This window comes from Anabrus simplex, chromosome 13 (assembly GCF_040414725.1).
Source record: "Anabrus simplex isolate iqAnaSimp1 chromosome 13, ASM4041472v1, whole genome shotgun sequence".
Lineage (NCBI taxonomy): Eukaryota > Metazoa > Arthropoda > Insecta > Orthoptera > Tettigoniidae > Anabrus > Anabrus simplex.
In genome coordinates, this window is record NC_090277.1 from 80,152,450 (window position 1) to 80,435,126 (window position 282,677).

Genomic DNA, 282,677 nt, shown 5'->3' on the forward strand with positions numbered 1-282,677 from the left:
GGAATTACATCAGCAGATGTCCAAAACAGGGTAACCTTCAGATCCAAAATTCATGAAGTGAAGTTGACCAAGAGGAAAGACCAGGAAGAAGACTGAACAACTTGGTCTGAAGACAGAAAGGAAGCCGAGAGTAAGAGAATGAAAGAAATATGGGCACAAAGGAAGGCATATGCACGCCTCTAAGTACTTTGCGTAGCCTTAATGGGTTTATTCGTATGTGTATATATAAATATAGTCGAGATAAGAATTTCTGTAGCCACAAACAAAGTATAGGTGTCATTAATATAATATGTAGATGCAGGCTGGCGGTCTCCTTCACCATCTAATTCCTGTTCTTTCTCGTCGTCTAGTACCTTTGACTTTTGCTTGCAATATGATCTTTTCCAAATTCTGTCATTCTCTCCTTAAAATGTAGCCAAGGAACTGGATGTAACTTTCACTCACACAGGACAGGTGTTTGTTGATGCTCAGTTCACCTACAATGGAAGAATTTGTTCTTTTTTTCATCCATGGTATACGTGGCATTCCCCGCCAACACCACATTTCAAAGACATCGATTCGAATTTTCTCCCTAGCATTTATGGTCCAGGTTTCACAGCCGTACATAAAGACGGAAAACACTGGTGATTCCACCAAGGGCTTCTTCGTAGCTTTTGAAACTGTCCTGTTTTCCCAGAACTTGGTTAGTTTAACCATTGCTATTCGATCTACGTCATTCCATGTTAAGGAAACAATATTGCTCTTATGACAACAGGGTTGCCATATCGAACGGCTCTGCTCAACAGGATCACGGGAAAACCGTGGAATACATATAACTGCGGAACTCATTATTGAAGTTCAAAATAAAAGAAGGAAGAACCTAAGCTGCAATATTTTAAGATCTAAAGTACAGGATTGTAAAAGGGGTGAGGGAGTGGGTATTTAGATTTTTACAGGAACAAGGATAAATTAATATACATACAAAACCTCAGTATTGAAGTTCAAGACAAAAATAAACAACGGATAATTTGTGTAGGCTCAGCGTTGGAGATGCATTTAATTGCATTTAATACATTTGTAGTGTGCCGTCATATCGCCCCACGAAAAGAATGCTAACAATTGAATGTGCTTGTGAATAAGAGGTAAAAAGTAGCAAAAAATAAAATGCTCTTAAGAAACAAAAGCTAAATAACAAAACCAAGAACAGGCAAAAATCATAGCGAATTTCCGTGGACCCCCATTTTCACCTCCAAGAAAATGCTGGGACAGTTCCTATTCATAGGTCACCGCCGATTCCTTCCATCTCCTTGCCTGGTTTCATTCACCACCATTAATTTCATCTTCATTAGCTACTTGATTGACATGTGCGTCCGAAAGTGTATCCGACCCTAAAACATACCATATGAATTCATCTTATCTCATCTCCGATCATGCACCAAGAAACGGTACGAAGGGGTGGACGTACAGCAACGTGTCCTCTTGTCATTCACGTGGTCGACGTTTGGTGTCTTATTAACCACTATTCACTAACGAAATCACAGCCATAATGACGAGGAATTTATTAGAGCTTCATTATCCGCTACGCAAATTTGAAAACCTAGCGAACTGGCAGTGAGGTTAGGGTCGCGTAACTATGAGCTTGCATTCGAAATATAGTGGGTTTGAACCCCACTGTTGGCAGCCGTGAAGATAGTTCCCGTAGTTTCCTATTTTCACACTGGGCAAATGCTGGGGCTGTACCTCAATTAAGGCCACAGTTACTTCCTTTCCATTCATAAGCCTTTCTATCCCATCGTCACCATAAGTATGTAGTTGCGGCGTAAAGTAAAATTGTAAAAAATGAATAAAGAATCAAATTTAATAACATAAGAAAGGAGTACCTAGAAATGATGCAAATCTTACGTGGACTTTCTTTCAGAGGAGAGATGTGCTCATTGCAATAGCCAGGGACTCACCAGCCCTTCCTGTATTAACTACCTACGTGAAACAATGTGAAACAACTTGTGGGCAAGAAAATATAGGTTATATAGACCAAAGGTATCGAGGAAATGTCACTGTAATATTTGTCCCAAGTGGGACATAATAATTGCTTTTACACAATAAAGTGAAAAATCCGCTGTAAATTAAGAAATACCGTCGTTACTAGAGAAATATGTATACATACTTACGAGTCGTAGACAGGACTCCTTTACGTTGTATTCCGCTGCTCGCGCCGTCTTTTGTTTCTTTCTTTAGGCCCAGGGCTTGCACCGACGAATGAGTGTGTCATGGCTGTGAATTGTCATTATCTTTGCCCATATGACTAGCGTGGGCAGTACAAACAGCAAAATAGCATGATCTCTGGACAAATAAATATATGGTACTGTATTACTTGTTCGTTGGAAGGAAAATAGCATGATCCCTGGACCAATAAATATATCATTTAATGAATGGGTTAGGGCACAAAGCGAATGAGCAACATACATAAAACGACACCTAATTAATTCAGACAAATTCAGTGAGCAAAGACATCGCACACGAAAGTGTTAGACAAACAAAACACATATGGAAACGCTGCGACGTAGCAGGAAAAATAGTTGTAATGTAGTAAAGTATGTATCCATATTATTCCCTGCATGTAAAATATTTCGTACTATTTCTTAATTTACCGCAGATTTTGCACTTTATTTGAGTAAAAAGAATTATTATAGTCCATTTAGGGTAAATATTACAGTGACATTTCGTCGATACCTTTCGTCTACATAACCGGAAATATAATTACGTTATTTTATGTTATATTACGTTACGTTTTAATCATTCCAAATATACTATAGACAATACTGGACACTTCCGTATTCTTCCGTACTAAACGGAGAGAGATGTTGACATTGACGCACCTGGCGGCCCGACCTTAAACATTACGCGGCAAGATCGACACTACAAAATTTGCATGTTAAAACTGATAGAAATAATTAAACTAAATAATGATTTTTGCATTGTTCTACTACGAAAGTTGAATGTTAATACTGGCAGAAATAATGAAACTCAATAATGATTTCGTTTTGTCCGAATCCTTGGTTGAATAGTCAGGGCTGAGGCCTTCGGCTCAGAAGGCCCAGAATCAATAACCGGCCGGATCTGGGATTTTAATCGCGTCTAATTAATTCTTCTAGCTCGCGGGCTGTTTTTTTTGTGTGTGTGTGTATTTCTACACGCTTCTCTTCATATTCAGACAACACATTACACTTCCAACCTCCGCAGAAACATGCAATAGTGATTTATAGACATCGGATTTTTAGGTGCTTAAATGTTATTTTAGCTGCCTAAAATAGACTCTGAAATAGGTTCTAAAATATTCTTAAACAGCTTCAGTTTTACGTATTTTAATAGGCATCAATTAAAACCCATGTTTATTTTACCATCCGATGTGAAATGGGGAAATTCCTACATCCACTTTTTAATTAACGACGACCTAGAACCTGACACTTTCGGCATAATTCATAGTGTACAGTGCACTACTACATTCAGTTTCAAGGCCTTCCCGCTAGGTGCGCCGGCAGTCAACATCATGCGATATCTCGCCAAGTGACACGTATTATATTCTCCATTTTGGTTATTCCTAGTGCGATGCTCGTTTGTTTTACTTTGTTTATGTTGGTATCCTTGGTGGTAATGTTTACTGTGTTTGTGTTTACATCGCAGATTTGTGTTTTTTTTTTTGTTTTTTTTTTTTAACACACGTGTGCTACAGTAAATGTATTTAGAAAATAAAGTGTTAATATCGTTGGTATGATTATTCAGTAATGAGTGTGTGTAGTGAATATTGTTAACCCGAAATACTCCTGTTGAGTGATGAGATATGACTTTGTGCAGTCAAGAAATATCGAGCATCACCTGTGGATTTGGTCGTACTTTCTTGCATTGAATAATAATTGCTGCTGTAAGTACTATATTACGATATGCTTTTATCATGAACTATAATGCTTTATCTTAAAATCTGCGTCATTAATAATTGAAGGGTCCTTGGGAAGGAGAAACCGGTTTTTTTTCTTTTTTTTTCTTTTTTTTTCGGTGGCTCTAAGAATGTAGTTCCTGTCCAATGAAGGGAAGGAATCTGTTAAGTTCCTATGAGCGATTAAAAAAAAAAACATACTCTGGGAAAGAACAGGGTGTTATAAAGTTTTAATAATGCGCTCCTGTAAAATTATTAAACTGTGACTTTGCATGTTCTTCCCCTAGACCCTTCAATTGTCATTTATCATTCGCTTGTGAAAAAAGTATGAGGTCGCTGGTAAGCTTAATAGTGAAGGAAAATGGAAAGGAAGTAACTGTGGCCTTAATTGAGGTACAGCCCCAGCATTTGCCCAGTGTGAAAATAGGAAACTACGGGAACTATCTTCACGGCTGCCAACAGTGGGGTTCAAACCCACTATATTTCGAATGCAAGCTCATAGTTACGCGACCCTAACCTCACTGCCAGTTCGCTCGGTTTTCAAATTTGCGTAGCGGATAATGAAGCTCTAATAAATTCCTCGTCATTATGGCTGTGATTTCGTTAGTGAATAGTGGTTAATAAGACACCAAACGTCGACCACGAGAATGACAAGAGGACACGTTGCTGTACGTCCACCCCTTCGTACCGTTTCTTGGTGCATGATCGGAGATGAGATAAGATGAATTCATATGGTATGTTTTAGGGTCGGATACACTTTCGGACGCACATGTCAATCAAGTAGCTAATGAAGATGAAATTAATGGTGGTGAATGAAACCAGGCAAGGAGATGGAAGGAATCGGCAGGGATGAAATGGCTTCACAGGGTGATAAGATTAGCATGGAATTTTAGGAAGGTACCTTGTGATTGGACGAAAGCAAGTAATTATACCTATCTGTAAGCGAGAGAACAGGAAAGATCGCAACAACTACCAAGATCAGTGTACCAAGCAAGGTGTTCACTGGCATTGTGGAAGGGAGGGTGTGATCAGTGGTTGAGAGTAACTTGGTTTCAGACCAAGGAGGGGCTGTTAGGATCAGATTTTCTGTATGTGCCAGGTAATTGAAAAGTGCTATGAGAGGAATAGACGGTTATGCTTCTGTTTCATAGATCTAGAGAAGGCATATGACGAGAGTACCAAGGGAAAAGATGTTCACCATGCTGGGGCACTGTGGGATTAAGGGCAGATTTTTGAAAGGAATTTATGTTGGGTTGTGGTTATAATTGATGGTAGAATGAGTTCTTGGTTTAAGGTTGTTACAGGGTTTAGACAAGGCTGGTTTTTTTTTTTTTTTTCAACTTTGTTGTTCATAGTTTACATGGATCATCAGCTGAAAGATATAAGGTGGCTGAGAGAAATTTGGTTAGATGTAGTAAGCAGTTTGGCCTATGCCGACGACTTGGTCTGAATTGCAGATTGTGCTGAAAACCTGCAGTGTAATGTCTTTGAACTTGAAAATAGGGGCAAGGAGTAGATATGAAAATGAGCTTTTCCAAGACTTGCTTACATACTTTTTTATTTATTTATGCTTTTGCCCCTACTTGCACCACATGTGAGGAACCTGCATGTATTATGTAAATGGCGGAAGTGTAAAGTGTCAAATGTGAAGAAAGGAATGTTAAGGACGGCACAAATACCCAGTCCCCAGGCCAGGGATATTAATCATTTACAATTAAACACCCCTGACCCGGCCGGGAATCGAACTCGGGGCCGCCAGGTGACAGGCGGACACGTTGCCCCCTACACCGTGGGGCCGGAGTACTTACATACTTACTTATCATGTGGCTTTTAGTGCCAAGAGTATCCAAGAACATTTTCGCAATTTGACGACCGTGGATGTGGGATGATGATGATAATGAGGTCGGCATGTAGCCTACTCTTATCAAATAACACTGAGGAGTCTGCTCAAAGCTTTATGGATGAATTGTCATCAAGACGTCATTTGCCCTCAGTCCATATGAACACTGCAGAGAGGTTTAGAACTGAATCCAGTGATTAGAAATTGTATACCACCACTGTCATACCCTGTCAGTGAATATTTTTTGACCAACAGGACTCAAACTGGCTAACAACGGTGTCAGATCATATAGACTTGATGCCTTAAGGTCTATTCACACATATCCATGACGTGTCACTTCCATGAAATTGCATCAGTGTCAGTGATGATTCATATCGTTCCTTTGAATCTGACTGTCGTGTCCACACTTGTCCGGCGCAGTGCCGTATTTTCTGCGTCAGCATCCGTTCCGTGATATTGAGTATTGTCGTCAACGATATTTTTGGTGTTTCACGGACGTGTTCTGCTGTGAAGTTTGTACGCGCTAGTGAATATAAAATGAGCGGCGTAAGTTCAATGTATGTGGTTAAGTAAATATTTGTTTAATTGTATTTGTACTGTATTATTCACTTACCTCAGACAAACTGCTAACTGTTCTCTCTGTATTATCGCCTTTCTCCAGCGGGTGTCTTGTCGTTTTAAATGAACTTCAAGTTTACTCAGCAATACGTTAAAACAATTTTCAGACATTCTGAAATATTCAAAATATTTAGTTTGATCATCAATTAGTTCCTTATACAGGGTAGTGAATTCGCCATCACTTTCTCTATACTGCTATGCCTCATGTATCCACTTCCTTTTTGTAAACTGACGCTGTTCCTCTTCACCTAGAATTGTAGCAATAACCGCCAATTCCACATCCGTAAACTTTGACATCTCGGCAATCACTGAACTGAAACTGAAACAATACTGATAGGTGTGGATAACCATCACTGAGACGTCACGCATGTCACGGCACTGACATGTCACGGATATGTGTGAATAGACCTTTAATGATTATGACCACAAGACAGGCTTTTCCAAGACTAAAGTGAGTCAGTAGGGTTGTGAGAGAACTGAATGTCAGGTTGGTGATACAAAGCTGGAACAGGTAGATAATTTCAAGTACTGTATTTAGGATGCGTGTCCTCGCAGGATGGTAGTATAGTGAGATTGAATCAAGGTCCAGTAAAGCTAATGCAGTGAGTTTGCAGTTGCACTCCGCAGTATTCTGTAAAAAGGGAGTCAGCTCTTGGAAGAAACTGTCTTTACATCGGTCTGTTTTCGGACTAACTTTGCTTTACAGGAGTGAAAGCTGGGTGGACTCAGCATATCTCGTGCATAAGTTAGAAGTAACAGACATCAAAGTAGCAAGAAAGATCACTGGTAAAAGAAGGTGGGAACAATGTCAGGAGGATACTCGGAGTAAGGAGATAAAGACCAAGTTAGGAATGAACTCAATCGATGAAGCTGTACGCATAAACCGGTTTCTATGGTGTGGTCATGTGAAGCGAATGGAAGAGAATAGTTTACCAAGGAGAGTAATAGACTTATGAAGGCTAAGAGAAGTAGGAGGAGACCAAGACGACCGGGCGAGTTGTCCGTGCGCGTAGAGGCGCGTGGCTGTGAGCTTGCATCCGGGAGATAGTAGGTTCGAATCCCACTATCGGCAGCCCTGAAAATGGTTTTCCGTGGTTTCCCATTTTCACACCAGGCAAATGCTGGGGTTGTACCTTAATTAAGGCCACGGCCGCTTCCTTCCAACTCCTAGGCCTTTCCTATCCCATCGTCGCCATAAGACCTATCTGTGTCGGTGCGATGTAAAGCCCCCAGCAAAAAAAAAAAAAAAAAAAAAGACCAAGACGATGATGGTTGGACTTGGTTTCTAATGATTTAAATATAGGAGGTATAATACTAAGGGAGGCCACAGACCTAGTTACAAATAGAGGGTTGTGGTTGTATTTAGTACATTTGTAGAGGTTTGCAGGCGGGACGCTGAAAGGCAGTTAACAGTCTATAATGAAGATGTTTGTAGGCCTGTGTGAAGTAATTAAGAACCTGAACCCTGTATAAAACATAGATTGTGCTGCTATTGTCACTACCGGGCGAGTTGGCCGTGCGGTTAGGATCGTGCAGCTGTGGGCTCGCATCCGGGAGATAGTGGGTTCGAACCCCACTGTCGGCAGCCCTGAAGATGGTTTTTCGTGGTTTCCCATTTTCACACCAGGCAAATGCTGGGGCTGTACCTTAATCAAGGCCACGGCCGCTTCCTTCCAACTCCTAGGCCTTTCCTATCCCATCGTCGCCATAAGACCTGTCTCTGTCGGTGCGACGTAAAGCCCCTAGCAAAAAAAGAAAAGAAATACTGGTATTGGTCCAGGTGAAACGAATGCTGAAAAATGATTTCACACAAATCTAATGTATATAGAAGAAAACAATGTAGCAAAATTGTACACACCCTAATGGAGAGGAGTTCCCTCGCTTAATACTAAATTTCGTTTTATGCATGCATTTTTCAAGTTTTCTTTGCCTGGTTATTAGACCATGATTAACGTAACATGTCCGTAAGTTGTCGAAGTTATGTTTTAAATCATTAAAATTGGTGATCCTCAAGCAGCAACCTTCGCACACAATGTCCATGTTTAACAGTAAATAATTGATTCCTATAGCAGCAAATTACTTATTTATTATTCATAGCAACTAGTAATTTATTTATTGACATAGCAACGAATCAATTAAAGAACATGTCCACCCAGTGCCCTTCCCCCTCATTTGGTAGCAAGCACAAGGAACTAAGTAGGCCTACATCACCTGTGACAAATGAACATCAAACGGCAATACCTCCGCTGGTAGGAGTTTGGCAAAGATTCACCATGAGCTACAGATGCTGGTTGTTGACTTTGTTTCAGTTTCTGTTGTTACTTTCGTAGAACCTTCGTAGGTGAAGTGGGAGAAACGGCATATCAAAATGACATAAAACGATACCTGAAGTGGTGTAGATGAGAGATCCTTCTTTTATGCTTGGCATGGATCCACAAACCTGCTTCTAAAAGTATATCTACTTGTGTAGAAGAATTAAAACAGAGGCACTGTAAATCTCAGAGTTGCAACACTTTTCTCTGTTGCTATTGGCCAGCTTGGTTCAGCTGTCATGAAAACTAATTTTCTGTTACCTCCAACAGAGCTCGCATCATATGTGCACACAAGGCTGCCTGCATCTTTGTTGAAAATAAGAAAACCATGCAGTTACGAATTGTCATGGGATGCACCAGTAACCTTACTTTTTGCCACTTGGTCATTTTTTGTCACATTTTAGCAAGACTACATGGGATGCTGGAGACCTGCTGTAACGTGGGGGCATATGTCCCCAGCCCAATGGTCTTGTCACTAGCCACTAGTTTCTCTGAACTTTGCCTGAAAATTGAACTACAAATATAGAATTATATGAACCAGCTGATTTACTGGACAGTATGTCAACAAAGGAATATTTGTATTCGACGAGCAGCAATAATCACTGACAGTGAAAGACCATTAACCCTCGAGCACTCGCGTAGCGCACTGAGTGCTTCATTACATATTTGAATGTTTCCTTCGAAGTTTATTTAATTAAAAGCCTAAATTCTATGTTTCATCATTGAAGAATTAATTCTTGAAATATTTTACATAATGTTAGTTTTATTTTCGTCGGTGTATTACGTTAGAAAATAATGTCATGGAAATCACTAACCCTCTACTTAAACATTATGTTTACTTCCCAAACTAAAATGGACAAGTGTATTTTTAAGAGAATGAGTACATTCAAATCTGACATCAGTGCAGTCTATTTTTATGTGTCAACAATCACAAGTATTGAAGCATGTAAATTTAAATCTGGCATCAGCGCAGTTCGTTGTTTTGTCTCAGATGGACTGACTGATTGTCAAGTTCCCGTGCACCTTGGCGTGTTGATTTCCAGGGACTATTCCCAAATACTTCCATGATCCTTTCTGTTTCTCCTTCTGATTGTTTCCTGCCATCAGCAGTCATTATCTCCGCTTTCCCACTGTCGACGGTAGCCGTGTTGTGTTAAAATCACGTCTTGCGTCCCACAGCATCACAATCATTCTGAGAAGTAATCGCTCATGGAACTGTGGTAACTTGCTATTGCATTTTCAGTGCCATTTTTGTTAACATTGTAACCAATTTTGTTGTTGCTTTGTTGTGTGTCAATAGTAAGGACCTTGACTCTCCGACGGTGCCATTCTTTCATCTGTAAGAGTTATTAATCAAACATCAGGAATTAATCAGTCATATAGCTGTATTTCTGACTCGCCCTGCACTTGTAAATTGTATTTTATAAAACAATAACAACCTTGACTAGTGGGCAGTTCTTAAGACATTTCTATAATAAATAAAAATACATCTGATATGTGAACTAATATATTTTGGTTTATTATAGGTCAGGAAGTCTTCCATCAGTTGCCAGCAGAATGGACTTGTAACCTCCAGATTGGTGAAGTTTTAATTTTAAGTGAGTACTTTTAAATTGAATTTTATTAACACGTTAGCTGCCATGGGGGTCCAATTGGACCGGCAGTATAGGTACTTATTAAACCACTTGACTCATTTGACGTGACGTTCACACGAGCATTGCCCAGGCCTTTGGCTCAAATGACAAGACATTCCCACGCTGAGTCATATGTACTAGCTTATCTTTTCATTCATTACCCCTGCAAGGGTTTCCCTTTTGGAAACTTCTATGAAGAGAACAGGAATGTGGCTTGTAACCGGTAAAGGTTTCCTTCTAAGAACTTGCTCCGTTATTTATTGCCTGATTATAGCATCACGAACATTTCATCAGATGTTTTGACACTTACGAGGATGAAATTAATGCCTACTTTATCCCCTGCATTCAGATGTCCCAGGTTCGTAAGCCTCGCATCGAACCCCAGTTTTTCGAGAGACAATAAGTAGTATGAAGTGTCTCTAAATATACTCTAATGTTTCCAGATTTACCACACAAAATCTTCATTCTAACATCATTCTTGCTGAGTACATTTATTTTGATTACATGGATAAAAATGTTGGAGATTAAAATATAAAAGTGAAGTCCTGATGCTGTCACCAACTTGTATATTTGTATATTTTGTATTATATTTGTATATTTTTTATTGTCATGTACACATCATACGCTAATAATAATAATAATAATTGGAACTGTGCTTGAAAATTCTAGCTGCTGTTCCTATTGTTGCATTTATTTCAGAGCGGTGCACAGTAGTGGTGACTTACTCGTGTTAAGGACGGTTTAAATCTGATTTCTAAACGAGCGTGTGGGACACTTAAACCTGATGCAATTGGGCCAACAACAGCTGGTTGCTAGGTAATGTGAAATGGAGTTCTTATTCTAGCTTGGAAAAAATGGACCACAGTATCTCAAGAGACTTTATAATCCAGTGATATAACGCTTTCACCTGATTCGGTCTGATATGCATCATAGAACTCTTACAAAATGGCGGAATATGTGATGTTACTGATCGCTTTACAAAGGAAATTTAATATGTCCTCTTATTCAATTCATACACATCTCCATCATTAGATGAAGTAATAATAGTGAAACATGTTTCAACTCATTTGATCCATCTTCAGTGAAAAAAGGGTTAAAATAATTTGCATAATTGATGCTAAAAAATGTGTTTAAAACATAATGAAAGAAAGAATGAAAAACAAGAGAGACACGACGGAATTAAAACAATTCAATATACAGTGAAATCTCCGTAGAACGATTATCGATACAATGATTATCCCCTCTATAACGATAAAATATTGTGGTCCCGGCATAAAACCCATTGATACAGTGTTATTTTTTTCTTGATGCAACGATACTCTCTATAACGAAAAATCTCTCTCTGCTTCGATCCATTTTTCAGTTCCCTCTGATGAACATCCCCTCTGTACTACGATGATTTAAGCATGAAAATTATCCGGACCATATGTAACTGCGTAATGAAGAACAAACTTTTCAATTGCGTAAGCAAAGGAAGCAAGTGATTACTGTATACTGTACGGTAGTTGCTTATCTGAGGGTAGGTTTGTTGTGCAACTGGGTATAGAATTGCAAGAAGGCCTAGAAGGAATGCATGCCTTTAGGATTTAAACAATAACACAGTAGCTGTGGAATAGCTGTTAGAAACCGTAGCGCTCTCATTAGTGTACTGAACTGTACATTGTTTTGACACACTGTCGTACATTCCAGCGACTGTTGTCATTGCCGCAGTCGTGTTTCGCTCTGGAGATGTAGCGCAGGTGTTTTGAAGTGCTCTTTTCTGTATTGTACGTACATTACTTAATGTATTCTTTACAGCATGGCTTCATGTTCCCGGAAACAAATAAGTCTACAGCAGAAATTAAAGGTAATTAACAAAATAGTTGGGGGAATGAAACAATCAGACATAGCAAGAAAACACGGCCTTTCGCAATCGGCAGTGGCTACGTTTTGGAAGCAAGAAAATAGATCGAGGAAACGTTAAAATTAAATGCTGTAAATCCTGGAAGAAAGTGCATAAAAACTGTGACGTTGATGGTGCAACGTTGAAGTGGTTCAATGAGAAAAGAGCCCTCTATATTCCAATTAACCTGCCGCTACTTTGTGCCCAAGCTAAAAAGTTTGCAACCTGCTGGGTGTAGACGACTTTAGAGCCAGCAATGGGTGGCTTATTAGGTTTAGAGATCGTCATGGTATAACTTTTAAATCAGTTCAAGGAGAAGAGAAGTCTTCTGCGACAGGTGACGCTGATCATAGGCGAAGTAATTCAGTGAAAGAAATAGCACAGAAATACACACCAGAAGATACTTATAACGCTGATGAAACTGGGTTTTTTTATCAACTTCTCCCTGAGAAAATCTTTTCTTTGAAAGGAGAGAAATGCAGTGGAGGCAAAAAATCCAAGCAACGTTTAATTGCTCTCTTGTGTGTGCACCAGACAGGAACGCACAAGCTCCAGCCATTTGTAATAGGAAGAAGTCTTAAGTCTAGATGCTTCAAAAATGTTTGCCGGGTAAGTAATTTTAAAATCACGCTTTGCAAAATTCCATCTGTCAAATTGTCTGATTCTTTTTTTTTTTTCAATGTGTACTGTACTATACACTGTGCCTCAATATGAGTATTCTCATTTCAAATTTTAGTTGACTACAACACAAACAAGAGGGCGTGGATGACCGCTACCATGTTCTCAGAGTGGCTTCTGAAACTGGATGCTGAAATGAAGAAGAAGAAAAGGAACTTCGCACTCCTTGTGGTTAATTGCGCAGCTCACAAGCAACTACCGGTCCTGCAACGTGTGGAGGTCTTCTACTTGCTGGCAAATTGTACCTTGATCCTGCAACCTTTAGATATGGGAATAATAAAGTGTCTTAAAGGGTACTACAGAACCAACTTGGTCGAGAGGATTATCACAAACTTAGAAGGAAATCTGTCAAATGCGCAACATTTTAATATAAAACAAGCATGTGACATGATAGCTGTTAGCTGGCAACGAGTGAAACCGGAGACCGCGAGTAATTGTTGGAGAAAGGCAAGATTTTCACCTGAAGAAAAGGTTGACTGCGACAATTTTGAGTATGACGCGAGTGTGGAAGTACTGGGTACCAGTAGTGTTCTTTCTAACTACGGGGAACAGCTTGGTGAGAATGAGAATCTTCCAGCAGCGGAAGAATACCTTTTGGTTGATGATCGTTTTTCATTCATTCTTTCATTATTTTTAACACATTTTTTAGCATCAATTATGTAAATAACTTTAACCCTTTTTTTCACTGAAGATGGTTCAAACGAGTTGAAACATGTTTGTCCATCTAATGATGGAGATGTGTATGTATGGAATAGGACATATTAACTTTCTTTTGTAAAGTGAAAACCGTCAATACGGAATGATTCTGATATCTTGTAATGTTACTTATCGGGTCGGCATATGATTTTACGTGGCACTGTCATATATGAAACTGAGAATTAGAACGAATTATTTGACATTGCAATGTATTTGAACAGGGAGACATGACGACGGATGGGGAAGGGACCCGTTCTCAGTGGAAGGCTTACTGGCCGGGTGAGTGCCTGCGTTCGGCAACCTAAGAAATTTTAGTTGGCGGCCACTCTTTGGCCGGCCAGTGGAGCAAAGCAAGGCTGTGTTCTGTAGGCCGTACTCACAGGCGGCGGGCTACGACGTTTGGTTTTGTTTCTCAAGCCAGCCAGCTCCCGGGTTGCATCTACGTAATCACTCATTTTCATAGACACTGACACGCAATAGACTTTGACTTTGTGAAAGTAAGCAAACAGTGTAGCTTGAAATTCTCGTGCCGAATCTCCTGCGAAAGGCTAAACAATGGCCAGTGCCCAATCAGATCGGCAGTTTTATTATAATCCTAGAACTGGCAGCTTTCGAATGTTCAACACTTTGGTCCCTGCTATAGTGGCTGTGTCGAATATTCGACATGTTCGTATTTCATCACGTAATTTCCTCGGTTCTTCAACAGATGTCATGAGTCTACTTTTTGACGTTCTCGATGTCCACAGCAACAGCGAGTTCAGTTTAATTCACAGTTACAACCTCTTTGGGCACAATTTCGTGTGCAGTTTTTTCGACCATCTGTTTGAGTGCCATTGCTGTAGTGTTGTAAACAAACCTTCACGGGCTCTAGTTTACTTTCTATTTCAGTTTATTTCATAGATTCTCGTTCGCTGTGAGTTACTGACATCTGTGTATGTCTTGTCATTTGATTGATTGTATACATTTTTAGTTCAATGTGTGTCTAAATATGGCGTCTTCATTAAGGAAAATTAGTGAAGAAGTAGGGCAATATTTGTTGGAAGATGAAAGTGACGAAGCTGACTTTCAGGATAATTAAAAGGAACCAACAGATTCTGAGTCGGATTCAAAATAGGTATCAGCTATTTCTTTGCATCAGATATCGTAAAGTGAAAGTGAAGACAAGCCAGCCTTTACAGCAGCCTGTCGTAGGCCTCCTGAGCAGGACATGCCAATACATTTCCCTAATATTTTCAAGAATATACCTCTCAGAGTGATGAAACGTTTGCTCATGTATTACAGGTATATCTCAGTTTGTTTGTGACATTTTTTAGTTTTGTGTACAAATGATCAAAATTTTATTATTTTGAATTTAGGAATTACACTGTTTTGAATAGACTGTACACTTTTCTAGTCAAAACATTTATGCAATTTCGTGTCAACACGACAATCCGCAGTATATTAGCTTTAGGGTCACCCGGGGTAATTCTGGGACAAAAATGAAAACTTTCAAATTTTAGGGCACTAAATCTCAAAGTGGAAAGTTGGCATGATGTTAAATTAATGTAATTTGGTACCCACAGTTCATTTCCAAGAAGAAATTTTATTAAAATCTTATAGCTGTTTGGCAATTCCACAAAAACTGTGTCCCACAATTACCGCATGGTTTGGGGCAATATTGGGACAGGCATGGGGCAAAAGAGGGACACAGTTATAATTCAACGAGAAAGCTTCTTTGACAGATACTGAGGCAGTAGTGGGATAGAGTGTATCGATATTATGTGACTGATTAAAAAAAAATAGGTACAATATTATGCTATTTTTCGTTAGTAAAAAAAACAGGCTTCTTAAGTGGTAAAATTATCTGATATTTAAAGCAAGAAAAATCACTTATTTCCCACCAAAATACACAACACTTGGGATAAAAAATTACCACTGTCCATACATATTGCCCAATTAAAATTTAGGTAAACATTTATATCAAATACTTCTGAAATAAACAAAACAAAATTATCACACACTACACATTATCAATGTTAAACGCCACAGGGCACCTAATAAAATATATGTTTGGCAAAAAGTATAGGCCTATGCTACTATTACTATCTGCAATATGTAAGAGTAGCCTAATCCAATGATCTAGGCCCTATTTTTTCTCCATTATATCTATGGACTCGGAAAATTCATAACGGATCCGGTCCCCAATACAAACAAATTTAGGTTGTGGCAGTTTCTTTATAATATTATCATGGCTAATTAAAGTCACATCATCTTCATCTGGCCTGAATACCGTGTTTTGTTTGTCTACACACTTTAGACACATCACTTCTGCATCATTATCATCAATTACATTTTGAATAACACACGCATACCTGTATTCACTGATTTTTTGCTTCCTGGCTACTTCGAATTTCACTAAAACAAAATCTGACTGGTGTAAATTTCGCAAAGGATGTCAACAAATTCAGCCTTCTGCATTCTTCTTTGATTCATTCTTTGCCACTCTGTTACAGCCCTATCCCAGTTCTGTTTCAAGGGGCGAAATCCACATTTATCCAGCGGCTGCAGAAGATCTGTCGTGTGAGAAGGGAGTTTAATAATGCATATGTTTTCATCCATAGCTCTCATGATAGTTTCTGGGTCTAAATGAGTCACATGTCCATCCAAGATTAATCGAAGAGGCCTTTCCTTCACTGTTTTGCAGAACTGTGCAAAGTAGTCTTGAAAAATTTCTGTAGTGATGTATCCTTTTTGTGACACTGCATACATAGTTCCAGGGATATCTTTCGCTCCTCTCCAGGCTGACCACATTTTCTCAGCCTTATATATTAGAAGCAGTGGTAGAAGGTCCCCAGCGGCTGAACAGCATGCCATGACAGTGGTGTTTTTCTTTCCAGATCCCATAATAGTTCTGTGAACTTTCTGGCCTTTGGAAGTTACCCCTTTAATATTCCTAGGGTCACCTGAAAACCCAGATTCATCCAAATTCCAAACATGTTTTGGTTTATTATGTAATTACATTTCTTTAAATTTTTCCTCCAGTAAATCAAAGAAACCATACACCAAAAAAGGGTCAGAAGTGTTTTATCTTCTTGATTTTTCCAATGCTTCTAATCTCTGTAAACATAACCCATTCCTTCTACAAAAATTCTGAAACCAATCATCCCCAGGTCTGTTATTTTTGAAAGGTGTTTGCAGTTCATGCTGTTCTATAAATTCATGTACAGTATTTTTTACATCTTCCTTTGATAATGCAAACCCCCATTTTGCTAAAATATTCAGATGACTAGCTAGTTTCTGTTCATGTTCAGGTGAGACTGCTATTTTTCTACCTCTGTTTTTGGTAGTGGGATCCAGTATCTTCCTACCCAACACTGATTTTGATATGTTATACTTTTCTGCTACAGCTCTTATTGGTTTTTTATCATTTAATACTTCACTAATAGCTTTAGATAATGTTTCTGGAGAATACAGTTCACTTTTCTTCTTGTAAGTACGCACCATTTTATCACTTCAGTAACTTTTTAAAATTCTTCATACACTACTGTACACACACCATGTGGCAAGCTAAACATAACCTCAAACATACAATAAACAGAAGAAAATCAGTGCCAAGCAGAATGAGCAACCGTTTTAAAACTAAAGTACCCAAAAAGCAGGTCCAACAACTGTCCCAACTTTACCCCATGAATGTCCCAGAATTGGGAACATGCATCATTTTCAAAAATATTTTTTTTGAAAAGTACACCAATGAAATAGTACGTAAACGTATTCCATTGTGGTATGTTGCCTTGTTTTCTACCATTAAAAAAATATTTAATAGTGCCTTTCCGCAAGGCGAGTGAAACGGCCTCTGACGTAAGCGGCGCGCTGTGACGTCACAATCCAGTACCGCATGGAGCTCTACCAGCCGTTGTGCATCAGCCGTTGCTAAAAGCCGATTGTTTATTATTCATGATCGCGAATAACTTCGAAATGACAGAAGAAACGTTCAAAACAGCACAGTCAGACAATCTACCATGTGTAGATGTCATCATTCTTGAAAAATGTGACTTTTGTGGCCGCAGAAATTCGCGGATAACAAGCAAGTTTGTAAGTGGCGTTTTTTTATATACGTGCAATGTACTGTAACCCATAGTATTAGGATAACAACGAACCTGGATAGATATCACATCACTTTCAACATTTCCTTCTAGACTGATTCCCCTATTAAAGAATAACATTACATTTTCGGGCTTTCAGCATTAGTAAAGTAAGAAATCGGATTTCATCACTAACATAAACATATAGGTAGCATTATAGTACTAGTCCGCTTCTGTGGTGTAGTGGTTAATGTGTGTCACTCCTGGAGGCCCGGTTTCGATTCCCGGCTCTGCCACGAAAGTTGAAAATAAATAGTACGAGGGCTGGAACGGGCTCTACTCAGCCTCGGGAGGTCAACTGAGTAGAACGGTTTCGAATCCCACCTCAGCCATCTCGAAGTGGTTTTTCGTATTTTCCTACTTCTCCTCCAGGCACCTAAGGCCACGGCCGTTTCCTTCCCTCTTCCTTGTCTATCCCTTCCGATCCTCCCATCCTCCAACAAGGCCCCTGTTGAGCCTAACAGGTGAGGCCGCCTGGGCGAGGTAATGGCCCTCCTCATCAGTTACATCACCATACTCAAAGTCTCACGTTCCAGAACACTGTCCTTGAAGTGGTAGAGGTGAAATCCCTCGCTGAGTCCGAGAGAAAACCAACCCTGAAGGATAAACTGATTAAGAAAGAAAGAAAGAAGGAAAGAAAGAAAGATCATAGTACTATAAGGCTATAATCTATCATTTCCCCCCTCCCCCCCCAAAAAAAATATTTATGGTTGGGACAACTGGCCTACCCACTTCCGGGGCCCATGAAAGAGAATTCGATATCTTTGTGGAGGGAAAAAATTAAACATGATAAAGATAAATATGACTTCATCTAGTTTTCACAAGTCGGGCAGAGTGGTTCAGACGGTTGAGGTGCTGGCCTTCTGACCCCAACTTGGCAGGTTCGATCTTGATTCAGTCCGGTGGTAGTTGAAGGTGCTCAAATACGTCAGCCTCGTGTCGGTAGATTTACTGGCACGTAAAAGAACTCCTGCAGGACTAAATTCCTGCACATCGGCGTCTCCCAAAAATCGTAGAAGTAGTTAGCGGGGCGTGAAGACAATAACATTAATTACATTTGGCTTTTAACAAGCTGAGCATATCAGGAAAGAAAAGTGTCCTGGTGACATTTTAGTCGCTCAATACAGGAATGTCTTTGGGTGCTGTGACTTTTACTTTTTTTTTTTTCCTGTTTGCTTTACGTCACACCGTCACATATAGGTCTTATGGCGACGATGGGACAGGAAAGGCCTAGGAATGGGAACAAAGCGGCCGTGGCCTTAGGTACAGCCTCAGCATTTGCCTGGTGTGAAAATGGGAAACCACGCAAAACCATCTTCAGGGCTGCCGGCAGTGGGGTTCAAAACCCACTATCTCCCGGATGCGAGCTCACAGCTGCGCGCTCCTAACCGCACGGCCAATTCGCGCGGTATTTTTACCCTTCGGTTTATTGACTTGGCTTGTATAACCTAAAACTTTGGCTAAGTAGTATAATATTTTAAACACCTACATCACTATTTTCATCTGTGTGCAATTATGTTATTTATTTAATTAATATTATGATAATTATTATAATTGAGCATTGTTAACTTATAAGACCCCCAACAGACAAGCATTGGTTTTGTGTAGAGTTATACGTTTGTTAAATTCACGTTGTTTCCTTTCATAATGTACACGCCTATTGTTACATTATAGAGTATTTAGATATAGCCTAAATTTCTTTACCAATTAAGCTCTTCAATAAAGACATACATAACTGTCCCATGCCAAGATATATTGGTAGAATTAGAGCTGTCAAAATGGTTCATAACCCCTTTGATTTATTATCTTGACATGGATCACCCAAAACATAGGTTAGGTTTGGAGAATACTTTAATAATCAGCATTATTTAATGCACTGTTTATTACTTTCATATTCCAAGATATAATTGAAGCATTTAAATAAAGCATAATACATTAAAATTTAAAATTTTACCACTAGAACAGCTGACATGGAAAAGTGATTTGAAAATTCAAACAAATTCATCTTACGTTAAAATCTTCAAAAAAATAAACTGTAGACTTTTCCGATATATCACCAGCATTTCTCCGGTTCGCCAAAATCCATTTCTGCCTAGTTTTAGCGTCTTTGGAACATTTATAAACAATTTGGTATGGTATGCGATGTGCTATTGCACATCGGAACTCTACACCATTTATAAGTTTTCTGCCTCACTGTCTGCGCAGGATTCATTTTAAGCCTAAAATATACCACTCAGATTATTATCCAATGTATAGACCTCGAATTTAACCATACCAGACACTAACATAAAGTAGAAATACGCGAAATGTATCCTGCTTCTCACAGCACACTATGTGTTAGTGATGTGCGCGAGTGATGCCTGGAATCGCGGTACTCGATTCTTTCGAGTCCAGGCTCGGACTCGCTTCGCTTGCGAAGGCTCGATGATAGCATGACGTCACACGTTCGCTCACTCACCGGCTCGTAGATGGATGAAGCATGCGTACAAGCGGTCGCTGAGGGTTTATGGGATTGCGACAGCGCGGTACGATATGAAAAAACTGAATGAATCCGCAAAAGGAATAACCTAAATTTGATAATTACTTGAGAACGATAATAATGCCACTTAATACGCATAATAAGATATGAAAATATCCGTTTACGGCGTCTCGCACACACTTCACTGAATATGCCATCTATTCTAATATTGATAATATAGCTTATCTGGCCTTCATAGCCCAACTTGGCCGGTTCGATACTGGTTTATTCCGGTAGTATTTGAAGGTGCTCAAATACGTCAACCTAGTGTCGGTAGAATTATTGGGACGTAAAAAATCTCCCGGAGGACTAAATGCGGTACCTCGGCATCCCCGAAAACCATACAAATGTACGTACTTGGACGTAAAAGTTATAACATTATTATTATTATTATTATTATTATTATTATTATTATTATTATTTCAAATCCCTGTCACGGTATGTATGTTGTAATTAGTGTATTTTAAACATGTGCTATTTGTAGACTATAGACGGTATTTCTGCACACATTGTATTGCTTCGCTACTGGTAAATTATATCTCATGTAGGCATTATGCATATACACGGGCGTAGATGTGCTAATATGATCGGTAGTATGACAGATTTCTTGTAACCATAGCCTATTGCTAACCGCGCCAAAGCCTACAATCGTCCGGGGGAACAGGTGAATTACAGTAGTTTATATGTACTGTACATCATACTTTCGGCAGATATAATGTCGGGTATTAAGATGAGGCGTCCAGAATGTGACGTACGTTCACGCAGCAAATCAGCGGACAGAACGTCATTCTGTTCTAGCTAAACAGCTGACAGTTTGTTAGTAAGTCACAACCTTTAGTGCCTATGATGATGATGATAATAATCATAACAATCGAATTATTGACGACCGATGACTGAACAACATCAATCATCAGCAGCAAACATATTGCACTCCACACCACAAAAATATTCTGTGGGTGACCCTGAATGCCGTGCACTCCAGTACAGTAGATTTTAGTTCTAAGGCATGTCCACAGATAGCGACACCAGTATGCTTGGACTCGAGTCTGGAGTCGAGTAATACCGATTCTAAGAGCACATTACTCGATTCTACTCGATTCCGTCGCTAGCCCATCACTACTATGTGTTATTTCGTCTGCTAATTCAGTCAACCTGTACGATGACGTCAGACCAATGAGATCGCGTACTTGCGTGACGTGACATTTTCGTAGATTTTTATCATGTTTGGAGTTATTATTTGTACATTCTGATCACATTTTTGAATTCTGCATGAAATTTTGAATCAGATTAGCATATTTTTAATTAAAACCCCGGATCATGCATGTTCCCTATTGCCCCAAAACATGTCCCACAATTGCCCTGGAAATGAAAATAAGAATTTCTTTCTTAATATTGATCTTACAAATACTTAGCTGTAGAGACAGTTTCTGCAATGCTTTCTTTCAATGTGGGTTAAAAATAATTACTTGAATCAACATCAGTTTTTTCAAAAAATACAAATATTTCTCACCAGAAATCAAATTTTTTAATGCTGAAAATGATTGTTAGTTTTTCATGATTTTTCCTGCTCATCACATGGTATTTTTTTGTAATTTAGTAATTGCCTGCCATTCAATAAACTCAAAATAATGTATTGCCACTAATAAAGCTTACAGATAATTTATTTCTAAGAAGCTATGATGATGTCCCTCTTTTACCCCAACATTTTGCTGTCCCAGAATTACCCCGGGTGACCCTACATATATATATATAAAAAACTTCATAGATTTATTTCGTACCTCGTGGATATTTTGTATTTTATTTAGACAAATAAAAGCAGCCACCACAAGATTTAACATTGTCAGTTCTAGGGTTAAGTAAATGTGCCAACTTGATTGGAACAGCAGTTGTGAGCCCCTGAATATTGGCATTTTTGCCTTGTTTATGGTATATTATCAGTATGCATTCACAATAAAATAGGAAATAAGGAGAAACCATGTTTCATTCAAAATGGCACCTAAGTGGGGGTTGCCAAATGTAGCATGGCAGCTAATTTGTTAAACACTAAGAGCCGATTGCAGAAACGGTATTTAGACAATGTCTAGATATCTAATTCCCTCCGTGGGAATTTAGAATTTTTCATTCGGAATTGCTCGGCGGGCTATAATTCCATTGTGGAGATTTATCTTCCGTATGCAGTTATCAGACTGTGCCTCTTATAAGGGCTTCTGATAAGTTCACCTGCATACACCCCAGCGTCAGTGGGTAGGGTCTGACATATCCCACTCTAATGAGTCCATTGTCAGACCTAAGACGAAACGCTGGTTAATAGAGCAAACGCCTGAAAAGCCTTACATCTGATATGTTTTTTACAGTCCGGTAACTGTCAACTTGAATACAATTCTCGGCAACCGATATATTTTATTATGTACATGAAGTAATTTCCATGGAATTATAGGTCACTTCGACTACATACATATCAGAATTACGTATCCCGATCATCAGAGGGCTGGCACATACATCAACTGGGAGGGATTCACTTATATTTACTGCCAAGTAAACACACATAATAGTGAAAACTAAAAAGTAGGTTGTATGAAGTTTTTATATATATAATCGTATAAGTTTTCGGCTACTACCATATTGGAAAAGGCAAGTGGTGGTGATTATTGTTTAAATACGACTGGGGAAGAAGAGCCGTGGCCATAATAACAGCGCTAGTATTTGCCTGGTGTAAAAATAGGGAAACTACGGAAAACAGTCCTCGTGGCTGCCGATGATGCGTTTTGAACCTATGATCTCCAGAATGCAAGCTACAACTGTATGACCCGTACAACACACTCGGTTACACATTACTATTGCTTCATCTTCCCTTCGTCTAAGCTACCATATTTGTGAGTAGATTACACTCACTGTAACAACGCTATAATCAAAGCTACACTTCCCGTATGGTGGCGTGTCGCATTTGTGTCGATAATATTATGAGATTTAATTTCCACTGAAAGCGATACTCTTATCTATGGGCAAGTCATGCTCAGCCATATTTGAGTAATGTATAGGAAGACAAACAGCTGACTGGCATTCGGCGCGCGCACTGACGAATTTCATTGGTTGCGACAAGCAAAGAGTTGCCTGAAAGATACTTCTGTCTCCATTTTCAAACAAAAATTGAAACTTTAAGCAATGTCTAGTTAAACATCGACTGAACATTGTTTATGCAATGGAAGATCGTGATCTAATTAGACGTTGTTTAGGTAGACGATGTCTAAGGCTTAAAACTAGTCATCGTTTCTGCTTTCGGCCCTAAGAAAGTAGAGAGAAGGCAGTACTAGAAATAGAAGTGCTCACATCTATATATATAAAATAACATGCCCCGACTGACTGACTGACTGACTGATTGATTCATCATCACTGAGCCAAAACTACTGGACATAAAAATGAAATTTTGGGGATACATTTATACAGTGCAACCTAGTTAGTACGTTCCTCATTAACACGTTTTCCCACTTGGCATGTTGTAAATTTGAAATCCTGTAGCCCATCGTATTAAATCTGTATAAAATGTACCTCACTTAACATGTCACGATTTTTCGCCGTTACCGCTTAATACGATCATATATTCCCCGGACCTGAAAATGTTCTTTGTCAACCCTTGTGTACGGAATCTGATTTCCAACAGAGATAAGAGCTCTCGCCACGGGTCGGTCAGAGAAAGTTGTGCGATAAGAGGAAATGGCCTTGAATTCTCGAACACCGAGTATATTGCGCCTTTGAGGGGCAAGCTATTAGCTTAGGGAAAGTTAAGTTTTGCATCATTGATTGGCAGCAAAGACTTTCTTGCACTAGAACAAGACAGGACAGTGCTAAGTGAAAGCACAGTAATAGATTCCACTATGGTTAGGAGTGTTGAATTCAATTTTCACTTTTTTTTTTTTTCAAAGCTGTCCGGTTGATGACATGCATGGCTTATGGCTGGGAGTCAGCCGAAATTATGCTTCATGGAAGTTACCGCCACAAAATGTGTTACGGAAGTGTAACTCTAGCAGCTGTGCAGCCGTTGGTGGATGGTCATGACCGAGAGACATATCTATAATAATTTGTTTTTCTCAAAGGGAAAAGAGGTTTATTTTTCTTGTTCTATGTTCTTTGTTCTATGTAAAGGTCTTTGTTGCTTTGTTGTCAATGAGATTGTCGAATAACCCAATGGGCTTGATTATGCTTGCAGCCTATTTCGCATTCCAATCAGAAGTTATTTTATTTATTCAAAATCATTCTTCCAACTTCGGAAACTTTCCTTCACACACTCGTTTTCTTTTTCCATTTCTATTTTGCTTATACGCATTTTCAATTTTGTCTCGGTTTCCCATAATAGTGTTCAAAGTAGAAGGTGCCAGTTTTAACGTTCGCGCCAACTCTACGTGCTTAAGATGTGGATTCCTATCTACTTCTTGAAGCATTTTAATTTTTTTCTTCATTAGTGAGTGATTTCATGACCCTTTCCTTATCCATAGCTAGGCTATGACAAGACAGATACCGTATGTACCGCGCTACTGAACTTCTCACGATTATCTTATTAGTCCGTAAGTAGGCTGTCACGCAACAAATAATCAATTCACTTCTTTTTTACCACTCAACACAATAAATTGAAGGTAATGCCAATAACTGTTCTTGTGATAAGATTATTTAAATCAGTGTCGTACGATTGAAGTTAAAAATAATTCTATACTGCAGCCACAGCAGATCTTCGACAGATCATTTATGGGTGCCGTTAAGTAATAAGGCTTCCATATACGGTAGGCCTATCCCATTAAAAAGTTATGTAGAGATGCAGGCAATGGTAAAGCAGTGTACCATTCATACAAAAATACAAACTGCTAGTTTGACAGTTGGCACGTTTCTGTTGTTCACTGGTGAGTCTGTCCGAACCAATGCCGAGTACGGCCGAAGGCGCTCAGTCGCGTGTGTCAAGTATATCAAGGGTTATGAATTCATGTTGTTGGTCCGTATTGAACTGAGAATAACATATGAATTATAACACAGTAGAGATTTCCACCTATTCAATACTAAGATGTATTTACAATATTTACATTACATGGGACTAGTTTCAACCCTCCTCGGGGTCATCATCAGCCATATTAAAACATACACAGTGTATGGTGAAACCGTTAAAAAACAAGTACTCTAATCTCTTCGTGACCTCCACTTGACATCCATCTATCGTCCATTGTTCATTCTTCGCTCGCTTAAAGCCCTTTTTACAAATCAGAACTTTCGTCTTGGAGATGTTAATTTTTAATGACCACTTTTTAGAAAACTCTGCCACACCACAGCATTGATACTCTTTTGCATGCCTCCGGCCGTTAACATCATCAGCAGGACATCGTCCGCGAAAATTAGGCCTGGTATTTCTTGATTTACTAAAACCGGACTCATCCACTTATCTCCTCCATGACAATTCAAAGAAGTATTGTGTCCTAATACAACATATCAATGAATAAAGAAAACTTATGAAATATTATAAAAACAAACGATTGTTGTTATATTGTTTTATTCTTTGAACTGACCACTGATGAAGGGAATGGTTGACTTCCCGAAACATGTATGGTTAAATAAATAGTTTTCTTTCATTAATAAGTGTATTGACAAGGCAGATTCAAATAAAACTATTTTAAATAGTTCTGTAATACATAATGATGAGCTCCCTCGTTGTGTCTGGTTGGCTGACCCCTTTTATTACCTCCTTAATCTTTTCTACTGGGTGAGTTGGCCATGCAGTTAGGAGCGTGCAGCTGTGAGCTTGCATCCAGGAGATAGTGGGTTCAAATCCCACTGTCGGCAGCCCTGAAGATGGTTTTCCGTGGTTTCCCCATTTTCACACCAGGCAAATGCTGGGACTGTACCTTAATTAAGGCCATGGCCGCTTCCTTCCCATTCCTAGGCCTTTCCTATCCCATCGTCGCCATAACACCTATCTGTGTCTGTGCGACGTAGAGCAAAATAGAAAAAATAAATATTTTCTGTGTCCTCCCAATTCAGAGGCCCAGGGTTGCTTTCCACTTCTCCAATTACTAATAGCACAGCAATCACTATCGCTGCCAGCACGATTTCAGCGTATTTTATATCACATTTTAGACCACATACCTGATACTTTATGCGGTTGTTCCATCGGCCGATGACCGCTCGGTAGAGTTCTAAGCCTACTCCCATTTCGCTTACGCCACAAACACTCAGCACTCACGCACACACATCTGCTTCGCTTGCAGGGCTCCAATCGACTGAATCCCGATATTTAATGTAGGCATGTCCACAGACTACCCAAACTTTATTTCGTGTATGTACCGTATGTCTTCATGACATCAGAAATTAATACGAGTTATGTGCGGGGATTTTTTCCTGCAGTTTCAGATGTTGAAAATGGGGTGCGAGATATACGCGGTGGCGAGTTATATGCAAGCAAATACTGTAGTCGTGTGAAGAAATTGTGGTGTCGATGGATCAACTACAGTAAGTGTAATTCAGTAGACAGGATGAAACCAGCTTTCCTATGGAAAGAAAATATCAGTACCACCACCGACCCCTCAACATACCATACCTGCATAGGAACCGCACAATGGTAGGACTGGCCACACCGTCACCAGATCGGGGCGCACAGTTCTTTTTCCTACACGTTTCCTTGGAATCCACGCAAGCGAAACTAGTCTGAAATATAGTGTGAGAAGCTAAGACAAGCTACTTGAAGCTATGCTAAACAATACCAAGCTATGTTGTGCTATGTCACGAATGAAAGCTAAGCTAAACTATGGTAGGCAGCCGTTTAAAGATGGCTTCTTTATCGGCCGCTGTCGTGGAAGACGAAGTAAGAGGAAAAGATCCTGTGTACGTGAAACTGGAAGAAGAATAATTTGTGGTGCATGCAATCATTTGATTCAAGCATTGCAGGGAAAACCGCGAACCTACTACGCTGACGTAGCAAGAGGAGAGGTGATACTCCCACGTTGCGTACCAGGCGGCGGATAGGGGAGTCCTGACCGGCTTGCCGGTGGACTTGACCAAAATAAAATAGCTCTCACAGACCAAACACACATCTGCCTGTGGGTGGGTGACGCAGACAAAGAATGCACCCACGCTATCCCCTGCCTTTCATAAGAAGCGACTAAAATGGACGACTCAAGGATGATCGAAGTAGAACCATGAGACTACTTGTAATTAGTACCATCACGTTGGAAACACCATGGGTCGCCTTTACTTGCGAGTCATACCACTACATTAGGTACACAATAGATTTGTGATTAGTAGCAAGAGTGTGTGAATCAGGGTGGGATTTACAGTACCCGTGATTTGTACCACTACATCCGGCACACCATGGGCTTACGTTGCCTGTAATTAGTTCCATTATGTGAGAAACACTACAGGTCTGGGCATTGCCTGTGATTAGTACCGCTATATGAGTTACACCGCGGGTCTGCATTGCTATGATTAGTACCCACTATGTGAGGAATACCACGAGATAGCAAGAGTCCCTGTGATTAGTACACCTATGTAAGGAACACCATAGGTCTGCGTTACATGTGTATATTTTACATTACCTGTGAGTAGTACCATAATGTGTGTAATACCGCAAGTCTACGCTATTTTTTATTAGTACCACCACATGACAAATACCATGGTTCTACTTTACTAGCAATAAGTACCATTATGAGGGGCCAATGACTTGGATTTCGGACCGCTTTAGACAACAAGCATCATCAATTTGGGATTGTGTTTTAGAAGCGGTCTGGTGGTCAGTAATACTATTTACGATAGTTTCTGGGAATGTGGGGCATTGCAGGTCGGATCCACTGATTGTTTTAAATTCATATTCACCCATTCATTCTTCGTAATCACGTTTTGAATCCTGGTCAGTGGATGATTTTGGACTTTTAAATTGTCGTTACATTTTGTACCATTAGGGACCAATGACCTAGATGTTGGGCCCTGTTAAACAACAAGCATCATAATCATCATTTCCCTGAAAGCTGCTGTATTGTGGTAATTCACAAAAGCCACACACATGCTAGATGCCTGGCAAAAAAAAAGTGATTATGCGCAAAGCCAGCTGCAGCTATGAAAATCGCCTCCTTCGCGATCTGTAAAATTTAGATTGGCATTGCTTAGGTTAGCGTAGCTTAGCTTTTTATGTGTAGTGACCTTTACATGGATATTTTTAAAATCATATCTCATAAACCTAACTTTTTTTAAAATTATAGGTTAGCCAGTCACCACACCCAGGAAACTGGAGCTGGAGCATGATGAAGATGTCAGTCAGTCTTCTCTCACTTGCCAACACAATGGACTTGGAATCTCCAGATTGGTGAAGTTTCAAATTATGGTGAGTACTTGTTTTCATTAAACTTCCTGTTAATGACCTGTGATTCTTGTAACAGTGTTGAGGAAACTATTGTTTGCATATAAACAGTGGTTGGTTGTTATTGATGCTTGCACCTGGTTAGGAATTATGTTGACTATTTACGTCACACATATAGCTTGGAGGCAGATGATCTGTAGGAAACTGGCTCATTAACTTAAGGTCATCATCATTGAACCTTCCCTGTGATATTGTGGATACAAAACATCTTCTCCCAGAACTGGGGTGTTTATCATAGAGATGGGAGAAATTTGATAGGAGGGGAGTATGCATACTGGTGAAAGAAGAATTGATGAGAAACATGAAATTCTATGTGTAAGATTCATCTTGAAAATTAATAGGCAAGTTCATATTGCACTTATTCACAAAATAGTTTGTGACGGTATTTATGGCTAGACTAAATAAACTATATGAATGAAGAATTACAAATAAAGCGTTTTGCAGATGATGTAATACTATATAGACTAATAAATAAGATACAGGATTGTTAGCAACTGCAAAAAGACCTCGGCAGTGTCATGATGGCAAACTGGGGGAAAAGGCAGATTGTAAATTTCACCCACGAAAAGTAAAAGTCCTCTCAGTTTTAATTACAGTGTTGATGGGATGAAAGTTCCTTCTGGGGATCTCTGTAAGTACCTATGTTTTAATATAAGGAAAGATCTCCGTTAGGGTAATCACATTAATGGGATTGTAAATAAAGGGTATAGATTTCTTCATATGGTAGTGAGGGCATTTACGGGTTGTAGCAAGGGTGTATAAGTCTTGGTATGACCCGAATTAGAGTATGGTTGTAGTGTATGGGACACTCACCAGGATAACTTGATTCTTCTTCTTAGAGTAATACAGTCTAAGGGCTGATTTGCCCCTGCAATGAGGCTTCTCCAACTGGGTCAATCCTTGCATCTGCATAGCTCCTGGATCCTGAGTTCACAAGAAATGTCATCATGAATGTCTTTCTTGATCTTCCACCAAGGCGTTTTCCTGGTATTTTACCTTCCAAAATTTCTATCAACACATTCCTATGTCGAGGCCTATCTCCCATCCAAGAAAGTTGCCTCTTCCTAATCTGACAGCTGTCTCTTTTCTTGGACAATGTTCAATGCCTCAGTGTTTGTCTTCTTCTCCACCCAACTTATCCTTTGCAGCCGACGCCACATCTCAAACGCTTCTAGCCTTCGTTAACGTCCAGCTCTCAGCACAACGGACCAAACATAAGATTTCATTATTCTTTTACGTAAGATGAGGGACTCTTTATCTCTGAAGGCTATGTTTTATTTCAGTGTGACGCTGGAGAGGGGCTGCCTGGCCGAGGTGGTAAAGGCGTGCTCGGCTCGCCCGGAAGGACGTGGGTTCGAATCCCCGTCAGGAAGTCGTAAAATTTAAAAAACGAGATTTCCACTTCCTGAGGGTCACTCAGCCTACACCAAAAATGAGTACCAGGTTAATACCTGGGGGCAAAGGCAGCCGGGCATAGAACTAACCACTCTACCCCATCACGTGCCGCGGTTAACAATGGTGGAAACCTTTACCTTCCACTGCTCCAAGGGCCTTCATGGCCTGTACGGAGGTGTCTTTGTCTGTGTGACGCTGAAGTTTCTTTGTTATGATCTGGCCAAGGTATTTGAACTGTGCTACTTGTTTTACAGGCTAACCGCTGATTATGTCAGACTCCATGGCTAAATGGTTAGCGTGCTGGCCTTTGGTCATAGGGGTCCTGGGTTTGATTCCCGGCAGGGTCAGGAATTTTTACCATAATTGGTTAATTCCTCTGGCATGGGGACTGGGTGTATGTGTCTTCATCATCATCATTTCATCCTCATCACGACGCGCAGCTCGCCTACGGGCTTCTAATCAAAAGACCTGCACCTGGCAAGCCGAAGTCCTTGGGCACATCCTGGCACTAAAAGCCATACGCCATTTCATTTTACCGCTGATTATCACATGCAGTGGACCTGGGTTCTTACTAAACATCATGACTTTTGTTTTATTAATGTTCATTTTCATACAAATTCCTTAGCTTTTTCATTCAGCTTTAGGAACATTTTGGATAAAGTTGTTGGACTTTCCGCAACTACAGCTTGATCACTGGCAAATTTGATGGTCTGCATTAGTGTCCCTCCTATTTTCACCTCAAGCTTGGTTTTTGTTATAGATTCATTGCTTGTTTTCTCAGTAAAGACATTAAATATGAATGGTGGGAGCAGACAGCCTTGTCTCACTCCTTTCAGTATCTGTACAGGGGCTGTTAGTTCATTGCCAAACCTGATAACTGCATTTTGATGTTTATATAACAGCTGTATCATGTGATGTGGGCAACCCGTCTCAGTGAGAAGTGGAAATGGTTTGTTCCATGGGACTTTATCAAACGCTTACTTGAGAACTGGAAAAGGTCAAAAGGAAAGCAGCCCAATTTGTTCTGAGCGATTGCCGACAAAAGATTAGTGTTAGGTAATGGTGCAAACTTTAGGCTGAGAAGATTTGGAAGTAGGGAGACAAGCTGCTTGACTAAGCGGGATGTTCTAAGCTGTCATTGGAGTGATGACGTGGAGTGACATGAGTAGGTGATTAAGCTTGAGTGGAGCCTACAAAGATTGCAAAGTTCACAGTAAAAGTTAGAATTCAAGAGGATAAATTGGGAATAATCTACCAAGGGAGATGTTTAATAAACTTCCAAGTTCTTCAAAGTAATTTAAGAAAAGACTAGATGAACATCTGATAGGGAATCTGCCACTTGGGCAACAACCGTAAATGCACATCGATCGTCACCATAAGACACATCTGTGTCGGTGCGACGTAAAGCCACTAGCAAAAAAAAAAATGCACATCGGTGGTGACTGCTTGATTCTCCTCACACATCCCTCCATGGTTCTCCATATTTTCGTAAAATGTCTTCTTTCATAGTTCTGAACATTTAAAAAAACTATATTTACTCATCATAGAAAGTGATGCCATGAGAAAACATTGGAATGAAATGAATTAACAGTAAACCAAAAAAAATTATTTGGTGGTTATTTACAACTTTATTGAATCCTTGCTTATATGATAGTTTATAACTGATGTTTGCTAATTGAATTTCTGAAAGCTTAGAAATTAAAGCCCATTCAAGAGAATTTCAAAATAGGTACTTAATTTGTAGCCACATAGATTAACCTCTCAAAAGCTTGACAAAATCGATGTCCACTACTGTATAGACCCCCCTGTTAGTGTAATAAGAATTGTTTCTTAGATGACTGATAGTTCACTGATATGCTACTATTAGTTTATGTACTTGCCACATTGGACGAAGTGTAATGTTTGCATATGTTATTGTTATGAATAAAACACAGTCTGTTTTATCTCTGTAATTTACTCATGATGACCGACAAATGCACACAAACAACCACGAATGACCACACTTACTAACTGCTGCCTATTTACATGCCTCTGTTCTTTTCATGTAGCAGGGAGCCTAGGGTATTACCTGGGAGACTATAATCGTGATGCACAGGCACTCGTAAGTCAGTCACCCCATGTAGCAGCTGCGCGCAGACTGCCGAGTTTGAACACTACTCATCAGACAAACACAGTGAAGAACTAAACAGGAACAGCACGACACTGTTAACACAGTGCGGATCGGTCCCGAGAAAACTCGTGTTTGCCTGGCCGAGTGTTGCGGACCGGTCCTGAGTTATCTCGTGTTAGCAGCAGGCTGAAGTTTAGTGCTATCTTTTGAGATATACTCAAACTATTTTGTGGTCAAGAGTGATAGAACTCTGTTATGTATGGTTTTACACAATCGATAGTTGCATTTCTTTTTGATTATTCTTCATATCATAGATTTTCTTTGCATTTCCTGACAACATGTTTGCAAAGTTTGAAGAGCCATGCAAGATGGCAGCGCCCAAGGATCGCATGTGTTTAGATAAGGATGAAATTATTCGTGAATTATGTGCTGATACAGGCTCCAAATATCCAAGTGATGCTGAATATTTAGAGTTCGATGATGAAATATCTTCTAACGGAAATGTTTCAAGTGATGACGAGGGTATAGCCTTATCTTCAAGGTGTGGAACTCACATGGCGCAGAACGAGTCTGATAATTTTGTTACGGGTGTAAATATTCTAAATATTGTAAAAATGTAGTGTTTTCTGACATCTGTGTTTTGGACAACAGTGAATTAGTAGAAGGATGCACCTGGAGAGTGTGTTCTTCCACCAGGTACAGAGATTAACATGGAATAAAGTTGTACCAGTGAAGGCTAAAGAAGTAATGTACAAGGGATATTACTTACCTATGTCCGGCTCCATGGTTAAATGGTCAGCGTGGCCTTTGGTCCGGAGGGTCCGGGGTTCGATTCCCGGCCGGGTCGGAGATTTTAACCTTAAGTGGTTAATTCTAGTGGCGCGGGGGCTGGGTGTTTGTGCTGTTCCCAACATCCCTGCAACTCACACACCACACATAACACTATCTTCCACCACTACATGCACATGACAGATGCCTTCCACCCTTATCGGAGGGTGTGCCCTACAAGGGCTGCACCTGGCTAGAAATAACCACACGAAATTATTATTATTACTACTACTACGTACCTATAATGACATGTGTAGCAGAAACCTGGACAGTGACTCAGAGAGGTGAGAGTAGAGTGCAGGCAGGAGTATGGTACAGAAGACAAGGGGGGGATAGAGTGAAAAATGAAGACATGCTGAAAAAGCTAAATGTGCAAAAACTAAATGATATACTGAAGCAGAACAGATGAAGGTGGTTTAGACACGTCAAGCAGATGGAAGAAGAAAGAGTGCCAAGACAAGCACTGGAAAGACAGACGACGAGGAAGACCAAGATTACGATGGATGGACTCTGTGAAGAGCAGCATAGGACAACGGAACGTGGACTGAAACGCAGTGTTGGATGAGGAATGGTGGAGAGACAGGATGAATTGGAGAGGAACAATATTTGCCCCCACCCAGTGTCAGCTAGAAAAGGGATGATGATGATGATGATGATGATGACACGGTTTCCCTTGTGTTTGGTCCACCTTGTCAATACATTTTTTATAATTGAAAATTATTCATACATATTTCATCAGTGAAGTCCAATCAAAGAATGAAAACAGTATAACACTACCGTTTGTTTAGCCCAAAATTTATAGAAGTGTTATGTCATAATTCAACATATCAGTGAATAAACAAACATTGGTGAAATATTAGGAAAATTATCATTACATAAAATTTTAATATTTTGATGATGTTGAAGGAGAATACCTAAATAAATTTAAGATCTTCAAGTTTTACCTTTTCCTTCTTTTTTCTTTTCTTCCTTAAATAATTAAACACTAGTTTATACAACTGGTTCTCATCTTTACATCTTTCATTTAAACTTGATACAAAGTTTTTTTTTTTTTTAAGCAAGATAAATTTTTAATATTTCCAAAACATTCATGAATTTTCCCTTTTTTGCCTGATGTATTAATTCCATGTCATTAGAAATGTCTGTAAATTTATGATTCTTTTCAACAAGTCAGTACAGGATCAAGTCAAATGCCTACTATGGTTAAATTTATCATCAGTTTTCCTTGTGTTGACCATGAAAAAAATAAATCCAATACTGTTGCTTTTATATTTTTTTAGATACAGTAGAACCTCGATTACACGTTCCCGGAAACTACGTTTTCTCGTATTATTCGTTCAAATTACCTGGTCCCGCGAGCATCCTAATCAAATCACGTAAAAATCCTGTATTGTCCGTTCCTCGAAGAAACGATTTCCCGGATCAACCGTCCAGAAATGTCAGTCCCATCAACGCTAAATCCTCGATCACGCGTTTTTCAAGAAACAGTATCTCACGAAAGGACGGCTACAGCATACTTACGGATATTGGTGTTAACGTCTCATCATTGCGGTACCGGTAATTTGAGGAAGTACTGTACTGGAAAAGCGATCGGCGGCGAACTTGCATAAGGGACCATCTTAGCATCACATTCTGGTGGTATTATTTAGAGAATTTGTGCAAATTATAAAACAGAGTGTGTCCACAACAATTGGGAGGAGACAGAGCGCATTTCTTCGATAGCTCTACTCGAACATCGAAACGAATTTCGTCAAATGTTCGTACTTGGAAAACGTCTAAATTATGTCCAGGGTTAGATGTTTATTTCGCACTATCAGCAGCCCTGAAAATGGTTTTCCGTGGTTTCCCATTTTCACACCAGGCAAATGCTGGGGCTGTACCTTAATTAAGGCCACGGCCGCTTCCTTCCAACTCCTCGGCCTTTCCTATCCCATCGTCGCCGTAAGACCTATCTGTGTCGGTGCGACCTAAAGCCCCTAGCAAAAAAGATGTTTATTTTTTTTTTTACTTTTTTTCGAGTGTATAGCCGAACAGGTTTTTTGGCATTTCCCTCATGGCACTGTATCGTCACTGGGCTTTCAGACAGGAATCGAAACGGATCCTTCTTAAGTAACAGTAGTATTTGAATATTATCGTATATGGTTATGTTATCGAGACCAGAACAGAAATGAAATGGCCTGTGGCTTTTAGTGCCAGGAGTGTCCGAGGACAAGTTCGGCTCGCCAGGTGGAGGTCTTTTGATTTGACTCCCGTAGGCGACCTGCGCGTCGTAATGAGGATGAAATTATGATGAAGACGACACATACACCCAGCTCCCAGGCCAGCGAAATTAACCAATGATGGTTAAAATTCCCGACCCTGCCGGGAATCGAACCCGGGACCCCTGAAATCAAAGGCCAGCACGCTAACCACTTAGCCATGGTGCTGGACACCAGAACAGATGTTGCACCTTACATACATAAAGCCATGGGAGATTTAGAGATTGACTATTACTGTTTTTGTCCTACTATAAGACTGGGAATTTCACATTTTTGTGTTAAAATGTTGTGAAAACCGCACTCGTTTTATTTGCACACGTTATATTTAAAGCTTTTGTATCATTTTGCACTTGTACCGACTTGTACAGCGAGCGCGCTTTCCAGCTGAGCTTAAGGTCGCGAATAATCGTAATTTTGGAAGTGTTAATGATATTTTTTCTCTTTCCAATTTGATTATAATTAGTGACGGGCAGAATTGAATTTAATGCATTTGAAAACTAGAAGATCGATACTTACATTCAAAACCATATTCCCGAGTTCAACATAACCGTGAAAAGCCGATGTAGGCCTAATTTACGTTGTACAAGATTTCCATAAACTGACTACAAATAGTATACCGGTGACCAAATTACAATGGAAGATAAGAAAAGAGGATTTCGCCATCATGTTGGGAGCTTTTGTATCTAATGTGCTTTATTTTATAGATCAGAGATAGAGAATTAAAAACTACTTGTGGTCGATTGTTATTTGGTTTGCTGTTACAGGTGCCGTATTAGATTTTTCGAAGAGTTTGGCTCTAGCTGATCAAAGTTGCTGAACTGAAAGAAGTTTTCAGAGGAAACTGATGAAGTTTCCCCGGTAAAACTGAATGTAAAGTTTCGAGATTTTTAAGTCGTGTACCTGTAATTATGTTTGAAGCCGGCCCCGCGGTCTAAATCGCCTGCCTCTCACCCGTAGGGCTCAGCTTCGATTACCGGCCAGGTCAGGCATTTTTACCTCGATATGAGGGCTGGTTCCAGGTCTACTCATTCTATGATTACCTTTAATTGAGGAGCTATTGAATAGTGAGATGGTGGCCCCAGTCTAGAGAGCCCGGAATAACAGCCGAGAGGATTCGTCACACTGACCATGCGTCACCTCGTAATCTGCAGGCCTTCGGACCCAGGGCGGTCGCTTGGTAGGCGGAAGGCCCATTAGGGCTGTAGTTTGGTTTGGTTTAGGGGTCTTTGTAAGATTATAACTATACATATTTCATTTTTGTGATGTTTAGCCAAATTGTTGATGGTTCATTCATTCTCGGATTTTCCGTTTTCCTGTGTTGTACGGTTATTTTCTGTGGTCCCTCCAAAAACGGAGAATCGAGGTTCCACAGTAATATGGGACAATTTGATTGTGCACTCTCTTTTTCTCTTTGTCCAGTTCCATAGGTTGGTTGGTGTGAGATTTGAATGAGTGAAGCTATTCTTGTGGGACTGCAAACACATTATTGTTTTCTCACTAGTTCATTTGCGGGTAGCCACCTACCATTGGCGGCACATGGATAAAACTTCTGGGGGGTTCAGTTATATTGTTTCTTTATATTTACATAGATGTACAGTAAAATAGTGACATCGCTTTCCTTTTAAGGCACACCGCTGCAGCTTCAAGAAGTTACCAAAACAGTGAGGAGTGCTATTTGCTTAACTTCGCACCGACACAGATAGGTCTTATGGCGACATGGGATGGGAAAGGGCTAGGAGTGGGAAGGAAGCAGCCGTGGCCTTAATTAAAAGACAGCCTCAGCATTTGCCTGGTGTGAAAATGGGAAAACATGGAAAACCATCTTCAGGGCTGCCATTAGTGGGGTTCGAACCCAGTATCTCCCGAATGCAAGCTCACAGCTGTGTGCCCCTAACCGCACGGCCAACTCGCTCGGTCAGTGAGGAATGAAAGACAGGAAGAATTTGAGGTGCAATTACTCGATCCAGTTTCCTCTGATTTTGAAGATGTCGCTTGCATAGGAATAATTGCTTCAGAAACATGTTAGACAGGCTACTATTAAGTGCAGTAACAGTATTGACGTATTTCGCTGTTTACTTTCCATAACATACATATTACTAATTAAAAGTTTCATTAATTGAAGCATGTGGCCGAATAAGGGTCTATGTTACACTCGGCATGTTTCGAGTTAAGAGCTTGAAAAGGTTGGAGAGCTTCAGTATGTCTGGCAGTAGGCAAGTGCGCACATAGACGCTCATACCGCACAAGCTAATTTTCTAGCGTAACTTGTGGAAATCATGTAGGAGAGAGTCCATAGACCTTTACTCCGCCAAATACTCAACATGAGTAAAAATGCAACATAGAGCCTTATTTGGCCGTACGTTTCAATTATATATACTTAGGCTATGTATGTCCATTGAATATCTACAAACCATAGTTACCAAAATATTCTGGTTCATTGCAGGTAAGCAATGATTTTCATGTTAAGGCCCATATTGATGGATATGGCATTATTAGCAGAAATAAAAGTTATAGATCCACCTAATCAGTACATCAGAATTGAGAGAATAAAAATTAACTCATGTGTTCCTTCAAAATTATCATCATCTTAGTACTAGTGTCGATCAAGTATCTGATCATCTTCAGCTAAACCAGGCCCTGTCAAAATGCTCAAAATCTCACGTGTGCAGACCAAGGTGCCAAGGTTTGGACTAGCGTTTTGTCTCAGGGCTCGGCTCAGCTCTGCTCGGATGGTTGAGCGCTGCAGAGCAAGTGAGAAAGGGGGAGACTGGTGTAGGGAAATAGAGAGACAACGCTACTGCTGGAAATCAAGGAATGGGGGTCTGCACTTTGGCCAATCTAGTGAAGTCGTCTTTTGCACCTTGCACCACGCAGTGCACTGGTGCATGCACCCTGAGAGGTCCTAAGCTAAATGGATCAAATAACAGGATAAAACACATCTTACCCTTTATTTACAACCCCATTTATATGATTACCCCAATGAAGATCTTTCTTTATATTAACACCTAGGTACCTACAGTGATGCCCATAAGGGACTTTCACCCCATCAATGCAGTAATTAAAACTGAGAGAACTTTTCCTATTTGTGGAACTCACAGCCTGACTTGTAACCCCGTTGTCCATCTCACAATGTTATTGAGGTCTTTTTGCAGTTGCTCACAATCTTTATATAATTAAATTCTAGTTGGATGACACTGTGACTGTATGAAATATCACCTTGGGAGTGATGATTTCAAGTAACATAAAATTGTTAGATGATTTAACTTTATTTTTGAAAAAACATACAATGATACTAAATTAATTAACAATAAAATATTATTTCCAAGGAAGGAGAGGAAGCGAATGTTCCCATGACACTTACAGCATTCTCTCTCTGGCTAGTGATAGTGCCGCACTGCGGGAGATACTTAGCAGCTCGGGAATCATCTGTGATGTCCTGTAGCATTTTCCCGATTTCAGAGACGAGGTTCTATGCTTTAGAGCACCATGGCTCAAACGTTTCAATAGCAAACTGACGAAAAATGTTATCAACAACAATGGATTTATATTTATTTCTCTTTTAAAGAAGGGGTGCTTCTGCTGCTGACTCAGCTACTTTAGAGGTGGTAGCTGCAACAGTATCCGTATAAGGTGCATCCCACATTAAGGATTTTCCATTCTTCAAAGATATGATGCTCACCGTCGGGTCGATTGGTTCCTGTAGGTCCCAAAATAGCTGGAATGCCGGCGGATGTCAAGACACTTTTTTGATTAGGTTTTGATATTTTAACTGAAGGTATACAGTAAATGGCAGATAACTTTGTGTACGAATATTTTGAAGTGATTGATTTGCAGACCAATTCTGGGAAGCCAAATGATGATCTTTTTTCTTATACAATGAAGTAGTTTAACTTGACAGGATGAGTCTCTTGTTCATTGCGCAACATACAATCCTATTTTCCTCATTTGATCACTTAACAAGTGGTAATGAAAGCACTGTTTTAAGGTATCACAGGTCTGTTGTATTATCTGTCCAAATCATAATTTGAAATAAAAGGGGGTATTTCTAAATTCCAGATATGTTCCTGGATCAAAGAGATGCTAGCTTAATTCATTGTTGTAAAGAAGAAAGTAATGTTTTGTCATTTCCCCCTATATTTTGCTGGTAGCTCGGCAGATAATAAGAAAATATGATTTGGAAACAGGATAATGTGCTCTTTCTTATGTTGATTTTGTTGGTTTTGTGTAGTTAAAACCTGGTTGGAAGAAAAACTTGAGAAATCTCTTTCTGTGCTTTATGGTGACCGGTTTCAGTTTTTCTTCCAGCCTGTCAAGTTCTCTTGATTTATTTGTTCATTATAATGGTATGTCTAAAATTTTCTCATGTTCCTACATTGTAATGAAGATACTCAAGAGAATTTGTCATTGTAAAACAAGTATGGACAACCTTCTTGAAGCAGGTGTGGATATAGAATTTTAAACGTTCCAAATACATTTGATCCCCTAAGAAGTATCGATAAAATCTTTGGCTAATTCACTCGTCTCAGGGAATAACAAGATAAGTAAAATAAAATTAAAGTTCTCAGGGGAAGCATTTTCTTGCTTTTAAACGGTAAGAAATCACTGATTCACCAAATGTTGTAAACCATTCTGCGTTATATGGAACAGCTTTTTAAATAATGGTTTTGATTGGATTTTGAAAGAAACTGACTGGTCCTATGTTGACCTGACATTAGTTTCTTACCTGGAGCAGTAAAACTAAAGTGTATAAGTCACATTTGTGTATTGTTAGCTGGTATAGATTTCTGTAACAGAAAGAGCTGTGTAAAGTCACTGCCAATAATTCATTTACAAGATAATAATGTCCACGTTCACATTAGCAACAGGAAATGTATTACACATGTGACAAACTGACTTATCTTGTTGAAGCCACTTTTATTAACAACATTCAAAATATTAACGTGATAACTGAACTTCTCTGTTTCTTACCATGGGCTCTTGTGTAGTGATGAGTCGAACCAGTTCATTCGTATGAACTACTTCACCCATTTGCACTCTTTACTGTGAATCGTTCAAATGAATTAGTTCGTTTGTGAAGTAATGAAGTATGACAGTGATGCTCACTTAGTCATTCAGCAGCGACTGCGTTCACTGTGTCTTACTCAATGAACTGTTATGATAGTTAATAATATTACCAGCAGATGGCAGAACTGTGTAATAATGGGCACCCAGTGGCTTACAGCATCTAGATGATGATTGATAGGGACAAGGAAGAGATAAACAGAGAACCCTGTCTCATATAAAGAAAGAAATACATGTAAGAACACAGTTGACAGGTAGGATGGCCCTGGGAGTGAAGGGGTAAAGATTGACGCAGATAGTGGGAGAGGGAAGAGAGCGAGTGACAGACGAATCGACTGAGTTGAATTTACTTTACAATGGCGAAAAATGAGAGTATCCTCCTATTCAATACATCATATATTCCGTCATTAGACGGAGCAAACAAATTCAGACATGTATTATGTATTATGTAAATTATTCCAACCCCCCTAATTTTTCCACTGAAGATGGCTCAAGCGAGCCGAAACATGTCTGAATTTGTTTGCTCCGTCTAATGACGGAATATATGATGTATTGAATAGGAGGATACTCTCATTTTTCGCCATTGTAAAGTGAAAACCGTCAATACGGAATGATTCTAATATCTTGTAATGAATGAGTTGAATGTCGTGAAGTGCGAGAACTGTGAAGTGTTTGAACTGCCAGTTCATTGAAATTGAGTGGTTAGTTCACACTTCGTAGAAGTGAAGCGTTCATTTTGAACGACTCATTCACTAGCTACCCCTTACTAGTGTTGTGTATTTTTTAATAACCTGGGAGGAAAATTTGGCTATTTCTTCAATATTATGATGAAATGGCATTTCTTGTTAGTGTCAAAGGATGGAGAGCATTGACCTTAGTGTGTTACTGCAAAAATAAAAATGACTTAACTGTTTTTTTCCTGAGAAGAGTGAATTAATTTATTTATTTCTTATCTCATTTCTCTCTTTGATTCAAACTTGTTATTTTACAACAACAACAACCTTTCTTTTTGGTTTTGAAGTAGTCAAACTAATTCAGCTTACTTTTGCAAGTAAACTTATCGTGGCCAACAATATCACTAGTTTTGATCCTCAGGTGTAACTTGTTACATTTTAGTCCACGTTGTGCCCTAATTGTAATGGAAATGTACATTTTTTAAACCTGTTCTGTCCATTACAAATTGTAAAAGTATGAAAGGGACTGGGTGGTGTTGAATCCGATCATAACAGTCTACAGAATATGTCAGGATGAAAGGAAATGCAGTTTGTTTGAATACTTTTCAATAGAGATGAACATTCACTTAGATTTTACAGAGTGTTTCAGTAAGAGCATGCAAGAATTAAACAGGAAATAGGAGAAGCTCTGCTGCATAGTAAACCTAGGGTCTGGGAAGAAAGCATGAAGAGATGTGGAGTTAAATATGTCTGTCACTGTTTTCTGGATCATTTACAGCTGCATTTTATATGTTATTTAGTTCTTCTTCCAAGATGAACCGTTTTGTTGTTTTCTGTTACTTCCATACGGTTTGTTGACGTTTCGAATACATTTCAATGTTCTTTGTCAAAGCGACTGAAATACCCCTACTCGATCTGAGCCCAGGCAGCTAAAGCAACTAGGACAGCGGTTATTGCTCTGGCTAATGTAAGCCCCGCAGGGCCTTCAGAGACGTCTGGAACATGTGTGTCACGTGCCAAATAGCTGGGGTTTGCTGGAGCTATTATGTAACGAGGGTTGGTGCTGTATGTTCGCGTTGTGACCTGCATATTGTAATCTATGTATAATAGTCATCCAAGAATTGCTGATCTTGTATCCTTCCTCTAAATTTATATTGTTCAGGTGTTTCTTCATTTCGATAACCTCTCAGGTTTTTCTTTTGAGATTCCAAAGAATAGCAGCTAAGATCTTGGTTCTGTCAAATGCAATTTCATGTCTTATTTCACAGGAATGCTTCGCTACAGCTGAAATAGATATCACACCAAGAACCATGGCATAGATATTCCAGCTGTAGCCAAGCATTCCTACAAAACAAGACACAGAATTGCATTTCACAGAATCAAGATCTTAGCTGCTATCCCCTGGAATATCAACAAAAAAACTGAGCGCCCATCAAAATGAAGAAACACCCAAACAATATGAATTTAGAGGAGGGACACAGAATCAGCAATTCTTAGATGCTTATTATACATAGATTACAACATACAGGTCACAACATGAACGTACAGGCCGAACCCTCGTTACATAATAGCACCGGCAATCCCCAGCTATTTGACGAGTGACACACACTTGCAGACTTTCCAGGAGGCTCCGTGGGGCTTACATCATCCAGCAAGAGAGAATGCAAAGCACAATAACCACTCTTGTAATTGATTTAGCTGCCTGGGAGACTGATTACCATTTTAGTCACCTTGACAGAGAATACTGCAATGTATTCAAAATGTGGGCAAATTGTACGAAAGGTACAGAAAAAACCCCAAGCTGTTTCAACTCGGAAGAAGAACTAAACATCTCAACAGGCCGTGGAAGCTTCACATCTAAGATACATTTTACGTGTATTTATTTACATTTAGCTTTATATTATTTACAGTACCATGTCATTGGCAAACCTGAATTAGCTTACCATTTTGTACCTTACATCATTTGCTCTGCTCAAAGTGACTGCCACCAACCTCAGCGCAAGCATGACATTGGCGCACAAGATTCTTCTGCACTTTCAGATATCCCTGGTGTGTTTTGAATCCCATCACAGGTGACTACAGTCATAGCATGACCACTGGGGTCTTACACACAAGTTATTTTAGATATCCCCATACCAAATAATTGAGTGGATTCAGGTTGGTTGACCTCGCTGGCAAAGGAATAGGGCCTCCCCTTTCAATCCAGCGACCAGGAGATGTAACATGCAGATCGTTGCAGACACCCTCACTGAAATGAGGTGGGGCACCATCACGCTGCAGCCACATCGTCTCACGAACAGCCAGTCAAGTGTATGTCTTTCCACAACTTAGGAAAAACTCATTGCATGAACCATAACCATGTTGTTGATTAACACAATGAGATAATGACAGCCCAGATCTTTACACCAGAACATACTTGGTGGTGTGACTTGACCCTAGTGTTTTCCTCGTACCACACACACACACTGCTAATCACGCTGTTCCAGGTATTATTACGAGTGAATTAAGTCTTGTCAATTAACAGCACGAATTGTAGGGAATCTTGTCAACCATTTTATTGCTGAAGTAACCACCGACACCATTCGACCCTTGATGCGAAGTCAGTCCAATGCAGTGCATGGACTTGTGAGTGGTAGAGTTATAATCGCTGGCTGTGGGTTTCTTGCCAGGGTCCATTGCACGTGTAACACGACAAATACTTGTAGTGGTGTTCACTGCACTACATTCCAGCTCCTCCTTTAAGTGGCCGTTAGAAGGGTCCTCGTATTGATTACAACAAACATGTCTCCCGCATTCACCAATCTACAGAAATGAACACTCATCGTGATGGCTGATGCATGTTGGTAAATTGTTCCCTGTACAGCCTTTCAGCTGTGAGAACATTGCTACATACTTTCTCATATACAAGGTTAATATCTGTCTGCTCTGTGAAACTCTACCATTCTACGCCATCGTTTTGTATGAGTCTTCAAATGATTCATATCTTAATGTAATTACAGTAAGACAGGACCACGTTGGGGACAGTACAGTGGTGGTGTTGATTATTGTTTTAAGAGGAAGAACAACTAGGCAACCATCCTCTATTAACTCTAATCAGAGAAAATGGAAGGGATCCAACACTTCAAAATAGGAAGGTATCAGCCAAAGAAAGATGAAATAAGACTCCCTACAGCTCAACACCTAATACCTTCGGGGTCAGAAAAGAACAAGAGTTGACCATGGGACATTGGATAGGATAGATGAAAGTGAGGAGCCTGGCACGAGTAAATGGAACCAATGCCAGGGCTCAGCTGACGGCCCTTTTTACTCACCTCTTACGAAAAGCAGGGGATACCGTGGGATTGATTGATTTATTTATGACAATACAGTAGGTAACCAAAAATGCAATGTGGATTGCCTCGTCTTCAGGCTGACCCTCATACAGTATCAAGACCCCAATGGGGACAAACATGGAATTTGTTGCCAGGATTATAGTCACCTACGATTTGAAAGGGTGTGGCAGTATCTTGTACATCTTCCATTGAATTGTTAACAAGGAAGCCACACTTTCCAGTGGCAACTCATTTAAATGTAACTTGAAAGCTTCTCAGTCTGTCGAACACACAAGTTCGTCATACATAGAACAGATCTGGCCAACAGCTGGAAACTGCGTATGATGATGTAGGATTCATATTACTAAGTAAGGATTAATCCTGCAGTTCTTGATGTAAAGCTCGGTATTGTGTCGTAGAACGCAATGGTATTTTTTATCTCAGTTCTTCTATATAGAACATTGTCTTCTGAGTTCATAAGTTAGTCTCGAAGGACCTTCAGTCTTTCTAGTGAAGCTAGCTAGGTTACGCTTCGATAGATGTTCCTAGACATGTGTCATGATGGAGTCTGTTTGTACATAGACTTTTTTGTCTTTGCAGCATGAGAGTTATTATGAATGCTCTGCCATCTGTTGAATACATTTGGAAGCTGGGAAAGGTTAGAGAATCAAAGAGTATCTAGCAGGGAATCTTATTTTTCTGTGATCAGAGGAAGTGTGTACTCTCTCGCTTGGCTGCATGCAATAACATTACTAAGGATGAAAATCACATATATCAGAATATTAATGAAAGTGTCAGTCGCTTTGCTAAGTACACAATGTATTGTGGGTTAGGGTAAGCCTTCGCCTGCAATTATTGAAGTGATCATTTAAAAAGACTTGTTTACTCAAAGTTGGCCGAACTTACAGGGCTATCAATGTCTCGTGATTTACTGGCGGTAATTCCGGAGAATGGAACAAAATTGAATCAAATCGGTCCAGTAGAACGGACAGACAGATTTGCCAAAGGTGTTTTTTATATACTTTTCAGTATGTATATTTTTTACAGCTATGTTATTGCGTACTATTTATATTGAACTTGTGTGGAAAGCTTTTAAGTTGCATTTAGGTGCTTGCATTCAAGTTAGTGGCTGTCATTGTATTGTGACGTGCAAAATTATACATTAACTCAGGTTTGTCACTGTTGTGGTACTGTAGAGTAATAAATGTAAAGACTACGTGTAAATAAAATAACTGTAATTAATGTCAAAACTAAATGTGAATAACCTGGAAAATAGTGGCTTGTCAGACTCTGTCTCAGAATGTTTAGTAGAGCATCTCCTATTTTATGTTTTACCGAGCAAGTTGGCCATGCGGTTCAGGGCGCGCAGCTGTGAGGTTGCATCCGGGAGATAGTGGGTTCAAACCTCATTCTCGGCAGCCCTGAAGATGGTTTTCCATGGTTTCCCAATTTCACACCAAGCAAATGCTGGGGCTGTCCCTTAATTAAGGCCATGGCCACTTCCTTCCCACTCCAAGCCCTTTCCCGTCCCATCGTCGCCATAAGACCTATCTGTGTCGGTGCGACGTAAAGCAACTAGCAAAAAAAAAACCTTCCTTCCCACTCCTAGCCCTCTCCTGTCCCATCGTCACCATAAGACCTGTGTTGGTGTGACGTAAAACCAATTGCAAAAAAAAAATTGTTTAATTTTTTTGCATGCTTTTACTGAAAAAAATATTGTATGTATATTGAGTGTGGTAGCAAAGTGTCATAATCACTGGCTCCTCACAAAGGCTGGTGTGGTTTGAATCGTGGCCAATGCATGTAGGATCATTTGAATTTCTGTCATGTTATTATCAACAATAACAAAGTACTATACCTTCCCTGTTAAAACTTCAGGTTTCAATTGTCAAAGGTTCTATTTAAAAAGAAAAGCAATTTATCGCTGGACTTTCACCCTAGTTGGCCTCTTAGGGTAGAAAAACCAAAATGAGGATCTGAATATAATATACGGGGCTACCAATTTAAGTTGTGCAAGTAAATGATCAGAAAGTTGTCCATACTTGTCAGAAATGGTTAGTGATTTTTATTTTTTTTTTTAATCTAGTAGTAGTGTCAATTCTTGGAAGTGCTTGTTGTAAATGGTACCGATAATCTGAACCTTAAGTTCAGCTTAAGAACTTGCCAATCTTGGTTCACTTTTGGAGAAATTATTATAAAATCTTTAAACTAATTATACTGATAAAACCAATTACTCTAGCAAAAGATGAAATCCCAACACCAAGAAAACATTAGTTGGAAAGATTGCAATTTTGACGCAGCAATTGTCTAGGTAACATATTTATTTAATTAAAGTTTCCTGGTCACAGGTTCAAGTATACGCTAGACGACATGCGACATAGTACGTTAATAACTACTGTACTCGCCACATTTTTTAATGTACGCGTGCAAATGTACGTACACTCTAGCACGTGTCATTCCATACCTGTTGCACTTGGTCATTCAAATCAGCAACAATATTAATGTTGGTATTGGATGACTGTGGATTTGTTGTCCCACAATGTCCCATACATGCTCAATGGGCGAAAGCTCTCTGGTGATCTCATAGACCATGGCAACATCAACACACTGTAGAGCACGTTGGGTGACGGCAGCAGTATGATCATGAGCCTTATCCTGTTGGAAAACGTCCCCTTGAATACTGCGAATGAATCACAGCACAGCCGGGTCGGTCACCAGTCTGACGTACAAATCCGCTCCTCAGACCGTAACTCCTGGTGCAGGTCCAGTGTGTTGACACTGCAGACAGCTTGGTTCCAAGCGCTCACTTGGCCTCCTCCTTACTAAACTACGGCCTTTACTGGCATCGAGATAGAAACGGGTCTCATGTGACACCACTGAAGTCGCAAATGGCAGTGATTCGGACTTTGTGGCATGAACGCTACCGGACATCTGGCTCAGAGCTGTCTCTCAAGTAAGAGATTTGTTACAGTTCTTGTGTCACTCCAGTGCCTACAAGCTGTAATGGCTGCTGCAGATGCAGTACGAACTACCAAGTCGTGCAGCGAATAAGATTGTCTTCCCTTTCTGTAATGGACCTCAGTCTTCTTGAGAAAGTGCCTCCCTGTGACCATTCTTGCCAACATTGATGTACTGTGGATACATCCCTGCCAAGGCTTTCTGCAGTATCCACCTTCTTGTAGCCCTATTACACAGCCTCGTAAGCTGCGTTCTTCGTCTCTTTAAGACATGTTTCACTCACACCCGCCTCATAACGTCAACATTGGATGATGACTAATGCTCAAAAAGTGTACAGCATGAGTTTTAAGGAAACTTGCTTTGCTACTAGCATCACTCTTCCTCAATTAGCACATAAATTTGAATACACATCATCTTTCAGATGTGCAAGCACGCCTCCTGAATTTTGTTTATCTAGCACAACTCCTTGCTGGTGTTGGGATTTCATTTTCTGCCAGTGTACTAGCCTTTGGACCCCCCCAGGAAAATGTGACTGAACAGTGCAGTAAGTGTCTTACGATGAAGGGATGATAAACTCATGCCCTATCAACATACAGGGTCTCTCATATAACTCCAGACCAAACGCACGGTGTTTGTACTCTGCGCTATGGCAGCTGCCTCAACTGAACTTTGCGCGCGGCCGCCCTGCTTTAAGCATGTATATAATCTTACCTTGTAAAAGATGCTGGAAGTTCTGGCTCACACGAGTGAGTTCTGCCACTTTCAGTTCCTCTAATGTCTGAAGATTTGTTCGACACACTTTTTCTTTCAGTTTACCCCACAAATAGTAAAGTAAACTCGTGTCCTCATCCCGAGGTGGTGCAGCTCTTTTCTGGCACACATACACGCGCGCGAGATGGTGGTGCGCTGCATGGGCCATTTCAACCCCATACCAGCCCTGCTGTCATTCTTAAATTTCTTGCAGTACCGAGAATCGAACCTGAGCCCCCCGACGTTGGCAGCTAATAACACCAACCGTTACGCTGCAGAGGCAGACACCACACACTGTTAGATGTGGAGAACGAGGGGAAAATAGACCAACACTGATCACTGTCTGCAAACACTTCTGAGATTGTAAGAAGGGAATCATCTGCTGTATGAGCAGAGGCTGAATCTTGTTGAAACCACCCACGCGATTTTTCTGCTTCCATGAATTGTTGGAAGAACAGCAACAAAATGTCATCTTAATACCTCTCTGCATTTACTGTAATCTCGAAACAGAAAAAAAAACCACGTCTAATTATTTGTCTTACACTATCCCCAATCTTCCTATCATAACGAGTGACTTCGTAAACACCATTAGGATTTTCTGCACACCAACAGCGAGAGTTACGACGGGTCACACGGTCATTAAGATGAAACCAGAACTTCTACATATGAAAATACAGTGTTGCAATGATAACCGTCTGACCATGTTAACAGCACAGATTCAGACTAACGACTCGTGCTGCAGGTCAAACAACTATGCGCGCGCCTCCCGTACTGCAGTTGCCGTAGCCCAGAGTACAAACCCCGTGCATTCGGTCTCCGTTTATAAGAGACCCTGTATTGTGCCAACAAAATTAAGTTGGTTGATAATATTTTGAAAGATTATTTTATCACTAGTAGGTAATTGTGCATCATTTAAATATACACTTCCAACTGTTGGCAGTACTGCTGTGTTTAATGTTTTAAAACTGCAACAGCTTATCGTTGCACCTGCGGGTAACCCTGTGGGAAATGTTTTAACGGACAACAAAACCCTTTTGGCCAAAATATCATAGCAAGTTTCTTGATATCACAGTGCTTTTTTCTGCAGGTGCTTCGATAATGTGCTTCAAGTACTGCTATTGCACAAGTGGGGGAGTAAAAATGCTCCCCTCTTGTGCAATGGCAGTACTGTATTATGTGTACCTACTAATATTAAATTTCTGTAATTATTTTTTTCTTGAACAGGAAAGTCCGTGATTCATAAAAGTTTCGACGCTGAACCTGGACACTTGAAATGAGGTGTTGGACTTAGGGTATATTTTTAAGCTGTTTTTCTGCTCAAAATGTGCAATTTTCAACAAATTTTCCAAAATTTTAAAGAAATTGTCCAATATTTTAAGGTTTTTTTTGCTTTTTAAGTGTGATTTTTTATTTTTTTGCTGTTTTTTGAAAATTAAAAAAAAACTAAGTCCAAATTTCTGAAATATTGCTGAAAAGTATTTGTAAAATTTATATTTGTAATACAATAATGAAAAAATAAATAGAAAGAAAAAAAACTAAGTCCAAACATTTGTAATTTTGGTTTATGTACAATGGAAAAGTAAAATGTTTATATACATAATATAATCTAGCTTGTATTGTACCTATATATATGCATTTTATGAAATGGAAAGGAAACTTTAAAGAAAAATTAACAAGCACTGTTATTTTCTTCCTTTATTACATAATTTTCTCTACAATACAATTTATGCTGGAAATAACAGCATCCCTTCAAATATAAGCATTCACATTCTTTAATATCTCATAATAAAAACACAAGTTATACTTTAAGTATGAGAAACTTGGCACTAATTCAGTAGCTTTTAAGCAGTTGACAATTTCTAATTGACAACAGGTCACAATATTGGCATAAATTTAAACACTCCCATAAGCCATATTATATGACAAGTACCAAGATGCTATAAATTTGGATCACAAATTCAAAAAAATATTAGCTTCTCTTAAAATTTGTAGGATTATTTTCAAATTATAACTATGCTGCTACAAGTACCTAGGAAAGCCCATTTTAAATATACTGTAGCTTATTTTTAGAAGGCATTTCCTACTAACTTGCAGTAGACAGAATTGCATTCCTATTTGACTGCAATAACTTTTTAAGGTCCACCTATTCAATACAATATAGTATTATACTGAAATAGGTGGACCTGAAAAAGTTTAATTATTGTAATCTCAGTTCATTAGACAAAAAAATGAAATTTCTTACATTAACTGACTGCAATAAGATAAACTCAAAATCCCCAAGTTCAGCCACCCATTTTTAATGACCTGCCATATGACTTTTTTTCAGAATGTCAAAATAAATATTTTATAGCTTCATTGTCCATAAGAACTAAAAACATTTTAAATAGAAATGGCTGACTCAACCCCACATAACCCTGGTTCAATTATGAAGTTAATTTTATATGCATTTCCTTTACTGAAATAAAGTGTTAATGAATTTCTTCAAATTGTCATGTTTTATTTCAATAAAAAATAAAGTTACTAGAATTTTATTAGATGTCACTTTGAAAAATTCTATCCCATGTTGCAGTTCAAAAAACAAGTTTTTCTTCAAAAGTGATTGGAAAACTACATATAAAAGTCCATTACAGAAAATTCCACCTGAAGAATTTAATTATATTCAAATAGAAATTTACACTTTCTTTACCTTGGTATTTATCAGTATACTTCATTACTAGGTTAGAAACAGTTTTATATGGATTTCCTTCACTGAAATGCAGTATATCAAACTTATGATTCACTTTAAGAAAAAAATATAGTTCCTGTGCAAAATTCAAAATTAAGCCACTAGGTATTTTCTCATCTTGATTGCCAAAACACTGAAATGCCACAGCAAATCTCCATCTCCAAGGAATACAGGAAAATACAGCTCTCAAACTGCAAACAGAAAAAGAAAAATCTCTTTACAATTTTGCTTTAAATTTAAAAAAATAAAAATGACTCCCTTAAACTGTAATAATTTATAATATTCCTTGGTGTATGAGATGTATTAATAGCACAAATTGAAACAGCTCAAACTATACAATACTACCAGATGAACAGAATAAAAAGTGTTCATTTGAGATTCATACATACAGAAAGTGCAAGGAGATTATTTCAAGAGAAGTTTCCTGATTTTAAAGTTCCATGTCAGACTTCAGTTCATAGTTTAGTAAATTACACAAGACAGAAAGTAGTATTGATCATAAACATAATCCACATACAATACTTATGCAAGAAACTGTAGGTAACACTCTGGGAAGGTCTCCCACAAAATCACTTCAACATGCTCAGAAAATGGAAATTTCCAATGATTCTGTTCAAACAGGTGCAAAGTTACTGAAGTTAAAGCCATATAAAATTACTGCAGTGCAGGGAGGCAGTTTCAATACCTCCTAGCATCATGTCTACTTTTATTTTTTGTGTCTTGTTAGAAACAGCTTACACAACTATGTATTTACTGCAGACTTCCCAACACACACTTCACATATGCAGGCTGCACTGCAGGACTGGTTCTACTTTATGTTTCTCATCCTGTAAAAGCAGAAGTCTTCATGAAGATGGGTCCACAAACAAGCTGTTTGCAAGATAATTTAGAATTTGTGATTGCCAGCTACTTCTGACATGTGTAAATATCATCCTAATTAGGAAAAGGTACCAATACAACATTAAAAGTTTGTGTCATATAACCCATGTCTGTTTACCCTCCAGGGTCAGTTTTCTTTCACTCAGCAAGAGATCACACCTCTACCACCTTAAGGGCAGTGTCCTGGAGCTTCAGACTCTGGGTCATGGGATACAACTGAGGATGACCAGTACCTTGTCCAGGCAGCCTCATCTGCTATGCTGAACAGGGGCTTGCAGGATTGTTAGATTGGAAGAGTTGGACAAAAAGGGAAGGAAGCAGCCATGGCCTTAAGTTAGGTACCACCCCAGCATTTGCATGGAGAAGTAGGGAAACCACAGAAAACCACTTCCAGGATGGCTGAGCTGAGAAACCCACCTCTAATCAGTTGACCTCCCAACAGCAAGTGGACACCATTCCAGCCCTCATACCACTTTTCAAATTTCATGGCAGAGCCAGGAATCTAACCCAGGCCTCCAGGGGTGGTACCTAATTTCATTAACTACACCAGAGGCAGACATAACCCTTGTTAACCTTTGTAAATAGATTTAAAGGCAGATTTCATGTTGATTTGTTAATATAATTTATCTATTTACTAGAAACTGATGATTCCAAGGGAATCTAAACCAGTTTTCACTTAGTTATGCATTAGTGTTGAATGGTGGAACATCCCTCAATACGTATTATATAAATGTACATAGAAGTCAGTTGTGGTAAATTCTACATTATATCTCAAACAGCTCATTTGTGGACCCATATTTACTAAGACATTTTTGCTTCCAGTGTAATATACTTCCAGCTGTTTCAATTTACACTATTAATGATACATCAATAATAAAATATACATCCAGACAATAACACCAATCTAAAAACAAACCTATCAAGGTTCATTTAGACAAGTGTCACATGCAAGATCCATCAATTATTCATAATCTGAGACCATATTTTGATGACCTATCAAGTGCCAAAAAATGACCTATAAAATCACCTAAAAATTATTAAAATGGCTTAAGATGAGAGAATTGCCCAGAAATATGAAGGAAAATATATATTTATCAAAAATTTTAAATAAATATTCTCAACATTACCTTTTACCCTTATTAACTGTATTCACACCATTACAATAATAGCAAATAAGTTGGTCTTTCATTTACAGTTGTTCAGCTGTGAGCTTGCATTCAGGAGATAATGGTTTCAAACCCTAATACCAGCAGCCCTTAAGATGATTTTCCATGGTTTCACACCAGGCTAACATTAGGCCTGTTCATTAAAGCCACAGGTGCTTCCTTCCCCCTCCTGACCCTTTCCTGTCCAACAGTAACTATAAAATTTATCCATCAGCAAGCAAATTTTAAAATATATTTTGCAATCCACTGTTCTAGATACCACAAGTTCATCACAACTCAGATTCCTGAATGGTTAAGTATTTTATTTGCTGCCCCTTCCACTTCATATATTTCTCATAAAGGTAATGGCCATCTAGAAAGAATATCCTGACCAAAATTATAAAATAAACTTCCTTGAATGGGTAGCTTTAAATGGCTGTATCATTGTCATTCTAACACATAGGACGTGCTGGGCATCCTGTCCCGCAGATGCCCAGTGTTGTAGTTGGGCAGGCTGGCAGGCAATGAGCATATGCTGTTCATCCAGTGCCATGGCTACATTACAGGCCATGAAGTTTAGGGAAAGTTCTCCCAGGCAATCACTGCAACAATACCCAAGTTTGAAATGGAGGCAGAAAATAACTGAACAGCAGAAACCCACATTTTCAATTTACATTGTAAGAAATAAGTTAATGAATTTAATGTGCCTATTTCTAGCCAAGTGCAGCCCTTGTAAGGTAGCAAAGTGTCAATCACTGGCTCCTCACAAAGGCTGGTGTGGTTTGAATCATGGCCAATGCATGTAGGATCATTTGAATTTCTGTCATGTTATCAACAATAACAAAGTACTGTACATTCCCTGTTAAAACTTCAGGTTTCAATTGTCAAAGGTTCTATTTAAAAAGAAAAGCAATTTATCACTGGACTTTCACCCTAGTTGGCCTCTTAGGGTAGAAAAACCAAAATGAGCAGCTCTTATGTTGCTTCTTTGCATATCAACTAATAAAGATAGCAGAAGAATGATATATATGAAGACCATACCAGGAATTTCTTTAATGTTAAGATATCAGCTCATGTTCTCATTCCCTCATTTTCTAAATATCTCTTATAAAAAGATAAAGGGTGGATGCAACTCAACTAACGAAACAGACTTTTAATGTATTGGAGAACAGACGTAATGTCTCAGATAAATGGTTCAAGGAAGTAAGAGCATGGGACTCAAATCACAAGAACATCTCTAACCAATCAAAACTCAGATCAGTGATCAACTTTAAGGGCTTACATGATGAGCAAAAGCAGAACTGCAGCTGGACAAGAGAGAAGACAGGCAGCCAGAGAAGGAATGCAAAAAATAGCTTCCAGAAATGCCTTTTAGTTACTTGATGGGGGTCTTTAATGGCCCTAAACAAGAAAGAATAAGTTAGGTGATTTGCACCCATGGTTTCACCCAAAATTTGAAAAGATCTCTCCCACCATTAAGTCAAATTTCACTTTAATGTTTCATTTAACCTCTGAATGTAGTTTTCTATGGTATTAATTTCAATTAACACCCCCATTCTAGCCAACTTTACAACAATGCCCCCCCTACCATCAGAATCAAGCTTTCTCTAAATCTATTGCTGTAATATATAGTTTATCACCTTTTTACTGTAAGTACTTCTATAATTGTTTCCATGACAATTATATTGCCTGAAATTCTCATTCCTTTCCTAAATCCAGACTGTTACACCAAAGGTCTAGTAATTCACAAATTTTAGAAGTTTTTTCCAGTATAAAGTTGGATAAGAGTGTCCAACTGAGAAATGACCATTACAATTTGTAACAGTTCTATCCCATTTGTATGGGAATTTATTCCTTCGAACATTCTTAAGAAATTCCCCCTTTCCATTTTGAAGCCTGTGGTAATGGGGAGGGCCCACATAAAACTGTGGTTGGTATCTGTGGATATTGACTGGGTGAAAGGAGTACCTTTGGTTGTAGGGCTGTTTTGTCATGTTATGTATTTTTTTTTTTTTAAAAAGACATCACTGGTGTATGTGTGACTGTACAGTTGATGGTGTGCTGTAAAACTACCTCTGCCCACAATCTTTATCCATTTATACTGGCAAAAAGTTGTATGTTGCCCTGAGGCAACAGTATGCAGTAAAGGGTTAATGTATGCTTGTTTCATTCATGCAGTTTGTCCACTGTGATGTATTATTCATATAACTTCCCACCAGGAATGTTGCCATATTTTTCACATCAGCCAATTTATTTCATTACCTAAAATATAGATTCTTTTTGTTTATGAACTGGTTCTTGATCTAAACAAACATTCAAAAGTTTTTAAAGATTGCCAACCATGGAAGACATTCGTTAATTTCTTCTAGAGCTTTCCGATGATCCAGACATTCAACATGAATTCCATAAGGACAACTATCACAGATCTGTAGTTGTGGTGGAGGAACAGAATAGTGATATGGATCAATCAGTGGATTCAGGAACAGGTGAACCTGACATAATTTCAGATTTTATTTAAAGACTGACCAGTTATTGAACCAGGCAAAACTAGATCAAGAAATTAGTAAAAACTTGTCCCAGTCCAAAATGAGTTGAAAGGGAAACTAGAACTGAACTTTATGCATTTCTAAAATTCTTTGATTTTAATATCCTTGACAATTTGCTCTCCACCACCAAATTTGTGAGAGACTGCAATAATAAGAGAACAGAAATTGGATCTTTTTGGAGTTTTGTTCCCAACTGGAGTGGAAAAAAGGAAGACACTAACGAACTATGAAAGGTAGACAGCACTGGTATTCCTGTCCTAAAAGCTGTATTCAGTCTCAAGTGGTTTTATTTATTGATGTGAGCACTTCGAAGAATGACAACTTGATAAGTTAGCACAGCTAATAGGAAACGAAATACAAGCTTCAATAATTGTCAACTGAATTATTCGTATAGTAAGTAGACTAAATGTTCGTAGGATTTCGAAGGTGCTATGGTTTCTTGCAGTATATGCCAAATAAGACAAAATTATAGATACTCTGCAATTCAGAAACCAGATTTTACGAGTCCAATAAACCATTCGACATTTTAAAAATATTGACTGCTTCGACAAAATTTGAACTGAAACGTTACCACGACAACTATTACTGCAGTTATGAGGGTGGTATTTTTGTCAAATATGCACGACTGCAATGAAATTATATTCATAGGTACCGTAATAAATTTCATATTCCGATTTGAGCAATATAATTTAAAACGAATAGATGTAACTAAGGTTAGAATAAATGCCAGTAATGAATAGGTGGAAACCTGTAACTTTTGTTTTACACTACAATGAAATTGACAAGGACATCAATAAGGTAGTCATGAACCTTGACTACAATGTGATTAAGGAAAGAGTCGAAAGATCTAATGTCAGTATCTTATTCAACTTCTCAAATAACAAAATGGCCAGACTGCTTTTTTTATATCTGGATATAGCAGAAATAAATTCTGTGATAATTTTCTATGGAAATAATCCTGATCAATTGCACAGGTTTTTCCTGACTGACCTGTCTTGAGTTGATAGGAGTACACATGTCCAACCGTTGTCCTGTTTCTCTATGGGGTTCAGTATGAAGCAAGATGAATCTTCATACCAAGATTGTGACCAAATGCCTTTCCTGACAACCTCAAAGGAGTTAGATTAAATGAATGACATGAGATGATAGTAGGAAGGGAGGTGAAACTCTGCATCACCACATAGCTTACTCCTGCCAAATAGCACTAAGGGGGTCTGCTCAAGGCTTCAAGTCTTGATCCAACTGAGAAATAGTCTTCAAATGTTGTATGGCCTCATGCCATAGACACTGTATAGAGGTTTGGAATTTAATTCAGGCTTTTGGCACATAATCTAGTTATTAGGAATGTTATACCATTACATCTTCACATTGTTGCTTGTCTCAGACAAACAGGGTCATCTCACATGCTATGTCACTCCTCGGGTTTACAGGTTTTCGGACATCAGACATAAATGCTCTTTGATGGTTATGAATTTCATGTTTTTGGTCCGTATTGAACAATATATAAGTAATAATAATAATAATAATAATAATAATAACTTAAATGTTTCCACCTTTTCAATACAATATATTCACAAGATTAAAAAATTATACGGTACTAGTTCCAACCCATCTAGGGGTCATCATCAGCCGTATTGGAGCAAAGATCATTTGTGGCGAAAATAAAAATAATAAAATAATAATATTGTCTTAGGATTTCGCCACAAATGATCTTTGCTCCAATACGGCTGATGATGACCCCTAGATGGGTCGAAACTAGTACCGTATAATTTTGTAATCTTGTGAATATATTGTATTGAAAAGGTGGAAACATTTAAGTTATTATTATTATTATTATTACTTATAAATGCTCTTGTTAAGGACAGTTCAGCAATACTAGGTAATAGGTTCAGAAGAACTTCAGAAGGTACTAAACAGAATCATTTCATGAGCCCTAAAAATTGACTTACAAATAAATCATGACAGAACTAAAATGACTTTCAGAAAGATACCTCGACCCTTCAAAATAATCCTCTTAGAAGTAGTACACAAGAACTTTTATCCGGCCCTCAATCCCGATCTCCGGTTTATGCGGATCGAAAACAAAAAATTACTTGTACAGTATTTCTTTTATTGTGTTCACTCTTCAAGTCTTTTCTGCCAAGGATAGTTAAGGACAGGAATTTGAAGTAATTCAGCCACAGTCTATCAAAGGTACTGTCCTGACATTCACCTGGAATTGAGAACAAAATCATTCTGAGGATGGCCAAGGTGGAATTCAAACCCATGCTCTTCTGAATGCAACGCACTACTAACAAGCCACAGCATGCAGAGCTACGCCACTCTGTAAACATTGTTTAGACACTTCAATTGCTTTTTCAATGACTGTCCTGCTGACTTGGAGTCTACGACACTCCACTAATGCAGACGTTATCTCGGGTTCACATCGTTGCTCAATGACCCGCTGTGTGATTGCTTAAGACAAAGAGGAAGAGAATGAGTGATATCCGGTATGTGAGAGACCACATCGGTAGCTGAAGGTTGACACCACGTCGCACAGTTACAGTATTTTCCTGTGTAGTATTGGATTGAACGTGAAATGGCTTCAAAACAGAAGTGGTTTCCATGGATAAAAAATTAGAAGCATTAAACAGGGTGGACAAAACTTTTGAAAAATACTGCTGTATAAGTATGGTGGAGAGACTTCAACTGTGTGACTGGAAGAAAAACAGACAAGAAATTGAAGACTTCTGCTTTAAAATGATGACTGAAGATAGGTTAGAGAATCGTGCCACAGGAAAGAAAGCTAGAAATGAATCTGGACATTCATGTGGTTTAGTGAAAAAAAGAGATCCTAACTTCACAGCAAGTCAGGGTTGGTTGGAAAGGTTGAAAGCTCGTCATGGCATATGCCAGCTTTCAGTGACTGGTGAAAGTTTTTCAGGGGATAAAGTTGCTGCTGACAGTTTCTTAAAAGAATTTCAGGGCATTTGCTCTGATAACTTAACAGCAAATCAGATATAATGCAGATGACTCTGGGCTGTTTTATCGCATGGTACCAAATAAGACATTAGCATCTAAATTAGATGAATCAGCAACAGGTTGCAAACGTAATGATCGCATTACAATTATGGCATGCTCCAACGCATCTGGACAAATTCTCTCTCCTGTTAATAGGAGAATCAAAAAATTCCCGTGCTCTTAAAAATGTGAATCGATCTGCCTTGGCAGTTTCTTGCAGATCCCAACAGAATGCATGGATGGAGAATGGAACTTTCAAAAGCTGGTTCCAAGAAGACAGTGCCAAACATAAAAAGGTTTTCAGTGAAACAAGCTTTGCTACTGAAGGCCATTTTGTTCATTAACAATGCGCCATCACATCCAGGAGTAGAAGAGTTGGTCAGTGGTGATATCCCGAGTAAAATTCCTGCCACCTAATGTAACAGTTCTGTTGCAACCAATGGACCAGGGTGTATTGGAAAACACCAAGGACTTATACAGGAAGCAGCTGCTCAGCAAACTGAAGAAAAGGGGGAATATGGTGTCATTTTGGTATTGAAATCAATAAATGAAATAAATTGAAATGATTACATCTGCATGGGGTCAAGTTAGTGAAATGTCCTGATGTCTTCACGGGAGTTTAATCCTGATGTAAACATGGATATGTCGACACCTCCAAAGAAAGTTGTGATTTGCTGAGCATGTAGTACAAACCTCTACAGGGCTGCGCATCGCATACGACAATAGTGCAAACATCTGAATAAAAGACTAAACCTGGATTCTGTTCACTTAGTTTATTGAACACATTCACAATGCACTGCCTATGGTCACTTCTAAGTGGTTTTCCTTGTGTGCCTGAGCAGTTTTCCTCTTGTGCTTCACTACATGTGATCCTACCTCTTCCTCCATTTCTCTCACTATGAATACTGACTCGACTGTTGCTACAAGATGCAACACCTTATCTCCACGCTATACAGCTTGGGACTTCCCCCACTATGAGAAGACTTCCAGTATTACAGCACCCCTTATGCCTTCATTTCTCATTTAATCACTATTTTATTAAAATAGATCCATATATATACTAGTATATATGACAACTATATTTTAATTTGATTACGTACTCTTCAATATACAGTCAATACTGATCTGCATTTAGGGCAGTCGCCCAGGTGGCAGATTCCCTACCTGTTGCTTTCCTAGCCTTTTTCTAAATGATTTCAAAGAAATTGGAAATTTATTGAACATCTCCCTTGGTAAGTTATTCCAATCCCTAACTCCCCTTCCTATATATGAATATTTGCCCCAATTTGTCCTCTTGAATTCCAACTTTATCTTCATATTGTGATCTTTCCTACTTTTATAAATGCCATTCAAACTTATTCGTCTACTAATGTCATTCCACGCCATCTCTCCGCTGACAGCTCGGAACATACCACTGAACTGTATATAGGATAATATCTTTATGTTTATTTCCACCTATTCAATACATTACAAGAAGTTGGCATTTACTTTAAAACATTATTCAGATGAGACATGTTTCGCCTCTCACTGTGAGGCATCTTCAGTCATTATCAAAAACCTTATTTTACCAGGCATCTGGTTAAAGATATTCAAAAATGTGTTTGATGATTATAAGAGAGGTAAGATTTACCTTAGTTATAAACATGTTCATGAAGTAACTAAAAATCAAATATATTGATAAAAACATATGTAGTTCATTGTTGAAAAGGACTTGTTTGATTCTACTATAGTAAGAGAAGGTGGCTTGAAGCCGTAGTCGTTAATAGATGTCTAATAGATAGTGGAAGGCATAAAATATCAGTTCTATGAGAATATACATTACATTCAAATGATACTAAAAACTAGTGGATTCAAAGGTAGTACATATAAAATGTTCAATGAAATAACTATAGATCTAATAAAATGATAAACACATATGTAGTTCTTTGTTAATTAGGACGTCATAAGATTGTACGGCTTAAAGCCGTAGTCATTAATAGATGTCTAATACATAGTGGAAGGCATATGAAATCAGTTCAATGAGAATATATAATACAAACAATTGATACATAAAAACTGGTAGATTCATAAGAGGTACATTTAAAAATGAAGGCGTCATGTGACTATAAAAGACAGTTGATGGCTTAAAGCCGTAGTCAAAGTTTGAAATGTAGGTCAAATAACTGCTAAATATATGGTAAAAAGATATAAGTCAAAATATACAGCTTAGTATAAAAAATATGAAGGAAAAACATTCCAATTGCTTGACAAAAGTTACTTGACGTTGGCATGCGTATGTCCGTGATATTTATTGGTCAACATTTCGTAGGTTATTTCAGATTTATTCGGCAAGATTGCGTTGACAAGAAGTTCACCAGATGTTTATAGTTGGCCTAATTTGTAAAAAGAAAGTTGCAGAGATGATGGGTGGAAATTCTCAACGTTGGTATGGTTTTTTGACGTGAAGGTTGGAGAGCTGTTGTGTTGTTCTTCGATGACAATATATTTTATAAAATGTTGATTGTAAATAATTTATACTATTGAAGAGTATTATGGAAGTTTGATGAAGCTGTTGAATTATTGTTGTTATAGAATGGTTCTGAAATGAAGAAAAAACTGTAGTTAATTTTGACAAAAATGAAAGAAAACATGGGAAGGTTTTGTTTAAGTGTTAGTGAGAAAATGTTGGTGCTTACCTATGGCGTTGTAGGCCCATTTAACAAGCTGTGTGAGGCGCTATTAGGATACTAATGACGTCCTAATTAACAAAGAACTACACATGTGTTTATCATTTTATTAGATCTATAGTTATTTCATTGAACATTTTATATGTACTACCTTTGAATCCACTAGTTTTTAGTATCATTTGAATGTAATGTATATTCTCATAGAACTGATACTTTATGCCTTCCACTATCTATTAGACATCTATTAACGACTACAGCTTCAAGCCACCTTCTCTTACTATAGTAGAATCAAACAAGTCCTTTTCAACAATGAACTACGTATGTTTTTATCAATATATTTGATTTTTAGTTACTTCATGAACATGTTTATAACTAACGTAAATCTTACCTCTCTTATAATCAAAGATTTTTGATTATCTTTAACCAGATGCCTGGTAAAATAATAAGGTTTTTGATAATGACTGAAGATGCCTCACAGTGAGAGGCAAAACATGTCTCATCTGAATAATGTTTTAAAGTAAATGCCAACTTCTTGTAATGTATTGAATAGGTGGAAATAAACATGAAGATATTATCCTATATACAGTTTATGAAACTTTCAATACGGACGAAAAATGATTTTCATCACTTGTAATAAACATACCACTGAGTCGAGCAGATCTTCTTTCTCTCAATTCTTCCCAACCCAAACATTGCAACATTTTTGTAACACTACTCTTTTGTCGGAAATCACCCAGAACAAATCAAGCTGCTTTTCTTTGGATTTTTTCCAGTTCTTGAATCAGGTAATCCTGGTGAGGGTCCCATACACTGGAACCATAATCTAGTTGGGGTCTTACCAGAGACTTATATGCCCTCTCCTTCCAAACTCTAAAGGTTTGAAACTAAAAATTAATGCGACGTACTATTCTTCGAACTCTCATTCAGTAGTGAGTGCAAAGGTTGCTTCTCCAATCAGCTACATCCATGTCCACATGCATAGGCAAGGTGCTCTGCCTATTTGTTTACATCAGGATTAAACTCTTATAAAAAGCAGTATTTTTTATAAAAGGTCTTGGAAACATCTATGGCCTATCTGTGCATCTACCACCGAGGTTTGTGAAGTTGTGAACTCTCCCGAGTTCCTCGACATTTTCACGCATTCCCAGATGCTCGGACGTAGATTAGAACAAATGACTGACTGAAAAATGACAATTCAGGCTATGGCATAATGACAGATTATGAAACTTTTTCTTTGAGAGTGATGGTGAATTTGAAAATGAAACCGCACTACATCAGAAGAAACTATGATTCACGGAAAGGCAGCAGCAATGCAGCTGAACAAACTGATGGCCTATTTAGAATCCCAGACAAACTACACCAGCAGAGCTGATGTAAGTCTTCGTGATCATGCTGCGTGCAAACGTTATACAAATGTAAAACAAAAAATTCATTTTAGTGCCTGCAACAGAGTCTTAAATATAAGACAGTGTTGGTATATTTTTATTTGTATTTATGTTTTTTTCGGATTATCCAGATTTGATAATCCGGTTCAGTTCCAGTCCCGCTTAATCTGGATAAATGAAGTTCTTGTGTACCAAAATTCAAATATCCCTGAGTTAACTCTTCAAACATTAGCATCTTAATCACATCAAGGAGAGAACATCAGCAATAAAAACAATTTACAACATTCAACAACCACAAAAAACTTTCAATAAAAACAGCAATGATACTATTTAGAAGAGCTATAGCACGAATAACAACTTGTGGGATCCATAAAATTTGGGATAAGCTTAAAATTAACCTAATAATGCTAGAGAAAGTTGAAGCATATTAAATGGAACTAATCCTGGGTATTGGGAAGACAGCACTATCAAGACTGACAGATGTCTTACTAAAAGAAACTTCATAGAAAACATCAGAATGCAAATACACCTGTCAAACACTAAGGCCTACGAGAACACGTTCCAAATTCTCACTGAAGAAACGCAGCTATATCTGGAATGACTTATTCAGATGCCATAATGACTGACGATTGTAAACAAGCCAATTACGAGCTTCCACATGTAATAATATGCAACACAGGGTTGTCATCACAAGTTCTGCCAAAACATATTTCATTACCCGAATGAAAATTGTATGTGAATTGTGCATGAACACTGAATGATATTAAGCAAATATCTGCAGTAAAAGACATCAATAACAAAACTAGGACTAGAGTAATATAATAGATTTTGTATTTTGCACATTCTATGCATTTGTGTTAATAAATGCTCTCAGAACATCCTACATTTCCTGGATCCTAACAATTGTTGAATGAATACCCCTTGTAACGGTTCAAATCCCGTTATAAGGTAATATCTGTATTTTATTATTATTGCATCTGTGATATTATTATGTCCGTATTATTTTATCTGTGAGATTACTATTATTTTGTTATAATTCTTATTCAATTTTACAATGCTTGTCGCTTGCAGGATTGTACTTAGATGTATGCATGTATACGTGTGTGTAAAATAACACGCAATACATGTACAGCAAGAATTGCTATATATCAGATGTTGGATACGACGTTATATTTTGCACTATTGGCGATTCTGCCAAGTCATTGCTACGTCATGGCTACGTCATCGTGAGCTTTTAGCAATTCGCTCAGAGACTCAGCCGCCCCAGGGGATTTCACCATTACATGCAACAGTTTGAGGCGTTGTGGGAGTATGTCATTGTTATTTGTGGAGATTACGTAGCTGTGTCAACCAACGTCTATAAAAGGGGGATGCATATTGTAGCGTCAGTCATTAGTTAAACTGAAGCTGAACAGTGAAGAAGTCTACTAGATGAAGAGGCCTCAGTCGGTCGGTCAACTAGTGTGAACGAGAGATGGAGAAGACTCAGTGAGCCATTAATCATTGGTCATTGAGAGCGAGGCCAAAGTTAGTTGGTCACTTAGTGGAAGACAGACACAAGGGCTTACCATGGAGTCAGAGAGGGCAACCCTGGACCTGCTATGAGGTAACACCATATTGACTTACAAAGTCAGATGATATGGAGAAGCAGTCACAAGGATGTATCACTAAGTTAGGCGTGACATCTACAGTAAACACCAGATCAAAGGATTACGTCGTAATTACACTCAAAGTGTTGAAGGTAGTCAAGTGAATCAGTGAGGGAAATATTTTGTATAAATTGTTAAATGTCCGGTCAAGAAGAATTCAAATTCATGCCTAGTTTCTGTCAGTTGAAATCTCAATTTCATATTCTCATCTGTTTTATCGCAACAAGACTATTTATATATATATATATATATATATATATATATATATATATTATTTAAAGAATATATATATATATATATATATATATATATATATATATATATATTATTTAAAGAATATATTTTGTTCTATCAAACGAATTCATAGTTTTATTTCTATGACAGTAAAATATCTTAACCTCAAAATTAATGGGGAAACCGAACGCCAATCTTTTCCCAGAACTTATATGGTATGTTGTCAAAAGTAAGCTTATTACCCCACACCCTAGAGATAGTCAAGATTCTCGTTCTATTATTGCTGCACTGAGTGGCAGCTGGCGCCCTTCAAATAAAGTATGTGTAAGTAAGCAGGTAACAAGTGTGAGTACAAGGTCCGACGAGTGTGTATTTGATTTAATGAATATTAATTTTCAGATTTTCCATTTTAAATGCAGACATTTCGTATTTTTCAAGTTAAATGCAGTTTTATAATATTTGTAAATTTAGTCAGCGATTTAGGAGAATTACACCCTCTCCAGTCTCGTCCATTTCTGCTTCTTCAAATCTCCGCCACCTTGACCATGTACTATCTTCTGTACGATCGTCAGAGCCAGGGTCCCTGCCCTGTCGCAACTTGGAGCACTAACCAAGTGCTTGCAAAACTAAACTTCAAATCTCTTCTTGCTCAGAGGAAAGTAGCCGACTTAAAGCAGCTAGAGATTTCTTTTTTTATTATTTACTTTACGTCACACCAACAGATAGGTCTTACGGAGATTGTGGGATAGGAAAGGCCTGGAACAGGAAGGAAGCAGCCGTGGCCTTAAGGTACAGCCCCAGCATTTTCCTGGTATGAAAATGGAAAACCACAGAAAACTATCTTCAGGGCTGCCGACAGTGAGGTTCGAACCCACTATCTCCCAGATGCAAGCTCAGCTACGCACCCCTAACCACACTGCCAACTTGCCCAGTAATGGTTTATTTAGGTCACCAGAATTAGTTCCCTTATTCCCCATCCTCGTCCCATTCCGTAGTTCCAGAATGAACACCCTTTTCCTTATTCCTTACTGCCTACTTTCTCTTCTCTCTACATATTCTAGCTATGTTTAATACCTTATCAACAAGAACCTAGATATCTTCCTATTGTATCCTTTTGTGATATTTCTCACAAATTTCTTGTTCTTTCATGTCTCTTGTGTTTAAGTGTATTTTCCTTTGTTTATGTAAACGTGTAAAATATAGGATTGTACAATTATATTTGTGTCCTTTGTAAATGTATATTTTTCATTTTAGATTAATAAATAATGTACACATCTTTGTATTTGATATTATGCTGTTTTTGATCTTAAATATTTGGTGTTTATGACTTCCTTTCAATGCATTGTTATTTTACAAGCCTCAGTGGATTTTTTTTTATATTTTCTCATGGTTTTCACACCTAATACTCTCATCTTTAGAAACTGTAGATATAGCTACTGCCGTACACACCTACACAACAAAATGCATTAGTGTCAAAAAATCTTTGCAGGTGTTTCTATATCCCTGGGTAGTTTGAGTATTCAATAGCAAGTTCTTAGCACTTTATCTTTCCTAGTCCCTGCAGATATGTCTTGAGGTTTTATTGTATTTACTTGTCTGAATATTTGCAATACTCACTGCTCTAAAAGCGACTGCTTTTTCTATGTGTACTAATGATTACGATTGTTTAAAAGAGCCTAACAACTAGGTCATTGGTCGCTAATGATGCGAGGTGCAACAAAATGAAACTTCAAAATGTATCCAGTGTCAAATATAAAATGAATGATGAAAAAATTACCATGAATCCAAAACCATCAGTGGATCCAATTCACAATGGCTTCTTTTTAGAGATTATGCTTGTAAAAGGGGGTCAAATCCAGGTCACTGGCCCCTCATAATAGTACTAATCACTGGTAAAGCTAAACCATGGTGTTCCTCTTATAGTGGTACTAATCATAGGCAATGCAAACCCACGGTGTATCACATGGTACCATCCACAGGCAACTCCGTCCCCACAGTGTCTCGCATAGTGGTACTACTCGGAGGTAAAGTAGACCTGTGGTGTTTATATAGGAGTACTACTCATAGGTAACGCAGACCCATTCTGAACACAGGGCAACAGACACATTCCAGCGCAGCATATGGCACCTTTTTGCAGATGTACATTAGTCCACACAGTTGAGCGCCCGCCTCCCAGCCTGTGCAACACACTAACCACAGTCAACGCCCAGACCTGTGGTGTTCCTCACGTAAAGAAACTAATCACAAGTATTCTCATGGTTCTACTTTCATCATCCTTTAGTTTTCTCTTGTGACAGGCAGGGGATACCATGGGTATATTCATCTGCATCCCCCACCTACAAGGGGAGTTCCAGTTTTACTGTGATCCTTCCACTTCCTCTGCATCTGTCTTTACTTTTACTTCTCATTCCCTTGTTACCATTACATTTTAAGGTATCTTGAGTTGGTATCCTTTCCTTGCTGTGCAGTCATGCGTTCAGGAAACTGCTTTTCCTTCTGCTTCTACGGTTGTGGACTGGATATTGTGAGGTCATCTTTGTTACCTCTGATGTTTCTGCTCGGTCACGCACTTGCCTGTCTACCACAAAACTGGTCTTCCCACTCGCTGCCGACACAGCTTACATTTCCTGCAGCTCCTTGCCGCACCAAGAATCTGCTACCGCCGCTAGTCGGTTTCCCTGGATAAATTCTTTGAGACCCAAATGAAAGCATAGCTTTCTCAGGTCCCATCCTTTCCAAATGGAGTTTCTTCCCGATCCATATTGGAGTCCCTTTCAAGTTTGCACCATTTTCCAGGTCTCCTTCCCATATTTTTTCCTATTCTGAAAACCTCGACAATGTCACTACAATCCACTTTCTGTGACTGGGGAGGTTATTTTTGTTTATCCCATTGACATTTTCCTTATTGGAGTCTTCCAGTCCATATATTTGATGATGCTTGTTTAAAGGGTCATAACTTTTAGGTCATTGGCCCTTACTGGTACAAAATAAGACTAAATGTAATGAGAAATTGATAGTAAAAAATGTATCTACTGACCAGAATTCAAAACTTTAATGAATTGATGAATATGAAGTTAAAATAATCAGCTCCAGCTCACACTACTGAAAGTTAATAATTCCAAAATTAATCCACTAACTAGAATTCAACAAAGATGCTGAACAATGAGTATGATCTTAAAACAATTGATTCAACCCACAATGCCCTACCTTCCCAGAAACTCTTAAAACAATAGTAATACTGAACAAGGGACTGCTTCTAAAGCACAATCCTGAATCTATGATGCTTGTCTAAAGGGGTCCAAAATCCATGTCAATGGTTTCTTATGAAATGGTACTTATCGCTAGTAAAGTAGAACCAAGGTAGCATTTCTCATGTAGCGGTAGTAATCACAAGTAACGTAGACTCACTGTTCAGCACATTGAGGTACTACTCAAGTTGCACACGTAACTATTGTGTTTCTCACATAGGTGTGATCACAGGGGCTTTTACTATCCCATGGTGCTCCTCATATAGTGGGTACTGCCTGCAGTGTCTCATAGTGGTAGTAATCATCACAATTACTGTAAAACCTATTCCGATTCACCCTCTGTTGCTACTCGTCACAAACCTAACAGTGGTAATATTGTGTCCAAAGAAGACATTGATGAGGGCAACAGCAGGGGTGGATTTCCCTGATAACCTGAGCAAGCGACAGTCACAGACAAGCAAAACTGGTCGTCAAAAGACGAACCTGTTGAGGAATTCAACAACAAGACCGACAACTTTAATTAGTTTTGCATAATGGTATTAATTACAAGTAGTCTCATGGTTCTAATTCAATCATCCCTTGGTTGCCCCTTTTAGCTGCCTCTTAGAACAGGCAGAGGATACCGTAGGTGTATTCGTTTACATCCCCATCCACAGGAAGGGTATTACTACATTTCTCTTCATATTCTCCGACTTGACATCCTTCAATTAAAGTCTCTTAACACTTTCTTCTAAGTCCAACACTATTCTTAATGTCCTCTAAATCAGACTTCCAGCTAAGCTTGCCTTGTATGTCACTCAACTCCTATTGTAGATAGCTTTTTGTATCTTAACTCCCTACTCCGGTCTCTCTGGGCAACAATGACACTAAGAAAAATGAGTTGAGGCTCGTGGATCTTGTGGTCTAAGCTCAAATGAACAGTGTTGTCAAGTTAAGTCTTTCCTTTTGCACACTTAAATGGGTTTTCAAGAAGCAACAGAAATAAACATTTTTTGTGTTGTCCTCCAATGAATTTCTCAAATAATTTGAATTTTTCTATAACAGTAAAGCAGTTTGCAACAGCACACTAGCTAACAATTTTCAGCTTTTAGGTCCAAAACTTTCTTGTTCCAACTTGGCTTGAACTCATCCAAAGCTCAGTTTGTTCAACCATCCAACATGCTTGAGTCCGAGTTTATCTGAGCAAATTCAGGTTGCTTAGACTCTCTGAGCTGCAAGCCTATTCATAACTGTCACCAAAGTCCACAGCAGCCTCAAGCTTGCTTGAGCTTTCTTGCTTAGGAAAATTGTCAGCCATGAGTAATGATAGGCAACTGCAAAGACCCATTCCAGGATGAATGCACACCGCAGTACCAGCACATATGCATTGAGACAGTTCTCTACAAAATCACCTACAATGTCCTCAATATTTGGCAGCAATAGATTGCTGCTCACTAAGTCTGCATATTATTGTTTCATTCTTCTTTAACCATAAGTTATAGTTGAATATTAGCACTGGTACACTTGGCTGCCTGCATTATGTTAGTATACAGCATTTCATAAACAGTTTACATTTGCATGTCAGTGTTGTCAGACCACTAGATTAATACCATGACTCCACTTTTATTTTAAGTGGTTTAGAAAAGAAATTAGTTTCATTGTCCTTATATGAACAAATATGGCTGAATTATCATTTAAAAAATTGTGTACATAATAAATAAGCTGAATGATTAATAAACTATGGTAAATTTTAGTTCGATTTTTAGTCCAGGGATCCCTTACTCAAAAATCACCCTGTGTGATTTAGATACAGACCACATTTATACAGAGCAAATAGATAATTCTGTCCAAAGAAGACTGATGAGGGCAACGGCATGGGTGGGTCTCCCTGATAACCTGAGCAAGCAACAGCCACGGGCAAGAATAAAACTGGTCTTCAAAAAACTTAACCTGTTGAGGAATTAAATGAGACGACAACTTTAGTTGTGATAAGGATGATCTACACCAACTCATGCCAAAGAGTTGGTGATTGGCCCAGTATTGGTCTTCAGATGCCCCTTCAGCAGTATTACTCAGAAGAACAGACATTTGAAGCCAAAATTGGTTTCAGAACCTTGCTTGGCAAGAACCAACACTTACTTCCCTCAAGAACACTACTTGTGATTGAGGTATGTCTCCTAGAGAGATTAAAATTCATTTACAGTATTTCTGCTGCCTACATATGGAGGCTGCCAAAAAGGCAAAACTTACATGAATTGTTAACTACAAAGGCAGCATAAAATGTGTGTCTATAAAGGATTAGTATACATATTACTCAAAAATATATGCAAAATGTTTGATTATTATACAGTTTTGTTTTTCTGGTTGAACAAACAAGATGCCTATTTCTTAACATGTCTAACTCCTAAACAATCGCTGAAGACTTTTTTGCTTTTATTTCATGGTATCTGAATGCACCTAAAACAAGGCAAGAACTACTGCAATGCATAGGGTATTTTTTTTACACATCGAGGTTTATTCACTGTGCAGAAACTACGATGGACACTACGGATAAAATAAAGTTTCGTCCTTTCATTCATAACGTAAGATTTAAGGAATATTTCAGGGCTGAACAGTGTCCAAACTTTGATTAGAGTATAACAGCATGCTTTGGCATGCATTAACTGCAAACATACAGGGAAAACCAGAAAGGTTTGGATTATTAAGTCTTGTCTGAACACTCCTGATGGCTACCTACGGAATTGACATGTCCCAGGATTAAAAGCAGATCAGACGATTGGAAAGCAGTAACTCCATTACTAACAATGCTTTACAATTTACCTACAGAAGTCATCTTCAGCATTTCACTATTATTTCAATATCGTATGTACTAGTTTTGCCTTCCTAAGCCATTTGAAGACCCATGGTTATGATGCCAACAGGAACAATTCGAGAGAATAGGATGCCAAACACTGTCCCCTCAGTTCCATGAAATAAAGACAGCTAAAGGGACTTCAGCAATAGGAGTCTAGGGGCCATTGGACCAAATGAAAGCATTCTATCCATTTAGCCACAAAGCTAGACTTTAATTTGCTAAACCTTAGGGTTTAAGAAAAGACTACGAAAACAGATAGGGAATATGCCACCTGGGCAACTGCCCTAAATGCAGGTCAGTAGTGACTGAATAATTATAATCTGCGGAACGGACAACTCTGCGTCACCACTGCTGCATCATTTGTCTCTCCCATCAAATTCCACAGTATTCACAAGCACAAAGATCAATGTGCCATGCCCCATGATTTTCACAGAATACATGGGAGTAACTGATCGTATGGATGGAATTGGAATCAGTCTATACTACATTACCATACAAGGAAAGAAGGAGATCCTTTTTCACCTTGTTTATGCACATCCACAATAATGAATCGAATGTCTGGAGGAGATCAGCATTAACTGGACTTCACCCGTTCTGTAGTTCAAGCGTACGCGATGCAATACAAGATTCCTCGAAATGTGCCAAAGATGTATTCCATTTTCTAGCACCAAAGTTTAAAGGCTCAGATAGAAAACGCCACAAATGTGGTTTGCATTCTTAACCCGTGGTGTATAATGAGGTTATCTATGAAGCCCAAACCTCAAATGAGAAATGAATGAAATCTAAAGTACATTATAATGGAAGCATCTGACATTCAGTTGAGATAACTTGTAAACAATGAGAAAACATTGTACGTATTTCTCAGAGCAAGGTATCAGACTGATGTTGCAGCCCAGGCTTAACACTCGACGTTAGCCCCTGACGGGACGTACTACGGCTCCACTCTGAAGCTTTACCGAAGCCTTACGGAGCAAGCCGAAGCTCTCCGAATGGCGTACGCCGCCATCATGAATCGAGTAGTTCAAATCACTAACTGATCTCTGAACTGAACTATTCTGAAGACCATTGCTGTATGTTATTTTCACCTACTGCAGCTTCACATGGTCAGCGCTATTTCTATTATTTTATGCTCAGAGTATTAGCATATGTGTATATAAATGTGACTCGTGTGTTGAGAATGTCTTGTGAGAAGATATTGGACAGTGCTTTCCGTCTCTGGAACTCAATTATTTTTATTGTTTGTTATATCTCCGAGTGGTACATGTGATCGACCACCCGTTGCTTGTGAGAAGATACTGGATAGTGCTTTCGGTCTCTGGAGTTCAATGATTTTTACTGTTTGTTGTTATATCTCCGAGTGGTACATGTGATCTACAACCCGTTTAAAGCAAGCACAGTCTTTTAAAATGTACAGGCTTTATATAAATAAATGTATTTAAAAAAAATTGTGTATTTTTTAATATTATATTTGACGTCTATATTGTATATTTCAGTTCAATATTGCATCGAGTATTATAACCTCAAATTATATATTGGAATGAATGCCCTATTTTACCTTAGATACCGATATACAGTTTCATTAATCAATAAGAATTGCACTAATAATCAGTGATCTGCATTACGTGCTGTTGCCCAGGTGGCAGATTATACTTTCACTTTTAAGTCTCAACTAATACAGTATAGACCTACGGGATTGATAAAATTAGCCAAAAGATAATTAATTATAGTACAAGGTACTGAAACTAAGGCTGTACTTTTATTCCAGTATTGCTGATCTTGATGGGTATATCCATTAGTGGTTGGTGAATTTGCTTGAATCTATATCAGAAAGTCGGAAGAAAGTGACAATGAGAAGGTTGAATATAATCCCATCAAACTCAGTACCTCTAGGTTATAGAAGAGGTTATGTAATTTCGTAGGCAGAACTGACAGTGAGCTGATATTGAAGGGTATTCTTTTTTTTCTGCCAAGCATGAGATAATAAGATTCAAGCAAATTCGCTAACCACTACCGTAATGGATATAGGCTATCCTTCAAGATCAGCAATACCGAAATACAAGTACAGCCTCAGTTCCACTACCTTGTATTATAATTAATCTCTTGGCTACTGTTATCAATACCATATACTGTATTAATTGAGACTTATAACAGTATTTCTAGTTAAAGTATAATCTGCCACCTGGGCGACAGCACTAAAGATAATCTCTCATCCTAAAGGGTCAGTGGTACACTCCTGTTTCTATTGTAAAAAAAGGTCAAATCACATGAAATTTTCGAGCATGATGTACTATGGTATGATTTTTTTTATCACACTCCATGAACTGTGTGACTGATATATGATAATTACCTTCCTGAAAGCTGCAGGTAACAGCTAAATCTGTTCTCAAGATTGTTGGTTTGTAACTTCCCTGCTGGTACATGGTAGTACTGCTGAAAGTGTCAGTCATTAGTGTGCCAGGGCTCAACTTAAGAGTTCTGCAACTGTTAAGCCATGATCAGAAATTGAAAGAAAAGTGAGGTGTCATTTGCATAACTGAAATTTACTTCCAGAGGATTCCTGTGCAAAGTAAATTTTATAAATGTCTTACATCCATACATCATCATCTTCAAGTTCCAGTTTCCCAGGTGTGGAGTACAAGCGCTTGCTACTTCATCCTGTTACAGTTTAGTTTTTGTTCCTCTATATCTTCCCACTTGGCATTCCTCTTGCTGACCTCAGATTTCACTGTCTCTATCCATCAATTCCTTGGCCTCCCCCTTTCACTTCTCTGTCAAAATAATTCCTTGCTGTTCCCGTTCTGTCCATCGTCATAACATGTCCAAACCATTGTAGCCTGCCTCTTCCTAAAAGCTTGGTAACAAGCATTTTAATGCCAGCCTCCTTTCTATTTGCTTCATTTCTAATCTTGTCCTTCCTGGTCTTTTGGTTCATTGTTCTGGTGAATTTCATTTCTGTTGACTGGATTTTATTATTTGCCTTGTTATGCAGGGTACATGTTTCAAGTCCATATGTGAGAAATGGAATGAAGTAGGTATGAAACATGGTCAGTTTTGCTTTCTGGGGTATTTTATCATCCCAGAGTAGGTTTCTCACTTGAAAATGAAATTGAGAAGATTTCTGAGTCCTGTTAAGTATTTCTTAATTTAATGGGTTATCTTTTGAAGTGATTCTTCCAAGGTAGCCTATTTGAAGTTAGAACCAGACTGCAATAGACTTCCCTCCAGGAAATTGTTTGAATCTGTGCCTTTACTGTTGATAGTCATTTAAAGAGCTTTTGTTTTATTGATTTTTAGTCCATATTCTTTAAATTGCTATTCCAGGGATTTAGGTTCTCCTGTACGTCTGCTTCATTTTCTCCCCAGATCAGAACATCATCTGCAAATATTAGAGTGTTAGGCTCTTCGCAATGTTCTTTGTTGGATTTTATGATCCAATCCATGTCAATGATGAACAGGAGTGGTGACAAGGCACTTCCCTGCTGGACTTCTCTTTTGGTTTCAAACCAATCTGATCTTCCATCCAATATTTGGACACAGCTTAAGCACTTTTGATAGAGCATCTTTACTTTATCAATCAGGATGTCTGGCAGACCTATACCTTCTAGGTATTCCCAGATTATCTCTCTAGGAACACTGTCGTAGGCCTTCTCGATGTCCATAAAAACTATCACTAAGTTCTTAACATAGCCTATTCCCAGTGCTTCTCCGTTATCATTCTGATGGCAAATATCAGGTTTGTCAGTGCTTCAGTTGTTCCTGAACCTGCGTTGCTCCTCCTTCAATAACGGTTCAACTATATTCCTAATTCATTTTCAAATGATCTCCAAAAGTTTGATTTAGAAAGTTGAGTGATGCCCCTATAATTTCTGCATTTCTTCCCGTCTTCCTTTTTATACAGGGCAGTAGCGGCGATTGTGGGGGAAGGGGGCAGTTGCCCCCTCACTTTGTGGATAAAAGATTACATTTTTATTCCATTTTAGCCAGCTGAAACTAGGAATTATAGAAATTATTTTTAAACAAAGCAATTTGTACAAGCCCTGTTGTCTTATCGGCTAATTTTTTCCTCATCTTATTTAATTATTAACAAAATGTTTAGAGGAAATACGCACAGAATGTCGTTCGTCCCGGATAACCGATTTGTATACCGCCACAGCAAGTAGTGGACACTGCATGTGCTATGAGGAAGGGTAGCAAGGGTATATTTTTTGCCAAGGTCATGGGCACTGAGGTATGGTTCACCCACTTACCGCGTGCATTCTTCAGTCTGGCAGTCTCTTTAGTAGCTGTTAGTTTCTTAGTGTGTAGTCAAATACTAAATGATTTTAATTGTATAATCACACCGTACTTTATTTAATTGTACTCAATGCGTAATATTGTTCCTTTGGTGAAAGTTTTATTGTATGATATAGTATTGAATCGACCACCTCTGTGGTGTAGTGGTTAGTGTGATTAGCTGCCACGGTTCACGCAGACAGTTCTCATCCTAATTCCTCCAATGGCTAATCTACCCAAGTCATCTCATTTACGAGCCTAACCAAAATTATGTTGTGTGCAATAGAACTCCTGATTAACAGTCCTTCCCATTTTAACACCTGTTAAGAACATTTTCTAATCTATCTCTTCCTCATTATCTCCACTTACCTCTGCCAGTTCTACTTTCTTTCTTGCATAAGCCTCATTGATATTGATGGATCCGCATTGAATTCCATTTTATTTGCCAAGTAGTTTCCAAGGTAAATACCCAGAAAACAAAAGCAATGAATATCAACGTGAAGAGTTTACATATCTTGGCAGTATGGTTACTCAGGATGGAGGAGCAGCTGCTGATGTCAAAATGAGAATCCACAAAGCAAATGTGGCATTCATACAACTCTATCCGATATGGAGGGCCAGAGAAATCTCAATGAAAACCAAACTTCGCATTTTTCGAACAAATGTAAAAACAGTACTGTTACATGGTTGTGAAACCGGGAAAGTTACCTCAGAGATCACTCATTAACTACATGTATTTATAAATAGATGCTAAAGGAGAATTAAGGCATTTTTGGCCAAAAGTATTTTCAAAGGAAGATCTCTGGAAACAAACAGAAGAGCCCATTGGCATACAAATAAAGCGGAGGAAATTGAAATGGATCGGTCACACACTGCAGAAGCAGCAGGATGCAGTGGAGAGAAAGGCTCTGTTTTGGAACCCCAAGGATAACGGAAGAGAGGTAGACCCAGAAAGTCATGGGGAGACAGTGTGATGGAGGAGGCAAAACAAGAAGGGAAGACCTTTGGAGAACTGAAAACCCTAGCTCAAAACAGGATACTTTGGCGCTTCATTGTCAAAGCCCTATGCTCTCCAAAAGAGTAAAAGGATATAACTAAGTACGTAAGTTTAAAAGGGGTCCCTCCCCTGTCAAATAGAAGTGGGACTGAGTTACTCCCATAGGTTCAAGGCTTGTTTAAAATATTCTGAGCTTGGTACATTCTGTGAAGCAGGATGCTGCCTTACTTACACATAATCACAGTGAGAATCTCTCCTATAGGGTAGAGACCACCGGTTGATTGTATAGTTCTAGCTGCCATAACAACAGGAGGGTCCTAGCTTGGAACATGTCGAAAATGTCCACCCCAATTCCATAGCAATGAGTATCCCAACTCTGAAGACGATTAACTTTGCCACTCAGCCGTTGCCCATGGTTCACACACTAGGATATGTCTACAGTAACTCACCATAAACCACACATTTGGACTTAACAGTTGAGGGTTATTCAAACATTTGTGTAATGTAATACTGTTATGTAACAAAATGTGTGACATTATGTTAGCTGGCGACATTACCTTGAGAGCTGCACAAACCATGGATCTTAATGTCATGGTCCATTCTCCATCAATACTTCAGATCACAGTCTGCATGGTTGCTAGACAACATAGCATCACACATTTTATTGAAAAGTATTTATGCCCATTTGATTTTTCCCAGAGGGAAATGCAATAACTTTTTTAAATATTCATTATTTTCCATTACCGAGACATAGTTTGCAGAAAATGTGCAATTCTTTACTCCTTTCTACACTCTTGTTTGATCACAGGAAATGTAGTTTCATAGAAGTTATTAACTGCACAAGAGTTGTTGTTCAAGAGTACCTATGTGGAAAAACTATTCTGAAGTTAATTTTGGGAGCCATTCTCAGCAAACAACCACTTTCTTTGGGTACACGCTTCTGATATCTGAGAACTTGGCAGCTGTTAATTTGTCATGGTAATAAAATGATGGAAACATTAAAGCTTTTTGCAGAGTCTGTTTGATTAAGCTCAGCTGATTATGATAATTTTTAAAATATACACACTGTCAAAAATGAAAGTTTTGAAATTGTTTGAGAGATGACACTCATAACTTGCAGATATTGACAAGTCCTTAAACATTACATGGTTCACTCTGTTATTGTCTGCTATTATCACACAAATTTTAAGCCCTCATGTTACAACAGGCTTCACTTGCGTAGGATGTTAGGTCCTTACCTGTGATATTTACAGGAGTAAGGGATAAAGTTTGCTTCTGTCTGTTAGGTCATCAGCCCAGAGGCTGGTTGGATCCTCAATTAGGACCACCAAAGGTTATGCAGTTATATGGAAATTGCAAAAAATAATGGCAGAGTCCAAATGAGGCATACTAGGCAAGATGAGGAGTGAGATAGTTTGCCATTGCTTTCCTCACTGGACCAGAAGGTGCTACTGTAGCACGACTGATCCTATGAGCAACACCTTTCATAATACTCAAACACTAGTTGTGCTCCAAATGTCATTACTCAGCACAACCCATACCCCAGCAGCTTCCATATTGTCACAGCCATGGATGAGATTGGGACTTCAGTAGAAGCTGCACTTTGCTCTAGCCTGTGCTAAGAGACAGATACAAAAAAAAGTGAAATAAATAAAGAGGCACTAAAGATGCCACAACAGTTTTTGCTGCTGCTGATAATTTAAGCAAACCCATTGAGCACACCTCCAGTGTAGACTGTACTCTCCTGTACATACACAAACTTCCCATTAATTAAGCCACATATTTTTCATTGAATGTGGTACCATTAATGGTGGACTTTAAATAAGGTAAGTTTTCGCTGGGATTGCCAACAGCCATATTCAGTGGGAAGTATAAGTGCTGAAATTTTCTGAAAATTATTTTGCTTTTGAACTTTGATAACTATTGACTCAAAAATTATAAAAAATGCATACAGCATCATGAGAACTGAATAATTTCTACCATGTTCTAACAGACAGAACTAAGTCTCGCTCTTCAAAAATATTTTGTGAGTGTTACCACAAACATACCAGTACAGTTTGTGGATCCGTAACATCAACTGGAAAACTACAAATTAATTGATACTTTCCTTTTTAAAAATGTAACATACAAGGGTGAATTGAGTTTTATGCCTAGTGCAGCTTTGTTTGATTTTTTTTTTTTTTTTTTTTTTTACAAGTTCCTTTTCGCTGCACCGACATAGATAGGTCTTACAGCGATGATGGGACGGGAGAGGATTAGGAATGGGAAGGAAGTGGCTGTGGCCTTAATTAAGGTACAGCCCCAGTGTTTGCCTGGTATGAAAATGGGAAACCATGGAAAATCATCTTCAGGGCTGCCGACAGTGGGGTTCGAACCCAATATCTCCTGAATACCGGCCGCACTTAAGCGACAGCAAGTATCAAGCTTGGTGTTTAGATTACTCTGAGACTTTCCAAAAAAGAAAGAATGTTTATTCAAGTTTCTGTATGATGAGCTGAAGAATCTTGGCTACTATATCATTTGTAGGTTTGCAAAACTGATGTATTATGAAGGCTGAAAACAGCATGGATTAAGGAGGAGATATTTCAGTTATGCACTTTGTGAAAGACTTGCCAGAAAAAGAAGCCCTTTTTTCTTCTGAAAAGTGTACAGGAACACTATATCACCAGTTGCAAACATCTTGTGGGGGAGGGGGGAGGAATCTACTTCTGCATATTTTCTAATACATACCTGTTTTTACAACCTAAGGAGAAAAATTCACATCACTGCTGTGTAGATATGGTGAAGGTTGCAAAGGTTCTTCCCATTGATATATCGACTTATATTCTTCAAAATAATAATATTTCCATTTCCATTTATTTAGGAACAATGTCCTGTATTTACAATCTGCCACTATGGACAAGGTAAAACATATCAAATTTCTGTACAGAACTATTAATTGAAGAAAACTCTAAATTATAAAGGTACAGTATAATTAGTGTGGCATTCCAGAGCTGTAGCTGTAGAGGTGGTGTCTCAGGATTTTGATGGAGCCTCTGAGGACGAGGGTCGCAATTTCAGGGATGAGCTTCATTGGAAGTTCGAAGCGCTTCCATATGGCGACGAAATGACGAGGTACGGTACCGCGAACGCGACCATTACTGTATTTCTATTTCCTGAAGGTGGTATTTAGATTTGTAGTAAGGGATAGTGGATTTGTATTTGTTAATCTTTTCAAGATTAACCTCCTCTGGCTGACCGCTATGATGCTCGAATCTGACAGTTGGATCTAATATGAATCCTTGAGAGCTGCTGTCTTTAAAGGCTATGATGTCAATTCTCCGCGAACTACTGTTTATGGCCAGTCCATGTATCTCCTCATGTACATCGAATCCCTTCTTTCTGAGTTCTTCGGCAATGAGGGATCTGATCTGGTGGTGCCGCATGTTTATTAGGAGCTCCCTGCGTGTGCAGAATCCCAGGACATAACCAAGAGTCTTTCTCTCTGTGGCAATGCCAACAGAGGTTGTTGTCCAGGGACCTGCCTGGCACCGAACGCAACGCACAAACATTAGCAGTCATCTTTATAGCCTCTCTCCACTCGTTACAATACAGTCCGGTATGATCTCGCACCCAAGAGTTTGCTGGTGTGTACTCTTTGTACAGTTGTACTCAGAGTCCTTTTTGCGGCAGTGAACACCAGGAGGTGAATTCCCGTTCTCGTAGCTCTTGCCGGATCTTCTTAGTACAAGCCGTTCTTGGCGCTTATTTTCTGGATATCAGCGTTTGTTAGTTTTAGGCGTTCTACGCATTCCTGACTCTCCGCATGAGAATCCCTTGAAGCGACGCGGAGTGGGTGTTTAGTCTTAAGCAAGATGTTACAGGCATTAATACATTAAAGGTAAACTTCCCACAAGGTTTTAAAAAGAGCGAGTCCTTTGTATTTCTTTTCGGTGTACAGCATGCCATCTGGAGTATCCGTCGGTAACTGCAATATCTCCTTTGTTGCACTTTTAATCATTTTATTGCTATCGGATAAGAATTTCTGTGCGATTTTCTTGAAACTGCATGTCAGGAAAGGGTACATCAGGGTGGGACAGCTTGAGGAATTCAGTACTATGAGTTTTTGGTCTTCCTTAAGCAGTGGCGACGATGTTAGAATTTGGAGCTTATTGTGAAGGTTTTTCATTACAGCAGTCTCATCGAACACTGGAGTATCCCTGAAGGTAATTCCAAGATAACGAATTTGTTCGCGCCGTCTCCAATTAAGTCAATCTTACAGTCTTCCTCCATGGATAGTATTATCCTTCAAGATGAATGGAAGATATTTAAGTTTGAGAAAGTTAAGGCAAATTAAAAATCTGTAAGTTAAAAGAACCAGAAACCTCATATCAATCTAAAACTTCCATGTGGGAAAAGGAAATATCCTGAAGTAAGAAATACAATTAAGATATGTTTCACTCTATCCTGTAGGAGTGCAGATGTAGAGAGCTTTCTCTCAGAAGAGCCAAGATTTGATCAATGACAAAGCATCGCCCATGTCACCAGGAATATTAAATACAAGAACAAATATTCAGGATGCTTTTAAAAATTACTGCAGTAAAACAAACCACAATTGATCTGGTCACAACGAAGCAACTGACAGTGACAAGATCTGCTCACTCTTGCTACACTGCTCATCCAGAAAGGACAGAATGAGCACCAAATGAACTTGATGAAGAGGAAGAAAAGTGCATCAAAATTGGAAAAGTAAATAAGAAATGCAACTTAAATATTGAAGAATTTGAAGATTTCAAGAAACTTAAGAAATAAAAGTGAAGAAATGGCAACTAGTGACAAGCTTTTTGAAGAAGTAAACTTGAAGTTAAAGAAAGCTGTGTAATAAATGGTCTTGGCAATATAAAGGTTGCTCAGGGAATGAATTTCATGGAATGATAACTTTAAAACAAGAGAAAGCTTGTATATAAAGAAGTAGAATGCATGCAGAAGAACTTAGATGGATGTCTTATCTTATAACAAACATTTTCCAGAAAAAATAGCAATTTAATGGTTCATAGTAAACCTTTTTAGTTATTGATCTAATATTCAGATTATAGTACTTTTTTATTGTATTATGGTAGTATTCTGATAAAAATTAGAAATTAAGGGCAAATGACAGACTGCTGTAAGCGGTGATGTAAAGATTGTTTTGTGAAGAAGATATGCAATGTGTTTCTTTTTGTTTTATTTTAGAAAAAATTAGTATATCAATACTGAGGGGCAGCCTTGAGTTTTGTACACTTCCAGACACAGGTCCGACAGTGAGCTGCTGATAAGTTTTTCCTTCCTCTGCCAAGTATGACTGCTGTTGTTTATTAAGTGACTTAAAGTGTTCTGTCTCCTGAATTTCCTCCATCATGACTTTGATACTGTTCCTTGTATGATTCTTTCAACAAATGTAAACATCACTTATACTTTTCTTAACTAGAATACCTATTCTAAAATACTTAGGTATTCATAATAGGATATATTGCAGTTGATTTCGATGAGAAAGACTTTGGTAGGGGAAGATGGTACAGTACTGTACTCCTGCACCCTGAAGATAATCTCTTGCTCTTAACAGACAGTGGTACAGCCCACGAGTCTATTGTAAAAGGTCCAATCACATTAAATTTTCAAATGTAATATTAAGTAGATCTCACAAAAAAGCTTTACCTCTTTTCCACCTTGCAATCTTCTGCCCTATGAAAGGTCAACTATAGAGCAAGTAAGTTAAAAATAATTATACCCACCAAGTTATGCACCACCTCCATCATAACGTCTAGTGATCCTTCAGAACAATACTTCTGAGGATTTCAATTCAGGAAGAAATAAATAGTAGTTTGTATATGCCTAAATGTGTTTATTCATGATTAAATAAAGGACCTCAAATCTGTATCACATGTTCCTTTTTTTCTTTCTTTTCTTTTTGTGTGTGTATAGTCCATATAGGATTAATTATCAATGTTACAAACAAGAATTTTACAGTGATGCTCATAACTTCCTACATTTTGCATTAAAATCCTGAAAACAGTGATTGCTTAATTCTGTGTATTATTTACCTACATACTGACTATATATTTCAAAACATTCTAAACCCTTTTCTTTACAACAGGCCACAAACACATATCTCATCTAACACTGATATCACAACATTTGGGGCTGATGACCTAGGTGTTAGGGCCCTTTAAATAAGCATCATCATCATATCACAACAATCCAAACTACTCATTCCTAACTGAAATAACAACTACTTTTGATCTGAAACACTCAAAGCACAATGTTCATAGCCACTTTAAATCAAATGTTTCATGATGCCATACACTCACTGACATAGCTACTAGGTGTGCAAGACCACCCCTATTTAATTCACAAAAATCTAAATATTGTTGCATTATTGTTCACATAATTTTATAAACATTTCCTTGTTTTTCCTTCCCATTTACTTTGGTCTGAATATTCTTTCTCCATGCTCTGTCAACATGCCATGAGCAAAATAATCTCATGGTTGCAGGTCCCATGCCTGCATTCCAAGCATTGTAGAAGGCTTCTGCCAAATCGGACATGAAGACCTTTGGGGATACACAACCAACCTCATTCTTAATGTAGGTGAAAAATAGAGACAATATTTTCTGGTCACTTCTATTGGAAATCAAAAATGCACAAGGAAAGTCTCTCTCAAGTCATCCAGAACTAAAAGCGTTATTAACTCAAACCTGTAGCTATTAAGCCCATGTGTTCCATCAGTGCATATACAGTCACTACCATATTTCTTTAATATTTCACTCTGAGCACTGTTCATAATAATTAAAATAAAGTCATCACTTCTGAGGTTTGGATGCTTTTCACTGGTGGTCCCCTGATGTTTATAGAATAATACACAAGGGCCTGTCACCTGAATTAACTTCATTGACCCAGGCCTCAACACTTGTACCATCCTCCTGATGTCTGACAGATTTAGAGCTCAAGTTAAAACTACGCTCAATATTATACAAATCCTGTTTTGTGATTAAATGAATTCTTTCAAGCTTTGAGTCTGTCACAGATTCGCGAATTTTGTCCAGAATAGCTTGAAAGGGAATCTGGTTGGCAATATCTGTTGCTAATGTTTTCTTCTCTACATCTGTGAGGGCAAGATGGCTTAGATCATTTTGATGACCTCTGTGAGTGGGAACATATTTTACTTCACACATTCCATTTTCGTGTTCAATTAGTCGAATACTTGCTGGACAGATCTCATCAACTTTGTTGCTTCCCTGAAGCTTCAAGTGCCTGATGCCTTTACTTTCAGACACAAAAAAGCCTGATCGATGACACACATAGTAATGTCTCTTCGTGTTATCTGTTGCAGTGTAAGAACCCCTTTTCTTTACATACTGTGAACAGGTTTTGCTTTCAATGTGCTGTTTCCACTCTAGGTAGCTTGAGAAAGAAGGACATTTTTTATCCTCTGTCTCAGGTCCTCCAATTAAGTTTGTGTGGCACTGACGCCCGTGCCGTTTTAAATTATAACTGTGCGTGAACTGTTTATCACAAAATTTACACTGGTGCGGAAGAGATGTCTCGCCCTTTAAACAAGGCGCAATTTCATCTAGTTTCTCTGGATGGGCCTTAGAAACATGTTTCCAAAATTTTTTATTTTCTTTTACCACATTCAGAACACGAGTATTTCTTAACGTTGCTCATTATAACGCTATGTAAGTAGGCCTACCTAAACTGAAGAAAAACTAAATAAACACGCGGCACGTAACTAAATAGACACTATAGCTGGGCACACCAAACGAAATACACTAATCCCACAGGTACAGTAACGAACACTATGCACAAGTAGATATTCGAAAATATACACACGTAATTTTCTTCTCAAACCACTCGTACAATAAATACACTTTCCTGCTTTAAACACGAAATCGTCACTGCCCGGTTCTCTTCGTATGTATTCGTAGTGTACCTCATAAACATTACTATAGTTCGTTCGTTCGTTCAGCAGATCTCCTACAGTTCGTTCTTTTGCATTGTCAACTCAACGCCAGTGCGCCGTTCGGAAATCTTCGGCGTGTTCCGTACGGGTTCGGCTGTGGTATCGAGGTGGAGCCCGAGTACGTCCCGTCAGGGGCTAACGTCGAGTAGGCTTAACATCCTTTTCCCCTCTCCCCACCCGGCATGGCGTGGCTTGTTGCCGATTGTCCAATAGGTGCAGGGACTGGGAGGGATAGTGTGCTAGGCTTCACTGTCAGATTGCCACTGCTAACTATAAACAATGCGTTGCTCATTCATACCTGCCAACTTTTAGAAATAAAAAATAAGATTTTTTAACTCTTGGATTTTATCGCATATGAGCCAATGTCTCAAAAAGGCCTACAGTTACAAGGCGAATTGACCATTAAATTTAAAATCTTGCACTAAGAAAACAAAAATGGTTACAAGAAAATGTACCTAATCATTCTCATTTATGACAAACGAATAATATTTATGTCACACTGACATACAACAAAATGTATAATAGTTAACTTTATCAGAGGGTAAAATGAACGGAAATTTATAGGTATCTCCGAACACTTTGAGTTAACGTTTGTTATGTATTTTGGCCATAACGAGAAGAGAAAATACCAGTAACTGTCACCGACAACTCCCTAAAATACATTCAACTCATTAAAATTATGAAGTAAGAATGAACAAAATTGCATCGAAATACGCGAAACATACAAAACAGATTGGTATGTTTCATACATTACTAACATACGACTAACACAGGGAAAAGAACAGAACTGCTAGAAAAAACACATGGCCTACAAATAACGAAATTACGCACAGAAACAATAAGAAAGTCATTCTTTCGTCCCGAATAATTGAGCTGCTAGCGCGTGCTAGCCTCTCTTGCTTGTAGGACGATTGCCATCACTAATCCCCAGCCGTAAAGCACACATGCTGCTGTAGCGAGCAAGAAACATGATACACGAAGACAACGGACGATACACTCGCGAAATGAAGCATCAGATAAATAAGATTGAAAATTAGGTAGGGTAAATTGCACAAGCACATAGAAGTTATCCTTTATCCTAGGGGACGAGTATTGACCGTACTGGAGGTTATATTGGTCAAAAATAGAATTAAAAATAAATAGGAAAATCGAAAGACTAGTTAAAAACAAGAAAGTTTCCAGGTAAATCGGAACGGTTGGCAGGTATGCTCATTGTATATACTTCCTCACCTCATACTTGACTACATAAATAACAGAGTGCTGGTATTTCACTCCCGTTTACTTCTACATCCTTGTAGGAAGACACTGCAGGGCTGCTGTTATAGGAGTAATACAGTTCTTTTTAAAGGTATAGGTTCATCTGCTAAAATGAAATTCAACCTTCAGCTCCCAAGGAAGCTAATAAACCAGTGAACAGTGGTTACAACCACTTGTAATGCTGAAAAATCCGATTTGTAAATATTTCATCATCACCTTCCAAGTATTGGGCCATGTGTCCTGTTACGGTCTTACTTTTTTTTGCAAGACTTGAAAGCAACTAAATGTCTTTTTGCTAGGGGCTTTACGTCGCACCGACACAGATAGGTCTTATGGCGACGATGGGATAGGATAGGCCTAGGAGTTGGAAGGAAGCGGCCATGGCCTTAATTAAGGTACAGCCCCAGCATTTGCCTGGTGTGAAAATGGGAAACCACGGAAAACCATTTCAGGGCTGCCGACAGTGGGATTCGAACCTACTATCTCCTGGATGCAAGCTCACAGCTGCGCGCCTCTACGAGCACGGCCAACTCGCCCGGTCAAATGTCCTTCCAACGTGTTGTTAGCCTAAAGGAGGTAAGACCATTGGTGAGGCTGCCACCTCTCAGCTAATGGACTAGCTGAAATTACAGCATTTCCTTCATAATTGATGTAACGGTTATACCGCCATGACTGTCGACAGGGCCTCGTCTGTGGGAACAAGTTTGTTCATCCCGGGAAGGTGAAGTTCGCATTTGGGCAGGAGAGGTTATGTCATCAGGTAGTGATTGTTTTTAAGAGGAAGTACAACTGGGCAACCATCCTCTATGTAACACTAATCAGAGAGAAAAAATGGAAAAATTAAGGTACCGACCAAAGGAAGACTAGGGCCACGAAGGGCGTGAAAATGCAAGGCTCCCTAGCCCTCGCAAACCTAACAGCGTCGGGGTCTGAAAAGAATAAGAGATGACCAAGCGAGATCAGATAGGATAGATGAAAGTGAGGAGCCTAGCACAAGTGGAAGCAATGCCAGGACTCAGCTAAGGGGCCCGCTGTTGCCAACGCATGCTCCAAATATTAATCGTGCTTAGTATCTATAGGCTTGGTGACCTAATGAGGATTAAATGAATGGCAAAGACATCAAACACCCAGTCCCCAAGCCAGGGGAATTACAGTTTATTCCGAAAATTGAAACGGCCAACGGACCAAATACAAGCATTCTATTCATTTAGCCACACAGCCGACTAATTTCTTAAACTTTTGGCTACCATCTGCACTGATCAGGCATTGAGTATTGACAGTAGCAGAGGCCAAGGAAATAGCTTGTGAAGCAGCCTTGACAACACAGCAGACTTGTTGGCTACTAGCTGCAGCTAAAATTGCTTAAGGATTTATATTCACTAAACGAACCACCAAAAAAGGTAAACAATCTAGTGATAGCCCAGGATACGCCACCGATTACAGTATATCATTACGTTGCTACAATGGAGTGGACCATTTTTGGGCCAACAAAGCAAAGATTCCACTATGCAGGAAAGCCATGTTCATCTCACGTGCACCCAGCACATAAAATGTAATTCTGGGCTCTGCGCTATTTATTTATTTTCATGTTAAGAACTGGAAAGAAGCGAGGAAGACTTTACTGGAGTAATTACCATAAATTTATCACAAATTCTTAAAATCTATACAAAACACCTGCACTCATAACTGTTGTTGATCAAATCTATACACTCCTGTAATCAAGCAATAGTCTACAACCTACAGCTTCCTTTATACCATAAGGTGCCATCCAAAAGGTAGTACTTCCAGTTGTGCTCCAGGTACTTAGTAAACATACCGGTAACCCCACAATTTCAGAAGCATTCTGATACCCTCTGCAAAAAAAGTTTTGGTTGCGCAGCAAGCCATGCATGCACTGCTTCGTTCACCTGTTGATCAGAGCTGAATCTATGGCCTCTTGAGCATTTTTAAGTGGACCGAACAGATGGTAATCCGATGAGGCGAGATCAGGACTGTGTGCAGGATGCTCCAACACCTCGAAACGTACCATCTGAAGAGTTTGAGCGGTGTGCGCGGCGGTATGTTGACTAGCATTAACATGCAACAAAGAACTCCTTCCAACAATTGACCTGCAAGTTTGTTGCGAATTACAGATTTCAACTTCTTTACCAGCATATCACTATCACGTTCACCATTTTTGCCCTTTTCCCGGTAATGATCCAGGACTGGCCCTTGAGAGTCCCAACACACTGAGCATCACTTTTCCTGAATTTCTTTTTGACTGGGGATCCGCGATTCTTCCATTCCACGCTCTGACATTTGCTCTCTGGTTCGAAGTGGTGAACCCATGTTTCATCTCCAGTGATCCGTTTCAGAAATGTTTCACTTTCGTTAGCATGATGGTCCAGTAGGTGCTGACTGGATTCTCACATGATTGCGCTCCTGCTCATTGAGTAGTTTTGGACCAATCTCTAAGATTTTGTGAAAGTTGAAAATATTCTGCACGATTTCATATGCATAACCATGGCTAATGTGCATACGATTTTCCATGTCAACAACAGTCTTGTCTGTTATTGAGCATCATATCGCACACTTTTTTAATAATGGCATCAGTTACGGCTGCAGATGGACGCCCGGATCTTCCCTCATCCTTCATGCTCGTACAACCCCTTTTCAACTGTTCAATCTAATGGTGAACACTTCGCTGTGGCAAAACATTGTCCCCGTATTGTGCTGAAAGTCTTCTATGAATTTCTGCTCCTGGTACACCGTCAAACCACAAAAATCAGATTGCAGAACATTGTTCTTCCTTGGTGCAAACAGAAAGCGGTATGGCCATCTTTACCTTGCAGCAGCGTAAGCTGCACTGCTGATATATGAACATTGCAGACATATTTGGAATTTAATCAAGGCTTTTCACCCACAATTAGAAATTGTTTATCAGCCTCCTCCCGTCCCGGCCAACATTCTAATGGTGAATAGTTTTGCAAACTGACTAACCAGCTAACTTATGTCAGATCGAATAGACTTAACACCTGAACAATCATGTCCACCACATTAGCAGACATTGACTGATAATCAGAACACTTTCCCATAGACCCATAAAAAATTATGTTGATTGCAATCAAAACTACTTTACATGCACTAAAACAAACTGATCATGGATTTACAGTCTCAAGAGAACTAGTAAATGGTATTTTACATTCTCAAATTGTAGACTGAGTAACTGGAAAATATGGCCTGTTTCAACTGCCTAAATAACACGTACTATGGTAGTCTTAGGAATTTGCGTGCATGCAGGGTAGCAGCTGCAGAGGGTAAGCATGGCTGCGTCTCAAGGCCCGACAAGCAACATACGGGCAGGTCAATAAGTATCTGCAATTTTGCTCTATCTTTAGGTTGACTGGCATTTTGTGCTCACCAGCCACTAGATGGCACCGTTGTCTACGTCTGCGGTAGGTTTCAGCGTTATCAGATCAGTACAGCTTGCGCTGTTACGACGTAAAGATGGCCACACCACTGTTTGCACCTAGGAAGAACAGCATTCCGTAATTCATTTTTTGTGGTCTGAGGGTGTACCAGGAGCGGAAATTCATAGACTGAGCACAATACGGGAACAATGTTTTTCCACAGCGAAGTTTGTACCTCTGAACTGAACAGTCCAAAAGGGGTCGGACGAGTGTGAGGGATGAGGAATGATCCAGGCGTCCATCTGCAGCCATAAATGCCAATATTGAACAAGTGATGACCCTGAATAACAGACAGGTGACTTGATGTGGCAAACTATATGCATATTCAGTTCCAATGAACAGGTGAAGGAAGCGGTGCATACTGACTTGCTGTGCAACCAAAAACTTTCTTCTTTTTCTTTGCAGAGGGTATCAGCAAGCTTGTGAAACTGGACCATGTGCATTGAAAAGCAGGGTGACTATGTTGAAAAATGGTATCAATAAAAAGTATGTACTCTTTGTAATATATTATAAAATTTTATTGCAAATACTTATTGACTTTCCCTTGTAGAAATAATCTTTCCCTATGCACAACCTAATGAAATGAACAAGTGTATTAGCACAAGGTGTTTGTATAGAAAATAACAGTTTCCTCACCATAATTGAACACAATAGAACAAGACATTAGGTACAATAAACCTGTTTAAAAGTTTAAATTTTTAGAAACGCGCCCCTTCACTAGTTGTAGCAACCTCTAAACCGTAATTCTGAGGACAATGGGATTCTTTTCATTTCAAAGAGCGATGTTTCTTGACCTTGGAAGCACGCGCAACCTCTCCCAGCGGTGGTTCCTCCATAACGCAGGAAGAAAGCTCAGGCAGTGCAGCGTCATACTGTACAAGATTATAAAAAAATCATATGTGTCGAATGCCATTCTTTGCTGAGTGTTTTTGGCAAGGCAAATTTTCAAGGAGTTGGCAGTCAATTGAAAATGAACCTTGTCCCAATCTACCAGCAACAGCTGTGACTCAGGAAAACTGATGCTGTGAGGAAAACGATCAAAGAATATCCACATCTTACATTTTGTGACACTGAAGGGACCCTAAATAGGGAGTCAACAGCAGCGCAGACCTTCATTCAAATTATTTGGGCCTTACTAAGAAATATGCATGTTGGGTGCCACATTCCCTGACAAAGCCGAAAGGAGGCAAGAGTGGACTGGTATTTTCATGCTAGAATTTTTTTACACCATTTTACGTCCCACTGACAGGTCTTATGGCAATGATGGGATAGGAAAGGAGTGGAAAGGAAGTGGTCGTGTCCTTAAAGGTACAGCCCCAGCATTTATCTGGTGTGAAAATGAGAAACCACGGGAAACCATCTTCAGGGTTGCCGACAGTGGGGCTCGAACCTAGAAAAATTAAATGGAGGGTAGTGTTACCTCATCCCCCCCTATTCACCTGACCTGGCCCATATACACTTTCTGTTCCTTAAGAAAGGAAAGAATTTATGGGCAGCAGTTTTAACCAGATGAAGAGGACATCGCAGTGTACGAGTGTGCACTAAGTGACATCCTGAAAGAAGCTTGGACTGAGACTTTTTCTAAATGGTTTCAGAGAATGGAAAATTGTATACATGCTAATGGAGAGTATTTTGAAAAGATGTAATTGTTTTGCAAATAAAACATTTTCCTCACTTTGCTAAAAATAACTTCTGGCACTCTGCTTCTTTACCTGCCTGAACTGGAGCACTGCTTATCGAGCTGAACTGTGCCTGCCTTTGGTCTCCGACTATAAACATCAGACTAAGAGGTTAGAAGTTGCTTAAAAATACTGAAGCTTTCATTCCTAATACTTTTATCATTATCAATAGTGAATATTTCATGAACTATCTGTGTCATGTGTATATGTATGATTTGAAGAAATCCATCCCTAATCGCACACTTGCAAGTCATATGAAGATTACTGTTAAGGATTAAAATATAGTCTACAGAAGAATCTGCATCGAACTATATACCTTTCTCCAATAAACACTAGGCCATTTGTAAAAAGTGTTATTTATATATCTTTCTAAAACAGGATATACTCTTTAAGATTTTTTTACAATCTGATTTACATCGCACCAAAACAGTTAGGTCTTATGGCGATGATGGGACAGGGAGGAGCTAGGAGTCAGAAGGAAGTGGCCGTGGCCTTAAGGTACAGCCCCAGCATTTGCCTGGTGTGAAAATGAGAAACCACAGAAAATCTTCAGGGGTGCCAACAGTGGGGTATGGGTGAATTTAATCTCCGGTTAACCAATGCTTACACCCCCCCACCCTCATTCTCTCAAAAGCAAGAACAGAAGGGTTTCTTTGTACACATTAACAACAAAGAATCTTTCAAAGGTATTGAAAAGGAAAGAGCTACTTGTAAAAAAAAAAATTACTTTTCCCTTTGTAAAAACTGAATGATAAATTTGTCTCCCGGTCACATTGCCATCGATCAACAGTTATTTTCAGACTACCAGCCATAAGTGGAGCCCTGCGTGGACATACAAAATAATATCCGCATCCGCACTTCATCCGCGGATACTGTAAATATTTAACTATGGTATATAACACCAAAGGTACTGAAGCTGAGATCTTAATACAATATGAAGTCAATATTAAAGTTTATTTATTCCACCTGTTCAATACATAAAAAAGATAATGAATTAAATAAAATTATAGGGACATGTTTTGCCCTTTAATTATGGGCATCTTCAGCCTTAATCTCAAACTGAAAGTTGATTAATCAGGTGCCTGATTATAATTAACTTACATATGAATGTGAAGGAAATGTTGGAAATGTGAAGTGAAGTAAACCACACTTGATGTGATTATAGTGACATTCAATCTGTTTAAGATCCAAAAGTTTCCTCCAGTGTATAAACTCAGGACTACTTTTATTTTAAACTTCATTAAGGCCTCATTTCAAGAATTTCTTAACTACATTCAAGAAAGTGTATAATTTTACGAATATTTGTATTTTAGACTTTATTAAGGCCTGATATTAAGAATTTCGTAACTATTGTCAACCATTTCGCACATTTCCAACATTTCCTTCACATTCATATGTAAGCTAATTACAATCAGGTACCTGATTAATCAACTTTCAGTTTGAGATTAAGGCTGAAGATGCCCATAATTAAAGGGCAAAACATGTCCCTATAATTTTATTTAATTCATTATCTTTTTTATGTATTGAACAGGTGGAATAAATAAACTTCAATATTTAGTTGACTTCATTGTACATTTCAATACAGACCTAAATATGAGAACTATAACATGTAATAATACAATATGTCTGACACCTGGCACCAGAAACCCTAGTCACAGGTTTAAGAGGGATTTTGTCTTTTGACATACTGACCTTTATTCCTTCCTTCCATTAATTGCAGGTAGGAGCCAGTTAGCCTTAGATCAGATTTATGGCTTTATAGTCAAGGCTCTATAAATCGCCATTCTCCCGACTACTGTGAAGGATCGCCTAACCACAAGCATTAACGAGAGTATATCTTGACAAAATCAATGACCGGTCATTTAGAAATTATCAACCAAATTATCTGCACTGCCATACAGTTTGTATCCACCAAGAAAGCCTGCACGGTTGCTAGGTAACATTGACCACCCAGCCACACCTTACATTCCAGCCTGCATGGTTAGTATGTTACACATCAATCTCATTTTGTCTCATTACATTACACAAATTTTTGGATGACCCCAATAAGGCATATATCTTTCTTTTTTTGCTATTGGCTTTACGTCGCACAGACAGAAAGGTCTTATGGCGACGATGAGGGCGGAAAGGGCTAGGACTGGAACGAAAGCTACCGTGGCCTTAATTAAGGTACAGCCCCAGCATATGTCTGGTGTAAAAATGGGAAACCACGGAAAGCCTATCTTCAGGGCTGCCGACAGTGGGATTTGAACCCACTATCTCCCGAATACTCGATACTGGCCGCACTTAAGCGACTGCAGCTATCGAGCTCGGTAAAAGCATATATCAAAAACTATTAAATCATAAATCAAAATTGAGTAACAGACCTGTTTCTGCACGGAGGAATGATTTCCCATGTAACATGTGGACAGCACAGATGACTTGAGACTACGGTGAATGTGCTTGTCGAGTCTACGGTACGGATGGAAACTTTCTTCACACCAGGGCCTCTTCCAGTCTTCTCACAGCTGGTTCTACCAGAAATGGACAGAGCTGATTCCACCTTCAATGAATTGTTTTCAATTCTGGATATGTTGAGTATAGCTGGAAAATACAAGAAATGGAATTTAGACAACCAATCAGTCACTACTGGCCTGCATTTAGGGCAGTTGCCCAGGTGGCAGATTTCCTATCTTGTTTTCCTAGCTGATTGCAAAAAATATTGCAAATTTATTGAACATCTCCCTTGGTAAGTTATTCCAATCCCTAACTCCTCTTCCTATAAACTAATATTTACATCAATTTTTCCTCTTGAATTCCAACTTTATCTTCATATTGTGATCTTTCCTACTTTTAAGGACACCACTCAAACCAGCCATACCTATAAACCTGACTGCATGGCATGCAGTAACAAGAAACTTCTCCCAAAAGAAATCAAGAAAAATTCTAATAAAGTATGGGAATTTTTTTCAAAAGAAAGACAAGGACACCACAATCCTCAGACCAATATGCTATCTAAACAGTGCAGTCTGTATTTCACTCTACAAAACTGGAAACAAATCCAAAAAGAAAGTTCAGAAAATTCTTGATCTGTACCAGTCTCTCAGTAGCAACACTTGCTGAATGTTGGGTGGTTCTGCACTGTGATGCCCAGTCCATTGCAGTAAATGTAATAGGCAAATCTAAATTAGTATTACATTCAGGAAGTGCCAATTGAGCTCTTGTGCATCCGTCCTCCAACCCCATGGAAACATACTCTCTCCCCTCCCCTTGTGTCCTGTAAGCTTTGAAGTTCCCAAAAATGTACAGAAAAAATACAGGTACCCGTAAGCATACATTTCAGTTTGTAAGACTTCATGATTGAGTAACTTCAACAATATGAACCGACTGTACAAAAAAATCAGTTAAGTTACAAAAAAGAGTTAAGTATTTCTTCCTCTTATCAAAAATAATTTTGATCTAGTATGGACAATTATTCACAGAAGTTGCAAGATATGTATGCAACTTTCAGAGACAGCTTTCTCAACAGAGGAAATAACCTGATGCTAAAGTTCCTGACTTCGAAGAATTTGCCTTAGATCGCACAATACGCTTCGAGTCGCACGTTGGCCAGGCCGAAGAGGTGGATGCCGAAAAGAAGTCAATTTACCAGCCAACTGTAAACTACTATAAAGATAAATATCACCTAGACAATATTTCTGTTGATGGACTCATGATCGGAGCTCGAGGCACAATCCCTAAATTTCTTGTACAGCTATGGGATTCTCTCGGTCTCAGCCGGACATGACTTCACGACATCGCTATCGCCGCAATACGAGGTTCAGTGACCATACTCCGCAATCATCTATATAACATCTGAAGAACCGTATTGCAAATCTATTCCTGAGCCTTTTGGTGAATCTTCTACCTGGCACACTAGCAAAGTGAACAGTAACTTAGAAGACAATACTGTGTAGTTGACATACTTTGTCCTTGTGGCAGTCTCTGCATGGGGGAAGTTGTAATAATAAATACAGAAAAATATCTATTAATTGTAGATTGTTCATTCAAGTATGGACGTAATTTTACAGCTCGTCTCATCTACAGCTTTAGATTAAGTATGGCTGAAGATGCTTACAAAGCCTAAGTGAAACATGTCCCATTTTAATATATATGTAATATTTGTATCTTAAACTTAAAGATTGTAAAGTATTGGAATGGTGGTTTTAATAAATTTATTTGAAACTTTTACATTCTGTACTCCAATACAGCTATCATAATGAGACTCATAACATGTAATAGGTTGTGGCATAGTCGTGGAGTCCGATGACACTGAAACGTTAGAATGCTCCCGCGTAAATCTGGAGGGTAATCTCCAACTACTGGACTGATTCCAAAATTTCTTTTACTAATGTAAATATATATTATCCCTGAGGAACATGGACCGCATTTTATTTTCAAAACAATTCGAGGTGGGGGACGACAGGGGAGATATAAAAATAATAGGCTAATATAGGCGAGTATCGAATTTGTCGTGCAAGGACAAGACTAAGCTCATTTTAAGCTCACTGACCCAACGAACAAATCTCGCTAAGCCCTACGGGCCTGAAAACCATGATTTAAGGCCCTAAACCGACCGTTATGGAGATATTGGCACCACACTACCCCTGCTCTCGGAATCTGATAAGGAAATTAACTGCCGTAACCATGGCAACGCCAGCTCCAGGATTCTACAGCAGCGAGATTATGCGTGTACGTTTGGGCAAAGCTGCCAACCAAAATTTGTACACAATCCCTGAGCATATCTACAATATATCTCAAAAACTTAAAATGTTACAGACGTGAAGTGGTATTTATAATCTCTTAAAAATAAAGACTTGTATTATATTGTTTTCGGAAAAGACACTTAAGGAGTGGGGGTAAAAAGGACTGAAATGTGGGTTGGCTTGAATTTTTAAGATGAGCATATCTACAGTATATCTCAAACACTTAACATGTTACAGATTTGAAAAATGATATTTTTAATATTTTAAAATAAAAAAGTGGCATTTTGTTTTTTGCAAAACCACTTAACGTGGGGGGGGGGGGGGTGTAAAAGGGACTGGAAAGGGGGTTGAATTAATTTTATTAGGGTACTGATATCTCAGAAACTGAAGTTGTTACAGATGTAAAAATTGGTATTTACAGTCACCTTTAAAAAGGAAGAAATACGTATTCTTTTGGTTTTGGAAAATCCACTTACGGGAGATGAAAGGACTGAAATATTAGTTGAATTATTTTTATGAGGACACAAATATCTCAAGAACTGAAGATGTTATAGTGGTGATAATTGGTATTTGTCAGCTCCTTTATCAATGAACACTTTTTGTTTTTGGAAAACTACTTAAGGGACTGAAAAGAATTGAAAAAGCAGGTTATTTTTTATACAGCACTGGTATATCTATAGTGTATGTCAAAAACTTCACATGTTACAGTCATGGAACTTGGTACTTGGAATGTCCTTTAAAAATAAAGAAAGGTGTATCTTTTTGTTTTTGGAAAATCCATGTAGGTGGGTGTGGAGGAAGGGCTAATAAAGGGGTTGAATTTTTTATGCGGATACTTGTATCTCAAAACCTGAAGACGTTACAGATGTGGAAATATGTATTTCTAATCTCCTTTAAAAATAAAGAAACTTTTTTTTACTTGAGAAGACGTTCTCACGTGTACAGTTCTATGTCGCATGGTCATCTCAGCCCCAAAAGGTAATACCACAAACTTGGTTTATACCGAGTTTCTGGGGTAAATGAAACTCAGTTTTTCAGTGAGGTTTTATACTTCAGGGATTTTCAGATAATGTCTTAGTACAGTATCGAGGAACGATTACTTTTATCAAATTACGAAATCCATGCAAGAAGCCGTGGGTAACTGCTAGTGTGTACATAAAGTTCACCGTAGATCGTACAGCAGACAAAATTAAAGTCTTTCCAATCACCGTCAACTGTAGGCTTGAATGCCAACCAAATATGACAAGTTTAGGATCCAGTTCAGAAGTCTTGTATTGTGCGGTTTTTGGTTCATTTGTTGCTTCTTATTTTTACTTCATTTTTTGCCACGGGTTCTTTTCTTTTGGAACTACAGACCACATTTGTTCCTAACAGGATAGACGGAGAAGTCAAACTGAAAACCACAGCAAATTTGATCGGCTCCATTCGACCATAATACAACGCACTCCGCTGACACGCATACACTGTACACATTGAAGCAGTCAGCCCATAGAACTACCACAGTGCTGTCCTTGGCTCACCACGTACAAATGACAGAGCGCTGCCCAGACCGGCCCGTGAGATGGCGTCACGGGCTTCGTATGTTCGAGCCTTTCAAAGCCCATTGCAATCTACTGCCGAAGCAGCTCATGGGCTGGGCCTATCTGCAGGACTCTGGCCCCAGCATTTGCTTGGTGTGAAGTTGCAGAAACCACCTGAAAACCATCTTCAGGACTGCTGACAGGCAATCTCCCAAATGCAAGTTAACAGCTGCGTGCCCCTAACTGCAAGGCCAACTCTCGGTATGGACAGTCTTTGGGAAGAAGTACAGGTGAAAATTCAGAATAAATATTACTGGAATGCAGACAAAGTCAAATGCAGGAAATGAAATGAAGTCTTAAAGTAAGAACAGTAGATGAATATTGTTACTTGGGTAGTAAAATAACCAATGATTGACAAAGCAAGGTCAAACACTTAGTACAAGCAAGGCAAATCATGAATTTGCTAACATTAAACCTTGATATAGGAATGAGAAAGATGTTTGATGACTTGTCCGGAGCAACATTGTATGGAAGTGAAACAGACTTAAATTAAGAAAATTTAAGCTTTTGAAATGTGGTGTTACAGAAAAATATTGTAAGGCAAGATTGGTAGATTGAATCACTAATGAAAAAATAAATTATCGATGAAAGAACGATACGGTAAGATTTGACTAGAAGAGATTGATAGGATAATTAAATTATCGATGAAAGAATGATGTTGCAAGGTTTGACCCATTGAAGAAATTGATAGGATACATCTTGAGACACAGAACTTTTAGTATTTGAGGGAAGTATAGGCAGTAAGAACAGTACAGCTAGACCAAGGTATGAATATGACAAATTAAGAGTGCACTAACTACAGTACCCATTGTTGATAGGTCAATCATTTAGAATGTGTAAAGTTATCCAACTCTCCAGCTACTTTCTGCCATTATTTAGGCCTGCTGTTTCACTCTGGATGCAGATTTTTCCTCCAAGGCAGAGGAAAAACCCCTCTTCACTCCTGATTTGGAATAAAATGAATGTAGAATTCAATAAAAATGAAGAGGAAGAAGCTTTTCTTAAATGTCTTTTCAGAGTTGAATTTTGAGTTATTTAGTGAATTGTGGTGCTATAATTTGGAACAGGCCTAAATTCTAATTCTAGCTACTACTAAGTGAGCCTCTGTCTTACACGTGCACACTGCTCGTTTAAAACAGCACATCAGAGTAGGGATCGAATAGCTGGAATTCCATGATGGACCAGTGAGTTACATACCCAGTACGGTATCAGAAAATGTATGAACCAGAGGAATGACATGCTAAATAAGAAAGTTTTTCTAACTCTCCAGATATTTCATGCCAATATTCAGTCAGGCTGTTATAGTCTGTATGCAGCAGTAACCCCATTGGAGTTGAGTGGCAGCATAAGAAATGTAGATCACAAGAAACTATGGTCAATGTATTGTTATTGTTGATCCATGTTGTGCGCTTCCAATATTTTAGGCCTTCACATTTAGTTTTCTTCCAACTCTGAAATACCACCCCATAGTCTGTACGGTAAAACTGAATAAAACAAATTATCGGAAATTGTGTTCTCTAACTTGTCCTGTAGTACTTTTCTATAGGGCCAATAACACAGGTATTTAAAAATTAAATTTTAGGCGCCTTCCCCTAAACTACCATTTCACTCAGCGCAAATAAATTAATTTATAGCGTAGATTGTAGAGGTTCACCCCCCGACTCTACATACCGATTTTTATTAAATTCACTTCAGCCGTTTTCTCGTGATGCGTGTACATACAATTACGGAAAAGTAAAAACTGCATTTTCTTGTTACTCAAATTGTTCTATCAAAATGTACCAAATTTAAAGAATATTTTTGGGGTCGTTATGACTCGAGTTTTAAAATAGTTTTTATCATTCACGAAGGAATTATGCCGCTGTTAAATCTTAATACGAAGCAGCGAAACAGTGTAAGTAGGCCTACGACATTTAAACATGTAACTTCTACTGTAATAAGCGCACCCAATCATTCAGTACTGATCTGCATTTAGGGCAGTCGCCCAGGTGGCAGATTCCCTATTTGTTGTTTTCCTAGCCTTTTCCTAAATGATTTCAAAGAAATTGGAAATTTATTGAACATCCCTCTTGGTAAGTTATTCCAATCCCTAACTCCCCTTCCTATAAATGAATATTTGCCCCAGTTTGTCCTCTTGAATTCCAACTTTATCTTCATATTGTGATCTTTCCTACTTTTATAAACGCCATTCAAACTTATTCGTCTACTAATGTCATTCCACGCCATCTCTCCGCTGACAGCCCGGAACATACCACTTACATGTTATAATTACATGTTATAAACCTCATTTTAGGTCCGTATTGAAAATTTAACAGTTCAACAATGATAAAAGTGTTTTAATTTATTCCACCTATTCAATACTTATATTTTCACGTATAGTTGTTACATAATTAAATTCTTAGTTACATGGGACATTTTTCACCCTCAATTAAGGGCATCTTCAGCCTAAATACAATAATCAAAAATACAACTAAATTAAAAGTGGAAGTTAATACAATCATCAAAAATACAACTAAAATAAAAAGTGGAAGTTAAAAGTTTAGTCTGTTATTAAAATTAGGAACAATAAAATTGTGAAAAATGATAAAATAAAAAGATGCTAATGGAAAACTGTCTTATGATTAAACTATAATCTTGTCGGAGACAAACTTCTATTAAAATTCTAATTTATGAACTGTTTTAATTAGAATTTTAATAGAAGTTTTAGTCTCCGACAAGATTATAGTTTAATCATAAGACAGTTTTCCATTAGCATCTTTTTATTTTATCATTTTTCACAATTTTATTGTTCCTAATTTTAATAACAGACTAAACTTTTTAACTTCCACTTTTTATTTTAGTTGTATTTTTGATGATTGTATTAACTTCCACTTTTAATTTAGTTGTATTTTTGATTATTGTATTTAGGCTGAAGATGCCCTTAATTTAGGGTGAAACATGTCCCATGTAACTAAGAATTTAATTATGTAACAACTATACGTGAAAATATAAGTATTGAATAGGTGGAATAAATTAAAACACCTTTATCATTGTTGAACATACCACTTAGTCGAGCAGCTTTTCTTCATTCTCTCAATTCTTCCCAACCCAAACATTGCAACATTTTTGTAACGCTACTCTTTTGTCGGAAATCGCCCAGAACAAATCGAGCTGCTTTTCTTTGGATTTTTTCCAGTTCTTGAATCAGATAATCCTGGTGAGGGTCCCATACACTGGAACCATACCCTAGTTGGGGTCTTACCAGAGACTTATATGCCCTCTCCTTTACATCCTTACTACAACCCCTAAACACCCTCATAACCATGTGCAGAGATCTGTACCCTTTATTTACAATCCCATTTATGTGATTACCCCAATGAAGATCTTTCCTTATATTAACACCTAGATACTTACAATGATCCCCAAAAGGAACTTTCACCCCATCAACGCAGTAATTAAAACTGAGAGGACTTTTCCTACTTGTAAAACTCACAACCTGACTTTTAACCCCGTTTATCAACATACCATTGCCTGCTGTCCATCTCACAACATTTTCGAGGTCACGTTGCAGTTGCTCACAATCTTGTAACTTATTTATCACTCTATAGAGAATAACATCATCCGCAAAAAGCCTTACCTCCGATTCCACTCCTTTACTCATATCATTTATATATATAAGAAAACAAAGGTCCGATAATACTGCCTTGAGGAATTCCCCTCTTAATTATTACAGGGTCAGATAAAGCTTCACCTACTCTAATTCTCTGAGATCTATTTTCTAGAAATATAGCAACCCATTCAGTCACTTTTGTCTAGTCCAATTGCACTCATTTTTGCCAGTAGTCTCCCATGATCCACCCTATCAAATGCTTTAGACAGGTCAATCACGATACAGTCCATTTGACCTCCAGAATCCAAGATATCTGCTATATCTTGCTGGAATCCTACAAGTTGAGCTTCAGTGGAATAACCTTTCCTAAAACCGAATTGCCTTCTATCGAACCAGTTATTAATTTCACAAACATGTCTAATATAATCAGAAAGAATGCCTTCCCAAAGCTTACATACAATGCATGTCAAACTTACTGGCCTGTAATTTTCAGCTTTATGTCTATCACCCTTTCCTTTATACACAGGGGCAACTATAGCAACTCTCCATTCATCTGGTATAGCTCCTCCGACCAAACAATAATCAAATAAGTACTTCAGATATGGTACTATATCCCAGGGGCGTATATAAGGGGGGGGGGGCCCAGGGGGCCTGGCCCCCCCCCCCCCCTGAAAAATGTATAAGCCTTGAAGAACCGGACCAAAATGATGGGAATTTTCGATCGTTGTTGAGATTCCGAGCCAACAGTTAGCAGTTTATGTGCCATACCTGGACGATTTTTGTAACTCACTAAAATAATGCTTTGAATCTCACAAGGAAATAGTTGCATCCTTACAAAACATCCTTCCACAATTGTGTATCGTAACAGATTTCGGTTCAATGGAGGCTGCTTTTAGTTTCTACGAAGGAAATCTGTCACATAAAGAGATTGTGCAAAGTGAGTTTATGTTATGGAAAGAAAAGTGGAGTCAGGGAAATCCTTCAAATCTTCCCAAAATGGCTGTAAGTTCTCTAGAAAAATGTGACAAGACTTTCTTCCCCAACATTTATACCCTTCTCAAATTACTCGCCGTTCTTCCTGTTTCTATCGCAACCGTAGAAAGAACTTTCTCTAGCCTAAGGAGACTGAAGACTTACTTCAGGAACAGCATATCTGAAAGTAGGCTTAACGGGCTTGCTTTACTCTCTATCCAGAGACATTATAGTTAGTGATGGAAGAAGTTCTTGATAAGTTTGCAAGTGTACCAAGAAACCTGGACTTCGTTTTGTAACCATTGGTGTACCGGTACTGTATGTATGTATGTATGTATGTATCAGCCCAAATCAATGTTTCCTTTTTCCTTTCTAAAGTGTTTGAAATCGTCTGACCTCTTAAAAATTACTTAATCTAACCTTACATCAATCTTGGCCCCCCCCCCCCCCAAAATATATTCTATATTCGCCACTGCTATATCCCAACCCACTGTCTTTAGTATATCCCCAGAAATCTGATCAATTCCAGTCGCTTTTCTAGTTTTTAACTTTTGTATCTTATTGTAAATGTCATTGTTATCATATGTAAATTTTATTTCTTCTTTGGCCTTAGTCTCCTCCTCTATCTCGACATTATCCTGATTACGTGTGGACTGGAATGAAGATCCGAATTTTCCGATCTGCGAGCATCAGAACTGTAGTGGTGGGATACTGAAGGTTATACTGACCGTGCGAGTGCATTTATAATTATGTCTATAACGGAGCAGTGATGGACGATGCATGTGCTTCAAGGACAAGTGTCCTTGTCGCGAGATTTTACAACAGTTTAACTGTACGAAACTATGCCAGAATTGTGGGATACTTTCAACCCAGAATATTAACAAAAACTGAATAGGACGCTCGATGAACTGTTGTAACACTCCAAGTTGAAAGCAAATGGACGACGTGAGAAAAAATACCTTGCGTTCAAATTACCGTATAGCTGAATCAAAACTCTCAGGAATTCGAACATATACATACGAACCATCACGGACGTTTTATGCACTTTAGTTTTTTTAATAAAGCAGAAGTTCCTTTTGAGCTCAACCCTCCCATAAACGGAAATGTGTTCACACTTCACCGGAGAATAAATGGACTTAAGTTAGATTTAATACAATACATCCCTGGTATTAACGTTTTTATAATGAATGCCTTAACTTTAAAGTAACACTACTTCACATGTTTCTACGACTGCCGTATTGAAACTGGCAACATTATTGCGGAAAACTTTAAATCTTCAAAATTTCCTCCAGTTGAAAGATACGGTACTTCAGTGTCACCGCTAATCTCTGCCACCGAGAAACAGCTCCGCATGTGTGTATTCTGCCTTGTTAGAAAAGGTTCTACCGGTAATATTCCAAGTACCGTAATTTCTCAAAATTACACCCCCCCCCCCACTCATTCGGTAGTTTTGATCATCTGCTTCAGTATACTGCATTTCTCTTAAATTCATATGAGAATACTCTTCTCGTTTTTAAGCTAATCTTTAACCCATCGTTTACGTTTAACACTGCGTTTCGTGCCGAGTGCTAATATGATTTAACACATGCCCGCCTTTTTACGATCTATTCTGATGGAATACTACAATGAATGCACTAATATTTTGCTTTACGTCCCACTACTTGGACTTTTCGGAGACGCTGAGGTGTAGGAATTTAGTCCCGCAGGAGTTCTTTTACGTGCCAGTAAATCTATCAACACGAGGCTGGCGTATTTGGGCACCTTCAAATACCACCGGACTGAGCCAGGATCGAACCTGCCAAGTAGGAGTCGAAGCCAACGCCTCAACCGAATAAGCCACTCAGCCCGCCTGCACAAGTAGACCAAAATATTGATAATAGGTAGTGATCATGTAAGGGCTCTACAATATTAATGTCTAATGTCAGTATTATCAAATACAGTAGGTATTATTGACTCCATATTAGTGATCAATATTACTTAGGGTAGGGTCCGCTTAACCCTAACTTATCACATCGCAATTTTACTCGCAATGGTACGTGCCGTACCATTACTATCAATGAAGTTCAATCCAACACTGATCTGCATTTAGGGCAGTCGCCCAGGTGGCAGATTCCCTGTGTGTTCTTTAGTCTCAATAGCAACAAATTTGGAAATTTATTGAACATCCAATCCCTAACACCCCTACATATGAACGAATATTTGCCCCAATTTGTTCACTTGAATTCCAACTATTTTTATATTGTGATATGTCCTTTTAAAAACGCCAAACTTATGTCTACTAATGTCATTCCACGCCATCTCTCCACTTATAGCTCGGAACATACTGCTTACAGTTGAGCAGCTCGTCTCCTGTCTCCCAGTTCTTCCCAGCCCAAACTTCGCAACATTTTCGTAACTCTACTCTTGTCGGAAATCACCCAGAACAAATCGAGCTGCTTTTCTTTGGTTTTTTTCCAGTTCTCGAATAAAGTAATCCTGGCGAGAGTCCCATACACTGGAACCATACTCTAGTGTGGGGTCTTACTAGAGACACATGCCCTCTTTACATCCTTACAACCCCTAAGTAACCTCAGAGATCTGTACCTTTTATTTACTGTTCCATTTATGCGATTACCCCAATGAAGATCTTTCCTTATATTAACACCTAGGTAGGTACTATCCGCACACTTTTTCTTGGTGCATTTAAATCCTAGTGCTGAATCGGTCGACCTCGGCGATCTTCGAGATTCATACTGGCAACCTATGAAACACAAACTATGAATCGCTTAAGCATCGTTGTGCGACATCTGGCGTAAACTTTACGTAACTGGTACTGTTGTTGTTTACACATCAAAGTCAAAGTATAGAATTCATGCTAGGAACAAGATTCGCATCGAGAGATATGTTTTATAATGTTATATAATGTGTATGTGACATAGTTGTTGGCTTAAGATGATAACGGTTTAGAAATTTCATATCGATCGAACATATTCTCGATTCAATTCAGATTTCATTTTCATTCAGTTGGCAGCACCAGGCAGCACTATCGATACCGGGACAGCTCCCTCCTTACTCATCACCCCGTACACAAATGCATCAAGATAAAGTGTGCGGACAGTACTTACAGTGATCCCATCAACGCAGTAATTGAAACAGGATTTTTTCCTATTATTGAAACTCTCAGCCCTTTAATCCCCGTTTATCATACCGTTGCCTGATGTCCACCTCACATTGCCGAGGTCTTTTTGCAGTTGCTCACAATCTTGTAAGTTAAGTTACTCTATACAGAATATCCGCAAAAAGCATTCTCTGATTACAGTTCTGCACTCATATTTATATATACCGTACAAGAAAAAGGTCCAATAATACTGCCTTGAATTCCCCTAGTAATGATTACAGGATCGATAAAGTTTCACCTACTCTAATTTTCAGAGTTCTATTAACTAGAAATAGTCACCTATTCAGTCACTATTTTGTCTAGCTCAACAGCCCTCATGTTTGCCAGTAGTATCGCATGATCTACCCTATCAAATGCCTTACACAGGTCAATCGCCATCAGTCCATTTGACCTGAATCCAAGGTACCGTATCTGCTATATCTCACTGGAATCCTACAAGTTGAACTTCAGCGGAATAACCTGTCCTAAACTCGAACTGCCTTGTATCGAACCAGTTATATCGAAAACAGGTCTAATATAATCAGAAAGAATGCTTTCCCAAAGCTTACCTGCAACACGTCGACTGGCCTGTAAATATCAGCTTTATGTCTATCATACTTTCCTTTACACACACGGGCTACTATAGAAACTCCCCATTCATTTGGAATAGTTCCTTGATGCAAACAATCAAATAAGTACTGCAGACATGGTACTAAATCCCATCCCATCCCATCGCCTTTAGTACCGGTATCTTCCCAGAAGTTCGAATGGGCAGAAATTAATATAGGCTAAAGCCGAACACTGGATGCAAACACTGTGTAGTACTTTTCAACTAGAGATATAATTTCTGTAAACATAACGCTACCTACTTCACAGTTAAGGAATATTTCCTAAAGTTCTAATTAAGTTTCAATACTTGCTGGTACCAATTTGAGAGATACGTACATTTATTTCTGCTTTCAACCTCGTAACTAAGCAATATTTTAGCTCAATTCTAAATATAGGATTAACGTGAAGAGACAGGCTTCAGCAGCTAACGTTAGATTATATTAAATCAATTACCTGAAGACATAATATTGTTCATATGAGCTAATATTCTTACCTGTCACGTCGTGTTACGGATAGGCTGTGAACCCACCCCTAGCACATGCCGAGTAAGACTGCGACAGCGATGTGATCCCATGCAGAGCATCTAGAGCAAAGAGGATCTGGTATAGAGATAGTCCAATCCTTGCACCAAACTGAAAGGACGCATGCGCGAACTTTCTCCTCTCTTCGTAGTTACAGATCCCCTTCTCCGCTCCCATAACTACGCGCTAGAATTTTTTTTTTTTTTTTTTTTTTTTTTTTTTGTTAGGGGCTTTACGTCGCACCGACACAGATAGGTCTTATGGCGACGATGGTATAGGAAAGGCCTAGGAGTTGGAAGGAAGCGGCCGTGGCCTTAATTAAGGTACAGTCCCAGCATTTGCCTGGTGTGAAAATGGGAAACCACGGAAAACCATCTTCAGGGCTGCCGATAGTGGGATTCGAACCTACTATCTCCCGGATGCAAGCTCACAGCCGCTAGAAATTTAAGGAGGAAATAGTTTTATGTATAGGCCTATCGATATTGCTAATTAGGATTGCATTACTACAAAATATGTGCAAATTAATAAACTTTCTTGTAAGATCGATATGATTTCTAATTTCCTAAACGATTATAAGTGTATAAATAATAATAATAATAATAATAATAATAATAATAATAATAATAATAATAATAATAATAATAATAATAATAATAATAAATGAAATATTAAAAGAATGCGCCCAGAAAGGCTTACAAAACAAATAGTTGAATTCTACGAAAACAGGAGTAAGGCCAAAACAGACACAGTGAAATGGATTGGTGAAATCAGAACTGATTTGAAACAGGGAGGAATTACACCAGCAGATGTCGAAACAGGGTAATCTTTCAGATCCAAAATTTACAAATGGCAAGTTGGCCAAGAGGAAAGACCAAAGAAGAAGACTGAAACAACCTGATCTGAAGACAGAAAAGAAGTCCAGAATAAAAGAATGAAAGAAATATGGGCACAAGGGAAGGCAAATGCACGCCTCTAAGTACTTTGCCATAGTTCTAATGGACTTATTCGCATATAATAATAATAATAATAATAATAATAATAATAATAATAATAATAATAATAATAATTCCGTAGTAAGTTTACTGTTAGGGCACGTGAATTTAGTTCCCCTCTCACCAAAACCTAATAAAGTAACTGTTTGGACGCGTAAATATATTTTCTTCTCGCGTTCTAGACCAGTCAAGTGAGAGCTAGTCGTTGATTGCTTTTTGCGAGAAATGACTAGCGTGATTATTTAAGTGTTCGGACTATAAAAAGCGTTACCTACATACACAGAAATGTATCTATATCAATGAGTTTCCATGCAATAACCCTTAACATAGAACATGTACCGGTAGTCTTTCAGAAGAATGAATTCATCCTCGCATTTATTTTGTTTTATTTTTAAAAAAGTTAAATATCAACGCCATTTAATTCATATCTCATGTCGGTACAAGCCCTGTGGATACCCACAACGAACATTACGGTATATCTACATAGGAACGGGCGAGTTGGCCGTGCGTTTAGGAGCGCAGCTGTGAGCTTACATCCGGGAGATAGTGGGTTCGAATCCCTCTGTCGGCAGCCCTGAAGATGGTTTTCCGTAGTTTCCCATTTTCACACCAGGCAAACGCTGGGGCTGTACCTTAATTAAGGCCACAGCCGCTTCCTTCCCATTCCTAGGCCTTTCCTATACCATCGTCGCCATAAGATCTATCTGTGTCGGTGCGACGTAAAGCAAATAACAAATATATATATATATATATATATATATATACATAGGTTCAATTGTTTCTCAGAGAAGTATAGACCCTACCTGTGAAGAACTTGTACAATACCCTGCGTTCATTATTATTATTATTATTATTATTATTATTATTATTATTATTATTGAAATATTTTCGCCGGGCTGAGTGGCTCAGACGGTTGAGGCGCTGGCCTTCTGACCCCAACGTAGCATCCTCCTGTGGGTGGGGAGGCAAAATAACACCCACGATATCCCTTACCTGCCGTAAGAAACGACTGAAAGGGGCCCCAGGCTCTGAACTTTGGAGCGTGGGGTGGCGACCATGGGTCCATTTACTTGTGCCAGTCTCCTCACTTTCATCTATCCCATCCAACCTCCCTTGGTCAACTCTTGTTCTTTTCCGACCCCGACAGTATTAAAGCACTCGAGGCCTAGGGAGTCTTTCATTTTCCCGCCCTTCGTGGGCCTTGCCTTCCTTTAGCCGATACTTTCATTTCTTGAAGAGTCAACCAACCAACCATCCCCAACTTGGCAGGGTCAATCCTGGCTCAGTCCGGTGGTATTTGAAGATGCTTAAATACGTCAGCCACCTGTCGGTAGATTTACTGGCACGCAAAGAACTGCGGGTCTAAATTCCGGCACATCGGCGTCTCCAAAAGTCTTTAAAGTAGTTAGTGGGACGTGAAACAAATAACATTTTTCTTCTTTCCAATCGTTTAGTCCCAGATTGGTGCAGGGTCCGCTTTGAAACACGCCATCCTTCCTGCACTCCCTGCAGTCAAGGGCGTCAGCTTCAGTGATGCCTACAAGACGCATGTCTTCCTTGATACCAGTCGAATCATGGCTTCTCGGGATAGAGAACCTCCATGATCAAATTGGAGGACTGTATGTATCATTCGGACGACATGACCATACCATCTAAGTCGTGCTTCCCGCATCTTCTCCTGTGTTGTAACCAAGGTTGAGATTTACAAAACACAACTTTATTATTCGCTTCAAATGCAAAATACACTATTTACACAAATAAAAATGAAATTTAACTTGAAGCAAAATGAATTAGGAATCTTGAGAAAGAGTCTATCTTTTGTACACTATATACAAGTTTGCAGTATTTACATCCACTACTATCTAGAAAAGATAGTCCTTGATACGAAAAGTCGATAGTCGAAAACTATCCGAAGTACTGACATAAATGTTTTGGAAAGTCCTTCCTTGCTGAGTTCATAAAAGCAAGTTCAATGTTGGAAGAATTCTTACTTGGCGAAACCAAGGGAGCTTGCATTAATTAGGGAAATATAACGGTATGTAATAGTATGACTGGATATGGGCAGCGGAATAAGAGGAGCGGTGACCAGAGGTGATACCTCGTACTGCCAGAAATTCAGTCCACCTGGCCGAAGCACATTTTCAAGAGGAGTAGCCTCCGTGCTCGACGTAGGGTGTATTCTGGAGCTGGACACCGGGGCAAGTGGGCATCTGGACAGGCTGGGAGTTCCTCTTTATAGTACACACACGACTGTTCAGGCACGCGCACTGAGGGCTGCGCGTCGAGGCTAGAAGAATGACACTTGGCGCGCGTGTAGCTGGCTGGCGGAGCGAGAAGGGAGCGCCGGACATACAACACCCTCCCCTCCTAAATACGCCGGTACGGCGTGAAACGGCGGCGGCGCTGGCGGCGGCTGCGATGCTGGGCCGGAGCTGCTGATGTCTCTGTTGGATTGTCCGGGTGTAGACCTTGTCGTTGACTGAGAACTTCGTTGGTGAGGTCTGAGACTGGGCCGGAAGAGGCTGCAACAGAGAAAGTAAAGTTCTGTGAGGTCGTCCATGGAGCTTCTGTGCAGGAGTGATATTATCAGCGCCGGGCAGAGTTCTGTAGTTGCTTAAGAGTTGGAGCAATGCTTGGTCTTTAGTTAAGCCTGAAGAGACAGCTTTTTTCATACTTCTCTTAAATGTTTGTACAAAGCGTTCAGCTTCACCATTAGATTGAGGGTGAAAAGGCGGTGCTAGGATATGACGAATGCCATTATATGTACAAAATTTCTTAAAAGCCGTAGCTGTAAATTGAGGTCCGTTGTCCGAAATGAGTACTTGAGGTAAGCCTTCTGTAGTAAATATTTTCTGTAGAGCACGAATGGTAGCTTCGGTCGTAGTAGTCGAATGCATATCCACTACATATGGAAAGTGCGATAGTGAATCGATGACTATTAACCACATGGAATTGAGGAAAGGACCTGCGAAATCGATGTGAACTCGTTCCCATGGAGTAGTAGCAGGAGGCCATGAAGCTAGATCAGAAGACGGGGCGTTCTGATTCAGTTGACATTGTTCACAATGACGGATGAGCTTTTCGATGGCGGCATCAATACCGGGCCAGTAGCAGTGTTGACGTGCTAGTTGCTTCGTTCGGGATATACCCCAATGGCTTTGGTGTAATAATTCGAGAACTTGTTTCTGTAGGCTAAGTGGGATAACCACTCGGAAGATGGTGCCTGCTTCTAGGAGTACGACTCCAGCACGAGTCGTGAGACGATGCTGCATACGATGATAAGGTGCAAGGTGGGCAGGAAGATTGCTCTGAAGAGGCCAACCGTTGCGGATGTAAGTACGCACAGTAGCAAGTGTACTGTCCTTATCCGTAGCTTTAGCTATGCAGGTAGCATCAATAGGAAAACTGGAGACAGTATCTTCAAGTTCTATGTCCAACTGAAGACATTCAGATTCTTGAGAATCGAAGGCAGTATCAGGACTAACTGGTAAGCGTGAGAGGGCATCAGCATTACAATGCTGGGATGTGGCTCGATAGACAATCTGGTAGGAATAATCAGAAAGGAACATGGACCATCTTTGAAGCTTTCTGAGGGAATTCTCAGGGATCTTATTACCAGGATGGAATAAGTGTACGAGAGGCTTATGATCAGTAATGATCAGGAAATGGTTGCCATAGAGATATTCATTGAAACGGCGAATACCAAAGATGATGGCTAAAGCTTCTTTCTCTATCTGTGAGTATCGACGTTGATGGTCATTAAGTGTTTTCGAAGCGAAGGCGATGGGGCGTTCCTGTCCATGACGATCCTTCTGGGAGAGAACGGCACCGACACCGTAGTCTGAAGTGTCAGTAGCTAGCGTGATGAGCTTGTCGGGCTGAAAATGAGTGAGTTGTATAGCTTGAATTAAGGCGTTGTTGATGGTTTTCCATGCCTGTTGGCATTGCGGAGTCCATTGAAATTTAACACCTTTTTTACGTAGAGCGTTTAATGGAGCTGCCACTGTAGCGAAGCGGGGAATGAACTTATTATAGTAGTTCGCTTTGCCTATGAAGGACTGGAGCTGCTTGAGGTTCTGAGGTTCTGGCATGTTGACGATAGCTGAGACATTCTGTGCACTAGGGCGAATTCCAGTCTTATCAAGTATATGTCCTAGGTAGTGAACTTGAGGCTGAAAGAATGTACATTTAGCGAGATTCGCTCGTAGGCCATTGTCTTTCAATGTCTGGAGCTGGAGGCGTAGATTGTGTAGATGTTCCTGATGATCTTTTCCAGTAACAATAATATCATCCAGGTAGTTAGCACAACCGGGAATGGAGGCAGTGAGTTGAGCTATATAGCGCTGAAAAATAGCCGCTGAGGATGAAACACCGAATGGGAGCCGCTGGAGCTGGAGCAGTCCGAGAGGAGTGTTGAGTGTTAGAAATTTCTTAGAGTCTTCGTCTAAAAGTAGCTGGAGATATGCTGCTTTAAGATCAACTCGAGAGAAGAATTGTCCACCAGCGAGACGACGGAATAAGTCTTCTGGACGTGGAATAGGAAAGATATCTGTGTCGAGTTGTGCGTTGACTGTAGATCGAAAATCGCCACAAAGTCGAACATTACCATCAGGTTTCTTGATTACCACTAGTGGAGTAGCCCATTGACTAGAAGTAACTGGTACCACAATGCCAGTTTGTATCCATCTTTCTAATTCTTTCGTGACCGGGTCTTGAAGTGCTAGGGGTACTGGACGTGCTTTGAGGAAGCGAGGCTTAGCTCCGGATTTCAGCTGTATGTGAGCTGTATAGTCTTTTGCTGTTCCGAGCTGAGAGTCGAAGACTTCAGGAAACTGCTTTAGGAGATCGGTAACGTCAGAAGTAGGATGCAATGTAGATACAACGTTAATGTTGTCATGTATCTGGAAACCAAATAAGTTAAATAGATCCATGCCCATAATGTTGGATGCAGTGTAGTTGTTAACTACGAGAAGAGGAATGGCCTTCTGAATTCCTTTATAACTAGCTTGAAGCTGGATTTGACCTTTAATGTCAATTTTCTTTTTGTTAAATGTCACAAGCTGGATGTCAGCTGGAGAGCATGAAGGGGAACCTAAGTCATGGTAGGTAGCTAGATTAATAATAGAGACAGGTGATCCAGTGTCTAATTGAAAATCGACAGATCGAGTAGAGAATGAGAGAGGAACGATGATCTTGTGAGAATTCCTTGTGGGAAGAATAAGATTGATCTGATCAACTTCCATGTCTTGGCGGGGCTGTATATGCTTCGGGCGTGCTGCAGGAGTCGTAGCAGGGCGGAGCGAACTCCGACATACAGTCTTAATGTGTCCAAGTTTATTACATCGTTCACAAGTGGCTTTGAAAAAACGACAGTCACGACGTTCATGATGCTTGAAACAGCCTCGGCAGGAAGGCAGGAGTTTCGAGGTGCTTTTAGAATTGGGCTTCCTTGTAGCATTACGAGAGGGAACCTGGCGAGAATGCTTGGTAGAGAGCGCCTTATCTGGACGGTTCACTGTAGCAGAGGACTTGCGGGCCTGAGTCGAGACTTGAGCAACCTCGTGTGGAGAAGCTATGGCTGCGGCAGTCTTAGTAGTAAGCTCATAAACCGTAGCAATACGCTGGACGTCTTCTAAAGAAGGGTTACTCTGCTTGACAGCGTCAAAACGTATCTTGTCCTCAGGAGTATGTAAAATTACCATGTCCCGAATGAGAGAATCAGTGTAGGGTGAACCACAACCGTCCTTGGAGCATATGAACTGGCAGGGTTTAGCTAGACCACGCAATTCAGTTATCCATTCAGTATGTGTCTAATGGGGTTGCTTTCTGCTCTGAAAAAATTTATAGCGAGCAGCCACTATGTGAGGAGCTTTGGCATAATGTTCAGTGAGACGGGCCAGGAGCTGTGCGAATGGTACCTCAGAAAGGTTTTCTTCTGGACCTAATTTACGTAGTAATTCACACGTAGCATTGCCAACTGAACTAAGAAATAGTGCTCGGCGGCGGTGATCATCTGTGACAGAATGGCAGATGAAATGCTGTTGTAAACGTGCTAAATAAACTGACCATTCTTCCTTAGCCGGATCAAAAGCAGAGAACGGAGGAATAGCTGATGGCTGTGTAGAGACAGAAATAGCTTGAATAGCCTGAATTAATGCTGCCTGTTGTTGTTGCATAAACTGTTGTTGTTGCTGCTGTAAGGCTTGGAATACCGTAGCGAGTTGCTCAGCTGTAGCCATTGCGAGATGCGTGCAATAAAGAGCAAGGAGAGCTGTGTGTCAGAACTGGTTGTAGGCGCGACCTTGACCGATATGTGCTGGGAGTGAGAGAGAGAGCAAGCAAACACGCTGGAGCGTGCCACACAGGTGGAGCGCACGTCAGAGAGCTGTGGAATGTCTGTTGAGTGGGCGACACACTGAGCACTGATTGACTTCGTCGCCAATGTCTAAGTGTATGAGGGCACTGAGTTTGCTGTACCTCGTTGTGAAGGAGTGGATGAATTGCAAGTTATTATCCTGTCGCCACAGAGTTGGTTGACTGGGGCCGATGAAGTGGAGTGTTTGTTGCGTACTTTTTTTTTTTACCTCGTCGCCATAGAGTTGTGTTGTAACCAAGGTTGAGATTTACAAAACACAACTTTATTATTCGCTTCAAATGCAAAATACACTATTTACACAAATAAAAATGAAATTTAACTTGAAGCAAAATGAATTAGGAATCTTGAGAAAGAGTCTATCTTTTGTACACTATATACAAGTTTGCAGTATTTACATCCACTACTATCTAGAAAAGATAGTCCTTGATACGAAAAGTCGATAGTCGAAAACTATCCGAAGTACTGACATAAATGTTTTGGAAAGTCCTTCCTTGCTGAGTTCATAAAAGCAAGTTCAATGTTGGAAGAATTCTTACTTGGCGAAACCAAGGGAGCTTGCATTAATTAGGGAAATATAACGGTATGTAATAGTATGACTGGATATGGGCAGCGGAATAAGAGGAGCGGTGACCAGAGGTGATACCTCGTACTGCCAGAAATTCAGTCCACCTGGCCGAAGCACATTTTCAAGAGGAGTAGCCTCCGTGCTCGACGTAGGGTGTATTCTGGAGCTGGACACCGGGGCAAGTGGGCATCTGGACAGGCTGGGAGTTCCTCTTTATAGTACACACACGACTGTTCAGGCACGCGCACTGAGGGCTGCGCGTCGAGGCTAGAAGAATGACACTTGGCGCGCGTGTAGCTGGCTGGCGGAGCGAGAAGGGAGCGCCGGACATACAACATCCTGGATAGGTGTCACTACTCCCAATCGCCCCAGTGACCAGCGTAACATTTTCATCTCCATACCATGTAGAACCTAATCATGCCTTTTAGTTGTAGGTCAACATTCCGACCCATTGAGTGCAACTGGTCGGACTTTTCATTTCAGGCGGGTGGGAATTTTCTTGTCACATAGCACCACTTCAGCTATGTAGCATTTACTCGTGTTCGGGTGTCTGGCAATGTATTTCTGTCTGAGGTGATGAGTGATCCAAGCTACTTCAATTGGTTGGCTTTATGTAGGTCTTGCCCGTCGATGCGAATGGCACCAGCAGTCTGCAAGCCATATTGCACATACTCGGTTTTAGTGATTTTAAGGCTCTCTGGGTAATTAGAACATGGAGTAATTAGAATATTATCATGTCGAAATAGGAATATAAATTCTATAACAATTGATATCAATCAATGAAATGTGACACAGATTCTAAACAACCTTAATATGTGATTCCCTATCAATTTTGTATTTTTTTTTTTTTTTTGCTAGTTGCTTTACGTCGCACCGACACAGATAGGTCTTATGACGACGATGGGACAGGAAAGGGCTAGGAGTGGGAAGGAAGCGGCCGTGGCCTTAATTAAGGTACAGCCCCAGCATTTGCCTGGTGTGAAAATGGGAAACCACGGAAAACCATTTTCAGGGCTGCCAACAGTGGGGTTCGAACCTACTATCTCCCGAATACTGGATACTGGCCGCACTTAAGCGACTGCAGCTATCGAGCTCAGTAATTTTGTATTTTATTTTCCTACATATGATATTTATATGATAATGTTCTAATTACCTCTAATTACCTCATGTTCTAATTAACTCTGTTTCCCCTACCTAACCTAAGGCTACGGCCGCTTCCTTCCCTCTTCCAGTCTTCCCATTCCCCCACAAGGCCCCTGTTCAGCATAGCACGTGAGGCCGCTGGGCGAGGTACTGGGCCTCTTTCACCACTGTATCACCGACCCGAAGTCTCACGCTCCAGGACACTGCCCTTGAGGCGGTAGAGGTGGGATCCCTCGCTGAGTCCGAGGGAAAAACCAACCCTGGAGGGGAAACGGATTAAGAAAGAAAAAAAAAAGAAAAAAAATACCACTTACTAAAAGCAAATACAGTAGAGACAATACGCGACACTTACGGATTTAGCCTTGTTAAAATGGGAGACAAATCGACGGTGGCGCTCCTAGTGACTTGACCTGAAAAGTCGCGCTAAATTCAAATATCAATGAAAATGCATATACGAAAATGGATACATAAATTACGTCTAGAAAGAAAGTATTATTGAGATATTAACTTCGAAGTTGCTAAAGCAATTCTGGATAAATGAATGAAGAATTATCCAAAAGGTTATTATTTAAAGACTGAAATTAGACATATAAACAAGATGTGATATGGACTGCTGTGAAATGGCTTGATCTTTCATTTATGCATAACCTTTTTTGCTTTAGCATTCCTGCCTGAACTTTTACGGTTAGATTTGTCTTTTTTCTCATTTAAAAACATTGTATCATCACATTAAGACACTTGTCAATAAAAATATCGGCACATTCCTTACACAGATGATGCAATGAATTAACATTTAAAAGCTGGACAATTTTCCTATTAACATGAAGCCTACTAACAGAAAGAAAATCTATAAAATCCCGGCTTTAATCTGAGAAGAGGGATAAAAGAAAGAAAAGTATGAAAATGTTGTCGATAGTGATGCTTTGAGGAATAGTTACGTACAATTAGAGTAAAAATGTAACATACTCTTGGCTGTATAGTCGAGGATTTTTAAAGTCGCTGGCCTGGAAATGATCTGACCAGATCTAATAATTCTTACATAAGCGTAACGTCCCTTCTTTCTTGTACACCTTATCCAAATCACTTCTGTGACATTTCAAAACCCACAGATCACACCTACAACAACACATCGGTATTGGACGTCAAATGCTGCACTATACTATAAAATATGCGTATTATATTTTAAGCCAGTTAAAATATGGGTCGAGCAGGTCAGAAGATTATGAAGTACTATAAAAATCTCTTTGTCACTGGTAGAATATATATGTAAACACAATATTACTTACATTTTCTTGTCACGAGCAAACGGAAGAAAGACCGCTCATTCTTCTCTACTTCATAGTTACTGCAGCCAAACACAGCACATACCTTTTCCCTCATGTTGAGAGGAGATATGAAGGAATGACACACGCTACTATTTAATTATGTCACCTCACTGAAAACGCATAAATAACACCAAAAGCTTCACACACAAATACACGTGCTCTTATGACATATCAGTAGTTCTCAGGTCTACCCGCTAGAGAGAGCTCTAATAGCTGCCCCTCGATATCTCGCTGAGTATCGCGTATTGTCTCTACTGTATTTGCTAAAAGGCTACGGACTTGTATGTATTCCTATCCGAAGAAAAAATATTAAGCGGAATATTTTCGGATTAGTACGTCAGGGAAAAAGTTATATATTTTTTAATTCAAGGTATAAAAAAGCAATAAACACAGAAAGTAGGATTTGCTGTTTACCAAGTAAGTGGCCGCATGGTTTGGGTCACGTAGCTAATAGCTTGCATTCGGGAAATAGTGGGTTCGAACCCCACTGCTGGCAGCTCTAATGATAGTTTTCCGTGTTTTCCCATTGTCACACCAGGTAAATGCTGGGGCTGTACCTTAATTAAGGCCACGGCCGATCGCTTTTCACTCCTAGCCCATTCCTGTCCCATCGTCGCCATAAGACCTATCTGTGTCAGTGCGACGTAAAGCAAACTGTAAACATAAAAATATCCACAGTTCCAGCCCTTCAGGGAAGTAACTCAACGTTGAAAACATCCTAGGGATATTAGCTACGAATTTTAGGCAAATAAAATATAATAAAGTATGATAATATATTATTTATTTATTCCTAAAATTACAATCCTTAACTGAAATGAAATGGCGTATGGCTTTTAGTGCCGGGAGTGTCCGAAGACATGTTCGGCTCGCCAGGTGCGGGTCTTTCGATTTGACACCCGTAGGCGACCTGCGCGTCGTGGTGAGGATGAAATGATGATGAAGACGACACATACACCCAGCCCTCGTGCCAGCGAAATTAACCAATGATGGTTAAAATTCCCGATCTTGCCGGGAATCGAACCCGGGACCCCTGTGACCAAAGGCCAGTATGCTAACCATATAGCAATGGATCCGGACAATCCTTAACTTATTCACCTTTATCCGGTCGATTAGATTAGCAGTTTACATTTTTCTACCACTACGAGCGCTAATTTGAGTCAATGCAGAGTTTCACTTAAGCCCTTATAACTACATTCGATGTGGACATTTTTCCTAAAGTAAAAAAAAAAAAAAAAAAAAAAACGCTAGAGGGTATGAATGAATGAATGAATGAATGAATGAATGAACACATTACATGAAGGATTACGTAAATAAGTTAATTTGGCTAGGATTTGAATCAAAAGCAAAACGAGTAAAGAAACAAAGCGATTTTAGGCTGTTTTTCCGGAACTGCATTTAGGCCGGAAGCGATTTTCGAATTTTTTAAAAAGTTTGATAGAATATCAAGACTCACAGTTCGAAACCTTTCCGGGCCCTTTAGCCTTTCAACTTTCGGCATAATTGAGGAAATCGCTTAATTTTACGTTTTTCGTAGTATGGGGACCGCTACTTTGTCTGGTAAGAAATTTTTTTCAACATTAAAATGTGGATTTGCAGTTTCTCAGAAAATTGTAGTTAAAATGATTAAATTAATTGGTGCTGGTTATTATTATTTTATACAGAAGTACTACTGGGCAACCATTCGCTATTAACACTAATCAGAGGGTGAAAAGGAAGAGGCGAAAGAAAAAGATGAACCACGGAGGGTGTGGAGTGAAACGCTCCCTAGACCTCGGGGTCGGAAGAAGACAAGTGTTGACCAAGGGAGGTCAGATAAGAGAGATGAAACTGAGGAGAAATCCTACTCTCAGCTGGAAGTCCCGTGGTCGTCACGCTATACTGCCAAATTGAGAGTCCCTGGGTCTCTTACGAAAGACACCAAGTTATCATAGCCACGAGACCTCCAATCAGACGCGGAATCCGAACCAGAAGAACGCGACTTAACATTTCAAAACTCCAACGTGTATTGTTTGGGAATCGAAGCCCAGCCGTCTTGGTGAGAAGGCAGCTAATTTGCCCCGACGGACTTCCCGCCTTGCAAGGCTCCCGTTGCACATGCACGTGCGAAGGTCAGCGAAAGTTGATGCACATTGCCCTGACTTCGCTTTACACGTGCTAAGGTCGTTAAGGTCATTCTTCACACCTTCCTTCCTGTTGGCTGTCAGTGCAAGGGACTGATGTCCATAACCTCTACAATAACACACTGTGGTCGACCTTAAGACTTCCATATGGTCTATTTGGTATAAAAGTCGGTAGCACCCTGACTCGATCCAGTTGAGGCCAGCATTCAGGGGGTGATGGATTCCGTTAAGGCGGTAAGTCCCAAAGTTGAAGGGCTAAAGGGCCTGGAAAAGTTTAAATTGTGAGTCTTGGATAATTCTATCAAACTTAAAAAAATAAATATCGGAAATCACTTCCGGCCTAAATGCAGTTCCGGAAAAACAGCCTACAATCGCTTGTAACTTTACTCATTTAAAAAATTCAAATCCTACCCAAATTAACTTATTTACATACCGGTGATTCTTTCTATAATGTGTTCCTTGGTTCAATGCCCTGAGGCGTTTTTTTGATTTTTTGAAAAATGTCTACACCGTAGTAGTTATAAGGGCTTACGTGAAACAATGCACTGACTCACATTAGCGCTCGTAGTGGTAAAAAAGGCAAACTGCTTATCTAATCGACCGGATAACGATGATTAGGAGAAGGATTGTAATTTTTAGGTATAAATAAAGAATAATATATTCTTATACTTTCTTATATTTTATTTACCTAAAATTCGTAGCTCATATCCGTAGGATGTTTTAAACATTGAGTCGCATGTCTGCAGAAGTGTGGACTTTTTACTTTCAAACAGATTTTACAGAAATAAAAGTTTGAGTTTTAGAGTTGCAACTCAACGGGTGTAGTACAGTAGCGCGATTAGAGGGGGGGGGGGGCGAGGGGGACAGTCCTCCCCACTTTTTGGAGAAAAGATTACATTTTCATTCGCATTTTAGCCGGTTGAATCTAGGAATTATAGGAATTATTTTTTAAAAAAAAGCAATTTGTACAAGCCGTGTTGTCTTATCCGCTAATTCTCTCCTTTATTTTCTTTAATTATTAACAAAATTATTAGCGGAAATACGCACAAAATTTCGTTCGTCCCGGCTAACCGATTTTTATAACACCACAGCAAGTAGTGGAGACTTCGCACGTGCTGTGAGGAAGTGTAGCAGGGTCATGGACACTGAGGTATTTTCACTCGCTTTCCGCGCGCATTCGTCAGTCAGGCAGTCTCTTTAGTGTCTGTTAGTTTCTTAGTGTGTAGTCAAATACTAAATGATTTTGATTGTATATTCACGCCATAATTCCATTTAATTGTAATAAATGCGTAATAATGTTCCTTTGATGAAAGTTTTATTATGTAGTATTGAATCAAATTCTTAAAAAAAAAAAAAAAAAAAAAATCCTACTATTACCGCACTTAAATTGGTAAACTGTCATCCTTTACCTCTCTCTCGAAATTCGCTCAGAAAGCATTAGAAACTTACAATATTGTGGCTTGTTTCTTCAGTTTTAATGTACAACCCACCCTCACCCCCGTCCTCTATATCCCACAAACCCGGGTACTGTTAGTTCTCTGTACACTTTCTTGCCCCCGCACATTGAACTCACAATCGCCGCAACTGGGTGTAGACAGGTAAATTCCTGGCGGGCAGAACACGTTTTATCACGCGGTTGCTGTGCGACATAAAGATTTGTTTAAAAATTGGGGTAACAGTATGTTTCACTGTAAGTATTAAAAATATTTAGAGGTTTTATTATTATAAAAAATCTTCTAACGGTTCGATAACATGAACATATTTCTATATGTTTATTGAAATCGATTTTTATGGTGAAAAGTGTATTGAGAACATTAAAAGCAAACAATCTGTACCAATCTCACCAAAATTAAAATGATCATTTATGTTTCCAGTAAATTTATTAACTGTATCCATAGAAAAACATTTAAAGATGGCACAGATTGACGGAACAGTCGTATAGAATGTGCAGAGTTATCTAACTCCCCAGCTACTTTCCGCCAATATTCAGGCAAGCTGTTTTACTCGAGACGCAGCAGTAAACCCATCCATCGGAGATGAGTGGCAGCAGAAGAGAAAACTCCACTGCCGTCTCAATCCTCTTATATCGCCTGCTCTATGCCACCAGTTTAACACAGGAAGGCGCGAATACCAATATCTCTTCAAATCACCGTAAGAGTGCAGTCATAGATGCACAATCTTCGCGATCAGTGTGGTTGTTGCATTGTGGTATTGATGCATGTACCGGTATGTGTATGAAAAGCTGAGTTATTTCTGCCTGTTTACTTCCGTTTGTACAGTGATATGAAATGAATGAATCATGTTGTGCTCATAGATAAGTTCTTTTAAAGGTACTTGTTTACTGCCCTTTGTCCAAGTTATATATATATTGTAGAACTGAAACTTCAGATTCCCCCCCGAAATATTAATTGTTTTGTACCATTTTGAAAATCTCTGCAAGGTGGTTCGCAGCCAAAAGAGAGACGATTTCATAAAATACCGTCTAGAAGGGAATTAAGGGAAAAGTAGCTGTCGGCTACATCTAGACAAGGTCCTAATAAAGGAAGCAGTTGGATATTCTCAGATTACTCTCGCATCTGTAGTCTTTATACGTTATTTCGGAAGATGATTAAAGCCGTGGAGAACAGTGGATTCCTTGTAATAATTGTGACGGACAATCACAAAACAAACGTCTTCATGTTGAGACATTTTGGACAGCCTGAAATATCCAAATAATAATGTCCTAATCAATCTAGAAAAAGACAATCTAATCCTAATTTGCGCGTACTTGGTTCTTGTTGTTGAAGGGATGATGGAGTGTGACATTTGCGTCAGCATCGATAGCAATAAATGGAACTGATTATGCATCAAGACTGAGGAGGACTTCGATACGCAAAACCTTGTTTTATTGCTCTGATGAAGCATCTGCAGGAGTTTGTTGAAGTTATTGTGCCCTACGTCGGAAGTTCTTCAAACTTACGAGCGTATTGCGATGATTTGCTACTTCTTCCCTTTCAGCATGTGTTATGCTACAGTGTGAGGTCAAAGAATATCTGAAAACATAGTGATATTAGAATAACAAGGTTCGTAAGACCTCTGTTAACTGATATTGAGTTGGCAAGAACACAAAATGTCTATCACTTGAAGCCTTCGTCCAGGAATATCTTTAAATTGTGACATGAAGAGGCGACCTACGACTTTATACAGGTAAGTTAACCGATATTTAATATTAGGCCTACTGATGTAATTTATGAGCTTCAGTGAACATATAACTATACTGGATAGTGACCAGCTCCATGGCTAAATGGTTAGCGTGCTGGCCTTTGGTCACAGGGGTCCCGGGTTCGATTCCCGGCAGGGTCTTCATCATCATTTCGCGCAGGTCGCCTACGGGAATCAAATCAAAAGACCTGCATCTGGCGAACCGAACATGTCCTCGGACACTCCCGGCACCAAGAGCCATACGCCATTTTATTTCATACTGGATATTGTTTTGTAGGCTGTCGTCATAATAATGCGTTAAGAACTTTGTGCGTCTATATGTAATTAATATTATATAAATGTGTATATACATATATAACTATTGTAACTGACCAAAATCTGTTACTAAAAATTATCAACTAATCTAAAATTGATCTTAAATATGGCCTACCATCTAGCGGAGAATTTTTGTCCCATCGTATTTGCAATAGAGCAGGCAGTATAATATACTATAATATATTATGAGGATCGAGACGGCGGTGGACAACTCACATCACAACAATGGTCAATACGATGTTATTGTTGATCAGTTTTATGAACTTTCGATGACGTAGCATTCACATTTAGGTTTCTTCCGACTCTGGGATATTAGAGCATCTGATGTTTCATAATTCCCTCTTGTCTTATTCTTCAAGCGATCGGTCCTTCACACGATTTTCTCTCATTTTTTATGATCATCTTCAGTTCTTCACACTTTTCCTTGTCGATACGGACTGAAGACCACGCAGTTTTACAGCTTAAAGACAAAAACCATCGTCAGTCAACACGATTTAAGAATATTTCCGTGTTAACAATCTTGGCGTTGATATGAACTAAGCAACAAAAGTCTAAATTCATTATTAGGCCTATATTGTCACAGTCGGTATGGTAAAACTGTGTAAGGCATAAATGATTGGAATTTGTATTCTCTATAACTTTTGTTACGATATGCAATACTTTTCGATAGGACCAGTAACATAGGCATTAAAAAAATACATTTTAAGCACTTTCCCCATCATTTCATCCAGCATGGATAAACGTCATTTATAACCTGAACTGTAGAACCTTATTCGCAGACTTTACACACCGAATTTCATTAAATTCTGTTCACCCATTTTATCGTGGTTCAGTGTGGATGCCGGCCCTATCAATTACCATCATTTTGGTCTTTTGTAAGTTATCTGCAAACCCAAACTGGAATCCACGGCTTTGAGTACGGTGTCATCCGAATATCGGAGATTCAGTATCTTCGTGTCACCAATGGGAATGGGAAATTCACCAGTCCATCCGTTCACTGCAGCACTCATGATGTATTCATCACAAATATTAAAGAGCACTGGTCACAATATACATCCTTGGCGAACACTCGTTTGTGTCCAAGATTTCTGACACTTTGCTATGTATCCTGACACCTGTTGTGCTAGACTCGTAAAAATATTTCATCAACCAGACAAGATGCATGGAAACTCTCATTTTGAATAAAACTTGCCACAACTTCTCCCACTGAACAAAGTTAAAGTATTTCCTAGCATCTACGAGGACTGTAAATGAAATACCGGCAATATTTAATGAACTATTGCACTGTATTCCTTCAATGTTGTCACCCGCACCTTTTGCCAAAGGTCGGGAAACCGTCGGGGGCTATTGGCAAGGCGTTCTCTGTTGATGACAGCGACGGAGCGCCCTATTACGCGGAGTACCGTTGCCAGGCCAGAAAATCGGCGGCCTCAGAGGGATTCTTTCAACCTCGGAAACAGGTCGAAGTCACAAGGACTCATGTCCGGTGAGTACGGAGGCAGTTCCAAGACCTCCCACTGCCACGTGCGTTGTCATGCAACACCATAGGGCGATCGTCTCGCAATAACAGTGAACGATTGCGCCACATAGCCAGAAGCAGATGTCGGAAATCCAGAAATCGGCAATTGTAGTCACTGTCCCTCAAGCACAACATGCGTAAGAATAAAACCCTTGCAGTCGTGTGCCACTATCAGCATAAGCTTCATCCGACTGGGTTCCCGTCGAAATTTCTGTGGTCGTGGTGAACCTGGGTGATGCCATTAATTTCACTGACGCTTTAATTCAGGTTCGTAGGCTCGTGCACACGTCTCATTTATAGCGACAATACGCCGCAAAAATGCGTCTCATTCATTGCAGTATCTGACAGGCGCATGCCAGCCAGCGCATACCGGTGCCGTTTCTGTACGTCAATGAGTTGATGTGGAACTCAACGGGATGAAATTTTCCTCAAGTTAAGCCATTCGTCAGTACGTGCCACACCGTTTAATGATTGAGACCAACCTCTAGGGATAATTCCCAGGTAGTCCATTGATGGTCTACGGAAACAAGACCACTCACAATGTCAATCTCATCTTGAGAAATGGACGGCCGATCCGTGCGGTGCTAATCCACAGTCTCATTCCGACCTGCACGAAATGCCCTGACCCATCATGCAACCGTCCTATATGGTAATGCATTCTTGCCACAGACTTCACGTAATCCTCGATAACAATCTGATACGTTTTGCCACGGGCAACCTCGATTTTAATCCACGAATGGTGATCACCTTTTGAAAACATGCTTGCGGTGAAATCAACACTCTTCACTTCACTGCCACACAACAACACCACTCCCAACTGCACACTACACATAGACAACAGCGCCACCTGACCGCTCCCATATCCTATTTGCTAATGCCCGATCTCCTGCGAGTGTCTGGACTACGTTGCCACTACTGTATTTACAGCCCTCGTAAATTAGCAGACAATTATAGGAAACTACTTTTGCAGTTTGCTGTTGGAAGTTCAGTAGCTGTTCTCCAGTGGTTTTCCTTGTGCTTTTTCATGTAAAAACGACTGAACCGATGGTCCTCAGATCTGGCAAGCTTATAGCTTATACCTTTGGTTAACACATAGGCTACATGCATCTTTTATGTGGGTGATGTAGCGAAATAACAATGTGAGGCAAGTCAGAGGAAAACCTGTGCCTGGGACCCTTAAAACTGAATACGTTGCCTAAATGGTTAGTCCTGTTGTAGCCCTACTTGAAATTCTATTTCCCAGAAAATATGTATATTAATTGTCTTTGTTAGTCAAACAGTTTTTGAGAAAAGAAATGTTTTGTTGCATTTTGGCGCATACTTTATCCTTGTTCCGTTTCTATTGGTTTATTTCACGTAAAATTACTTGATGGACTGCTCCAATTTGACAAGCAAACAACTGGAATCTTTGGTTAACATATAGGCTACTTAATATCAGTAGCGGTGATTTGGAGTTAGACGTGGGGGGGAAATATACAGACAACAACAAAATGTTGGATATAGTGGGTGGGGAGGGTGGGGGGTGGGTTATATACATCAAAGCTGAAAACAAATCTACACAATTGTAAGTTTTTATACTCTCTGAGCAAATTTTGATAGAGAGGTGAAGGTTGAGAGTTTACCAACTTAAGTGCGGTAATAGCTTTTTTGAGATTTTTATTCAATACCCTACAATAGAACTTTCACCAAACGAACAATATTACACAAGTACTACAATTAAACAGAAGTATGGCGTGATTATACAATAAAGAACATGTAGTATTTGACTACACACTAAGAAACTAACAGACACTAAAGAGACTGCCAGACTGACGAATGCGCGTGGCAAGCGAGTGAATCATACCCCAGTAACTGTGACAGTGGCAAAAAATATACCCCTGCTATCCTTCCTCCACTACTTTCTGTGATGATGTTACAAACTTTCAGGGATGATGGGGGACGGCAAATGGATCAGTTTGAGATAAGGAACTATATTCCGAAAACTATCGAGTCAAAATTAAGCAAAATTTTACTCATCCCATTAAGGCCCAACGTTGCGTTAACTCAACATTTTATTTTTGTCTTTGCTCCGACTTAAGGTTTCAGTGAATTTTAATTTTAAGCATCGATATGTTGAAAGGACATCCTGGAAATATAGTTGATCCAGTTGTCCACACTAAATACATGTAATGGCATTTTTTCTGAATATTTCAAGACTGAAAAAACACAACATGTAATCGGGCTGAGTTCTGAGGTTTTTCTTTGAAATAGAATAGATATTTTGCGTCTGTTTTTATATATTCAAATTTTATAGATATAGTTGAACGAAAATAGGTCTTTTTCACGCAATGAATCTGTACCGGTTGGTACACCTATACGCCGCACATTTAATTTTCCGCCTTAAAGTACTCCTCTACAGCTGAAACTCTGAACTTTGAAACTGAATTAATTCAACCGTTTATCAGAAGATGTCACTGTGTTAATTTCGAATTGTTTTTGTTTACTAATTATCAAGAAGTGTGGACATTCTCTCACAGATGTCTCTACCAAAAAACTATGATCATGCACCCTGGTGCGAAGTGATGGAACTTTTCTTGAAGATATTTTATACTCATAAGTTTTCCTATAACTAAATTTCGTTCTTGCATTTGTGGGTTGGCAATATAAATCTTTTCTTTCTGCCAGTTTTGAAGTTAGCCAATCAATTATTTCTGTCATTAATTTTCAGCCAATTGTGTCTTTCTTCCCAAATTTTTGATGTGTAAATTTTAGTTAGCCAATAAACGATTGTGGGTGTGTCTTAATTATTCATGAAAGGTCTCGAATCTTCCCCGAGAATATAAAAACTGCTGATTTTCCTGGCTCCCCGCCACTCGTACAACATCTAGCTTACTGTATGGAAGTATAGCAGGAGGTAGGAAGCACCTCTTTCATCCGCCTGCAGCTCTTCTACAAGGTAATGGCCTTTTAACATCTTTAATTCTTGCTAGTTCAGCAGTTTAGCCCTTTTGAAAAATGTAACTTAGTGCCGGCTTATGTAAAAGTTTCTTAATATGTAACTGTAAATCGGGGATAGAGAGTGCCTTACCCTCTCGAGCTCCCCTTCATTTTGACTTGAGGTGACTACGTTTTCATAACTGATTTTCTTCTCTTAATGTATTAAAATTTTCTTATACGAGTCACCTCGCTAGTTTGGGAATAGCCCCTGTATCATCGGCCTAGTGCCCCTTAGGTTTTATGAGGTTTCATGTAGGAGTGCAAGCAACGCCTCCATTCACCTTGGTATTTTGGGCCATTTAATTAATCTGTTCTTTTCCAGTGAGGCCCAGTAGGTTGGGTACGAGATACCCCCATTTCATTTGATGTAAGTTGTGCCTCGATGGCAATTATGTGTAAAAGTCTGGTATTGCCTTTAATATGCTTGAAAGATTGAGAGTGGGTCAGCTCTTTCTGGTATTTTAAAAGGTGTCTCTAGGAGGCTTGATATTACTAGGTGGGAGCAAGTACTCCATGTAATTAGGGGTTTTCTGCTCTGTGGTTAATTGTGGTTGTGAGCTGAGAGCTCAGGAATTATAAATCTTGGGGCTCGTAGCCCAGATCTTGTAATGATCCCCTAAAACTTGTGTTCTCGCTTGTAAAATTATTATTGTACCTGAATTTTCATTGTTATTTCACCTAGTGAAAATTTGTTAAATCTTGTTGTCTATTGAAAATATAACCTTTATTTAAATTTTAATTAATCTTTCGGCCTTGTAGTTAGACCCGTTCCAGCCCACACCTTCCTTCACCTCTGCTGATCCACGGGTAACCCCGTAACAAATCTATCACATGAAGCTTTTTTTTTTAATTTTCAATAATGTTGCATTTATGCAACTTTGGGATTAACAAGGATGTATTCCTGATTCATAGACAGCTCACTTGATTGTACTTGCAATCTCTGTTCCTTCATTGTTGTGTAGTGAGGAAGTATGACACTGTGTGTCATCGCAAGAAAGGTATGCTAAGCTGTACTATAAAATAAATTATTTTATAAACAGGACATATTTTTTGTTTGCTGTGGAATTATGTGTAACATCTTTCTTATTTACATTAGGATTTGTTCATTTTTAGACATGTCTCACATCTACCAGAAAACACTAACTGTGGCAGAACTCGTAGCTATCTAAGAAGAAGATGAAGATGAAGAAGATGACTTGGTGAATGCAGATAACATTGACGCTGTCTATATTCCACCTGATGTCAATGAAGTAATGGATGAAAAAGACATAGACAAAGACCTCTTGTGGAAGAGGAACAAGTACGTGACATGGCTGGTACCTTTGAAATACATATAAGTACTGAACAAGAATCAAAGTATGAACCTGGAGGGTCAGCTGTAAAGAAACCTAAAAAGCAAGCAGAAAGAAGGAGCAGCTCCTGAACTGGAGAAAAGTTGCTTCTGTCTACAGTTCTTCACCAATCTGAGAATAATCAGCTAAAATTGAGGAAATAAAAATCAATGTAGTTGGTAAGTCACCTTACGCAGTATTTTCATTGTACTTCGATTCACAAGTTCTGCAAATAATTGTCGATTATACTAACAAATATGCTCACGATAATAACCACCATTCCTTCCAGCTAAGCACTGTAAGTCTAAAGTGATTTATGGGAATAAGGATCCTTTCTGGATATCACATATTGCCGGCTATGAAGTTGTACTGGTCAAAAGTCGAAGACAAAGGACTAACAATAGTTAGAAAATGCATGAGCCGTAAGAAGTTTACGACAATCAAACAAAACCCGCAATAGTCAGATAACAGTCTACTGGATCAGAATAACAAATTTTCAAAATTGAGGCCTGTTTTCAACGTAATGAACAAGAAGAACCTTCACTTCAGAATTTTTTCACATAATTTCCTCATCGACGAGGAAATGGTGCCATATTTTGGAAGATATTCCTGCAAGATTTTTATCAAAGAAAAACCTGTACATTTTGGCTTCAAGATATGGTGTTTGTGTAGGTTATCTATATCAGTTTATGCCTTATAGTCTAAGCGTGCTTGCCTTTGGTCACAGGGATCCCGAGTTCGATTCCCGGCAGGATCAGGAATTTTAACCTTAATTGGTTAATTTTGCTGGCACAGGGGCTCGGTGTATGTGTCGTCTTCATCATCATTTCATCCTCATCACGACGCGCAGGTCCCCTACGGATGTCAAATCAAAAGACCTGCATATGGCGAGCCATATGTCCTTGGACACTCCCGGCACTAAAAGCCATACGCCATTTCTTTTCCTTTATGGCTTATGGTAGGAAGGGACTAGACAGTGAAAACTCTGTTCTCTGGGTGAAAGAGTGGTTTCAGACTTGCTGCCAGTTATAAATAATCCATCTCATCACCGCATTTTCTTTGACAACTTATTTTCATCATACAAATTGTTCCGTATGTTGAAACTTCAAGGTTTTTTTGCAATCGGTACCATTCGTGAAAACTGTACTGCTGAGTGTCTTTTAGAACCCTCCTCACCTCTGAAGAAGAAAGCCCAGGGCTCATTCGATTTTGCTTACGAAGATGAAGCCGAAGTTTTGATGGTCAGGTGGAATGACAATTCAAATATGACAGTGGCAACCAACAGTAGTACTGTACAACCACTAGCAACCGCTAAAAGGTACAGTAGGAAAGAAAAGAAAAGTGTCTCTGTACCCCAGCCTAAATTTATTTATAAGTATAATACACACATGGGTGGAATTGATCTGCATGACAATGGCATTGCCAATTACAGGATACGAGTTAGGGGTAAAAAGTGGTGGTAGCCTCTGTTTATAAATTTGGTTGACAGTGTCATCATCAATTCTTGGGAAATACATAGACTAGTAAACAATGAAAAATCTCTCAGCTGCAATTCAGATCATATATAGCTCTGGCCCTGATGAAATCTGAAGGTGATGACACTAAAGATCATAAAGTATGTGGTAAAAATGAAATGGCGTATGGCTTTTAGTGCCGGGAGTGTCCGAGGACAAGTTTGGCTCGCCAGATGTAGGTCTTTTGATTTGACGCCTGTAGGCGACCTCCACGTCGTGACAAGGATGAAATGATGATGAAGACGACACATACACCCAGCCCCCGTGCCAGCGAAATGAACCATTCAAGGTAAAAATTCCCGACCCTGCCGGGAATCAAATCTGGGACCCCTGTGACCAAAGGCCAGCACGCTAACCATTTAGCCATGGAGACGGACAAGTATGTGGTGATGATGGGGAAGGCAACAAAGAAACTGACACAGAAGTGAGAGACAATTCTAATTATGGTCGACCATCAAAGGCAGCTTTACCCATGGAAGAACGTTGTGATCAAATAGGACATTTCATAATCCAAGAGGAAAACAAAGCTAGAAGAAGATGCCAACTGTGCAAAAGCACAACAATTTACAAGTGTCAAAAATGCAATGTTCATCTTCTTTCAGACTGTTTCCAACAATTTCACTCTTGCTAAATGAAGATGCCTACTAGCCCCAAAGTTGCGTAAACGCAACATTATGCTGAATCTAAACTTATTGTAAATACTTTTTGTTCCCACATTTTCTGGTCTTTATGATCTCATTTCAAGAGAAATATAGACTAATATTCCAAAAAATAATGTTTTTTTCACTGCTTAATGGGTTCAGTCCGTTTACCTGCACAAGTTACAACAAATGTTCAAAATGGCGCCTCGCTGCGTCAATTCAGGCATGGCATCATCGCAAAAATTTCCGTTGTGCCGGTTCGAACATCCCCGATGTTGTTTGAACAGTGTCCGCAGCCAGCGAGAAGTGGGGTGAGATCAGGTGAACGAGTGGGCCACGAAACAGGACCTCCTCTTCCTATCCACTTTGCACTGATCCAAGTGTTCACGAACCCTCAGTCCCAAGTGTGGCGGGGCTCCATCATGTTGGAACCACATCCGTTGATGAAGGGCAAATGGGATGTGTTCCAGGAACGTGGGTAGTACACTGCTGCATTTAGGCGGGGAGGAAGAAACAATTATCGAAACGATTCATTATTAATAACTTTTGACTTGATCGTTTCTGAAATACGGTTCCTTATCTCAAATTGATCCGTTTGCCGCCCTCCATCACCCCTGAAAGTTTGTAACATCATCACGAATACACTCTGTATAAATCGGTTAGCTGTGACGAATGACATTTTGTGCGCATTTCCGCTAATATATATTAAAATAATTATAGAAAATAAAGGGAAGAATTAGGAGCCTCCGTGGCTCAGGCGGCAGCGTGTGGGCCTCTCACCACTGGATTCCGTGGTTCAAATCCCGGTCACTCCATGTGAGATTTGTGCTGGACAAAGCGGAGACGGGACAGGATTTTCTCCGGGTAGTCCAGTTTTCCCTGTCATAATTCATTCCAGCAACACTCTCCAATATAATTTTATTTAATCTGTCGTTCATTAATCATTGCCCCAGAGGAGTGCGACAGGCTTCAGCAGCCGGCACAATTCCTACCTCGCCGCTAGATGGGGGCTTCTTTCATTCCATTCCTGATCCGGTCAAATAACTGGAAACAGGCTATGGATTTTCAAAGGGAAGAATTAGCTGATAAGTCAACTGCTATTGTTACTATTTCAGAACGGATGTACTATTCTGGGAGAGTCTGGCTTGGATGAGATCAAGTTGAAGTCAGAGCATCCCCTGGACATGTTCCAAGAATGGCGCCAGGAAGCCAAGAAGAACGGCCATCTAAATCCAGATGCCCTCGTGTTTGCCACAGCCAACAGGTATAAGTAACAGATAGCAGGAACATTTGATTCATTGAGATGCAATTATTTTCTTCTGTGTGGTGGTGGTGATTATTGTTTTAAGAGAAAAAGTACAACTGGGCAACCATCCTCTGCTAACATTAATCAGAGGGAAAAAAAATTGTAAGTTCTGACCATACGAAGCATTAGGGTATTGGCAAGGCATGAAGGTCTCACAAACCCAACACCGTTGGGTCTGATTAAAACAAGAGTCGGCCAAGAGAGGTGGGACAGGAGAAATGAAAATAATTCTGTCACAAGTGAGTGGAAGCAATATTACACTCAGTAGCATGGGAGAGGCACCCCTTAAGGTTCTAAGGCTGAGCCTACCCCTGATTAGTTTCCTTTCACTCTTTTTAGTGTTTTTTAATTGATATTTCAAATACTATACAGAACCTCTCTTGTAAACTCAGACCGTCCAGCAGCGTTTTTCCTCTCTGAGACCTAAGCAGCTGTATGGGAGGCCCGCGCATAGTTCTTGACCTTGCAAGGAGTGGGCACATGTTCGACCAAGCATCAGTAGCCAGTCTGAATCACAGCTGTTAACATGGTAAGGCAGTTATTGCAACACCGTATTTTCATACGTAAAAGTTGTTTTAAGTACGAGTCGGCTCGACGGGTACGCAATTTCCCAGTGAAGTGCACCCTCACGAGCACCGATTCACGTAATTGTCAGTAAATGTGAAACTACTGGCTCAGTGTTCAATAAAAAATAAAAAATAAACATGCACGCACATGAAAAGTTTTAACAGAGGAAAAGCTAGAAGACATTGGTGCGAATCTTGAACGATCACCGAATTAATCACTCACAAAATTAGCAAAACATGTAGGGCTTCGGTTTCTTCTGCCCCACAGAGCTACAAAGCTGTTACGCATCAAACTGTACAGGTTTACACGGGCCCTTTGTGTAAAACTGCTGATCCAGCCACAAAAGTGAGATATTGTGCGTGGTATCTTGCATCACTGAATGTTCGTTATTCGAACCGTGCCTTGTGTTCTTTTCGGATGACGCCTGGTTTCATCTTGATGGTGGTGTGAACAGTCATAACTCTCGCTATTGCTGAGCAGAAAATAGTAATAGTGTTTATGAAGTCCCTCATTATGAAGTATGACTCTTGCAGCATCTTTTATAAGGTAAAATTTCATATAAGATTGTATCCATGCTTATAGCGGGGTGGTCGCGCGCGACGTAAGTTGGGCTGAGGAAGCTGCCAAAGCGCAGAGTACAAACATTGTTCGTTCTGGGTCCATATGAGAGACCTTGTATATTTGAACTCGCCTTGCCTAACTCATGTCTTTGCCAACCACCAATAGCTATTCAGCTCAACTCAGCCCACTTCGCGCTCAAGCACTAGCAATTACTTGATGGGCAGAGTGAAGCGTGCAGGCCTTTGGTCACAGGGGTCCTGGATTCGATTCCCGGCAGGGCCGGGAATTTTAACCATCATTGGTTAATTTTGCTGACACGGGGGCTGGGTGTATGTGTTGTCTTCATCATCATTTCATCCTCATCACGACGCGCACGTCGCCTACAGGAGTCAAATTGAAAGACCTGTACCTGGCGAGCCAAACATGTCCTCGGACACTCCCGGCACTAAAAGCCATACGCCATTTCATTTTAGAGGTGTTGATCTTGTAAACATGTGCGTTTAGCGTTGCCCAAGAAGCTGCTGGTTGTCGTAGTGGGAAAAACTCACAACGCTGATTGCCCAATGAGCCGGTTGTTAGTAATGCTAAAATCTAAAGGTGTTTGGGAGAACTAAAACTGTACCATATAATAAAACATAAGGGAAATGATGTTTAATACTGTACAATATAGCATTGTTTTATGACATGGTTTAACCACGACTCATACCAGAATGCTTATGAAGTGAAATATCACAGCCGTGAGAAAGGTATAGTTCTGAGAGCTGAAACAAACCCTGAAAAACACAATAGTTGTGGAGGCCAGAAATCATTTGCAGCAAGTACAGGGCACGAACATCAGCGAAAGGACCGTAAGGAGGAGGTTGTATGAAGCGGATTTAAAATACAAGAGGTCCGCCACAGGACCTCTGCTTATGTGTGAGCACCATGCCTCTACGATGCAATTCACCAACACCTATCGAAAATGGACTGTGGAACAGTGGAGCTCAGTGCTGTTTACAAATTAATCCAGACTCTATTTGTGGGCATTGGATGGAAGGGGGAGAATATGGGTAAGGCCCATGTCTCCGCAAGAACACCGTTCGATGGAAGCTCTGTGATGGTCCGGGCTGGGATTACCACTGATGCGAGCACGGAGCTTGTGTTCATTGAGAATGGAAGTCTGACAGCCCACAGATACATCAAGGAGATTTTAGTGGATCACCTGGTGCCTTTTGCACCTGTCATTGGCAAGAACTTTATCCTGATCCATGACAATGCTCGCCCATACCTTGCTGTTTGTGTACGTGAGTACCTGGATGAAGTTGGAATTGAACAGTGGTGTGGCCTGCTCGTAGTCCCGTAGTTATCATTATAGAGTACGTCTGGGATATGCTTCAGAGACGTGCTAGGAGTCGTTCCCAGAACACACTGGCTCAACTTTGGGCAGCGCTCTAGGAAGAATGGGAGCTCATACCACAAGAGAACATTCGAGATTCCATCATGAGCATGCCTGATCGAATCACAGCTGTAACTGCAGCTAGAGATGGTAATACCCGTTATTGAGGCAATGGAAATGTGTTGAAAACATGTGGACAAATGGACCGCATATGAAACGGTACAGAGCTCCAGGTTTTGACATTTCCAAATTCGTGTTGGTGGACTGTTGTGATTGTCACGATTAATAATATCAATTAAACTTCTCACATGGGCTGATTAACTTATGATACATTGCAATGTTGTTGTAATGACATAACATTTGAGTTTTACTATGTTTCAAATGGACTAACATTAAATTTTGTCTGAAATACATATTAATGTAAAAATGCTCTCCTCAGGGAATTTAAGAAATTAATAAATAATCCCCAATTACCAATACATGACGACATCGCCGATGTTCATCTGAATCGTCTAAGGTCCCGAAATCCACCAATAAGAACTGCAATAGAACTTAAGAATACCAACTTCAATATTACTAAAGAATGGCAGGGAAGACAAGATACTAGGGCTGAGTCAACTTTGCTACCACCTGGATTTGAGCTTCCTCAGAAAACCTGGTCTACTCTTAACAGGATATGATCGGGCCATGATAACTGCGCAGATTTCCACTACAAGTGGAAAAGAATTCCTATGCCTATCTGCAACTGTGGTGCTTCTAAGCAGACCATCCCGCACATTATCAGTGAATGTCCAAAAAGAGAGTACAGTGGCGATATCAGTGACTTTGCTCATGCACTTCCAGAGACAGTTAACTATATAAATAACCTAGATATAAATATATAGTTTGTTCTTCAAAATCATTGTGTGTTGTATCTGTAAAGCCATACACTAAATAAATAATAATAATAAATAATGTTGATAACATTTCTTAGCTGACAAAGTGGGGGTCCCAATACTACGAAAAACGTAAAATTAAGCAATTTCATCAATTGTGCCGAAAGCTGAAGTGAGATTAGCTCTGATTTTGTTTAGATTTATTTTTTTAGTTGACAGTTATATGGCTAAAGGGTCCGGAAAGATTTAAAATTGTGAGTCTTGCATAGCTCTACAAAAAAAAAACAGCCTAAAGTCGCTTTTTTCTTTACTCATCTTCTTTTTTATTCAAATCCTAACCAAATTAACTTATTTATGTACATAATTATTTCTGTAATTTGTTTCATGCATCAATACCCTCAGGCAGTTTTTTTATTTTTTTATTATTTGGAAAATGTCCACACCGAATGTGGTTATAAGGGCTTAAGTGAATCTCTGCATTAATTCACATTAGCGCTCGTAATGGTAGGAAAAGACAAACTGCTGATCTAATCGACCAAATAAAGATGATTAAGAAAAGGATTGTCAATTTTAGGAATAAATAAAGAATATATATTCTCATACTTTATTATATTGTATTTACCTAAAATTCTTAGCTCACATCCCTAGGATGTTTTCAACATTGAGTTGCTTGCCTGAAGGGTTAGAACTGTAGATTTTGTGCCAGTGAGATTTTAGACAAAGACTTATAAATGGACTCTGAACAGCATACGCTGGCAGTTAAGTCTTCGTTTGGCGAACATTGCAGTATTTGCAACAACATAATGCCGACTTTAATTATAGCTAGTCAAATACTTTTTTTTTTTGTCACTGTATGTTTCACTGTTACGTGTGTGTCTCTTGTGTATTCCAGGCAGGGCAGAGTGACGGCCCGAACGGTCCTCCTACGTCGTCTGGAGTCAGATGGGTTCGTTATCATGACAGATCGTCGTGGTAGGAAGGCGCGAGACTTGGTAATTAAATTTCAATATTTATTCATTGTTGCACTCTACTATACTCAGGGCAGCATAATTGAATCCCTGAGCAGTTGGTTAGCGTGACTGTGTGACATTTGGGAGTACATTTTCTTGAAGTTGGGGGAGCATTCCTGGGCAATACTGGTAGTCGAAGATTGCAATGTCAGCGAGATCCTAGCTGAGGTGGAAATCATCTTTAGCATGTATAACGTGCATATAAACAAATAAAAAACAAGTTCCTTCTCTGTAGCCGCCACCCTGAACAGTTTATTTTATTTATTTCGTATGGCACAAGTTTACAAACAATGATTAAAAAATGTACAGCTATATACATATTTGAGTAGTCTTAAAATACACAGATTGAGACTTAGATCACATGATGTAGTAGTGTCAGAGTTGAATGTCCAACATGCTCAACCATTTCACAGAATTGTCAATGGCCTCGTGGATGTCCTGCATTGTTCCGTTGAATTTCCTTAGTGGCATTCCATAGCGATATGTCGGAGAGTCTGGAGCACGTCTGCAGTCACAGTAAAGGTTCTCGCTTACCTTCCACTTATGTTTCCAGAATTGATATCTGTCATGTTGGGTTTTTATTCAATTTAATGACGTCCAGATTTTTTTGATAGGTTGAAACAAGGACGACGGTTAACTGCATCCAGGATTAAGCCTAGTTTGTCTGGGTTTGAAGTGAACCAGATATTGCGGCATGTTTGATTCACATTAAATTGTTTTTGGATCAGTCTCTCCTCATGATGGTTTCCTTGAGTTGAACCTGATATGAGCAGTCCTGATGTACTGGCAGGAGAGAATTTTCATGGCATTTAAGCCATTCTTTTTTCAGTGCCATTTGTCTTCTGAGATGAGGGAGAGGAATGAGAGAAAGTACTCGTAGCCATTCCAAAGGTGTAGACTGAATGGTCCCTGATATAGTCCTCATTGTGTCATTCAACCAAGTTTCGAATTTCTTTGTGTTCAGAAATTCATGTGTCTCGACAGGAAATGATGGGCTTGTACCCCACTCTCGGCAGCTGTGAAGATAATTGTCCATGGTTTCCCATTTTCACACCACCCTGTCCTATCCAATCATTGCCATGAGATGATATCTGAGTCTGCACCAAGAAACCAGTACAAAAAAGAATTGCCAATCACATCAGACAAGCCAAAACAGCCTTTATAAAACGAATCTCGTGGCATCCAAAAATATCAGTATAAGTCTTAACCGGGCTGAGTGGCTCAGATGGTTGAGGCGCTGGCCTTCTAGACCCAACTTGGCAGGTTAGATCCTGGCTCAGTCCGGTGGTATTTGAAGGTGCTCAAAAACGTCAGCCTCGTGTCGGTAGATTTACTGGCACTTAACCTCTCAGCGTGGGACGACTTTCACTACCTGGCTACCCTGTGCTGTGGGAGGAGTATAGCACCTAGCACACTATGAGTGCAGGCTTTTAGTTAATTGGGCGTAAATGACAGGCAGTTCAATGGATTTTACCAAAATGTTCAGTTTTTTATTAGTGCATAAACCCACAAACAGCATAATTTACTGGAATTATCCAAGGTCAATGAAATGGAGAAATTCTCTGAGCTTTGAAATTGAACAAGAGATATGGCTGAACCAAATATAGAAGAAGCTAGTACCCAGAGCTTTTGAGAAATAAGGTCTCAATACAGGTTTCTGAACTATGCTCATTAACACACACAATGCAAAAACTACATACATTTCCTCCACAGTAACCGGTACACATTCATTTACCCTAGATCAAAACGGAAATAACATACCGTGTGATTGCATGCGATGTTGAGCATATATATCTGCCTATTCTACTACCATCTTTACAAACTCAACAGTAGAAAACAACTGAACATTTTCACACAGGATATGAGCAGTTCTTTGCAGAATTTTGAGACCCATAATTTGCCGTAAATATTTTCCTTCATCCTCTATATTTCTCACACAAACCCACCATCAAGAACATTACGGCCAATCTTTCCCCATATATCAAAAGCAACATCAATGTCACGATCATTACTTTCACTCACAAATCCTACATATTATATGTAATCGGTAAAAACTCATCAAATGAAAGATGTAGATATATCTTACTACATTAATTACAGTTCAGGAAATGTTCGCTAGATAGAAGCAAAAAGCAGAAGCTGCTACGCACGTGCAATGCACGACAGTGTGTTGGGGAGTCTGCGTGCAGTGTATCGCACTCTACGTTGAGTGGTTAAAATAATTACTGCGGGACTAAATTCCAGCACCTTGGCGTCTCCGAAAACCATAAAAAGAGCTAGTGGGATGTAAAGCAAATAACATTATTATTGGTCTAATTCTTAAAAAACGCCTGGTACTGTATAATAGTGAAACCTGGACCTTTATTCAGAAGCACAAAAGACAGGTTAAAGTAAGGAATGAGGAAACGTTAAGAAGGACTGGGGAGAGCCCAATTTGTGGAATATTCTGACTCAAAGAAAACTGGCTAGAGCATGTGTTAAGACACGAAAGTCTTCTGTACACAATTCCGGAAAATTTTGTGGAATGGAAGAATTGTTGACAACAACAATGGCTCTCATACATCAATCAAATAATGGGACAGCTACCTACAAAGAGTGAATGGGTAACACGGAGAGTTGCTACAAACCAACATTCGGACTGAACCCCACAGACGAAGAAATGTAAGGCGTGATAAAAAAATTTCCGTTTGAGGGCATTGCTGCAGCGGACATGCAACGTAGCGCGACATTGATGTGCGTATTAAAGCACACACATGGGTAGGCAGTCGTGTCGTGCCAAGGTGCACGCTTTAAATGGCGCCACGTGAACTACGGTGACGTTCTTACAAATGCGTCCAAACAGGACCAACGTGCTCTTATTCTGTTCTTGGCTGCTGAAGGACAAACACCGGTGGACATCCATCGGAGAATGAAGACTGTGTATGGGCCAGCATGTCTGTCGTAAATCACCGTTGTGGAATGGTGCACACAGTTCTGTGCGAGTTGCATTTCGACACAAAATGCTGGTTGATCTGGCAGGCCAGCCTCATCCATTACGGACAACAACAAGAGGCCTGCAGTCCTGATCTCTCCCCACGTGATTATCACGCCTTTGGCCCCCTCACAAAGGCGTTGAAGGGTCGACGCTTCCTGTTGGGATGAGGGTGTGCAGCAGGCGGTTACGGACTTCTTCACGCAGCAGGACACGGTGTTTTACCACACGGGGATGTTCAACCTAGTGCGTCGGAGGGATGAGTACTTCAACGCTCACAGTAATTCTGCCTGATTGGCACTCAGATTCAGGACTGTACGGCCGTTGAACGGAAACTTTTTGATCGCCCCTTATACAACCAGCAGTGTCTTAAGGAGGATAGTAACGTAGGCAGAGATGGGTTTACAAATCAAATGTGGTCTTTGATCATTTTGTCAATGAGTTAAATCAGAGCACGGCTCTGTTCGGAATGGCCAAGATTATTACTGTGCTGTTCCGTCACAGTTGCAGTTCGTTCCAACAAAGGTTTAATTTCAAAACAACAGATTGAAAATATAATTACTACTATATTGTATATCCTGTGGAGACGACTCGGATAGTATCCATAACCCAGATGCATTCTTATTAAAGGTGTCTTCATGTTAGTTTAACTTCTTGAACCAGATTTGCGTGGGCTGAATTCTATCATAGTGCTTTCCTCTTGGCAAGCTGTGATGTTTTCCAGTATTCAGACCATTCCCTGAAGGCCTGTTGCTTGATTGTTGGTAGGAAATCAAAATATGGTAACTGTTTGTAAAGGTGGTGTTCACATGTTGTGGCTTTTTTCAATAGCTGGTCTGCTATCCCATTCATCGTTAACCAGAGTGGCCTTTAATCCATAGGAGATGATTGTCTTCCTGAGCAGCTTTCTGGGCGGTATAGTCAGGTTCAAAGTGTCTGATACATACTGATGAGTAGACAGGTCTCAACAAGAATTTCGTAGCTTTTGAAGGGTACTTTGTGAGTAAGAAAGTATTAGAATCTTACGGAAGTGACAAATCCATAGCTAATGGCTGAACGGATACTTAAAATTTTTGCACTAACGACAGACGTCTCTTGAGGTAAGCAGTACTTTCTTGACACCTGAGATTCAATACAGAAGAATGCATCACCCATGCCTGTTGTGGTCTTGGATCCGTCAGTATAAATATGAACAAAATTGGGCCATGTGGTATTGAGAAAAGCTGATAAACTTTCATTAATGGAAACACAGTTAGTAATGAAAGAGATGTATTTCACGTTGAATTCTACATTGATTGAACCCAACAAATATCAATAATAGTTTGACATATACAAGCCTAGAGTTGGAAACATTAGACAGCAATTGCAGTAGAGGCGAATGGGGGGGGGGGGGCACCCCCCCCCCATTTCGTGGAGAAAACATTACATTTTTATTCCATTTTAGCCAGCTGAAACTAGGAATTATAGAAATTATTTTCAATAGCCATTTGTACAAGCCTTGTTGTCTTATCTCTCCCTTATTTTCTTAAATTATTAACAAAATTATTAGCGGAAATGCACACAAAATGTTGTTTCGTGGCTGACCAATTTGTATAGCGCCACAGCAAGTAGTGAAGACTTTGCATGCGCTGTGAGGAAGGGTAGCAGGATCACGGACACCGAGGGATGATTCACCCGCTTGCCGCGCGCATTCGTTAGTCTGGCAGTCTCTTTAGTTTCTGTTAGTGTTTAGTCAAATACTAAATGATTTTTGAAGTATAATAAGGCCATACTTCTATTTAATTGTAATACATGCATAATATTGTTTGTTTGGTGAAAGTTTTATTGTATGGTATTGAATCAAAAGGAGTGTGAATGTATACAAACACTTCAATATATTGCAAAAACTTTGTAAATATTAAGGCTCCTATTTGTCTTGATTGTTAACTTAGCATCAATACTGGTGTGTTTTGACATTATACTTACATTTTATCCCCATTAGATGGGAAGATAATAATGTACAACCCTCTAAAATCTTAGGTTATAATCAAGCAATTCAACCATCCACTGTTAGTAAACTGTGATCCAACAAAATGTATCAAATAATCATACACAAATTATTGTAAACAATTAGTTCTTATGGGACAATCTTACTTATGTAACATCTGGTTCAGAGCTCTGAATAATTTACAGAATTGAGTGGCTGATGATGTCTTGCTAGGATAAGCAAAACATGTACCACAACAACCTAAGTAGAATAATTATATCCCAGTCACAAGGATTGAAAAGTATTGAAAAGGTGGATATCAATAAATATATTGTAAAATTTTAATATACTGAAATTCAATATGGCTGAAATAAGTGGTGTGTTCCGAGCTGTCAGCAGAGAGATGGTGTGCAATGACATTAGTAGGCGAATGAGTTTGAGTGGTGTCTTTAAAAGTAGGAAAGATCACAATATGAAGATAAAATTGGAATTCAAGAGGACAAATTGAGGCAATTATTCTTTTATAGGAAGGGGAGTTAGCGATTGGATTAACTCACCAAGGTAATGTTCAATAAATTTCCAATTTCTTTGAAATCATTTCAGAAAAGGCTAGGAAAACAACAAATAGGAAATCTGCCACCTGAGCGACTGTCCTAAATGCAGACTAGTAGTGACTGATTGATCGATGGATTGATCAATCATCATTTTGTAACTATATCCCACCCATCGGTTGCTCCTGGCTACGTTACTGACTTTCGCTTTATAGATAAGACAAAAGAAATGTTTTGACTGTATATTAAAATAGCAATTGTGTGTGTGTTTCAGGCTGAATGTCCTGAGGCCTCTATCGTCTTCTACTGGAGCTACCTTAAGGATGGTGAGCTCATACATTTGCAGGTATGTACAACTGTGTGGAGTGGTGGTGGTGATTATTGTTTTAAGAGAAAAATGGAAGGGACTCAACACTTCGAAAAATGAAGGTATCGGCCAAAGAAAAGGGCATAAAAATGAAACTCTCCCTAGGCCTCGCGTGCTCTTATACCGTTGAGTTGGAAAAAGAGATGACCATGGGAGGTCAGATAGGATAGATGAAAGTGAGGAGCCTAGCACAAGTAAGTGGAAGCAATACCAGGACTCAGCTGAGGGCTCGGTGGTCGCAAACCCCTGTTCCCAAGTTAAAAACCCCTGGGGTCCCTATTATGCTAACCCCGTAGAAACAGAAGATGAACTTGTACCAAAAGTACAGGCAGCTTTCCAGGTCGTTAGTGACACACCACACTTTGTGAACAGAGTCCAAAGCTCACTATTACACCGTCGTAAACTGTGCACCGGAGAAGGAGGTGGATGTATTGAACATCTACCATAATCAAATCATTGGGCGTATTTTTTCCGTCGTTCAGTATTTCATTCCTTTTACAAAGTTTTGAGTGAAGGAGTACACAATCGTGGGGCGGCAACGTTGCTTCTTCAAACATGTTAAATAACAAAGAATGTTACTACGAACAACAGACGAGAGGAGAAATGATCTGGTGCATTACCTGACTGACAAGTGTCTCTTAATTACAGTGTGTTCTTGTACTGTGTGTGTAGTTACAGCTGTTTAATAAACTAACTGTGGACAAAGACTGTCCCGTGTGAGTCGAGCGAGGAAACTTGTACATATGTGCAGAGCGTTGTCTCTGTCTCCGTCATACACTCCACTTCCCCCTCCCTGAAGCATGGCAGCGACTTGTGCTCTGGTATAGCAAATACGGCGAGTTTGTCAATTTGATCTGCGGTCCAAGTAACCTAATGTTCTCGAAAATAATTTTTTTCTCCCGTCAATCCGTGCACCATGCTTCTTAACATAACAGGAAGAGCATCCCTGATTTTATTTGTCGGTATACTTCTGGTACACCCTGTAGAACCTGTTCTACAGGATGGAGATGACAGTAGAATTTTACAATGAAGTACGACTAGTAATCATCTTCTCTTAACACTTATTGGAGGGAGAAATTGAAGAGGGCTGACAATTTGAAAAATGATGGTATCGGTAAAAGAAAGCGAAGACCTATTCTAATGCTGTAGGGATTGGAAAAGAATAAAAGTTGGTCAAGAGGGGTCATACACGAAAGACGATAATAATAATAATAATAATAATAATATTATTGTGTTTATGTCCCAAAGAGCCGGAATTTTGTCCCGCAGGAGTTCTTTTACATGCCAGTAAATCTACCGACACAAGCTGACGTATCTGAGCACCTTGAAATACCACCAGATTGAGCCAAGTTCGGGTCAGAAGGCTAGCGCCTCAACTAGGGGCATAACGTTAGGGCCTGCAATGAAGGTGAGCCCAGGCTTTAAGGGGCCCTGCAGACTCCTTGCAAAAAAAATAAATCTATAAATTACATAAAATTCTGGAAGATTTTAATTTATGACTTGATAGATTAGGTGAGGGAGCCTCCGTGGCACAGACGGCAGCGAGTCGCCTTCTCACCGCTGGATACCGTGGTTCAAATCCTGGTCGCTCCATGTGAGATTTGTGCTGGACAAAGCGGAGGCGGGACAGGTTTTTCTCCGGGTATCCCGGTTTTCCCTGTCATCTTTCATTCCAGCAACACTCTCCGTTCTCATTTCATAGCATCTATCAGTCATTAATAAATCACTTGGGGAGTGGCGACCCCATCGTACTAATAGCCTATATCTGCTTCATTCATTCCATCCCTGACCCGGTCAATGACTGGAAAACAGGTTGTAGGGTTTTTTTCAGATTAGGTGAGTCTAATAAACACTAGCATTGCGCTTCATATAATCGCGTGGCCGGGTGATGCAATATATTAATCTATGCGTTTCTTAAGTAATAGCATTTGAGTGTATGATGCCTTCACACATGCGGAACACAAGTTGATATTTTTCGAAGGCTTGTCAGAGACCAATCGTCTCTCTCTCTCTCTCTCTCTCTCGCACGCACGCGCGCGCATGCACACACGTCTTGTGAGCCTGTCAGGGAATGGAGAGTGGTAATTTTAATTGACCTGTGATGTTATTGACGAGTTGATGACAACATTTGGGTTTTCCGACCAGGAAGGCATCAACTCTAAGTGTGTATGCAATAATAAGACCCATTAAATATTCTTCCTTGAAATCTTACAATAATGAGAAGCTGTGGATATACGTAAAAATCCTAACAATTTCAACAGGGACACTGGCTATCAATTAAGTAATACCTAGTTGCCTGCCATTAAGGAATAACATAGGTAGTTCTCTTCCCTGTCCTTTCTATATTATTTCATTTCGGTGGTTTCCAAATTCATATGCTCGTCATCACCAGCTGGTTCATTCTAGCTGTGTATTATTTGTTAGTCGTACTTTCATACGTGTAAAACATCTCATTTGGAGCCTAATGTCGTCATCTCCCGCTTGGAGCGCTGTGCCAGCATACAGCCATCTGGTACCACCACAATTCTCCAACGGTAAAATATTCTTAAATTCAAACCCTCATTATTGTAGAAGTCTTCCTCGCGAACAGTCGAGACTTTCTTCTGAAGATGCGGAGCAAAGTTCTCTGCGAAACGTAAACAGTTTCATCATCTTTTCTTGACATGGCATAAGCCCAAAAGCCCACATCTAGAGGCCTGCGTGGATATACAAAATAATATCCGCATCCGCACTTCCTTCATCCGCGAATGGTTATCCGCATCCGCAAAAAGGTTAACCGCGGATAATATAAATATTTAACTACAGTATCCTACATTAAACCCAAGGTATTGAAACGGATAGATCTGTTAAAATAATACAGCAGGCCTGACACCTGGCACTGGAACCTCTACAATCACAGATTTTTGAGGGATTTTCTCTTGCGACAACTACCGACGTATTGAACTTTGTTCCTTGTTTCCATTATTTGGAGTCAGGAGTCAGTTAGGCTTAGGTCAGATTTATGGCTTTATGGTCTCAAGGCTCCTTCTCCCATACCAATGTCAAGAGTCACCTAACCAAAAGCAAGAACAAGAGTATACCTGAGTGAAAATCAATAAACGTCATTATTTGGAAATTATCAGCAAAATTATCTGCACTGCCATACAGTTTGTATGACACTAACTTTGTGGATATACGCATCCGTGCAGGGCTCTACCCGTATCGTGTTTAGTCATCACTTTCAGCATCTTTCCTGGAATACTGTTTGCAAATTTTGTTTCCGGGTTCAAACATTTGTAGCTGGAGGACCCACTGGGTAATTCCATGCTTTTCTAAAACAAATGGAATACAGCCTTCGATCAACGGAAGTGCCTCTTCTTCCTCAGAACTTGCAGACTTTCTGTTTCAGTGTTATGATCACTTTCATAAACCTCATCTGTTTCATTATCATCACTTTCGTTGTTCAAGTCCACTTCCTCCACTGTTTCACCCAGCCATGAAAGATCAGTGGATGACATTATAACTTGTATAAATTCACTAACAACAGTCACATTATAAACAAATCACATTAAACACAACACAAAAGCAGTGTAAGGTCTCAGCTGCTTCCAACTTGCTCGCCTTCTCTTAAGCTACCTACGTCCCTGACAAGTTAAAGCCTATAATAATGTGGAAGGAATAATCTTTATAACGGTGAAATAATTACTGAAATTGGTTTAGTGGTCCCTGAGACATACTGTACCAGGAAAGCCTAGGTCCTGGCCCATATCAATCGAAAGAAACGTTATTCCAGCATAAAAGATCCGACCGACGTACGAACATCTAAGTAAAGGAATGTTCCAGCATGAACCGGACTTCACGAGTGCACTAGGCGGAGTCAAGTGACGTCACCTGTCGTTCGAACCTCACCTCCCCTAGAGATATTTCTAAAAAGAATTTTCTTTTGGCAGCTTTTCAACGCCTTAACCAATTTCAACGGGACAAACGCTGAATCGTAGCAGACATCATAAAAGTTAATCCCTGTGAATTTCGAATTAATTCATCCCATGGTTGTTGAGTTATAATAATTTAAAGTCTAAAAGAAATTACGCATTCACGGTCACATGGCCAAGAGAAATCACCCCTCCCAGCGCCAGCATATATATGTCAAGGCTAACAGGCAGAGCAGCGCAGTACAAGGACGAGTGCACAGATGTGTGTGTGTGTGTGTGAGAGCGAGACAGTCGTACAGTATGTCCGCGCAGTCACGGTGAAAGTACTTGCCGTCGCGTTTCCGGAATACGAAGTTATATCGCCGACAAAATTATAAAAGACGTCGCACTGTATTTAGTATCTCACATCGCGACTACGGTCTAATTCTAAAGACATTTGAGAATATAATAAGAGTGAACTTATTGAAGTGCAAATACCAAATATTTAACGTTCACAGAATATATCATTACGTGTAGACTTAGGTTACTTCACATGATATTGAACTTCTGCAGAAACTAATGTGTAGAATCACCAGAACTCATTTCTTTTCGAGTATTGAACCGTATTCCTTTATTCACGCCATATTAGTATACGACTTACAGTAGTAATCTGGGTGAATACTACGAACTTTTTCTGAGGTAATATGACGTTATAATAACAAGATAAGCAGAAAATAATCCTTAGTGACTTAATGACTGTATTCAAAGACTGTGATTATAGACTATGATTTGCCTTTTCAAGTGTGAACTGTGTAATTATGGATGTTTCAGTAACGACTTTAAATAGTATTTCATACAGGAAGGACTGTGATTATTCATTTAACGCCTTGAAGTTCAATTACGCCATAAATTGTGTTCAACAGTAAATGACAGTGTCAGTGATAACTACTCTCACTAAATGAATTTTTCGTGTGCGAAAAATCACCTTAATAAGCTGCAATTCTACATGATCCAGTTCCAGCCGTCATCACCTCATCGGGAACGTCAACATGGTGTGTTAAGGGAACATCGCCGATCCTGATTCTCCACGGAACATTCCAGATGTCCATATTTCAACATTTGTAGCAACATTTCTTTCAGTAAGTGAGTAGTAACAAACTGAATAAAATTTTCTCATTAATTTTGAACAGTGGAAACTTCAGTGCCGCGTGTGAACAAATATTTCAGAGTTCTCTTAGTTCCTCAGAAGTGATTAATTTAATTTTCAAATTTAATTTTCATATTTCATAGAAAGACTTTAGGCTCTTCAAGTGTGCTATACATCAAGGTTTACAAACTGAAAAACTGAAATCTTTTAACAGAAATTTAATTTTTCATGTCAATTTGCAATTACAAGTGTGTGCTTATATTTAGAAAGACTTTAGTTGAAAATCTAATACCTCATATTCTCAAGCATGAAAGACTTTGGAATCAGTGATATTCATTTAATTTTCATGAACAGAATTCAGGAAGGTTACGTTCAAACTTTTCATTTCAATGCCAGATTTGAGTCCAATTATCATATTGCAGGGTGAAGAATTAATAAATTGTCATTAAAAAAAAATTTTAACCATCTATTATTCGCTCTGCGAGTCTATCCTACTCTGTATCGGCTCCAAAACGAAGTTCCACTCCCTGAGGTCCTACTCATGCACTTTACCCACAAACTTTTCCTGGTACAATACATATACACATTCTCTCTAAATGGTGCTCCCTTCCTAAAAAAAAAGGGAAAAGAATTGCCCTCTTCGCGTAACACCTTCAAGGAAATACGTGGTTCGCAGAAAAGGTAGGCCTTTCAACATTAGAATGGACTGAAAGCCTCAAAATGATGGCAGACATGGTTCCAGTAAGAAGCTTGTATGGTAGACGTCAAGGTAAGATTGAAACTTTGGGCCATGTTCTCGGCTACTATCAATTTGGTTCATTGCTTAGGAATACTCACCATCACACAATTCACGCGTGGCCTTGTTGCAAAAGCCTTTCGCGATAATGAGTGGGCAGTACATGAAGAAGTGAACTACTTAGCTGAAAATGGTAACATGAGAAGAGTAGATATTCTACCCATCAATAGACAGAGAGATCGTTCTGTAATGTTGGACCTAACAGTATGTCTAGAATCAGGCAAACAACAGCCGCACAATGTGCACTCTGAGAAGGAGGCAATCCACATTCCAGTATGCAATTACATTATGGAGAAATATAACGTGAACTTCATCACCGACTACAGATTGTTAGTGGATACAAGAGGTACCATACTGGGGATGATGGCCGAGTTGTGGAAGAGGTTGCCCTCGGAGAAAGCTCCTAGCCACGATTGCCGAGGCGGCTGTACATGGACCCATGCTTCTTTTAAGGTACCATTTACTGTATATTTCTAAAACAAACATCGTACAATACTGTGTCATATGGCAAACCCGTTGAGGGTCAATTTCCTAAAAATATATATATTGTTTTTCTGTACTCTGTGATTTAACTGGTTGTGTGTCCTCAGGTCCGTGCGGAAGGAGCTGTCGTGGAGCTCGAGCCACACCAGTACCAGGACCTGTATGACAGCGAGCCTGTGGTCTGTAAGATCCGCTCTCATCTGTGTACACAAGGAGCTCAAGTGGAAGACTGGGAGGAGTACAAGGCCCGTCACGACGAGCTGCTGCAGCAGTGGAGACAAGGGCTCAACACGCTGCCCATGCCGGATCATTTGTAAGTCCCTCTTTACTTTTAAAAATTCCGCTATTCTGCAGGATGATTCACAAGATATTACCACGAATTTTGAGCCCATTTCTGAGTGCATTTTGAACAAAAAGTGTTACATTAAATAACTGGAACCAACAATCAATATTTATTGTTACATCAATGCCAAATTTGCTAGAAAGAGACCCTTTTATAACGGTTGATCAATTGAAATATAGACTGGTGTTAGAAACTTTTTGAATAACATACACTGTATCAAAATGACAGCAGAGTCTACCCACCATTCAGGTACGTCCTGATGCTGAACATGTTTCTCTATACCCTCCATACTGGTAACTGCTTGAACCACTCTTCCACATCATCAGGAAAAAATACTATTTAATGCCACTTATGAAATTATCTATATACCATATTCTCGGGAGGAATGGTCAATATTCAGGGCTATGACAGGAACGATCATTCAGAGAAAAAAAACTTCATATGGACATGTGCCTTATTCCAAATTGTTTCTGGGATAGAACGCATTTAATGTTCATTTGTTTTTGGGCTAGTGATGCGCACATGTGTCTTACCCACCCAACCTCTTTGACATTTTATTTTTCTAGCCCAACGTACCTCGTTGCTTTCAGTCTCTTTGCTCGGGATGTCTTTCTGCCATTAAACTAGCCAGCTGAACGAGCAGTTATCCACGGTGTGTTGCGAGTGAAGTAGTGCGAGGGGCTGAGGGTGTATCAGAGAAGCATCGGTTAACCGTGTCTGTACATACGCTGCCTAAAATGCCACACGTCTACACTAAAAGAATATGCAGAAATGGTCCATGTTTATGGCTTCTGCGATGGTACAGGCCCCTGCTGCTGCCGAGGAATACTGTCGGTGCTTTTCAACACGTTGAATTCCTGATCGTAGAATGTTTACCAGAGTTTTCAGTACATTGCGTGAAACAGATATTCTTCCAAGTTCCCATTTCTTTTCTGACCGTGTAGTTCAACAACCTGTGCAGGAACAACAACATTATTGAAATGGTGCAGCGTAGTCCTACCACCACCACACAGCGACTTCTGCACGTATCAATGTCCCACAAACACGTATATGGCGAACATTACATGAGGAAAACTTGTACCCATTTCAAAATATCAAAGAGGTCACGTTGGGTGGGTAAGAAAAAAAAAAATTATCATCCACCAAAACGAGCCAATTTGAAGCTCCCCATAAAATTCTGGGGACAAGGGAACATAACTGACTAAAGTGGAACGTCTGCTCACCTTACAAAAGCACGTGTATGAAAACTATATACATGAACCCACATTGTACACTAAAAGTGTACAAAATTGATAAAAATAACAGCCAACGTGTTAAAGACTGCATTCCACTCTGTTCTAGTGTTGCCTACAAGCTGATACCTGATGTGATGGACTTCTTCTACGCCTCGGGAATGAATATCGGCGATCGCAGGTTGTTCGTGTGGGATAAAGAACTGAAACAGTGGACTTACAAGAGGATCCAAGCATAGTGCATGAAAGAACAGTTTCAACTTGAAGCATTTTCTCCATGCTTACAAATTATCAACCTTGTTCTCTATGTACTATCTGAAATACATGATGTTTTACAATTATTTAAAAGGATAAAATCAATGCACCTTACTCTATTTAGGGCTGTAATACCATCTACGGTAAAACCTTGTTAATTCGAATTTGTTGGGATGCAAAAATCGGACTGTGAATTACGTGATTTCAAATTAATCGCCAACTCGTAATTCAGAAATGCCAGCCCTTACCACGTCACAAAATATTATAAGACCCGTTACTACATGAAATGAACCTTGATTCACAGTTTGAACCTTTCAAATGCCATGGAAAAACTATTTCCAAAATGTATCCAACAAGGTGCATTTACAATAATCAAATAACGCATTGGCAAACATAACCTCACACAACAAAAAAAGGGTATTCGAAACCGACTTTCAACCTATTAGGTCGTGTTACGTACATTTAGTACGTGTTGAAGAGATGTTAAGTACAGAACAAAAATGGCCAACCAGACACCAGTGGGATCCGAACCCACAACCTCCCGATTTCGCGTCGGTTGCTCTACCAATTGAGCTATGGTGGCCTAAGCCATCTTTGTTCTGTTGGAAGGGAACTGAGCTATAGTGTGATGGTAGTAGTACCAGACCTGTAGCTCAGATCCTTTCCAACAGAACAAAGATGGCTTAGGCCACCCATAGCTCAATTGGTAGAGCAACCGACGCGAAATCGGGAGGTTGCGGGTTCGGATCCCACTGGTGTCTGGTTGGCCATTTTTGTTCTGTACTTAACATCTCTTCAACACGTACTAAATGTACGTAACACGACCTAATAGGTTGAAAGTCGGTTTCGATTACAATGCGGTCGTGAAAATTCAATATTCATCAAAAAAAGGGTATGATTCAAAGATGAGGGCAAATTATACTAGCTCCCTGTGCAAGTGCTTTATTGTTTGGATTAGTGTTCTGTTTGCATTTTTAGATGCCTTGTACTTGCACGGAAGTGCCGAACGGCCTTCCTTAAAACAGAGTGGCTTATCGAACTTTCCTATGAAGAGGGGAGGAAGTCTCTCGCTTCCATCTGCATTGCAACGCAGTACAGTGACCCCCACCCTTGTACGATTTTATGGCCTGGCACTTCTCTCCTTTAAAACCATAACTCCGTTTGGGCTGGGCATTAAGAAAAAAATAACACAGTTTCATTGGCATTGACAACATTGTTCGGTGCGTACGAACTGGTAATATGAGCCACGCTTTTTCGCTAACTGTTGGCATTACAAGATATCAGAATCATTCCGTATTGACGGTTTTCACTTTACAATGGCGAAAAATGAAAGTATCCTCCTATTCAATACATCATATATTCCGTCATTAGACGGAGTAAACAAGTTCAGACATGTCTGAACTTGTTTACTCCGTCTAATGACGGAATATATGATGTATTGAATAGGAGGATACTTTCATTTTTCGCCATTGTAAAGTAAACTGTTGGCATCGCGATGCATGTGCCCTATTCCGAACTGTTTCTGGGATAGAACGCATTTAATGTTAATTTGTTTTTGGGATAGTAATGCGCACATGTGTCTTACCCACCCAACCTCTTCGATAGTTTATTATTCTAGCCCAATGTACCTCGATGCTTTCAATCTCTTTGCTCCGGATGTCTTTCTGCCATTAAACTAGACAGCTGAATGCGCAGTTATCCATGGTGTGTTGTGAGTGAAGTAGTGCGAGGGACTGAGGGTGTATCAGAAAAGCATCGGTTAACTGTGTTTGCACACGTGTTGGCTAAAATGCCACACATCTACACTAATGAAGAATATGCAGATATGGTGCATGTAAAATACTAACACCTCAAGAATCTTCTTGAATATAGTTAAGCTGAAACAAGTGTTATGTTGATGGGAAAGTGTTGAGATGTTCATTTGTTTCCAATATGGATCAGTGAAAAGATTGCAAACAAAATTTCAAGTCCTAGTATTTTAAGTCTTTTACATGGTCTTCTGTGAAGTGCATTCTTCAAATTGGAAGAAAACTGAGAACTTACACAAGATATGTGATTGTGATGAGTGTTTTAACACCCAAATCTTTACTTGTCTTGCACTGAATTTCAACAACACACGCTTGCTTCATTAATTTTATCTATAATTCATGTCTTGCCGTAACTTTTATTGATTTTGACTGATGATGGCATACCTGCCAACTTTTAGAAATCAAAAATAGGAAGATATTTTAATTCTTGGATTTGATTCCTTATATTGGAAAGACAAGATAGAAGGCAAGAGCCTCCGTGGCTTAGGCGGCAGCACGCCGGCCTCTCACCGCTCGATACCGTGGTTCAAATCCCGGTTACTCCATGCGAGATTTGTGCTGGACAAAGCGGAGGCAGGACAGGTTTTCCTCTGGGTGCTCTGGTTTTCCCTGTCATTCCAGCAACACTCTCCACTATCATTTCATTTCATCTGTCAGTCATTAATCATTGCCCCAGAGGAGTGCGACAGGCCTCGGCAGCTGGCACAATTCCTATCCTTGCTGCAAGTTGGGGGCTTCATTCATCCCATCCCTGACCCAGTCATTGACTGGAAAACAGGTTGTAGGTTTCAAGATAAAAGACATACATATCTACAGTTAAAATATGAATAGACCATTAAATTAAAAATATTAAACTAAGAAAACATAAAAATGGTTACAATAATAGAAAGAAAGAAAGAAAGATCTTACACACCATACTTGGTCCAAACTACAAAAATGGCATCTACATTAGAAAATCCAGGCAAGAAATATACTCTAAGATAGAGAAGATCACGGACACAATGCGTAAAGGCAGAGTTCGCTTCTACGGTCATATACGACGGATGATCGACTCTCGATGGACGAAACGTATCTTCAGTATATTTGACGCAAAACCAAAAACGGCAATGCCATGGTACGTTAATGTCAAGAAAGATCTTAAAGAACTGGGCCTACAAGCAGAAGATGCACAAGACCGAAATCTTTTCAGAGCAGCCATCAAGACTTTTGGGACTTTCCGGGACGAAAAACGGGCAACTGGTGCTAAATGGACAGAAGAACGTCGTGCTAAACACAGTGAGCTAATGAAGACGATGTGGATCAAGCGAAAGACGAACAAATGCCAGAATGTAAAGTGAGGCTTATCGTGGTCCCTAGTTGGCCGATTAGCGAAGTTGAATGAATGAATAATAATAATAATAATAATAATAATAATAATAATAATAATAATAATAATAATGATATTGGCTTTACGTCCCACTAACTACTTCGGTTTTTAGAGACACTGAGGTGCTGGAATTTAGTCCTGGAGGAGTTCTTTTATGTGCCAGTAAATCTACGGACATGAGGCTGACGTATTTGACCATCTTCAAATACCATCGGACTGAGCCAGGATCGAACCTGCCAAGTTGGGGTCAGAAGGCCAACACCTCAACCGTCTGAGCCACTCAGCCCAGCAAAAATGGTTACAAGAAAATGTAACGAACACGGAAAAAATGCTTAATAGTTTCTTTTATTTGACTGTAAAATTAAAGGAAATTCAATTTCATAGGTTTTGTGGCCATAACGTGAAGAGAAAATTTTAGAAACTGACAACTCGCTGAAATACATTCAAGCCATTAAAATTATGAACTAAGAATGAACACAAATGCAGACAGACAGAACGCGAAACTACTTCACACAAAACAGATCAATATGTCTCATACATTAACATACGACTTCGACAGGGGAGGAAAGGAAAGAACAGCAAGAAAAAACTCGTGGACTATAACTCCAACGAAACTACGCACAGAAACTATGTTAACAGCGCACGAACCACATAACAACAAAATGTAACAAACTCGTTCTTTCGTCCCTATTAACAGAGTTGCTAGCGCACGCTAGCCTCTCTCGCTTGCAGGATGATTTCTGTCCTGAATTCCCAGCTGTAAAGCACACACACTGCTGTAGTGAGCGAGGAAACGCGATACACTCGCCAAATAAAGCATCAAATAAATACGCTTGAAAATTACACAAGCACATAAGAATTATCCTAGGGGAAGAGTATTGACCGTGCTGGAGGTTATATTGGTCAAAAATAGAAAGAAGTAAAAATAAATGAAAAAAACGGAAAATTTCCGGGTAAATCGGAAGGGTTGGCAGCTATGTGAGGCCACCTGGACAAGGTACTGATCCTCCTCCCCATTTTCACCCCAATCCAAAGTCTCGAGCTCCAGGATACTGCCCCTGAGGCAGTAGAGGTGGGATCCTTCGCTGAGTCCGGGAGAAAAATCAACCCTGGAGGGTAAACAGATTAAGAAATAAAGAACGAAAGTAAGAAAGAAAGAAAGAAAGAAAGAAAGAAAGAAAGAAGAACACATCAGTTAATGCCACCTGTGAAAGAATAGACATCCTTCGAGAATCAATCATTAGATGCACTGATTCGCCCATCAGGTATCTAAGCAACTGTTTTACATGCAATAAAAAATATTTCTGACGGTTCACTTTTGTGGAAAGAAGATCAGTATTGTGAAGTTTCACTTGCACATTATTTTGAAGAACGTATCAGTCCGATCCCTTGGCTGAATGGTCAGCGCTGATGGCCTTCGGTTCAGAGGGCCCTGAGTTCGATTCCCAGCTGGGTCAGGGATTTTAATCATGTCAGATTAATTTTTCAGGCTCGGGTGTTTGGAAAGGAATGTGTTGGAAAAAACCCATTTTCAGACAACACGCTACACTACCAACCACGACAGAAACACGCAATACAGATTACATCCCCCCATGTAGGGTTGGCGTCAGGAAGGGCATGTAAAACAGGGCCAAATCCACATGTGCGACACAGTTCGGTAGAGAAGGAGAAGAAACACATGAAATTCGACACAGTATGAAATAGTTTATGCCAGCCCTGTGGAGTAGGGGCAGCGTACCTGCCTCTTACCCAGAGGCCCCAGGTTCAATTCCCATCCAGGTCAGGATTTTTACCTGGACCTGAGGGCTGGTTTGAGGTCCACTCAGCCTACGTGATTAGAATTGAGGAGCTATTTGATGGTGAGATAACGGCCCCCGTCTAAAAAGGCAAGAATAACGGCTGAGAGGATTCGTCGTGCTGACCACACGACACCTCGCAATCTGCAGGCCTTCGGGTTTAGCAGCGGTTGCTTGGTCGGCCAAGGCCCTTCAAGGGCTGTAGTGCCGTGGGGTTTGTTTGTTCATTTTTATGAAATAGTTTATTGAGGCTTCTGTTGATATTATATTTTCCTAAGGGAATAAAGGATAATAAGTTAATTTCTAATCCTACTGAAATTCCTAATCATGAAGTAGGAGTAACAGACACTTAAGTTCATAACACTACAATAGGCGTGAATAAAATCTGTGAAGGAATTACATACATACAACTAACTGCATTCTAGACTGTTATGCCATTCAGTTTCAAACCTCTGATTATTAAATCGTTAATAAATGGATCTAACTATTATCCTCCTCCATTCGCCTCACATGATCCCACCACTGAAACCGGCTTTAGCTTGTCTTGATGGTCCCTCAATCAGCTCTCCCAATAAAGCTGGGGAACAGAAACAAGCTCATTGGGGGCTGAGAATAGATGGATGTACAAGAACTGGAATTTGAAGATATGGAGATTGTCCTTCTTCTTTTGTGTTTCCACGTTTGTCCTAATCTCCTATTTCTGTTGCTCCCTCTTCCCACTCTAATCTGCCATTGTGTTCACCCTGTGTGTTCCTTACTTATTCTGACTTGATTTGACACTTGTTTGTTTCTTTCCTATACAGTGAAACCATGTTAGTGCATTCCTCATTAACACGTTTTGGCCGCTTAGCACATCATAAATTTGAAGTCCCGATTCTCTTTGTATTAAATCTAATATATAAATACCTCACTTTTCACGTCGCGAATTTTTGCTATTACCGCTTAGTACGATTACATGTTCCCCTGCCCTGAAAATGCTATTTGTCATCCCTTGTGAAACAAACATGATTTCCAACTTGGGTAAGAGCCGTCGCCACAGTTGAGTGATTACGGAAAAAGTAAGCCTATATGTGCTTGTATTTCGCATTCCATTCAGAAGTTAGAAATTTATTTGTGTTTAGTGGTACAGTGAAATTTTGTTGCGTGATATGATAGCCTACATCTGGATTAGGAACATAAACACGTGAAATTGACTAACGTGCTGCATATTTGCCTTGAGATAGCCTAGTTATGGATACGGAAAAAGTCATGAAATTCCTTACTAATGATGACAAAATTAAAATCTTTCAGAAAGCGGACTGGCATAGAGGACATGAATGTTGAAATCCAACCTTCGAGTTTCGACTCGATCATTCAACTTGGTCAAAGGTTTTTAAAATGGCGGTCAAAGTTATTCCTCCTGATTCCTCGCGGTCGAACATGGTCGAGTATAATCTCCAATTCATTGTCTAAGAGTATGACCAGAAAATAATGTTTAATAACCCATCGCTCCGAAATAAAAGGCTTGTACTAAAATTCATTTTAGAAAGAGTGTGATCTGCAATAATACATTCATATTTTTACTGGCCCCCATGCACATGTTTTCATATTTGTTGTCTGGTGTTTTTCACACTGTTCAGTGCACTTGTTATTTTATAAGCCCCAGCAGAAAAGGTTTTCATATTTGTTCTCTCGTGTTTTCATACCTTACAATACTTTCCTCTCATCTTTATAAAGGGTCGATATAGTTTTTTACTGTTCCCATGGATACACGACGTAAAATGCCTTATGTCGGAAAAAAATACCTAGTGTTCCCATATCCCTGTTGGATAGTTTTTATTCATATATTTAGTAGGACGTTTTATCACTTAACACATTCTTTTATCTTGTCCCCTGCAGAAACGTCTTAGCGAGGTTTTACTGTATTATATTATTATATCAGTTAAAGGAAAACTGGATCAGCTCTCATTGAGAACTACTGTCAATCAATTAATATAAATATTTAAAATGTTTTATTTAAAATATACATCAGTAAAACTAATTACACATATTTTGATAATAATTATAATATTTATTTACTTTTCTTTTTTCCTTTCTTGGAAGATCCTTTGTGAAATTTTCTGGGTTGAGCTTTCCTACCCTTACCCTTTTTCGCTTTTTCACCGCGTTTGTCCTTCTTCATGCGTGGGTCGACTACTTTGTAGCGCCCCTTGGCACCCTTCGGCCTCTGGACTTTCCCACCCATGTGCTTCTTAGCCACCACGTACGTTACCTCCTTCTTCTTTGGGTCCTTGGCCTTCTTGTACAACCTGGAACAAAGGTACTCGGGTTAGTATCACAGCTACGTAGTACTTAGAAGAAATTATATAACAATACATCCAAAATTTTAATAGAGTTAAATCATTACGTGAAGTCTACTTCAGTAGCAAAAGCTCCCTTCTTCAACTCCTTAATTTAACATTTTGACACATAATACTTCTATAATTTTTTTTCCAGTCATCATCTTCGTTAGTCGTTTTGCTCATTACCGAGCGTCGAGACCTCATAACTCTATCATTTCACTGTTGCAATCTTGACGAGAAGCCTCCATCCGGAGCGGTTTTCAGCTTTCCTTAACACGATTTGAAGAGGTAGGCCAGTGATCATCTTCCCGTGGTCTACTGCCTTGTCTCGCAAAATGGTCTTTTCCAAGTTCTCTTCTGAAAATGTGGCCAAAGAACTGGAGGTAACACGCACTCACGCAAGAAGATAGAATTTTCTTGATGCTCAGTTCATTCAGAATGGAAACATTAGTTCTTCTATCCGTTCAGGGTACATGCAGCATTCCAGTACTGTGTCCCAAATAAGTACACAGCAGCCTTCCTTCAATAATTTAAAAACTGTACAAGCTAGAAAAAATGTAATAACTTGAGTTGAAAAGAGGAAAGTCAAAACAGTCAACCCAAATAGCTTGCAACAGTGCAATATTTTAGATTCAGGAGGTCATCACTATTGACCTATCCAAGAATTTTGATATGGTAGATCATAGGAAACTACTGATGAAAATGAGACTTATTGGACTAGACAAAAAGGGTGGCTACATTTCTAGAAAACAGAACTCTGAGAATTAGATTAGGTGAGGTGTTATCTGATCTTGTAATGATTAAGAAGGAGGTCCCGCAGGGCAGTATTATTGAAACTTTATGTTTTCTTATGCCGGCCCCGTGGTGTAGGGGTAGTGTGCCTGCCTCTTACCTGGAGGCCCCCGGTTCGATTCCCGGCCAGGCCAGGGATTTTTATCTGGACCTGAGGGCTGGTTCGAGGTCCACTCAGCCTATGTGATTAGAATTGAGGAGCTATCCGACGGTGAGATAGCGGCCCAGGTCTAGGATGCCAAGAATAACGGCCGAGAGGATTCATCGTGCTGACCATACGAAATCTCGTAATCTGAAAGTCTTCGGGCTGAGCAGCGGTCGCTTGGTAGGCCAAGGCCCTTCAAGGGCTGTAGTGCAATGGGGTTTGGGTTTGGTATGTTTTCTTATATTATTATTGTCGTTAACTTTATTGGCCTTATCGATCCACTTGTGTTGTTCCACATTGTATTTCTCTTTGAAGGTTGTACCGTTTCGTTCTTGCGATCTGCCCAGTACTTTTTCATTCGTTATTTTCTTAATTTGTCTGAAATCGCTACAGCCCTTTATGTGTCATTTCTGCTGAAATTCTGAGTCTTAAGAAGAGTGTTTATTTTATTTTTGTTCTCTGCATCTGCTATCTCGAGTCCAACTGCTTTGAGATCTTGCTGAATTTCGTAGAGACACGTCCTCCTGTCTTTTTTCTAAGATTTCTTATCCCTAGCTGTCGGAAAATCAGGTTTCTTGGTTTTTATATATATAAATGATATGAGTCAATAACTGGAATCACAGATGAGGCTATTTGCGGATGATGCTCTACTGTGTAGAATAGTAAATAAGTTACAGGATTGTGAGTCCTACATAATGTTGTGAGATAGACAGCGAACAATGGTGTAATGGTCATCGGGATGATAAGACAGGTTGTGTGTTTCACCAAGAGGAAAAGTCCTCAAGTTTTAATTACTTTGTTGATGGGGTGATAGAAATTCATGGGGGACACTGCCTCTGTGGATGAGTGGTAGAGTGTCGGCCTCCGGATCCCAAGAGAACGAGTTCAAACCTGGGAGAGGTAGTCGGATTTTTGAAGGGGCGGAAAGAAAGCCATTCGACACACCATGTCGAATGATGTCGGCATGTAAAAGATCTCTGGTGACACATCTGGTGCTTACTGGACAAAATCTATTCAATCTCAGTCCCAGACGCCCAAGAGAGTTTCGGTTTACTCAGTCTGCCATCTAGTAGGCCTAGAGTAAAACAGAACATCGAAATTGACGGGCAGACAGCCAGATGGTGTCAAATTGAAATGTATGCACATGGTAGCTGAGGCCATACGATTATTATTATTATTATTATTATTATTATTATTATTATTACTGTAAGTGCCTATGTTTTAATATAAGGAAAGATCTTCATTGGAGTAATCATATTAACGACTTTGTAAAATAAAGGTTTCAGATCTCTTCACATGGTTGAGAGTATTTAGGGGTTGTAGTAAGGATGTAAAAAAGAGGGCATATAAGTCTCTGATAAGACACCAGTTAGAGTATGGTTCCAGTGTATAGGACCCTCGCCAAGAATAGCCTACTTGATACGAGAACTGGAAAAGATTGAAAGGAAAGCAGCATGATTTGTTCAGGGTGATTTCCGAGAAAGGAGTAGTGTTACAAAAATGTTGCAAACTTTGGCCTGGGAAGACGAGGTTAGGAGATGAGATGCTTAACAATGTGGTATGTTTCGAGCTGTCAGCGGAGACAGCTTTGTCTCGTCCCAGGCCTAATCAGTGTGTACAACATTCCAATACTGCTTGGACATTGTGGACAACCAGTGCTGTAAGTCTGCCTTATATAAATGGATTTGGTACCGTAAGAGATCTGTAACAGAATTACATTACTGGCAGTTATTTTAATATTGAAAAAATTTCTTTGCAGACAAAGTAGGGGTCCCCATACTACGAAAAATTAAAATTAAGCAATTTCCTCAATTATGCCGAAAGTTGAAAGGTTAAAGGGCACCAAAAGGTTTCAAATTGTGAGCCTTGGATAGCTCTATCAAACTTTAAAAAAAAAAAAAAAAATCGAAAATCACTTTCGGCCTAAATGCAGTTCCAGAAAAACAGCCTAAAATCGCTTGTTTCTTTACTCGTTTTCTCTTTGATTCAAATCCTAGCCAAATTAACTTATTTACATAATTCATTCTGTAACGAGTTCCTAGGTTCAATACCCTCAGGTGTTTTTTCATTTTTTTTAAATGTCCACTCCGAATGTAGTTATAAGGGCTTGAGTGAAACTCTGCATTGACTCATATTAGCGCTCATAGTGGTAGAAATGGCAAAACTGCTAATCTAATTGACTGAATAATGAAAAATGAAATGTCGTATGGCTTTTAGTGCCAGGATATCCCAGGACGGGTTCGGCTCGCCAGGTGCAGGTCTTTCTGTTTGACACCTGTAGGCGACCTGTGCGTCGTGATGAGGATGAAATGCTGATGAAGACAACACATACACCCAGCCCCCGTGCCACTGGAATTAACCAATTAAGGTTAAAATCCCTTATCCGGCCGGGAATCGAACCCGGGACCCTCTCAACCGAAGGCCAGTATGCTGACCGTTCAGCCAACGAGTCGGACACTGGATGATGATGATTAAGAAAAGTATTGTAATTTTTAGGAATAAATAAGGAATATATTATCATACTTTATTTTATTTACCTAACATTCGTAGCTCATATGCCTACGATGTTTTCTAGCCTGAAGGGCTAGAACTGTGGACTTTTTAAGCAGCAGCTAGTAACCCCAATTACGAGCGAGACCAATGAATACGTAATAACAAGCTACACAGGCTTTATCCACATCCCTATGGATGAACAGTAAGTTTTGCAACATTAGGAAAGTTGCTAGTGAGAGTTGATTCACTTCTACAAAACTTGCAAGAAGCAACCAGTATTTCACTCAGGACAGTATTTCAAACAGTTCTCCACGTTCCTGAAGTAAAAAATAAAAATGCTTCATAATACATCTTCCAGTATGACAGAAACTAAAACTGAAATCATTAAAAGAGGAGAAAGTATAGCTAGGAAGTAGTTGAGGGGAAAGGGCTAATTACTGCGAATATTGATTTTTACAATGTGGTTTACGTCGCACCGACATAAGTACGTCTTATGGTGACGATGGTATAGGAAGGGGCCAGGAGTAGGAAGGAAGCATCCGTGGCCTTGATTCAGGTACAGCCCCACCATTTGCATGGTGTGAAAATGGGCACAGAAAACGATCTTCAGGTGTTCGAACCCACCACCTCCCGAATGGAAGCTGATAGCTGCATGACCACTTGCCCAGTTACTGCAAGTGACCTGTAGTTGGATATCTATTTAGTTCAAGTTTTTTAGATTGTAAGCAAAATGGTTTATAGTACCAATAAAGTATTAAGTTAACTGGGTCGCAGGGGGAATAATTATAACATATATAAGATCCTTTTGCTGTCTCTAACTTGCTGCAGAAAAAATATTTAGTACTCACTGTTTAATCTGCCTCGCCTTCTCCCGCTCCGACACATCCACGTTCTCCATGATAGCCTCGACTTTCTTCTTGGCCCTCTCTAGCCTCTTCACGGCCTTCTTCTTCTTGCGAGCCTTCGCCTCGATCACCTTCTTGATGGGCCGCACGTCCAAATCCTGGAGCTTCTTCTTGTATTCATCTACCAGTTCCTAGTTTAAAAAAAAAATCATTAGATCATGTTATTTCATGAGTTCAGAAGACATTTCCAAGCTTCAATGAGGAGCAATAACATACAAGGTGAGTCTCTCTTCTATGGAAAAACACAAGGAGGTGACTGGGGTGAAGATAAGAAGAATAGTAAGCCAAGAAATATGTTCCAATACATGACTGGTAATTGTTAATTACAGTTTATCAAACCTGGAGGAGAAAGTGCATAGGGTTGCAAGTGAAACAGATCTACTCAATGTTGACTACTGTAGAAGTTACCTCTGCAATCCTTCATGTTTGGACCAGCATATACAATACCCTGTTTTACAAGAAGTATGCGTCAACAGTCTGCCTGCAGACTAAAAGAAAATAAAAACTGCAATGGGAGAATCTGGAAGCTGGCATTTTTCTGCCCACTCTGTTGGTAACTCTGATCATGCCGTAAGTACACAAGCCGTACATATTACGGCATTTGAATGGCATCAGTTTAAGCAATATCACAGTTTCAGGATGGCTCGAGTGAGTTCACAGCAAGAGAAAAGCTCCACATTATTGAAGAGGCAGAGCAAACTCGTAATCATGCTGTGGGAAGATCGTACAGTATGATGTGGTCAAGAACTGCACACGAGATTGAAGGTAAAAAAAAAAAAGAAAACAGCGAAGTTTCCAAAAATTTGATAACAGGACTTACTAATATGTAACTGAAAATAGACAGTTTGGATGTATGGTGACATGTTCAAAGTGGAAGGTGAAAGCAATAACAAGAGAGGTTATGAGGCTAGTTGTGAATAGTTCATGCATGTTTTTGAATTAAGTAACTTCTGTTTTTTGTTGGCAAACTAGCATTGCACAACATCTCCCAGCCAATTAGGAAAGACAGACTGAATTCAAAGAAACTTTTTACTGGTTTGTGACAGAGAACTTCGTATTTACTCTTGCAAACTGGTAATGCAGACCAGACACCAGTGTACTCTGAAACGCCATTGCACTATATTAATGAAGATTACAACATGAGAAGTTGTTTAATAATTTTCTAATTTACTGTACTGTAATATTCAGGTTTTCAATATAAATATTTCACAAAGGTATACCAATACAGTCGAAACTGGTTAAGACGTCCCTCTCTAGCGCGTTTCCCTGGTTATTACGTCATTACTCCAAAGTCCCAGTCCATTTCCTATTAAATACATGTTAAAGAAACCTGGATACACATTTACGTCACTCTTTAGTACATTTGTAATATTCCCACCACAAGAAATTTAAATTAGCGTTCCCAGCCAAGTTGCATGCATGATGTACCAGTGACAACTGGCCTGGGTGAGGATTTGGCAGAGAATTTCAGGGTCTTTGTGTGTCTGCCTACAGCTGCAAGGAGTGTCAGTCTCAACTCAAGCCAGCCTTTCATGTGGGCGTGTGCTTGTTTGGATCGTGCAACAGTAGCTCGTGTGACATATTGCAGCTTAATTTTACGTATGTGCATTGTGTAACAATATATGTAAATTAGGCATACTGTATTTACGCACGGTGGTTTGTAGGACATTCAGTTATGGAGAAATGTGTGCATATCACCCAGATGTTGGATATTTCTGCGATAACATTAAACATAGTTGTAAGCGACGTGTATACTTTGCGTCTCTAAGAATGTTTTTCAGTGATGTTTTGCTATGTTGGTGTTCTAAAAATGTAATTATAACTATAATTAATTATATTATTAATTATAATTAATATTAATTAATTCATTATTAATTATAATCACTTGTTTCTTTCTTTATATCACAATTATATTTACGTTCAAACCTAACCTTAAATTTAACAGCATAATTGTTTTTCATTTTTTTTTTGCACATTTCCTCTTTATGACATTTTTTTTTGGTCCGCACAACGTCCTAACCAATCTTGGCTGTACTTGCTTTTTATTTTATTTCTCTTCCTAAAATTACAGTGCGGCGATTATTTGCGTGTATACAGTATTTCCTCCCCACTATGATAATAACTTATGTTCTGCCATGGATAACCAACACACTTCTCCTCCCTGTTTAAGAACCCACCTTTGGCACTGGAGCTTCTTTCTTCATGTGCTTCTTCTCGTCCTCCACGAACCAGTCCGGCAGATGCTCGTCATTGAAGGCAAAGCGGTTCCAGCCGCCATCGATCAGGTCGCGTTTAATTTTCTTGGATGTGACCATCAGGGTGCCTAACGCCAAGCCTTCTTCGTCCAGCTTCACTTTACGATTTTTCTTGCCTGCAAATAGATGTTTGTATAATCACTGCAACATTTTTCAATTATTATAACTAAAGCTGGACTAAGACAGAAGAGTCTGTGAGCTTGCATCTGGGAGATAGTAGGTTCGAATCCCACTATCGGCAGCCCTGAAGATGGTTTTCCGTGGTTTCCCATTTTCACACCAGGCAAATGCTGGGGCTGTACCTTAATTAAGGCCACGGCCGCTTCCTTCCAACTCCTAGGCCTTTCCCATCCCATCGTCGCCATAAGACCTATCTGTGTCGGTGCGACGTAAAGCCCCTAGCAAAAAAAAAGACAGAAGAGTGTGTTGTCACTTTTTTGTTTCTAATGGTTATGGACGAAATTGTAAAGGAGAATTTTTTTTACAATTTGCTTCATGTCGCACCGACAGATAGGTCTTATGGCGACGATGGGATAGAAAAGGCCTAGGAGTGGGAAGGAAGCAGCTGTGGCTTTATTAAGGTACAGCCCCAGCATTTGCCTGGTGTGAAAATGGGAAAACCCAGAAGTAAAGGAGACAAACAAAGCACATGGGAATAGTGAGATGAAGTTATTACTGTTTGCAGATGATATTGTGGTCTGGGGAACAAACAGCTAAGTACAACAACAACAACAACTTGATGCACTGAACAAGAAAATTGTAAAGTATGGTATGAAAATCAGTGCAGAGAAAAGCAAACCACGATCGAGAGAAGAAAGAGAAGGAAAAGGGATTGTGAAAATTGGTGGTTAAAGCCTCAAAGCTGCTGACAGTTTCAAATACCTAGGGTGTGAATTAATGAGGAATACAAACCCGGACATGGAGGGAGATTAGCAACAGGGCAATGAATTCTACCAGAGTGTAAGAAATCTTGTCTGGAATAAGGAAGTATAGAGAGATGATGTAGAAAATGTATTATGCATCCATATTGACTTGTGTGGCTGAGACCTGGACGATGACAAGTAGGGAGGAGAGTAGAATTCAAGCCACTGGAATGACATACCTAAGAAGTACGATAGGAAAGACAAGTTGAGAAACAAAGACGTGAGAAAGGAAGACGGAATGGAAAGCTTAACCCTCGAACCGGTAGGTGACGATAGATCGGCAGGTCTACTTTGCCAGTAAATATGGGTAGAAGAAGATGTGAATATTTCCGTTAGATGGCAGCATTTAGCAGGCATGTTTTCTCCTTGGAATGTGGAATGTTTCAGTGTTAAATACATCCATTTACATGTGGTATCTTTGAAACAAATGAAGGTTGCAATTTGTACAGCTCTGAAACACGTGTTGATTTTGTTATGACTTGCTTTCGTTGTTTACTGTGTGTTATGTACACACGATTGCTACATTTTCGGATTTATATGATGAAGATATTGTAATAGAACTAAATGCATCTGTAAACTCAAGTGACAAGTCTGATTTAGATGATACTTGTTTTGGACTGCAAATGTGTGGTGCACACCCACTGGTTAGAGCTCTATCAACTACCGTACTTTTTATTGAATAATTCCTAAAATATTAACACTATAATATTCACTTAAAATTTGCATGCTTATCATCAGAATTAATTTCTCTACAGAACGAATATTTTAACACTTTGAAGACGATGTCACCCCATGTGGGGTGACGGACCCTCATACAAAATATAGTATGTCACCCCACATGGGGTGACACGGTAGTGTGTCCAGCCCTCTCAACTTTCGGTTGTCGCACGAAACTAGCACTACCATTCGCTGTTGTATTGCATTGCTTATTCACGTAAGGTGTTCATAGAGTGCAGCGCGGTGCCCATAAGGGGTGACATACGCAACCATCACAATTCAATTATTAATGGCAAGGAAAATAATGTGGATTGGACTTTATTATTGCTTTATTCTTACAAACTGGTTGAGATTTAGTACTCAGATGAAATTGTAAACCAGGGCTACATGTGAATAAAAAAATGTTTCTGCAAACCTGAGAATGTTCTCCCAGTAATTTTCACTGGCTGGTGATTTGGTTGAATCATCGCCCGATGCAGCACCGGAATCTTTGCTAGTGTCCTCACTACACAAGCTACTGTCGAATTCCGACTTGGAAAAGGTGGCATCACATTGCAAATCCTAAATGTCAACATCTCTTGATTCAATATTTGAACCCTTTTCAAGTTGTTGTTCTACGTCTCTATTGGTAATCATGGCTTACTCAACACAGAAACACCTAACATGAATTAAATTCTTGTCACAAAACTGTAAATTACAAGGAACTCGTTGAAAGGTGCATAAATCAACAGCTCACAACACAGAGCACAGTGTTCCACAAAAACAAAGGTAAAAAGGCAGTCACCCCTGTAAGGGTGACGTGCAACGTACGCTTTCTCTGTTGCAGAGTTAAACTAATAACCATATGTCACCCCAATGGGGGGACACAAAAATAGAAACTTTGAACATAAATTATGTCTTTGCTTACCATCTACGAATGAATTACGAACATCCGTAGCCCACAACAACCTGAAGAATGTATATTGCATTTCAGCAGTTTACCACGAAAAAAGCAAATCTACACGTCGACGCTAAAGTGTTAAAAAGTTTCAGGAAAACTGATTAATCATTTATATTTGATGTGTAAGTAAAAAAAAATTTTGATTTTTTTGAGGGGGCAATTAAAGGGGTGGAAAATTTTAAAAAATTACATTGAAGGTAATGCAAACCACTTTTCAAATAGTCCAGTACATGCAGAATGTTTTGGTGTATTATATGTGCATATTCTACCCGGACTGGGACAAAATGATGGAAGAGGAATGGTGGGAGAGAGGAGGGTGGAAAAGTGCCATAAATGCCCCGACCTGGCAGGAGCTGGGTAAGGGGAAAGGAGGAAGAGAAGGATACAACTAAAGCACTTTAGATAACATTAAAGAAAGGATTGAAATTGTGTTCACTGTACATACAGACGATAATAAGGGTCTAGAGCAGGGCCTCTCAGGGTGCACGCACTAGTGCACCGCACAGTGCAAAAGACGACTTCGCTTGGTTGACCAGAGTGCAGACCCCCACTCCTTGATTTGGAGCAATAGCGCTGTCTCTCTCTTTCCCCATGCCTGTCTCGCTTGCTCCGCCTGTCTCCCTCTTCCTCACTTGCTCCGTAGCACTCCAAATCCGAGCCGAGCTTAGCCAAGTCACCCCGAGACGACGCGCTGATCCGAGGCGAGCCGGACCGATGCACTGTGCACAAGACCTCTGCACCTCAGTTTGCACGCATGAGATTTTAGGCATTTGAGAGGCCCTGGTCTACAGTATAAAAGCGATGTCAATAATGCTTTAACAGTGTACGATATTAGATTCAACAGTGCTTTTACAGGTTCACACTCTGTGAAATGAGACAAACTGATTAGAAATCTACACACCATATTTACTCGCCTATACCCCTTCCTCCCCACCAACCACTTAATTTTCAATTATTATTGGGGGAAAATATCAGAAGAAAATAAACTGGAGAAAAAAGTGTTTCATGGGACCAGGCAACAAGTGCAACGTTTCAGTTAATGCCAAAGCCCACGCTTCTGCACCACTTGTACATTGGCCTTGGCTACTCTCTCCCCTTACCCTAAATTTCCCAATGCCCTTCCACCTTCTGAACTTTGTGTCCTGCATGGCCGCATGTAATGTGTAATTACTGTACAAAGCCTCCAGTTCACAAGTAGGAGTGAAAATGAACAAGAGAACAAGTTTAACACGATCCTTTAAGTTAAATGTGTTAGAAAATGCTACATAAAATGGAATGAGAGTGGCTAATCGTAAATACGAAATGCGGCTGTGAATGAGTTGTTACTGCCATAGGCATAACCAAAGAGACAAATTATATGGAACAAAGAAAATATTTTATTCCTTCCGTGGCATGAAGAAAGGAAAATACAAAAATATTTTACAAGAGTCAGTGGGTATTAGAACCAAAATATTTCATATGTCAGGCAGTTGCTACATGACAACATTGCACCACTGTTTAAATGTGCATAAACAAAGTAGAGATTTGCTGAGCAAGTTGTCCTAGATAGGCACATCTTTAAACAAAATATCCAGGATTGGAGAGTACCTGAAGATGAAATCAAACTAGTGAAATGACTTCCCTGGTCAGAGGACAGAAGAAACGCTCACATTCAGAGAATGAAGGACATGTGGGCAAGGATACGTAAACATGGTTGGAAACCTAAATAAACATGGTCCAATGAGGCTGTAACGATAAAAAAAAACAAGTAGAGATTTAAATAACTATTTTGTGTGTTGATTGAAAGATGCTAGCTGTTCCTGTTTCCATTTTTAAACCATGCTAACCTAACCTATATCTGTGAAATTTTTACGTCTTATAGCCTCCCCTGTTTTTGAAGCTGAAAATTAGGGGGGAAAAAACGGGATGTTATAAGAGAATAAACACGGTACAGCTACGGCAGAGGATATAAATTTCAGCAAAGGATAAGCTTGATGATGATGCTTGTTGTTTAGAGGGGCCTAACACCTAGGTCAGCAACGGATAAGCACATCACCCATTACTTTACCTCAGTGAGTGACTAGTAACGCTCTATTCTAGTCTGGTACAGAGATATTTTATGAGTGTTTCAGGCACACATGTTTCGTGATCTTAAAATTGTTTGTTAATCCACAATGAGCAAGTATTCGCACTGATCAGTTACGCTGGAGTACACGGGAATAGGGCAGCGGGCTGCAAGTATTCAGTGTCCCAATGCAACGTGTGCTACTGGCGGAAGCAGAAGACTGCACTTCAAGCGACCAACGAGTCTCACAAAGCATTTCACGGTTCGAAGAGTGGCACTTTCCCTTAAGTACACGATCTACAGAAATATCGTTACACTATGATGGATAGGCCGTTTCCCATGAAATGTATTTTAAAGGACGAGAAATAGCCGCAGCATATGGGATCACTGTCGTGGATTTTAAGGTTAGCCATGGCTGGATGATTCCTTCTATGAAGAGAAATGGACTTTATTAATGGGTTTTACCAAAATGTGAGGTACAGTGTGGAGCCAGGACATCCCAGAGAAATGCAAGAAAATTCTGTACTCCAATTCTGACACACTCGGCAGGCACACGCACATCAATAAAATGTGAAGAAAGCAGAATCCAAGCAGCCAACATGATATTCCTTAGATGAATAATTGAAAAGACATGAAGGGATGAAATCAGAAACGTAGAAATCAGAGAGAGAATTGAATTCCCTAAACTGCAAGACAAGATAGAGACCAGTGAGTTGAAAAGGTATGGATACAAGAGAATGGAAGAGGACAGAGTTCCAAAATGAGAAAATAATAGGCGGAAGGCCCAGAAAGAGGTAGACGGCTACAGTGAAGCAGAGCATAGAGAAGAGAGGAGTAAAAAACTGTGGAGGTCCTTGATTCACAACCTAACCCAAAAGACTGGAAATGGGAAATGAGGAAAAAGAAGAAGAAACTGAAAGAAAAAAGCATGTATTTTACACGGATAAACATGGTATCTCCTAATTAGGTAAGTCGGCAGAAAGAAAATACAGATAAAAGGGAGAGCTCTTACAACTCACCCGTCTCCTTAGGAACAACTTCGAAACCTTCAGAATCAACCAGATCATTAGTTTTCTTCTTCTTGGCTTTGGTTGGCTTTGTGTAATCCTGCTCCATGTCGTAGTCACTGCCAGACCCGTCACTGTCATCATTATCATCGCCATCTGTGCTGTCATCTTCCCACGTCACGCTTTTCCTCTTGTTTGACTTTGACTTCTGCTCGTCACCGATGATGGTTCCTCCCCTCTTCTTGATGTTCTCTGCCATCTTGTCCAGTTCCAGGTCCTCAACTTGCTCGTCTAAGAGGTCCTTGAAAGTGTCCTGAAAGATGACAACGTAACGTTAAGAGAATTACATGAATTTTTAAATTTAGAACCATAAAAATTGGAGAGAGCTACAGAAACTGTGCTCATTCTTTAAGAGATGAAAAACCAAAGGAATCTGAGAAAATATTTCAAATCTCATTATATTTTGCAAGCTATCAAGCTGCATAAAGGAAAATGGAATATCAAGTTTGAAGTACACTAAGCAGAAATGAGCTCATCAGATGCGGAGAAAAAATGGGTGTAGAAGAACTGGAATTAATGATGATGCTGATGATGTTTGTTGTTTAAAGGGGCCTAACGTCTAGGTTATCAGCCCCTAATGGTACAAAATGAGACAAAATATAATGACAATTTAAAGTTCCAAAATTCATCCACTAAACAAAATTTGAAACTTGATGATGAAGAATGAATGGATGAATATGAATGTAAAATAATCAGTGGATCAAACTTACAATATTCAAAATTAAAAACAATTCCAAAATCAATTCACTGACTAGAATTCAAAAAGACGACAATGAACAATGACTATCAGTGGATCCGACCCACTGTACTGACCAACGGGCTGCTTCCAAAGCACAATGCTCAATCGATGATGCTTATTGTCTGAAGGGGTCCAAAATCCAGATCAACGGACCCTCATAATGGTAGGCCTACTTATTCCTAGTAAAGTACAACAATGGTATTTCTCATGTAGCGGTACTAATCACAAGTAATGCAGACAGTGACAGGTCTGGCAGTGACTACGACATGGAACAGGATTACACAAAGCCAAGAAGAAGAAAACTAATGATCTCGTTGGTACTACTCAATGGTGTTTCTCACATAATGGCGCCACCCATAAGCAATGCAAACCCATGGTGTTCCTCACTTAGTAGTGCTAATCATAGGAACCATACTATCCCATGGTGTTCCTCACATAGTGGGTACTAATCACAGGCAACGCCCAGACCCGTGGTGTTCCGCACATAGTGGGTACTCATCACAAGGACCCGTAATATCACATGGTGTTCCTCACATAGTGTGTAGTAATCACAAGGACCCGTAATATCACATGGTGTTCCTCACATAGTGGGTACTCATCACAAGGACCCGTAATATCACATGGTGTTCCTCACATAGTGGGTACTAATCACAGGCAACGCAGACCCATGGTGTAGCCCATATAGTGGTACTAATCACAGGCAACGCCCAGACCCGTGGTGTTCCTCACATAGTGGGTACTCATCACAAGGACCCGTAATATCACATGGTGTTCCTCACATAGTGGGTACTCATCACAAGGACCCGTAATATCACATGGTGTTCCTCACATAGTGGGTACTCATCACAAGGACCCGTAAAATCACATGGTGTTCCGCACATAGTGGGTACTAATCACAGGCAACACAGATCCATGGTGTAGCTCATATAGTGGTACTATTCACAGGCAACGCAGACCCATGGTGTAGCTCATATAGTGGTACTATTCACAGGCAACGCAGACCCATGGTGTAGCTCATATAGTGGTACTATTCACAGGCAACGCAGACCCATAATGTCCACAACCAGATGATGAAACACCCCAGTGAGTGTAACCTCGTTTTTTTCTCCTTGGGATGTTCCAACAAAACCTGAACAGAGGGGAGCCTCCGTCATAGTGGCAGATACTATACATGGATACTGTAAACCCATAGCATTCCTCACATAGTTGTATTATTAACAAGAAAAGTTGACTAAGGGTGTTCCTCGCATGATGGTACTAATCAGAGGTAATTTCATGCTTCAAAATTCAGCATCCCTTGGTCGCTCCTTTTAGTCACCTCTTATCACAGGCAGGGGATACCATGGGTGTATTCTTCGTCTGAATCCCCCACCCACAGGGGATGGAATTAATGAGGAGACAGCGTATTTATTTGAGGACATCAGTGTATGAATATTTGGAAAGACAACTGGCCTTTTTAGATTTAGAGAAAGCATTTCATTGGATACCACATAAGCTTATTTGGAAAGCCCTCCAATCCCATGATGTTCCAGAAGCCTATGTGCGATGGACCCAACTTCTCACCCTCATTTTCTTTCAATGATGGGGTTCATCAGAGCACTGTCTCTCTTATTATTATCCTATGTATGGATACAGTGACAGCTGATATCCAGATGTCCTACCCGTGGACACTGATGATGTGTTCCTTGCAGATCAATTCCAAGGGAATCTGGAAAATCTCCTGCAAATTTGGAAAGACCGCTCAGGGCAATATAGTTTGCGCCTTATCATGAAAACTCTCCAATGTGGCTTGCAGACAGCTGGTACCATCGACAAGCAAGACCTAGTTAAAACAAACTAATTTAACCTTTTGATCAGTGAGTTTTGGTGACACTCCCAGGCCACCAGGAATGAGTTTTTTTCTTGAAAATTTTGAATTCTTAATTTTAAGTTTTTTGATTCTAACTTTTCTCTATTAATAAATTTACATAATTTACACTTAGGTACATAACTGATACCTTCAATTTAATTTAAATCAGTGGCGTAGAAAATATTTTTCTCAAAATAATGAAAGGAATAGTAAAATTGACAAAATTATAATGATAATAATTATGATCAAGTTTGTAACCTTTACAACACACTGACTTGATTTTACAAGTGTCATCTATCAAAATATCTTTAGGGTATGTTACTGACCCAGACAGTCAAGTTTTTCATCGTGTACAATGTCCACATCCTTTTCAGTATAAACAATAAAATCAAGGATAAACCCAGTTTCAGTCACAAAGTATAAACATCTTTATACCAAACTTGTGTTGCTTTGATGGAACGTAGTGTTTCTATTTTAGGCGACCTTTCCAAGCAACTAAGCTCATATCAATACAGATATTTTGGAAGGGATAGAATACAGATCAGAATTTCTCTCTGAAATAATTTAGTATAGGCCTAATTTTGTGAAGTCTGTTATCTGGGGGTTGTAGATTGTTGTCAGAAAAGTGTAGCAACCTTAGAAGGAGGGAGAAATTGTCAAGAGAGGTCACTTTACCCAACATCAAAATTGTGAACGATTTATTTGTTGACCAACAGTTTTTCATTTTTTTTCTTCACATGGCCCATCACAAAACAGTTGCCAGGAAAAGATGAAGAGTCTCTTCGGTTATGCCTTGCCACTTTTTTCATTTACGTCCATATTTTCCGTAACAAATAAGTAGTACTTGTTCATTTCTGACACTATCAAGTTCATAATATTACGATCAACAACTTCTCTGAAAATTGACTCTTGAAGTCTTGAATTGTTGTCATTATCATTCAAATGAACATTATCACTAACCCTGGAATTTGATGGATCAAAAAGAGCAGAAAGTGTAGGAAGAAACCTGCCTATAGAACTCCACTTTCTTCCTTCAGTTTGAACAGCTGACAGCTTAGCCTTCTGTGCAACAGTGGAGCTCTGCACTTTGTCCTCAATTTCCGTGTTGTCGTCTTTCGAGAAATAATCAATTTCACTCTCATCGGACACATAACAATCACTATCACTATCATAAATATCAATTTCATCGTTAGACTCCTCGTTAGCCAAAATATTACTTATATCTTCCGGAACAAGCTTGCATCCTCGATTTGATCCCGCCATTACCACATGTATTTGTTTACTATCAGAGAGTTTGTTTCTACGGAAACCACAGGTGAGAGAAAAGAAAAATGTTTGTTATCAAGGAATAGTCATGCAATGCACTCGCAGGCAAAAACAATAGAAAACAGTTCCCAGGTGTTGTAATTTGTAGCACAATCGCGTAAGAAGTCAGGTTGTGTAACTACGGATGCTGCGACAGAACTCCATCACAGAACATACGAGATGTGATAAAACATGGAATAAAGTTTGCTGAACATGCCAAATATCCCTCAACTTTGTTCTAAAAACCCGCCAGTACAATGTCACAAAACAATTTCAAACATTCAACATAAAACGTGAAATGACGCCGGTACAGTTCAGGCGTAAACGTTGAGAACGTAAATAGACGGCGATACTGCTCATTGGGTTAAATACCTTGGATCACTTACTGTATTTCTCTGCACAATCGTCACATTTTTTATAACAAAATTTTCTAACAAATTGTAGGGTGCGAACATTAAGCAAAGAATTTTGAATACAAATATTTTTATTACTCAAAAAAATAATTTTGTAACTAAACTGTATTTGATAAACATGTAAGCTGCACATAATACTAACGTATATACTTCAAAATAATTAAAATAGTCCAAATTAAATGTATAAATAAATTAAATAAATAAGTTCTTCTGCTACACATTTTCCTTTCCATCTTCGGCTCTAATTTTATTCTTCTATCCTGTCAGTTGCACTTTATTTTATTTTTATTTCATGTTTTTCTTTTTTTAAATTGTATTCATTTCTTGTACCACATAAATCCCTGTTTTGTCTGATGACCTTGCTGTTTACTTGGCAACGCACATATGATGGAACTAGAAACATCTTATGTGGAGCTAAGATGGTGTCGTCACCTCTCACTCAGAAGGCTAGCGCACTGTGAGCCACGTGGCGAACAAGAGTACCACTTACTACAGACCAACAGTAAAGCATTATTAAATTCAAACCTTCATTATTAGAGAAGTAAAGACAAGATTCTGAAGACGCAGAGCAAAGTTCTCAAGAAAACATACAGAATTTCGCCTTGTTTTCTGGCATGACAAAAGCCCAAACTCTTATAATCATGAACACAATTTATTTAAAGGTTACCTTGATTTTAGGAACAAAACAGTCCATCCCCAGGCTAACATCAACCAGAGGTTCCACTAGGAATGGGTGCAGTCAAAAATGTGAACAGACCTTTTCAAACCAAAGAGCTGCTTTGGAAATCTTCTTCTGCTTCTTGTCCCTAGGATCCAGATCTGTGATCAGTGGATGCTGCTCCTTATTCACCTTCACTGGGCCTGGACGTACGAGCGTGTCATCGTCACTGTCGTCACTGTCGCTCAGACCTGGAACAGTTAAATACAGTCCATAATATAGCTGAGAGTCTGCAAGTGGCAGCAATGTTTGTTCCTCTGTAATTCAAGAACAACTGGAGATATTTCAGTGAAATTCGTCACACATTTACGTGCATTTCGTACTTAAATACTATAAAGATAACACAAATAAGGCACACACACCAGACAGAGTAAAAATTGGTAAGGAAATGATTTTTAAGATCTGTCCACACTTGTATCAGATCAACGAATCTGTATCATGATCGATCTGTGTAAACAGAGGGCAGAGTGGTTCCACCTACAGAACACCAGACACCATCACATCCGGTCTTCCATGGTCGATACGCTACATGGAAAAGGGTATCTAGTACATGAAGAGGTCCATAGCCTCGCAGTTGACGGTGGAACAACACAAATCAACATGATCGCCTTCAAACCCGGCAACAAAAAGGTTTCATTCTCGACCCGACAGTCAGATCTGAAGCACTTGCAGATCAGCCTGTTGAAGCTGATGAAGAAAAAGAGAGGATATATTCACCAACCATCCCATATTATCTCAATAAGTACAACCTTGCAGACATCGAGGTCACAGGGCTCATGTTGGGTGCAAGGGGCACCATTCCTAAACTACTTAGGATGCTTTGGTGTGCTGAACACAAACATTGAAAGCCTCGATATCGATCTTGAGGCATCACCTATATGCTCCACCCATTTAATTAAATCAAATAAAGTAATTTCTCTGCCGCTTCTTTGCTTTCTCTAATTTATCAATATAATTATTGTTTTTTAAATTCTGTATTGTAATTAGATTAGGTACTAAATTATATTGTATGATATTCTTTGTCGATTTGGCAACCTCAGTCATTTGAGGAAGAATAAATATATAATGACAATATAACTATATTTTCATTTAAAAAGTCATTGGTTATATACTCATTAAAAAATAAATGGGGGTAGTTTCGACCTTGGTTCACTGAAAAACACAAAACATATAAAATATGTAAGGAAACAAGACACTTTAGTCACTGGTAAATGTTCTTGAAGAATAACACCGATGTCCCTCAGTTACTATGTAATGTAGATGTTATTTAGTGAAGATGATGTTTTATTAAGTGAAATGGCATTTATTCAAACTGAAGGTGTAAACCAGTCGTATTCTTCATTGCACTGGGAGGAAGTGATATTTAATAATCTTAAAAGTTGGCTGACGGGGACATCTATAAAACCAGAACTGTTGAATACAGTGGCCCAGAAGATGTTTTTAGGCAGACGTCAATATGGATCATTTACATGTTACCCAGAACAGATCTCCCCCTCTCACACAGGGTGTCTTTCAGGTATGGCAATGTGGACCACACACAGGATTGAGACTCTTCCCACCTAGAGTCACATCCAGGGAAGATAACGTACAGTCTCCTAACCCTGCACTTCCCTTACACCTTCATACTGACTTAGTTTAGTTAGCAATCACCACTGACATGCATTTAGGGCCGTCATTACCTCTCCAGACACCTTGGAGCATTCCGCTTAGTTGAGTAGCTCATCTCCTTACTCCCAAACCAAAGTTCACAACATTTTAGCAACACTATTTTTCTGTCAGAAATCATCCAGAACAAATCGTATTGCTGGATCTTTTCCAGTTCAAAGATCAAGTAGTCCTGGTGTGGGTCCCATACATTGGAACCACACTCTAACTAGGGTCTTACAACAGACTTACATGCCCTTTACTTTACTTTCTTATTACAAAACCCAAATATTGTATAACCATATGAAGAGATCTATAACCTTTATTTATGTTTAAGTGATTACCCTAGAAAATAAAGATCTTTCCTTATATTAACACCTTGGTACTTACAATGATCCCCATGACATACTCTCACTCCATCAATACAGTAATTAAAAGTGAGAGGACTTTCCCCCTCGGTGAAACTTACAACCTGACTTTTCACTCCGTTTACCATCATACCATTATCTGCTGTCCGTCTCACAACACTGTTGAGAATTTTTAAATAATAATAATGTTATTTTTATTTTACGTCCCACTAACTACTCTTTTACGGTTTTTGGAGACGCCAAGGTGCCGGAATTTAGTCCCACAGAAGTTCTTTTACGTGCCAGTAAATCTACCGACACGAGGCTGACGTATTTGAGCACCTTCAAATACCACCGGACCGAGCCAGGATCGAACCTGCCAAGTTGGGGTCAGAAGGCCAGCGCCTTAACCATCTGAGCCACTCAGCCCGGCTGAGATTTTTTTTTTTTTTTTTTTACAGTCGCTCACAATCCTGCTACTCTATGCAGTATAACATCATCCACAAATAGCCTTATCTGTGAATACAGTTCTTTACTCATATCATTTATAACATAAGAAAACATAAAGGTCCAATAATACTGCCCTGTGGTAACCCTTAATCATTGCAGGATCAGACAATGCTTCTTTTTTTGCTATTTTGCTTTATGTCCCACTGGCATGGAGAGATCTTATGGCAACGATGAGAGGAAAGATCTAGGAGTTGGAAGGAAGCGGCTGTGGCCTTAATTAAGGTACAGCCCCAGCATATGCCTGGTGTTAAAATGGGAAACCACAGAAAACCATCTTCAGGGCTGCCGACAGTGGGTTTCGAACCCACTATCTCCTGGATGCGAGTTCACAGCTGCGCGCTCCTAACAGCACGGCCAACGCCAACTCGCCCAGTAGATAATGCTTCACCTGCATTCACATGAAGTGTCAAATGGAGAGGTCCAAACGAAACATGCAAGGAATAATCAGCTAAAACCAATCATCTCTGTGGTGCTTTTGACCTACAGTATTTTTTAATACATGCTAACGGAGGGCTTTTTAAACTTATCATGCAAAAAAAGAGTTTCATGAGGTATGCAGTAAATGAGTTCTAACTTGGAAATAAAGCATTCCTGGCTCCATTTCCATACAACATATTTTCTTCTTTTATGTATGAAAAATGTGCCCTGAAAGATGTTTACATCCTGTGTTCTATTTACTGTTTCTTTTCTTCTTCCTCTGTTTTCCTAGCGGATTATCGTTGCATCAATTAGGCGACGATGAGGTAAAGAAAGGACTAAGCAGGGAGCAGCTGTGGCCTTAACTAAGGCACAGCCCCGGCATTTGCCTAGTGAAAAAATGGGGACACCACGGGAAATCATTTTCAGGGCTGCCGATGATGGGGTGTGAACCCACCATCTCCCAATTACAGGCTTACATCTACAAGGTCTGAACTGCACAGCGAACTCGCTCACAAAGTAGTTCTTACCTCTTTGTTGCTATTTATTTACACTCAAAGTGTAATCAAAGCTACACTTCCACGTACAATGGGGTGTCACTTTGCACTCAATATCATGCAAGAGTTCATAATTTCAGAAAAAGATGTGAGCTGCTCTCCCGTGATGTCTTGCTAGACATGTGCTGGGCATTATTTATTCTAAGGCTGAAAACTAGTCATGGTTCCTGCAAGTGGCCCATGGCCACCAGAAAAAATTACTGGCATACTGATAGGAAAGGGAAATGTAGAGTAGAGGATAGGAAAAGACAGGTGGAACAGGGTCATGGGAGGGAGAAAAGGGAGGAGGAAGTAGCTTCGCAGCAGTCAGGAAAGATGGGGCTGATCAGGAGGGCAGTGGACCAAATGAGGTGGGTAAGGTTTAGGCTCTGGTCATGGGGGATTCCACTGTTAGACATGTGGGGAAAGTGTGTGGAGCAGAGGGAACCAGGGTAGAGTGTTATCCAGGAATTAGGTTACGGCAGATGTTGAGGAAAGTAGAAGAGAAGGAGGAGGGAAAGGAGAAGGTGGTAGTGTTTCACGTTGGTACCAACAGGCAGGTCTAAGTACCAACATAGTTGGGGATGTGTGGAATCTGGTAAATGCAGCACGGGTGAAGTTTAAGGAAACGGACATTGTTATCAATGGAATACTGTGTAGGAGGAATACTGACTGGAAGGTGATTGGGGATTTGAATAAGACTATGGAGTGGGTATGTGGGAAAGTGGGAGTGAGATTTCTAGATCCTAATGGGTGGGTAGGAGACAGGGATCTGCACTCAGATGGCCTTCACTTAAAACGTATAAATTAGGTCATTTGTTTAATAGGGTTATACGAAGGTACATTCAGGGAAGTCTTGGCAGATAGGAGATACTCGACTAAGTGGTATGTTCTGAGCTGTTAGTGGAGAGATGGAGTGGAATTACATTAGCAGACAAATAAGTTTGAGTGGTTTCTTTAAAAGTAGGAAAGGTCACAACATGAAGATGAAAATTGGAATTCAAGAGCACAAATTGGGGCAAATATTAATTTATAGGAAGGGGAGTTAGGGACTGGAATAACTTACCAAGGGAAATGTTCAATAAATTTCCAATTTCTTTGCAATCATTTAAGAAAAGGCTAGGAAAACAACAGACAGAGAATCTGTCTCCTGGACGACTGCCCTAAATACAGATCAGTAGCGAATGAAATCAAGTCCATAGCCTGACAACTAGACCCAAGGTTTCTCGAAAAAGGAGCAGCTGCAATATTGATACTCACAGTAAAGTTTGCTGTATTAATGTTCAAATTGCTTAAAAGGAAGGTTAAATGACAATGTTTACTCACCAAGACCATCTTTTTCCATTCCTGAATCTTCTGATTCCTCATCCTCTTCAATTTCACTTTCATCCGACTTGTAAAATCTGAAATTTACAAGAAATAAAACAATAAGAATGTTCATCATTTCATTACTAAATACCAAGTCTACAATATACTACTTCAGTCAATAATATTGACATAAATATGTCTTAGAGCAGGGGGACATCTGAAAATTTTTGTAACAAAAGTGTCACTTAACAAGAAGTGTGATGTGATGCTACCTAGCAAAAGTACCTTGAGAGCTGCACAGGCCATGGGTCTGTATGCCACGGCCATCCATCAGCACTTTACATCACAGCCTGCATCATTGCTAGGTAACATTGTGTCACACATTTTATTGAGACATATTCATGATCATTTGATTTTATCAAAGGGAAATGGGAATGGCATAGGGTTAAAACAACAGAAGAATATGAAAAATCAATATTGTTGATCAATACAATGAAATAATAAAAGTTGTAAAACTCACTTAGGGTTCGAACCAACTATCTTACTAATGGGCATACGCAAAAGTCTCCTAGGAAGTAATAGTCGATAGGGGTTGCACCAAATGTGTAAATTTGGCCTTGTTTTACTGCAGACTGCCCTTCTTGACGCCAAGTCTATTCTGCATGTTTCTGTGGTGTGTCGTGTGTGTATAACAAAGAGAGTATAGGGACAAACACCCAGTCCTCAAGGCAGAGGAATTAACTACAGTGATTAAAATCCCCAATCCATCTGGGAATCAAACCTTGGGCCCTCTGGAAATGAATGCCTTTGTGCTAGCCATTCAGCCAAGGATACGACGCAGAGAGCTACTTCATTGTTTATAATTTATTGTACTGTAGTAGTTATGATTTCCAATATATTATCTAATAACGCTACACAAACACATAAACTATTCTTTTCTAAAATAATCCATCCTAACAGTAGGATGCGGTGGTTATTTGATAGCAGGGATTACCCTATATCCCGAATAACACCCGCCACCAAATAAGACCTGCACACCTGAATTTCTAACGCCAAAATTTAGAAAAAAATAAATCACATGTTTACTCACCAATTTTTAAAAATTTCTGCAAATGTGTCACAAAATTGCTAATTTAAAACACTTCACAAGTAAGCAAAAACACTAAAAACACCACAATATCCAATGATTATAGCCAACACATTTCAGTCGATACATCATAACCTAGTTCACATCTTTCAGTAACGTACAGTACTTATAAAGCTGTTCTTCAATTTCAGGAAACTGTGCACTCTGACCTTGGAAAGCTCCACGATCACAGTTACTTTCAATATTGAAAACATTTCTTAGCAGAAAAACGTAAAATTAAAGCAACTTCCTTAACTGTGCTGAAAGTTGAAGGGGTAAAGGTCCTGGAAAGGTTTCAAATTAACAGTTCTGGAAAAACAGCCTAAAATCCCTTGTTTCTTTACTGGTATTCTTTTTTATTCAAATCCTAGTCAAATTTACATTATTCCTTCTGTAATGTGTTCCTTGGTTCAATACCCTCAGGCAATTTTTAATTTTTTGAAAAATGTCTGCACAGGATGTAGTTATAAGGGTTTAAGTGAAACAATGCACTGACTCACATTAGCGCTCCTTGTAGTAGAAAAAGGCAAACTGATAATCTAATCAATGGAATGACGATGATTAAGAAGAGGACTGTAATTTTTAGGAATAAATAAAGGAAAAATTCTCATATTTTATTGTTATTTACCTAAAATTTGTAGCTCCCCATCCCTGGGATGTTTTCAACACTGAGTTGCTTGCCTAAAGAACTCGAAGTATGGATTTTTAATATCATTTCCTATGATTCATGAATGTAATATTTTCTGCTGGCAGCATTATTTCCAATAGTTTTGGTTTCTGTTACAAGTTTATGTTTTTCACTCCACTAAGTGAACACAAGTGCTTTTTTTTTTTTAATTCATCACCTGTTACCACTGATGTTTCTACATTCAGAACACAAAGTATTAATCAACTGCCACGGCATGTGGTTCAGACAACGCAAAAGTGAGTGACGGAGCAAGATCTCAGCTGTTTCCAAGTCACGTGACATGAAACCGCTGTTGCTGCATCTTTGGAACAATGTATTATGAGACCAGGATTTGAAAGGCTGAAATGTGACCTGCACCCAAATTTAACAGTGTTCTCCCTAGGACCTTTTTAACAGGGGCACTGCCCTGCTAACATAACCTAAATATAGTTACATAATATTTATACATACTCGAGTCATTGCACGCTCCAAATTAAAATGTAAATACTGTAAAACTGTTCAACTGATTGATAAATCTTCAGTATTGTCAGCATAATTGTACCAATTACATCGGAGTTCAAATGTTTAGCTTGACTATCAAGTAGTGTAGCTGCCTCTATGGATCAGTGGTAGGGTGTCGGCCTCCAGATCCCAAGATAGCGGGTTCAAACCCGGCAGAGGTAGTCGGATTCTTGAAGGGCGGAAAAAAGTCCATTCGACACTCCATTTCGTACGATGTCGGCATGTAAAAGATCTCTGGTGACACATTTGGAGTTTACCCTACAAAATTAATTAAATCTCAGCCATAGGCACCCAAGAGAGTTTCGGTTTACTCGGTCTGCCATCTAGTGGGCCTAGAGTAAAACGGAACGTCGAAATTGACGAGCAGACAACCAGATGGCGTCAACTTGAAATGTCTGCACACGGTAGCTGAGGCCATACGATTATTATTATTATTATTATTATTATTATTATTATTATTATTATTATTAAGTAGTGTCATGCGTGAGCGGTGTCTGGATTAGTGTGGAATCACACGCGAGCGCTCGATTCTGCACGATGTCACAAAGCCATATGGCAGTAACTGAGTGGTAAGCCCCGGTGCTACATGATTATGAACAAGCAGTTGAACACTAGGCATTAAAAATACTCCTGTTATGTGTTGTTCGTGATAATAACATTAAAACAGTTTAATTTTGCAGTTAATGTTTACTTGTCTGATAATATTACTGCCAATTTTTTCATTTTAATTTTTTACGTAGTATTCCCTGCCCAGATACTCATTCCTGCCACCCGGCTGACAAAAAAGAAGTGCAGGTATTATTCAGGATTACAAGGTATTTGCGGATATACTATTTGTACAATACACTCATATTGACTTCCGCACTGCAGACCTGGGCAGTGACAATATGAGAGGAGAGTAAAATTCAAGACAGTGAAATTAAATTCCTAACACTTGTGATGAGAAAGACAGACTGTGAAATGACATCAGGAAGGAAATTATTATTCTTCTTTCCTGGCCGTATATGTCCCCACAAAAACTGCACTCCCGAGCTCACTCAGGGTTGGCTCATATGACTCGGAAGGAAATAGGAGCAGAAAAATTTAATGACAAAATTGAGAAGAACCGACTATGGTTTGGGCACATAAAGACAATGGAGGAGAAAAGGATACTGAAACAAACAGTAGAGGGAAAGAGAGCGAGATGGACAGACTCGATAAAGACAGTATAAGAAGAAACTTGGAATAGAAGAGAAAGAAGAAGAATGGTAGAAGGAGAGAGGAAGGCAGAGAAGTACCATAAATGCCCCAACCCAGCGGAAGTGATGATGATGATACTCATTTCTTGTAAGTTGTCTGTGCCCCCCCTCATGCTCCCCTAGTTTGGCAACAATTGCCGTCTGTATGTAAACAGAGAAGAACAAACCACAGCAGTCCACAACCACATTTCAGGTACATCAAGGTTATTCAGTGGCAACATGGACAACACAACATTAAGGTAATTCGACTGCAGCACTAGCGGATCAATTAAACTTGATCGCAGCTGCGAAGAGGTGAAGGGTTAAGTAAGAATATGAAGTTGTCTCACCTTCCGGAACTGTCTAAATGACCCCCGTCATGTCTATCATATCTTGCAACTTTCGGTTTTAAGGAGAGCTCATCATCGGATTCTGGTTCAGACTCGGCTAGAATGTCTGGGGTCTGGTCCATCACTTTGTCTAGATCCTTAAGAAAAAGAAGAAGAACTAATCATTTTACAACTCTAAACTAAGAACAACAATATTAGGATAAAGTATGGTTGACAGATTGTAATTTATATACAACAGAACGTAATTAATGTGAATTAGTGAAAAAAATCTTTTGACATTCCTAAACAACACAATGTTAAAAATTCGTCCTTAATTCAATTACATTGTTAAGTTCAAAGCAAAAATACCAAATTCCATTCGGACTGTGCCTCTTAAATAGGCTTCTGATAAGTTCACCTGCATACACCCCAGCGTCAGTGGGTAGGGTCTGACACATCCCATTCTGAAGAGTCTAGTGTCAGACCTAAGACGAAACGCTGGTTAATAGAGCAAACGCCTGAAAAGCCATACATCTAATTTTTGATCTGATTTTTGATATGCTCTATTGGTGGAAAAATATCTAATTCCCTCCATGGAAACTTAGAATTTCCATTGTTGCAGTATCCGACTACAAGCATCAACACACCTCTCCAAATCATTACCTGATGATTCACTCAATGGATGCCAACACCTTATTTTCAGATCAACTTCAATATGTTTCCTCATGGCTGATCCAGGTACTCCCAACTCTGATGTATGTTTCCGTATGGATTCGACCGGAGATTGTTTGATAGATTTTTCCATGTCAGCACAAAGTTCAAGTCTCTGGTGTATGGTCTTCCACTTCTCGGTGCGTCATGAACACTGCCCGTTAAAAAGGCTTTCTTTTCCCACGCTAACGTCGTCTTCTTTGTCGGTGTTGCTTTCACAAACCGCACAACAAAATTGTCCACCGTATTTTTAACTGATTTGCCACTAACTTTATGGTCATGAATCCATACAGCGGCCAGCAAACGTTTCTCAATCGTAAAATCATTTGTATCAGTCATTGTTTCAATATCTTGGCACCAACTGCCTTCAAGAATCAAAGTTGATAACAGTGGGTATCCGACAATAGAAAAAAACAAATAAATAATGAGTAGGCGTGTACTGACTTTGTGAGCACTCTGTATTACAAGAATGTCTTAACACATTGCAGACGGGAGACGAGTTAACTCGTCTTCACGAGACTCGTATGTTCGGTGACATCTGTTGTAACTTCTGAAACTAGCTGGCGGTCAAGGTTACTAGAATCTTGGTGTTGATGCTTTTGTGTTATTCCACGATAGCTTTGCATTACGTTCTTCTTCTGTTTTATGCTAAGTTTTCCGACCTCATGTTTACATCGTTCAAGGAGCCATGTGGTGGGTAAGACGGCGCTTCCCAGACTGAACACGAGCTTAGATGCAGACGAGATTTTTAATTAATTATATCCGGATAAGTAACCGGATTGCCCCAGTGATGTTGACGACCGCGAGTTTGAAGTTGAAAGCTATTCAAACAAAAGTGTTTCGGTTGATAATAATAATGTTCGCCCTCCAAATCAACGTGACGTAGAGGTGGCCGAGAACGAGGCTGAAAGTGATATTGTGAGCGTAAAGTGAAGTATGTGCCTATTTATTCTGATGAATGGGTAGAAAATAATAGTTCACCGACTTTAGAGGATTTTCCAGGAGTTCCTGGCAAAACGGTAAGACTTGATTTCCTCAAAATATTGAGTAGTAGGGCTTACTTTTTGTGATGATTTCTTTGAACTTGTTGCCGAGCATACGAAATTGTATCACGAGCAAATTTCTTTATCACACAAAATATCTCCTAAGAGCTTGAAGTGGCCTGATGTAACGATACGACACAATGTTTTTTTGCTTTGTTTATTTTCAATGGGACAGGTAAAAAAGTCGTATTGGAAAGACTACGGGTCAACTGATCCCCTAATTTGAACCACCATATAGGCTACAGTGAGTAGAAATAGATTTGAGCAGATACCACACCAGAAAACGTTATTAGGACTCTTGCCAAAGGTCTCCTGTAAATTTGACTATAATCAGTACAAGGTTAGTGAAGCTCGACTCATTTGTTTATGAGCATGAGCTGTAGCAATATGTTGCACAGAAAATGGCCGGGCACAGGGGTTGAGCAGTGTGATGATCACCCGGTTCGCAATGTGTTAACAGTTTACCCAATTCCTACCAGTAGCAGACTTCAGATCAACAACTGATTTAATCTTTACAGTCCGTCAGTTAATGGAAAAATACTATGAACACAACCAAGATTTGTGGTTAGCCTTTCTGAATATCAAGAAAGCATTTGATGCAGTGAATAGAGAGAAGGTGTGGGAAGCACTGAAGAAAATTGGAATACAGGATGACATGATACACCGGATCAAGAATTTGTATGAAGATACCCGAAGTAAAGTCAAAACACCTGTAGGAATGACTGAAACCTTTGATATAAAATCTGGGTTAAGACAGGGTGGTGTTCTGTATCCTCTTATTTTCATCACTGTGATGAATGAGATTCAGAGAAAAGTTCACCAAACCATTGGAGGTAAGAAAATGAAAGTTATATTGTTCGCGGATGATATATGCTTGTGGGGAGACTCTAAAGAAGATCTTCAAGGACAAATAAACTCCTGGGCAGAATCTGCTAAAGAATATGGACTCATCTTCAGCCATGAGAAAAGTGAGGTTATGGTCATGAAGAGATACGGGCAACCAATGGGACGCATTGAAATGGAGGGGAAACAGCTACAGATGAACCATCAATTCAAATATCTTGGAAGTGTTATCTCTGATACTGGTTCTATAGATAAGGAAATTTCCCACAGAATTCAGGCAGGTAGCAACTTTTACAAAATAGTTAAAGACATAATTGGAACAAGAAAATACCAACAAAATGTAAGAGAGTCATATATGAAACTTATTAAGTACCAATTCTGACCTATGGTTGCGAAACATGGACCATGCAGCCGAAATGAAATTTGTCCGTAGCATGATCGGCAAAACACAGAGGGACAGAGTCCGTAATGAGGAAATCCGCAAGCAGGCTCAAGTTATACGACTGCAGGACAAAATAACAGTGCAGCGACTGAGATGGTATGGATATATGCGACGCATGGGTGATAATAGATTACCAAAAAAAATGTACGATCTAAAACTTGAAGACAAAAGACCAAGAGGGCAACCAAGACTCAGGTATAAGGACATGGTGAAGATTGACATTGAACAGAGAGGACATACTTTGGAAAGCATTGAAGAAGGAGAGAAGTTCAGGGACCGCAACTGGTGGAGAAGCCTCGTTTGCTGACCCATCGCTTAAGATGGAACGACGTGGGATATGTATGTATGTAGTAGACTTCAGAAGTGGAGTGATATGAAAGTGAAAGATATGTATGTGTTTTTGGCACTGTCAATGCTCATGACAAGACTGAAAAAATGTTATATGTGTCAACCATGTGATGTAGGGTTGTGTGTTGTACCTTGCTTTGAACAATACCTCAGTAGTCCATTCCTAGGTCTCTGAACATCAACATAGTCATCATTGCAAATTTATTGTCTTAAAATGTCAGATAAATAACCAGCAAAGCTGTTTTTAATAATTGCAAGTTCTAGGGAAAAAAAAAACAGCACAGAGGGAGCACGAATACATAAAAAGCATAGCACTGAAAGGGTTAAAGAAATACTAGAATGGAAAGAAGAAGAAGAAGAAACTGTACAAAATACAAACAATATTTAGAGGAAAGATGAATATTACCTTCTTAGAAGCGAGCTGCTCCAAGGCGAACATGTCGTCACCCTCAAGTTTTGGGCCTTCATCGCCTTTCAGCACCATCTTGAGATTGAGCCTGTCTTGTAACTTCTTCCGCTCCTTGTTGACGCGCTTCCGTTTTCTCTTCTCCTCTCTCACTTCCTCCTCCTTCAGTTCTATGATTTGCTGGGAGATGGCGTCGAGCTCGATGTCATCTTCATCTTTTGGTTCTTCTTCCTTTCCTTCCTCCTCGGCCTCTTCCTCTTCTCCGTCCACGCCTTCGTCCTTGTCCTTGTGCAGTTCCTCTCTCAGAGCCTTCCACCAGCTCATGAGCAGACGAAGATCCTTTCTTCCAAGGACTTTGATGTCTTTACAACATTCTTTGATCTCAGCTGTCGTCTTGGGGTGATTTGTTATGATTTCATCATCAAACACTATCTGTAAGAAGAGAGAAATAAGTATGAAGATAAAGAAATATTCACTACATTCATGTAAGTGCGGAATGACCGTTGTTTGTTTACTTCTCGCAGAGGACATGGTCCACAAAGGCTGCCAAGCTGTCTAGTTAAGAACTAAGATAAGCACTAATTTGACAGCTGAATTAAAAAAATTATTCTTGCCATGGACAAAAGCCTCTCGAAGGGTGTCCAAAGGGGCCACTGTTCTCATGACAGAGACTGGCTTAGGGAGATAGAAGCACATCCATCTATTTGTGCTTTTATTCCGCCAGGGTTGGTAACTGAATCTAATTATCATCGCTGACAGGAATGACATCACATCCCATTTCACGCTGGTCAACAGAAATGCAAATAGCTACTTCAGCAATGGAGAAAGGTGAGTGCTGCTCTTTGTTAGATTATAAAAGTAAATGTACTTCTGAGAGCGGGATGTTGGGTTGCTAGACATCACAATCAACACATCTCTTCTCTAAAAGGAATTCCATGTAAGATTTGCATAATTTCTACTTCCTTATAATGTTACAAACCTTGGGTAGCACAATGTCAACTTTTGCCAAATACAGCAATAAAAATTTCTATAAAGGTGCAGTGAAACCTGCCTTAATGGTCACTTTCACTTAGCGTTCACCTTAATAAACAGTCATTTTTCTCAGGAACCAATTAATTTTTACATAAAATGTATGTTAACTACTTGCTGTCTGCCCAAGTCAACAGCAAGACATATTTCACAAACTGGCCTGAATGAAATGGCCAGTCATAACTGCTCTGAATACATATAAAAGAATAATAGAACTCACCTCTGATGCAGCTTGCAAAGCTTCCACCACATTGTCATGAGAGATGAACTCCGAGACAGGCATTTTATGATGTAGAGTGTAATCCTTGTCCGGGTAACCCTCCGGCTTGGCCTTCTTCTGCTTCTCAGGGTGGAAGATGCTCAACTTGTTCTTCGGCTCTATTTCCAACTCTTCAAAAACAAACTTAGGGTCTAAGAAACGTTGATCTAACTTGTCTGGGGCTTTGTAATGTTGGCAGACCACAAAGATTTCAGCAGACTCGGTACGTGAAGCTTGAGGCTTTGTCGAATGGACCTGGAGGATAAAATAAGTAACACATAAGACATATTTCATGTACCTTGGCAGTATAGTATATAGTGTCCATAAGAGAGATCATCAACAGAGTGCAAATGAGCTCCGTCCTCTACTAAAATGTGAAGACGCTTGTTAGGGATGATTTAAAAAAAAACTAGAGGCAGGAAGCTGGGATTGAGACATCTCTACTAAACTGGTGATAGAGACTTTTTATTTTAACACATGGTGATGGGCTATGAGAATTCTCGTTTTTATGGGCCTCATATTTCCTCTATCACTAATACAACCCGATGGTGAAATTATAAGTTTTAAATGGTGTAGTCATGGAATAAATAGTATAAGGCAATAATTGCTCCATCATCTTGTTTTCTTCAAATCTTCATAACAAAATAATATCAGAAAATTCGAGCTATTCCTTGGAGCTTCAGTGCAGCTGTCAACATGGTGCGGCACATGCCGCTGCTAACAAATATGGATATTTGTGATGAATCATGTGCAAACCGGTTATCACATGTACCTAGAGACAATAAATTACATATTTCTAATTATGTGAGTGATTCTTACAGTGATTTGGGTCCTTCTATGTCACATCGTAGGCAACAATCTCGTGTGTTGGAATACAGCAGTGACTCAAATACACTCGAGTACCGGTACGGATAGCACTTTTAGACTACACAAGGGCTGTTTCGTTTCAACCTCCAATGGGCTGTAAAAGAAAGACACACTGACATAACAAAGTGATTTTATTACTGAAAGTTTAGCAGTTTCGTATTTATTTTTCTACATAATCCCCACAGCGATTTAGACATTTGTCGTATCATGATATTCAGCTTTCCTATGCCCTCTGAACAGAAGTCTGCCGCCAGTGAGGCCAGGTCGTTTGGACAGCCTCATGAAGTTCTTCGATGGTGGCAAAGCGTTGTCCGCCCAACCATGCCTTCAATTCTCGAAAGAGGTGAAAATCACTAGCTGCAAGGTTTGGACTATATGATGGATGGTCAAAAACTTCCCACCTGAATTGTTTGAGAAGGTCTTTTGTCATTTTGGCAGAGTGCAGTTGAACACTGACATGGATCAAAACCACGCCTGTCGAGAGCATGCCCCTTCGTTTGTTCTGAATTGCTCTGTGGAGGCAACATGAAGTTTCACAATAAACTTTCCTTGTTATTGTTGTCCCCGGCTCCATAATGTCAACCAAGAAGACACCTTCACGGTCCCAAAAAACACTAACCATTGTTTTCCTGTTGTTCAGTGTCCGTTTAAACATTTTCGGCTTGTTTGGAGAAGAGGGATGCATCCACTGCTTAGACTGTTGTTTGGTTTCTGGAGTGTCATACAGGACCCAAGTTTCATCGCCAGTAACGCTAGACCTCACTATGTTTTAAAACAATAGATCTTTACATCTGATAGAAAGGCCACTTATTCAAATTGTGGATCTCCCCTTCAAGCTATATATAAACTGTTACTCATATGCTCTATTCAACAAGGCTTAATTTGTAGATCAAATGGGTCAGGTCCACTATGCAGACAATGAATATCAACTCGAATAATAATAATAATAATAATAATAATAATAATAATAATAATAATAATAATAATAATAATAATAATAATGTTATTGGCTTTACGTCCCACTAACTACTTTTACGGTTTTCGGAGACGCTGGGGTGCCGGAATTTAGTCCTATAGGAGTTCATTTAAGTGCCAGTAAATCTACCGACACGAGGCTGACGTATCTGAGCACCTTCTAATACCACCGTAGCATAAAAATTAGGTACATGGAACATACGAACGCAATTAGGTATAATAGATTTTCCGTGGTAGGCCAGCACATTCACGACGCTAAGCACAAATTTTGCGGAATAAACCAAGATGTTGAGATCCTTGACATGCTTAGCAAGGGCCCTCTTTTAGATACTACCGAAAGCTGTTACTTTCACTTAGACCAATTTTTTAATTCAAACTTTAATTTAAATGACATCTCTGAGAAACCGAAAATCCTGTTTGATGTTCTCATTGCAGTGTTTAACTTGTTCAAAATTCTGGAAAATAGCTCAGTCTTTCAGATAGGATGTAACTCTTTGACGCAATATCCCCTCCTACCTCCAAAACTCCCTGATCCCGCCCCGTTTATCGCCCCTCCCCCTACCTAACACACTCCTCCCCCACCCCTTCCTTTCCCAGCCGGTCCACACATCTCCCTTGTCAGTTCCTCCACAGTACATACAACCAGCCAACCAAAAGGTGAGTCTCTTCATAAAGCTTTACTTTCTTGCCCCATTTCCACTATCCGAGTTAACTCGTTTTTATCTTTCATACTGCAGGCCCGCATTGGATTGAGAATATTTTAACTTCTTCAACATACAGTTCCGGTCACAAGAACCACTCGCTCCGGAAAAATACGACATAACATCGTATTTATGAAGATGGTTTTTATAGGTATTATCTACTGACTTAGCATTGTTTTTACGCTCACAGAGGAACATCATCCACTTCTTTCAAAGTATTTAACATTACTGCATCACACTTAGCATACATTTCTCTACATATGTTGATACCAATGCTGTACAAAACACCCAAATCTAAACATTTTAAGACTGTCAAAGACTTCAAACTTATTTCGCTTCTAAGCTTCAGTTATTTATTTTATTCGTGGCTAACAAGTTGTCAATCTTGTACTAATTACATATTCAAACCTGGACATTTAGCATAAATATGCTTTATATTTTAACTTGTTATAGATAGTTTTAATTACGAGGGTCAATAATATATGTTTTAACTTGAATGTGAATCTTTGTATAATGACCCTATTTGGCTGATGATGACGCCTATGGATGTTGAAACCGGTACCTTTTAATAAATGATGTTGTAATTTTAATCAACAACATATCTTGCATTGAAAAGGTAGATCTTGTACAATTTAACTTATTGTTTTGTAATCTCTATTCAATACGGACCAAACATGAAATTCTTAACTTTAAATTTCCCAACTATCATAAGGCCTCCCTCTGGGCCTCTTACCACCAACATTCCTTTCATAGTATGCTCTTGGCATCCTAATTGGAGCCATCCTTTTCATATGTCCATACCACCGTAATCTGCTTAATTCTAAGATTTCCAACAGGCTCCTGTCCAATCCAAGTTGTTGCCAAATACTTTCATTCCTTATTTTGTCTCTCCTTGTCTTTTGGAGACATGACCGAAGGAACTTCATTTCAGTGGCCTGTAGGTGACTTTATGCAGGTCTAGTCAAAGTTGCCGCTTCCAGTCCATATGTTAGAATTGGTACAAGATATGTTTTGTATAGCGTGAGCTTGCAAGCTTGAGGAAATGAGTCATCCCAAAGTAATTGACGTACAGAGTGGTAGAATTTTGATGCAGCTTATATTCTATTGCCCATTTCTTGGTTTATGGTATTGTCAGAAGAAACGAAGCTCCCTAAGTATTTGAAGTTATTGGTAACGTCTACTTCTTCATTTTGCATTCACTTTAGGATTTTGACTCATCATTAAATCAACGGTTTTAGTTCAGCTGATGATTATTCCCATTCTTTCAAATTCTTCTTGCCAAAGATCTAGTTTAGGTTGAACTTCTGCTTCTGTCTCACCCAATAACATAACATCACCAGCAAATACAAGTGCATTTGTTGTCTGATCCTTCATTTCACTGCTTTAATAACCTCATGCATTACAGTAATGGAGAGAGGTGGTGTAATCATAATAATTACCCTGCATTATCCTAAAAAATGTTCTACTAATCTACATCTTACCTTCTTAAAAAGTTGTTTGAATACCCAGAGAAGAGGGTGATAATCTTTGGATCGGAACACTTTGGTAATAAACCATCCTCCGGGCCGTAAGAAGCGAGTTGCTAGACGGAGAGCACTTAACGTGAGGCAGGTCTGTTGATACGCATCGTGCAGCCAGTTCTTGCCCACATTAGGAGCGCCGTCATTTAACACGACGTCAGCTTTCCAAGTCTTCAGCTCTTGCTGGATAGCGACACGACATTTATCCGTCGTTATATCTTCCTTCAATGAAATACAGCCTGGCACTGGCTTGATGGGAAACAGATCCACACCTACAATGAATATCAAAGGTTATAATTAATCTTAAAATGCAGAAACCATAATAACAGGTCAGTGTTTAAGAAAGAGCAATGGAAAGGAGAAACAAATATTAAAAGACAACAGAACAAGGATGAACCTCACACAGCCATGCACTGCTTCTTCACCAAACAGGGGTCCTTTCTCATCAAGTCTAGTTCAACATCCATTTTATTACTTCTCAGTCCCGAACAAGTTAACATTAACTTCAAGAAATCAAGAGCACGACTAGATAGAAAAAAATGCCAAAGCAATGAACATAGACATTGCAAGTGAAAATTCGAGGATAGAACAAGTGAAGCAAATGCCCATACCTTAAAAGCGTACATTAACAGAAAATAAGAGAAGTACCTAGGAAGCCAAAAGAAGAATAACTCCAATGAAGAAAGTGTTCATAAATAAAAGGGGCTTATCAACTAGCAGGCATAATAATAATCCTCCGTGACTGAGGCAGCAGCACACCAGCCTCTCACCGCTGGGTTCCGTGGTTCAAATCCCGGTCACTCCAGGTGAGATTTCTGCTGGACAAAGCAGAGGTGGAACAGGTTTTTCTTTGGGTACTCTGGTTTTCCCTATCATCTTTCATTCCAGCAACACTTTCCAATAGCATTTCATTTCATCTATCAGTTATTAATCACTGACCCAGATGAAAGCGATAGGCTTCGGCAGCTGGCACAATTCCTATCCTCGCCGCTAGTTGGGGATTTAATTCATTCCATTCCTGACCCAGTCTGTGGATTTTCAATAATAATAATAATAATAATAATAATAATAATAATAATAATAATAATAATAATAATAATAATAACAACAACAACAACAACAACGACATATGTTAACTTGGAGAGACATGTGGCAGGAAACGGATGGTGGGAAGACCAAACACCCACTGGATGGACATCGTAAAGATGGAGATTGCAGATCGGGGAAGGACACTGGAGGATGTCATTAACAACAGAACGTATCTCAGTAAGACAGAATGGAAGAGGCTCGCCAATAGTGTCCAGGAAATGGAACTGTAAAATGATGATGATGATTTGACGAAAACTGTCAATGCTCTTGAGAGAACTACATACAACTACCCAAAATGAATCACCAGCGTCTATTGCCTTCACTTCATATGAGGCTTTTCACACGTATTCTAATGATTAGAAATTCTGCAACACCACTTGCCCTAACCTGCCGGCCAACATTCTGATAGTACAAATATTTTCAACACACGGGACTTGAACCGGCTAACCATGGTGTCAGACCATGTAGACTTGATGTGTTAACGACCATGGCCACCAGGTGAGCTGCTCTATCTCGTGCTTATTGATAAAGATAAACCCCAGAATGGAAAAAAAACACATTAATTTCACTGAAAGAGAGTATTTTCACTGTTTGAACAATTAAAGTATGAAGGTCATTATTACATTGTTCTTGTACCCAATAACCGGTACCAGTTTAAATCTCTCAGATATATCTGTGGAAGGCAAAAAAAGTCAGGATGTACGCAGTGACATAATGCCGAATATGAGACAACGGCTTTTCTGATAGAAACATAATTTTCTTTTAAAAAGTACAAAAGTCGTGGTCGTGAGAGTTCGTTGTATTTTTCTTGTAAAGAAGACATAACACACTATAACTGGTACCAATTTAAACTTTCTGTTTTTCTCAAATGTCCGAAAGAATTAGGGATTTTATATATAGAGATAATTCACACACAAGGTTTTCAAAGTTGGCATCAGAAGAAGCAGGTGCAATAATTTTTTTGGTAATGTTATTACCGCCCCCATAATACTCCAGTCCTATTATACTTCCGTGTTGTGCATGGTGTTAAGTATGGCTGCAAGTGCAACAAGCTGACATTCTCACTAGTTCACGACTAAAGAAAAGCCTGGCATTACCGAAGACTCATCTAGATTTTTCTATCAAGTTGATCTTGAACCCTAAGATCCTACAATCTGAAAAACTGTATGCATTCTCAACTGTAAAAGACAAGGCTTGGTAATGACAATATTTTAGCAGAGGAATTATACCTCATCAAAGAAGAAATCGTTGACATGGGCATCAAGAAATTCTACAACATATATTTTATTATTACTGTTATTGGTTTTATGTCCGACTAATTACTTTTACAGATTTTGGAGACTCCGAGATGCCAGAATTTAGTCCCACAGTAAATCTACCAACGCGACACTGACGTATTTGAGCACCTTCAAATACCACCGGGTCAAGCCAGGATCGAACCTGGCAAGTTGGGGTCAGAAAGCCAGCCAGCGCTGTACAGTCTGAGCCACTCAGCCCGACTTCAACAACAGAGACGACTTCTGTTCCAATTTCGAAGAAACAACCTCCAAAATCATGCAGTGATTCCTGATTTATAAATAGGGGTGCTGATTTATAGAATTTGGATTTGTACACTATCCACCTCCGTAGCATAACAGTTAGCACTATAAGCTGCCTTCCTCAGAGGGCAGGGTTTAATTCCTGGTACGATGGGTCTTGATTGGAAGGACAGATGTTTACTTTTTAATCTGTATAGAGCTCAAAGCACAGAAATAAAGATCAATGGAACGACAAGAGAAGCAAGAATAAGAAGAGGAGTGCAAAAGAGTGTTCCTTATCACCTTATCTGTTTAATATTTTCACAGAATTCGCTATTAGAACAGTAAAAGAAAAAAACCCAAAGGAATAAATTTTAATGGTAAACAAATTCATAGTATTCGCTTTGCAGATGATATTGCATTGATAGCTGATTCAGAGCACAAAATGACTAGGATGCTCAGTATACTAAACAACACGTTACAGAAGTTCAGGCTAAAAATAAACACAAAGAAAACTAAAATGATGGTCGTTCAAAAGAAGAAGACTGAATTGAAAACAAATTAGGCTGTGAAAAAACAGATCGGGTTAAAGAATTTTGTTATCAGGGTAGTGTTATTACCAATGATAACCAGTGCCTGACAGAAGTCAAAAGAAGAATTGCTATGGCAAAACAAGTGTTTCAAAGCAGGAAAAATCTATTGTTAAATAAGCACATAGAAATTGAAACCAGGAAGAAATTTGTTAAAACCTTTGTTTAGAGTGTGCTAACTGACGGTTGTGAGACCTGGACTTTGGGAAAACAAGCACAATCAATACTGGAAGCTGCTGAAATGTGGGTCTGAAAAAGACTGACAGGGACAACTTGGACAGAAAAAAAGACTAATATCCAAATCTTAAATGACATTAATGAGAAACGGACCTTAATTTATTCAACAGAGCAGAGGAAAGCTAAATTTCTTGGACACGTCCTACGACATGACACCTTTCTCCAGAATGTCTTCGAAGGAAAGGTCCTAGGGAAGAAGTCGAGAGGAAGACCACGTCTCTCATACCTCAGGAACATAATCACTCAGCTGGGTTTTGCTTCCAATGTCACGATGGAAAGGACTGCTGAAGACTATGGAATGTGGCTGCAGCGACAAGGCTTAGCCTTAAGATAATGGATGGATGGACTGTCAGGGATATAAGAACGCCAGGAGGGCTGGTATGTATTTAAAAAGGTACATGAAACTCACCTCCATTGAGGGGTGTGCCTGCAAAGAGCTTCACCTCCTCAGGTTGAGCTACAGGACCATCTACATACCTATTAGTGTGTAGACAAGCAAAGAGAAGAGAGATCGATCAAGACTTTTATATTACTGACACCATGACGGACAGACCATGGACCAACGAGAATCAAGATCAAAAGGCACATAATAACGAGACTCGCCATTCATGGTTTCCACCATAAGATACTTTTAATCAGAACATTCCCCAGCTCGAGTGACAAATGTGTATGTGTACTATGTTATCAAAGGTGTATCAAGTATCATCTAACAACGTGCCACAAAAGAACAAAATACAGTAAGAATTAATATCTGTTTGGGTAATCTCCTTTCCTTCGTGTTTCAATAAAGGATGTATATTATTATTTTAAAGCCCGCCTTTGTAGCACAATGATTAGTGTTATTAGGTGCCGTCCTTGGGGCCAGCGTTCAATTCCGGGTACTGCCAGAAAATTAAAAATGGCGGGAGGGTTGGTATGTGATTGAAATGGTACATGCAGCTCACCTCCATTACGGGGGTGTGCCTGAAAAGACTTGCACCACCTCGGGATGAGGACAGGAGTTTACTTTATTTTTAAAACTGATATAGGCTAAAACAGGAAAAAAAGAACAAATTCATATTAATGCAAAATCAGATTAATAAAATTAAAATATACAAAATACACTTAAATCATGATTATGAATCAGTAACAATGCTGATGGAAAAGATAGAACATTGTGAATATTTTTTTTCTGTAATTTAGGTTCTCCTATCAAGCCCTCCTAGTGGTCATGAATGTTGGAATTTACCCTCAAAAAAACTCTAACAGTTGTTCAAGGTTCACAATACGAATTTACAAAGAAATTCATTTCTTGTAATGATTCTTAAGGCGTCAAGTGTATGTGGTATGACACTGTAATTACACGGTTTGAAAAAGATTCCCCATCAGAATGTTGGCTGGCAGGGAAAGAGATGTGTTAGTATAAAATTTCTATATTCCGCACAGCTTTACTTCTAAATTGATGTTTTGACCTGGTGGTTATGCACTGAAAGATAGACATCCGTCCAATACCAAGCTGCCATTCATATCGACTTATATCGGCAGAGTGCAATTTCGAAACCTAGTTGCCAACTCTAATATTAACACTCACCACGTGGTTAACCTATCTCACTCAACATGTATGATATTCGGTATGGTTCGCGATTTTTGAATTTTTTTTTTTCAGTAATTAGGGCATAGTGTTTACATATTAGTCTTTATCTCTCTAGTATAGTACAGTATAGCATAGTTTACAGTTTAGCATAGCATACGTTAGTACAATACAGGTGTTATAGTTCAGGTTTGAAAATAGCTGTAGTTTTATTTACGTCCATGTATTGGAATGAATGAATGAATGAATGATTGGTCCATGTATTGGTTAGTGCATGCTTGTTTAGCATGTCTCAGTGTAGTTTGAGAGAGATAAGTGGCAAGAAAGTAACACTGAGAGCAGTGGAGTGTTCCCTTTTGTTACGTGCTCTCTAAATCTTTTTTTTTTGCTATTTGCTTTACGTTGCACCAACACAGATAGGTCTTATGGCGATGATGGGAGAGGATAGGCCTAGGAACTGGAAGGAAGCGGCCGTGGCCTTAATTAAGGTACAGCCCCGGCATTTGTCTGGTGTGAAAATGGGAAACCACGGAAAACCATCTTCAGGGCCTGCTGACAGTGGGGCTCGAACCCACTATCTCCCGATTACTGGATACTGGCCGCACTTAAGCGACTGCAGCTATCGAGCTCGGTCCCTAAATCTTGGCTACTATGTTCATCTTACCATCTGCATACTTCGCTGTCGTGCCGCCGTAAACATTCCTACTGGACAAACTGTGCTCCGTCTGCTCACCCGCCTCACCAGTGACTGCATGCTGTCTTGCCTTCCTCCCCGGCTCTTGATTACGTCACCTGTTTCTCATATATTCCAGATTATGCTTCGCTCCGCTATATAACTCGCCGCTGCCTTTCCATCGGCGGTCAGGTATTCATCGTGCATGTAAAGGAGTGGGAGCAGGAACTCTTTCGCACGGCTGGCCCGTGGCGATTTTAAACATTCTATTCTACATCACACCATATCATCTTTGTGCAGGGTGAGCAGATTTGTAATTTATGATATCTTAATACTTTCGATTTTCTTCACTCCTTGGCCCTTCAGGCCTTAGCATACATATTTTTTTTTTGAACTTTGGCCCATTCTGGGCACTTCATGTCGCTTGTTAAACAAATTCTTCAGACTTGGTCAGAATCTTGTGCAAAAGGACTTGTGCTTCGGCGAACTCTATCATTGACACGGAACTTTGTGTACACCCTGTGTGTGCGTGATTTTATTAATACGGAAATAGACACAGCAGCCTGGTTTTTTACACTCTCTCACCCTCGCCATTCCCTTTAATCCTGCATTCTTTTCCCCTCCTTGCGTATTTTTTTTTTTTCTTTCTGTTCCGTTCACTTCCTTTCTATTTTCACATCATTTTTCATGTCGTTCTTAATTGTAATAGTGGCCTATACTCTTTGTTAACTTTTTCTCACATCGTGTATAATTATGGTGTTTTTTCTCTTTTAATGTAAAAATATTGTTGTTAGATCCCTTTGGTATTGTCCATAAGATATGCTATTTCCAGTCATTCCATAACGTGTTTCCCTAGATGTACATATTATGTCTTGTTAATAGGGATATAATTAGGTCTACTCATAGTCTGATCATCGTCCTTTCAAATTCTTTTTCTATTGCCAACATAATTTAGAGAATTCTTGTTACAATCTCAAAATCTACTTTCCCTTTGGAGTTCCATGTAAACTTTCCGATTCTTGCTTACGCACCTAAACGTTGTAATTACTGTTATTTTTGTTTCATATCTATCAAAGGTGTTCTTGATTGTAAAAATCTTTCCTTCTGGTGGTCTTGTAACACATCTTGTGATTTAAATCTTGTTGTTTGGGCTGTTTTTGCTATCCCTGCTTCCCCTCCCCTTTTTCTTTTATGCACTTACCACGGTATACCTCCTGGGTAAAGGTCCAAAAAATAATCTCTGCGCTATTCTGCTGACACCTTGGAGTTTATTTTGATTGCTATACTTGCGAGTACTGCGCTGCAAAAGATTTGGCTGGTGTTTTCATTTGCGCGTGGCCTTGGGCTCAGTGCTTTGGCTTCTAGACATACACAGACTTATAACTTGGATTTTTTGCATTTTGTATTATCTCCTGTCTACAGATATTATCAATTTTCGTGAACGTATACGCTAAAAACATAAAATTGACCCTAACACTTTGTAGGCCATAACCTCCTTCCTGTGCCAGCCATTAGCGGCGAGTGATGTGTTATTTCCTCATTGTCTTAATAATGTATCCTCAATTTACTGTTGGCTATTGTTAGTTAGTGAGTGTAGTTTTTGCGAATTTGTTTTCAATCCCGATTCATTACCATTTCTGAGTACAGTATTACATTTTATGAGGGCTGTTTACCGCGGTCCTGTTGCATCGGCTGTTCTCACAACAAAAGTGTGCTGGCAACAGAGGTAAGGCGATGCTCATTTGTTTGCGAAACATCAATTTAGAAGTAAAGCCGTGTGGAGTAAAATCACTGGATTGCATGCCAAAAGACTTGACTGAATTCCAAACCTCTCGGCAGTGTTCGTATGCAGTGACAGCATATGACGCTGTCAATGGTAATTTGTCCTTATGTTGGAGATGTTAAGTCTTGAACAGACCCCTTGCCGCTATTCAACAGGAGAAGGTTGTGTGCTGGCAGTGGATTTCACCCTCCCCATTCCTACAATCATATATCATGTCATTCATTTCGTCTCATTAACTCTTCTGATGAGGTTGATGCCAAGAAGGGCATCCGGTCATAAAAACTCGCTAAGAAGATTCATCTTACAAAATTGTAGAAAATTATTTTAATATCCTCCTAGTCAATACTATAATACTTTTTATGTACAATTAAGATGAAACTCATCTCATTTCATACCCTACCAATCTTCTCCGGCGAACAGAAACACAGAAAATGGTTGCATTTCCAAGATTGACTTGCTCTCCCTTTTAATTTTTCTATATATGTAAGTATATAGTAGCGGCAGGTTGGGGAGTCCCTGTGAGCATAAAGGAAGGATTTCTCCTCTCTGCTATTTGAGGTGTCACTTCACATCATTTTTGCATTCCCACCCCCATCAGTAAAGTACTGCCAAATTGGTACAGATGAGAAAAGAGCCCATAATTTTTTACATTTTCTAAAATTTCTGCTAATTCTTGTTCATTGTTAGAAAGAAGAGTAATGTAATTTGGAAAATGCAAGTTGTTAATTTTCCTTCCAACAATCAAGATACCTCTAGTATTAGTGTATTAGTGCTTATGAGTAAACAGGAACATATACATACCTATGACAATACTTGAGACTGGCATGTTCTGTTTTGCCACTTGCATCCATCCTCCAGGAGCTGCACAGAGATCGATGCATACTCGAGACTTCTGAAGGAATTCAAATTTACGGTTCAACTGGATGAGTTTAAAAGCTGCACGAGATCTATAACCTAAAAACAAATGTACGTCTCAGTTGAACATGTTATGATTAATGGGAGCTTAGCTTGTTTAAATAATTACATTAATAAACAATTCCTTTGGGGAAAACTTCTTATTCATTCATGAAATTAAAACTGTTATACTGTACATGAAGAGAAAGTTTCCACAGTAATATAAATAAGCCTCTCAGCTAATTACAAGCTATCATAGTTTCGTGATCACTATGGAAAATCTTCCTCGTGTATGACTGTAACATCAATTAATAAAAATAATCAGGTAGCAGTAGTTGTAGCAACATCCCTGTCACTCTCTCCTCAAAGCATTGTACCCTGTCCAATGCACTAACGGAATGGTTTCGCATAGCTACCAACAGAAGGAGTATACTAACCACAGTGTGACCAAACATAATGGTTAATCATAATAGTTACACTACCGGTACTGAACCAGGACTGATAGAAATATGGTTAGGTTAGAGTTTGGTTACATCAAATAGTGACCTTAATACCTGTCAAATCACTAATAGCGATGGTTAGGTTACTTTTAGTGAAAGTTACATTACTGTTTGTAGCAAAATTACTGATAGCTGTTAGATTCTGGTTTATTAGAAAGCAATGTCTGTGCCAGGGTTAGAATGTAGTTAAGTTAGGGGCAACCTCTGGCTCGCGCAGGGGGTATCTCTACTTGTTAGCAACCCTGACAGTGTTCCGCACTGTAGGATGTCCGAGTGGAGCAGTAGAGGCAGCGCAAGGCACCAATATTGTTACTACACCAATTACCTCCAACTTGCCAACTGGTTCAGAATGCCACCATTCTACTATTTGAGCCACTCACCTTGATTGGATCATACATTAGTTCTGAAGGATGACTGACCTTTTCCCGGAATAATTCAATAGAGTTCTCTTATCTTACTATCCACACTCGGTAATTGTTTTATCAATTTCCCTTGATCAACTCTCTTTTCCAAAAAAAATAAAAATGATTGCATTCCTGCCTTGAGTTGTACGACCATATCTATAAGGTCCGACAATCTCCTCTCTCTCATTCCTATCCCGTCTTACTTATGCATTCGTATAAATGGATGTTCATTCACAAATGACATTGTTTACACATTTACAAGACTGTTTCTTATCAACAAAGTTTATCTAATAAGATTAATACTTCCAATTATTATTATTATTTTAATTATTATCTTATATCTTGTATTTTACTCCACTAGTTCCACAAACTGTTCTAGCCTTAGTGTCTATTCCTAGTTCTCAGAGGCAAGCCCACAGTCTAAGCGAAGTGAGCCTGCCTCTTACTCACAGGCGCCAGGGTCGATTACTGTCCAGGTCGGAGATTTTTACAATTGGTAGGCTATCAACTGATGTTTGAAGTTATTTTATCATATATCAATTTATTTGAAACTGCACAAGAGCAAAACGAATATACGCATTCTTAAGCCAACCACAAGCTACTAGCATTATACCATATAAGGATATAAGATATACAATGCTGAAAACCATCTATTTCATTTCAGATCGTAGTAGTCGGGTGTTCATCCTAACCTAACAAAACTTATTATAAAATAAATTATTATCAAAGAAAACACTTTAATATGAATAGTAATAAATATTTACCCGTCTCTTTGGCTAATTGGTAGTATTTATCCCTCCGCTGTTTTCCGATTTTAGCCTTCTTCCCCATTGTTGCACGTTGATAGTATCAATTATACACGTGTTTACGAAGACATGGAGCAGCTCTGCAGCAGCTGACTGAAAAAGAAAACAAAACAAAATCGAAATTCATGTATTAATATCTCGATAGCAACGATCAAACTCACTCGATATCAGGACTGACTCCACTCCAATCGAATTCGTTAGGCAGGGACTTAAAGGCAAAGGACTAAATTTAATCACTCGCGGTAGCCGTACAAACTTGTTTTAAAATGATATAAATTCTTCAGTTCTTCGTGATGCATATGACAGAGTCATAAGCATGATATTAGTCAAATGTTGTCACGTGTTTGGAATACAGATGAGGAAATTTCCATTTGGCTATGTCTTTATTTTGCCTGTTATTTTTAATTTCGAACTCATTCCCTCTCCCGTTTATAATATGATATGACTACATAATGCGGATTAAATAAAAATTATGAAATATTCAATGTGCAGATAGCCCACGCAGTACACAATCGAGTGGAGACGGAATGATAAACTTATCTTATACGATCCTTGCTCCATAGCGTAACAGCGGTAATGGGTAATAGCTGCCGCCCTCGGACGCCTCTGGTTCGATTCCCAGTACTGTCAGTCATTTTGATTTGCAGGTGTGCTGTGTGGTTAAAATGATACATGCAGTTCACCTCCACTGGTGCGTGTCTAAAGAGAGCTGCACCACTCAAGAGGAGGATACGAGTTTACTATTTTTACTATATTTCGTGAAAAAACTGGTAATCTTTAAAATAGAAAAATATAGAGTGTAGGTATCTGTACATTGCACCAAAATTGTAGTTGTTCTTGTCTGTACTCGTACTGTAGGAATCGATTAATACGATGGTCGAAAACATCCAGCCATCGATGACTCTGCTCTGCTTTGACGTGTGTTTTGTGTTTTCAATGGCTGAGCTTGCCATGTGTCAGCTGTTACAGATCACATGAACAGGAGTAATTGTACACGTCATATAGTGATATTTGTTTGATTTGAGCAGGTTCGCGTATAGTACTTGTTTTCGTATTTGATATAAAATAAAGCTATGGCATCTGTTGTTTTCCTCCATCCAGATTTGGGAATAGGAGGTGCAGAGAGGTTAGTGGTCGATGCGGCTCTTGCTTTACAGAAGAAAGGACAATATGTGCATTTTATTACATCGCATCACGATCCAGGACACTGTTTTACGGAAACAAGAGATGGTACAATACCAGTCACTGTTGTTGGAGACTGGCTCCCAAGGAATATCTTTGGTCGCTTTTATGCACTTTGTGCCTATATTCGCATGATTTATGCCGCCCTGTACATTGCATTATTTAGTGACTTGAAGCCAGATATTATATTCTGTGATCTAGTTTCTGTTTGTGTGCCTATTTTGAAACTTCGTGGATATAAAGTGATCTTCTACTGCCATTTTCCTGATCAGCTTCTGAGTCAACCAGGTTCAAGATTAAAGGCTCTGTATCGTGTACCACTAAACTGGATGGAAGAGATTACTACCGGGAAAGCAGATAAAATTCTAGTGAACAGTAATTTTACTTCTAGTGTGTTCAAGGCAACATTCAAAAGACTGTGTGTTACACCTGATGTGCTGTATCCATCCATCAATACTGCTTTCTTTGACCAGACTAAACCTTTACCTTTTACGGAAGTTCTTCAAATTTCCAGTTCAGATCCTTTCATATTTCTTTCTATAAATCGGTATGAAAGAAAGAAGAATTTAGAACTGGCCCTAGAGGCTCTGAAGGAACTTCAGTCTCTTCTGGATGACGCTGAGTGGAAGAGAGTTTACCTAGTGATTGTTGGCGGTTATGATACAAGAGTTGTTGAAAATGTAGATTATTGTGAAGAACTGAAGGATCATGCTGATAAACTAGGAATAGCTGATAAAATGACTTTCATGAAGAGCCCCTCCGATATTATGAAATGTTCGCTTTTGAGTTATGCTCATTGTCTGTTATACACACCTGAAAATGAACATTTTGGTATTGTCCCTTTGGAAGCAATGTATGCAAGGAAGCCAGTCATTGCTGTTAATAGCGGTGGTCCAAAAGAGAGTATCTTAAATAATGTTACAGGATTTTTGTGTGAGAATACGTCTAAAGCTTTCGCCCTTGCTATGCAAAAGTGTGTTGAAAATAGAGGATTATGTAAGAAGTTGGGTGAAGCTGGAAGGAAAAGAGTAGAAGATAAATTTTCCTTTACAGCCTTTTCTGATGAATTGGCTGATATTGTGGACAACTTATTGAAAGAGAAGAAGAAAGACAGTTAATATTTATACCATATTATTTTGCTAAAAAGGTAAATCTTTACTAACTAGTTCGCAAAAGAGGGATTACGAATGCAAAGTGGTGCGGCTCACACTATGTCACAGCGTGCTGCAACACGGAAGTTAGCTCAGGTTAGTGACAACAACGTGACAGATTGAGATATGTCTGGTGGTAGTGACAAGACCGTTGGTCTGGATTGGTTAGGTCTGGCTAGTGATAAGAACATTGGGCTGGGGGTAAGCAATAGTCATCTGGTAGTGTTAGTCACCAGGTGTGAAGTGGCCCAGTGGCCTCTATTATCGGCACACTTTTTAGTGGTAGATTTACACCCTAGTGCTGAATCGGTAGACCTCGGCAATCTTCGTGATTTGTATTGGCAACCTTTGAACACAAACTATGAATCGATTATGCATCACCTTGCGACATCTGGCGTACACTTTACGTACTGTTGTTGTTTACACAACAAAGCCAAAATATAGGTTAGGAGTGAACATGAGTGCAGAACATCCAACTACATCAAAGGAACCTCCAGGAACTCCTCCACGGAAACGACCATCATAGGCTATAAACAGCGAGGGACGAAAATAATAGGCCAAGTTACAAAGTTCTGTGCTATGGAGAAAAAAAAAAGAAAGAGCTGCTCTTCCCCCTCAACAAGTCTCTTCAACGCGCTGCCATGTATACGGGAAAATCTGTTGCAACTATTCATAGAATTCTGCCTCTCACCCCGGCGAGTCTCCACGCTCCCCTGGTAAAAAGAGGTAGGTCCCTCTAACCAGTCTACCTAATCTATTTTAACCAATATCATCATGGATACTAATAGGGTACAAGTAGGTTGTCATGTGCAAGTGTTTTATGCTGTTCTCCTCTTTCTCGTTGGAAGAGAATGCAAGGGAAGATAGAACTGGACGATTGCCACAAACAAGTGATATGGGACACCATTGAAAACTTCTGTACCGTCCAAAAAGTGGTGCCTACCGTGAAGAAACCGATCCCTGTGCTGCAGAAAGAAATTAAGTGGAAGTGGAGCCCAACATCACTCCGAAAAGTTTTGAAAGGTATGGGTTTTGTGTAGAAGAAGGTCCAAAACAAACGTGTCTTATTGCTGGAGCGGGCAGACATTGTTGATTGGCGGGCACGATTCCTCGTCCAAATTAAACATGCTAGGGAGGAAGGCAAGGAAGAATTTTACTTGGATGAATCCTGGATTGATAATAATACAACTGGAAAATGCTGGCAGAGAGGAAACGATGTTGTGGGTGTTACAGCAGGCTAATCATTGCAAGTGTTGGATCTGAGAAAGGGTTCATTAGAGAAGCACAATTAATATTTGGAAGCCAGAAGTACCCAAGGTGATTACCATGGCCAGATGAATACCCATAATTTTGAGAAATGGTTCAAAACATCTGTGCTCCCTAATTAGCTTTCCTGCATATGTGATGGTGTTGGATAATGCACCATATCATTCTCGACAGGTGGATAAAATACCATCGAGGTATGATACATGAGTGACAATGGTCCAGTGGCTACAGGGGAGAGGCATCGTCTGCGACGCAAGTCAACGGACAGAGGCCCCGTATAGATTAGTTCAGGAAAACAGGCCTCCTGATACAGTTTATGCTGTTGACGTCATGGCGGCTGAAAAAGGATACGTCGTCCTTCGTCTTCCCCCATACAACTGTGATCTGAACGCCACTGAATTGGCATGGGCAAAAGTAAAATGAGAATTCAAAGGAGATATGTCAGCGGTTAACCTTCGACGACTGACCATCGAGGCTCCACTCCGTATCTGCCGAAGATTGGGAAGAGTACTACCAAAAAGTGAAATAACGGGAAGAAGACTACTGGAGGCATGATTGTGTCATGGAAGTAGCCATGGACGAGAGTATAATGAATAGTACTGCAAAGAGAAGTGACGATTGTGAAAATGATTTGTCTGAGAATTCATGTCAATAAAGTTGTAGCAAATACATATCGATCATACTATCAATTCAGTTCAGATTTAATTTCCATTCAATTGGCAGTACTACCGGAACCGGGAGAACTCCCTCCTTATTCCTCACCCCCGTACACAAATTTGTCGCTAAAACGTGTGCCGATAATAGTATCCCCTGTGACAGTATTGGCTATTGACAAAACTGCAACCAGCACATGCCATGACCCATCACTTTCCAACTCTGTTCCTTCATAACTTCACAGAATGGGGTACCAGTGGGTGAGACATGATGCAAGCTCTATCGCAGATAACAGGTACACAAGAAATGGCTGCATTTTAGAGATTCACATAGTACTGGTTTTAATTTTTCTATATAAGAAATACTACTTGTAGGGCAGATTAGTGGGTCCCTGACTAGCATAAGGGAAGGATATTTCCTCTTGTCTACTTCAGGTATCGTTTCACATCATTTTTGCTTGCTTTTCACCTTCCTAAAAATATGAACAAGCTAGGAGAGTGTAACCATTAAAAATATGTTATTTCAAACTCATCATCAAGGAAGTGTGGTAATGCCAGTTCATAAATACTGTTTCCTTGGCCTATTATTTAGTATTAAAAATGAGATTTAGAGCTGTAATTGTACAGCAGGTAGGTGTTGGCTTTGTAACTAGAAAGGTTGGAGAATGGCTTTTTACAGCAAAACTTCACTATCTGCTGATCACCCTTAATAAGATAGTAAGGAAGTTTGAATGATGGAAAAATTATGTGGAGGAGCTTTTAGAGGAGACATTATGTTAATTAATTCTGGGGTTTTTTTTGCCACAATGGAAGGTAGAAAGCACTGCTGTAACCCAACTTCAACTTGCTAATAGACTGCGGCCATAATCTGGGGTCTTGCACCCTCAGACGCCACTTGCTTGCCCCACTCATATTCACAGATTCCATTACCAGTGCATAACAAAAACACAAATAAATAAATAAAAGGTGCAAAGGAAACAACGTGGAATACAAAACAGAATATTTGGTATCAAACCTTAATGCAATGGAGGGTACAATTCAATAGCAACCTTTAAAAAAAACTCATGCACCCTCGTCTTTAAGGGGAATTTCTTTTTGACAGTTTATAGACATCAAAAAATGTGTTTTTCCGCCCACTAACATATCAACAATATTGACTACCACCTTCAACTTGGCAACAAACATGTAATAACTATACGATTCTTGTTAACAGTTAATTTTATGTTATGTCCTCACCTTTCACAAAGTCTGATACTTGAAATCAACTTGTGACAATATCAGTAAGCATCTGCGAGAGACACAACAAACAAAGGAAACCAACAAATGTAATGAATAAACAATAGATGGGGGTCAGCAGAGAGAGAAGTTTTTCCGAGAGGAGAGATTCGTTCAGTCAGTCAGTCACTACTGATCTGCAGTTAGGGCAGTCGCCCCGGTGGCAGATTCTCTACCTGTTGTTTACCAAGCCTTTTCTTAAATGATTGCAAAGATGAAGTCCTAATTATAAATGTATTTTATGTATTGAATAGGTGAACTTTCAAATAAACACTTGTATTTTAACATACCACTTAGTCGAGCAGCTCGTCTCTTTTCTCCCAAGTCTTCCTAGCCCAAACTTTGCAACATTCTTGTAACGCTACTCTTTTGTCAGAAATCGCCCAGAGCAAATAGAGCTGCTTTTCTTTGGATTTTTTCCAGTTCTTGAATCAAGTAATCCTGGAACCATACTCTATTTGGGGACTTATTTGCCCTCTCCTTTACATCCTTACTACAACCCCTAAATACCCTCATAACCATGTACAGAGATATGTACCCTTTATTTACAATCAGAGATATGTACCCTTTATTTACAATCATATTTGTGTAATTACCCCAATGAAGATCTTTCCAAAAGGAAATTTCATCCCATCAATGCTGTAATTAAAACTGAGAGTACTTTTCCTATTTGTGAAACTCACAACCTGACTTTTAACCCATTTATCCTCATACCATTGCTTACTGTCCATCTCACAGCATTGAGGTCATTTTGCAGTTGCTCACAATCTTGTAACTTATTTATTACTCTGTACAGAATAACATCATCTGCAAAAAGCCTTGTCTCTGATTCCACCTCTTCACACATATTGATATATATAAGAAAGCATAAAGGTCCAGTAATACTGCCTTGAGGAATTCCCCTCTTACATTATTACAGGGACAGATAAAGCTTCACCTACTCTAATTCTCTGGGTTCTATTTCCTAGAAATATAGCCACCCATTCAGTCACTCTTTTTTCTAATTCAATTGCACTCATTTTTGCCAGTAGTCTCCTTTGATCTACCCTATCAAATGCCTTAGACAGGTCAATCGCGATACAGTCCCTGAATCCAGGATATCTGCAATATCTTGCTGGAATCCTACAAGTTCAGCTTCAGTGGAATAACCTTTCCTAAACCCAAACTGCCTTCTATCAAACCAGTTATTAATTTTGCCAACATGTTTAATATAATCAGAAAGAATTCTTTCCCAAAGCTTACATGTTCTTCATACTAGCCAGAGACCCACCAATCTGCCCCTACATACTTACATAGAAAAATTAAATAGAGGCTTATGTTAGTCTGTGAAATGCAAACATGTTCTGTGTTTCTACTGGATAGATAGCAGTTTACTAGCCTATAGTCTCAGGTAGAGCTTGCATCAGGTGTGGTCCATGGCTGCCACATACCATGAAAATAACGAAACTGCAAAGTTTCAGAGAGACGTGTCATGACTTGTACCAGATGCAACTGTACTATCCGGAACATTAATGTGTTAAGTATACAACAAGTTAAATTAACCAATTGTTTAGTTTTTAAAATGCTATTTTTTTGGGACGTCGACCCATGTGGATCTTTAGCACCTAATTTTTTAGTTAGTCACGAGTTAATTAAGCGATTGAATAATTGTGGAGTTTGTGATAGAGAGCTAGAATTTAAAGTGTGGGGAAGTCGATTAATTTTAGTGTGCCAGAAATGTGGCTGCAAGTGCTTGACCAATAAGGATACATTTTAGGAGGGGAAACCTTCCCTCACAAATGTTAATATGTTTTGTAACCTACTGTTTACTGGAAAACAGGCCGCATTTAAATTTCTACTAGCAGCGAGCACATTGAATCCCTCACCATTAGTGTTGTTACTAACCAACTCTGTCGCAGGAGATACTAGGGGCCAGTGGACTACTTTGCAGCTCTAACCTGGCCACACCTAAATTGGCAGCCTTGTGTAGTATGTTATAGCGGCGTGCGAGCTGTGCCCTTTTGGTTTCCTAAACTCTCTTTTGCTACCCCGCTAGTGAAGATTTACCAGGTTGGAGTTCAATCTCCAACAGTGGTACAGATTCAGAAATTCCCAACATGGTTTCATTTGTCTTCATCATATATTACAAACGTAAACTTCAGGTGGTAAAGGAATGCAGTTCCCCCTCAGCATGAAGTACACAGTTTAGGAATGTGATTCTTAGAAATATTACCGTGAATTGTCAGTGCTAGGGACCCACCAACCTGTCCCAGAAATGCATTCACTTTTATTGAAAAATACCAGAAATTATACATTTTCTTACATTCCAAGTAAGTGCCATTGGCTGAAATGTATTAACCCTGACAATTATACCATACGACTTTCTGACGTGTCATGAGAATGAACGCCATCTAGCGCGTTTTTTCTCGTTTGCCTAATTCAAATTCAGACTTTTTGTTGTAGTCACTTCTTACAATGAAAGTTTTTAAATTGTTGAATATCAAATGGTAATATAGATATGTTAGCTGAAACAGTTCTTTTACTTGTTCAGTCGATCCATTTCCTTGTAAATTAAGATGATCAAATTTAATAAAACTTGCAATTGGTATGAACTATTTCTAGAGCATAACGCCTACCGAAACGTAACTGTAAATAATAGGCTTTGAGTGGCACGTCTTCAAGACGTGCGGTGTAACTAAAGCGATATTTATTGACGTGTTACTGTCAGGGTTAAATATGTCACTCCCAGAATTCATTTCATTATCAGCTTCTGAACAGTAACACACCCTTTGAGAGGTTCTCTGTTATGCACCCCTGACATGTTTGACCCATGGGTTTTGTCACTATCCATACAAGCACAGAGCAATAATTAATATACACACCTTGAAAGGTTTACTCGACAGGTGGTGATCAAGCTAGGAAGTAAGTAACTAGGAAGAAATGAATATTGCTGTGTGGCGCGCTGTACTGGTCTTGGCTGAGAGGGAATTTTATATCTTTGCCCTTCAGACTTCAGTGGAATATCGTCACTGCGCATGTAAAAACCGCTGTGTGATAATATTTTTTGAGAAATACTGACCCTCAGCACATATATTATGAAGAACGAGAATTGCTTGACAATATTTGCACAATATTAAACCTTACCAGCTGAAGTTCTAAGCTAAAATTTCACATAGTGGTTTTTGCAGGCATGATGATAAGAAGATCACAAGTTGTCTCAGTTAATTGATTTCCATCCTAAGTTAGTTCTTCAAGAGTGATCTTCCACATGATCTTGCACTTCCAGGTGCTCTGGGATCCGCCAAGATTGGTAAAACTGTACTATATGCATCACAATATAAGTTACATTATTTCAAAAGTAAATCATATAAATCTTACCTTAATACGTAGACTTTCACGACCACTAAGTGACATTATAATACTTAATTTGGTCATATTAAGTCGCATAAAGTTTATAATCTGCTGACACATTTCAATCCTGCGACCAGGATTTTGTTTCTTTATACAATAACTTAACCTCACCTTTGGTTATTCTTAAGGAGTTTCTCCCGGTCATCTTATCTTAAATTTTAAAAATCTATCTTCAAGATATTTAAAGTACATATTTCTCCAGCATTTTCAAGAAGCCCGCCTGGTAGCCATGATCGTTAAGATGCTGAAGTCTAAACGGTCTGACACCGAGTTTAGCCGGTTCGAGTCCCGTTGGTAGAAAAAAGTTTCACCATCAGAATGTTGGCCGGCAGGGTAGGTGAGGTGGTGGTATACAATTTATCACTAGATTGCATGCCAAAAGCCTGCATTAAATTCCAAACCTCTCCGCAGTGCTCATATGGAGTGAGGGCATATGATGCTGTTGATGGTGATTCGTCCGTCGGAGGGAGACGTTAAGCCTTGAGCAGACCCCTTGGTGCTATTCGATAGGAGTAGCCTATGTGCCGGCACTGGGTTTCACCCTCTCCCTACTACAGTATCATATATCACGTCATTCATTTCATCTCATTAACTCGTCTGATGAGGTTGACGTCAGGAAGGGCATCCGGTCATAAAAACCCGCCACGACAGATTCATCTCACCTCATACCCGACCCCGTAGGAAAACGGGACAAGGGTTGGACAAACAACAAACATTTCTACAGCATTTTCAAGAAAGAAGATCCCTCGCATACGGATTTTATCTCAAGCTTGAACATTGACGTAAGTATTTTGGCTCAACATGAAAGAAAATTTTATCTCATTATTATCATCACCATAAGTGTTTTTATTTTGTTTGTGCCGATTTTTGTACCCTTTTTTTTTTTAGCTTAAGATGTTCCATATTAGGAATGAAACATACTTTTTTAAATAATGTAACTAGATTTTAAGCTGGAACATGTGTTATAATTACATAGACTAGCAGTAAAAAAGAAATACCGTAAGTATTGGAAGGTGGGATTCTTCCTTCAATCTAACCTTAGTTAAAGGCTGATAGATCTATAGCACAACACCTGGGTCAAGGACATAATTCTGCAATCCAGAAATATGCACAATTTTTATAAAATACTTCATTACATCAGCATCCTCAACTGCACAGGCAAGCTGCTTAAGATCTTTCAGTGTTTGTTTCCTTCTGTGTATGGCAAGCATTTTTCTTTTGACCAGGTGTGGTTATAATGAAATAATGAATACTTTTCACTACAGAAGACTAACTCTTTATTGTATTTGCTTATAGTACAGTTCTTACTCAAAGATCTCTTACATGGCAGTTTGTTGTAAGCTTACACAATCCTTTATCCTTGAAGATAATGATATTTATAATAATGTGTATTAGAATTTGCATTTCTTTATTTGATCTCATTTTCAAATATTGAGATTTTTATTTCATAAAATGGACCAAAGATATATTGTTAATTTTATTTTCAAATACCAATATTTTGAAGGTTATACTCTATGCTTCTGTATGAAATTAAAATCAGACTGATAATTTTGTTCAATATCTTTAGTTGTGTGTACCTTGTAGGAAATTTATATCTGTAAAATAAATAATCCCTCCACTTTTGCTCATTTATGATGGATGCGTGTGAAGACTGACTGGTTGCCCAATATTTCTAATGTCAGCTGGCAAAGAAAGCCCAAACATCACTGACAAGTAGTGAGGTAGTTTCCATTGTTGCCAACCAATGTCCCTACTTCAAAATGTAAGGATTTTCCAGCAAAATCCTATGACAAATTGATCTCATTTGCCTGTGTTTGCTGGGCTTGTAGGCCATGGTCCAGATGTTTCACTGTACACTGCGTTCGGCATTATCAAGGGTTCTGACTGACTTCAATAGCTGTGAAGCTCACAGTCGAATGGAGTAATGTTGCAATTCCATCCCATTATATAGTGCAGACTATGGTGTGCTGCTCGCCTTTTGGTCCACCATGCTGGACAAGCGGTTGCTGATTTGCTGTTCTTCAGCCAATGATTGAAGCATTAAGGAGCCCGATGTAGGTCAACCTGCCTTGGCGGAAACAGGCAACCGTTGCTTTTTTCTGATCTGGCGCGGCCGTCGTATCCTCCAGGATTTAAAGCTTTCAGAACGGAAACCAGGCTTTGTTGACCCCTTGAGATTCCTCCCTATGTTTGAAACTGTTGGTGTGCTTCAGAATTTCATGGGGTAAAATCCATATATAGGCCAACAAAGAAAATCCAAGAACTACTAATGTCTGCTAAAGACAAGTGCTATTCTCTCTCCGCAGCAAGTATCTTCAAGATCCCATGCAGCTGCGACCAGGTATACATAGGAACTACAAAATGCAGCGTCACCACATGACTGAAAGAACAGGCACAGCCGTCTGGAACAAGCAGAAAGGTCATAAGTCGCTGAACATACATACAGTACAGCAACACCAAAGTACTGTCAACTAGTGTCTTATCACGCCTGGCTACAAAAGGAAGACATTGAAATCCTGAAGCACACCAACAGCTTCAACCGCAGGGAGGAATCTGAACGGGTCAGTGAAACCTGGTTTCCAGTCCTGGAGGACATGGTGGCCGTGGCAGACAGGTCGACCTACATCGGGCTCCTTCGTGCTTCCATCATTGACCGAATAACAACCAATCAGCGACCGTCCCTCCAGCACGGCGGACCAAAAGGCGAGCAGCATGCCCTTTGATGTGGAATTGCAACATTACTCCATTCCACCCTGAGCTTCGAAGTTAGTCGGAACCCTTGATAATAACCTTTTCAAGGTGGCAATTGGCAAAACCAAAGGAATTGTATCACAAGTAGATCTTCAATACGGACAAGGAAAATGAAGTTTATAACCTGCAACACCCTTGATAATGCCGAAGGCAGTCTTCAATGAAACATCGGAACCATCACATGCTCCTGAACCATGGCCTACAAGCCTGGAAAATACAGACATGATTTGTAACACCGGCCATGAAAGCCTCAACTGCTAAAATTGTAATTTAAAAAAAAAATGAAACTCTTCACTGTACGCCCACGGTATCCCCTGCCTGTCATAAAGGGGGAACAGCGACTCTGAGTTTCGAAGTGTGGATTGGCAATCACTGTTCTAGCTGAGTATGGTATTGTTTCCACGTACTTGTATCAGGCTCCTCACTTTCAGTTTTCCTACTCATCCTCTCTTGGTCAACTCTTGTTCTTTTCCAACCCTGGCAGTAATAGGTTTGTAAGGCTTAGGGATTCTTTCATTTTCACACCCTTCATGGCCCTTGTCTTTTTTTGGCTGATACCTTCATTCTTTAAAGTATCCGACTGACTGAGAAAATCTGGTACCGGTATCAATGTTGTACAATGAGGATCCGCCTTCTCGATACAAGGCAGTACAATACCTCGCTTCTTATCCAACACCTCTTGATATGCAGTCTGCAGCAGTCAATAGGAATTGGATAATAAACTTAGGTATTGTATTGACAAGGTGGATCCTTAATACACAATACTGATCAAAGTTAATACCAGTGTTGCCAACACAATGATTTTCCCACTAAATCTAGGTTTTTTTTTTACTCTTCGTCAGTGGGTAAAACTTAACTCAAGGAAATCTAGTCTTTTTCTTGTTTATGCCAGTGCATATTTTAGTACCTTTTTCAGTTAAAATTTTATGCAGTACGATAGAGAGTATAATAATGCAATAGTTCAAATTTAAGTTCTTGACATTTACAGTCAAAATGCCATCAAAATGTGAGCTGGTGAAGATCTGAACTGTAGGGCATACCCTTAAAAATAAGGAAGCAAGAAATGCTTCACTGCTTCTTTCATAATAAAGTGTCAAATGCACTTAAGATTGTTATAGAGTCATTGATTTCCCTTCTTGAATCACGTAATTTTGACGCCAGCCCAAAGATGAATTTGTCAGCTGAAAAAACTTGTCCTTTGTAAAATGGTGTCATGATGGACACCGATAATTTCTGGTGTAAAGTGATAAAATTCTGTGATGCAAGTAACAGGAATCGTTTGAGAAGCTGACAACATTTGCATTGCACACCTGACATTGCCAAGATCAGATGCGGAAATGGATGGAATTTATAATCGGTAGAATATTAAAACTAAAGCCAAAAATAGAATGAGTCTCGAAAGATAAATTTGCTTTTATTGGTTCAGGCAGGGCTAAGGAGAAACAAAGAAACATTGCTGTCTTATGAGAACTGGAAAAAATCCTAAGAAAAGCAACTCAATTTGTTCTGGGTGATTTCTACAAAAGAGTAGTGTTACAAAAATGTAGCGAAGTATGGGCTGTCAGCTGAGAGATGGCGTTGAATGACAGTAGACGAATAAGTTTGAGTGGCGTCTTTAAGAGTAGGAAAGATCATAATATGAAGGTAAAGTTGGAATTCAAGAGGACAGATTGGGGCAAATATTCATTTATAGGAAGGGGAGTTAGGGATTGGAATAACTTACCAAGGGAGATGTTTAATAAATTCCCAATTTCATTGAAATCATTTAAGAAAAGGCTAGGAAAACAACAGATAGGGAATCTGCCACCTGGGTGACTGCCCTAAATGCAGATCAGTATTGATTGATTGATTGATATGAGCTACAAACATTATGGACTGTGAAAACATAGTGGTGCCTTCTATCGGAGTGTTAGCAAAGTACATCACTGATCACAGACTCTTCGATTACTTCACCTCAAAATATATTTCAAATATTTTTACTTTCGAACTAAAAGAATATACTTAATTTCCTTTTGATGAAGTATTTTTGACGCGGAGGCCCCGGGTTCGATTCCCGGCCAGGTCAGAGTTCTTAACCTTGATGTGAGGGCTGGTTCGAGATCCACTCAACCTACGTGATTACAACTGAGGAGCTATCTGATGGTGAGACGGCAGCCGCAGTCTAGAAAGCCAAGAATAACGGCAGAGAGGATTCGTCGTGCTGAACACGACACCTCGTAATCTGCAGGCCTTCGGGCGGGGTAGTTGTGCCAAAGGGATTGTTTGTTTGGTTTGTACTATTTTTCTAACTAAACAAAGCTTAAGGTGGTGGGGGGGAGGAGTGGCTGGTGGTTTTCATGCAGCCGTTTAGTAGGTAATCCTATTGCACTGTTGACAACACTGGTCAATACAGACCAATTGTGGCCATTATGGTCAAAATTATAGATCCAAAATCTGGTATTTCATAAAACCAAAATCAACCCAATTGAAGTGGTTCCAGAAATGTTGGAAGACTGAAGAACCTAACAGTTATAAATTAACTGAACCAAAACTGAAAAGAGATGGCTTCAGGTATTGTAAAGAACATAGGTAAGGTATTTTATCATTTTGAATTTCTCTGTTTTTAAAATGTGTTTCTGTTGCATATAATGAACTTAATTTTGAACATCCACATTGATGTAAATACTCAAGTCAATAATTGAGAAGAGTCAACCGTTTTCAAATTTTAGAATTTCTTTTCTGTTTTTTCTAGACTCCTCTATAAATATTTTGAGACAAAATCTTCAAGTTCAACTGGAGAACTATACATACAACAGTCAAACATTACTGAGAGGTTTATGTTGCTAGGATAATAACCAAAAAAAACCATTAAAAATTCAACAAGACACTAATACCAGGGGTGTTTGAAATATAAAGCAACACATTTTATTTCTCAGCCAATTACGGTTTTTAAAAATTGGAATTTTCTTTGGGACATCTTTGAATATTCCCACTTCATCTTGAATAGTTTCATTAATTTCCGATGGATGGCAGCACTGTAACTAGCCTTCAAAATGGCGTCTGTAACAGAGGTGCGTACCAAACAGAGAGCAGTTATTGAGTTTCTTTTGGTGCAAAACCAGGGCATCACAGATATTCCTAGGTGCTTGCAGAATGTCTACGGAGACCTGTAGTGGACTTCTCCACGACAGCACAAGACCTCATGCAAGTCTGCGCACCTGACAAGAGCTCACAAAACTTCAGTGGACTGTTCCTCATCCACCCTACAGCCTGGATCTCGTGACTTCCGACTTCCATCTGTTTGACCCAATGAAGGATGCATTACGTGGATGATGGGGAAGTTATTGATGCAGCAAGGCATTGGCTCTGACATCGACCAATCCAGTGGTACCGTGCAGGCATACAGGCCCTGACATTACGGTAGCGTAAGGCCGTAGCACTGAACAGATATTATGTTGAGAAATAAGGAATTGTAGCAAAAGGATTGAGGAATAACATGGTGTATTTGAATCCTAAATAAAACCAACCTGCTTTTACAAAAAAACAAAAGAAAATGTGTTGCATTATATATTGAACTCCCTTTGTATTAAATATTAAGAACTTCCAAGAAGAGATTTTAATTCACCAAACTTTAATTGTCATCATATTACATCATCTTTTATAAACTGAAAAACCATTAGCGTAAGACATACTGTGCAAGAACTGTGCATTAAAAAGCAGAACAAGGAAGAAAATATACACGCAGTGTTTCAAACTTTTAAAATTATTTTAAAGTGTTTATTTGTTATGTATTTTTGAGTATGTATCTTCTACAAGCTGAAGATGTCCCCAATGAGGGATGGTTAGTTTTACTGAGGATTGTTATTCCCCAATCGTTTTGCTACAATATCTTATTTTTCAACATAATATCCATTCAATGCAGCGGCTTTACGCCACCGTTATGTCAGGGCCTGTATGCCTGCACGGTACCACTTGACTAGTCGATGTCGGAGCCAACGCTGTGCTGCATCGATAAATTCCCCATCATCCTTTTAAAATGTATTAGCACAGGCGGCTGGTGGTATCTGAAGCTGGGTGTTGCACCAAAATTTTCAATGTAACAGTTTTCTATGAGCAGCTTGCAGAAATAACAAGAAACTCTATTATAGTTCATTAAATACATTTTAAAACTGAAATATATCCAGCAATTAAAACTCAGTAAATAAAAGGCTAATTATACAGTATAACTAAAGTTATTCTTACTGCACTTGAATTGAAAATTTTCCCTCCTGTTTTTCATTGATGCAAAGTATTGGTAATACTGTCGGTGGTCTGGTATGGTGTACTCTCATAACGTGGAAAAGAAATTACCATTGCAAGAGGAGAGAAAGCCGTAATGAAGTCATATTACTTATTTGTGCAATCTACCAGGGACATTTGGAATTGTTTCTCAATAGGGGGCTCGCTGGTTTCGTGCAACACCCAAGGACTGACACAGGCGACCGTACTGCCTGATGTTACATACTACCTTAGGCTCGACCCTGCTGTACCTAAATGCGTGCACTGTCCACTTGGGAGTTACCATAAGGAAACCAAACCCCCTAAATCTGGTTTGAAGCCGGCAGCATGTATTGGTGCATTACAAAGCATTAGTCCATTGAACAACCAAAAATGGTTGATTTTAACATATATGTTAAGTTTATACTAAAAGGTCAGAAGAAAAGACGACAAATGAAGTGTACAATTATTGGAATTGTGCTACGCTGCAACAATATCAAATCAGCCACTACTGATCTGCATTTAGGGCAGTCGCCCAGGTGGCAGATTCCCTATCTGTTGTTTTTCCTAGCCTTTTCTTAAATGATCGCAAAGAAATTGGAAAATTATTGAACATTTCCCTTGGTAAGTGTTGATTTCTTATGACCAGGAAACGGATTTATATGTAAATATATATCTCTTTAGGAAGCTGCATTATCTTTATGAATCATGACGTGAGGAGTTGAAAAATAGAGTATTTACTTTCCATATTTTGGGGTTTAGCACATATGTTCATATTCTTCGTCATTAAAATCAATATAGTCCATATTTTGGCTAAAAAGTATTAAATTATATTAAATTAGCAGTCCTCTCAATAATGGAGAAATAAATTAAAAATCTATATTCGAAAAATTAATATTTTAACTGGTGTGCAGGTCATTATCACGCCTGTCCACGTCTGGGCTGATAAAATAGCTGATAAGCAGTGCGAAGAAAGAGAGAGGTTGAGCCCGGAAGTGGTGGAGATCAGCCGGTCAGTACCGTGACTATCTGAATCACACTTACAGCACTGATAAGCTGCATTACATAACATCGACTGTGTCTGTGCCATAATTTCGTAACTAGGGAAATCTCATTCATTGACGATGTGCTAGTGATTTCCGGATTAGTTCGTAATTTGAGCATTCCCTTTGATTGCCCCATAACTCCATCAAGGTCACTACCAGTCATTCGCAGGTTGAATTAGCAGTGAGACAGATCATAGTGTTCTTGTATGTTCAGTGGGGGCAGTTGCAGATTGATATTCATTGAAGACATTAACGTTGTTGCAATATGCCTAAAGTCAACCAGTTTAAAATTGAAAAGTTACGTATCAGAATTTAAAGAAGATGGTTTATCAACTCACAGTAAAATATTATTTTGTAATTTGTGTCATTGTACAGTGGCATCTACTCAAAGGTTCCTTAGCACGTTTCAACCAGTAAACACCAGGCTAACAAACAACAAGATTCCAAGCAGAGACAGTTGTTTCTGGCACAACCAGCAGCTTCCAGTGTAACGTCTGAGTTCAACACCGATCTCTGCCGTGCTCTCATCTCTGCTGACATACCTCTTGTCAAACTGAATAATCAGTGCTTCAGGGAATTCCTCGAGAAATATACTAAACGATCCATCCTGGAATGAGTCAACGTTCAGAAAAACGTACTGTTCAGCCATATACAATGAAACTGTTCAGGAGATAAGGCAAGAGATTAAAGACGGTCCGATTTGGGTTTCCATTGATGAGACAACAGACAAAGAAGGCAGGCTAATTGGCAACATAATCATTGGTTTGTTAAGCGAAGATTATACGATTTTGATCATCATTTTCATTGTAACCGCTGGTTGGCCAACATAATTTTATAGCAATCTTATCACTTGTTCATAACAGACTGTTGCTTTGTTCATTTTTATTATATTAAAAGCCTTCTAATGTCAATATTATAAATACTTTCACCAATTGTAAATTCCTCACTCATTGTAATATCTTTAAAACCACCATTATTACAAGTCTTTTACCATATGTTAATTTTAGTTCAAGTCTCTCCAAGGCTTTTTAAAAATTTGTTTTATTTCATTTATATGTAAATCAAGTGCCTGATTTTATTTCAAGGTTAAGGCAATGGCTGATGATGCCTATATACAAGGCGAAACATGTATAATTTTAGTTAACATCAAAAAGACAAGACTTATTGTATTGATTAGGTGGTCAAATTAATAAATTAACTTATTGTTATTATTCGAATCAAATATCATCAATACGGATCAAAAATGATATTTATCACGTGTAATAAGTGGTATGTTCCGAGCTGTCAGTGGAGAGATGGCATGGGAGGACATCAGTAGACAAATGAGTTTGAGTGGTGCCTTTAAAAGTAGGAAAGATCACAATATGACGATAAAGTTGGAATTCAAGAGGACAAACTGGAGGAAATATTCATTTATAGGAAGGGGAGTTAGAGATTGGAATAACTTACCAAGGCTTTCTCGAGTGAGTAGAATTATGAGATTTTCAAAGCCTGGCAACATATATACATGAGAAAGCATCGATTACAGTAGTTATCTACTGCTGCTGAAAATATTGAAGTGAATGAGTGGATTTCAAAACAAAAAAGAGAGAACAATGCAGCATATGTAAGCATTTTTACATACCTAGTCAATGGCAGGTACAAACTGACACATATTTTAGAATGAATAGTGCAGTGGTAGACAAAAACATGAAATAATAACAATATCTTATTGAAAAAGAGCAAGCTCAAATCTTTATTGAACTGCTCACCAAAAACCATTAGAAAGCTATGATAAATTTGCGTACCCCTCGAAACGACCACAATTTTAATACCCCTGCTCTAGGTAACACTAATCAGAGGGGGAAAAAAATGAAGATATCCAACACTTCAAAATTAGAGGTATTGGCCAAAGAAAGACAAGGACCACAAAGGGCATGAAAATGAAAGACTCCCTAGGCCTCGATACCTAATACCGCCGGGGTTGGAAAAGAACAAGAGTTGACCAAGGGAGGTCGGACAGGATAGATGAAGGTGATGAACCTGGCACAAGTAAGTGCAAAGAATGCCAGGACTAAGCTAAGAGCCTCGTGGTCGCAAACCCACACTCCCAAGTTAACACGTTCACTCCCGGCCACTTCCTACCAACTTCTAGGCGTAATGTTTTCTGTGAATATTCTGCACACAGTCAATCAATACCAGTGATGCCTTGTTTTTTTACTTGACAACAAAGCAGCCCTATAACTAAGAGTACTCCTTCCACCCTGTCAATATCCTCTCTTAGTGCTTGAGGTCCATCTTGGATCAAGATATTTCTAGAATCTCAAATCCTTTGAACGTAATGTTTCCAAGAAATCCGGTCCACCAGTCTACTATTATCAAGTCTATCCACAATTAAGAACACTACAGTTAAAACATAGAATATTACGCACATTAATATTATTCAACGGCATTTTATTACAAACGATTGTCATTAAACTTTGCATTCTACCAAGACAGAGTGAACTCCCTTTTGATAGTTCGCTAACATTCATTTTATGAGGAACTGTTTATCACTACAGACCTTTACTACAATGGACCTGCATACCAAACATTAAAAAGTTTAATGTTTTAAAATAACATCAGCCGATTTTAATGCATGTCAATAACCAAATTATATAATAGCTCAAGAAACACTGAATACTCTTAATGTCAAAAGCACCTATAATTGTTAAGAGATAGATTTTACCAAAGACTTGTACTACAATGAATCTCCATACCAAGTACAAATATGTTTAATGTTCCAAATATGACAGTAGGCAAATTTATTTTAATGTATGTTAGTAACTAGAATATATAATTGGCCAAGAAAAACCATATGCTCTTAAGGTCTAAGCAGCTGTAAAAAACTTTTTAAGAGATTAATTTTAAGTGAACTAGATGCTTAATCAGCATTTTGCAACAACTATAAGGACTTGACAACGTTTTAACTATTCATATCCAAAAGATTGTACAGAGTTAACAAATTATAATATTTTGCATAAGAAATGTGCTAGTAGTTTCAATTAAAAGTTTTATGATGTACACCAAATTACAAAATAATTTAAGACTATGGTTCAATTTGTATGTACATATATTTTTAAATTATGTTAATACTGATTTGTATAAAGCCTTGTAACAATTTTCCTTTGGCTGATGATGGCAAACACAAATGCCGAAACCGGTCCCAATGTTGAAATCTAATAAATACCTGATGTATTAATGACGTCACACTGTTGTAGTATTGAATAGGTGGAAACAATTACCCTCACTCCTTAATGTAATATCCACACGTACCAACCACCGTTTGTTTTTTCGTAGGCTTTCCCCATCACATTACCACAGGCTTCAGGAGTACCTCTGGCTCAACCTCAAGGACGTTATTTGTGGCTTGCAATACGTACCCATGGCATGTAGGCAGTAATGATTGGTCTTTGAATGTTAAAAGCTTAGCGTAATAATTGCAAAAGTTTGTATATATATTGCATTATGGCAAACTACAACATCACATACGAGATCCAAATAGAAATTATTATTGGTAAACCTAAAATGCTTAAACGCATATTGAACTTTGAAACTTGAAATTTTTCTCACCAAATGCCTTAAGGCACTGATGAATTGGAGTAAAAGTGTTAAGAAACCCTAGGGCTTTGTCGGGTGAAAACCTAATGTGTCACCAGAGATCTTTTACATGCCAACATCATATCACAGGGAGTGTTGAATGGTCTTTTCTTTTCTTTTTCACCCTTCAAAATTCCAACTACTTCTGGTGGGTTTGAACCTGCTATCTTGGGATCCAGAGGCCGACGCTCTACCACAGACCCGCACAGGGAGATGTTTTGGAATTGAATCCTGCTGGGCTGAGTGGCTCAGACCGTTGAGGCGCTGGCCTTCTGACCCCATCTTCGCAGGTTCAATCCTGACTCAGTCCGGTGGTATTTGAAGGTGCTCAAATATGTCAGCCTCGTGTCAGTAGATTTACTGAGATATAAAAGAACTCCTGCAGGACTAAATTCCGGCACCTCAGCATTTCCGAAAATCGTCAAAGCAGTTAGTGGTATGTAGTATTATTATTATTATTTGAATTGAATCCAGGATTTTGGCATGCAGACTAATGATCAGAAATTGTATACTATTACCTCTTCTACCCTACTGACCAGTATTCTGACGGTGACATTTTTTGCCACCAATGGGATGTAAACCATGTAGAGTTGACGTCTTGATGATTGTGACCAGCAGGTTGGTCTTCCCTCTGAATAGTATTTAGAGAGGATGGTTGCGAGTTGTACTTCCTCTAAGAACAGTTATCACCACCATTAATTCAAATCAACATAAAAAACTGCACCATCAATATAGTATTTTATCATAGTTCATTATTTTCATTTCTGTGTTGAATGACTTTTTATATACAAATTGTTCGATAGATGTTCCACCAATCGAACAATTCCTATACAAATGGTATTTTATGTATTTATATCCAAGAAAGGGTCACTCCTAACCAGTAAAGTCGGCTTGGAGTTACGGAAGAGACTGGTCAGATGCTGGCCTACGTCTGGAGCATCGCTTTGCATAAATCAGTAGTATGGACACTGACGAAAATGGAGAGGAAATACCAAGAGAAAGATGGAAAAATAATGCAGATGGACATGGTGACAAATGAAGATCCTAGGACGAGTTAATGGGAGAAGAACAATCCTAGACATAATTCAGAGGAAAGCTAATTGAAGGGAATTTCTTCAACAGTTGGTAGCATCCTCACACAACTAAGGAAGTAAGGTGGGGGAAAAGAAAGAATCATCCTCTGTGCCTGTCATAGCGCACCTTTGCTGTGCTAGTCCTGGATTGTTACATAAGATGTACCGTTCAGAGCCATCCTAAGAGGAAGTACAACTGGGCAACCATCTTCTAATACTAATAATCAGAGGGAAAACAACGGAAGAGGTCTAACACTTCAAAAAATTAATATATCAGCCAAAGAGAGACAAGCGCCACGAAGGGCATGGAAATGAAAAGACTCCTTAGGCCTCGATACCTAATACCGTCAAGATCAGAAAAGAACAAGAGTTGACCTAACGGAGGGGGAATTGTCTGTTGCACGATATCTTCATCATCATCTGGAGCAGTTTCCAACCACAAACTGGGTCTGCTTGTTGCATAATTGAAAGAAAATTAGAGCGAACATGGGGACCTGGGAAGTAAAGAATCCACTTTCTAGAGAGAGACAAAAAAAAAGCAGGGAAGTATTGGAAGCTGAGGAGGAAATTGAGGATAAAGAGATATGGAGAGCCAAATTCACTGACCAAGGTCCTGCCATTATACACTCCTAATATTATAATTATATATATTATTATTCAGTACAGCATAGTAATGGACCCTGATATGAGTAAATAAAATTATAAAAACTATTCAAAATGTAAAAAAGAAGTTGACTATCATTTATCTTCAAAATCAAGTTATATTCACCCTATAGGGCAATTATTGGTAGCTATAACTCAAAGCTTAGTTACTATATTGAACGTCCAATTCTTTCAATCATCATGTTTTATAGGCCACTAAAAATAATAATAATTTATTACAGTCCAATGAAACTTTACTGAATAATATTATCTTATTACTTGCTTACAGAAGCGATTCAAAGTTTGTAAATGTAGAATATCCTCATTGAATTATTAGGCTACCAGAACTACAACAATGAACAACACAGTTAACTTATCAACTTACTAGAGTTATAACCAAGAGTAGGCTATGTCTGAAGAAAATGTTGAGTAGTACAGTACTTCTAAAGTTCAGAAATCATCAGTCTCCCCCCAGTGTACCAAGATAATCAGCTGCTTCCTTCGAAATACGGACATACTTAGCCATCGCTGGACGGTAATACCATGCTTGATAGTCCTTTCTTTCTGCCATTTTTTCACGAATCTTTCGCTCCAACAGTCGAATTTTTGCTTTTTCATCTTCTTCGTAAATCTTATGCATTAGTTTCTCATATTCCTGTTGTGGGTCTGGAAATACATGGCGAGCCAGGAAACGACTGACAGGGTGCCGATGGTATTCCCAATGTTTAGGTATATAATCTTCCGGAATCTCAGCTAACTGAGCTTGCCCAATAAACACATTACTACAAAATAATATACCACCTACAGAGATAAATCCAATCATAAAGTAGAAATGAAAAAGATCCTTTGTTTTGTGCCACTGCCATCGAGACGGAAGGATAGGTACGATCTTCGGTGGATGAAATTCAAATCTTGTTTCCGTAGGATGGTCACCTTGCGGAACATGCTGAATCGCACAAGGATCTCTTACAGCAGGGCTAGGTTTCTTCGTTGTCTTAGTACCAAACAACACACGTATAGCATTCATAAACTTACTCCCGCCAGCCATGGTGTTTTAGACATTATATTACAGAATACAATCCAATACATTCAGCATCAACAATAAGCGTTGTGAAAGAATCACTCACCGCCATCTCGATCTTCACAAGGATCGAGATGGCGCTGGAATCAATAGTATCAAGACCAACTATTATACAATGTCTCAGACCTTAACCGACCTATCGAAACTGTGCATAATGGCGGCAGATGGAGTGCTAGCATGCGTTTGTTTTGATTTGTGTAAGCCGTGTTGTTACCAAATATTACCGGAAATTTGAATATTATTAATCGTAAATTATATTTATTTATAGTCTTAAGAAGGTTATAGATCCTTTTTCAGTGCCGTAAGAAGCTGTTTGTTCTCAAAGAGCTTATTTATACCAACAATATCGGTGGTGATTAGGTTAATGTTCATTCTCGTGTTCTTCTCTGGAAGTATTTTATTCATTTTTAGTTACCTATGCAATATGTTTATAGTTTAATGTGCTATATGCCTGGATGTAAGTAAGAGCTTCAGTGTTCCCGTTTCTAAAAGACCTAGCATTAAGGCAAAATTGGGTTAAGAGCATTCGTAAGGAAAACTTCGAACCAAATCATAGGACTAATAATGTTGTGTGCATTATCATTTTTGAAATCAAAGGTATTGTTAGGGAAGACATTATATACCCATACAAGGTGGTGATCTAATTCGAGTGCCGCGCAAACTTCCGAAGTTAAAACTAATGATGCCTATCGTAGCATCTGTCCTATCAGCCAACGCACCTTACTACAAATAAAATTAAATCAGTCCCAGAAAGATACGGAAAATCATGACCAAGATTTATGATTTAGAGACTAAATTAATCTTAAACGGTGGTGCAAGAATGATGTACGGTAATTAATTCTCAACGTTTTACAATGAACATGCGTAAACTAAACCTAACCCCATTTCGCGTGAGTGAACATGAGGACTATGTTCTTTTTGATATAAAATACAATTATGCCATCAATTCTGGTGAATTTTAAGGTGACGAGTGCTTTAGATGGTCAGGTGTATCATACAAACATCGCTTGTACCTACTTAACAATACAGTTGTATTTTGGAGGGTTGAAATTTTGTTGGAGAAATTTGTTTGCGTGTTTTACATAATGGGCTGTGGTTAATGGTGGTGTTACGTAGTATTTCATGTAAGGTTGATAATGCTCTTTGTTGACATCTATATATTGTATTTGCTGACCGGAGATTCGTATGTGAAATATTTTATACTCTGTGTCTGTTTCAACCTAACGTTGATACAATAATTTTCCCTTCGGTATTTTTTCCACTGAAATTTAATTTAGACTTACAATGCGCGATAACGCTACTTTTGGTGTTTAATTATTCATATTTTGAGTTAGTGATTTGCATTTCATGACGTTCGACTTGTGATATTTTCTTTAGGTGACTCGGAATAAACATGCATAACCTTTTCCTCAACCTCTCATATGAAAGAAAGAATAATTATGATGATTTGCAAATATCCTAGTTTTGCAAGCAGAAAAAAATATACCTTTACAAATACATACGGTAATAATCGGTATCGCACACCGATGTCCGCCATGTTTTTTTTCTGGATTACGGTCTGATGTAATTGTAGTTGGTCTTGATAGTATTCATATCACTTATGCGCAAGTAGATGGCAGTGTGTCGAACACGTTTAGGCCGAGCCAGACGAAAAAGAAAAACAACAACGTACGGTACATTATAATTATGCAGTATTCTGACTATGCATTGATATCCACAGGTAATAGCAAATACAGTAGAGACAATACACGACACTTCCAGATTTAGCCTTGTTAAAATGTGAGACAAGTCGCAAGTGGCGCTCCTAGTGGCCTGACCTGAAAATTCGCGCTAAATTCAAATATCAATGGAAATGTACACTGACTGACAGAGCAAATGCAACACCAAGAAGGAGTGGTCAGAACGTTATGCCAATTGCAGGGTAGACTGACGTCACTGAGGTATGCTCATGATGTGAAATGCGCCGCTGTGCTGCGCACGTAGCGAACGATAAATGGGACACGGCGTTGGCGAATGGCCCACTTTGTACCGTGATTTCTCAGCCGACAGTCATTGTAGAACGTGTTGTCGTGTGCCACAGGACACGTGTATAGCTAAGAATGCCAGGCCGCCGTCAACGGAGGCATTTCCAGCAGACAGACGACTTTACGAGGGGTATGGTGATCGGGCTGAGAAGGGCAGGTTGGTCGCTTCGTCAAATCGCAGCCGATACCCATAGGGATGTGTCTACGGTGCAGCGCCTGTGGCGAAGATGGTTGGCGCAGGGACATGTGGCACGTGCGAGGGGTCCAGGCGCAGCCCGAGTGACGTCAGCACGCGAGGATCGGCGCATCCGCCGCCAAGCGGTGGCAGCCCCGCACGCCACGTCAACCGCCATTCTTCAGCATGTGCAAGACACCCTGGCTGTTCCAATATCGACCAGAACAATTTCCCGTCGATTGGTTGAAGGAGGCCTGCACTCCCGGTGTCCGCTCAGAAGACTACCATTGACTCCACAGCATAGACGTGCACGCCTGGCATGGTGCCGGGCTAGAGCGACTTGGATGAGGGAATGGCGGAACGTCGTGTTCTCCGATGAGTCACGCTTCTGTTCTGTCAGTGATAGTCACCGCAGACGAGTGTGGCGTCGGCGTGGAGAAAGGTCAAATCCGGCAGTAACTGTGGAGCGCCCTACCGCTAGACAACGCGGCATCATGGTTTGGGGCGCTATTGCGTATGATTCCACGTCACCTCTAGTGCGTATTCAAGGCACGTTAAATGCCCACCGCTACGTGCACCATGTGCTGCGGCCGGTGGCACTCCCGTACCTTCAGGGGCTGCCCAATGCTCTGTTTCAGCAGGATAATGCCCGCCCACACACTGCTCGCATCTCCCAACAGGCTCTACGAGGTGTACAGATGCTTCCGTGGCCAGCGTACTCTCCGGATCTCTCACCAATCGAACACGTGTGGGATCTCATTGGACGCCGTTTGCAAACTCTGCCCCAGCCTCGTACGGACGACCAACTGTGGCAAATGGTTGACAGAGAATGGAGAACCATCCCTCAGGACACCATCCGCACTCTTATTGACTCTGTACCTCGACGTGTTTCTGCGTGCATCGCCGCTCGCGGTGGTCCTACATCCTACTGAGTCGATGCCGTGCACATTGTGTAACCTGCATTTCGGTTTGAAATAAACATCAATTATTCGTCCGTGCCGTCTCTGTTTTTTCCCCAACTTTCATCCCTTTCGAACCACTCCTTCTTGGTGTTGCATTTGCTCTGTCAGTCAGTGTATATACGGAAATGGATAAATAAATTACGTCTAGACAGAAAGTGTTACTAGGATCTTAATTTCAAAGCTGCTAATTCAATTCTGGATTAATGAATGAAGAATTATTTAACAGGTTATTATTTAAAGACTGAAATTAGACATACAATTAAGATGTGAAATGGACTGCTGTGAAAGGGTTTGATCTTTCATTTATGCATTACTTTTTTAGATTTAGAATTCCTGCCTGAACCTCGGCTAGATTTTTCTTTCTCATTTATAAGCATTGTATCATATTAAAACACTTGTCAACAAAAATATCGGCACATTCCTTACACACATGATCCAATAAATTTACATTTAAAGAGCTGGACAATTTTCCTTTTAACTTGAAGCCTACTAACAGAAAGAAAATCTATAAATTTAGCCTCAAAAACATTCAAACTTTCCCTATAACCAATACTTGCCATAAGGCCATTACATTAGGGTAAAGCAAATTTACATCATCATATTGTTTCAAGAAAATATGTACATTTCTTAAATCACCCATATTTTCTTCAGTGCTTGACTACGCATTACGGCATTCCAAATGGGGTAACTTGGAACACAACCAGCCACACTCATATGTATATGTATTTTCCCGAATTAAATCAAACCCACAGATCACACCTACAACAACACATCGGTATTGAAGGTTAACTGCTGCACTATACAATAAAATATGCGTATTATATTTTAAGCCAGTTAAAATATGGGTCGAGCAGGTCAGAAGATTATGAAGTACTATAAAAATCTCTTTGTCACTGGAAGAATATATATGCAAACACAATCTTACTTACATTTTCTTGTCACGAGGGAAACGGAAGAAAGACCGCGCATTCTTCTCTACTTCATAGTTACTGCAGCCAAAGACAGCACATAACTTTCCCTTTCCCCTCATGTTAATTATGTCAACTCACAGAAAACGCAAAAATAACACCAAAAACTTCACACACAAATGCACGTGCTCTTATGACAGAATAAGTAGTTCTCAGGTCAATCTGCTAGAGAGAGCTCTAATAACTGTCCCTCCATATCTCGCAGAGTGTCGCGTATTGTCTCTACTGTGTTTGGTAATAGCCTTGTTTCTCGAAAATATGTTGGGTATTCAGCCCGAAGGCTGGTTTGATCCTCTGCAACTCCGCCAACAGCTGTCATAAATAGCCTAGGCGTCACTGAAGAGGCGTACTAGGGAAATGAGGAGTGAGGTAGTTTCCCGTTGCTTTCCTCACCGAGCGAGCCGCTGCTATTATATATCAGTCTGCCAAGCCCACTGAAATGCAGGCACCAACTGACCCTATGAGCGATATCTTCACACCATTCATAACAGGGACTGGCTGCATAAGCAATGCTATTACTAGCATCATTTATACCTCAGTCACTTTCATATTGTCAAAGCCAAGGATGAGACTGAGACAGGTCAATGAAAGTAACAAATTTGATATAGCCCATACCAGAAGACATAGTGCACTGTAAACACTACATCTCGCCAGCTAGGGCATGATGATAAATGTAAAAGTAGAAAATGTTTGCAGAAATAACATTTCTAAGGAGAAAATTAAAATGAAAGAAAACTATTCATTAGAAACAGGAAATAAAGAAAGAAAGAAAGAAAGAAAGAAAGAAGTGTATTTATTCAGAGAAATATGGTAATATTTTTTTCAGAATGAAATTAAACACACACTTTCACGTAGTATCGGATTTCAATAAACAAACAAGTAAGTCATAGTGTGGACATTATCTGCGAAAACGCAAGTTTTGAATAAACTGATTGCCGTTTCATACTGATTTTAATGTGTATGGGGATTTTCCCGAATTTTACAAAAATCGGATATAACGTCAATACGCTATAGCGAGTAAATTTTTCGCCGTTATGAATTCCCGCTATGACGGACTTCTGCTGTATTTTAAAGTTATGTATATTTCGCCATGGATCAGTAATTATCTATATATTTAAAATAGTTTGTGTTGTACATCTTAATCATTGAGTACTCATGATATTCAGAATTTAATGAAAATACTTGAGACCAGCAGGATATAAGAAGCTTTAACAACGGAATTACTGGTAATTTGTCTGCAGTCCAGAATACACTTTATATTTATTTTACTCGAAAATAGTAACTTCCAATTTCCATTACGGTATGTTGGTAAGAATGGACGTACTTCTACACTACTGCACTTAATAGGATAATAATATACATCGTTTTTACGACGCAATATAATAAAATGAAATATCCTTCGATGAGAGAGCCAGAAGGGCAATGCCTTTATCTTTCGCTCGAAACGCTTGTCCAAAGCCAGTACCTACGCCCAACTTGGCCACAACTGTTTACTGCCTTTTGAAAACGTGGACCAACAGGTGGACTGAGAAACTGACGACTATGTTTCACCTTCGGACACAGCACTACTGTCGGGGTCTCATCCCCAGTCTCTTCGCTGTTCATTGGACTCTGTTGGGTGACTCTCTGTTTACCAGGTTCACCCACCACATCGCCGTGTGGGACTTTGTCCCCAGGAGAACCACCAGCCAACGGACCTTCAGCCTGGGTCTGAACACTCCTACTTCGCCAAGCCTCTCCCGGTAAGCACTATCACCACTACGACAACTTCAACCTACACCGCCGCAATCACCACCGTCGCATCATCTACTGCATCAACTCTAACCTGTCCTTCGCTCTTCACTGGGGTAATGTGCCCTGAGCTTGAGCCTCCACCATCATCTTGAACGCCGACATGCCACTTACCTATCCCACCAGCCTCAGCGGGACTACAGCAGAGGAGTAGCACCTAAACGCCTATCAACTCAGATTCACGACGAAGTCGCCCTGAAGAAGAAATTCGAGACTGACTCACTCCTTCAGCACCACGCACCGGGCGCCATGGAAGATATATCCTGCTCACCCCTACCAAACACTGCCTCCAACGCCGAATTCCCGCTTCTTTCACAAGCCATCAGACCAGTCACCTTCATCCACACTATCCAACCCCGCCCACAAGGGACGCACAGTTTCCTGCTTGTCAATCCCTCACCAGAGCTTCGTTCCTCTCAACATACCTTCAGAACACTTTATCGATTCCATATGAAACGGGAAGGCCGACATTCGCCCTACATCTAATGGCTTCATCATAAAGCTTAATGGTGAGGAAGCCGGCTATAAATTGGCTCATACCATTGGAGCAGCCCAATTGGGACCACATCTCCTTTCAAGCATCTATCCCAACCTGCCATCAAAACACCTCCACCACCCCTCGTTACAACCTGTTCAGCTGTGTGATCAGGGAGGGGGTCGACACGGACATGCCCAATGATGTCATTCACCAAGAACTTAATGCTGAAAATATCCCTGTGAAGAAAGTATTTCGCATCCGCAATTCGTCCGGTCCGACCTTCAGGGTCAGAATACCCTGCCCACCATCGCCGACGTTGATCGTCTGTTATTGACTAGTGTCGCTGTTTAAACAACATTAAAGAGTAGAACCTTCGAAGGCCCCTCCACGACAGCCCATACGCTGCGAACGGTGTCTGTGTTACAACGAGCACAGTACCGCTCAATGCAGGGCTGAACAGCCAGTCTGTGGACAATGCTCACAATCACACCCTACCAACAAGTGCCCAAACACTCAGTTCCCAACCCACTGCAAAACCTCTGGCCAAGCCCACCCCACATATTCCCGACTGCATAGCCCGTCCTCCTCCTCCTCCTCCTCCTTCCAAAAACCGCTCTGATCTTGTAGCCCCACTCAAAATCATCGACACTCCAACCACCCTTACAAAGACTATTTTCGCCCCACCCTACATGGAGGGTATCGTCAGGTTCTTCACCCTATCACTCCTCAATATCTTCCCTTATCACCGTCAACTTGTCCTCACCCACCTACAGGCAGCAGCAAACCGAGCCTTAAACTTCCACTTTCAGACAACTCACTCCGGCCACAACATCCATTTTATATTCCACCACCTAAAAACCCTTGTTTAATTATGGCTAGTAAAAATTAAATGGCGTATGGCTTTTAGTGCCGGGAGTGTCTGAGGACATGTTCGGCTCGCCAGGTGAAGGTCTTTTGATTTGACTTCCGTAGGCGACCTGCGCGTCGTGATGAGGATGATATGATGATGAAGACGACACATACACCCAGCCCTAGTGCCAGCGAATTAACCAATGATGGTTAAAATTCCCGACCCTGCTGGGAATCGAACACGGGACCCCTCTGATCAAAGGCCAGCACGCTAACCATTGAGTCATGGAGCAGGACTATGGCTAGTAGACCCAATAGAACCAGATCCTCCCCTCCCATCTCTATCATATTCCTCAACATACAGTCCTTTTCCAAAAAGCGCCTTCACCTCCTAACCTTCCTCAATCAATATCTCGCTCACTCCCTTCTCTTAAACGAGACCATGCTCCGTCCTCACCAATTCGCCTACATACCCGGCTACACCCTCCATCGAGCTGATCATCCACTGGATTTCGGACGGGGGTGCAGCCATTGCCGTACGCTCTTTTCCCCCTACCTGGATCTACATTCCCCACACACCCACTACTTCCGCGAATTCATGATCGCTACCGTGTACTTCCCAGCCAGCATCCTTCACCTTGCCACAATCTACACCCGCCAGCGCTGCCCCCTTCCCATGGACTTCATTACTTACCTTCACACTACATTCCAGCACTGTCTCATCCTAGCTGACCTCAACCTCCATAGCCGTTCACCTAACGAGATTCAACACTTTCATACCTTTCTCAACCGTATTGACTCATCCCTAATCCACTCCCCGGTCCTTCCTGCCCCTCCAGCCAAACCACCCCCAACGTCGTCATTTCTCACAACTCCTTATCCACCTGTTAAATGTTTCCTACCTCCCCATTATCGGCAGTGACCATCTCCCTATGCTACCCCAAATACCCTCACACTCCCCCAGATCAAATACACCTTCTCCTCGTCTAATACCAAACTTTGCAAAAGCTAATTGGTCAGGCTATCGCGAACACATCGCCAAGTCTCTCTCACAATAACCCCCCACTCCCACCGATGCCCAATCCGTAGATATCCTAGCCGACTTCATCCAAACCACCATAACACACATCCCCACCTCACTCCACACGCCGTCCAAACCCCGCCTCTCTCCCAGGTTCCTTCATCTCCAGAAACTCTCCCAGTCTTACCTTTTTTGCTAGTTGTTTTACGTCGCACTGACACAGATAGGTCTTACGGCGACGATGGGACAGGAAAGGGCTAGAGTAGGAAGGAAGCGGCCGTGGCCTTAATTAAGGTACAGCCCCAGCATTTGCCTGGTGTGAAAATGGGAAACCACGGAAAACCATTTTCAGGGCTGCCGACAGTGGGGTTCGAACCTACTATCTCCCGAATACTGGATACTGGCCGCACTTAAGCCAGTCTTACCTATCTGAATACTCCCACATACGTGACCCCTACTTCCTTCGCCTCCATCGTCAGACTATGCGAACTGTTTCCCATTACCTGAAAGCTCACCGTCGGAAAACCTGGTCCTAGACCTGCATGGCCCTCAACTCCCTACATGCCACACCTTCTCAATTCTGGCGCAAGCTCTCCTTCTTCGGACAACACAGCAACCCTTCCTACCCAGTCATTCAGAACGGACAAGCTCCAACCAACACCCAGGGAAAGTCGGAGATATTCTCTTCTCACTTCCGCAAGCGCTTCAGCCTCTCGCCCTACCACTACTCACGACCACCAGATAACACACTCTACCAGAACATCCTCTCTTCTCCCTCACTTAAACCTTCTCCTACACACACACACATTCACACCCCACCCTCTAAACACTCCCATAACCGCCGCCGACATAACCAATGCCTTAATCCACACCCGTGACACCGCCTCAGGTCCTGACCAAATCCGATACGGCCATATCCGTCAAGCACCAATTGAACTCCTCATGCTCCTAGCATCCCTGTATACATTCATCCTAACCTCAGGCTTCTATCCCTCTTCCTGGAAAAATACACATTGCCCCTGTTCCCCAAGACCCCTCCGACCTAGATTCATATCGCCCCATCTGCCTCATCACAATCCTCGCCAAAATCCTGGATAAAATCTTCATCTGTCGAATATACCTCTACCTGCACCCTCTACCTCTACCCTCATCCCAATGTGGTTTCGGTCCCGTCCTCTCCACCTCTCACCAGTTTCTCCGCCTAATCCAATCAATAGCCAATAACTTCAACCTAGCCCGTCCGTCCCTTCTGATCACCTTCGATTTTAACCTGGCTTTCGATTCTGTATGGCATCCCGCCCTAATTTTCAAGCTCCACTTCTTCACGTTCCCTGTCTCCTAATCCGGTTCTTCGCTGCCTATCTCACCAACCGTATCACCCGTATATCACTCAATGGCCATCTCTCCCCGCCCTTCCCCACGACAGTAGGAGTGCCCCAAGGTTTCCCTATCCTCACTGCTATTTATCCTTTTCGTCGCTGACATCCCTCAACCATCACCACCCATCCAAATCACCCAATTTGCCGATGCCACCGCCATCCTAGCTCCGCTCCTGTCTGTCCAGAGCATCAACAAATCCCTGCAGCCCTTCCTGAATATCTTCTCCTCCTGATGTAATCGATGGTTCCTCCGCCTCAGTCCTTCCAAAACGCAGTCTATCCTACTCCGACCTCCCAAAAGGCGCTTCTCCATCACCTACAATCCGGCCAACCTCCAACTCACCATCGATGAGATCCCAATCCGAACCCAACCATCTCTCAGATACCTAGGCATCACCATAGACCAGCACCTCACATTCCGCCCTCGCTTCCTCAACCTTAAATCCAAATCTTCCTAAAGATCCCATCTGGTACGTCGGCTCGCCGGCACCAGCTGGGCTCTTAACACCAAAATCCTCCTCCCACCTACAAATCCTGTATCCGCTCTGCCATTACCTATGGTCACTCCGCCTGGGCAGCCGTAGCCCACACCAAACCCAACCTACATCGTCCTCTCCTGTCCCTAGAACGCCGAATTGTCCGTACTGCTACCAGACTCCCTCCCTTATTACATACCAAGGACCTTTATGACATCTTCCCTTTTCCCAAATTTGATACGCACGTCTCCCTACTCTTCCAGATATTCTTCATTACTCTGTGCATTATGACCGAGAGGTCTTTTCAGACAGTTCGATCGCATCTTTTCGCCATTGCTTTCTTAGCACCACCCGGGGGACACGTGTAGGGTAATTTAAGGTTTCACCTACGGACGTAAAGATACTTCGCTCAGTTCTCAACAGTTTCCCTCATAGTCAACACCGGCCTGTCATACTCCACATTGGCATGTATATTCCTGTCATTCGATCTTATCCGAAACCTAGATGGAACTTTAAAAAAGCTAATTGGAAAAAATTTAAAGAACAAACTGATGCAAATATAAGATGGATTAAGCCAACCTTTAATAACTATGACAGATTTGTTGGAGTTATAAAAGGTGCTGCTCGGCGCTGCATTCCAAGAGGATGCCGTAAAGAATATATTCCTGGATGGACTGCAGAGAGCGAGAGCCTTCTTAAGGAATTTGAGGAAAATGGCAACAATGAAACAGCCACAAAACTTATTCAATCACTGAATGATAATAGAAAACAAATTTGGAACGACACTGTGTCATCTCTTGATTTTACCCACTCAAGTAGAAAGGCCTGGTCTCTCATTAGAAAGCTTGACTCATCAAAGCCAGCTGGCAGGCAGAAGCTGAGTGTTAACATTAATGATCTAGCCAAACACATGATCTCTATCTCAAAGATCAATAGAGATAAACAAGTTGTAAGGGAAATCCGGTCAGCACTGAAACATAAAAAGCAATTAGCAAAACAACAGTCATCCCAATTCTCTTGTCCTTTCACAAGAGAGGAAACCCTAGAAGGCATCAAGAACATAAAATCCGGGAAAGCAGCAGGTATAGACGGCATCTATCCTGAATTCCTGCAACATCTTGGACCTGCAACAATCACTTGGCTCACCAAATTCTTCTCCAATATTTTGGAGACAGGTAACCTTCCTTCACTATTCAAGAAGACCAAAGTAATATCGATCTTGAAACCCAACAAAGACCCTCTGAGAGTGGAAAGCTACAGACCCATTGCACTGCTAAGTGTTACTCTAAAGCTCCTGGAAAGACTAATATACAATAGGATCTCAGAAACCATCAATAATCTCCTTCCCACAGAACAAGCTGGCTTCAGACCTGGAAGAAATTGCGCTGACCAAATTTTTGCATTGACCTCTCATATTGAAAATGGATTTGAGAATCGGAAGATTAGTATGGCTGTCTTCTTAGACTTATCAGCAGCCTATGATACTGTCTGGCGAGAAGGGCTTCTGCTAAAACTTATCTCTGCCATCCCCTGTGTCAAGCTTACTAATCTCATTGGCAATATGATTAGCAACAGAAACTTTCAGATCTTTTCGGATGATGCAGTAAGCAAAACCTACAAACTGAATGATGGACTTCCACAAGGATCTGTTCTGGCACCCTTACTTTTCAACCTCTATACTGCTGACTTACCAGCAACTAAGTCCAGGAAATTTATTTACGCAGATGATATACTACTGGTTAGCCAAACACCAAGTTTTCCAGAAGCTGAACAAATTCTTACAGCAGATATAGAAAAGCTAGATACATACTTCCAAAAGTGGTGTCTCCGTCCAAATCTCCAAAAGACTGTTGTATCTGTGTTTCATCTCAGAAATAAATTTGCCAACTACAAGCCTTCAATAACATTCAGAAATCAATCCTTACAACACTGTCCCTTCCCAAAATATTTAGGTGTCACATTAGACAGATCCCTAACATATAAACATCATATTAACAACACAGCCGCCAAGATTAAAAGTCGGAATAATATTCTTCAAAAATTAGCCGGCACATCTTGGGGCGCAAACAACCAAGTGTTGAGATCTACTGCTCTAGCTCTTTGCTATTCAGTTGCTGAATACTGCGCTTCAATTTGGCTGAACAGTGCTCATACTGCGAAGATTGATGCTCAACTAAATCAAACAATGCGCATCATAACCGGTTGTATTCGCTCTACAAACGTGGCCTGGCTGCCTACACTCAGTAATATTCCTCCGCCTTGCTTAAGAAGGTCTGAAGCTCTTCTAAAACTGTGGAAGAAGACCAGCCAGGACTCCAACCTCCCCGTTCACCAGGATATTACTCAACCTGCCCCTCCTCGACTTAAGTCTAGATCTCCACCCTGGCGCACTGCACTTACACTGGAAGAATCTGGGTTCTCCATCACGAACGCCTGGTTACACCAATGGCAGCAGTCTTCTGTTCCCAATCAACATCTTGTGACTCTACCTCATGTTCAACCTCCTGGATTCCATCTACCCAGACGTCAATGGAGGACTCTAAACAGGATAAGAGTCAATCAAGGAAGATGCGGCTATACGCTTTATAAATGGGGCTGGCAGAAGTCTTCTGGATGTGATTGTGGAGCTACCTCACAGACCATCCACCACGTAATTGCCGAGTGTCCACGGAGAGCATTTCAAGGTCCTTTGGAGGACATTCATAACGCAACTGAGGAGGCCTTGAAATGGATCAATGGACTTGATTTGGAACTATAGGCTTCTGCTTGTATATATTGTGTATATATTGTATACTTATTTATATAATCTATCTGTGCACATCATACGATAAATAAATAAATAAATCCAGATATTCTTCGACAAGGCCCTTAATTCCAACAACCCGATCACATTCCAATCCCTACAGACCGACCTATCACCCCCTACTATACCTTATCCCCACTCCATTACCACCGCATCCACACTCACCCACAGACCGGCCACTTCCACGGGAACAAACTCTACTGAGGTAAACCCTTACCTTCAATCCAACCCAACCTTCTATACTAAACCTCCCCAGTATTCATTCTCAGGCGACTACAGTTCTCTGTTCACCATAGCCTCAACTCACCATTAAACTTATAGTACCACCATTTACAATTCATCTTTAAAATAACATTGAACTATGCAACATCACATTTTCATTCATAACTTCACATGTACATGTAATTCAGTCATCTGTGACAATGTACGTAACTATCATTCTCATCCTGCCATTGAAAATTTCATCATATATCATGGCATGTCCAGCTGTTGGACCTATTTATTTATGTGTTGGATCAGAAACAATTTGTACTGTATTTTACAATAAATAAAGCCCCCCCCACATACCTGTAATATAGTTATCCCGCCATCACGCCCCATTCAACCACGCAGCCCATTGAAACTACCCCAGAAATTCAATATCATTCCACCCACCTCACCTATGCATCAAACTTTTCATACCAAACCATCTCTCCCGGCCAGCGAGAGGGTGTTGCATTCTAGGTGGCCCGCCCCACCCCTTCAGGGTCGGGAATGAAAGCATTTGATGATGATGATGATGATGAAAATGAAATCATGTCATAAAATACTGCCCCAGAAAATATAAGTTTCTTTATTTGTTTGTTTGTCCAACTCTGTACCGTTTCTGTACGGGATCGGGTTGACATCCGAGTTAACTCGTGTTTGTGACAGCAGGAGACATGTTGACATCCGTGTTAACTCGTGCATGGTATGGAAGTGGTGGTGTGGTGGTGATTATTGTTTTAAGAGGACCTACAATTAGGCAACCATCCTCTAGGCTCTATTAACACCAATCAGAGAGAAAAATGGAAGGGATCCGACACTTCGAAAAATGATGATATCGGCCAAAGGAAGACAAGGACCACGAAGGGCGTGAAAATACTCCCTAGGATTCGTAACTTAATACCGTCGGGGTTGAAAAGAACAAGAATTGACCAAGGAAGGTCGGATAGGATAGATGAAAGTGAGGTGCCTGGCAGAAGTAAGTGGAAGCAATGTCAGGACTCAGCTAAGAGCCCCATGGTTGAAACCGACGTTTCCAAGTTCAGAGTCCCTAGGGCCCCTCTTAGTCGCCTCTTAGGACAGGCAGGGGATACCGCGGGCGTTATTCCACCGTCCCCACCCACAGAAGATCATGGGATGGAAAAGGTTAAAATCGCTAGAAATGTCATCCGTCGCTAAGAAGGGAATTTTAACTTCAAACGACAACCAGAATCTCCCCAGTCGTGATCTGAAATTAATTGCTCGAATAGAGGAAATGCAAGAAAAATATTATATCATTTTGTAAGTGAGTATTTACTCCTTTCTGCCACCAGAGAACATGACGGAGCAGCATTCAACTTTCTTCAAAGATGGCAGGTCTTTCGCCAGTCTATGCCGTATAACATAGGTATTTACAAACAGCCTTAAGGCTATTCCACGCAAAACTCTCCCCAATACTAACAAACGGTATAGAATTTTTTTGGGAAAAACTATCTTCAACTGATTTAGCTACACTGGAAAAAATAAAAGCAGCATACCTGAAAAGACTGTTAGGAGTCAAGGACACCATCTTCTCGTCTAGTTTATGAACTGGCAAGAGAATAATTCTATTTGGAAGAATCTACCACTACCTGCTACTAATCTTGCAACTAAAGTGTTCCAGGGAAGAAAACAAAATTGCGCAGAAATACCTCAAGACTTCTACGCTCCTGATGCAATGACTGACAGGAGATGGGCGAATGAAAACCAACCATTAAGATCTGTGTTGACAAGACTCGCAATTCATGGCTTTCATCATAAATTGTGTAGGCTACTAATAAGAAATTTCATGAGCCAAATACTGAGTGTGTGTATTATGTGGAAAATACTGTGATCAGTATCATAATATAACTGTCTGAACTGTTTGCAGCAAGAGAGTCAGATCGATAGTCGATTACAGTAAAGATTGAATTACATAATTTGTACTTGCACATTCGTGCGCAATTCCAAATAAATATATAGTACTTGCATGTACCCGCGGCTTTGCCCGCGTTTATTAATTCAACTGTTTTATATAATAAAAACTTTTTTTTCTTATACAGCTTCCGGTTAAACTATATTAAGTGTCCTTCCAAATGGAGCTAAGATATAGTGCGTTTGCCTTTCCAACTCTTGAACAAACCACGTACAGTTGACAATGGGAGAAGCAGCCTTTTCGAAGATGGAGTCCTACAACCTTAAGAGATTGTTCTTGTGCCTTGTTCATGTTCACAGCGAAACTGAAACAAACGGGGAACTGCAGACATCTAAACTTAAACTGTATATCCGAAGACATTATTCGAATCCGAGGAATGAATATTACTTCGCTCGCGGCATGCTCGATCATGAGGATGGCTTCAATAATATTAGTCATCAGTTTCAGAGTCGTGTTCATTGCAGAGGGCAGGATTCGTTTTCTTAAGAAGGATAATCGGTGCCACAATCGTCCGCTCTAAGATGTTCGAGGCTACTCCAGGTGACTCCAAGTCTTTCAAAATCTCTGCCGTGTAGTCGATAGACTTGTAACTTTGTAGAACATCGAGTAATTCTTGTAAAAGTTGCTTGTTGATGGCTTTGACAGCTTCACTTCTTAGAGCAAGAATTGCTCTTTGACATAGCCATGCGTAATTGGTGAAATGCTGTGCCCACCTATGACAAACATTTCATATATTTGTTTGCCGCAGATTTGGCTGGGCATCGCACACATGCACAGACAGACAGACAGACAGACAGACAGACAGACAGACAGACAGACAGACAGACAGACAGACAGACAGACAGACAGACAGACAGACAGACAGACAGACAGACAGACAGACAGACATCATGTACCGAAGGAAAATGGCTTCCTATTCCACGGACTTAAAATGGCACCTTGACTGATATATGTATTATTCCTTGTTTATTCTTATCGTCTATCTTGTGTCCTATATATTGCCTTTGTCCAACCCTTGTCCTTCTCTATGCGGTTTGGGTATGAACTGAGGTGAATCTTCGTAGCAAGTTTTTACGACCGGATATCTTTCATGACGTCAACCTAACCAGATGAGTTAATGCGATGAAATGAATGACATGATATATGATAGCAAGAATGAAGAGGATGAAACCCGGCGCGGGCACATAGCTCACTCCACTCGAATAGCTCAAGACTTTACGTCCCCATCCGACGCACGAATCACCATCAACAGCGTCATATGCCCCCACACCATATAAAACCAAAAACGTCTTCCTACGCCATGGACGTAAAATGGCTCCTTGAAATGTGTTCTCTACCTACCTTATGTACGTTGCCTGGCGACAGTGACTCTATGCATATATCCCAATACACGTTTTCCAATGGTTTTTCGTTCATAACTCACCAACGAAAGCGAAAATGAAAATTCCGGCTTCGAGGTGCATTCGGACTCCCTTCCATCTACCTATGTTCAAAATTTCAGATCTCTGCGTGTTGTAGGTTTTGCTGGGCATCGCGCACAGACAGACAAACACTTCATTTTATTATTATATAGGTAGGTCGATGATTGAAATAGTGGGGGGGGGGGGGGCTTTTTGTCATAAATTTGCGAGTTCAGAGTTTTCCGCGACTTTTCATAAAGCACCCTCCCTACCTCTAGTGCGTATTCCTCTAACTCTTCGGTCTCTTAGGCAACCGTTCAGAATATTTGTTATTCCTTGTCTGTTACAAGGGTGGTGTCAAAGGATATGTCGCTGCCAAATTAAATTATAAACAATGGTATGACGATAATTTCTTCTGAGAAGGAGCATTTTAATTCTATTTTGACTTATATTTACTTTGGAATTTTTATGAAATTATTTGATGAAATTTCACTGTGTGAGAAAATTAACAGTGATCGTTGAAGAAACCAGTGGTTAATATTCCGTCACGGTAAGCGATGTCTACACTTTTATTCAGAATTAGTAGCAATCGTCGTTAGGTTTAGAACCAAGAGAAGCTGCTAACTCCTCATAACTTATAATAGTAATATTGTAACTTTTAAGGGTGGGATAGAATTCCCACAAATGAGTGTGATTTTGGCCGTGAAGCACGATAAACCCCCAGTGACTGGTACAATGTACTAGAGGTAAGCATTCGTAGACGTCTAATACAGTCAAGAAGTTCTACTATTTTACTTCAGTTTATGTCGTCGCCGTTTTAATCAATTAGAAAGTGACTATACGATAGGTGACAGTGATAGAGTGGTAAGCGATAGATAGTATTCTGAGCAGATAAGGTGTAGTACGGATTTAATTGTGGTTGGAAATCATAAAAGTACAATTAGATTTAGTTCTATAAAGGACGATCACCTAGCAAATGTTTTAACGTCAATAGTGTAATCGTAGGTTTGCTACATACATCATTATAGACCGCTGTGCCTTTTAGCGTTCAGTCTGAAAGCCCCTGCGAATTTACTAAATGTCGCTACTATCTTCTATTTTCAACTAGTGCTGTGGCATCATTTAGTTCTATATCTCTTTATCTTTAAATCGTAAGAAACTGACTCTAACCATCGTAGTCTTGGTCTCCCTCTACTTCTCTTACCCTCCATAACAGTCCATTATTCTCCTAGGTAACCTATCCTCCTCCATTCGCCTCACATGACCCACCACCGAAGCCGGTTTATGCGTACAGCTTCATCCATCGAGTTCATTCCTAACACAGCCTTTATATCCTTATTCCGAGTACCATTCTTCCATTGTTCCCACCTGTTTGTATCAACAATCATTCTCGCTACTTTCATGTCTGTTACTTCTAACTTGTGAATAAGATATCCTGAGTCCAGCCAACTTTTTCTCCCGTAAAGCAAAGATGGTCTGAAAACAGACCGATGTAAAGATAGTTTCGTCCGGGAGCTGACTTCCTTCTTACAGAATACTGTTGATTGCAACTGCAAGCTAACTGGATTAGCTTTACAGCACCTTGATTCAAACTCACTCACTAGGGCGTATCATCCTGGGAGCACACACAATCTAAATACTTGAAATGATCTACCTGTTCCAGCTTTGTATCACCAATCTGACATTCAATTCTGTTGAATGTCTTACCTACTGACATCAATTTAGTCTTCGAAAGGTTAATTTTCATACCATATTAATTGCACCTATCTTCAAGTTCCAAGATATTAGACTGCAGGCTTTCGGCACAATCTGCCATTAAGACCAAGTCGTCAGCATAGGCCAGACTGCTTGCTAACATTTCCACCTAACTGAATCCGCAGATGATCCATGTAAACTACGAACAACAAAGGTGAAAGATTACAACCTTGTCTAACCCCTGTAAGTACCCTGAACCAAGAAATCATTCTACCATCAATTCTCACTGCAGCCCAATTTTCAACACAAATGTCTTTGCTGGATTTTAATAATCTATCCTTAGGTTTGTTTTAACACTCATTTTGTGCATTGTTTCCATCACAAGCACATTAAAGATGAAGGTGTGTCCAGCCCCTGTCCCGTTTATCTACAGGTTCGGGTATGAACTGAGATGAATCATCGTACGAGGTTTTATGACCGGATGCCCTTCCTGCCGTCAACCTCATCAGAGTATTGCATGTTATAAGTCTCATTCCGTATTGACAGCTATCACTTTACAATGGAACAATCTCTATGTTCATCTCACTTCATACCCGAACCCATAGAGAAACGGGACAGGGGTTGGACACACCTTCATCTTTAATGTGCTTGTGATAAAAATGCACAAAATGAGTGTTAAAACAAACCGAAGGATAGATTATTAAAATCTATCGAAGACATTTATGTTGTGTTGGCTGTGTCAACAGGAACATGAGACATTCGAGAGGACAGCCACCCAATGAATTACATGTAGGCCTACTCACAGTCCCCTTATTGAACAACACAATCGTGGAACCCTCAGATATCGCACGACCAATTGATTCCAGCTGCTCCATAAACAGAATATCGCCTCTTTGGAAGATAGATTCTCCATTTTAAAAAGGACTAAACATATGTTACTTTAACTAGAGGAGTTTAGACGAGAGAACTTTCCACCTTCACATCAACACATCTCTTTTATTTGTGAATCATGATCTTTCTTCTTTTCATCCAACGCAATTTTCTCGGTGTTTTATTCGTTATGTAACATTTATAACTTTCTACTGAAGATAGCTTTTAGGTAAGCCGAAATATTTGTAGTTAGACATTGACCCATCTAACACAGAGGGGCATTACATTACAAGATATTAGGATCATTCCGTATTGACGGTTTTCACTTTACAAAATAAAATAAAATTAAATTAAATGTGTCCTCCTAACTCAATACAAAACATAATTCCATCATTAGATGGAGCAGTATAATTCAAACATGGTTCGACTCGTTTGAGCCATTTTCAGTGAAATAAGGCGAGGGGGGGGGGGTTAAAGAAATATACATAATACGAGCTAAAAATGTGCTAAAACATAATGAAAGAAGAAAAGAAAAACAAAGGAGACATAACGGAAATAAAAACAATAACAATATATAAAATTTACATCACTAGATGGAGCAATAAATAACCTGCTGAGACAAATCCAGTGAAACAAGGTTAATATAAAACATAATTGAAGCCAAAAAGTCTGCTAAAACTAAGAAGAAAAGAAAAGAAGTGATACAGACGGAAACGAAACAGTAAGTGCTAATGGTGAGGTTGCGGACCTCTTAGTCTAAAATTTTTTAGTTTGATAACAATTCAAAAACAAGACAAAATCACTGTGTTGAAAATTCAGGCTGACAGTCTGTCTTTGTAGAAACACTATCACCACGAGAAACCAAGTTTGAGAGGAGACAACGTGCCAGGTGAAATTGATGTGATAAATGATGGAAAAATGCCGATGAATTTAATATTTTAAAATTGCAGCATTCTCAATTTCTTCTCAGTTTAGCGGACACTTTTGTATTGGAAAGGAGGATAACACAGATTTTCTATTGTAAAGTCATCAGAGTAGTTAATGCGATGAAATGTATGACGTGATATATGACAGTAGGAAGGGAGAGGGTGCCTACTCTTATCGAATAGCACCAAGGGGTCTGCTCAAGGTTTGACATCACCTACAACAGCGTCATGTGCCCTCACTCCACTGCGGAGAGGTTTGGAATTTAATCTAGGCTTTTGGTAAGCAATCTAGGTGATTAGAAATCGTACACTGCCACCTTCCTTACTGTGCTGGTGAATTTTCTTTCCACCGACGGGACTCGAACCGGCTAACCACGGTGTCAGACCGTTTAGACTTCACGCCTTAAGGACACGGCCACCGGGCACGGTGGTGGTGGTGGTGATTATTGTTTTAAGAGGAAGTACAACTAGTCAACCGTCCTCTATATAACACTAATCACAGATATAAAAAATAGAAGGGATCCGACACTTCGAAAATGAAGATATCGGCCAGAGAAGGGCCACGAAGGGCGTGAAAATGAAAGGCTCCCTAGGTCTCGAGTGCTCTAATACCGCCGGGGTCGGAAAAGAACAAGAGTTGACCAAGGGAGGTCGGATAGGATAGATGAAAGTGAGGAGCCTGGCACAAGTAAGTGGAAGCAATGCTAGGATTCAGCTATGGGCCCCGTGGTCGCCAAGCCGCGCTCCAAAGTTCAGAGCCCCTGGGGTCCCTTCTAGTCACCTCTTACGACCGACAGGGGATACCGTAGTTGTTATTCTATCACCCCCACCCGCAGAGGGCTATAAGCACCTTAAAAAGATAATCGTAGTAATAGGTATTTAACAAGATTGGTTGACTAATGTGCAAATTATCACCTGTATCTCGTAGGCCGCTTCGTGACTGTGATCGTTAGCTGATTAAACTCTCGTTGAGAGAAAAGTTGGCCGCCAAATTACACAATTTCTAATCACGAGATTAGGTGCCAAAAGCCTGCGTTCAGGTCCAAACCTGTCCGCTGTGTCCATACGGAAACCCCCTGTGGGTGGGGGAGGTAGAATAACACCTATGCCTGTTGTAAGAGGCGACTAAAAGTGGCCAGGGGCTTTCAGCTTAGGAGTGTAAATTGGCGACCACGGGACTCTGAGCCCTGGCATTGCTTCCACTTACTTGTACCAGTCCAAGAACAATTAAATGCCTTTGCATGGCCTACGATCATACTATGCTAAAACTTATCTTATCATACCAACTCTCCGATAAATATAAGTTTTAAGAAGTACGGTATTAACGGTATTGTTCCAGTAAGACTGACAAATGCTGTAATATTTGAGAGGTGTCACTTGAGAACTTCATATCTTCTGAGTGATTTCACAGTTTGTGAGTCTAGAGACTTGTGTCAGGAGGTCCTGCCCGATGTCCCTTATGCTCTTGAGAATCCGACAGCAATAAGGTCTCCAGTGTCCGTAGTTTCATCATATACACTTTGCTTCTTTTGTTGAGAGAGATCAGCTTCCTTTCCTAACCCATATTGACGTCGATTATCTAGACGTTATTGTCTCCAAATTGATCAATACTACACCGCAGTAAACTCAAGGACGACTCTAGAACTCACAAGAAGTTGAGAAGACAGAGACTGGTCGGGATGATTATTCCATGGGCGATTTTACAGGAGACTAATGGAAGTATTAAAATTCGAAGTGCCGTAACACGGTATGTCTATCAGAAGTACTATTCCTTGACTGCTAAAGTATGCATTTTTTCATTAACCACTGATTTCCCAGTTGCAGATTCGCTGTTAAATGTTTACTAGTCTTATCTTAAATGATAGGATCGATCAATCAATCAATCAATCAATCAATCAATCAATCAATCAATCAATCAATCAATCAATCAATCAATCAATCAATCAATCAATCAATCAATCAATCAACACTGATCCGCATTTAGGGCAGTCGCTCAGGTGGCAGATTCTCTATCTGTTGTTTTCCTAGCCTTTTCTTAAATGATTGCAAAGAATTTGGAAATTTATTGAACATCTCCCTTGATAAGTTATTCCAATCCCTAAATCCCCTTCCTATAAACGAATACTTGCTCCAATTTGTCCTCTTGTATTCCCACTTTATCTTCATATTGTGATCTTTCCTACTTTTAAAGACACCACTCAAACTTATTCGTCTACTGATGTCCTCCCACGCCATCTCTCCATTGACAGCTCGGAACATACCACTTAGTCGAGCAGCTCGTTTCCTCTCTCCTAAGTCTTCCCAGCCCAAACTTTGCAACATTTTTGTAACGCTACTCTTTTGTCGGAAATCGCCTAGGACAAATCGAGCTGCTTTTCTTTGGATTTTTTCCAGTTCCTGAATCAAGTAATCCTGGTGAGGGTCCCATACACTGGAACCATAATCTTAGTTGGGATCTTACCAGATACAAATATGCTCTCTCCTTTACATTCTTACTACAACCCCTAAATACCCTCATAACCATGTGCAGAGATTTGTACCCTTTATTTACAACCATATTTATGTGATTACCACAATGAAGATCTTTCCTTATATTAATACCTAGGTATTTACAATGATCCCCAAAGGGAACTTTCACCCCATCAACGCAGTAATTAAAACTGAGAGGACTTTTCCTATTTGTGAAACTCACAACCTGACTTTTAACCCTGTTTGTCATCATACCATTGCCTACTGTTCATCTCACAACATTGAAGTCATTTTGCTGTTGCTCACAATCTTGTAACTTATTTATTACTCTGTACAGAATAACATCATCTGCAAAAAGCCTTATCTCTGATTCCACTTCTTTACACATATCATTGATATACTGTATATATAAGAAAACTCAAAGGTCCAATAATACTGCCTTGAGGAATTCCCCTCTTAATTATTACAGGGACAGATAAAGCTTCACCTACTCTAGTTCTCTGAGTTATATTTTCTAGAAACAGAGCCACCCATTCAGTCACTCTTTTTTCTAGTCCAGTTGCACTCATTTTTGCCAGTAGTCTCCCATGATCTACCCTATCAAATGCCTTAGACAGGTCAGTCGCGATACAGTCCAATTGACCTCCTAAATCCAGGATATCTGCTATATCTTGCTGGAATCCTACAAGTCGGGCTTCAGTGGAATAACCTTTCCTAAACCCAAACTGCCTTCTATCAAACTAGTTATTAATTTCGCAAACATGTCTTATATAATCAAAAAGAATGCTTTCCCAAAGCTTACATACAATGCATGTCAAATTGACTGGCCTGCAATTTTCAGCTTTATGTCTATCTATCACCCTTTCCTTTATATACAGGGGCTACTATAGCAACTCCCCATTCATCTGGTAAAGTTCCTTCATGCAAAAAATTATCAAACAAGTACTTCAGATATGGTACTATATCCCAACCCATTGTCTTTAGTATATCCCCCAAAACCTTATCAATTCCAGCTACTTTTCTAGTTTTCAGCTTTTGTATCTTACTGTAAATGTCATTTTTGTCGTAGGTAAATTTTAATACTTCTTTAGTATTAGTCACTTCCTCTATCTGGACATTATCTTTGTAACCAACAATCTTTACACACTGCTCATTGAATACTACAAATATCCTTTGAGAAAACTGAGATCATGCCTATGAAACCCCTTGACATAAACGAAGTCATCATAAATGATCAAAACATTGACATAGTTCTACAATTTAAATACCTTGGAGAAATCATTATGCACCACTTAAGCGAGAGAGAGCAACGTAGATAAGTAGAACCAACAAAATGAAAAAACCAAAACAATGTCTATCCTGGTCAACTTATAACAAAAAATGCTTGTCAATAGATACTAAGATCCAACACTACAAAACTGTAACTTTGGCCGAAGCCACTTACGCTTGCGAAACCTTGTTCCAAATTTAAAATGAAAGAAGAACTGATCAGCTCCTCAAAACTGAAAGAAGAATTATCAGAACTTGCATAAATAAAAATTACCAGGTTGAAGGAGTCTGAAGAATCTACCCCAATGAAACTGTCTATCGAGAGATTGACCCAGTTACCAGCACGATGAAGAAGAAAAGAATCTCTTATTTCTTTCACATCTTACGGTTACCAGAAAACATGGTTTTAGGACAACTAGTGATGAGAAATCTGGGAAAGAAGACAGGAGGACATTGGATCAAAGAAATTTAAGAGTATCTCAAAACAGTTGGACTAGAAATTACAGATGCAGAGAACAAGAATAAAATTATCACCCTTCTTATGAAACAGCCAACGGCCGCAGCCGTGTTGAAACGGTTCTGTATGAGTTGCGCCGAGTAAAAGTTGCGCCGGGTATAATTTGCGCCGTGGAGATTCCCCACTGGGAGTAGAAGTGGTTTGACAGCTGTCTTAAGCATCTGATACCTGCGCTGCACCGCAGGGGGTTCAAGGAATGTCTGTGAATATCTGTAGTACTGAGATTTTAAAATTAATATATAAAAAATATCATTCACTTTATCTTTTTTTTTTTGCTAGTTGTTTTACGTCGCACCGACACAGATAGGTCTTACGGCGACGATGGGACAGGAAAGGGCTAGGAGTGGGAAGGTACAGCCCCAGCATTTGCCTGGTGTGAAGATGGGAAACCACGGAAAACCATTTTCAGGGCTGCCGACAGTGGGGTTCGAACCTACTATCTCCCGTATACTGGATACTGGCCGCACTTAAGCGACTGCAGCTATCAAGCTCAGTATTCACTCTATCAATGTTGGTTTCTTGCATATTTAGAAAACCTGCATCATATTTATATCAGTGGGTGAAATGTGTATAACTACGTAGTTTGACTTAATTTACAAACCAAATGTGGAAACATGGAAACAGTCTTTCAGTCTTATGAAGAATATCCACAGCCTGTTTGTAGCTAACTGATAGGGTAAGGAATAGAATGAATGAAGGATGAAATACCGCTAAAGGAAGAAAATATTGCCGAATGCGAGATCTGACGTGCTTTTGCGGACAAAGATTAATGGATGGCAAATGGAATGTAGCGAATTTGTTGAATAAAGAATGACCAGTGAAAACAGAAAAAAACTGTCTCACCCTACGTTTCCCCGACATGCACCCCTTATGAAGTGATAGGGCTCAAGAATGAACCATAGCTACTGCCAAAGAAAGGAAATTGTGTGCCCTGGCGAGGCCTGTCGCATTCCCTGGGTATGAAAGATTAATAAATGACAAATGGAATTGTTTCCAACAGTGATGATGATATAAATATGAAGAAATCAGAAATAATAGTTTGACGCCAGCTTTGTCCAGCATAAACGCTATCTAAAGTTATCGTAGATTTAACCCCCGGAGCAGTGATGGGAAGCCTATGTTCCATCAGCGTCATGAAGAAGCTTTTTCAAAACCCTGGTAGGGAGTGGACACTGTCACATTCTGAAACACTAAACTTCCCTGTGGAATTCTCAAACAAGACCTCTAGTTCCTAGAATGATTAATGACCACGGCGCAAGTTATACTGATTTTAACACGGCGCAACTTATACTCGACGCAACTCATACGACACCGTTGAAACACCAGACCCCGTGAGATCTCCGAAGTTAAGCAACATTGGGCGTGGTCAAGATTTGCATGGGTTGCCACGCGCTGTTGGTGGGGGTAAGGGAATGGAGGAGCGGAAAGGAACTGGCCACCCTACCGTACGTAAACTCCGGCTCAGGCACACCTCTGCGGAGGTTCGGACCTGCCTCCGGGCAGAATACACCCTTACCTTTACCTTATGAAACAAAGTTTCAACTGAAATGATGCACAGAAGGCCTGTAGAGATTTCAGACGAATTAAGAACACTGGGATCAGAATGAATGAAGAAGTACTGGGCAGATAAGAGGAATCAAACAGTACAACCTTCAAAGAAAAAGTGTACGTGGAAGACTGAAGTGGTGCAATGTGGTCAATAAAGTTAATAATAATAATAATAATAATAATAATAATAATAATAATTGTATGGCCTCAGCTACCGTGTGCAGACATTTCAATTTGACGCCATCTGGCTGTCTGCTCGTCAATTTCGACGTTCCGCTTTACTCTAGGCCTACTAGATGGCAGACCGAGTAAACCGAAACTCTCTTGGGCGTCTATGGCTGAGATATAATGAATTTTCTCGGGTAAACACCAAATGTGTCACCAGATATCTTTTACATGCCGACATCGTACGACATGGAGTGTCGAATGGAATTTTTTTCCACCCTTCAAAAATCCGACTACCTCTGCCGGGTTCGAACCCGCTATCTTGGGATCCGGAGGCCGACACTCTACCGCTGATCCACAGAGGCAGCTTATAATAATAATAATAATAATAATAATAATAATAATAATAATAATAATAATAATAATAATAAATTATTTCAAAGACGTTGGAAATATATCAAGCATCTCTCTTGGTACATTATTCCAGTCCCTAAACGAATATTTGCTCCTATTTATCCTCTCGAAATCCAACTTTATCTTCATATTGTGATCATTCCTACTATTTTTTTACAATTTGTTTTACGTCATACCGACACAGATAGGTCTTATGGCGACGATGGAAAAGGAAATGCCTAGGAGTGGGAAGGAAGCGGCCGTGACCTTAATTAAGATATAGCCCCAGCATTTGCCTGATGTGAAAATAGGAAACTACGGAAAACCATCTTCAGGGCTGCCGACAGTGGGGCTCGAATCTACTATCTCCCGCATGCAAGCTGACAGCTCCTTACAACGCGGCCAACTCGCCCGGTATTCCTGAAAATGAAAATCCACAGCCTGTTTCCAGTCAATTGACTGGGTCAGGAATGAAATGAATGAAGCCCCCATCTAGTGGTAAGATTACGAATTGTGCTGGCTGCCGAAGCCTGTCGCACTCCTCTGGGGCAATGATTAATGACTGACAGATGAAATGAAATGATATTGGAGAGTGTTGCTGGAATGGAATATGACAGGGAAAACCGGAGTACCCGGAGAAAAACCTGTCCCACTTCCACTTTTTCCAGCACAAATCTCACATGGAGTGATCGAGATTTGAACCACGGAACACCCACGGTATCCCCTGCCTGTCGTAAGAGGCGACTAAAAGGGGTCCCAAGGGCTCTGAACTTTGGAGCGTGGGTTGGCGACCACGGGGCCCTTAGCTGAGTCCTGGCATTGCTTCCACTTACTTGTGCCAGGCTCCTCACTTTAATCTATCCTATTCGACCTCTCTTGGTCAACTCTTGTTCTTTTCGGACCCCGACGCTATTAGGTTTGCGAGGGCTAGGGAGTCTTTCATTTTCACGCCCTTCGTGGCCCTTGTCTTTCTTTGTCCGATATCTTCATTTTTCGAAGTGTCGGTTCCCTTCCATTTTCCCCTCTGATTAGTGTTATATAGAGGATGGTTGCCCAGTTGTACTTCCTCTTAAAACAATAATCACCACCACCACCTGAACCACGGAACCCAGCGTTGAGAGGCGCCACGGTGGCTACGCCCGGTATTCTTACTTTTAAAAACTCCATCTACACTTATTCGTCGACTGATGTCATTCAGCGCCATCTCTCCACTGACAGCTTGGAACAGACCACCTAGTCGAGCATCTTGTCTCCTTACTCCCAAGTCTTCCCAGGCCATAGTTTGCAACATTTTCGTAATACTACTCTTTTGTCGAAAATCTCGCAAAACAAACTGTGTGGGTTTCCTTTGGATCTTTTCCAGTTCTCGTATCAAGTAATCCTGGTGTCAGTTACATACACTGGAGCCATACTCTAACTGGGGTCTTACCAGAGATTTATTCACCCTCTTCTTTACATGCGTACTACTACCCTTAGATAACCTCATATACAGTACATATCGTCACTGCACCGGAAAAACGTCGTATCTCAGAATGCTCTTCCTATCCATTATTCTCCTTGAGACTGGTCACGCCTCCCAGTCACATATGGATATGCAGTCCATCAGAACAATTTTCGTTGTGTTCATTTTCCTATGCCGACCAGGGGGGACGAGGGGCGGAAATCGTCCCCCCCCCACTTTGTAAAGAAAACATTACATTTCCATTCCATTTTAGCCGGCTGAAACTAGGAATTATGGGAATTATTTAAAAAAGGCAATTTGTAAAAGCCGTGTTGTCTTATCAGCTAATTCTTTCTTTTATTTTCTTTAATTACTAACAAAATGATCAGGGGAAATACGCACAAAATGTCATTCGTGGCGGCTAACCGATTTGTATAGCGCCACAGCAAGTAGTGGAGACTTTGTATGTGCTGTGAGAGGAAGAGTAGCAAGGTCATGGACACCTGCTTGCCGTGTGCATTCGTCAGTCAGTCAGTCTCTTCAGTGTCTGTCAGTTTCTTAGTGTGCAGTCAAACACTAAATGCTGTTTTTAATTGTATAATCACGCCGTATTTCTATTTATTTGTAATACATATAATACATGGTGGAACTTGTATTGTAAAGTATTCAATCAAAATGTCAAAAAACTATTATTACCGCACTTAAGTTGGTAAACTGTCAACCTATACCTGTCTGTGGAAATTCCTTCAGAGAGCATTTAAACTTACCATTTTGTAGCGCCTTTTCATTTTATTTTGCCCCCGCACTTCAAAAAAAAAAAAAAAAAAAAAAAAAAAAAAAAACTCTGAAACCGATCTACGCATATTTTATTACGGCTGGGGAACACCTCAACTCTAATCTCGTCCCCAGCCGTGCCAATAAGCAAAACTAGGCCTGGCACCAAACTGGAAGTCGGCCTCCCCCATCATGCCCAACTGCATTCTCCCAGGCGTAGATCTCGCTTTTATAGATGGAGAACTCCTCCGCTACCTCAAGAACAAAGGCGTGCCAGTCTTAAACCTGTCCAGGATATCAGAAATCTTTATTCCTACTGACTGATGAAGCCGTCCAAAAAGCCGTGAATTGGTGCATACATATCAATGGACTACCACGTTATGCAGAACCGTGTCCTCCGCACATGGAAAATGACTTCGCACCGAACCCAGGAACCAAGCCACCCTCACAGTCTCCGAAACCAGGAACAAGGCCACCTCCATACACCGCACCACCACAGCCGCTGTCCTATTCATACACCACCCCTATTACCACCATTGCCACTACTCCCGCCCACACCTCCCTCAATATTCCCATAACCACCACAGTCATGACCCACTCCTCTCCTATCATGATGTCTCCCCTTACCCCTTCCCTTCCCAGCCCACTCCGGCCACCGGTCGAGGAAGACGCCACCAGCATGCCTGCAGAGACAAGACTGGCATCGCCACCGCCAGCCTCCGAGTCCAATAGGACAACTCCGCCACCACTAGCGCCTGAGTCCAACACCAACATTAGCTGCAGTAAACCCAACGATACCAATAGAACTCATCACCCATGAACTAAGACAAACTGGACTACATCTGAAAAAAGCATCAAGGATCCACAGCGCAGCCGGGCCCACCTACATGGTGCGACTACAACTCCAGCCACCCGAAGATGTTCAACGTCTCATGAACCAGGGAATCCAGCTCTTCGGAAAACATCATCGAGTGGAACCATCTCGCTCTCCCCCACAACCTCCCACCCGCCCTAACCCATATCGTAACCGTCCTCGTCTCCCCCCCCCCCCCCTTCCAACACCACCTACCTAATTCACATAACCACTCCAATCTTCTCCACCTGTTACTCACATCCCTGGCCAACATAACTTCTTTCTACCAGCAAATCCTACCCCTCCTTCTCAAGATAAGCAATAAATTGTAATAACTAACCACAACTCAAATAATTGTACTACATACTTGTAACTCATATCTAACTATGTATCTAACTATATGCCTAACAAAAAGCACAAGAACAGACCTACACCCTTTAGTCAAGAGGCCACATCTTCCTAAAAACAAAAGCTCCCCCTTTCCATCTCCCAACTCCAGCAAACCTTACAACCCCGTCAACTCTCCTGGCCAGAGAGAGGGCGTTACCCTCTAGGTGGCCCGCCCCTTCCCTTCGTGAAGGGGAATGAAAACAATCCCCTAGGTCCTAGGTCCCCGCACTTTTAATTCCCAATCGCCGCTACACCGATGGGTAAACGAAAATGAACCTTAAATGCATTATACTGTAGGACTGCGTAAATACGACACTCAAATATACGTACTACAGCGTGGTACAGTAAGTTTCCATTTTCTTTACACATTGGCATACAAAAATTATTCTGATGAACTGAATATATGACTGCGAGGCGTGACGAGTCGTAAGGAGAATAATGGATAGGAGGGGCATTGTCGGATACAACGTTTTGCCGGTGCAGCGTCGATATGAAGAGATCTGTAACCCTTCGCTAACATGATTACCTCAATGAAGATATTTAATTATATTACTACTAAGTGTCCCCTATGGGTGGGGATGGTAGAATAACACCCACAGTATACCCTGCCGGCCATAAGAGGCGACTAAAAGGGGTCCCGTGGGCTCTGAACTTGAGTTAGTGTGTTGGCGATCACGGGGCCCTTAGCGGAGTCCTGGCATTACTTGAACTTACGTCATGCTCCTCACTTTCATCTATCCTTGGTCACTCTTGTTCTTTTCCGACCCCGACGGTATTACGTATGGAAGCCTAGGGAGTCTTTCATTTTCAATCCCTTCGTTACCCTTGTGTTTCCTTGGCCGATATCTTCATTTTCCGAAGTGTCCGATTCCTTCCATTTTTTCTCTCTGATTAGTGTTACATAGAGGAGGGTTACCTACTTGTACTTTCTCTTAAAACAATAATCACCCAGCTCGATAGCTTCAGTCGCTTAAGTGCGGCCATTATCCAGTATTCGGGAGATAGTGGGTTCGAATCCCGCTGTCAGCAGCCCTGAAGATGGTTTTTCGTGGTTTCCCATTTTACACCAGTCAAATGCTGGGGCTGTACCTTAATTAAGGCCACAGCTGCTTACTTCCCACTCCTAGCCCTTTCCTATCCCATCGTCGCCATAAGACCTATCTGTGTCGTTGTGACGTAAAACCACGGAGTCGTTTTCTGGGCGAATGTTATGTGTCTCACTCAGATCCACATGAATGGGAGAAGAAGAAAAAAATTCAAAATATAGAAAGCCCACATCCCCAGGGGCTCATAATATGTGAGATGTGATTAGTGAACTCGAGAATCCAGCTGAGTCTGGCATTGATTTCATTTTTTTCTTTCAACCTTCCTGTCCAAATGATATCAGCTCATCCGTGGTTCAGTGCTATGCGACGTGGGGTTGGTGCATGTATCAATGCTAAGGGAAGGCATTTTCAACATCTGGTGGCGCTTCCGTACTCGGCTGGCAGACTTTGGGAGGAGAAGGTCGTATAAAATGATGTGCAACGATACCTTACGTAGTACAAAGGAGAGGCCCTTCTTTGTGCCGACCAGGAACCTACAAGATCATATGCTTTGTTCCTATTGGCCTGCCAAGATTCGTATTGTCTCCGTGTGCAAGTGCAGGGCTGCCATATTCGGTAGAAGTAACAGAAACACCAATTTGAAAGTTGTCATGGCGTGTGCTGGCCCCTGACCAATGGTTTTGTCGCTAGCCGGACCTAATCAATCTAGACCAATGGTTTTTTGCCTAGCCGGACCTAACCAATCCAGACTAATGATTTTGTCACTAGTTGGACCTAACCTATCCAACCAATGGTTTTGTCGCTAGCCGGAACTAACCAATCTAGACCAATGGTTTTGTCACTAGATGGACCAAACCAATCCAGACCAATGATTTTGCCGCTAGCTGGACCTAACCTATCCAACCAATGGTTTTGTCCCTAGCCGGATCTAACCTATCTAAACCAATGGTCTTGTCACTAGTTGGACCAAACCAATCCAGACCAATGGTTTTTTCACTAGCCGGACCTAATCTATCCAGGCCAATGGTTTTTCGCTAGCCGGACCTAACCTATCCAGACCAACGGTTTTGTCGGTAGCCGGACCTAACCAATCCAGAACAATGGTTTTGTCGCTAGCCGGACCTAACCTATCCATACCAATGGTTTTGTCGCTAGCCGGACCTAACCAATCCAGAACAATGGATTTATCGCTAGCCAGACCTAATCAATCCAGAACAATGGTTTTGTCGCTAGCCGGACCTAACCAATCCAGAACAATGGATTTATCGCTAGCCAGATCTAACCAATCCAGACCAACGGTTTTGTCGGTAGCCGGACCTAACCAATCCAGAACAATGGTTTTGTCGCTAGCCGGATCTAACCTATCCAGACCAATGGTTTTGTCGCTAGCCGGATCTAACAATCCAGACCAATGGTTTTGTCGCTAGCCGGACCTAACCTATCCAGACCAATGGTTTTGTCGGTAGCCGGACCTAACCTATCCAGACCAATGGTTTTGTCGGTAGCCGGACCTAACCTATCCAGACCAATGGTCTCCTCACTAGCCTGACCTAACCAATCCATATCAATGGTTTTGTCACTAGCCTGACCTAACCTATCCAGACCAATGGTTTTGTCACTAGCCTGACCTAATCAATCCAGACCAATGGTTTTGTCGGTAGCCGGACCTAACCTATCCAGACCAATGGTCTCCTCACTAGCCTGACCTAACCAATCCATATCAATGGTTTTGTCACTAGCCTGACCTAACCTATCCAGACCAATGGTTTTGTCACTAGCCTGACCTAATCAATCCAGACCAATGGTTTTGTCGCTAGCCTGATCTAACCAATCCAACCAATGGTTTTGTCACTAGCCTGACCTAACCTATCCAGACCAATGATTTTGTCACTAACCTGGCCTAACCAATCCAGACCAATGGTTTTGTCACTAGCCTGACCTAACCTATCCAGACCAATGGTTTTGTCACTAGCCTGACCTAACCAATCCAACCAATGGTTTTGTCACTAGCCTGACCTAACCAATCCAACCAATGGTTTTGTCGGTAGCCGGACCTAACCTATCCAAACCAATGGTCTCGTCACTAGCCTGACCTAACCAATCCAACCAATGGTTTTGTCACTAGCCTGACCTAACCAATCCAGACCAATGGTCTTGTAAATCGCCGGACCTAACAATCCAGACGTTGGGAAGCCTGCTGAGTGTTATGTGCCGTCATCCGAGTCGCGTAATGTTCGATCTCTAATCTAACTTTCGCCCGCCGGGTACGGAAGTTTTACGGAACGTTTCACGTAAGAAAGAGTGTGTGGTGTTTTGCTGCTACGTTCTGTTTCTGTGTATTTTCTATGATGAATGTACTATGAAGAAAACGAGGTCTAACGTGAAAATAAAGCGTTTCCTAGCCCATATTCATATAACATATTTTCTTCTTCTACATGTGGGTAATGTGTCTTGAAAATTTGGCCAACCTTATTGGTACATTCTGTATAAAGCCTGTGGCAAGATTATCTTAACATGTATCTTTTAAGTGCCTGCCGTTTTTTTGTATTATGACATGTAATCCAGTGTGTTTCTCATACAGAGTACTTTGTATCTCGACAGAAGTACGAGCGAAGTTGGTGTCAGATGCAGCGATGTTCACGACTCGTTTCTGGTTGCTGCTGGTATTGTTCATCGGGTCGTATCACCAGCAAGATGCAGCACAGGCATTACCACCAAATGCAAGGTAAATTTATCATAAAGAGAGCTAGAACTTCATAATGTAAACGAGCGAGCGATATTCCAGGCAAATAGAACGGAGGGAGGTCTGCAATTGTAGGATAGGCAGTCTGGATAGTTATATCTAATGAAGCGGTGAAAACTCATCAGTTTGCACCACCTCATCATCATCATCATCATCATCATCATCCAGCGAGCCGGGTAGGATGTTTAAGAACGATGTGCCTCCATTTATTACGGTCATGATGTGCTTCTTTTCTTTCTAGGGCATCCCATGTTTCTCCTCTCTTTTGTAGGTCTTCTCTTATCTGATCTAACCACTTTTTCTAGGGCATCGAATTGGTCTTCGTCCCGGAGCGATATTTTCAAAATACTTCCTTGGTGTTCGAGTCTCCTGCATCTGCTTAACGTGTTCTAGCCACTTCAGCCTTGCAATCCTCACCCTGTCTTCTATGGTCAGGCTGACCTGCAGGTCTCTTCATATCTGATCATTACTAATTCTTCCCTTCCTTGTTTTCTATACCACAGCTGATCTAAGGAACTTCATTTCATAAGCTTGCAGTTGACTTACTTCTCTTTTATGTATGACGCAACTCTCCAGAGTATGGGGCTGAATTCACTATGACTTATCTTGAGCGCGATTATTCCTGATCTGCAAATGGATCTGATGTACTTTCATGGAAGCCTTCATGTAACTAGGAAACTCACTGCTTGTTATTGGAAGCAACATTAATAAATTTGTCATGGTTGATAGGTTAAGAGATGCATGAAGAAAAATAAATAATGGCATACATTTTAATTACAATTGCATTTGATCTTTCCTTCGCCATTAGACTTGTATGCTATAAAGTATCATCTACGTACCTAATAATGGTCTTAACTTAGATTTGAAGTAGTGTCAAGGTATTAGAAGTAGACAACATTGCGTAAATGTTAATATTTCCAGGAAAATTAGTACATTGCAGAACCTTGTATTTGCTGCCATAAACACTGCCCTGCACTAAACAACGCCAACGCCAACACTGCCTATTCAACAACTCGGCCAACATTAACCACACGACAATATTACTCTTCCAATACACTAGCGACGACAATCACGACGAACACTACTACTGCTCACTCATTTCGACAACAACTCTACTGCTGTTCAACTCCACAAAATAACAACACCAGCACTCCAGCACTAACAATGACCCACTCCTATTCGTGACGACGCTCCTTTTATATCCTTACTGACGAAGTATTACAATCTTGGGGCTTTGACCAGAGAAGTACTATTCTCATTGCGCGTTCCAGAAGACCCAAGGGGAAACCAGACGAGAGCATAATACAAGGAGAGGCCGGCTGGGAGGTCTCCGGTCTAATTCACTCATCCCTTCCAGAGAGCTCGTAACAATATTTCAATGTTAGGTGAAATACAATTACATAAAATACATATAACCTCCCGATAGCATAAAACACTACAAAGCACATCGTTGTTAAAGAATCCAAATCTCGTGTGTCAAGCATCTCAGCCACGCATGGATATGCAGTCCATCAGAACAATGTTCGTTGTGTTCATTTTCCTATGTATATGGGTAAAACGAAATAAATCTTACCGTACCGTACTGTAGGAAAGGAATGTATGTTTGCGCGAAGAATTTACTCACTCCTACAGTATACTGTATTTAAGATTCATTTTTCTTTACACTTTTGCATAAAAACTGAACACAACGAACATTGTTCTGATGGACTGCATATCCATTATGTGGCTTGGGGACGTGACCAGTCTTAAGGTAAATAATGGATAGGAAGGGCATTATGATATGAGAGGTTTGGATTTTTCAACAACGATATGTCCAGTGCCTATCCACTGTTGGATGTTGGCAAACTCATGTCGGAATTTCATTCAGATGGAAGAGTTAACCAGCTGTTCTCATTGATGTACGATTTTGAGTCAGTTGTTGTTCCTCTTGAACATCTTCTCTTAACTAACTTGCCTTGAGGATTTAATTGAAACATTTAATATTTAGAATTCATTACTACGTGGCTTTCTTTGTTTAATAATCTAGATAAATTCTGTTTGTTTCCCTATTATTTTCAAGATGTTATTATTAGATACTCGTTCGGTCCAAAGCAAAAGGTAGTATCCAGTAGCGTAGCCAGGATCGACCGATATTGGGGTTATAATTACATAATGAAGGTGCTGATACGCGCATGCATGCCATTTTAAGGACACTGACACAAGTAAATTATGTTGATATTCAGATTGCAGTACCGGTACAGTAAAAATATTACATTAAAATACAAAACAAGAAAAAGAACAGTTTTACAGTGAATGGTATGTTCAGATTAAATCCAAAATCTAACATTCTAGGCTTATTAGAAAATAGATCAAGATATCTGTTCGTTTTACAATTATGTATCTGTGAATATTCAAAAGAGCCGATCCATTCAATCGACTTTCACTTGTTTATTGTCCGTTTATGTCTATTTTTTTTTTGTAAAAATTCCATGCGAGGGGGTCTAACTCCCAGTACCGTACTCCCTTGGCTATGCCTCTGGCAGTATCACATCTCAAATTCTTTTTGTAGTTTTATTACTGAAGCTTTCAGTGTCCAAATCGCATATAATACATCCTTTATTTCAGAAAAATATTCTAGTCCTTTCAATTCTGCTTTTCATTTCTTTAGTGGTGTCTCGATCTCCATGAATCTGACTGCCAAAGTATTAAAATGTATTAATACTTTCTACACCAATAAACCATTACATTATGACCAACTACCTAATACGATGTAGGACCACCAGAACCGCGACCACTCGGTGAGGCATTGAAGTTATAGTGCGGTATCTGGTACCACAAGGGCAACAGAAGATCCTCCGATTGGCGATAACTGTTGGGTGGTGGTGAAGTAGTAAGACGCTACTTCTACACTTTGAAACATGACGTTCGGTGACGTTCATATCGGGACTATTTGGAGGCCTCGGCATTAAAGCAAATTCACTATCGTATTCCTCGAAGCAGTCCTTCACAACCCTGGCAGTGTGACATTGCGCGTTTGCCTGTTGGAGTAGTCGTAACCAGGGGCTTCTCGTCTTATAAATCACACGAGCACGTGAACTCCTGAAATTTACACGATATCATATGATGAGAACAATATTTCTGTATGTTGAGAACGTATTTACGAAGTTGTAAGTGCCGATTCACTTTCTCGGGCACGCGAGCCAATCACAACCCCATTTTGAACTACAAACTTCGTTGCACAGCTAGACCTTGAAGGGGCAATGCTGTGGGTATGGGGAATATGATCACAGTTTACTGTGCGATCACGACACTGCCTGCTCGATATGCATCATGGCTGCTTCAGTGGATTACGGACCGCTGACCTACCTCCAATGCCATCTCTACAAGTTCTTATCAAATCCCAAAGATGGCAGCACGTATCGCGTAGTCCGTGGCAGTGGTTAAGGCACAGGGCGATTAACTGATTAACCGCATGGCGCTGTTTACAGTTGCATGTGTAAAATAACTTTGGCTAATGAACCAAAGAGGCGACACTATATAGGTTAACTGATGTCCTGTTAAAATATTGACCGACTATACATCGGGTGATTTTATCTGCTGTCAGCTCTGAGTGAACACCCAAAGATTTAACACGCGACGCCACTGATCGTCACCATCAGAGAACATTGTTGCCATGAACGGATAGACTTGGTTTCAAAAAGCGTCCGAGTACTGGATAGCTGTTAGGAATTGGTGTACCGGAATAATGGGCCCCAGTGTATCCCATGAAACTATCGCCCGGATCATCACATCTCCTCCACCAGCCTGTCTCCGCCCCGTGCAACCACATGCCATAGCGTACACGCGCTCGGCCATCAACCTGATGAACCAGGAATCTGGATCTATCGGACGTGGTGACCTTTCACCAATCATCCACAGTCCATTGGCGATGATTTTGTGACCACATCATGCAGTCCGACTGGGTCGACGACTCCACAGTCCCATGCGCAGCAGTGTTCGATGAACCGTGTGCTGGGAAACATTGGCCTAATCATTTTCATTGTATCTGTTGGTGATTTTTCGAAATGTGGCCCCGGGTCGCACGGAATAATGCACACCACATTCCACTGCCCTCTGGCATCAGTGAGCCGCTGTCGACACGACGTGTCATTGCTCATCGTTTCACCACTTTCGATACGTGCTCACAACAGCGGCACGAGAACAGCCCACAAGCCACGCCTTTTCAGAGATGCTGGTACCAAGGCTCCGTCCCATCACAATTTGCCCGCTATCGAATGCGAAGAGATCGGCCGCTTTTCCCATTCTGATGCCGGAGACACTACTAACAGTAAGGCTGTAGACCTACCTATATAAACCATGCTACCAGTATTTCACGTGTTATTCTCGTGGTTCTAGGCGCGCTGAATGATGCTAGGTCGGGGTGGTGATAATGCAATGACTTTAATGTGTGCATCAATTCGCAGATCTTTATTTCTACTTATTTTCATAGCTTAGAATGCCGAAATACAGCTGTTGTTAAGTAAAGGCTGGTATTTGTTTGTATTCTAACAGAAAATGTTTGAGTTTCAGATAAATGAAACATGTTTGAAATTAGTATTTTGTAAAACAATCCTCATACTGAGCGAAAGTTAATTTAAAATTTAGTGCTTGACAATAATGTATTTTAGTGTACCATTTGCCACCAAGGTAGACACCTCATTTGCAAGTAAAGTGAATTTGATTTGATTTGAATGTAAGGAATTATTACTGCTCCCTCGATTCTCAAACATCTAAGACAACGGCAAAGAAAACCGACTTTAGATTTGTATAGATGATAATACTTGATATTTACCATGAGAACATCCTGAATTTTACACCAGTATTCGTCAACATTATGTAAGAGAAATAAGAGGTATTCCAGTGGAAGAATTGCTAATGTGAATTTGACTGACACTTGCAAGAAAATTAGCTGCCCTGTTTCCGCTGTTGCAGGGAATCCAGCGCGGAGTCGGACGGAGAAGAAGTGCCATTCTTGAACGAGGGCGAAAAGCTGACGGACGTCGCCCCAGATGAACAGCTTAAGAATAGTGTCGAGAAAAGAGGGAGTGGTATAATACACAGACCAATGAATCCGAAAGGGAACTTTTTGTTGGAATTCCCTACCCATGGAAAAGAGCAAAGTGATCACGATGTGAATGAGAAATTAATGGAGGCTATGGTAATCATGGAAACGGATCAGCTGGCAAATGAAAACAGTCAAAACAATGATTTTTCTTCAGAGAAAAGTCAGAGTGTTAGTCTGAGGAGCACCTACAGACCTAAAACATTTCCACTGGAGAACACAAGTCTAGGAATTGTTGAGACGAGAAAGAGTGGGAATTCGGCTTTTCAACTACACCCAAGTTCGCAGAAGGGAGATAACTGGGCAAAGCTTGATGAAGAAGACGGTGCTGAAGACGTGGGGCTGGGTGATACTGCTGTAGAGGAAGCGACGGACCAATTTGAGGCAGAAGGAAATAATATTAACAGAGATGGTATGGAGGATGGATCCCAGGAACCTATGGAACAAATGGACAGCAGTTTTGCACCCAACAGTGAAGGAATCTATAACTTCTCAAAAGATGCAGGAATACAGTCTTTTGCCAATAGCGAATCAGGTAATTTCTCAACTAATGTTCGAGATCCGGCAATGATGACAAGAAATCAACGTCATTATCCTAACCTTTTGAAGGACAGGAACATGTCTTCTGCAGAAAGTGACGAACTGTATTCAGAGAAGAGAAATGCGAGTTTTAAACGGAGTGAAGGTGGTCAACTGAAACAAGAAAGGAGAGAAATCACTCAGAACGGAGTAAACTGGAATTTGAGGGCAAAAGAAAATACATTAACTGCCAAAGGTATTGTTGCCATACCGTCGGGTAATGATGAAAGTTATTACACACAAATGAAAGGGAACAATGAGTTGTATAGGACTGATAACGAAAGTCAGGGATACGTTCCTTTGGGAGACACAGCCCAGGAGAATGATGAAACCAAAGATACCAGGGTAGAAAATACAGAGAAGAGAAATAGTGATGATAATAATGCACCAAATGTGGGGTTCAACGATGGAATGGGTCCTCAGAATTTAGCTAACACTAGTATTGGTGAAATTAAGCACGAATTGCAGGATAATGATGAAGTAGAAAGGGTGTTTGAAGACGATGCAAATGCCTCTGAAACTGATGACATGAACGTTGGCTATGATGACTTCCTTCTGGGTAGGAGGGAGTTTGACTCTGACAGAGACAAACGAATAATTCATGAGAGGGACAGATTTCTAAGAGTGCCAGATCTGAAACACACCGACGACGAAGATCGCAGAAGTGGGAATCAAAAGATTCATGATTCGAATGAAATAACCGCAGAAGGAGCAAGAAGACGAATTAAAGGGCGTAAACATAAAAGACCAGAGGGTAAATATAGAATGGAAGAAGAAGATGACAACGTGCAAGGAGGTGACGATGACGAACAATGTTGCCACCTTATGAGAAAAGATAAATGTAAAGCCTGCAGTAAACAATTTAAATTTAGACATGGTAAAGCCAAAGGTGTTTCGAAGTCAAGTGACCCGGAGGACAGCATGGGCAAAGATGATGATGACGTAATGGACGAATGTTCCAATACTAACCACAACCACACGCACCGACCTGCACCTAAAGAATGAGTGATAGCTCTGAGATAAACCATTTTTCCTTAATCATGATGGACGAAGTTTGCTACTATTGCTGTGCTGTAAGATGATGCACACCTCCTAAATCTTTACATGGTGTAAATCAATTAAATATTTTGATCTATATAATTATTAGTTTGAAGCATATTTGTACAAGACTTGTTTATACCAAAATATACTAAATATACATGTCAGCATTACATTTTTTTAAATAAGTTTTCACTTTAATAAGGGATAATTGAAATCAATTTGAACCCTTCGTGACAAACCGCGTTTACTATTATTTTTTTCTTTTTCCGTTAGGGTCTTCTAGAAACCATGTGCCAGTTTCAGTGCTTCAGCCTACGTTCTTCTTTCTTCCTCCATCTTCTCAGTATGTCTCCTTTTTCTCTCCTCGGATCATTTTGAGCCTAGTTGTTTTTTTCAAACGACCTTGGGATCCTTCCATTAACAACACTTTCTTTCTAAAAAATTCTTTCTCTGTTGTTTCTTCTTGTCTTTACAAATCTTTCTTGACTTCATGAATCCAGGTTGTTGTTGACTTCTTGTTCCAAATATATTTGAAGATCTGTTTGGTTAACCTGTTCTCATCCATTCTGTATAAATGTCCAAAAAGTATCAAACGCCTCTTCCTCATTGTTTCTGTTATGTTTTCTATGTTCCGGTATATTTCATCATTACTTCTTGATTTCCAGAGTTCTGCAGTTCTTAGCGGACCGAGTATTTTCCGTATCATTCTTCTTTCCATTACTTCTAATTTATTCAGCTTGTAATTCAGTACCAGACATTCACTCGCGCATAGGCATTCCGGTTTGACTACTGTGTTGTAGTCTTGTATTTGAGGATTATAGAAAAACACTTTTTGTTGTAGATATTCCTGGTTATACCGTATACTCTTTCCATTTTCTTCATTATTATTATTATTATTATTATTATTATTATTATTATTATTATTATTATTCTCCCTCTGTGGATCAGTGGTAGAGTGTTGGCCTTCGGATCCCAAGATAGCGGGTTCAAACCAGACAGAGGCAGTTAGATTCTTGAAGGGCGGAAAAAAGTCCATTCGACAGTCCATGTCGTATGATGTTGGCTTGTAAAAGATCCCTGGTGACACATTTCGTGTTTACCGGACAAAATTAATTAAAACTCAGTCACAGACGCCCAGGAGAGATTCGGTTCACTCTGCCATCTAGTGGGCCTAGAGTAAAACATTGGCAAGTAGACAGCCAGATGACGTCAAAGTAAAATGCTTGCACAAGGAAGCTGAGGCCATATTATCATTATTATTATTATATTTATAAGGGTATCGGACGGCCTTTCCATTTCACATGCAATTAGGCAAACAAATGGTGTGCTTCAGGGAGACCCCATGAGTCCACTACTATTCATCCTAGCAACCGAGGAAATATTGAGGATAACGGAAGATAGAGAAGACATTCACATTTTTGCGTATATACAATTGTAATATGGCGCCAAAACAACAACTTCTACATTAACAACACAAAAACGGAAATGATGGTCTTTAAAAATGGGGGTAAGATACCTCACGGAACAAAAATTACTCTCTCCAACAGCAAACTCAAAATAGTCAACGATTTCAAATATTTAGCGGCAAATGCTTTACAAAACACATAACAGAAAGAGCTGCGCAAGCTATCCTAGCAATAAATAATATCAAGCATATACAAGCACTTAGCATGGAAACAGCAATGAAATTATTCGAGGCAAAGATTATTCTTATCCTAACATATGGCATTGAAATTATATGGCCTGACCTCACCAGGAAAAACTTAGCTACCTTGGAAAGAGTTAAAGCATGCTTCTTGAAAAGAGCTTTGGGTGTATCCAAATCAACAGGATCGCGCCTAACATATGTACTAGCTAGAGAATCATTTCTGCTAGAGGATTTGAGAACAACCTTCGTGCTCCCATCTACCATAGCAGCAGAACAAGAATGACAAAGTTTAAGGGACCACCGCCTAGAAATCTGGCCAGAATTTTACAGCACGGGTGCGATGATCGATAGGACCAGGACGTCAGCAAACTTCGAGATGAGACACGTACTAACGAGACTGTCTGTGCATGGTTTGCATCATCAACTCTGCAAAAACAAGGTGTACCACAATCCGATGAAGACTTGCATATGCCAGTTGTGTGAAAAAACGTGTGATCGTTACCACATCGAACTGTGTACAAAGCGAACAAAAACCATAAGTGAATACGCAAAACTAAGTATTAATAGAAATAATATTTAAATTATTTCTTTTATTGTACTGTGCACATTTGTGCACATTTCCAATAACAATTGAGCCTCTATGAACTTCGATTGTTAAGAAGCAAGTTCATTTGCAATATTTATATTTTGTACGTCCGCCGGCTTTATCCTGCCAAAATTTCTTAACGGCCAACGATCACTGCCTTCTTTCACTCTTCTGTCAGGGGCTTCCTCCACTTTCTAGACTTTTGATTTCTTATTACACCCCAGATACACTAATAAACAAGGAATAAAAATAATGTGTATTTGTATTCTTTGTTCAATAGTGTGTTTTCTTACAGGTATGCCCTAATATCCTATATTGAACTTGTGTGTTCAACAGACTGAAAAGCTTTTTAAGTTGCATTTAACTGAGTCGACACTGGAATAAATAAATAAATAAATAAATAAATAAATAAATAAATAAATAAATAAATAAATAAATAAATAAATAAATAAATAAATAAATAAATAAATAAATAAATAAATAAATAAATAAATAAATAAATAAATAAATAAATAAATAAATAAATAAATAAATAAATAAATAAATAAATAAATAAATAAATAAATAAATAAATAAATAAATAAATAAATAAATAAATAAATAAATAAATAAATAAATAAATAAATAAATAAATAAATAAATAAATAAATAAATAAATAAATAAATAAATAAATAAATTACTGCCACTGACTCTATTTTCTGGGGTTCTGATCTGTCCAAGATCATTTTTTGAACCATAGCGACTTTCTCACGTTTAGTCTTATGAAATTGCGGATCTTCCTAATTGCACGGTAAGCAGTCATGTGTAGGATGAGCTCGTAGATTATTATTATTATTATTATTATTATTATTATTATTATTATTATTATTATTATTATTATTATTATTATTATTATTATTCAGGAAACTGAGCATCAAATCAGATCTCCGCAGAAAATAGCACAGAAAATAGGTCTTACAATTTATTTTGAAAAACTGAAATCATCCATCACTCGAAAATAAAAATTAATATTAATGATCATGAAATTAACATTGTTGATAAATTTAAGTGTTTAGGTGAAACTATAAGTTATAATCTAAACGAAAACCCAACCTGGCAAAATAGAGTAGAAAAATTAAGCAAAGCAAATTATGTCACCAAAAAGTCATACCACAAAGAAAGCTTATGGATCGCAGCAAAATTAAGACATAAAGCAGTCACAAGCCAGAGGTAACCTATGCAAGTAAGACTATTTGAAAAACTCTTAATGCAGCTGAAATTGATAAAATACTTAAGATAAAAAGAATAATAATTAGAACGTGTATAAATAAACAATATCTTCGTGGCTCAGGCGGCAGCGCGCCGGCCTCTCACCGCTGGGTTCCGTGGTTCAAATCCCGGTCACTACATGTGAGATTTGTGCTGGACAAAGCGGAAGCGGGACAGGATTTTCTTCGGGTACTACGGTTTTCCCTGTCATGTTTCATTCCAGCAACACTCTCCAATTTCATTTCATCTGTCATTCATTAATAATTGCCCCAGATGAGTGCGACAGGCTTCGGCAGCCGGCACAATTCCTATCCTCGCCGCTAGCTGGGGGATTCATTCATTCCATTCCTGACCCGGCCGAATGACTGGAAACAGGCTGTGGATTTTCATAAATAAACAATATCAAGTTAATGGCCTTTGGAGAATAGTTTTAAATAACTCAGTTTATACGTAGGAAATCGAACCAGTATTGAGCACAATTAGAAAGAAAACTATTAATACAGGAGAAAGAAAATTTATGGAATAGTAATAGCAGGATTAAATGGATCACAGAAATTAAGAATGGCATTTATGAACTCCACTTTCTCTCCAGTCGTTCCACTCATGGCTGAGTATTGTGACCGAAGGACTTTGTTGTTTCTTGTATAAGCTGATACCATTCTGTACGTACAATAACTCTCCATGGTAAGTCCATGATCTCTCTAACTTAATCAACCCATCTTTTTGCGACCCATCCTCGTGTCCTTGTACCAGAAACTTCTCCTTGGACAATTAATTTTTCCAGGTTGTCACCCCCTCTTCTCATAATGTGTCCAAAGAATTGCAAGATTCTCTGATACACAACTTGGCATAAACTTTCTTGTATTCCAATTTCCCGGATGACAGACTCATTTGAACTCCAAATAACACTAAATGATCTCAAAAAGAAAACAGACAAAATTAAGATTCTTAACGACTTACATGTGAGACTGCAATCCAAAATTAATAAAAGGGCAAAAGATAGTGTTCTCAGCTGAAGAAAGGATGTCGGAATCTGAATATTGGAAAAGCATTGAAAAAAAAATCTTCAAATAATAGACTGGAGGGTGTCCTATGTCGGCCATTAACTCATATTATTATTATTATTATTATTATTATTATTATTATTATTATTATTATTATTATTATTATAACTATTGTCAAAAGAAATCGCGCAACGAGGAGTTAAAGGAACAGCATGAAACTTGATATGGGTGATTGTAATGTTGAGGTAAGTAAGTGGTTACAATATCAGTGCAAAAGGAGAGTTAATTTGGGAAAACTAAACAATGGCAGGGAGACTAGTACCTAGTGGAGATAACACGTGTTTTGTTTAGTATCAATCAATCAATCAATCAATCAATCAATCAATCAATCAATCAATCAATCAATCAATCAATCAATCAATCAATCAATCAATCAATCAATCAATCAATCAATCAATCAATCAATCAATCAATCAATCAATCAATCAATCAATCAATCAATCAATCAATCAATCAATCAATCAATCAATCAATCAATCAATCAATCAATCAATCAATCAATCAATCAATCAATCAATCAATCAATCAATCAATCAATCAATCAATCAATCAATCAATCAATCAATCAATCAATCAATCAATCAATCAATCAATCAATCAATCAATCAATCAATCAATCAATCAATCAATCAATCAATCAATCAATCAATCAATCAATCAATCAATCAATCAATCAATCAATCAATCAATCAATCAATCAATCAATCAATCAATCAATCAATCAATCAATCAATCAATCAATCAATCAATCAATCAATCAATCAATCAATCAATCAATCAATCAATCAATCAATCAATCAATCAATCAATCAATCAATCAATCAATCAATCAATCAATCAATCAATCAATCAATCAATCAATCAATCAATCAATCAATCAATCAATCAATCAATCAATCAATCAATCAATCAATCAATCAATCAATCAATCAATCAATCAATCAATCAATCAATCAATCAATCAATCAATCAATCAATCAATCAATCAATCAATCAATCAATCAATCAATCAATCAATCAATCAATCAATCAATCAATCAATCAATCAATCAATCAATCAATCAATCAATCAATCAATCAATCAATCAATCAATCAATCAATCAATCAATCAATCAATCAATCAATCAATCAATCAATCAATCAATCAATCAATCAATCAATCAATCAATCAATCAATCAATCAATCAATCAATCAATCAATCAATCAATCAATCAATCAATCAATCAATCAATCAATCAATCAATCAATCAATCAATCAATCAATCAATCAATCAATCAATCAATCAATCAATCAATCAATCAATCAATCAATCAATCAATCAATCAATCAATCAATCAATCAATCAATCAATCAATCAATCAATCAATCAATCAATCAATCAATCAATCAATCAATCAATCAATCAATCAATCAATCAATCAATCAATCAATCAATCAATCAATCAATCAATCAATCAATCAATCAATCAATCAATCAATCAATCAATCAATCAATCAATCAATCAATCAATCAATCAATCAATCAATCAATCAATCAATCAATCAATCAATCAATCAATCAATCAATCAATCAATCAATCGATTGATCAATCAATCAATCAATCAATCAATCAATCAATCAATACTGATCTGCATTTAGGGCGGTCGCCCAGGTGGCAGATTCCCCATCTGTTGTTTTCCTAGCTCTTTCTTAAATTATTGCAAATAAATTGGAAATTTATTGAACATCTCCCTTGGTAAGTTACTGCACGCCCTAAGCCCCCTTCATATAAACGAATATTTGCCTCAATTTGTCCTCTTGAATTCCATCTTTATCCTATAGCATATCCGTCAATATTTACTCTTACTGGTCCTCAAGATTAGTTTTCTTCAACCATTTCTGTAAGTATACCCCTATGAATTCTTCCATATCTCCGTAATAAATATCGTAATTAAAATACCCTCAAGCAGGGACAACAGCCACGAAGAGCCTTGGCCTACCAAGCGGCCACCGCTCAGCCCGAAATTCTGCAGATTACAGATTACGAAGTGTCGCAGCACGACGAATCCTCGCGGCCGTTATTCTTGGCTTTCTAGATCAAGGCCGCTATCTCACCGTCAGATATCTCGTCAATTGCAATCATGTAGGCTAAGTGGACTTCGAACCAGTCCTCAGATCCTGGTAAAATCCCTGACCTGGCCGAGAATCGAACCCGGAGACTCCAGCTGAGAGCCAGACACGCTACCCCTAAACCACGAATAACAAGCTAATTTTTAAGTGTAACAACCATCATTACAGTCACTATTATACAATCATTAACATAATCATTCAATGGTGTCCGGCTGCATGGCTAAATCATTTGTGCGTTGGCCTTTGGTATAGGGAGTCCCTGGCTCGATTCCCGGCTGGGTTGAGAATTTTAACCTTCAATGATTAATTCTGATGGCCCAAGGCCTAGGTTTTTTGTGCGATCTTCAGCATAACAATTCATCATAGCTAGAGCCCCCTCCTCACAGAAGCGCAGGTCACCTATAAAGCGTCAACTCCAAAGACCTGCACAAGGCTTCTTCGGAGCCAACATATTATTATTATTATTATTATTATTATTATTATTATTATTATTATTATTATTATTATTTCTTCGTTCCGGCCAACTAGGGACCACGTCAGTTCAACTGTCTCCTTTTTCGAACTTTAACTGCTGCCCATTGCTCCTGCATTCGCCTCCGGTGTTCATCTGTTCTCTCTTGGGTCCACGCCTTCCCTGTCTTCAGCTTCAGCTTTTCGTGGAAATCTTTATTATTATTATTATTATTATTATTATTATTATTATTATTATTATTATTATTATTAGAACCTCCGTGGCTCAGGCGGCAGTGCGTCGGTCTCTCACCGTTGGGTTCCGTGGTTCAAATCCCGGTCACTCCATGTAAGATTTTGTGCTGGACAAAGCGGAGGCTGGACAGGTTTTTCTCCGGGTACTCCGGGTTTTCCTGTCATATTTCATTCCAGCAACACTCTCCAATATAATTTCATTTCATCTGTCAGCCATTAATCATTGCCCCAGAGGACTGCGACAAGCTTCGGCAGCCGGCAAAATTACTATCCTTGCCGCTAGATCGGGGCTTCTTTCATTCCATTCCTGACCCGGTCGAACGACTGGAAACAGGCTGTGGATTTTCTTCTTCTTAATTATTATTATTATTATTATTATTATTATTATTATTATTATTATTATTATTATTATTATTATTATTAACTAACACCATGGCACTACAGCCCTAAGGGCCTTGACCTACCAAGCGACCGCTGCTCAGCCCGAAGGCTTGAAGGTATCGAGTGGTCAGCACGACGAATGACGAATCCTCTCGGTCGTTATTCTTGGCTTTCTAGACCGGGTATTAGTATTATATGGTACAGAAAACAAAAAACAAATACAAAATCCAATAAAGAGCAAGCCTTTTGAATGATCCCAGATTAATAAGTTTATATCAGTGAAGACTTATAGCTTTAGTTGAATCAGCAGGCATTATAAGTTTAGTTAAAGAGTCATCGTTGCCATTGATGCTTTCACGGCCCGTACTTATAGACATGCTATTGTATAGGCTCTTGGGCTTATGCCGAGTCAAGAAAGTAAGGTGAAATTCTTAACGTTTCGCAGCAGCTGCATCATTACAAATCTTGCCGATATATATAGCTGTGTACTAACGTCATCATGACGAGACAATAACTTCGCTGACAGAAACCAATTTTTTCTATAAAAAGTAGGAAAGTCGTAGCCCTGAGAGGTTCATTGTATTTTTCTTGTAAAAAGACATAGAAATCTATAACTGGTATCAATTTCAGCTGTTGAATCCTTCTCCTTTTCTCAATATCGCTGTGAATGGCAGACACAATTAAGGATTTTATATATAGATATATAAATGATATGAGTAAAGATTTTTAATCACAGACAAGGACTTTTGCAGATTATTTTACACTGTGTAGAGCAGTAAAAATGTTACAGGATTATGAACAACTGCAAAAAAAAAAAAAAAAAAAAAAAAAGATGTCGACGCTGTTGTGAGATGGACAGTAGGAATTGGTATGATGGTCAATGGGACGAAAAGTCAGGTTTAAAGTTTCACGTCCTCTCAGTTTAAATGACTGTGTTGATGGGGTGAGAGTTCCTTATGGGAATCATTGCAAATACCTAGATCTTCATTGGGGTAATCACATAAATGTGATTGTATATAAAGGGTACAGATCTCTGCACATGGTTATGAGGTTATTTAGGGGTTGTAGTAAGGATATAAAGGATAATGCATATAAGTCTCTGGTAAGACCCCAAGTGTATGGGACCGTCAGCAAGATTACTTGATTCAGGAACTAGAAAAAATCCACAAAAAGAAAATAAGCTCGATTTGTTCTAGGTAATTTCCAACAAAAGAGTAACGTTAGAAAAATGTTGCAAAATTTGGGCTGGGAAGACTTGGGAGAAAGGAGACGAGCTGCTCGACTAAGTGGTGTTCCGAGCTGTCACTGGAGAGATGACATGGAATCACATTAGCAGACGAATAAGTTTGAGTGGTGTCTTTAAAAGTAGGAAAGATCATAACATGAAGATAAAGTTGGAATTGAAGAGGACAAATTGGGGCAGATATTCATTTATAGGTAGGGGAGTTAGGGATTGGAATAACTTACCAAGCGAGATGTTCAATAAATTTACAGTTTCTTTGAAATCATTTAAGAAAAGTTTAGGAAAAGATCAGATAGGGGATCAGCCACCTGGGTGATTGCCCTAAATGCAGATCAGTAGCGATTGATTTGAAGCTAATGTTGTCTGACAGAGTGAGAGAAGGGGGCGTTTGATTGCTCTATATACGCCGAATTACTAACCGTTCTATCCTGCATTTACAGCTTTAAAAATGGCGTTAGGGAAAAACTGATGACGGGATTTTAAAAAGGAAGAATTGGGAGTTTTAAGTTTAAGGTTAATAAAATAACCTATCTGCATTCAAGGAGAAGGTTAAGACTGAAAATTCGATCTTTTAGTAAAAAAAATCGCAATCTTTCAGTCATGACACCCCTTAAGGCACTTTTATTCCACATTCGTAGGTATCACAAAACAAATTTGACTGAGTCATTTCCGGACCGGAGTTTCCTATCTCAAATTGATACATGTACCCTTCTGCAGCATCCATAACAGAACCCCCTGTATAATTTTTCGATACATATAATACGAGAGGGACTTCAAAACGTAAGTTACACTTTATTACGGCAGGCCAAGTAACATTTTGTTGAATGCTGCGCTACACCACAAAGAGACAGGGAGGGATATATAACGCTATTTTTCAACATAGTCACCAATCAACATAGTCTGAACGTTCTTTCCAATCGTTCGATTCATCGACGATAGAAATCCGCTCCTTGGTCACTGAGCGATTCGAGAACCGCTGTGTGAACTTCCTTATCACTGGAGAATCATTTTCTCCCCCAGATGTTCTTTCAGATTGCCGAAAAGGTGGAGATTGCACGGTGCAATATCTGCACTGTAAGGCGGATGCTTCCATACCTTCCATCGAAAACGTTGAAACGCCGTGTGGGTTGTTGCATTGTTGTGCAGGAGAACAATGCCTTTGCTTAATTGTAGCGTACGGCCGAATAAGGGCATATGTTACATTTTTACCCATATTGAGTATTTGGAGGATTAAAGGTCTATGGACTCTCTCCTACACGATTTCCACAAGTTATATTAGAGAATTGGCTTGTGCGGAATAAGGATCTGCGTGCGCTCTTGCCCACCGCCAGGCATACTGAAGCTCTCCAACCTTTTCGAGCTCATAACTTCGAAACATGCCGGGTGCATATACACCCTTAATCGAGACCCATTAACCTTGCGTCTTTGAGTGCAGGTTCAGTAATCGCGGAACCCAGTGTGAGCACAATTTCTGATAACGCAGAAGATCTCTGACGATGGAATGAACACTGCATGTTGAGATGCGCATCTTCTGAACAATATCCGCGATAGTCACTCTGCGATTGCTGTGAATCATTCCCTCGATGGGCTGGACATTGTCGTCTGTGTTGACGGCATTCATTCGCGAACATCATCACCCACGTCTGTGCAGCCATGGTTAAAATGTTGTCACTATTTCACTATGTCTGGACGCGACATTGCATTTGATCCACACCAGGTGTATGCATAACTCTTTTCCGGTTTCAGTAAGAGATGGCGCTAGCGAACAGTACGCAGCGTATAAATTTAAGACATTAACCTACCAACACACTCAAGTTGAGTCCACCAAACCCTAGCGTCTGTGTTGTATCGTTCAGTGATCATGTGGGCGTTCGTGCCTGAAAAAGAACATTTTCGCACGAATTGCTTTTCTTATTTAATCAAAAGAAGAAAGCTGTGGCAAGTCATCGTTTACTGGTAGAAACATATGGTGAAAACGCTCTACCGATTAGAACACGTGAGACAATGTAAACGTGGCGATTTCAATGTGAAAGACAGTGCGCGCTCTGGTAGCGGTATCGTGTATTATGAACTCTTGAAGCCCGGCAAATTGATAATGCACACCGCTATCGCCAGCAAATGATTAATTTATATCACACATTGATCGAAAGACGACCGGAATGGGCCAGAAGACATGGCAATGTAATTTTGTTACAAGACAATGCGCCGTCTCACACAGCAAAACCAGTGGAAGACACCTTGAAATCGCTAGGATGGGATATCCTTCCGCACCGGCCGTACTGCCCCGACCTGGTGCCATCTGACTGTCACATCTTCGCATCAAGGGGCACTCGCTCGCACAGCAGCACTTCAGCAATTTCGAGGAAGTTAGAAAATGGTTCGACGAATGGTTTGTCGCAAAAGACAAGCAGTTTTTCTGCCAGGGTATTCATAACTTATCAGAAAAATGGACGAAGTTTGTACAAGCCGATGGCATATATTTTGAATAAACAAAAAATGAATTTCTCTTGAGAATTACGTGTTTTCTTCATCACTTAACTTATGCATACACCTGGTATACCGGCAGAATTTCATGGTGAATCTCTGTGCAGTACAGATGTTTTGCTCACAAGAATCGCGCACTATCCCGCGTACTTCAACTTTGAAGTTCGCTTCCTGTTGACGCACCATTTCATTCGCACACTGTGATCAGTGCCTCGGCAGGACTGTGTCTGCAGGAAGCCCGGAACGTGATGTACTCTCTTCTGACAATGCACCACTCTTGTTGCGCAATGGCCTTGGTGTGGGACGACGTGTTTAATTTACTTTTGGAAGTCCCTACGTATTAACAATTCCCGTTTTCACCCCTAATATTGCTACGCTGCTGCTTCTAATTACTATACAAGGTGTATCAGAATTATCAGGGATACTCTTCGTGTTATGTGAATAACGGTGACGCAATTGGATTGGCGGAGAAATGTTTCTTTTAGAGCAAATGAGGTTGCTTTGTTACTTCCTTCAAATTGAAGAACTCGCCGTATTTGCTGTGCTTCAGGGGAAGTGGGGTGTATGATGGCGACAGAGATAACGCTCCGCGCCTAGGCACTCGCACAGGATAATCCTTGTTCACGGTTCGTTTATTAAACAGCTGTAAACAAGACACACTTGTCAGTCAAGGAATGCACCAGATCAATTAATGAACGTAAGTTTTCGAGGCTCATTGTATTAACATAAAGAAATAAATGAACTGGATTAAAGCCACTATATATATATATATTTATTAATAATAAAGCCAAGCTTTCAGCCAAATTGCATTGGCCTTCATCAGGTCATGTGAAGTTTTGCCTCCGACAGTGAGCAATGAAATTATCTGAAGGAACATGGAAGTCATATCCGTACTATGCACGGCCTACCCCACTAACTGGACTCAAGGATCATGGCGCTGTGCTGTGGTGGTTGGGAGGGAAGTTACTGATGCACCGCCCTCTGTCGACAGTTTGAGTGCGTCCCGGTGTGCCATGGTGCTGTTATGCATGTATTTCTGCAGTACAGGTCTCCATGTATTCGATAACTTGAAGCCGTCTTCCCTGTTGATGTTATTTGGGCGCAGCTCTATCTCTATGGCTTCCCTCAGAAGACGAGCATAGAAGTCTTTTACAGGCGAAGGTCATCGCCATAGAGATAGAGCTGCGCCCAGATTGTATGTTCCTCCACTCACAACATTGTAAGTGGAGTGAAATACAGAATGAAGCAAATAATACGTCCAATGGTTTCATTAGAATAGATGGTCGATATGCCCCCAATTACTTCGATGCACAGTTCACAACGGTGTAGCAGTGATTCTGTTCAGGATGTGTTGCGTGTTGCGAACGACCTGGAAAGCTACCTGTATTCTTGGCACAAGTTCATCTCTTTTTCTACGAGATTCGCATAGTAGTTAATTTGTGCGGGACAAACTGTACACTGCCTACTGGATCTGGGAAGCGACTATGTGAAACGAATGAGAAACTTGTGCATTACCTCTGTCTCCCACTTCCCCTCCCCTCCCTTCCCTTCTCTCCTCTGGTGCACAGCAACAAGCAGCGGCAGCTCTCTGGCATAGCAATTACGTCAATATGAATCGCACTCCCGGAACAATAAAGTAACCTCATTTTCCCGCCAATCCGATTGCACCATCGTTCTGAATGTAACACGAAGAACATCCCTGATTTTCTTGTCGGTATAGTTCTCATTCAACCTGTATAGCCTAGTGCGCAACCGCCCACTTTAATAACGAGCTGCGGGAAATTATGTGATATACCAAACAAACAAACAAACAAACAAACAAACAAACAAACAAACAAACAAACAAACAAACAAACAAACAAATAGATAGACAAGAAAACAGACGGGAAGATAGATGAGAATTGCACTGAATCTATTTTTCAACTTCTTTCACTTAATCCGGGACAAATACGAAATATGAAGCAACAGTTCGAACAGTTTACAGTCTATAGACATAATTATCATTTACAGTAATTTCTAAACATAGTGTGAATGATTGTATGACTCTTCTATTGCAGGAGTGCTACGGTACCGGAGGCACAGGGAAGTGGCATGGTTGATGAAAGAAGATCGCCTCTAAATGGAGGGGACACAATTTCCCCAAGGCAAATTTTAAATGACCATCAAGAAAGAGATCCTAATCTAAATGTATGGCAGATTAGTAACAACAACAACTTGCTTGATAAGTTACCATATTATGCTGGTAACGATAGTGTGAAATTTGACTTTTCGGAAGATCATTCTAAGACGTCTAACAGAGAAGGGTTTCAGGAGGACATACTTTGGCCGAAAAATTTAACTTTGAGAAGGACTGGAGAAAGAAAATCGAATGACGAACAAGAGAATCGGAAGTCTGCTTTAAGCTGGCAGTTTGGACCGAACGTAGAGATATTCAACAATGGAAACAATGGGGAAGAAAACATGGGCACTACAATGTTACAAAACGGATATGGAGATAAGTCTCACTTTTATGGTAATTCGTTGTGGGGAACTGATCTTGAAGAATTGAATAAAACTTTCCCTTTTGGCAGTTTCGAATTTCCATGCAAAGAAGTTGAAACGACTACGGAGAAGCCAGTGAGCAGCGTCGTCATCACAGGTGTGACCGAAAGGATGAACAGGGATAACGTCAGCAGTGTGCAAATCACATCGAAGAAAAAGGAATGTAAGAAAAAGAACCCCATCAAAACCATTCTTTTTTGTGGCGAACGAGGGGGTAAAGTGGAAAAAAAATTATCTGAATTTCCTGTAAAGAAGACCTTCCCTCCAATGCCAGATTATCAATTTCCTCATAAAAATAGAACAAAACAACTATTAGGGTACAGAGCAAGTGGTGCTCCAAGGAACAGTGTTTCGATTAGCGGTCTAGTGGACGGACAGACGAGACACTCTCCCTTCGGCAGTGTGAATATGTCTGGTGTCTTTGCAGAGGAGTGGGACGATGACTTAGAAGGCCGCAATTCAACCAGTGGTACAATATCGACACATCATCTATCAAAACCCGTGGCAATCACGAACATTCCATCCATTAATCTAACAAATAACCAGTCTCTTACTAATGGAACGGTTATAAATGAAACAAGTACCATGACAATAGTAGAAGAACGTCCTTTTATTGACAAAGCCTTCTTTGAAAGCGGTGTGCCGTATTTTGAAAGGGAAGGAAAACCTCATGCCGAAGAAAAATCGGATAATAAGAGTAAAGTGGTCTCTATATCAAAAGAGAGAGAGCGAGAAGAGAATAACATGTCGAGGAAGGAAGGATTCCAAGGACCGAAACAGTTGAGTCAAATAACACATGACGAGCAAGCAAACTTAATCCCCATCTCGGGTAAGGGAACGTTCACAAACAGTGAAGTACATGGTAGCCAGGTGGAAGATAATGCCAAGTTAGAATCTCAAAGTAGAGATCCTAAGATATGGTCCAGTCAGAAACAGTTGACTTCTAGTAATTTTTCTAATATAAACCAACATAGCAATTCTCAATTCGTTGCGGGACAGGATGGAAATAGTCTTTCCGGAGCTGAGAATATGAAACTTGAAAGAAATAATACAAATATGGTTCTTGATCCTAATTTAGTGGGGAGAAATAAGGCTGAGAATCTAAGATCTGAGGGACAAGCACTTCCTGATAGGAAGGTTATGGACAACAAATCTGCATTCGAAAGTCAATCATTAAACAAAAACTGGATAGAGAACAAAAACTCCAATAATATGATGTACCAGATAGGATCTGGTAACACTGCATCAGAAGGAAGTCAATTAAATGAAAACGACTCATACTTCAGAAATCAAACAAACAACGAAAGTCCGAAGACACCTAATGAGACTAACACCGCAATGAGTCAGATACAACCTGCCAATTCTGATGGAAAGGTAACAGAAAAAGCATATGAGTTTAGAGATCAAATAAAGGATACAGGAGATACAAGTGCTAACGGAATGATACAGCAGAAAAGGCCGACTAACGCAGTGATACAAGATGAAAAATTGGGAAGCTCTGATACCGGAAGTCAGACGAGAAATGGTAACTGGAAAACAGATGGAAGTGCTAATGGTATGATTCCTCAGGTAAGACCACCAAGTACTATGACTCATGATGAAAAATCACTCGGAAACTCTAACTTTAAGAACCAAACACAAAATGAAAACTGGAAAGCAGATCAAAACGCGAATAATATAATACATCAGACAAGTCCTCCAAGCACCATGCCACAAGGTGAAAGAATAAGTGGAAACTCCGACTCCGGAGGTCAAACAAGAAATGAGAACTGGAGAACAGATGAAAAAACTAACGGTGTGATGCAACAGACAAGGCCTTCTAACACCATGTCACAAGGTGAACAAATAAACAAAAACTTCGGCTTTGGAAGTCAAACAAGAAATGGAGATTGGAGAACAGATGAAAAAACTAACGATGTGATGCAACAGAGAAGGCCTTCTAACACCATGTCACAAGGTGAACAAATAAACGCAAATTCTGACTTTGGAAGTCAAGCAAGAAATGGAAAATGGAGAACAGATGGAAAAACTAACGGTGTGATGCAACAGACAAGGCCTTCTAACACCATGTCACAAGGTGAACAAATAAACAAAAACTTCGGCTTTGGAAGTCAAACAAGAAATGGAGATTGGAGAACAGATGAAAAAACTAACGATGTGATGCAACAGAGAAGGCCTTCTAACACCATGTCACAAGGTGAAAAAATAAACGCAAATTCTGACTTTGGAAGTCAAGCAAGAAATGGAAAATGGAGAACAGATGGAAAAACTAACGATGTGAAGCAACGAACAAGGCCTTCCAACATCATTTCACAAGGTGAACAAATAAACAAAAACTTCGGCTTTGGAAGTCAAACAAGAAATGGAAACAGGAGAACAGATGAAAAAACTAACGATGTGACGCAACGAACAAGGCCTTCTAACACCATGTCACAAGGAGAACAAATAAACGCAAATTCTGACTTTGGAAGTCAAACAAGGAATGGAAACTGGAGTACAGATAAAAAAGCTAACGATGTGATGCAACGAACAAGGCCTTCTAACACCATGTCACAAGGAGAACAAATAAACGCAAATTCTGACTTTGGAAGTCAAACAAGAAATGAGAACTGGAGAGCGAATGAAAACACCAACAATATGGTATATCCGATTACACCGCCTAATACCATGCCTCAAGGTCCGAAAATGACAGACAGGAATTTTGACAGAAGTAAAACAAAGAATGAAAACTGGATGCCACATGAAGGCGCCAATGACATGGTGCAGCAAATGAAACCTTTTAACACAGCTACTCAAGATGATAAACGTACAAACGGTAACTTTGACCACAGAACTCAAATCAAAAATGGAAACTGGATGGCAGACAAAAATGAAAACGATGTAATGCATCAAGATGGAAGAACAGGCGACAAAATACCTGACTTCAGAAGTCAAATTAAGAACGATAAATGGATGCCGAGCAAATCCGCTAAAAATATGATGCATGAGTCGAGTCCTTCCAATAACGTGTCTCAACGCACCAAAATGATGGACGGAAATGTAGTCCTCAGAGGTAAATCAAGAAATGAAAACTGGAACTCAAATAAAAATGGTGCTGATACGATGCAACAGACAAGACCTCTTAATATGGCCTCACAGAATGACAACATGAAGGGCAGATATATAGAACTTAGAATTCAAGACAAAAATGGCAAATGGATGTCAAATGAAAACATTAACGACCTGATGCAGAGAACGAGACCTTTCAACATTGGGCCTCAAGGTGGGAAGATGACTGACAGGAACTCAGGACAAGTACGAAATGAAAACCGAATATCAAATAAGAACACGTACAATTTGATGCATCAGACAAAACCGTCCAGTACTGCCTCTCAAGATAACAGAATGGCGGACAGGAACTCTGCGTTCAGAATTCAAGACAAAAATGGCAAATGGATGTCAAAGGAAAACGTAAACGATATGATGCACAGGATGATACCTCCTAACAATCAAGATTCTAAAATGACAGATATAAACTCGAGCACCAGAACTCAGGTCAAAGATGGAAACTGGAGGCCAGATCAGAACACAAAGGACAGGATACAGCCAGCAAACCTTCCTAACACTACCTCTCGAGGAGACAAAATGACTGGAGGAAATTCTGGTTCTAGTAGTCAAAATAGAATGGAAGCTGAAAACTCTCATCAGAATATCTTCCAAGAAGTAAACGGAACAGAAAACTACAACCTTAGAAGTCAAACAAGAAATGAAAACTGGATGACAAATGAAAACGCTAATCAAGTAAGACCTTCCAACAACTCGGGAGCAGTAGATAGTCACTCATTTACAAAAGGAAAGGTGGACAGCAAT

At 39.7% G+C, this 282,677-nt stretch overlaps 3 protein-coding genes and 3 long non-coding RNA genes across 7 annotated transcripts; 4 read left to right on the plus strand and 2 right to left on the minus strand.

Annotated features, from left to right (window-relative positions):
- The first annotated feature begins 3,676 nt into the window (after positions 1-3,676).
- On the plus strand, positions 3,677-49,319 carry LOC137502929 (uncharacterized). Its single transcript, XR_011018931.1, has 4 exons — positions 3,677-3,898; positions 10,207-10,278; positions 28,435-28,556; positions 49,162-49,319. It is a non-coding gene; the product is annotated as an uncharacterized lncRNA (long non-coding RNA).
- Positions 49,320-49,622: 303 nt separating this feature from the next.
- On the minus strand, positions 49,623-105,146 carry LOC136884685 (uncharacterized). Its single transcript, XR_010861404.2, has 3 exons — positions 104,983-105,146; positions 92,246-92,462; positions 49,623-50,853 (listed from the first exon to the last, which is right to left on the minus strand). It is a non-coding gene; the product is annotated as an uncharacterized lncRNA (long non-coding RNA).
- Positions 105,147-117,608: 12,462 nt separating this feature from the next.
- On the plus strand, positions 117,609-148,810 carry LOC136884864 (pyridoxine/pyridoxamine 5'-phosphate oxidase). Of its 2 annotated transcripts, none has more exons than XM_067157153.2 (6): positions 117,609-117,765; positions 130,144-130,292; positions 134,605-134,704; positions 140,485-140,556; positions 147,001-147,206; positions 148,578-148,810. In XM_067157153.2, the coding sequence occupies exons 1-6, from the start codon at positions 117,748-117,750 to the stop codon at positions 148,705-148,707; spliced, it is 675 nt and encodes a 224-aa protein (XP_067013254.2). In that variant the 5' UTR covers positions 117,609-117,747; the 3' UTR covers positions 148,708-148,810. The 2 variants fall into 2 exon arrangements, with proteins under 2 accessions (XP_067013254.2, XP_067013255.2); XM_067157154.2 differs by lacking the exon at positions 117,609-117,765 and adding an exon at positions 120,607-120,717.
- A 6,851-nt stretch (positions 148,811-155,661) lies between these two features.
- Positions 155,662-201,304, minus strand: LOC136884897 (pre-rRNA 2'-O-ribose RNA methyltransferase FTSJ3). Its single transcript, XM_067157197.2, has 12 exons — positions 201,108-201,304; positions 199,347-199,499; positions 191,048-191,358; positions 186,985-187,278; positions 185,736-186,167; positions 181,964-182,100; positions 178,100-178,176; positions 173,359-173,510; positions 168,248-168,548; positions 162,527-162,720; positions 160,293-160,480; positions 155,662-155,981 (listed from the first exon to the last, which is right to left on the minus strand). Exons 1-12 carry the CDS (start codon positions 201,172-201,174, stop codon positions 155,744-155,746), a joined length of 2,544 nt encoding a protein of 847 aa, XP_067013298.1. The 5' UTR covers positions 201,175-201,304; the 3' UTR covers positions 155,662-155,743.
- Positions 201,305-201,496: 192 nt separating this feature from the next.
- Alg2 (alpha-1,3/1,6-mannosyltransferase Alg2) lies at positions 201,497-204,277 on the plus strand. The gene has a single exon (XM_067157198.2). It carries the CDS (start codon positions 202,223-202,225, stop codon positions 203,447-203,449), a length of 1,227 nt encoding a protein of 408 aa, XP_067013299.2. The 5' UTR covers positions 201,497-202,222; the 3' UTR covers positions 203,450-204,277.
- On the plus strand, positions 204,278-211,689 carry LOC136884900 (uncharacterized). The gene is made up of 2 exons (XR_010861435.2): positions 204,278-209,314; positions 209,357-211,689. It is a non-coding gene; the product is annotated as an uncharacterized lncRNA (long non-coding RNA).
- The last annotated feature ends 70,988 nt before the right edge of the window (positions 211,690-282,677 follow it).

What these genes read in the sequence shown, in the direction of transcription:
- LOC136884897 (XM_067157197.2), bottom strand. Translation starts at nt 201,174, where the DNA reads ATGGGGAAGAAGGCTAAAATCGGAAAACAGCGGAGGGATAAATACTAC. An exon ending in CTTTGCAAGCTGCATCAGAG is followed by an intron (nt 186,168 to 186,984) that starts GTGAGTTCTATT and finishes CTCTTCTTACAG; the next exon opens with ATAGTGTTTGATGATGAAAT. An exon ending in AATGGAAAAAGATGGTCTTG is followed by an intron (nt 173,511 to 178,099) that starts GTGAGTAAACAT and finishes TAACTGTTCCAG; the next exon opens with GTCTGAGCGACAGTGACGAC.
- Alg2 (XM_067157198.2), top strand. Translation starts at nt 202,223, where the DNA reads ATGGCATCTGTTGTTTTCCTCCATCCAGATTTGGGAATAGGAGGTGCA.
- LOC136884864 (XM_067157153.2), top strand. An exon ending in GTGTTTGCCACAGCCAACAG is followed by an intron (nt 130,293 to 134,604) that starts GTATAAGTAACA and finishes TGTGTATTCCAG; the next exon opens with GCAGGGCAGAGTGACGGCCC. An exon ending in GTAGGAAGGCGCGAGACTTG is followed by an intron (nt 134,705 to 140,484) that starts GTAATTAAATTT and finishes TGTGTGTTTCAG; the next exon opens with GCTGAATGTCCTGAGGCCTC.